The 241,308-nt window shown below is 34.4% G+C and overlaps 12 protein-coding genes, 1 long non-coding RNA gene and 1 other non-coding gene across 39 annotated transcripts; 6 read left to right on the top strand and 8 right to left on the bottom strand.

The window, feature by feature from the left end:
* Positions 1–10,938: 10,938 nt before the first annotated feature.
* On the bottom strand, positions 10,939–13,470 carry LOC131667682 (cytochrome P450 4C1-like). The gene is made up of 12 exons (XM_058941277.1): positions 13,314–13,470; positions 13,133–13,242; positions 12,958–13,048; positions 12,694–12,879; positions 12,423–12,519; positions 12,258–12,357; positions 12,013–12,121; positions 11,824–11,930; positions 11,688–11,756; positions 11,453–11,621; positions 11,204–11,383; positions 10,939–11,128 (listed from the first exon to the last, which is right to left on the bottom strand). Exons 1-12 carry the CDS (start codon positions 13,468–13,470, stop codon positions 10,959–10,961), a joined length of 1,545 nt encoding a protein of 514 aa, XP_058797260.1. The 3' UTR covers positions 10,939–10,958.
* A 9,910-nt stretch (positions 13,471–23,380) lies between these two features.
* LOC131667634 (uncharacterized) lies at positions 23,381–64,888 on the bottom strand. Its single transcript, XM_058941184.1, has 3 exons — positions 64,513–64,888; positions 34,007–34,277; positions 23,381–27,709 (listed from the first exon to the last, which is right to left on the bottom strand). The coding sequence occupies exons 1-3, from the start codon at positions 64,630–64,632 to the stop codon at positions 27,387–27,389; spliced, it is 714 nt and encodes a 237-aa protein (XP_058797167.1). The 5' UTR covers positions 64,633–64,888; the 3' UTR covers positions 23,381–27,386.
* Positions 64,889–72,945: 8,057 nt separating this feature from the next.
* Positions 72,946–75,393, top strand: LOC131667653 (facilitated trehalose transporter Tret1-like). Its single transcript, XM_058941222.1, has 2 exons — positions 72,946–73,360; positions 73,860–75,393. Exons 1-2 carry the CDS (start codon positions 73,258–73,260, stop codon positions 75,164–75,166), a joined length of 1,410 nt encoding a protein of 469 aa, XP_058797205.1. The 5' UTR covers positions 72,946–73,257; the 3' UTR covers positions 75,167–75,393.
* A 3,872-nt stretch (positions 75,394–79,265) lies between these two features.
* LOC131667693 (uncharacterized) lies at positions 79,266–80,235 on the top strand. 2 transcript variants are annotated; one of them, XM_058941289.1, is made up of 3 exons: positions 79,266–79,386; positions 79,673–79,880; positions 79,996–80,219. In XM_058941289.1, the coding sequence occupies exons 1-3, from the start codon at positions 79,314–79,316 to the stop codon at positions 80,015–80,017; spliced, it is 303 nt and encodes a 100-aa protein (XP_058797272.1). In that variant the 5' UTR covers positions 79,266–79,313; the 3' UTR covers positions 80,018–80,219. The 2 variants fall into 2 exon arrangements, with proteins under 2 accessions (XP_058797272.1, XP_058797273.1); XM_058941290.1 differs by having other exon boundaries at positions 79,274–79,386; positions 79,751–79,880; positions 79,996–80,235.
* Positions 80,236–83,088: 2,853 nt separating this feature from the next.
* LOC131667692 (uncharacterized) lies at positions 83,089–84,175 on the bottom strand. Its single transcript, XR_009302211.1, has 3 exons — positions 83,863–84,175; positions 83,571–83,696; positions 83,089–83,498 (listed from the first exon to the last, which is right to left on the bottom strand). It is a non-coding gene; the product is annotated as an uncharacterized LOC131667692 (long non-coding RNA).
* An 18,378-nt stretch (positions 84,176–102,553) lies between these two features.
* LOC131667686 (uncharacterized) lies at positions 102,554–163,570 on the top strand. Its single transcript, XM_058941282.1, has 3 exons — positions 102,554–102,978; positions 152,371–152,573; positions 158,681–163,570. The coding sequence occupies exons 1-3, from the start codon at positions 102,867–102,869 to the stop codon at positions 160,268–160,270; spliced, it is 1,905 nt and encodes a 634-aa protein (XP_058797265.1). The 5' UTR covers positions 102,554–102,866; the 3' UTR covers positions 160,271–163,570.
* On the top strand, positions 146,895–148,673 carry LOC131667687 (2-acylglycerol O-acyltransferase 2-A-like). The gene is made up of 5 exons (XM_058941283.1): positions 146,895–147,153; positions 147,222–147,496; positions 147,554–147,740; positions 147,807–148,006; positions 148,073–148,673. Exons 1-5 carry the CDS (start codon positions 146,924–146,926, stop codon positions 148,234–148,236), a joined length of 1,056 nt encoding a protein of 351 aa, XP_058797266.1. The 5' UTR covers positions 146,895–146,923; the 3' UTR covers positions 148,237–148,673.
* Positions 163,571–168,963: 5,393 nt separating the features above from the next.
* Positions 168,964–197,041, bottom strand: LOC131667694 (NAD kinase-like). 22 transcript variants are annotated; one of them, XM_058941291.1, is made up of 9 exons: positions 180,897–181,674; positions 178,178–178,378; positions 177,131–177,214; positions 173,168–173,297; positions 172,121–172,246; positions 171,761–171,932; positions 170,984–171,336; positions 170,764–170,846; positions 168,964–169,745 (listed from the first exon to the last, which is right to left on the bottom strand). In XM_058941291.1, exons 1-9 carry the CDS (start codon positions 181,088–181,090, stop codon positions 169,553–169,555), a joined length of 1,536 nt encoding a protein of 511 aa, XP_058797274.1. In that variant the 5' UTR covers positions 181,091–181,674; the 3' UTR covers positions 168,964–169,552. The 22 variants fall into 22 exon arrangements, with proteins under 22 accessions (XP_058797274.1, XP_058797275.1, XP_058797276.1 ...); XM_058941292.1 differs by lacking the exon at positions 170,764–170,846 and adding an exon at positions 170,632–170,714 and having other exon boundaries at positions 168,965–169,745; XM_058941293.1 differs by lacking the exons at positions 170,764–170,846; positions 180,897–181,674 and adding exons at positions 170,632–170,714; positions 178,528–178,578 and having other exon boundaries at positions 168,967–169,745.
* On the bottom strand, positions 196,170–196,241 carry Trnag-ucc (transfer RNA glycine (anticodon UCC)). Its single transcript has one exon. It is a non-coding gene; the product is annotated as a tRNA-Gly (tRNA).
* A 1,910-nt stretch (positions 197,042–198,951) lies between the features above and the next one.
* On the bottom strand, positions 198,952–207,990 carry LOC131667655 (uncharacterized). 3 transcript variants are annotated; one of them, XM_058941226.1, is made up of 6 exons: positions 206,700–207,990; positions 206,520–206,546; positions 201,752–201,873; positions 201,418–201,672; positions 200,645–200,884; positions 198,952–199,922 (listed from the first exon to the last, which is right to left on the bottom strand). In XM_058941226.1, exons 1-6 carry the CDS (start codon positions 207,755–207,757, stop codon positions 199,822–199,824), a joined length of 1,803 nt encoding a protein of 600 aa, XP_058797209.1. In that variant the 5' UTR covers positions 207,758–207,990; the 3' UTR covers positions 198,952–199,821. The 3 variants fall into 3 exon arrangements, with proteins under 3 accessions (XP_058797209.1, XP_058797211.1, XP_058797210.1); XM_058941228.1 differs by having other exon boundaries at positions 200,649–200,884; XM_058941227.1 differs by lacking the exon at positions 206,520–206,546.
* Positions 207,991–218,101: 10,111 nt separating this feature from the next.
* On the top strand, positions 218,102–228,509 carry LOC131667697 (solute carrier family 28 member 3-like). The gene is made up of 11 exons (XM_058941314.1): positions 218,102–218,200; positions 225,420–225,582; positions 225,646–225,805; positions 225,868–226,024; positions 226,215–226,409; positions 226,499–226,660; positions 226,733–226,826; positions 226,894–227,053; positions 227,187–227,355; positions 227,515–227,854; positions 228,342–228,509. The coding sequence occupies exons 1-11, from the start codon at positions 218,102–218,104 to the stop codon at positions 228,410–228,412; spliced, it is 1,770 nt and encodes a 589-aa protein (XP_058797297.1). The 3' UTR covers positions 228,413–228,509.
* Positions 228,510–229,784: 1,275 nt separating this feature from the next.
* LOC131667635 (solute carrier family 28 member 3-like) lies at positions 229,785–233,811 on the top strand. 2 transcript variants are annotated; one of them, XM_058941186.1, is made up of 13 exons: positions 229,785–230,128; positions 230,712–230,762; positions 230,952–230,996; positions 231,213–231,360; positions 231,460–231,628; positions 231,717–231,882; positions 232,013–232,207; positions 232,273–232,434; positions 232,507–232,600; positions 232,671–232,830; positions 232,903–233,071; positions 233,159–233,498; positions 233,574–233,811. In XM_058941186.1, the coding sequence occupies exons 1-13, from the start codon at positions 230,093–230,095 to the stop codon at positions 233,612–233,614; spliced, it is 1,776 nt and encodes a 591-aa protein (XP_058797169.1). In that variant the 5' UTR covers positions 229,785–230,092; the 3' UTR covers positions 233,615–233,811. The 2 variants fall into 2 exon arrangements, with proteins under 2 accessions (XP_058797169.1, XP_058797168.1); XM_058941185.1 differs by having other exon boundaries at positions 231,213–231,410; positions 231,468–231,628.
* A 183-nt stretch (positions 233,812–233,994) lies between these two features.
* On the bottom strand, positions 233,995–235,402 carry LOC131667636 (ceramide-1-phosphate transfer protein). Its single transcript, XM_058941188.1, has 4 exons — positions 235,242–235,402; positions 234,952–235,160; positions 234,698–234,873; positions 233,995–234,604 (listed from the first exon to the last, which is right to left on the bottom strand). Exons 1-4 carry the CDS (start codon positions 235,370–235,372, stop codon positions 234,482–234,484), a joined length of 639 nt encoding a protein of 212 aa, XP_058797171.1. The 5' UTR covers positions 235,373–235,402; the 3' UTR covers positions 233,995–234,481.
* Positions 235,403–235,806: 404 nt separating this feature from the next.
* On the bottom strand, positions 235,807–238,018 carry LOC131667677 (aminomethyltransferase, mitochondrial). Its single transcript, XM_058941271.1, has 5 exons — positions 237,884–238,018; positions 237,046–237,386; positions 236,569–236,888; positions 236,409–236,491; positions 235,807–236,335 (listed from the first exon to the last, which is right to left on the bottom strand). Exons 1-5 carry the CDS (start codon positions 237,996–237,998, stop codon positions 235,998–236,000), a joined length of 1,197 nt encoding a protein of 398 aa, XP_058797254.1. The 5' UTR covers positions 237,999–238,018; the 3' UTR covers positions 235,807–235,997.
* Between the last annotated feature and the right edge of the window lie 3,290 nt (positions 238,019–241,308).

The following is a 241,308-nucleotide window of genomic DNA, read 5'->3' as shown; positions in this document are numbered from 1 at the left end:
TATTAAAATACTTCCTTATCTCTGTATAAAAAGGTAATCTTACAAAAGTAATTCTACGTATGCACTTTCTGCAGCTGAATACATTAATGATTTTACAATCATGTAAAGTTTCATTAAAATAATATAAATACTTTAAATACTTTATCAGAAATTTTGTTACTTAATGGTCATACAGAATCATTACGTCGAGGTCGTTATTGATTTTGAATTAAAAATAAAGCACAGAGAAAGAGAGAGAGAGAGAGAAAAAATATACGGCGACAATTATCGGCGATCAAGAGGCAAAGAGGTTCTCCATTGTGAGCAATTTCCTGGACGACAACAATTACACGTTTTAACAACGCCTGAATCGTAATTGCAATGACGCAAATCCATACTCCATAAAATTTACTTCTATACTGCGGACGCATTTGAACGTTAAAAAACTAGAAAAGAACAGACCAGAACGCGCACGCAGTTTCGTTATGTTATACACGATCCAAATGAGAATGCGCGTGCTTTGACTTTCGTTTCTGACAGGCCTGCTAGTTGAAGTGAAAGCCAGCACAAAAGACGTCAACGATTCGGATAGTTTTTGCGTCAGTAGTCCGTGGGCGGTAAGTCGTGCGATACAAAGGACGTATGCTTCTCTGTTGGCTTGGCGGGAACGCGATCGAAAATACACGTATTAATGGCAAGCGGCATTTTAAAAATAAAGCCGCAACGTTGTCGTGCGCACGCACGACTTACGCGATCTTCTTTTCTTCTACTTCGTCGCTGAGATGGATCGCCGTCGACGTCGACGACTTGGATTAACGTCATTAGAGGTTTAAACGGACATCAACGAGGAAATCTCATTTCGAGGAAACTCGGATTATTTTTGCGACTGGTTTACGTTATTAAGCTGCAGAGCTTATAGAATGACTATGTTATTATTTTTGTCAAATTTCATATTATTATTAGGACATCGTTGCGATTACATATGTACATTAATTGTAAATTAATGAGTGGGATAAAATCGGTATTATTTGAGTAAATTGTACTGATTAGTATTGTCTACGATGCAGAGACAAAACGTCCGGATGTTTCATTGGAAAATTAAATTTATCAATAAAATATCAACTAAATCTATGTGATAGTTCGCAATAATTTATGGTAACTTCTGCTTTTAAAACAATCGATGCAATAAAACTTGCAATAAATGTTTGAGTTCGTAATTCTACTCTTAGAAATAATATAACCTTATATTTTTCAAGACAATGTGGAAAATATTTAAATTCAAAATGACAATAAAAATATTCCGGAAAAGGAAAAACTTTTTTTCAACAGAAATAAACTAAGATTATATAAATTTTCATAAAAAACGAGACGAGTTTGCAGCTGGCATTCAAAGCTCTGCTCAGTATGAAAAAGAGAGAAGCAGTAAAACATGCCATACGTGTACCGTGATTGTCCTCGTCGGAGAGGTAGACGAGTTCTTATTTATTAGTGCTGCTCACCGACAGTGCATGAGCATTCAATTAACTGACAAATGTATACCTACGCGCTTTCTCTCGCTCCGCGAATCTTTTTGAAATAGCAGTTTTTTACAAGTGCTTGCGGAGTTGTTTTTTTTCAGTCACTTTCAGCGATGGACACATTTTTTTAAGTTGCTTGCGCTCGGTCTTTCAAACAAGTCTAGCTCAGATTTTTCAGCTGCGGGGTGGTAGTTCTTTTTTTAAAATTATACTTCGTTGAGAGGAGTCTACCAGTTAAGGAACCGAGAGTAAAATTGTCATATATTTACAAACATATCATCTTTAATTATCACGTTAGCAAAAGTAGCATTAATATTATGAAATATTTTTCTTACTTATTCATTTTATTGATTCAAACTATGTAGCAGATAGTCACTTTGACGCAATTACTGAGCTCAGCGCTTAGAAAAAATTCAATCGCCAGATACCATCTACCCTCTTCCATGGCATTAACAGGAATTTTTCAAATGCGTTTGTATTCTACCTCGAACCTTCAGATTCTGTTTTTTTCTCGGCTAAGCAGTTGCCGAATGACGCACGCGGAGTTAAAATCTGCGACATAAGAGAGGGAAGAAAAAAATTACCGCCGTCGTTTTAATGAACCCGCAGCGGTGTTCCGCGCAAATCAATTTGACACGCGGAAAATTGCAACCACCATCCGACAGTTTGTCATAGTATAACGGATGAGCATCTCCTATGATTGATTGCAAAAGTACATTTTTCCTAAAAGGTTCCATTGCGAGAAATTCTCTTTAATCGGTTTTGGTCTTCCGCTTTAACTGCATTATCGTTGGGTCTTAATTAACTTGGCTGACTTAGCCGCCGCATGTCGTCATGTCAAGTGACTAGTGACGCACGTGCAGCAAATTATTTGACGTCCAAAGTAATTTTCAACAACGTTTTCGCGAGGTCAGTGCTGATATGAATAATTTATCTAATAACTACTTATTTTAGATAAGGATTTCGAGGTTTTTTCTCTGCGATAAGAATGGGTCGCATCAATTTTTGATTTGCAAATTTTAGTTTCGTCAGTTATAAAAATTCACATACTCCGTTTAATTATTGGAATAACTTTGTTTTTTATTTCAAATTATTACATGGTTGTTTTATAAAGCAATATATTATTATGAAAAATAACTATTTCCCTAATTGTGGTAAGAATTGAAATAAATTAATCAATCAGATTATAATACGATGAAATTATTAGTTTAATTTATAGATTTGAATTACAAACTTCATCACGATTAACATTAAACCAAGAGTTAATAAATTAGCATAAAATTGTTGATTTCAAAAAAATTCTAGAACATCTTGACTTTGTCTAAAATTTCAATTGAAATGCTAAAAATAAATTGAAGATATCTCGAACAAAAAACTGTTTGTATACAGTAATATATTTATATTTTGTATAGAAAAATATGTATAAAAAAACTAGTCTTTCTAGTGTAATTCTTTAATTGTTATTCTTTTCATCCAATTTGTATGATCTTAATAAGACACATACACAAAATTTAATATGTCATTATATTGTACACTTTCGCAAGCTAATTGTCAGTACTTATGCTGGCCTTACATTTTTCTTCCAATTAAACTTCTACGTACGAAAGCGCTGTCTGAATATTATATTTGTATAGCAAGTCTCCAGAGATCTCCATATCTAAATCCCATTAGAAAACTGTGTCAGTCGTCTTTAACAAGCAGCACAATTCCAATTCGTGCAAGGTTAGTCGTCACAGTGTGAGTTTGTTGCAGCATCCGCAGGCAAGAAAGCCAGCGTTATTATAAACTTTCATTTTGTCATTGAGCTCATATTGCGTCGTCGTCGTTGCACGGTGGACCTCGCTTTTTCTACACGCGTATACTTCTGTTGGTTTATAGTTATGTAGAGTTGTTACTTAACGTCGTCGACGACGACGACGCGATAATCGTGTCACCTGGCTCAAGGAATTTATATACGCGTCCAAACTAATTGCTCGAGCCTCGCGAGAGCTTTTCCGGGTTGCCGCGCACGGCACGATCTCATAAGTTTATTTTCAAAACTATGCTCTCAAAAATGTATCGCTTAAATTTTACCAGTTAGGATTGTTTCAATGATCCCTGATAATGAAATACTCACGGGTTACTTGCTTTTTCTTTACTTCTCCTTATCGATGTTTCCATACCTGTATTGTTTTCGCCAAGGCTAGCATAAATAAGCAGCTATGAGAAAATGTCATTTTTCTGTTTTCCTTGTCAAACGTGTATCTTACGATTGCTGCGAACTAAATCTCCATATTTTATTCTAGAACTTCCGATACCGTCGTGCAATTTTTCACTTTGCGCAACGCTGGCGTTCACTTTAAATTATTTAAAGTTTTAATTAAACGATCAGATATTCCTTTCATTTTATTGATAAGTATTATCGAATAGAGCTGAAATACTCCGTATCTGCACCTACCTCATCACTCAAATATTCAAGGGATCACTGTGTACGCATAGCGAGCAGCTGGTAATTATTATTTCACGAAAATTTATAAATCACCACTGCCGGCGCAAAATCTATATGTATCATCGTTTCGTCGAGACAATGTTAGGTCCTAAATTTTATTATTAGAGTCACATCGATCGCGATAGGTGGAGTGAGTACGTGCCAATTCTACCTAGAGATACATACATAAAAACGTGTTATATACGCTCGTCATAATTTCGCCAGCTCTAAGATTCATTCATAAAAGTTGCGCTGGCATGAAAAGATGAAAATGATATGCGGAAAAGCCAATTTCCGCGGAATACATGGCACCCAGAGTTGAAGCTCACGGTCCTGCTTGACGTCAGCACTGACGTCAATCCTCCGCAAGAGCCAAGCAGCCCTCGGCGTATTCAGCGCTGACGAGAACGCTCGGTAGAATAATAGTGGTATAGCGGCAGCTTTCCAAGTCGTAGAAAAAAGAAAGCTCATGCCTACACCTACTACCCACCGGAGATTCGCCTCGATTACTAACGGCTTAGAAAAACCTTCCCCGTGTTTACTTTCGCGCCCCTGCTCTTCTCCCTCTCTCACGCGCGTTCGTGCATGCTTCGTTTCTTTTTCTGCCCTTATTAACACTGTGGATGTAATTATCGCGAGGCATCTTAAGGATTGAAGCTTTTTTGATTCGAATGGCAAACGATGCTATACGTTTTTTTTTTCTTTTTTGCGATCCTAAGACGCTATCGCATTGGAATCAAATGATTTGTCTGGGCTTTCGTTAAATTCAAAATTACAGTTGGGAATAGTTTGATAAGCTTTTAGGAATAGGAAAACGTTTTGTCATTAATGACAAAGTGTATATCGTTGTGCTACCAAAACAATTAAAAGTAATACGTCTAGCAAGTCTTGACATACCTTCTATATCGATTTTGTCTAGCGTCACCATTTACGTAAACAATGTTTTTTAGAACGTTGATTTACGTTGTTCTACTATTTCGGAGGCTGCTACAATTCAATTCTAGACACAATTTCCAGAGCAACAATTAATTAACTAATCATTTTTCAATTAATAAACGGTTAATTGCGACGCTATATAACGTGCAATGTTAGAGACATTTTCATCCAGAATAAAAAGAAAATTTTGTCGGTAGGAAAAGACCAACGATATTAGGGGCTTATAGCTCAATCAAGTAACTAATTTGTACGATCAATCACTGATGAAGTTTTGTAAGATCAATGTCAAAACAGTTATTTTTAATTTTTTAGGCTTGAATTCATTGCCGTCTTAAGTAAAAATCTTGAATTTAAAATCTGATAAAATTGATGTCGACCCTGTTAGGAAGCTAGGAACATGATAAGAAATCTTACACTCCATATTTTACTTTATTTTCGCTTGTTTTGCCTGCTTGTTGGTGTTCCGTGCGCGCACGATATAGAATTTCCGACCCCTCCCCCAAGAGGGAAACACCGTGCGTTAACTTATGCAATCATTCACAGCCTTAAACGTATAGTTGTGTAGGAAATTGTATATATTTACTTAATCGTCTTAGGAACTCGTGGAAATTACTTTGTAAGTTGGTTAGAGTACTGATTTTGAATGTAATTATGGTGAAATAAGCTTCATTAGCTTTCGTACTCATTGAATATTCGAATCTCACAAAAGTGCTCCTATTTATATTTTTGGCATTGTTTATATCGATGGTAATTAATAAATAAATTACTTATCTTCTTTATGTTTAATACCACTGTTACAAAGTGAGATTTATAATACAAAAATAGCATCGTTACAATACCAAAAATACTTTTATTTATTTTAATAGAAAATGTCTGTGATAAATAAAATTGATAACAACTGCTCAAGAACTATTTCATCAATATTCATCAACTTTTTCCTTTCAAATATCATCGGCTTACTGCTCAAAGCCAGAAAATATTATATTGTATATATTATATATTTTGTCATTTTTTTAGAATTATGAAAGGAAATTTAAAGTGAACAATATATACCATGGGATTTATTTAACTATCCAAGCAAATTTTAGACTAACTCGGCAACAAATTAACAAAACGTTGCCAAGTATGTACAGAAAAAAATGAATCAAAACTTTACTTAAATGTGGCACCCAGCTGTCAGTTACGCATCATTTTACACAAGATAAAATCTTCGTAAGAAGTCGTCTCTGCTTTGTGAAAATTGTAGCCTCGACTCTGAGCAAGAGCCCCGTGAAGTCTGCACCGAATTCGTCTTCCCCTCACGTAGAGTTGTCGAAGCTCTTGAACAGAGTGTGTGGATCTACGAAAAAAATGTCTCTCCGTTTCTCCCTTCCTTCGAACAATATATCGGCGCTAAGGATCTCCATGACGTCAAAGAAGAAGAGCTTTTTTTCCTTTTTACAAGTGGGTCGCACACGCGCGCACGCGCAATAGTTTGAAGCTCGCTCCGCGCTTCTGTAGGACTCACTTATGTATGCCACTCGACAGCGAGCTTTCTTGCCTTCCTCTCGATAGCTGAGCTCGGTGCTTTAATTGGGCTCTTCACTGACGTTGCTACGAGCTTCCTTTTCATTGTCATCTCTTGGATTACTGGCTAATTGGTTTCCATTTTATTGAACACCAGATTATCGATCTCCTCGATACACGGATTGTGCGCCTAAGACACTGCTGCTTAGACTTTTTGATGAGCTTTTTAAAGCCGTGTTTTGATGTTTTTCCATTAAAAGCTTTGCTCGTGATGAAACATAATGCTTTTTTTCTCTTCTAGACAATCCACACGGGAAAAAGGGTGTCAGTTTATACCGAATGTTCTATTTATCTACCGTACATTTTGCACATTTTCCGAAATAAACTTTTTTACTGCAGCTTTCTAGTCGGTTTTTTGTGTAGACTAGCCATGAAACAAATTTATATATCTTCGCAGAAAAAGATGGAAAATTATTAACGGTAATTTTATTTTCTCTTGTATTTCTTACGAAAAAGTACTTTTGTTGATCTGATAACAGTGCTCACGTAGGATTATTGCGCTTTTTCTTTGAACGACATTGTTTTAACGTAAAACGCTTCGTCATTTTTCTAAAGGCTACGGTATAATTTCACTTATATCACTCGTGATAACTGTAAAATTGCACGTTTATTTTTAGTGAGTAAGTCAAATAAGCCATTATACGTATTTTATCGATGCTACATAATGAAACATACAACAAATTAAGTTTTTCGCATAACTATCGAAATATAAATTAATATTAATAAAAATAGATTTATTACATTGATACACATAAGTAGATTTATCTATATAAATATTTATATTTACTTGAGGAAAAGAATAGGTTGGATTGAATTTTCTACGATTATAAAATAAAGAAACTCCTAACATTCGTTTAATTTCTCGTAACGAGAAAAATAAATTTATCTAAAATCTCACTTACGTCAAAGAGAAAAATAATTTAATGCTATACACTAATTGTTTAGTTATGTTTATACATCACCTATCCTGAAGACTATATGTATATACACGCGCATAATCATCATAATGATAGCGTGAAAAAAATATATATACTTTTCTTTCGGCACACACACATATCAGTCACAACGCAGTTTGCAATGACTGCAACAAAAACGTTTTGTCTGCAAAATCCTCGTTGAATAAATATGCAGTAAATGCTGCCGCTGTACGTTCATATATTTTTACTTCCGTATATAAATAAAGAATATTGCAATAATGTAAAAACTGTTGTGAAAAAAGCATTTCGTTTGTTATTGACCGTATAACTTTTTTGCGCGACAACGTCGAGAAAGGTTCTCTCCATTCCCTAGCTCAATTCCGCAAGAGAATTAAGAGCGGAAAATCCCTCGCGATAAATCTTGGCCCGTGATCCAACTAAAAAGGGAAAAAATTCACTTAGTTGAGGGACGACGCCGAGCGAGTTTCCTTGTTTCATGACGACAGAATTCTGATAAGGTTATTGCATAGGGACATGCGTGAATTTGCAATTTGTAAAAAATTGCTTGCCACGCCTGAGAGGTACGATACGACGACACTTGATGTTTAAGTGATGAGCTGATCCGACACGTCGGTCGTAGAGAATCTTGAATTCGTTTTTTAATATTGAATGAGCAAGTCACAAGATCTTTAGTTTTCAGATGTTCGATGTAAAAGAAAATTTATAATTAAATACAAATATAATTTCATTAATTATATTATTAAATACGAAACACATAGTAATATAGAAAATTCGCGAAATCGCAATTTTATCAACGTAATTCTATTAGTCAATTTCCACACGAGCGTTGAATGAATTCGGTAAAATATTCATATCGATCGGATATTTAATTACTTTGCGTAATTCACGCCTTGCTGTCTTTTTTCCAGATACGATGTAGCAGAAAGTAATCAGCTTTAACGAGTTTTTGATGAAAGAGTTTAATATGTTAATTTTTAACATACTTTATGCATAATATTTTTACTACTAATCAAATTGAGTGAATTGTTCGATGAGTGCGAATCTCAACTAGAGTATACAACGTCACTGCGAATAATAGTTATACATATTTCAGTGGTAGTTTCAATTAAAATTAATTTATTCAGAATGAATATGATTATAATTTTATTTAATAACTAGTTAGGCTCAATTGTTTGATTGCGAGTCCTAACAGTCTCGAATAATAGGAAGGAAAGGATTATTTTATTGTCAAATCGAGAACGTGTCGCACTCTCTTCGATCAATGTAGAACTAATAATGCTGGTAAGTTACCGACCACCGCCTTGCTGCATAATTATGTGCAGTCTCGACCTTATCTGCACCTGATTATACATTTCGATAGAAACAATTACAATAATTTTTTATTCGAATGGAAGATGATGATTCAAATATGTTATTGGTTGTTTAATAATAATTGTTATGAAGTAAAGACTTATATTGATATTTTTAAAGACGATTTCATTTTGCCTTCGAGTAAAAGCTACACTATTAAAATCAATAAAAAAAAGGTATAGAAAATAAAAAAAAGGTGCAGCAGTATTTAACGATAATTTCAATTATTTTTTGTGAAATTCAGAACTTTATTCTAGTTCACAAGAACGACATTCATTAACCATGACCTAGTTTTTATCCCATTATAGTTCTTAAAAACAATCGTGAAGTGCAATCCCATTATTCTCACAATTGTCACGTAATTTATTTTTCCAAAGAAAAATTGATCGTCCAACACACCAATAAAGTAGCCCGAGGTTCGCCAATGAAATTAATTTATGATGCTCGTAAAGCGATTTCTATGTAAGATTCATCTTTCTAATTTTATGAGTTCAGACTAGTCAGCTACTCCATTATCGCATGCAACTCGTTCTCACGGGTTTCGATCAGCGTTTTACAATAGCTAATTACAAGTAGACGAGTCTTATTCGAAATTACTTTGTAAATAACAAAAATAATTTCCTGTAGATGTACAATAAATTGTACATATTCAACTTTATTTATTTGAATAACAATTAACAATTCGACATCAATATTTGAATTGAATACATCTTGTTTTTCATTTATCAGTTCCAAAATCGCTTACAATGATTTTTTGACATACATTTTTAATAGTTTATCTATTAAAATTGTCGTTTTCATAAATAGTAGCGTCTTTTTTTTCTCAATAAATCTTCTAAATAAGATGAGTCCGACATTTTTTTTCGCAGTATATCATAGAATATAATTTTTTATTTTTGTCAACAAAAAATTTCTCCATTATCATAATTATTTTGGTCTTATAATATACAATATAATATAATTCATGATTGTAAAATTTATCAAATGTTTTATCAAATATCAACATTTCATACCACTCTTTCATTTTTATTATACCGGAATGAAAGTGTAATATTCACCCGCTGCAGTTCAACTTAATAGTCCGTAAAAATGAACACCGATCCTCGCAAAATATTACAGAAAAAGCTTGAGTATGTCTCCGTCGCATCCTCAAAATAAACATCTCGAAGTCCAATTTCCCGTTGCTCGAGCAGTGGAAAAAACATATCTGGAAATCGATTTATGACGAAGATAAAGATTTTTCCTCGTGACGTATGAGATGGATCGCTTATTGTCACTTGCTCGAGAAACGTTTGTCTCGTAAAAGCAAAAGACGAATCTCTCTTTCTCTCGATGTCTTGCAGCAATAGAAGCTCGCGAGTTCCAAAGCTCTTCTTTGTGTGTACTTGTGATTTTCCTTTCATTCCTCTTTCCCTTTTTTCTATACACATCTTCCTCTTTGTCTCCACCGATCTCGCCTTGCATTTATACGATTCTTTTTGTGCGCCTTTACTCACCTAGTGAAAGCTCTCGTCGTTTCCGAAAGGCCTTTTACTGGGTTGCAAAAATAATAAAGCTTTTAGGGATATTAATTGTTAGATAAGGTAAGAAATCAGAGAGGAAAGTTCCTAGAGCCAGCTTTTATAGGTAATTAATTAATTTTCGTGAACTTATTTATAATTGGTTAATAATTCTGTCTGCACGTTTATCAGTACATTTCATAATGTTCGTGAATTATTTTCTAATCATGCTTTGTATAAATTATAGTTGATATCTCAATTCTCTTGGTATAGAAAATTGAAATCGAATGGGCGATAAATGGATGCTTCAGACCCACATCAATCACAAAGTTTTTAGAGAAGATACGACATAACGCCATGCAGCTTCTCTTGAAACTTCTGAAAAATGCAGAACTTATATTCTAGAATGGTGTCTGACTATTTATAAACTGTAATTACATTGAATAAATTTCATGATAAGTAAAAATAAATATTTTATAAAAAATGAATTTTTAAACTTAATTTTTTTTGGTATCGATAAACAAAGATATGAGATCTCAATAATACTGTTGATTTATTAATTCACAAAAAATAAAAATTTTAGAATATAAACAAGTTGATAAGAGTATTTCATTTATTCATATTAATTACATAGTGATTATTTTGGATGAGTTTTAAAATGAATCACAAGGAAAGTAGTTTCACAATAACTGAGAATTATAATAAATTAATAATTGTGATGAATCTTAACGAATTTGACGTACACTGGTTTCGATGGTCTAGCTATAATCCCGAGTATCAATTTAATATCTGAGCTTTTGGTTACTGGTTCTAATTTAAAATTATGTAAAATATGAGCCAGTGTGCTTTTGAGTTCCAACATGGCAAATTTCTGAGCTATAAGCATCATAATAAATGTTAAAAAAATATTTACATAATCTTGAAATGAAATTATTGACAAAAACAATATACCAATACAGTTTCGAGGTCCTGCGCTAAATGGAACGTAGGAGAATGGATGGCGACCTTGTGTATTTTCAGAAATGAAGCGATCAGGATCATATCTCATTGGTTCAGGCCAAAAATTCGGATCTCTGTGTGTATCAACTATGAAGCATCCTATCTCTGTTCCTTTAGGAATGTTATACCCTCCTGTAATTTATAAAGTAAATTGTTAGAATGATGATATTTTTCCTAAATTGGAACATGAATCCAATTTACTTATGCACGCGTCCTCTTCTAACAAGCGTGTAACAGTATGGACAGGTGGAAAAATTCGAAGAGACTCTTTGATGCATCTTTCCAAATAACATAATTCTTGTGTATCCGTGGTTTTTATATTACACTCATTCTTATTTATGATACTTTTAATTTCTGCTCGAACTTTGTCCTGTTATTAAAATAACGGTAATCAGAAAAATCCACATAAATAATAATAAAATCCTACTACTCTTACCTGAATTTCATTATGCTCTGCCAATAAAATTAATGTGAACATTAATGCCATACCAGTTGTTTCGTGTCCCTTAATTACAACGATTACATTTTCTCATTTAATGTGTAAAAAAACAAGTATTTCCATATAAACTCACTGCAAATGTAAAAGTATCCAATTCTTCTCGTATACCTTGTTCGTCAATTAAACCATCTTTATTTGCTTTTATTAACAAATCCAGCATTGCTAATTTTTTCCTTTTACCTAAATACAGAGACAATCTAGTACATAAATTTTTATTGAAGATAACAAAAATATGATGACATATTTGAGAAAAACAGTTTACCGTTATTCATCGACGAATAGTCTGAATCTATTTGGTCGTTGTTTTCTTCAAGATCTGCTAAATATTTGTTTTCAGTATTATCGTGGTATTTTGTTCGTTCTTTCAAGACCTGGAATCAATAGAAAAATAATTTTATTATAAATTAAACAACAAAACTAATTGAAACATTTATCTAAAAAATATAGCAATGGATTAGTATGCATTGTAAAAAGTAATATTTTAACATTAAGAAAATTGACAATTACCTTATTCGTGAATGTATGAAGGGTTTTTACGACCTTTTGTTGTGTTCGGCCAATTTTCATGCAATTTAATATCCAATCAGGAATAAATGGCCTAAAAGACCTGTAATAGTTTGATAAATTGATATTTTGAATGAAAATAAAATATATAAATCACAATGAAATTACCTATAAATAACAATATTTCCAGCTGCAGTAACTGCGTCTCTATACTCTTCAGCATTTGCTTCATTTATATTATCGAGCGCAACACCCATAACTGAATCTATTCGCAAATCATATTATTTTTTTATACACTTAATCGTACGATTAAACTTGCTTATATGAACTTTAAAGTAATATATAATTTCCTTTAAATATTGAATTGTTGAATGAAAAGATATTCAAAAGTGTTGAACGTGTTTTTAAAATTATTATGAAAAAAATGGCACTTACTTACCACAAACAATATTTAGAGTATGATTTGTACATAACTTCATAAGTTCTACCTCATTTGTTTGTTTTTCATTTTTTAAATATTCTACAAATGCTCTTCCACGTTCGTTTATTGTTACGGCATATTTTTTTAAAATATTGAAATGAAAAGCAGGTGTCAAGATTTTTCGCCGGTGATGCCACTTGTTTCCTTAATAATATAATGTTTATTATATATCATTATAAAAACACTATACATCGTAGCGTTACATCAACACATGGTATATACCTGTACTAGTCAACAGGCCGGTTTCCATCCAAGGTCGCATGAACTTGTATGCAAATCCTTTTTCCAGGTGTTTTGTGCCACTAAAAATAAACTAGCAAAAGATATATATAAACAAAAATATTAAATATAATAATTAGGAAATAAAAGTTTTCATTTATAAATCGTGTTCTTTTACCTCTAAGTCATCAGGATGACGTAAAGAAATAAATGGATTTGGACCTAACCAATACCTTGTCATGGGATAATATTGCTTATTTCCATTTCGGAGTACGTTCCACAACTCATCTAGCAACAATAAAATGTAAACAGTAACAAATTCGAAATAATTGTTTTTAATAAAAACTTTATGTTCTTACCTATTGCAACGTTCAGCATCTTCATATTACCAATAATTGGGTACGTTGACGGACCAGGTATTCGGTTTATTAAATCAAAATTTTTTTTATATTTGATATATTTATATATAACAAGGAGTGTCAGCGCGGTTAGAATGAGGATAATTGCGAATATCATAGTAGAAGTGTTCGAAATAAGAGTGCTTGGTTTAACGACTCAAAAAATACTGACGCCTCTTTCGCTGCAGCCAACGATGACGTATATATAATATGGCCGATTAAGACTGTGCTTCATTTAGCACATGAGTAATCGGTTTCTACAATAACATAGAAAACACGCATATACCGAAATCGATAAAATTTATTTTAGTCGTGTACCTCTTTCATAATCATTGTGAGATTAAACTCACATTTCTTTAGGATAATACTGTTATAAGTACTCAAAATACAAAATCCACCTAATTATACTCAGTATAATTTAAATGATTGTTCTTATTTTGAGCAAATGAAGTCATGAAAAGATCTCAGTTTAAGTAACTTTTGACTACTAGTTTGGATGACTAAATTTTTTGAGTAATATTAAATAATATTTGTCAGCATTTCGGACTACACGAATAAATCACAAATTCGCTACTTGAAATTATACAGTAAGTTAAATTAAAGATAGTTACAAAATTAAATACAAAAATTCAATATAGTTCATATGATTTGTAGTTTAATAAAATTTATTAAATAAAGTAAAATTCTGTAACAAAATATTTCAGATTCAAATTTACTTGAGCAATTTCGTTTATTTTTAGACTTACTTTCCAATTACTAATTTGAAAGATAAAATTCATATGTAGAATTATAATCACTCTGACCTCCCTAGTAATTATTTATATCATACAGTCAAAATTTGGTGATATATTATGTTATAACATATGAAAATTAACTACGAAAAGTCATTTTCTAGGTATAATTTATTAATAAAACTCGAAATACAACTACACATATTCGCAAAATAAGCTTATATAACTCAAATTCAGGCTCGAATGAACATTTCTTTTGTATCTTCTAATGGAAAGGCATACTTTCTACCAAAGGATCTCGACTAGAAACTTGACTACATACAAGATATAGATACGTTCTATATCTTTTACTTCAGTATCATCTTTGATGACACAATGGCTCCTGGGAAATATTGGAATTCCCATGGAATCGCAAGCGATAAACGTGGCTTCATACTCTACTACATAGAAACTTACGTTATGAGATTATTATTTGATTTGTTTCTACCTTGAGTAGGTCTGCTTTGTAAAAAAAGCATGGAAAGAAGCTATAGGAAACTAGTATATGATCTGTCTATAAAGTTTAATTTATACAATACTCATACAGCTCAGTTTGCATGCATGTTTTTTCAGAATTTTCATTCGTCATAGGAAATTAAATGAAAATCAAAACAGCTAATTAATAAATTCATCCGCGAATATTATAATTTGAATGAAACGTATTTTAAGTTGTCATATACTGCAACTAAAGAATATAATATGATCCTTTATGATTATTCTTACATTAAATATGTAAAGGATCATTTTCTATCATCTCACGAATGTTTCTGTGCCACAGGGTTAGTTGAGCGGCTGTGAACGGAAGTTTATAGCGACGTGCTCTTTCTTATCTCAGAGGTCGATAACCCTTTCTTCCTTCTGAAAGGCTATGTCACGCGATGATGGCTTCCAGTCCGCGAATTTTCAGGTTATCGGAATCTCCGTAAGGATATTAGGAGTATGCTGCTATGATTATAGTAATAATTCAATGGAGAATTATTCAGTTATGCAATTTCAAGTGTTAAAATGGTAAATTTAGTTCAAGGAGTTTAACGTCATAGGAAAAGGTTTAATGTAATTGAATTCCCTTTTTTACAGCAAAATCACAGTAAAATTGATAATGAAAGATGTTTTAATGCTAATGAAATGACATGCATTAAAAAAAATTTTACGTTCGCTGCAAGCTACGTAGAATAGTTACATCAATATATTACTCTGATAAAAAACAAGAATGGAATTGTAATCATACACTGTCTTTTTGTTTCAGAAAAAGTCCGATAAATCCTAAGTTTCGACTACACCTACGGTGCAGCACGCGATCGCCTCATTGACCGAATTTTTCAACGAGTCCCCATACGGGTATATGCATTTTATCGTTGCGCCACTCTATGCAGCAAACTATGGAGTTAGATTTCGCGATTGATATGAAATATATCGTGAATATTCATCCAACTGACAGCAAAAGTATTGTGAATAAGTTTTATCAACGAATGTATTCAGGATTCATAGGAACATTAAAATCACAAAATATAAGAATATGACATTAGAAAGTTCTTAAAAGACACTGAATATACTATTTAGTAAAGATAACAATTTTAATTATTTGAAAAGTATCAAAAATGAAAATATAAATCTAATTTTGGACAACACGGTTCATAACAATGACATATGTTCCTAAGAAGCATACCTAATCATATATGATCATATATTAATTAACTTATTTACTTATTTATAATTATTAAAAAATCTACTGCTACATTAAGTAACACTGGAAAGGTATATAAAAAGTTTATCTTCTACATAAATGCTATGTAAAAGTACGAATTTAGGTGTCCAACTTATGAAGCACCCTACCATGTATTCTTTGTCTTTAGATAGCTAGCTAAAATATAAGTTTTGTTTTATTTAATTTATTAACTAATCATTATACAAATTTTAATTTATTACCTAAATGATAAACAATTTTCTATCGATATAGGGTCTAGTTGAAATAAAAATTTTTGCATCTATTTCAGCAATGCGTCTGTTGAGGATGGCCGGCGCCTGAGCGCGCGGCGACTGCATGTGGCCCTTGCTCCTTTACTATGGCGCACGGGGACCTCTTGTGCCGGGGAATCCCCAACTGCGACGAAGAAAGCGGCGAAGCGAACACATGCGTAGCATAAGAATAGCGATCACAAGCAAGAGAAAATGTGTTCTGAGCTCGCACTTTCCGTGACTATTCGACACTTTCCCTCCAAGGTTTCGCTTGGCTGACGCGCATGGTTACTACCTAGTACAGCCATGGCCGTACGCTACAGCTCGAGTAACGCAAATGCCGTGCGTTTTTTCGAGGCCGTCTTACCACCAGCAGAGGTCCAGGAGAATACGATTCGGTGATAGCACAAGGACTAACTCAAGATCGTGTGGCGACCTACGAGCGAAGCGGCGGTTCGAAGGAAAAACCAGTCATTGCACAACACCATTGAAGCATCGTGAAGCATCAGTCAGTTTTCTTTTTAACTGAGCGTAAGGAAGCTGCAAGGTTGTACCGCTGAATCTATTTTCAAATGTAATTTATCGAGTTCATAAATTGTTTAATGACAAGGCGTAATATCATTGCGGAAATATACCTTGCTCATTGGACTGAAAATGAATATTTAAGAGAGCTATGCAAAAAGACGTGCTTATCTACAAAATAATAGCCAATGATAATTATAATGAGTTATAACAGCCACAAAGGCGGAAAGAACAGATTCCAAAACTTATTTTCACTTTGATCTCTGAATAATCCACAGGCACAAAAAGGACAACTAATGATAAGTTTCAGTATACGTATTCTATTTACTACGCTAATTTACATTAGGAGTGATCGACGCTGCCTGTCGGTTAAACTAATAACTACTTTATATAATGGTTTGAACCGTTACTATGCTCATTGAATTCCGCTAAAAAAAATAGTCGAATCCAGCCTCGCCGCACCTCTAGAACGCGCAATTAAAATTGTATGTATCGCACGTAAAAAACGAGTCCAAGTGCAGCTCATTCAACCATAGTGACATATATGCATGTTCCGCGAGTTAAAAGCTTCAGCTCTGCTAACTTTAAGGGGAAGTCATCGAGTCCCTCCCATAAGCCAACGGACGCTTCTCGTAATCAGAAATTGACCAGGTCATGGATCATTATAACGGAGGCACTAGAGCGTGAAAGCACATAGCCGCGCCCTGTAAGCTACTAAAGTGAGCGCTCTTCTGTTTTGATTATAGCATTGCGCCGTGCAACCTGATTTGCTCGCTTTTTATGTATTCAAATAAGAAGAGGTGTGTCTACTATATGTTATACTTATGTTTGAGTCAACCATATAAATCTCCTGAAATATTTTATAACTACACGTCATTATAATTTTACATAATTTCTGTAATACCATGTACCATAGTATAACTGTATTCTGCATAATACATTTCAAGCGAGCGAGTTTGCGAAATTTTAACATAAATAACCCACTCTCCATATTCTTAGTCCACTTTTGCTACGGAAAATTAATTGGAATAGGGATGGTTTAGTAATTAATTAATAGAAAGTTTTTGTTATACCGTAACGATTTCAATGATTGCTAATAAAATATGTAATAAAGTAAAAATACTACGTTTTTTAAAATTGTTTTTCCAAAAAAACTCTATAGCAAAATTCTTGTAATTGCCATTACAAATAATGTGCAGTATTACGTTTATCTCCTATACCCATGCCAAAAATCTGTGATGCATCTCACGTGAATATGGTAAATTCAGTTGAAAACTCCGCGATATTCCGTCTTTCACGTATCACCTCTTGGCGTCTATAAGCACATCTTCAGTCTTGGCAAACTAGTTACGATCGATGCGCGCGAGCATACGTTTCATGCGTTTGTGTATACCGTACTTATCGCATAGCAAAATTTTGGATTACTCGCTTCACCTCGAGAGCCATCTGACTACGAGATGATGTATGCTCAGGTGGCAGGAATTCAAGCTCCTACAGTTATATTACTATATACTTTGTGTATATATAGCTAAGACTTTCCAAGTTTTGATTTATTGCTCGTTGTTTGATTAAGGGATAGTTTAGTTTCCATTTTGATGCATCGATGTTATTCTCTAGGAGGCCGAGTTGCTTTTATGAAGTTTAATCTTACCCCATTAAATTAACCTACGTTCAGCTTGTCAGATACTTTATGACATCAACTACGTAAAGATTTATAATCTCTTTTGGGATTGTAAGCTTTTCCTGTTCTAATTTGATTTCAACACGTCATACTTACATTGTCACTGTTCATAGAAAGCTAGAGATCTTAATTGGTTGAAAAATAGGAATTAATAGGTGATTTTCGTGTGATTCGAAAATCGTCAAAAGTAAAATAAAGTTGATCATCGTTGGCCATTTTCAGTTCCAAAAATGTACTTCTTGGAAAAGAATTATACAGGCCAACAAACAAGTTTGCCAACATTTCTAACTTACATATGCAAATTTTATAATTTTTCATTGTCACAGTAGAATTTATAGCTATCCTTACAGCGATTGATCATGCAAATCAATGTTCCCTTATTTTATATGATTCAATATAATCTACAAAGATACATTCATTATTTAGTGAAAAAATTGTTAAATCGAAAAAGCCTCCTCGAGTTCTTGTCAAGGTTCACAGGAAAGTTTCTTTTTTTTTTAATACACTTCCAACTTCTTGAGAGTGTGACAAGGTATAAACGTCAAACGCAACGGGATCAAAACATAGTCGCGTTTTCCCTCGTGGAAATACAACTAGAAATATCACATTCTCATGGGAAATCGCGGCAAACGGGTCTACGTGAAATTTACTGTGCTTATTAAGTTATTGAAGAGTCTTACCAATTAATATTAATTGGTTTCGATATATCACGGGAAACATTATGCACGTGTGTAACTATAATCGCTACATCATTTTGTTTCACTGATGTTACGAAATAATTCCTTCGAATTGTTTATGATTTCAAATTATTTAAATATCTTTCGGAATTGATAGAGTTGGCTAGTCTATTTACTGTACAAGATAAATTGAAGAATCTCGATGAATGTACAAATTATACGTATGTCATTTGATTTTCGTTTAATGAAGCCCATACGATTCTTTTTTTTTAATAACAAATTTTCACCTAGAACTGAAATAGCAATTTGTTTAGCTAATTCTTACGTACGTATAAATAAGAATGATTGCCATTAAGGAATCTGAATGATAGCTAGAAATTATATTCAAGTAAAATAACTAAATTATATTTAACTCTTAGTATTAAAAATCATGTTTTTCTAAATTTCATAATTTTGTTGATTCTTCCGAAGAATTGGGATAGTATGTAGTGACATTTTTCATTAAATTCATAAAATAAACGTAAATTTTGAGACAAGAATAAATTATAACAAACATAGCCTTTACGTTGATAATTGAGGTGTCTAATTTTAATTTACATGAATTTTTTAAAATAAATAAATTAGTTAATTGCGAATATTTATATTAAGAAGAATGAAATCTTAATTAAGAATAGCTGGTTAGAAATAAGATTAGATGGATTGCTCTAATTAATTTGAAAAGTGAGAATTAATTAATTGAATTGAATTCATAATCTAAATTTTTAAAGGAAAAACTAGTATTTAAGTAAATTTAGTGAAATAATTTATATTAAGGATTTGTTTAAGTTTCATAATAATTTCATAATTAGAAGAGTTTTCCTATCAAAATTAAAACATACTATAAATTATTTTAAAAAAATAGTAAAATTCAATTTTCAATAAATAGATATATTTTTCATAACAACAACAAGCCTTTTTATCAATCTAAACAAATTGTCGAGTTTAATATTACATATTGTTTCGTTACCAATATACTTGGTTTCGTTATATGCTTAAGTTACAAAAAATATACGATTTGGTAAAAAATAACTGTAAAAATTTGAATTTACAAATAAACATATGAATACAAATTTTAGTAAAAGTTAATTTTCAATAATCTTCAGTTACTCCGGGAATAGTTTTATATATAAAAGTTGAGTTATTACAATAAAAGTGTTATTACATCAACGTATGCTTAATCTAGATAATATAAATAGATAGTAAAGTGTTATTATAATTGTATTAACCTAGTAGTAGCTTTGCTGGTATCAACATATTGTATAATTAACCCCGAAACATTATTTATTTTTCATTTTCTCTCATTGAAATCAATTTCCCATCGTAAAGCACTGAAATATACGAATCGGCCGTAAAAAATATGCGACCTGGAAATAATAAAAGTTAGCAAATTCTATAAATACGAACACACGGCATAGTTAGATATCGCTGGTAACCGATAGTCTACGCACTATCGACGAAGTTCGATGCACAAAGCTCTCTACATACTTCAGTATTTCGAGGTGCGGGCATACGCGAAATCCTCGTGATTGCATTTACGAGCTTTAGACCATGCGGTTTAATACGCAATCGAAACTCTATACAAACACCGCATACGAACGCGGAATATCTAGTGATCAATAGTACAGTTTTTTGCCTTCGCAAATGTTTGTCCAAAACTCCAATGGTCAAGCTTTGCAAGCGTCTGCATTTAATCGATTCTGCAGAAAAAATTTTCTGAGTGTTTTGGGTGAGTTCGTTTCGGTTTACACATGGAGACCGAAATTTTTTCACTTGTACTTTTTTGTTAGATTCGAATTGAATTCTCCAGTGATTACTTGAATTATTAAATACGATTAATCACATTTTTACGTATATATATCTATATAAAATTTAACGTATTTCAAAATCGTTATTGTCGAAAGCTCAATATTCATTTCAAAAATAAGCCTTTGAAGCAACCGCAAAGTATGCAAAATATAACCGTAGCTCGTTGAAACGATTGAAAAACAAAATAGCCAGCGGACATTATTTAAAAATTTTCAAAAAAGCTCGATCGATTTTTACGGGTTGCTCATTGTACTTCAAAACAACAAGTATTTACAGAAGAATTTACAGTTTTGTGTAGAAAATTTTCGTCGTCTGGATTGACTTCACTAATCTAGTTGCTAATTTTGCTTTACAGTTGTGTAATAAGAGTTCATTCCGTATTTATAATGTGTATGACGGAAAGGCACGCGTTGATGACCACAGTAAAGTTGTTTGAGCTTACGATTTCGCGCGCACAGTACGCTGACGTGTTTTGCATGAGCAACGTGTTTAATTACAAGAGTTTTGCAGTGTTTCGTAAGTATACCTTCGTAGAAGTGATACTGGAAGTTGATAAAAAATCTATTCGTATATTTACATCGCAATTACACAAATAAGATATACTACATTACAAAAATGTGATATGCATTTCTCAATTTACAAAATAATCAGTAAATGAACCAGCGGCAACAATACATCAATATTGACTGGACGATAAGCAACATTTAGTAGAAGCTATATAATAGAGATCTTTCATGGAATTCATCATTTATTGATTGAACAGAGCACATTTAAAAATATAAAGACTTCTTAAAAGTATATCATTTGGTTTATTATTTTGACAGCTATTGAAAAATGTCTCTATATCACTGAAGAGTTAGATCCTGGAATAGTTTTTTTGCGATTAATCTGATTAGACATCTAACGTCAATTCGACCAGACGAAGGTGAAACTATCAAATGTATGCATATAAGCCGTCTTGTTAAACTTTGGAAACTTCGTACATGTACATCTAGCGGGTTTCTAATGAAAATTTCGAGCTGAAAGAGAAATTCAAGAATTAGCGTGGTTCAGAATCTGCAATCTCTAATTTTCTAATATTAAGCCCACTATTTCCTGCACAATTATCCAGAATTTTTATTATTTTTCCTTCTTTGTGATGCTCCTATAACTCATTTACGCAAATTAATTGAACAATTTTTCTTGAATTTAGAATTAACAAATAAATTTTGTGCGTATACCATGTTCTAATTTACGTGAAGAGTAATGAAATAAAATGTGTAGAATAAATAAATGTTTTGTTTTATTTGTGCCTGTTAATCAATTAAAAAGCGACACTGGGATATTGTACGGACTGTTATCCCACTATATTCCATTTACTGAAATTAAAAGCCAACATATATGTCTCTTCCAACTCGTCCGACTAAATATTACGAGAGACGTGTGAATGTAATCTCTGCCGCAAATTTAATGTTGATGAACCTTTTGTAGGACAAGCTAAAAAAACATAGAATCTCGTGCGTTTCGTGTAATAATATGTACAGTAACTTGCAAGAACATACACGAAGGTAATCCGTTTTCTGGCGTTGGCACGCTCCGGGTCAACCGAATGTATGCCTTTGAACTTTTACTTTTGAATTCCACTGCTGCTGGAAGCAAACGCAAGGCTACACGTCCGCAGAGGCGTAAAGTTTCAATGCGTTTTTTTCTCTCTTTGTGTGGAAAAAACACTGTCTGAATAGCTTTGGCAACTGTGTTTTCCAACTTCTGCCATTTGATACTTTGGACTGGAGGTGTACGGAATAATAATAAAACTATTACAATGGAAAGGGTCAACCCAAAAGTAAAGAAAATAACTTCATATTCTTCTTAACACATCGAGGTTTCGTTAAATATGTTGTCAGCGTGTTCAGGATAACTAATACGTATCATGTCTAAAACTTTTTATTTGTTGATAGCTAGTAGAAATAACAGTTATTAGTTATCCTAAAGAAGCTGACAACATATTTAGTGAAACGTCAATGTGCCAAGAAAAATGTGAAGTTATTTTCTTTACCTTTGTTATTGTTCTATTCATGGAGAGTAGATGTGATAATAATTTAACTCGTATACGCTTTTTTACCGAGTCGACTGAATATAATGTAGAGTAACCAGCAACAATTTTGAAAGTTTTTGAAATATTTACAACCAAAACTTCGGTGTTTATTTTTAAAACCTTTTAACAATTCATTGAATCTGTCAGATTAAAAACTACCCTCAAAGTTTCAAATGATGAATAAGCGAGTATGCATGAAAAATTTATCGTTTTTCAACGCTTTACCATGAAGTGGGAATAATTCCAATCTTATTTCACGTGTGTATATTTAGCAGCTATAAAGCGATTGCATATTTTTGAATGATGAAATGCGAGGGGTAGGGGATAAAATTCCCGGAGATAGCAGTTTGCTTTAACTCTCGTTGATGGTTTTTACAACACAATGAAGAGATCGGTGAATATACAAACTGTTATTTCTGTAGTTGAATATTCACCTGGTAGCCGAAATAATGACTGCAACGTTGATTAACTGTACAAAGAGCATATTTATCGGGAAGTAAAAGTCGGTTAATTACAGAGACAGACGGAAAGCTTTATTATTAATTGAGTAATACTAGTCGAGTCACCAACCGTTGAAATATTAAATCATACAATGATTAAGTCTTTCCGAGAATCTGCTAATTATATTCTCCAGAAGTCTCTTTCAGCGTAATTCCAACATCTTTAACTCTGGATGACAAAGAGGAAAAACGGATCAACAATGAGTTCGTTCAGAATGAGAAGAAGATATAGATATATAATAAGAAAAAACTTATCTCTATCCCTTCATCTCGTTCTCCAAGCGCTCGCACATCCATGCATCTAGGGAATTTTTTTTTGAACGGAAGAGCCTAGGTGCTTTTTAAGGCAGCGCACAAGCTAATTGTCGAATTGACCTTAATTGTCAGCAGTCTCTCTCTCTCTCTCTCTCCTTCGTGTAGGAGCAGCTCTGGCAGATACACTCGCTTGCTGCGTTCTCTATTCCGCTGATTAACTTGGTTAACTGTCACTTCTATGGCGACTTTCCACCAAATCGATTCGGTGGTCTTTTTATTGCATGCACAGAATGTTCATAATTCCTTTTTTTATTAGACAAATATTGAGTTTTAAAATATTCTTAATCAAAGTTCGAATTCAATCAAAAATTTATAAAGATATTAAGTCCGTTAGCTTCCAATTTTTAAATACTGATTTATTTAAAGTTTTTGCGGTAAACTAAATTCGTAATTGTATCAATTCCAAACTCGATTTGCAAACGTAATCAAAAGTTTTCATAACTAGGTTATTACTTTGGGGGTATCATCTAAATAGGAATTCGCAAGGAGAGCAAAATAAAAATTAAAAAAAAAACGAAGAAAAGTATCAAACGTCGCAATCACTCATTTATTGTTCTGTAGTCTTGTTTTCTTATACACTTATTAAGCATACGATATATTTTATACCAAGGTACTAAGTTACTTTAACGTGTGAAGCATTTGTACAATAAATAAACACTCTAAAGCATTTGTAAAACTTAGCTTTATGCTGCGTTAATTTGACGTATTTGCACTAGATAGCTCGTTAAATACAATTATTTAATCGGTATATAAATAAGTCCATAATTCAGCTTTCGCGTGCATAATGCATTCACTCGACCAGCAAATGCTATGATCAACATAAATGGACGTGAAAAATTCTGACGTATAACATTATCCGATTAACGCTCAAGAGGATCGGCCAAAGTTGCTTCGACAAGTGTAAATTTATATTTATAGTGTTAAACATAGTGTGTTCTTTTACTGAAGAATTGACAATATTACATAAAAATTATATCCATATAGATATTTATAATTTATAAGTATAAAGGATTGAAATTCAATTCGTAAGAAACTTTATATATAAACGATGTGAATGGCGCATAAATGTTTTAAAAGTACAACAATATTCAATCGATAAACATAGCTTTTCCATATCAACAAATTCTATTTATTTAGGATAAAATTAGTTTATTGTCATGATCGAATAAAATTTGTGTGTAATTATTTTGCAATAAAATTCATCTGAAAAATGGTTGTTATTCAACAATATACGTTATGTTTCTCAATACAAACTGCAACGAGTACGAGGTATACGCGATACTTTTCCGTCGTAGCAATCATTACAAGTATTCGTCGTATAAGTGCAATCGTCGATTCAAATAACCTCTCTCATTCCCTAATTCCCATTCTTTCTCTTACAATTTATCTCATTTTCTCCCATATTCGACAATATATCATGTAATTATACCTAGATTGTTTCGCATGTCTGCGCATGATATCATTGATGAAATATCCGCTTGCAGCTCTGAAGCAAGATCGACGAGGCGAAGAGAAAAATTATAATATAGTAGCTACTGAATCCGGAAAACAGCTGACGAAACTATAGTGGTTCATCTATCAAAGACAAAAGCAAAGTATACAGATTTTTCTTTAACGTAACATAATTTCACTCTTTACCACGTCCACCATTCTTCGTAAGTTATAAAACGGCGGTCATTCAAGCTTATTGTTTTACGGGTGACTTGATTTTAACATTAAAATTCACTTTAGACTGTAAAGTGTTACGATTATAAATTAATTCTAATGACAGTATGTAGATTTCTCGCTAGTAATACTCTCACATGAACGAAAAATAGATGTACATATAATTCAAAAACTTAACGATGCAACTTAACATCATTATATACAAACGAGAAAATATTATAATTGATTTCTTATTTTTAGAATTACATGATAGAGTGGAGTATACGTAGCATAAATTTACTCAACAAATAAATTATTTTATATTTGTACGCCACTGAATAATCTTTTTAATCGCAATAACTAAATATTCATAACTATAATAGCTCTTAGTTTTAACGTAACTAATTGATTCAATCATATTTTTATCGGACTTTTATAAATTAGAACTATACAATTATACAAATAAGAACACTTAAATATTATAGCCAAAGTTCCAAACCAATGATGGAACCTTTCTTCACATTACATCACTTTTTAAATTCGTTCAAACAATTAACGATCGAAATTTATATATTCATTGAAGTGCACGTTTATATGAAAAATCTATCAAAAAAACTAATTTAAAAGTGTTTAATGCAAATGTGCAGCCATGGTTTATGTCAAGATCTATCAAAAAAATATCATCAAACACGAAAAATAGCACGCAACGGTTGTTCATTATACAAATGACTTTTTCTTAGGTGCACACAGAGGTAGTACAATCAATAGATATGAACCAAATGTCAAGTGCAGATGGCATGGTGATTTATCATGAGTCCTTGAGTTCAAAGTGTATTTCCAAGTGCTCGAAACCTCACCACTGCAACTGCTAAAATAATACGGAGAAACTTTCAAACGACGATTAATTTCGAATTGATACTATTTTAAGAAGAGTAAAAATAGTCAGAAATCATATGTTTAACGATGTTTTTTTACAAATTATGAAAAAAGTTTAACGAGAGATGGGACATTTTCTGAATTAATTCTTTCAAAAATTTAGCAACCGTAATGTAGTCGAACGCTCACACGTGGAGCAGAAAAACGCATTCGACAATAAAAAGAATAATGTCCATTGATCGGAAAAGCGGAACATCAGCAATAAAAGTTCCGAAGAAACATTCATCAAAAATACGGAGTTTCAGCAATTTCTTTTTTTTTTTTTTTTTAATGTGGAGCGTAAAAATTTTTCATCTTTCTCGTCTAACATATCAAAATTTGTGGAACTGTAAAACCGAGTCTTCGTAAATCGACTCTCTTTTTTCGCCTAGGAATTTCTCTCAATCTTTCCGAAGGTTCATTTTTCTAGTAAAGCGACATTACGTTTGCGGAATTGTAGAGGATTTCTAGTTTCACCTCCTTTTCTTTAGTCTTTCGTTTGAATGAAAATGCGTGCAAAGGCGTGGAATCGTGCTTCAAGAATAAAATGCTTTTACCGCGCGTGAAAAAAAACATTTCATCTTTTACATCTTTCAAATAAATTCTTCACACTCGACAATATCTTTCATTTATGAAAATTTGAAATAAAAGAATACACGTTCGTTGTTGATTAATAACAAAATGCAAAGAACAAGTGCTGAAAAAGTTGGTCTTACCGGTGTAAATCTTTCCAAATAATGGAATAAAAATCACTTCGAAAGTCAAACTAACTAATATAAATATATTCGAACAACGAGTTTACAATGATATCGACATTGGTGATCTCGATATTCCCTCTTTAAAAAGCGCAATAAGATAGCTTGCACCAATTCCAGTTGAATGATATCTCTGCTGAAATTCGACAGGAGCATTTATTGCAACGAGTAGCTTCGCCGGCTGGCGCATCGAATGGAAAAAAAAAATACAAAAAAGAAAGAGCGCACTTTCAGATTGAAATCGTGATTAACGCTTTTTTCATAACTTGGTTTTTTTCGACGGCAAAGTTCCACTCAAGCTTGAGTGATTAATCCTCCCATCCCGTGTGAAACTTGGCCAGTCTCGCATCACGTCTAACATTTATCGATTCGTAACTCTCTTAATTGAAGACCCTCCGACAGAGCAGTAACCACAAGATACTCGTGACCATTGCTACAATTGGCGATGAAAAGGCGATGGTAGCTGTGCCCTGTGCGCAACTTTCGCGAATGCTCAGAAGTGGAAGCTTGCGTCGCCGCAAGAGATCGCGAACTCCACGCACTTCGGTTACGTGCAGATGATGTGTTCGTGACACCAGTACCGTGAACTTTTGCGCTTCAACGTTACGAGGACAGAAGGTCAGCACCATATGCGTACCAACTGCTTTCATCACGTGCACTGTGCCCACGAACTGTGTGTATTGATGTCGGTCGGCTAATGTACCTGCAACAGACAAACACGAAAGCGTATTTTATTTTTCATGTTATAAGTTTTCTCTCTGACTAGTTCAACATTTGCTTAGAGACAAATAAAAGCATCAGTGCATCTTAGTCGGATTGAAGGATTGTATAGTTAGCATTTATACTTCAGTATTTTCAGTATTTTATGAAAAAGTTTTTCTACGTTCTACACAATAAAAAATGTATATCTTAAAAAATATTTTGCTCTAAAAATCACGCAGTATAGAATCAACAACGCCCTCCACCTCTTATCGCTATTTCTCAAAGTATATTAAGAGCATCAAATTACCAATACCCTAACCAATAATAGAAACTTTGATTAAACTCAGCGTTCAATTTAGTCAGTCGGCCAATGTATTGGCTTTCCTTTAATGCCGAGACTCCTCTTCGCAGAACTTTACTTTGCTTCAGCAACTTCTGACTTTATAGAGATTCTCGCGTGAAAAGCCGATGAGACTAAGATTCGTCGAGATTTTTTTACATCTCAGTCACAATACAAATTCTTTCGCGCTCGTTCAAAAAGCTTAAAGCCAAGCCGTTACGCAACCGCGCCTCATCCAGAATGCGCGACATGTACGGAGTTATATTCGATAGCAAAAGTATTATCGAGGCGACGTGAGAGCAGACCGAGTCGATGTTCGTGACTCGACAAATGAGCAGGCTTTTAATAATTCTGACAGATTGTTATTTTATGTATAGCCAACGGTATGCGGATTTTGCCAAATTATTTCTTTCTTTCTTTGTTCGTTCAGCTAATTAACGAGATTTATGCATGGGGGTATATTCGTAATAAATCGTCGTAATTAAAATATCTAAAATAAAAGCATTCGTGTTTTTTATGCATATGGTGAAAAAATACCCGTAATTAGAGGAGATTAAGAAATCCTGCGATTTCATTTTTTATGTTTTTGATGATTTGCACATATAATAAACGCAGAATGTATTTATAATTGTTATCATTGAAACACTTTGATAATTAATAACTATTAATTATCAAACTCAATAGCAATTCGATAGAAAATCAATTTTACAATCGACTTTTAAATATTTAATATTTTACGATTCTGATAAGCTGTGTCTAAAAATAAACATGCGTTAACTGTCATCTGTTTAAAAAGCTACATAAACAAATATACGAAACGTATAAAAAAGTTAAATTTTACAAACTGTTTTGAGAGCAAGTGATGACTCAATGTCTAAATCAACTGCAAATTTGCAATATGTAAGAACCTTGATGTACATTTCAGTCGCAGAGACTCACACTGATGCATTGTCAAAAGCGTGAGCGACGAGAATAATTCTCGTCGTCACACAATGGCATAACGAGGAGTAATATCACCCAACTGGTCAGTGCTGCTTTTATATAGATATAGTTGAACCTCGCCCTTGCACCATCGTATCGCAACGCACTTCCCAGTTTAATGGACGATTACCACGTAAAGGCTGATACGCTCGCTTGAGCAAGATCACACGCGCAACTACTCTATTGCTTTAGATAGGACATAGTCCAATAGACAGACTTAACGATTTTCGATTTGGTTATATAATTCCCTTTGCTTCGGGTTACAATTAATAATAGTAAGGGATTGAGATTAAGAAATAATATTTTTCTTATTTCAATACAAACTAAGAAGTCTTTCGAGATTTTTGATTACAAGAAAAAAAGCCAATTGAATAACTTTGGCTGTATTAGAATTATTAATTTAATCGTGTTTATATTTAGTGTAAAGTGTTTTTGCAGTGATTTGTTTCAATTGATATCGATTTCTTTGTATTGCTTGGTGAGCTTTAGTTTGATTGCTCATATAAAAATAGACAGATTTAATTGCAACGTTCGAGGCATTTGTACTGTACTATACTTTGCTGAAGTTATCATTTTCATTTAATTTTTCGTAGTGTACTAAATTTATTTGATACGGAGGAAATGGACGATTATTTGTTTACAAGAATGTGTTTTTAGCAAATATGAAATAGTCCCAGTCTAGATTATTAAAGCATATTAATCTTTTTACGCGGAACATTGAAAAGCCTGACTAACAATTAGTCGGTCTAGCAAACTACATGAAAAATAATAAAAGCGGATTATGCCGAATTTCTAATGGTTTATTCAAGTTTACAGACTACGTTGGGATGATTGTTATTGGGTCTAGTAATTATTTTACATAATCTATTAGTTATATTATAAAGTGATCAAGTGCAATAACAATCTTATTATAATAACGAAAAAGGATGATAATTACAGTGTTCTGAAATAGTGGAGCGCATAAATATTTATAATTGCCCACTCTTTGATGCAATTTCTGGCATCTAAGGGCTGAAAAGCCAATAATAATCCATTGCTTTATCAACTGGTGTTGTTTACTGTATATTTGTCGTCTTATTTATTCTTGAACGTTTTGACTTACATACTTTGTAATATTTTTTTTCTGATTTCTTCCTCTATGATTTTAATATAGAACTAATCTTTATTTCCCATCGAGCTTTTGGTGGAATATGTCTTTCAAGTGCATTCAAGCTGTCAGACAGAATTTATTAGCGTGACTTAAAAGTATAGAAGTTTCAATTATGGAATTTCTAAACGTGAGAATATTAACGTACTGGCGCAATTTTTATTCCAGAGGCCAAATGCGCTGCGTGTGCCTGTCTCGAGGGTACGATGTTGATATTAAAAATGTGGAAGTTGCGTGCGTATGTGCGCGCGAAACCCTAAAAAGGATATCGAGGGAAGCGTGAAAGAGGATGAAAATCGAGAAAAACCGAAGCATATTGGAAATGAAAAAGCGCAAAAGAGAACTGTAGAGCAGAAATAAAAAGAAAAGACTACATTGAAGAGGCTTCGCGTAGCACATAAAAAATGGTAAAAAAGATATAAAAATAGAGATAATTAACAACTGTATAAAAGTTTAACATAAATGAAAAATAAATGTTTTTAATACTATTCTTTTTTCCAAAGAATTTATTCCATTGATAATTTTGATTCTGATTTATTGATTCGGAAACTATTTCAAGTAGCACTTCCAGGTTCCAAAAATAACTGAAATATGACATCCGATAAATGGATGAATTTTTGTACCTGATTTTTCCATTTATATATTAAATTTACCACCAACATAGCCTCCGACATAGCATACCATCCACTTTCATAGATCATTTCATAATATTTTTGAAAATATTATTCAGAAATTTACTACACTTAAATGTATTTTATCGAATTCGAATTTCTGGTAGTAATAACGAAAATGTAATTTGTTTTTTAAACGACTAACTACAATGAACAAATTTTCGTTTAAAGCCTTCTCGTTTCACTCTTCTTCAATAATCCTGGACAAAAAATATCCATTGTTTTGGTAGCTCGGTACCAATTAAAAATATATCCTATCAGTCAAAAGTTTGAGAATGAAATAACGAAGATAAAATCAAAGCTGAAAACAGCCCAGAGCAACGAACTGCTAACAAAATCTCCAATCTTTTGTAATTTCAATTTGCACAGGTACTGTGAGAATAAATCCTGTTATAGGCATGACTTTTTCGAAGTTTTATTGATCACTGTTGCGAATTTTTGTGCACATAGAGGTAAGCCAACTTTCCAATTACAGTTTTTTCTGCAAATGATGAAAAAATGCCTTGTTACGTGGAAGTCACCTGTTTGTTGTAATGAACTCCGAATGATACATAGAAACCAAAGATATTTTCATTTTTTAGTCATTTATTAATTATTAATACTTGATGGATTATCCAAATGAGCACCATTCAAAAACATCAGTTTTAAAGAAAACTATAAATAGTTCTTAGATAAATAAAGTCATTGGAAATTTTTAATTTTACTTTATGTAAAAAATTTTTAACTTTTATATGTAATTGCAAGATTTACAAAGGTCTATTATATAAGAGCTTAAAAGATTTATGCCAAGCTTAAAAATATTCACATATCACGGTAATGTTTGCGTAAAAGAAGAATGTGCTTTCCTTGATGTACAAGAAATAAAAATTTTATTACAATTTGAAAAACTAGTTCACGGCTTTGGCGTAAAGCAAGAGCCCCAAAATCCATAAAATCTATTTACAGCTGTCGATAAACTGCGTAGACTATCGGTGTGTTTGGTGTCCCCTTCTTACAAATTGATTACAAAGTACGTAGTAAAGGTTCACGCGCTCCAGTCGATTACTCGCTCGAGGGACTTAGCCGTTTTTACAGATTGGTTCTTTGAGTTTGCTTTTACATTAAAGTTGAGACATCTCTCTCTCTCTCTCTCTCTCTCTCTCTCTCTCTCTCTCTCTCTCTCTCTCTCTCTCTCTCTCTTCCCTTGAAGTTGTAAAAAAAGTGAATACTTTGGTAATTGAGAATACGTCTTATAACACTGCAAAACTATTTAACAATCTTTTTATATGATACGGTTAAAAAGTTTCCTTTACGAGTAAAACGTTGTTTTATTGATTATCATAGTATTTTTGAGTATGTGTAGCTGAGTATTATTCTCGAATATCGACAAAGCTCTTTAAATAGTTAAATGTAGTTTGAAATTTTCTGACTTATACGGAACGATCCAATAAATAAACAACATTTAAAGCTAATAATCATTTACATAACTAAATTGAATACAATATCGAAAGGCTTCTCACGATTATGCTAATAAGAGTGGCTATGCATCTTGCTGAAACTTCACATTGAACACCGTTTGTTCATAATGCTTGTAGCAGTTTAAGGGTCCATTACACAGGTTTTGTCATAAAATATCAAGATTAGAAATTCGGATGAGAGTCTGGTAGATGTTTATAACTTTATCTGAAAAATATGACTTTTATGAACTTTCGCAATGCAATCTTTATTTTTTATGCATAACTAAAAAGTTGTAATTCGAGCTGCTAATTAAATTTTCAATTTTGATTATTTTATCTTAAAAGCAAATGCTCTGAAAGATTTCTTGTTATTTATATCTAAGTTGTCAGTTGAAATTGAATTCAATTTGATTACAAGCTTGTGTCTGATTGCCTGTAACTTTGAGCGGAAATCCGAAACAGCGTGACGTCTTATCTATAATTGGCTCGAAACTACCATCTATCTTTCTCTATCTCTCTCCAAAGTTCCGGCATAATTGCCTGTTTAGATTCGTTGTCAAGAACATAATCCCCAAAGCAAGCGATCAAAAAATATCGATTTGACATGTTTGTTGAAAGTTTCTTTTACAGAACCGATCATTAAATGCATTTACTCCCCGGCCGACTTTTCAAAAAGTTTACCAAATGATGGTTAATACGAGGAAAAACTCACATGACTATGGATAATCATAATCGTAGCAAAAGGAAGGTTGCCATTTTAACTTGGTACTGCACACAGGTTAAACTTGATAGTGAAGTAGTTTGGCTTAATATCTGGTTTTGTAAAATGTTTGGGCTATTAATTTTGTATTGCAAAATAACTTCGCCTAACTTTCAATCAGTGAAAATAATTAGTATTAAAGCAAAAGAAAAAATAGTAATTATAATTATAGATATCAAAAGTTCTATACGTAATTTTAAAATTGAGAAACGCTTACGTAAAATTAGACAGTTTGATCTTCTGATTTTCTTTACTTTAAAAACAAAAAAACGTCGATAATCCACGAAATTTTCCGTTGTCTATGCCGGTTTGTATTCAAAAACTGCATACCTTCCATTATTTCGTCCTCCTTACCTTCGACTTAGTTCCCTGTGCTCTTCTGGTTTTTATTTTTTGCTGTATGACGTGGTCCGCGATATTTCGGCCGGAATGGGAGAACTAATCTACTCAGACAACTCGATCGCAGGAAAAGAAAAACGCTGATAAAGCCGAAGAGACTTCACGTGGGTTATCGCTTTTTCCCTTGCGCGTTCATTCCCTTTTTTTTTTATTTTTTCTTTCAGATCGGAAATTGACGGTTACTTCTACGTTGCAGTTGGCTGTTAAAGCGATTAACGTACTTTCGGGATGGTTTATTAGTTGTGATTATATTGAGTGTGAATTTTTTTGTGAGATTTACTTTCAGTAAAATATCAGTAAAACAAATTTCGTCAAATTATCGAAATAAAGTTTGATTAAATGTAAAATAATTTAATTTCAATCCATACTAAAGGACAAAGAGTCACTGATAATTTCATCCCGAAACGGGTTATCGTTACCAAAGTACTATCGGTAAATGCCGACTACCGCATAATGATCCACCAATAAATCCCCTCACACATATTATGAAAATTGATCTTCGCACATAAGCATCGATTGAATAATAACTTGCCACATCTATGCAAGTACAAACTACTCACTCACCGTTCTGGATGACGTCGCAATTCCAGATGCCATTGCCGCGAGTCTTGCCAAGCCAAAAGACGTATTCGAGGTTACCCAATCGTTCTTCCCAGAGTAGACTTATACGAGGTGGGCCCTGTGTGTCGAGGAGCCGCAGATTAACCACTGGACAAACATCGACAACGTGAAATCTAGTCGCTAGTTGCCCGCCACTATTGGTATCGGCTGTCGGCGGCGTTCGCGTGTCAGCTTTGTGCTCGATCACCTCCACTACGTACCACTTGCCCATCGTCTGTAAAACAAACAGTGCGAGGATCGCTATGTAAATAAACATTAAACCCGAGTAGTCAATTATCTTTTGTCGTTATTTGCTTATTGTCGCATTTGCGTTTGCTGTCCCTGAAGAGGGGCTACAGGTCGTTAATTGCGCCTTCGCGTAGTTCCGGTTCAGTATGGAATGCCCTATAAGTGTATGTGGTTGGTGTAATGAGATAGTTTATTTTGTAGATTGAGTGCTACGTGACCGATGCTTCTTCAGCTGCTGAAATGCATTAATTTATGCGTGTGATTCGCAAGCGAATAATTCAGCTAATGGATTCTCTACAGTATGAGAGATCCGGATAGTTTATTCTTTTAGCATTTATTAATAATACATTACGTCAAAAACAGACAGAGGGATAATATTTTATTAAAATTAATGATCGAACGCATGCATGTCTCAGCTGATAGGGTTTCTCGGCATGTACATATATATACATCAGGGATGGAATGTAATATTTTGGGGTTGACTGATCGAAGGAGCTTAAGCCTGCTTCGGTGTGAAATTATGATGGGAGGGGATCAACCCAGAGCCTGCATAGCGAATACTCAATAACCTACCATATACAGCGCTGAAATGATGTAAATTTGGTGGAGTGAAATTAGAACGAATCTACTGTATTATATACAAATCTACGTCATAGTCAACAGCAAATTATCTATATTTAATATCTAGTAGCAATAAAAAACTCTAACTCTCCGAATGATACAAACTCAACAGTAACAGACACAGGAACATCGATACTTCGACTTGACGAATATAGACGCGAGCTCGGAGATATCAGCGAATCTTCTTTTCTGCAAGGTTACGTTCCAAGCAAGATCCATCGTATATAGGATATCCATTTATATATCCCGAGACCACGGACGCCCGTATCCTGTTCTCTCACTGCACAAAGGCGCGTCGTTAGAGACACCAGAGATATTCCAGAGAGGATACGGCCAACGGAATTTATGTGTGCGCGGCACACCTCTCCCCGTGTCCGCCACCAAGCACACATCACGCCTTTTGTTTTTAGAAGAGGAGGCGCGGCTATTGCGTCGCAGCACTTCTTTCACAAGGATTTAAGTTGCGAACGTGAGGCTATTTGCTACAATTGTTCGAAATCCAACAGCGGAAGTAAACTTTTCGCATTGACAGGTTTGTTTCGAACGATTAATAAGCAAAGTCGAGTAACAGAGATAAAATAAATCGAATAACACGTGCATCAAATAAAATGTTTTGCCTGTAGCACTTAATGCTTTCTTCTCTTATTTTCCAAGTCTCCCATGGTTATGCGTCAATTTTACGACCTTTGCACCGAAAGACGCTGAGCGTGTGCAGATGGCAATTTATAACAGGTCAAGTGTCACCTGCGGGAAAATCAGCTCTGACTGACAAGTTGCATGCGTCCAAATTTCCGTTCCAGACTCCTGAACCTCTATCCTCAGACTCCTCAACCTCCTTGAAAAGTACCAAATAAAATTTATTTGACGAAAGCTAGTTTAAGCGATATCATTCACGAGCGATATAAAATGCACTGACACAAGTCGAGAGCTGAGATCGCCTAGTGACGAAAAGAGATTCAGAGTTCTTCTTCCGTCACAAAAAAAGCTTTATGACAAAACGAGATATTCAATTCTTCAAGATTTCTCGGGAAAAATTGAAAACATCGATTAAATTCCGTGAAATAATTTTAGAAGGCCCAAAAGATCTTAGGAAAGAAGCGAACTTTATTTTTTCTTTTCAAGAAAGCGCTCCGTCAATCCTATCGTGTGCGTTTCATTTTCAATTAAATTGAAAGTAGATTTTCAGCAAACAGTACATAACTGATTCGTATCTACATAAATTATCATTATAATGAAAATTTCAAACTTTTAAAAACTCGTTTTCGTCATTTTTTATTTCCTCAATTTTCTCTGACTTTGTACATAGTTACTATCTTCCCTTTCTATCTGTCTGTCTGTCTCTCTCTCCCTCTCTCGTGCATCATAATAAATTAATACAAATAAGTTAACAAATAAGCGTAGTTCTGTTCATCTGTTGCCTTAAAGTAATCTTCCGAGTAATCCTATTACTTCTTTTATTTTCTTTGGCGATACACCCGAATTCAATCGGGCTTTTCACGTCTAAAGCTAACTCTTTCTCTCCCATGCTCGTTTTCTCTATATCTTTACCTTCTCTCCTCTTATTTTTTTATAGTACGGCGCGAATCTTTTATATAGGACGTTAATACGAAAAAGACGTGTGGTATCGACGTGTTTCATTTTTCTTTTCGTGGCTTTACGATGTTGAGCTTCCAACTTTGAGGCCCTTGGCTTAGTTGACGGTCTTGCGAATTGAATTTCATTTTTTCCTTCCAAAAAACTATCGCAATACAAAAATGATTCCTGTAATTGTTTGAAAATATCAAAAATCCACAAGAGTTGTATAAAAGATAAAATTGCTTCTTCGCGCTTTTATATATTGCGTAAAATATTGATGGAATTTAATTGGAAATTGCTAACTTCATGTATCAAATTTTAATGTAGCCGATCGATAGTAACGTTTAAAAACTGTTGAATAAATAGCTTACAAAAATATTAATTCTACATTGATACTAAATCGACGACTAACATTAATAGACAATTTAGGAATTTTCAACATACCCATCACAACAATCTCATTACTCTAAGGAATTTAATTAAACATGAGATAGGAAATTCGCCATCGCACAGAACTATAATCAATCCCAATTCGCTACTGTTCAGTCACTTGGCAATATACGTATACGTTGAATGTTGCTGTGCTGCACGTACGTATATTCGATGGGATATTAAAAATCAGAGCACACATTCGAACTTCAATTATTCGAGGTTATTGGACTGCCGGTCCGGCCAATAGGAAGATTGACAGAACAATTGCTGAGCGTGTCTTTCGCTTTCATAGATGTCATTCAAACCAGATAAAAAACGTATTGGATTTTTTCGGTGAAAAAATCAATAGAATCTAAATAATCCTTATTATATGCTACTGAAATGTAAGTTGAATTATTCTTTAAGTTACAACTGCCTGACATATGTAATGTAGAAAGCGTGAGTTTATAAGGTTGGTCAGTTAAAGGATAACATTCAAACTCACCATATAACATAATTATTATTTATAGTAATTTTGTAAGACTTATTAGAGTGAATTTACGGTAGATACAGTAATAAATATTAAGGTTGAAGACTGAAAGTATATTAGTCGAACATTGATAAAGTTATTTAAGCTAAAAATCAAAATCTTACTGTAAGTACTTTAGTGTACGTGTCGTTTTAAGCTTACAAGATATGAGTGTATGTATATAAAGTTGTGTATGGAATAAAAAATAATTTTGCGGATCACGCGGAATTACAAAAATAAAAATAAATAAAAAATGTTGTACACGCACATTAAACTCAGTAGATTCAATCTCTGCACTACACATATTAGATTTTCATGTAAATTTATTGCTGATACGTGACGAATTTACGAAATTCGACAACCATTTTTTGGGAAAAAACTAAAAAGTTAACATCACCCTGTAATAAATCGTCACTCAAAAAGTCTAAGTACACTCTAAGTGGGAATTGACATTATTTAAAGATTATTTTTCATTTTTTTAATGAAATATAATATACTTGCTATAATGAGTTCAATGGTAGTATATTATTCCATCGTAGCATCATCAAATCCTCATATCCGTCTAAAATATCTACGATTAGAGGTCGAGAGAAAAAGGTGCACTGGACGCGAGATAAGCCTTAGCTTCTTGTGCAGAATGGTAATCATGAGATTTGACTTCCATAGACTAGAACTCAATTAATGTAACAATTATATACGCGAAAACTATGCGTGTTTCGAAGCCACTTTCAAGAGATTGAAGTGTACACATTCGCGAACGCAAGAGAAATGAGATTATACCAGTGGGTGTAAAGTCGCAGCAAAGCCGGCAGGATCTCTCGTAATTTTAAATTTTCTACACCCGCGCGTACTGTTTGCAGTCGCCTGCGAAGCTGATGATTCGACTTGGAATGGTTTGTAATTAACCTAACATTTATTGATAAATGAGAATAGCGAAATGACGAAACTATGTTTGTCTGACAAAACGCAAACTATTACTACTGACCAGTCTAATTATTCAGTACGAATATTCATCAATCGTTAAATAATACCTATTTTTTCAAAAATCTCATAAATAGCAGTAATAAAATGAAAAACTGTCTGACTCTCAAGTGACAAAGTATAAATATAAGAATTCGGAGCATTTGCAATCACGAACAAAGAGAAGACAGAAATGTCAAGGGGCCATTGCGAATGCAATACAGTAGCATAGTTGGAAGCGTGTCGGATAATTGGTTCAGCGTCAAAGGGATACGTCTGGCACCACTGACTTTTCCATTAGTAGTTCTGACGATGTAACGGTTTGATAGTAGACCTGTCCGAATCTCTCACTTTGATATGCGTGATACGTATTCTCTTTATCGGAACGATTATGGTTGCGTTAATGACCAATATTGAGAAATTGTACGAGAAAATTCAGCTTTTCACTGTTGAAATTCATGTTCGCTGTTGTAAATTTATACCCGCTGTATGTACTTTACTATAGTCTTTTATCCCGTTATGCATTAATCTTGCTTTTGAAATTTGTTGGGGATGTATCGTCGTATTTTGGAAACCAAATATTTTCAAATCATTTCTATGAAAATTCTTTTTATATTACGTTATAATATCCTGGAATATTATATCATTTTATATCAATATAAGCAAACGTTAATGATTTTTTAAATTCAACAAGCCGGTTATAATTTACGGCTAACGACTAGGATAGGAGTATGAAGTGTGTCAGTATGGCAGAGGTGTAAAAGTCATATGAATAAATATAAAAGTCCAAGAAATACGACGTAAAGTAAATATTTCATTTAAAAAGATCTACGTATTATAAAAGAGAACGAAATTAACGTTTTATTGGAAAAGAGTGATGAATGATGGAAAAATAAAAATCTATTAGATAGTATTTTAATGAATTTTCCACGTGGTAACGGCAAGTGCACATCTTTTGACGTAAGCTCTACGATGTAAAAGCGCCACGTCGGACTTAAGGTGAGAGAGAGAGAGAGAGAGAGAGAGAGAGAGAGAGAGAGAGAGAGAGAGAGAGAGAGAGATAGAGAGAGACTGATATAAATCACAGCGCGTTCTCTTGGCAGCAATGGTTCCTATAATGAGAAGAAAAGAGGCGAGGGAATACCGGGAAAGGGAGATAACGAGAGAGACTGCATAGGTGCCACCGAATACTCAAGAAGTGCTCAAAGAATCGTTCGATAACGACATTAATAAGATCCAGTGACAAAAAAGGAATGGGCTTTCGAATATTATACGACTATTCTCTCTTTTCGCGGCTCAGATTTTTTTCATGAAAGGAAAATGAGCGTAGCGGCGCATTCTACGGTTCGAGTATTGCAAAGACTCGCTTTGGATTTATTTGATTTTTTTCTTCAATTTCTAGCGAGGAAGATTTTTGTATCGTTGAATGTTTGCAAACGTGGAAATCGAAATAATTTTCTTTGGAATTTATTTCTTTGAAAAATAAATATTTTTCTGTGCAAAGAATTATTAATAAAGTCTTTTTCTAGAAAAGTTCGAATAATGTGATTCGAATAGTTTCTTATCCTACCTGTTTTTCGATAATTGAATTTGAACGTATATTTAGTTACGTATCTCGAATAGAAAATCCAAATCGGTCTGCACTATTGAGAACTTCCATAAAATATAACACCATCATAACCATTTATATGAGAAAAATATTATCGATATTTTTTCTAGCTTCTTAATAAAATACTTCATCAGTATCTCTTTTATCTCAATAATGGTGTAATTTCGTAATATCTTTCTCTCAGATTATGCTGCACATTGAATTTATTATACGTGTGGAAAGTAACGCTTCTCTCGCCTCAAGTTATAGGAAAACCGAAGGTCTATCTTCATAGCATGGAACGAGAACTTACGTACATGCGGATGAGGAAGCTCGTGAATTCGAGTTTGTTGAGTTACTCGCATCGGTGCGGGTGTGTTCGAAAAAGATCGAGTAAGTGGTTTTCTAGAAGTTCAAGTGTATCAGCCCTCTTTCAGGTGGAAATATGCACGATTTCGTTATAACTTATTTATTATTTCTTTTACCTCTACGGCGTGCAGGCAATGATGCGCGGTTTTATTATACACATGAATAGTTGTGCACAGTAATGTAGCGTGTATACACGTTCATTCACGCCATAATACTGTGCACAATAATTTATGTGTATAATAAAACTGTGCACAATTTCCGCATGCCTAAGTTTAGATGCATAAAATTCGGACGCGCAGAAGTGGCGTGCGGACAATTGTGCATGGTTTTATTACGTACACGAACTGCGGTACACAGCAACATGGTGTAAATCAATTATTAGCTATGTTACTGTATACCATAGTTTGTGTGCCTAATAAAATCGTGCACAGTTGTCCTCACACCGCATACAGATAATGTAATTCTCATGCAAAAGGAATTATTTACTTAAAATATTACAAAAAATTTTCCATTTAAATATGCAGTTAGTGCTTATTATTTAATGACTCAATAAAATTTATCATCGATTTTTTAATAGTAAAATTTAATAACAATTTAATACAATTTAATAATAATAATTTTCACGGCCACTTGTCAAAAATAATAACATGAAATAAAAGAAATTATTTTCAAAAGTGTTGAACAACGTATCAATTAGATCAAACGCACCATTGAACTTTCGAGAAGAACTTAATTACAAGCATAAGAAATTAGCGACAGAGCTTATTTTATCTGTAAAAGAAAATTGTCCACAACTAATTCAATTAATTGCCTTAACTTGCGAGCTTTATTATCCTCTTTCTCGGCATGCAATCGATCGGAAATTGAACTATCCAAACCAATTCCGATACAATTTTCAGAGAGTAAATCGTTTATAAAGGTTTGCTATTTTCCTAATGAAAACTTTCTCGGGCAGAAACAGCAAAGTGCAACGCCCAATCGGCGTCTTATTAATTACAGCCCGTCGTAAAAATTTCACAGCGCTCGCAAGATATTTAATTGGCGCACGGCTATTGTTCTCGACGACGATGCCGCAGTCAAGTTTAATTATCGTTGGCACTACCTTGTTATCGTAAATAGCATCTAGTTTTTTTTATGGCTTTCCAGTGCGAAAATATTGCGGCAGCTTTGTTTTTTTGTCGCTGTGAACTTTTACCAGGATGAACGCTTTCGCCTATACGCTCGTTCGAACGTTGCAATATTTCAAAATATTGATTTTTTTTTATTGGACAAAGAGTCACAAAGTGAAGTGTTGTGTTATCGAAGCGAAATCCTTTTTATAAGAGAGTAAGAAGACGTTGAGTACAACCGCAGTGTGTACAAAATACCGAATACGAAAAGATATTTAGTCGAATTTCGCAAACTTTCATTTGGTTTTAATTTAATTCTTTACAAACCATTATAGTTGTTTTCAATGTAATATATATGCGATATGCAAGTGAATCAGGATTTTCAATAAATTTTACAAAATTTCCATCAAATAACAAAATTGATGTATACGGACAAGTACAAAGTATATCATAGTTTTTATATACGTCAATGTGAGATATACTAGATAGAATATAAATACCAACTTGAAATTTTCAACGAAATAGACGAAAGCTAGAAATCGTATTCGATGGATAACGTTCAAGGTGCCTAAAAATAGAATAGCCAGACAAAGGCTTGCTTTATTACATTCGACTATATAGGTATAGCAGGTTGACTAAAGCGGCAACCCTCCCTTAGATCTTTACGTACGAAAAACGCAGACTGCTGGTAAAGTTTACTTTTGGCTATCTATTTCGTTTTCGCCTAAAGTGTGGATACAAAGGGTTAATTGAAAGGCAATTAAAAAGAAAAGCTTTAGGAATATTTTACTGAAATATTCAAGAAAACGCTGAAAATTTCAAAGCTATTCTACCGACACTGTATAGCCAATGAGAAACAGTATAGAGATAGGTAGGAACTTTCAGGAGTCATTACAGACATCCGCCACGCCCATGCAAAAGCTCGATTGAAGCCGTTCATCGGTAAGAGTACTGGCTAAAGTTTCACCCAACGAAAACGTGAACTTCTCTCCGAAATGGTTCGGTGTATTCGATGACTTGCGCGAGTTGTAGATACAAACCTTCAAGCGTCGAAAGTCAGCGATTCATGAAACACCGCTCTAGCGTAACTGATGTGATTAGTCAGATCGCTATTACTTGCTTGTTCCGTTCTTGTTTGAAATGGAAACGCGTCTTGCTAAATGTTTTCGACGGTAAATGATTTTGTTCCGTTAAAAGATTGAAGATCTATCTAAGTAAAAATGTTTCCTGGTTGGGTTTTTGATTATCGTTGTAAGAATTTTTTATTTTATAGCTTCATGTTATTATATCTTTGATTTATTACGATTGCTATGTTCAAAGAATCAAAGTATATTATATATGTTATATTTATCGTTATATTATATCAGTACCTTGTTATTTTATATTTATATCGTGTCAGTACAATTTGTCATTTGAGGATTAAACGTTACACACCGTCGGTAACACTACAAAACATAGACGATTCAACTTCAAACATATAATCTCGACAGCTTTGCATACACCCGCACAGCTTAAATTCCGGTGTGTTGCAAAAGCATGAACCAGAAAACAGCGGAGACTTAAAAGTTTCTCATGCATGCATGTCGAACGGAAGTTTCGTGCGTGAGCGTAGCAGTAACAGTTGGCTAATTCGGTGTTATCCATCTGTATGCACATCCGAAATGCGGGATGAAGGCCGAGAAAGAGGAAGATAGATACATTAGTTTAGTCACTTGGTTTACCTGCTTCTATTCTTTGGGTTTGTTGCTTTTACGGTTCAGTTTTATCGTCAACGGTATTCATAACATAACTCATTCAGTGCCAAATAATTAAAATAATGAAATTTCGCTTTTAGCCAATGAGAAATATGCAATTGTAGGTATTAAATCATAGATATAGTGTAAATGTTACATTATAGATAGGTAAATCAATGAAAGAATTCGAAACATTATGAAGATGAATAGTAAGTATATCAGTTCGACCCTTATCATCTCAATCATCTAGTATACCTCAGACATAACAGCTAACAAAACAATCTAATTCATAATCAGTTAAGTACAATATAATTAACGATAAAATTAGACTTGTCAATTCATTTTCGATTATCAGGACAGTTTGAATTTCCTTTTTTTTGATCCGATTCCAAAGGTACTTATAGGAATTACAGAAATAGCAGAATCTCCCATACGTAACATTCGATTTTCGGCGCTATAATCAAACCACATTCAATTTATTTGGAAAATTTAAGGTTAATACCAAACGGCGGGAATTCATGTGGTCAAAGCGGATTGGGCTTTCGAATATCTGTAGTGTAATGGGAAGTTTGATAATTTTATACTGGTTGTAGCCTTCTTTAAAATTTTATATAATGCAATAATATTTTCCTGTTGTTTATGTAATGAAGTTTAAAGCACGTTGCACTAATAAATCAATCATTTGAAAAACTAAAAAAGCAACAAAAAGTTTGTAATTTAATTATATGGCAATAAGAATACTGTCACTTTTAAGAGAATGAACCTCAAATAGTAATGCATCTTTTCGTTTCAGAAATTTCGGTATAGTTACACCTCATCAAAAACTGTCCTATGCCACATTTTTTATGCTAAAATCAATTAAATTCATAACTACTCCACTCACTGTTCGATCGCGAGTCTTTATCTCATACTATTATACTAAAAAAATAATTAAAACTGTCATTCAAAATGTGGTTGAACAAGATCAAAGAAGAAGCACTCAGAGCCACCCTTTCAAGAAAACAATCTGCTGACTCTTTGTCTCGGTAAAATTAGAAAAAAAAAGAACTACGAAGATTGTCGGTGAAGTACAAACTACTGCACTTTAAGGATACAGCTAGAAAAGAGAATGGACACGTGTAAACTTGGTTAGACAAAAGTTTTAAACCGTGGTACTTGAGCTTCTTATACAATGCCGGAAGGGTAATAGCTTTTGCCTTCGGTCATTGGTATAACTCTTGAACTTTAAGATTCGTAGGAAGTATTTTACTAAGAGTTCTAGAATGTATTTATTTAAATCATCAGAAAAAAGTGTTCGCTTTACGATTCTTTCAATATACGTGTAAAATGTTGGTTATTTCAGGAAGTTCGACGATATCGTAAACTAATTAAGATTACGTTTACAAAGTTTAAGATAATCCGCTAAAACACCCAATCCATATAGAGCCTCTAAACCCCACAAATATTGAATTTCGACTTATCGTAAACCAAAGTTTTACGAAGTAATTTTCTAACCGAGCTTGAGGTAAAGTAGAAAGTCCTTATCACCAAGCTCTCGTTTTCTAAATTGAAACAAAAAACAAACTTTCTTCTTGAACCATTTTCACACATCTGATAACATTTTTATACTGGAGTACAACAGGCCATTAAAGAAATAAAAAAGGAAAAAAAGATCAAATAAACAAACAAACGTTAAAGAAATTTTAACGTATGCATACGTTGGCCTTCTTGAAAGATCTTTCATGATAGATACTACTCTTCTTTGAAGTAAAGCTGCAATCAAGAGCCCACATTAAATGCGAGCAAGCGAGCTAATTATGCTGGCGAAATTATGAATCACCTAGACCTTTCTCCCTCACTGAAAGAGCTTTCGTGATGCAAAGCTTTTAGTTCGCAATGTGCTAGTGGTGGTGAAGTACGGTTAACGACGATGATGCTCTTTTCTGTCATAGACATTCCGTCGTTTTCTCGGCCAACTTCTTTTGAATAGAATAGTTGGATTTATGATTTTCGAACTTCTCTTTATGTTTGATAAAATTTTAGCGAAAACCTATGTGTTTTAATAAATGATGCTAAATATCATTACTTGAATTTTGTCAAGAGCTTTCATAAGAAAAAATTTTCTTCGTGTATATAAATTATAAGTATTTCTCGGATTAAAAGATGATCTCTAAAATCTTTTGTCTTTAAGAAACAATAGTTTTAAATTTGATTAAATGACAGCTTAAATTTTTTACTGTTAGCTAAAATGAAGCCATTATAAATGTCAATACTACGTACAATGTGAATCAGATATCGTTAATGTTTTTTAATACCTCACAAAATAACAGTGATGTTTATGAATTATTAATCAAGTATTGAACTAAATATCTCAAAATGATTACTTAAAAATCTCCGTAGTAGTTTATATGCTATTCTCCACTTACCAGCAGCTCATAACTCGCGGGTAATACACACTTACATTTATTGCTAATAACAAAAGCTATAAAGACGAATAATTTGAACGTCGTAATGAAACCAGGCTGTGAAATACCCATTAAATTTTGTTAACAGTCACTATTTGTGTCACAACACTTTACCTTAATACCACAAAACAAATAATAATTTGTCGTATCATAAAAACTTTTCAAAGGAATCTGTCAATCGTCAATGGATAAAATATAATTTGTGAAAACTCCAATCAATAACAGCATTATGCGTACCTGCATATTGGGTATTGGCTTTCAAGCGGTAACTCTTGGCAAATGCAATAAAGCAAAGCACTCAGAGGCCCTGCGTAGTATGTACAATTCCACACGCGCTTATAATCGATCGTTGGACGTGACGAAAAAAAAATAATAAGCAAACAGTTCATGTAGAAGGTATATCATTGAAATCCGAATATTCCCAATACACAAAGAATGCGAAAGCCAATCGTAGCGCACAATTAGCGACTATATGCTTGCTAAATAATACATGCATTGTGGTGGTAATAACGTGACGTGGAATTTACGATCACTGCAGGATTAATAGCATTGCTAACTCCAAGCGCATGCGATTATTCGCGTAATTTACTCGCTCGCGCGCGAGGGGCGAGAATCTCCACCTCGCGCATCAAGAGAGATTTTTCTTTTCGGTTTTGTTGGTGGTGAAGGCGAGCGGATGGATGCTTTCCTTTTTACGACTGCTGCTCTGCGGCAAATGCCATTAACCGTGCCGGATGTTGTTAATTTCGATGTGAGGGTGAAATGGTTTTTCTTGCTTCAGAGCGGGGATTTAATTGAGATGCATTTGTCAAGATGGTTCGTGGTATTTCAATTGTACGGTAAATGCATTGGCGTAATGTCAAAAGCGATCTTAATACATGGAGATTAAATTTAATAGGTACACATTAATAATATTCGAGATGATAATTCCTAATTTTAGGTTAGTTGAGATAACCATGAGAAGTTGTAATGCAAGCAATAAGCTTTACCACGCGAAAAGCCCATACAACAGATAACTACTCATGTGAAATGCGATAGTGACCACATGTAGGTAGAGTGTATGATGACTAGGCCACTCGGTCGACGCGCAGCTTCGTCTGTCTGTCTCTCGAGTGACAAACCCATATAGTCGCCAGATTCGGAAGTATATTCGAACATTCAATTTCATCTGCTGTCCGTTTAGTGTGCAGCTACATCGCTCACAAATCATTATAATCGGAATTATAAAGATAAGTTTTCGTGTGGAAGGTATACGTTATCGTCATGTCAGATACGTCATGAGACGTGCGTAAATTTCATGCTGTTCATTGTGTATTATTGAATGCTGTTATCATACTATTGCCATTTAGTAGGACTACGTGAATTATCTGATATAAATTGAAGTTTTCCGACATTTACCGTTCAAAGTATAAATATATTGAAGAAGTCGATATGAGTCAGCTTATCGATCTGAGGGCAAAGTGTTTCTTATGGTAAAAATTAAATAGCAAGTTTCTTTGCGATGTTCAACTACGATCTGCCGACCTATGATAGTTTAATGCCATACCGAAAAGACTAGTTAGAATAAGAGTGAGTTTGAGAAAAGAATGAGAATTCAGCATCCAAGAGATCGAAATAATCTTTATCAGTTACTCCATTCGATTCAGTATGTATTGAATCTATAAATTCTGTGTGCCTCCTAGTTGACAATTATAGCACTTTGTTGTTTCTTGAATTTTATCTTCAAATTTTCTCCATGGAATTGAGTAATTAGATATAACATTTTCTACTAGTTGCTGCCCTGCACTGATTGCTCAATAATCATTAGAAAAGCATGCAAAAAGTCATTACATTCCATCTGATGTGGATTCAGTGTTAACTGACAGCCGATTAATTTTCTTATCTGTCTGTTTAATTACAAAAAAGCAGTTTACAATATTGGCTGTTTGGACCTTTACCTAACATTTAGCTTTAAAACCATTGTAATTTAACGTTGCGCTGGACTTGCATCTGTTGCTCTCGAGCTTCACCTAAATTATACAACCCGGGCTTATGGCCTAGCAGCTGCTAATCCAATTTGTCGCTTAAACCCTCAAAGTTCATTTTTAAGAACTGTCAATTAATATTGGTGACGGAATTAATTAAAATGTTTGTGATTTAACATTTAATTACTTATTTTACTACTTACTTAAATAACGTAATTCCATCATATCTTTCTATATCGGAGAAAGTATATTTGGTCATACGGTAAGTCAGAAAAATCAATATTATAAGGCGATCCACCTACAACTACTTGTTAATCGAATGATCAAACTAGAAAATTCAATTTACTAAAAAGAATGAGTGTTGAAACACTTAAACGCCTCGAAAACCATTGAATTATGAATTCTCGAGTGCGGTATCCAGGAGAATTTTTCCATTAAGGGCCTTCTCGCGCAGCATTTGATAACAAAAGAAAGAAAAGGTAATCATTTCATTTTTACTCCACAACTCAACGACAACGTCAATTACTAATGAATAGTAATCGAACGGAAATTCTTGTCTCTGGTATATATCGATGCTAATTCCCATGTACTCGAAACTCATGAATTATTCATTTCCTTGCGCGCGCGCACGTGGCGACAGCCATCAGGAAAATAAAGCACGGGGAACACACTCGCCCAAATCAATTTCGGCGTGAAACAAGCTCTGGGCGAGATATAGTAAGAGAACTCATCAATGGACATTTCAATTGCAAATTCTTGGACACACTTCAACTCTCGGGCTGACGGAGTGGCTTTTGATTGAAAGTTAACGAGTTTAGCAAATCTATTTTTTTTTTCGTACAGCGAAGCTTTCGTGTGATTTCATACTTAACAAATTGCTAATTGTTATATTTACGGTTGACTTTAGAAAGCAACCTCATATTTTTTCCTAAAATTAAAAACTTGAATAACTTTGAATATGTAGCGAATATAAAAGTCAGCAAGTTTGAAAAAGCAACATTCACTATAAATTGCATCTTATTAAAAGCCACCTCAGAACAAATCAACGAAATCGATAAAAAAACCGATTCCAAGCGTTAAAGCGTGAAACACAGTAACAGTCTGTATAGAATCTCGAGACGTAAAGTTTCGCGAAAGCTCATTCCCAGAAAGTGAGAGAGCGAGAGAGAATGAGAGACGCTGATGTAGTAGATCAAACAAATTGAGTTTCATAAAGCCAATTCCTATCGATATGCACACGGTAAAGCCGCACGGCGTGAGTTTACGTAGCAAACGCGCAATTGGTGGCGTTCATTTGCTTTCTCTTGATGAAGGCAAAATCAGGCTGGGATTTACAATTTCTGAGGATTGGTTTAACCTCCATTTTCTTATTTGACTTAAAGTGGAGTGATTTATTTAATGAGAATTTCTTTTACGTAGATACTGTTGTAATCTTTTAAAAGTGCAAATTTTAATGAAAATTTTACTTACATTTTAAACGAATATTAACAACGCTATGAGTTTTTCCTCACCTGCAAATAAAAAGATTTTTTAGTTAGAAATGGAATAATGTATTTGGAGGGAATAAGTTAATAAATAATATAATGTCATAATCATTACAATGATAACACGTTTTGATAATTTTGGGTATAAATTGTTTGAAAAGATAGCGACTTTAAATAACATCGAATGGGCTAGCTGGCCATTGAGGTGGAACATGACGTTATTATAGTCACGCGATTATATACATGGCTGATTCAAATATCAGATTACTTTCAAATAATTTTTATGTAAGTAAGCTCATTATTCAAACGAGATTTTCCGCTTTACAAAATTGTCGAGCGACGAAAACGTATTTATTAATAATTTAGTCTTTTTTGTTCAACGATAATAGATGTATATCGATTATTGATAATTCGTGAGAGGGAAACATTGAAAAGTACTCGTTGAAAACGAGACAACAGTCCGTTCTTGCAGTAAGTAGTTATATCGGGATCATATCAGGCGTGCTTGAAACTTTTCTTCGCAAAATGCTTTTATGCTCTTTCATAAATCGCTCAATCAATTGTTCGACGCTCGATGTAAGCTTTTCCCCGGTCGTTCGCTTCAAAGTTTCATACGACAATAAAAATTTTCATTCCATTTAACTGCATAGCAACGCAGCTTAAAAACAAACATTCGATTACTTGGTAGAGCAACCTCGATATCCTCTGACTTTCTTGGAGAAAACAAACGTACGCGCGTGCAACCTTGGCCAGAGCGCCAGCGTAAGTACCCGTAGCTATAGCAACGAGAGAGGGAAAACGCTCGACATATACATAGCGGCCTCGACTACACAACCTTCTACCCCCGTGGCAGTAATACGCTATACGCCTCGACCCACTTTCATCATCGGATGTTCGACGCCATACATCGCAAGAGAGAGAGGGAGAGAGAGAGAGAGAGAGAGAGAGACAGACAGACAGAGAGGGAGGTCTGACGGACAACAGCGGCAGTATTTAGCAGCGACAGGACTACGACAGTCTCACTAGGCCTGTAAGCTTTGTACGCCTGGCTTGATACCTAGGACATGCACCATGACCTGTTCAGAGGATTAGAGAGCTTTTTTTAGTGGAAAGCAACATCGATATTGCTAAAAAAAGATGCGTTGAGTTTTGAATTATTTTTGCATTGTGTTTTCGATTTTTCGCCGAGAATTAACGTAATGCTACGATAATTTTCATATATTTGAGATTCAAGCTGGAATTGTTGAGCAATCCACGGAATCAAAAATTCGTAACTATAGTTCGATGTATGCACAACCACCAAGCGAGCATCGATCGATTTTCGTTGGCATTTTTACATAATCTGAGATCGTTTCGTAGTAAAGCGCATTTGAAATTCAATGATTTGCACCTTGTATCGTCACACGATTGATGATGACGAAAACATGCATTTGTGCGATTTTTTTCATTTTTTACAGCTTATAAACGCCAGCGACGTTATTTCATTTTCCCGTAATGACGGAAACCTTGGAAATTAGACTTGAGAAGCGAAGCAAATGAGAAAGTACGTCATCGAGGGAATTGGGGTCGCCAGTACGCGCGTTATCCATGCGAATTGCCTTACAATATTTCTACGAGGTAAACTGGAAAGGGTTGGCGTAACTGCGAATTTTCGAAAATGTTTGTGTTCTTGATTCCTATTATTTCTGATCAAAATACCTTTCACGTGGTTGCAATCAAATTGCATTCAATGCAATAAATAGATGAATTCTGTTAGTTTCATTATATATGCCCAAGAAGTTACACGAATCTGTGTAAAAATAGCTTTATTTGCTCATGGCTTTTAATAATGATTTGTGACATGAAAAGTAAATCATCGTACTCGAGTGATAATTGCAAAAGTGTGATAAACATATTTTTAATGTAAAATTGTATTGGAAGGAGTTCCCATACTACGGCAAAATTGCTTGCGACGTGTATAGTACCTTTTCTTTAATAACATTCAAGTGATCAAAAACAATGCGGACAAAAATCGCACTCGAGCATCAACAGCGAGGCAAATAGTAAGAGTCATCGAAAGTTCAGGCAGGAGCACGGAATCTCTAAGGATTCTATTTCCTTTCTGCCTCTCTTCTTAGAATTCCACGAAAACTCCGGCTCATCTTGCGAGCTGCTTCTGGGATTTTTGAAGTTTACGCGACGCTTAGCTTCCGTCTGATAATGGATCGAAAGAGAAAACTACTTAAAACTTAAACTCTCTCTCTCTCTCTCTTTCTTTGCAAGTGCGAGTGCAGTGCAAACGAGCCGTTCTCTCTCCTCTCGAGTGGATCGCCGCTGTATTTCGCTTGACTTACGCCCAACTGGGAAAGTTACCGGCCTTACAAAAATTATGAAGTCAATTTTGTCTATAATGGAACTCTTGGTGGCCCAGCTAATTTACGTTTGCTTCGATGCGAAAATCAATTAGAATCTCTGCGATAGAATTAAAATAACGACAAATACACTTGTGCGGATTCGACTGTTTATTAACAATAATCGCTTGAGTTTTGAATCATAATATAATAAAATTTGACATTAGAAAATTTCAAATCTAGTCTGTATGGATATTATCGATCTTTTCTTTTTAGTACTGATTTAAAAAGCCAGCATAAACAGACTAATTTCACGGCAAATTAGAAACTCTTAATTTAGCTGTATTCAGAGCTCGTAAAATTTATTGAGACATTAATTTAACCTTTTCCCTTAACTCTGTTTAAAATTCATGAGGCTTGGCAATGATAACGTTTCGTAACACGGCGTGAAGATAAGATTAGTCTGCTGATGACTATTGAATAAATAAATTATCAAAATTAAAGTCTAAAATTAAAAATAAGCAATCCTCGCACACGCCCTTCTTATACACGAGTGACAAACTCGACAGACGTGCTTCCGTACAAATCACTTTTCAAACTTTGTTATGAATAACAAGCTTTAACTTGGAAATTAAGTCCTTCGCGCATATAAGCACACTATAGCGACGTGAAACATCCATCGTCTAGTCGTGTTATTTTTATATCGCGGAATATAATTCCAATGTCGACAAAGCAACTGATTTTAATTTACAAAGGGGATAAAGTGGCCCACTTTACAAGGAGGAAAAACGGCTTTATGTCAGTAATGCACGCAGGGAAGAATTCACATTAAATCAACCGACGGCATCCTGTCTCGGCGCGCGCCCCAGCGAAATACCTTGAGCGATAACACGCGAGAATTTCGCTGCACCGCGCGCTACTCTCGATTAACACACCTGACATATTTTCGTTGCTTTCGAGGAAAAAATCAATCGCGCGATAAGCTAAAACTCGTTGTGCACCGTTTCTTTTGTTTTTTGAAAATACAATAGTTGTGTAAAGTGAAGTACGTTGTAACACGTAAAAAAAACTCGTCATATAACACGTAAAAAAAACTCGTATGATTACAGACTTAGACATTCTTTTTCAAATTTTTATTACTTTTACTTCGTTCATCGAAATCCTGTCACTCTGTATATTTTCTTTTGATTTGATGACATACGAGTTTATGTTATAGCGTCGCGCTATAATAACTGTTTAATAATGCCGTACAAAAACAGCTATTTTTGCTGTGCTAGGTTGAAATTCAATAGCTTCATACCAAGACGATGATTTCAGCATCGAAAACGCGTCAGTCTTGATAGCGATTTTCTCTTGACGTAGGTTTGAAATCGATACAAGAACGATGACGCAACATTTTTTGTCTTAGATAGCCTTTTTTCAAACAACGCGTGGCTTTCGCTTGTTCGCTACGGCTTAAGATTTTACCTGGGAAGAAATCAGAAGAGAAAAATTTCACGAGAAATGCCATCGAGAATATTCCCTTTGCTATGTGACGCGGTATAAAAGAGAAGTAAGATGTAAACAATTACAAACGTAATTACATAACAGCGATCGTTAAGTGAAACTTACTTTTTTCAACAAGTGTGCCGGAGTGAAATTTAATTAGCCCGTCATTAATTTCTTTTATGACAACACAGACTAGATGGTGGTGCAACCCACGCGGAAGACAAGCGGAAGAAAAGTTAGAGCTTAATGCGAAAGAGCTTGCACATACAACTGTGCAAGGGAAGAAGGAACAAACTTTTTGAGGAAAGACAGAAGTTCACGATTACTTAACGCTGCTGTCTGCTTTTCGCCCTTCCATGGCCCTTTTATGAATAAATACAAAGTAAAAAGAAAAAAGCTCCGTGTACTTTTGAAAGTTTTGCTTTTGTGGCTGTATGTATATGTATAGATGGGGATTCATTTGTGACAATGGTTGAAAAGTTTTGATTATAGGCTACTTCGACGTTAATTTCCGTTAGAAGGTAAACTCAAGATGTTCCTTACTTTTTGATTTGTCAATTTCGGCATAGTTTGTTACAAACAGAATTGTGCATAATCATGATATGAATCTGGAATATTCTATCCACATAATTAGTAAGTTTTATTATCTATGGATAGAAAGCAAATTATAGTATTGTAGATAAAAAACTTCTCAAATGAAGAATTTACAATTTTTTTTTTCGAGAAACAAAGTATATGACTTCAATCGACATTCCGCGTGCCGAAGCAGAACAACTTATGTATTTACACATACCGTAACTTTTCGAAACTCTAAGTGATGGCGAGAATTTCTTATGTAGGCATAAACGTAAATGCAAACTTTTGAACATTTCCTCGAACATTACACTAAACTATTTAACATTTCAAATAAAATATTTTGTACTATACCTGCATCAAAGTTAATTATTCCTTTTTGTAATGAAATTAAAAAGCAACGAATAGATTTTTTATTTTATTAATATCAATCTTCGTAATAAATAAATGTCCATGTGAGGAGATGTTTCGCATTAGGATTTAATCCAGACTTTACTGTATTTGTAAATTTCCATCCGTGTGAATCAGCTATAAGCTGCAGACTAATTAACTTATAAAACTTCCAACTTTGGCGCTCAACTGGTTAACATTACTGTTTTATTTATTTATTTTGAATACATAGATTTCACAATCCATTCTTGAATTTCTCGAGTAAATGTCCAAAAATTTTATTTTCCTAAACTATTTTACAGGTATAATCTACAAGCAGCATCAAATTATACTGTCAAATTTGCAAATAATAAATTAGAATCGTAAAGCTTTTCATAAGAGACTTAACCAACGGGTTGGTTACACATCACTTGTCATAAACCATCCCAATCAATAATTTTGAATGCAGCACAACTTGCCTTAAACATTCGCCTAAACTACAAAATGAACATTCTCATTTTGAAAGTTTAAATGACGTTATGTTCGCTACTGCTGGTGCTGAAACGACTTCTGTTTAATTCCATGCACTCGTTGCCTTTGCATTTTGGGCTAAACCCAACGGTCAAGTTGTGGTAGTGGCAAGCTGATTGTAAAACCGCGAAAATTCGCGCCCCTGGCTTTAGTTGTTAAAGCCCTCAAGCGTTTGTATCCGCGGAGTAACTTGTCGCGATCACAAACACTCTGTGAAAATTTGTTTTACTAACTATTTAGCTGCATTTTTGCAAAGATAATACAATACTGAGCACAATAATTTGTCTTTTTGTTTGATACGTGCAAAGTGTAAACATTGAACAGCTCAAGCCAGAAATGCCTTTTATTTTTGTGCAACGTTAAATAAGCAATTATTTTACACAACTCGGCTTTTACATACACAGCGTTATGCAATGTCAGAGCGAAAATACATTTCAAATGCAGGTAAAACAGAAATAATAACAATAGATCGCTTGATGAAGAACACAAGTAACAAGTCATAATAACGAAGTACCTAGCATCAATAAAACAGAAATGAGCGGTGGCAAATCAGATAAGGCAAATCTCACCGTGTCTAACAATACTTCATTTCAATATTTCTGTGGTAAATCAGCCTCGCAGGTAGAAAAAGGAGCAAGAAGAGAGGGCAACGTCACGAGTTTCGTGTTTACGGAAATCTTCCTACTCGTGTATACGAACTCGAACTCATGCAAATTTATCTGTAGACTGCTAATTTTACGTGCATAAGTTCAACTACGTGCAGGAGCTTTAATGCGCACAATACTTAGAATATTAATACCTGGTAGCAGATGTATGTACAACGGGAAGGTTTATTGCAAATTTCCCTTGAAATTTACTTTTATCAAAGACATTTTATTCTTTTTTGAAGTTTCATGAAATTTTGATAACTCAACTCTTCAAACTTGATGGTGTCATATTTTTACGTTACTAACTTACTTTTTATTTACTGCATTTTTATTATGATTTTATTGTTCATGTCGGATTATATTACGTTTTCGTACTATTTATAACTATCTTTTAATTTGAAACTTAATGATGAAAATATTCTTGTACAACCTATCATCTTACTTCAGATTTGAAACCTTGAATTATATTTTTTAAATTATTTTCTACTTTTTCAAATAGTCTGAAATTTTCATCGTGAACACTTTTGCTTCATTATAACAGACGCAATTTTCTTTTGATATGGTAATTTCACCACGCACTCATCAAAATTCTCTAATAAAGTCAATTACAACAACGTCTCAACGCAATACTTTCTGATCCGTAAAGCCCACATACAGCAAAAGTGTATATAAGAGCGTAGGATGCGGTAAGAGAGCGTCATTTCCTGCCACGGAAGAAAATGCTCGTGAATCACCAAGCGGGAAATGTTGAAACATAAATCTCAGAAAATGGCACCAAAAATTTCTTCCTGTATGAACAAAAGGTTTTCACCGCTCTCCTTCCTTTCCTTTTCTACTCATGCATTGATGAGCTTGCTTCCTTTCTTGGATATCTAGTGGGGTTTAGCGTAGCTTGTAGTTTGTTCTCGATTAATAGTTGTTATTAGTTTCGCAAAATTTGCGCTTTTGCATTGACAGTAATTATTAATGACAGTTAAAGTAGAACTACATTATCAATGATTATTAATAATGCTATAGTGATTGTAACTGATTCCAACGAATTGCGATTATTTATAAATAGAACTGATGAAGAGGACGATCCTCATTACTAGTCGATTTGTGCAATTTCCTCTATGGAATAATATATGGTGTATTCATAGTTAGATGAAGTTGCCAAGAATTAAATATTCTTCAAAATATTAAAATTTAAGAAATTTAAGAAATTAATTTATCAAACAGAATAAAATCTTTAACTTGCTACGATTTACAGTTTAAAAAGTCAACGAAAAACTTATGCAGAAAGAATGATTTGCATTCATAGAGATGGTTTGATATTCTATTTCAGGACTCAATTTCTACTTCTATTTCTCTAACATAAAATCATCACTATAACTTGGTTTGGTATTATCACTGAGAGTTTATCAATAGTTTGAAAGCTAACACAATATTTCGTTGATTTTCATTCCATATGGTAAAAATGCTACAATATATATTTTTAGCGTGAATTTCTTTTATAACAATTTTTAATTTTTATCGTAGGGATATTTCTATATGATGCACTTATGCGTAATATTTTGTACTTATGCATAAAGTATCTCTACAGATTACAAAGTTAGCAGATGAATGGCTAAATATATAAAGTTGAATATCGCGAGTAGCCTTGTAAGAGTTAATTTGACAAAACAATCTGCGATAGAAGTTAAATTAAATTGGTCTTTTTACTTTTTCATTAAGCACTCAATACACATTCATGTATCATTCCATTTTCCTATTAATATGAATTCTACTCAATAACAAGATTTAAAATAAGACATGTACTGTTTAGTTATATAATAAATAGTAAATATAAAATATATTTACTAAACGAAAAAATGATTGAAAGAGATTATTGATGAACAAAGCTAATAGATATTGCACACCTGTGACACATGGAGAACAAATCAATCTATAGGTTTTTTAGAAGCTCCGATATTTTTTTCATATGCTTGATTACCAACGATAGATAAATAATGATATGCAATTGATTGAATTTTTTACGAGTTCACTGTTCAGAAAATATAATTTTAATAGCTATCATCTTAAATTCATCATTTAGTTTTATCAGTATTGATTGATACCAAATACTTCGTACAATTAATTGAATAGCTTTATCCGTCACTTATATAGATTTAATTGTATAAGAGATGTTTAATTTTATATTTCGTAATGTCATCAGAAAACAGTGCGATATGATTTCAAGGAATAAATTTGAAATTCAATAACTAAGTTTATCAAAATTAATATAAAAACTAAATTAAAAATTTTATTGTGAATAAAGCGAACAGTAACTTAATGAACTGAGCGGTGGTATATATTTTTCGTTGTGCAATAAGCTTTTGTGTACATAGTTTCCTTTTTATTCGAAAAATGTTCATAGTCTCTACATATAAAAGCATTTCATGGGATAATGATAAATTACGTGACTTCATTATATAACTATGGAAATCAATATTTTACTCATAAACAAAGGGAAAATGGTTGTATAAATCAAGCTCGTTAATTCGAAATCGACGTTTTCATTAAAGAACTTTTAATACATTTCATGCTTATTGAATAAATGCTAATTCTATATATTCTTTGATTTTTATATTTTCATTTTTAAATGTAAAGAGAAAGTGAAAAAATCTGATTTCACTATGTTCAAACCTAATTTAAAAAAATATTGTATATTAAATTAAATAAAAACAGTTCTAACAATCAAAATCTCTTGATACCTCAAGTTTATACTATCGTCAAGTAAATTGTCTGCTTCTCAAAATCAAAATGACGAAAGGACAATACGGTGACCGCAGAGCTTTTCGTATATAAAAGGTGGTTTTCACTCTGACCGCGAAGATGACTGGCGTCGTTGCACACGAAAAGTTGAAGGTACGTTTCGCGAGGCGCAAAGTGCTGCGAGAGAGTGTATAAGCCAGTGTCTCCGAAAAAGCATTACAAAGCTTCTAGTCACGAACACAATGCTTTTTGCGTCTAACGGAGCTTTAAAGCTATATCAGTTTTTGCTATATGAGACTATCTTGCGTTGTATCATTATCATTATTAATTGAGTAAATTTATAGCTTTTGTTTGGATTTCTAATTAAATTGCTAAATATTATATTCTGTTCTTTTACATTTGAAAAGTTGATTGCATATTGAAATTACTTATTAAATATATTGCTTTTTCCATAAGTACCAAAAAACCTTTATAAAAACAAATAATACTCATCCTAATAAGTTTCCAACATTTTCAATTAATTTTTTTTATAAAATACATAACTAAAAAGAATTATTTTTAGGACAATATCGTTAACAGTTTTTTTTAACATCACATATATAAATTTTTTTAAACGACAAAGAATTTCGTAGCCTCAGAACACATTGTGAGTGTCCATTTCATTTTTGACCCTTTTGCATGCGACTTTCGCTCGCAATATGCTGAAAATTAGGAAGTAAGCGAGAAAATGCAACGAGTGGATAGAGTGAGAGAGAGAGAGAAAGAGAGAAGGGGGGGGGGGGATTCAGAGGACAAAGTATGAAATGAGCAAGGGAAAAATTCACTATAAGTAGCTAAAAGCGCAATATGACCTCTGAAAATTTGATAAATAGTTACGTATGCATTTGATTTGTAAGAAAATGAGGCGTTGAATGGCTTAGCATTCATCAATTCTGCATTTTTTCTTTCCATTTTAATTGAAAACCAGGCTTCTTTTACAATATAATATTAATATTTCTTTTCATTTCTTTATATCGAAAATTATATATCACTATGTTGGCTTTCTTATTAAAAGAAACAACTATTTCATATAAATAATTTCATCACTATAATAAGAATATATGTAAGTTCTTCCTTTTTTTTATATTCAAAAATTGATAATTGTATAGTTCATTCAATTGTACAGGGTAGGACGTATCTAACATGCAGTTCTATATCTGCAACAAAAGAAATATAAGTTACTGGCAATAAGTGCGAGTGGCGTATTTAATTAAGCGAGCAAAAGAGAAGAAATTAGAAAATTAGAGTAACGAGCGTAGACTGGAGAAACTACTGGGCAGCGGGAAAAATGCGACGAAGAGAGAAACAAAGAAAAAAGGTCGAAACAGTGGAAAACACGGTAGCAAGACAAAATACGACAAGTGAAAAAATGCTCAAATACAAGAGCAGAGCGCACAAAAAATAAATGAAATAAAATACAAGTAAACCGGGGTATTCGGCCTCCCTTTCATTTTGCACTTTGTGTATAGTTCGGGTGACGACGTTCACAAACATCCTGGCGTAAGCTTGCGGAAGCAAGTCCAGACTTGCACGTACAGGGGGATTTCGTATTCTCGGCTAGAAAAAATAGCATGCCTGTGGAAAGGCGAATGTTAAGGGAGTCCTAACCCCGCTTCGTTTCCTCTTGCGCCAAGTAACAAAGCCTGAATAACTCTGTTTCTCCTCTATGGGCCAGTGCATCCGCCACGTTAGAACGCTAAGAGCTTTTTTTCACTTGTTGTCGCTGAGCTTTTGATTATTGTCATTACCAGGTTCACGTGCAAACTTACATAGATTTTCGGATTCTAGTTTCGAAAAATGAACTTATGGTGTTCTTTTTTTATGCTTTCTCATTAATATGGAATAAAGAAATGGAATTTCAGTAAACTAGCGGTAAATTAAATCGTAATTACCATGTGAAATGAAAGTTTTAATTAAAAGAATGAATATTACTTACTTAGAATATTATCGTTAAAATTTGCTTTAAAGATAATTATCAAGCCATAGATGTATTGATTTATAGGAAAAAACTATATATATATATATATATATATATATATATCTTTACATATACATATATATATTTTCTGTTTTCTTTTATGGAATTTTTATTTTGATCTTTCAAGATCATCTTTTCAACGCAATTGTTTTATAGACTAAAGGTTTTAAAAAAGCATCCAATACTTTATAGAGAGCTTTTGATATCTAAAGCCCTTGGAAGCTGTCTATTAAGATGTATCTTTTGACTAATATAAAAAGTGATCTATTTTTTACTTTTACAACTATTAGCATTATTTTTCATTATATATATTTCAAAATTGTCTACTTTAAAAACATAGTTAAAAATATCAAGATATCAGTTTTAAAAAAGTTTTTTGAATTATTTTGAGAAAGAAATGAATATATTGAATTAATTACGTAATCAACTGAACAATCTATATTTACTTATTAGAATTAATAATCTTTGTCATATTATAGATAGTAAAACGTGATTGCAGTCTAATATTACATAATATGTTATGAATGTATAGTATACTTCAATATTGCATCCGCTTATTTTTTACCTTCATTTTGTATTTTATATCCACTCTGCCTGGATATGTCATATAAGATTTTTGTTGCCCATAAAAATAAGTTAAAGGGTATAAGTATATATGCAAACTATAATATTTACTTTTAAAAAATATATAGAGAGGTACATTTGTCAATTTCCTACAGTGAATTTATTTTTTTTTGTACGTGCTACCCGAGAAAATATATCCAAGTTAAAGCGTTTCCTTCACATATAACATTGTTATAGATATAAAAGGCAAAATCCTTGCCTTGACATGCTCGTTTAAATCTTGAAACGAATACCAGAAAGACCATTTATCGTACTGCAACAGATTAGCTATCATTCTCAAATTATATTGTATTATTGTAATTTTTCTTGATTTTCAAACAGACAAGACATTATAATAGAACATCTAATTTTCTCGAGAAAATATAGGTAAATATCATGCTCTTTAAATAACAAATCTTCATGTGACTGGGAATATCAGCCAAGTCACGACTGTCGCGACGTTACGGCCAGAGTGCGGACAAGACAAGTTTTAACGATCACGTCAAATAGAGAAATAAGCGGTACGTAAGTGCTTCCGTCGTTGAAGCCTTACGCACTCATGAACAATGATTTTTTAATTGATTTTATGAGTCTTTTTGTTCTCGTCGGTTGGTTGGTTTTTTCAACCGTTTCATACTTGAACATTAATAATGGACGTAATAAAATGTTTGTTTAGCATATAATCTAGTCAACGTTAAAAATATTTTTCAACGAAAGAATAAATAACTATCATAACTCTACCATAAAAATACTCGCATTCATGCGGCAGTTCCCGACGTGGAAAGCATCCTGCACATAGATAATATTATTGGTCAACAGAGGGTACGCGAAGCAAAAGAAATAACCGAGGGAAAAATAAATTCTCATGTAGGTGAAAAATAGCAATATACAATTTTTATACATTGTTTCAGTTCGTATATTTCACTTAAAAATGAAAATCTATAATTATTCTGTTTTATATCGAGTGACCCGTGTAGCAAAAATAATAAAGCCTTACCAGAACGTGAGCGAAAGTTTTGGTTCTAGCTTGGCTTTGATAACTGGTGCGAGAAAAAGATACATTGTTAAAAGTTATATTTTCATAGGATTTTTGGTCAACAAGAAACGTTTCATAACTGTGATGACTTGCGAGTATAACTCGAACTTCCGTTGTAGGTGTTAGAATCAATTTGCATGACACTTTTCAATCATCGGCATAGAACTCATTGTTATCCTAATAAGCCATTTGAGCACACTCGTAACATTCGCTTGTCGTAACAACAGTCTGGTTGTAGGTACATTCGAGGGAATTCATAGTCGTCATTCATTCGTTGCCACGACACTGTGCGCGTCCTTATCCGGCCGCTATTCCGGATACGGTAATAAAAGACATAGGCACGTGCACGATCACACTATTGCCGCGAGAAATGGAACTAAAGGAATGTCGATGTCTCCCGCGAAAGAAATAAGTGGATTATACCTGCCTCAATATGTTTGGGTGTGGGAATTCTAGAAACGTGTCCTAATTGAAAGTATAAGCTATGTTGCGAGTTCTCAGAAATATCAATGTGGCTTCTTTCACCTTGCATTGCTTCTGTTCAGCTTGTTTTCTAAAATTGCTTTTTCTAATGGAAGAGTTTATTTATGACATAATGTTGATAAACGCCATTCTGTTTGTAATACATTTTCATAATCAAAGCGTCATTAGTATTTCATTATTGAAATTAGGTCACTTGAAATTTAATTTAATTAATATGATAAAAAAAGTGCTGAGGATTATACTAATGCCTTATCTACATAGATTTTAAACGAGTCTAACTTTAACTTTCAACATCAAATAACTCATTTTTTACTATTTTTCATCAAAACTAATACGTTTGGTTTACATCGCTCAATGAAATTTAATCCAATTTTGGAAGTTAAAGACTCTTTCATGATCATGCATAGACAACGCTTGAGATATTAATAATTTTTGTATAATACAAGATTAATCTAAAAAACACCGACTTTGAAAGTTTTTTAATTTAGATTGAATAAATAATCGAATGTGTAAACATAAAAAGTATTCCTTCTTCTTTTTATCTTGAAAAACAAATTATTACATAAATCAAAGATTCATCTAAGCTTCTATAACATATTAAAATACACACGTGCGCGTGCACACACAAAATAGCGAAATATATTACTCAGGATTTATGTCTAAAATGTACAATAACGTAGTAAAAAACATGACTCATTTTCTACAATTGCATTGATTTAATTTGACTTCATTCAATAAAAATTGGTTCTTCTAAAATAAAATATTAGGAATATGCACTTGATATTAAGTTTTCACTTGTTTTTATTTTTTTAACTATAAATACATGATTCTTCGTTGTTCTCGCCGAGAAAAATAGTGGTACACAATTTTATTATATTTATTATCGTTAACTATATATTCCATGTTAGTAAGCTATAGGTATTTTATTAAAGAATATAGTTAACGATAATAAATTATATCATAAGATTATTGTACATACCGGAAGAGTATTATTCAATTAACTATTTTTATAAATTATCAAAAATAATCAATTACATTGTATTTTTTATTTCTGTTCGCACAATTTCACTGTTATATAAGAATAGTATATTTTCCCATAATTTTAAATCATAGCAATTATTTATATTTTTTGTACTACTAATACTGTAGTTAACTATTGACTACAGTTGGTTCGAAAATAACAATATAGTAACAAAACATGTTATTAAGAATAAATACTATGGATATTTTATTACTGCAAATATAAACTCTTTGAATTGATACAGTTTTAATCAGCAATATTTCCTATTGCAGTTTCATGAATCGAAACATAGATTTTTCATAATAATATGAAACCCATACAAGAAAACTAACTTTAAAAGTTTCTTTTAAAAAAAATGTTTCTGCAAAAAACATCTACATTTTGATTGAAATCATTCTAACAAATATATAAGAAGTTTAATCCACAATCTAAACATTCATGTAACTGTGTTTAAAATGCATAAACAACGACACATGATAGAAATGCGATGGTAATAGTAAAAAATAACAACATTCTTCCGGAGTTGCACAAATTCAACGCGCTAGCCTCTGTGTATAAAAACCAAGTCGATGTGTATATGTAATATGCAAGCTTGCGCGCGCCGTGTACAAGCGTCCGGCAACCCGCAGGCAATTGATGTCACCCGAATGAACTCGGCCTTGAGTCATCAATTTGATAATTCAAAAAAGACTGTGCTACGCCGTTCATAAGCGGCAGCGGGAGAATCTTGGTCGAGTGCTATGTTAGCCTTTTCGTGACATTTCATCGTCGCGGAAAAGTTGGCTTTAGGAGACTGTGTGGAATGCGATCTTTGCTCTGATTGTGCTTGATTTGCTGACATCAATGGATGTCTTACTGTTTTCTTTGTGTGTGATATATTTGTGAAAATATAACAACGAAATAATAAATTTATGACGTTAAATAAAATTTGCTAGAACCTTATAATATATTATTGAAGATATTATTAAATTTAATTCACAATATTCCTTTTGTCATCCTTCTCAGTAATTTAAATAATGTTGGCAGATGATATCTACAGTGATATGTCGTAAATATCTCTATAAAAAGCGTCAACTTAATATCTCATTGAAGTTTGATTGACGCAAATATGATAGCACTGAAATAGTTGACGTTGTCAGGTAACATTTGTGTACAGCCGATATTTTGTTCCAAATATGTATACAATAAAGGCCAAGATTAATATTCTATTGAAATTTGCGAGATCAAAAATCAATAACGGCTATCCTAAATATTTCTCAAAACTAAAGGTTCGAAGTACATTTTCGATCATCCATCGTTTCATTATCCTTCTTATATAATAACTATTATTTCACAATAAGTTCATTTATAAAAATGACTCTGACTATCCTCTTTTCCAACAATCTTGCGAATTTTCAATTCAACTACAATTAAGGCCCATCCTTAATCCAGCAGAATGTAATTTTAACAAGCACTTGGAAACTTTTCAAATTTTTTTTCGAGCACTCACTCACACAGCTCACCATAAAATAAAACAAAAGTCGTGCAAGAGATTGGGCGGCAAACAGCCGCAAGCTTCGTTCACTCTATTTTATAGAAAAAGCTCATTGTCGGATGAACCTACCTTAGTAAGATCGAATTCATGCTGAGTCATGAGTTCGCTACACTGGTTGAGCATCTCATTTTCGGTGACAGCTTTAGTCCCGACAGCCAACAGTACGCACAAAACGATGCAGCACTTCATATTGACTTTTGAATTCGATAATATATTGCACCGAACACCAGTTGCTTCCTTGTTTATTTTACAAAGATGCACTCCGAAAAACACCACTCTCGATCGCACTCACTTTCTCTTTCCTCGTCCACCAGATAGGACAAATGCACACGGACGTACGCGCGGGCGAATGTGTGTATATGTAACGTATATGGGCTGCGGACGCCACCGTGCCAGCGAGCACTCTGAGCCTTCGGAACGCACAGAGCTGCACTCGACGAACCCTCCTACTCATTCTCTCTCTCTCTCTCTCTCTGTCTCTCTCTCCCTTCCAGCAAGCGCGCGCAGCTTCATTCACTCTAGCCCGCCAAAGCTCCGCGTGTGCTTCGTTCATCGGCAATTACGCTCGATTTTCTTGTCTTTTCTCTTCTCCTGGGGGATATGAAAGTCATCGTTTGACTGATGAGCTGACGTCGGCAGATTCATACAGATCAGATAGCTAATGTATTATTTTAACTGATAAATCCCAAATGAAATAACCGTCTATGTTAGCTCGTAGGCATTATTACGTTACGAATAACATTTTCGACTCTTATCTCGTTCTATCTTTTATTTTCAGTTGGTGATTTAGTTGTCGAAGATGCGTATCTATCGATTCTGACCACCATGTCACTTCTATAATTTATATGCTCCCACATAAATCATTCTGTAACACGGGAGAGACATAACCGTATAATGAATACAAATACCATTCTAAAACCGTATTTTCGGAATAGTTGTTCGGGCTCTTATTGTTACTTCTTATTCTTACGCACTGAATCTAATTTTTTTATAGACATACAATATTTTTGCATCTTCTTTAGAAGTACGATAAGAATGCCAATCAGACTAGCTCAATGTAAAAGCTGTTACGTTGAGTAAGAGAATTATCGACTCAATAAAAGCTAGATTTTTTTAACAAAGGAAAGCAAATATATTTTATAAAAAGGAAAGTATGATTTTGTTCATGATCGGTGTATTCAATAGAACGTTTATGAGTTATTCTTGAGTTCTATTTAAATATTCTTGAATGAACTCAAATGTGCTATTTATCTAGTAATATTCTCGTATTTTAATCGTATTAGAGCTGAGTAATTATTTTAATAATCATCCAGATTTTTTATTCTCTAAGACAAATACTAAAGAATATTATGTATGCAACCATCTTTCAAAAAATTTTACTCATCATGTGTGTCAAATTCTTAAAATTCAATACAATATACATCACAAAATTTCTCATGTAATTCATGACAGAATTATTCATTTATAAATTATTTACAATTAAAAATTAAGTATTACCATAATTGATTATATACACAGTATCATTTGTCGTCTATGTAAATATTAGATGAGTTTCATTTCAATAAATCTATAACAAGCATTTCAATAAAGGATTAAGTTCCAAATTAGGTTACAAACTTCTCCGCCCTCAAGATGGCTTACCATAATTTACTGGATTCGCTATTACAATGAGATGATATGGATTTCATCGCTACGTAGAATTTATATACACAATGGATTTGACTGTTACTATTGCAGTAATCAATATCCCTTTTTAAATTACTGATCTAAATCCATGCATTAGTTGTTAGGATCTGGGTTGATTTCAAAAACTAATTTCTAGTACATTATGTAGTTAAAAAAAAATTACTTTTTATGATTAATGATAAAAATCTACATTTCTTTCAAAAACTAAATAACATTCTACTCAACTGTACTTAATTTGATTATATAAAAACATATTAATAACTTATGGTCAGCAGACAGCTTATTTTAGCAAATTTTCATTTCATTTCTACAATTTATACTCGAATGTATACATAAACCAGGTAACTTATATTTTGCAAATATGATCACGTATCATAATACAAACCGTGCGAAGAATGCTCAAGCTCAATGTAAATTAACATTTCCTCAGCTTATTGGAAGAAAGCGATTGATCAATGACAAGTTTTTAAAACTAACTTTTATACAACGAGCAAATTCATAATAATAAGAGCATTAATACACAACAATACAAAATCAATAGAACGACATCTCCATTAAATAATGCACGTGATTCGCTTTAACCCCAGTGTTTCAGCACTGCACAAATTGTATTCGATGACTAGGGCCATAGTCCAGCGTGCGCATATCAATCCCAAATTGCTTAGTTGGTGGCAAGGATGGTCAGGCCTTTGTTCACGGAGCCGCAGTACGTACGGACACCTCAGCCGCGCGAAGACGTCTACTCGGCCAAAGTAAACGCGAGAAGCTTATCAGCGTGGTGCAGTAGCCGATTGGATGGTCTGGCACACGTTACACTCGCTCGAGTGAACTGTTTGCTTGAAAATCCCAACGAGATAACACCCGCCGATATATTTTGATGCCCATGTTTGATCATCGATGTTTACTTCGTTTTAATTTTTTGTTTGTTTTTTTTTTTGTTTCGTGTACTATCTACACGGTTTCGATTATTTCAATTAAAAGGCGTGATTAGACTAAAAAATATTGATGTTGGAATTATGGTATGCCGAATTATTATTTTGATTACAATTTTTCATTAGAATAAAAATGTACGTTGAGCCTACAATTCGTTTCAATTACTTGGGCTTTAATTATTCACATACATCCAGCCCATCTATCAGTTATACCATATAATCCCCTTGTGTATGGAAAGTATCGTATCGGTAAATAGAATTAATTCGGAAACTCTCAGTGAGTTTTCCTCGTTCGGATAATCAATATCCATTAGTAGTTATCTATTTTGAACGTATAACATTTCGACAAGAAATTTATGCCATTTTTATGGACATTATAACATTATATGATAAATTAATTGAATTTTGCACTAGAAATATCTAAGAAACTATAAATCCAGGTAGTTACGTGACCTTTAGCTGTTGTAAGCAAGAGTAGGGAAATTTATAACTTTGAAGCGGATGTTGAGTGAATAACGATCTTAGTCATGACGTCCAAGTCATACACTAAATCTTTGTGTTACATAGACAAAACTTCCTTTTTATAAGCTCTCTTTCATAACGTTATCAATTATGAATTGATCCATAAAAATATATCAATGCCGATTCTCATTAACGTGTACGTATTATAAACAAACAACATTGAGCTATTACGAAAATAGCATACGTACTTCTTTAGCGCACAATACAGAGAAAGTGCTTGCAACTATAATAAAATTCCAGTTCTTTTTATCCGCGTAATAGTGCGAATGTACACGCGAACCTTTAACTCGCGCTTGCAAGAAGCATTCAAAAGTCTTACAGTGTATACACACGCAAGCGATCGCGCAGCGATGTGTACTTCTTCGACGTTTTCGATCCATTTTCCGAATAATAGTGCGGATGGCGCAGCATGGGTGCACGAGCGCGATAATTACATCTGTGCACGCGCTCCAATTCTATTACCCGCTTGATGCTATAGCTTCCCAACGATTATCATCGCTATGCTATGCACGAGTAATCGCTAATATATTTTTTCTTCGTTTTCGCGCGTTATATATGGAGCGATTGACTTGTTCAATAATATGTTACAACTGAATACTATTGAAGCAAGAAATTATTCTATGAAGTTTTCTTATTGTCGATAATCGTGATGGATGGATGGATGGATGGATGGGTGGATGGATGGATAGATGGATGGATGGATGGATGGATGGATGGATGGATGTATATGTTGATGACGGGCAGTCTAAATGTAGTTATAATATAAAAATACGGCCTACGCACAGCACCAAATTAATCTTGGCAAAATTCTTTTTCAATTTCAAGCCAACTGCTCGTCTTTTGGTAGAGAGGGAAAATTATACTTTAACTCTTAATTAAAACTACTATATTACGGCTCACTCAGTCTAAAGAACTAACAAGTTTCCATCATGAATATGCAGATATATTAATTAATTGAAAATGCAGAGAGAGAAAAAAGATAAGGCATAAAGTCTTTGAGCTTACTCGGGCTGAAAATGTTCAAGCTCTCAAAGCTAATAGGGATAAAACAGAGGGAAAAAGCAACAGGAATACTGCACATAAACAGAACGGAATATTATTGCAAGTATATGCACCAAAGACAATACCGAGTAATTTTCAAAGGCTTATACGTGTGTATAACATCTGTCTGAATCTACAACAAAGCGAGCGCATTACGCGGCTCTTGTGTGTGCGTTCTACTGTAAAACGCATCCGCACTCTTGTAAAGTATTCCAAGGCTTTTTTTCTGGCCTCTTTTACCCTCGCACCGTCGCGTTTTCCTCTTTCCCTTTTTCTTGTCTACCAAGGTGTATTTGTTGTGCTCGCTGCATGATTTTAGTAAGTGTAAGAAAATATCTGCTCAGTCATCTTTTAATTTTGTGATTTAAAAACTGCTTGGTTCTTCCAACAAAGAGTTCTATTATGACGACTAATATTCTTTGAGTCGTTGAACAAACAATTGTATTTGTTGACAAAGATTGAGCAAAAGAATATAATGTAAGCTACAATCGTATGTCCTAAATCACTTTAATTACACAGCTTTAATTTGATTCTCTAGGATTATGGAGTTAATATTAAGTAAATAAAAGTGTCAATTATATTTTAATTATAAGTTTTATTAAAATGTACTAGCAAAGGGACGTCTGCATCGGAAGACCATTTATTCTAGACTAACTATTGAAAAGGAAGTGTTTCCATGATTAGATTGTACGATCCTCTCCCAGTATCGACACTGTGAGAACGACAGTTAACTCGCATAATGCTGCTAAGCTGCTCTTATTACATTTATAATTTTCTCGCTTTTTCTCTAAATTGATTGATTTTCGTTCCTGCAATTAACTCACATACATGCATTTCAACAGTTTCAATAACCATTCAGAGGCTATCTGACGCTACAGCAAATATTATCTACAGAAGCCTACGGGCTATCGAACTGTAATATAGTATCGTTCATAACTTTAGTTTTAATTACTTATACTTTCAATTTCATGCGCATTGAACTTTCACACGCTCTCAAAAGTTCCTACTCCAATTTATTTTTGCCTTTTCACGCCGAAACTCGTAGGTGCTCTTTTTGCAGCAACGTGGAAAGCAAACGTGACTCGCATCGAATGAACAGTGAGAAACGCATGTTCACCCACGCGGACCCTCATGTTTTTCCGTCTCTTTTTCTTTTTTCTCCACACTGTCGTCGAACGACGAGGGTGCTAATGAAAAAACGATGCGGAAACTCGGATCAAAGATCTGCTCTTTTTCTTTACGAATATATATAGATATTCTGAACTGCAGTTCTACAAATTATGAGCTCTTTTTTTCATTTATCGTTACAGTATTAAAATTTAAAACCGGTATATTCACATTGCATTACATCAATGTTTTGTTATTGATATATTTGATTAGAAATATTTGATATAGATATTTGTCTTGAAAAAAATTAATAAAACATTCATACATTTTTTAAATTGTCTTTTAATAAAATTGTGCTTGATCAAAACTATATATAACATTAGATTAAACGGAAACGCTTTTGAAATTTCAATCACACGTTAATATTTGTACAAAAATGCTATCGAAATTCTCTTATTGATTTTCAACTAGCGTTTTGGTTACATCACATTCATCCCTTTTGAGCACCAGTGAAAAGTTCCTAGTATTAGACATCAATATCAAAACGTTTTACGATTATATCATGTGTCTCTAGGAATTTGAGAAAAAGCGCGTGGCTCTTGTAAAAATGATACATAAAATGAGTGCAACGAGCCCTTTTTCAATCTGAAAAAAAAAAAAAATTGTAACGTACACCACGCACTCGATACTTCAGTTGAACTCGAAACGTTTTTATTTTGACTCTCGACGCGGTTTTTTCTTGCAATAACTTCGACCACCAATACATCATATACGAGCGCGTATCGTCATTCCCCATCCACACTGTACCGTTTATTTGTTTTTTATTTTTCTTTCCTTTATTCGTCTCTCTCTCTCCCTCCTCTCTCTCTCTTTCTCGCTCACTTTTTGATGCATAAAAATGACGCTCTGCCCAACGTTTGCAGAACCACCTAACGGCCTCTATTTATGATGTACATTTTGGCAAATGGAACGAAACTCTTGAGCTGTGTTTCCATTGCGCGTTTCGTTTTTATTCGTGTATTCTACAGTGCAACGTTGAATTATCGAGTTACGCCAACACAATAATGTTGTAAGCTAACGTTTGTCTTTCGGAAACAGAAAGAGAAAGAAAAAGATAGTTTTCTTTTGTACTATTTTATCCAAAATAAAAGCTTAGTAGATAAAAGAGAAAAAACATTAACGTGTAAAGCTTTTGTGACAAAATAACTTTGTATGATGTCTGATGATCAAAAGTAATATTATGAAACTCTGATGTTTTATTTTGCATTAGATTGTTTAAAAATTATTTTTGCTTCAAATCAAAAAGAACATTTTAATAAATTTTGTAAGTAATTTGTTTGACAAATAACTGAAAACTCATTGCTTATCATGGAATTCAATCTTATTGTAAGAAAATACTTTTTTCAAATCTCACTTGTTGTATAATATTTAATTGCATGACGTGTTGTTTACATCGGAAAGTCCATAGGTAAGCATAATAATTTAATTTACTACGCTTGATCTATTGAGTTTAATCTAACATGTCGATCTTTTTCCGTTAATCAAACACTAAGGAATTCCAATCTAAGCAAAAATTTCAATTTTCACAGTGTTTCCTAAATCTATGCAAATATTTTATATATCTAACTAATTGTTAGTCTCAAAAAATATTTTAAATTAATACTGCCAACATATTTATTCATTGAATAATCTGTTATATTATTTTTAACAATCAAACACTTTACATTACTTTTTTCAAAAATAATCAGTACTGTGTATATACGAGTAGGTGATTAAATTACGTCAGAAAGAAGTAGTTACATTTACCTTATAGTTACAAGATCACTGCAATTATCGCGCGACGCGGTATTCTCAAAATTTAAACGTACTTTTTTATAAATTGAAAACCAATTATGGTCTGAATAGTAAATAAAAAATAACCTAATTTTATTTTTTATTCGAAAAAAATTGCATACTCAATACGCATGTTTGTAAAATATTTCAAAGCATTTTTACAATATATAGAATTTTATTGGATAAAAATTCGAAACGCATAGATTGTATATTTTGCTATAACTAAATATAAATATTTTAAATATATGAAAATTCAAAAAGTTTTAGATAGTCAATTACGACCAATTCTTTTTCTCTCTTTTTTTTACGAATTCATGATCTTTTATTTGAATGATTTTGATGAAGTTGTAATTTTTCATTAAAGGTTTCAGGAATTATATGTACAACAGAAGAGCATAAATTATTTGCTCATTTAAATGATTGACATATTTTGATTGATTTGACTATAAGAAATATATTGGTATGAAATTGCATTGATTGCTTGTGAAAAGAATATTACCTTCATTCATTAATGCTTTATTATTTTAATCTTTATTCATCAAAATTAACCAATGGACTTATTTGTAAAATGTTAGCTAAATTTGAACAATTTTGTTGGTTAATCAATATTGTTAATAGCTAAATATAATCCAATTACGAAATTTGAACCTTTTTGTTCGAATCGTAAAAGCAGTTTGAAGATTATAATAACGATAATAAAAAAGATTTCTTCGTATTTCTAATCATCTGGAAGCTACGGATAAAATTAGACATAGTAATCAAACACTTGAAGTCTCTATAATATATTTATTTGTGAACTAAAAATTATAGTCATTTATTGTCAGCTTGTCATAATTATATTAATTACTGCATTTTAGGCTGTTTACTGTCGAATCGTCTGTGTAAAAATTGAAAATTAGATGAAAAACTGACCTTTGCAAACGCTTGCTTCATCACATTTCAACAAAATTTGCAACGTCTTCGTTACATCACTTGATCGTATCTTCTGACAACTGTTCTAATCAATTTGCCACGTATTGTATTATGATAGAACAACCTACACCAAGTTAATTGTTAAAATTAAGAAAAAAAGAGTGTTTATTTATCACACGCTTATTTATCATATTATGTGACTCGATTATAGCAGAGCGCGCAGATTACCGACGGTTATTCGACACACAATCGCGTACTTAAATTCAATTACAGATGTGATTTCCTCTTCTCGATGAGAGATTGTAATTGAACATTATTCTTCCACAACGAAGCTACAAACTAAATTAAGACATTATTAATCGTGGAAGTAATAATGCGCACGCGCACGAACCTGGAACAAGCCGGCCTGACTAAAGGAAGTGGCGAGGAGTCCGCTAGGATAGTTGAGCACGTTCAATGAGCGCAGAAATGTCTCGCCTCCCCACGCAAGTCATTCTGTAACCAAGAAATCGCCTGTGGACACTACCGCATCAAAGTCGATTATTCGACACTTCATTTCCAGTGGATATATTATTTGCAAAACTTAATCATTGAGACATGAGCTCAAGGTTATTGATTTTGAATACACCACCACTTTTGTGTAATTGTTATGTAATGAGTGTTCCCAGTTCCGGTTTCTTTTGAGATGTGTCATTTAGAAACAGAAAGATAATTATCAAAATTATCAAGATCACGTAATATTGTAGCCAAAAAATAAAAGTATAAATAAATATTTTTAAAAATGACTTTTTCGTGCCCAACGTCAACGTACATAACGTACTTCATGCAAATATTCAAATCTCGGAAAATCAGTTTTATTCCTCAGTGGATTGCCAGTATAGGAGGTATTTATACTTTATCTTTGATAGAATAAAAAAGCATCATTAAACCATTGAATTTTAAGCTTTTTATTGTTATCGTAAGTTTAAACTTTCTCTTACTCATGATCATTATCATTTAATTTACAACAAGATAATAAGCTAAAGATTATGTTTTTGAAAAAAAGGAGATAAAAACTTTTCTTTAAAATTAATTTATTCTATCTTCATTTCAAATAACTAAACAGACCTTTGCGCTACTCTTTACAAAAATTGCGTAATCCTATTTTCGTATTATTTGTACAATTTATAGATTTTCTTAAGACAATTTATATTTGCAATTATATTACGATTAATTTAATTGGACACTGTGATTGACGTTGGAGTTAATTCCTCCACAAGATTGCAGTCAGATACAAGTTCAATTTATTTAATAATTTTGAAGAATAATATTTTATAATACAGATATATTCTTAATGTGTAATAGTAAGAGATTAATCTACAATAAGATTCTATCAATTTTCAGTGATGCTACTCTTTATGCAACTTGGCTTCATAACAGGATGTGTCTCACCGATGCTGGCAAAGTTAACCGGTCCGAATTCACCAATCGCTTTAAATCAAGAAGAAGCATCATGGATGGCATCCCTAGTTAACATTGGTCGATTTTGTGGTGCAATCGTTGGATCATTAGTGACTGTTCATTTCGGAACAAAAAATGCTATATTGGCCACTTCGATCCCAATAGCTTTGGGTTGGCTCGGGATAGCAATAGCGGAGAGTGTTGAAATTTTATACATTGCTCGACTGTTAAGTGGAGTAGGGGCTGGAATGGCCTTCAGTTGTTTTCCTTCTTATCTTGGAGAAATTGCTATGCCCGAGGTTAGAGGTGCACTTGTATCTTTAGCTACATGCGGTGGTCCTACTGGTCTATTATTAGGGAGTATAATTAGTAACTATTTAAGTATAGGTGTCTCTGCGTGCGTTTATCTTACATTTTGTATATGGCTAATGGCATTGTTTCTTTACTTACCTGAATCCCCTCATCATCTGATCAAAATTGGAAATCGGAAAAAAGCTGAAATGTCGATAAACTGGTACAGATCTGGTAAAGGCACACAGGAAGAATTAGAATCTCTAGAGAAATTTATGGCGTCTGAGAAAACTATAACATTTATTAACAGACTACGAGAATTTAAAAATTCCGATGTGAGAAAAATAACTTATCATGTGATGATACTCTTTACATTTATGCAAATCTGCGGCTTAAACAGCATAGTATTTTATCTGGAAATTATAATGCGAAGAGCAAAGAACAGTAGAGCCGCTGAGATCGTTATATTTATCAATATTTGTGCGACAATTGGTGCCTTGTTTTCGATGCTTCTGATCGATAGGTGTGGCCGAAGGTTTCTTCTACTTACTTCTAGTATTGGCGTTACTATCTCTATGTTCAGTATGATGAGTTATTTTTTCATTATTGACGTGGATCTCGATGTAACGAATTTACAATGGTTACCGATTGCTTCGATGATATCTTTTATGTTTTTCTTTTTTATTGGTTTGAATTCAGTTCCTAGTACTGTATCTAGTGAAATTATTCCCTCGAATGTTAAGTGTATCGTTAGTTGCCTGGGCAGTCTAACTGCAGGTATTATTGCATTTTTATCAAGTAAATCTTATCAACCGTTAGTCAATTTTGTGGGTGAAGCATACATGTTTCTAATTTATGGGTTATTCGCATTGTCGGTAATACCTTATGTTCTGTTTGCGATGCCAGAAACAAAAGGTAAAAGCTTGCGAGAGATACAAGATGAACTGACAAAGAAATGAGACAAAAACTTAAAAAATACCACAGCATCAAATCAAAGTGCATTGTTATCAACTTATTACCTCATTAAAACATGTCGTCGATAATATATTTGTACATAAAGTTATTATAAAGCGTCCATAGTGAACATACTGTAAAACTCACTATTGATTATTCATAAACAATATTTAAATAGATCATTGACTGGAGCTTGTGATACTATTTTTGCATTGATATCAAGTCTAATCAAACTCTACTCACATTAAATTTTTATATATTATTAATCTATGAAAATGATATAAGATATTTTTGTGAATTTATTTTTTAAGATTAAAAACTGTGTAAATATTTTCTCTGCTTTAAAATAATTTATTAATTAAATTATCATTCCCTTCTTGAGTTAAGAAATATAGAATTACAAACAAGTATTATTTATTTTAGCATATTACAAAAAATAATAAATTTATTCGGTTTCATAAATTGTTTGCTGAGTGTAAGAGAAAGACATATTATCAAAACGAATATTAAAATTAAAGATTAATTGCATTTCAAGAAAAGATAATAGCAGTGTAATATTTCAATTTCGGGTGAAACATGATTGACAAAACAGTAAATTTGAATTATACAAATGACTAATATACACGGTTCGATGTCAAACATGATCTTAAATAGACTAGAATTTATTATTTACTTATCATAACTATTTTAATGAAAGATTAGTTTTTATTACAATATTTATTACTGTGATGATTCACTTTCTACTCAAAAATTATTCGTCTACATTTTTAAGTAGAAGATAAATCACGTTTCTACGTAATTAAGAAGCAGATCTATTTTGGACTTATAATCTATTTCTGATAAAAAGACTAAAGCTTGCACTATAATTTCTTTATAAATAAACTAAAAATTATAAGAGATAGAAAAAATGTGATCAATCATTCACATTATGCAATTTATATCTCATCCTAGGAAAAATTCCGGAGCAAAGAATGAAGAAAAACATTAATAAATCGGCAACCAGTCTGAGTTTGATTGTTGGTGCATCTCAGCAGTTGATTCGACAATTGACCATTGCGTAAAGTAGGGTCATTAGGTATCTCCTTGCCGACGACGGCAAAGACGTTGCTGAGTCAAGGTTGTGTATTACTAGTGTGTTTCCTGTCGCGTCGAATTATGACAAATGAAATAATCAACCGATTAATGGGACCATTGAAGAGACCCACCAGAGTGCATTCAAATGCAATGAGCGCCTGCTACGGTTTAGTGATCATCTAAGTGCTTAATTCATCGGATGGAATTTCAAGCATGGGAAGTCAACGTCGGAAAAGCAATACTAATATTTTATAATGGGAAAGTCAGACGATATTGAAAGTATATTTGCAACGACGTTTATTTAGAATTTTATTGCAACAATTTACGTCGTCGTATCGTTTTCATTTTATATTTTTAAAATAAAAAAAAAATTAATGAAATAATGCTTTATATATTTTGTTCAAAATAAAACCTATATGTTATAGAAAAGCGATCTATTTATTGCAACATGGAATAATGTACCGAAATCTTCATATGAAGAGATTTATTGTGAGTGATCATAATGAGTTTTGACAATTAACTTGTATTAGCAATCAAACCCGTTATTACATTTTGATTGTGAAAAAACGACTTATTTCAATAAAAACCATGAGCTAAAAAATCTTGATTTTACACAACTAGGAAATCATTAGTTAACAATTATATTACAATCGAATGAATGCAATGCATATTTAATATGGAAAAAAAGTTGTAACTTCATCGGTTATATTGAGAATCTTTAATTTTATTTTAGTGAGTTGTATCGGAAAATAAATAGTTTTTAATCAGAAGTATATTTGTCAAAACGTAAATATCATTATTAATTAATAATAATGAGAATAATTAATCCAGACACTAATTAAGTTTAGTATTATATTTTGAATGAAAATTCTTTTACATTCTGAATTAACACGATATTGTATACCGAAAATTGGCCCCTTTACCAATGGAATTTTTCAATTCAATGTATGCCATATTAACGTGATATACATATACGTATTAATGCTATACACACACATACACACACACACACACATAATGATGAAAGTTGAATTAGCGTACATGTCGAACATATAATTATCAGTAGTATCAATAGTATCAACATTATCATATTAAGCGCAAATGTTCTACGAAAGTTTATAAAATAAGTTCATATCGAATAAATAATAAATCTGTTTTTTTTAATCAATTATAAAAAAGTACATTATTACAGCGCGAAGAGAATGGAAAGCTTTCAGTTCTTCGGATTGCGTGCAGTGAGCGCGTGACGCGAACTGACGTAACGTGCTGTCCGGGTCTGAATCAGCAATTGAGATCAATTGGCCGTTGCGCTCTTGGTCCAAGTATGCAGGTCTTTGTCATCCAACAGTTTCCCCTTTAAGACTTCTTGCGAATGATACAATCTTAAAAAATAAAATTATTGAGAATTCCTTTGACTTAGCGTGAGACAAAGTGCTTTATCGAAATAATAATTTCGCATTCAATTTTCTGTCTAGAATTTGTATCTAGTAGACCGTTCTTTGTTTTCTTATCGATGAAGTAGATAAATGATATTTTATTAAAAAAATAATAATAATCCTAATAATCATATAAATAATCAAATAATGTAGGTTTTTATTTCTCTTTCCTCTCTCTCTTTCTCTCTCATTCGGTTGCGTAATTTTATACTCATTCGATAACTTAAAAAATCGTCATTATAGCGATAATTGTGTAAATGTTACATGAGTTTGAGCATTATATGCAATAGCACAGGTGTTAAAGCTTTTAACACTAAACGTATACTAAGAAATTAGTTTAATTGTAGATATGCTTTGGAAGTTAAATTCTGATCGTATCTTCTCTGTTCGCTGATTCATACAATCGAGATTTAATTGAACTACGACCTACGATAACTAGCATTCAGAGCAGTTTATTTTTTTTTATTGATCTTACAACTTCATGTTAATTAAAAATATTTTTGATTTGATAACACAAGCCGATGCTTCTCAGATACAGAGATCCGACCAGGTATTTCCAAAGGGATTTGGTGCACTGAATCCATATCCGAGCTCAGAATTACTCCATCGACCGCAGTTTTCGATATATCCTAACCTAAAAGCGTCAAAAACGTTTTTTTTCTGTTCTCTAACCCCTATATTTTGTAAAAAAAAAATTTTCACAAATTTGACGACATCATAAAAATGCTACTCTTGTCCATCAAAATGCACTCCTCATTTTTTTCTATATCATTTATATGATAATTTGAAATTTTTGCAAATCTCGTTTAATCTGTTAACCGAGCGGGACGTATAAATACGTCCAAAGTAAACAATATCGGGTACGGGTAAGACATATGAATACGTCCTCGATATTTATATTGCGCCCCGGAACGGACGGGACGTATATTTTACTACTACTATGGTAATACGTCATTCATACACGCTTAGTGGAAAAGGACGCGCCCGTTATATGTTGCGTAATTAGAAAGAGATTTCCCCGGTTAACAGGTTAAGCAGAGGAAAATTTCGCCGAGATATAATCTTCGCTGAAAAAATAAAATAATATCCCGAGTACCTTTTCTAAAGTACCGGTACCGACAACTACATTCTAAGTTCCTTAACCCACTAACCCTGTACCCTACTAGGTTTATCACTATCATCTTTCAACAAAACTCTTTTCTGCTAAAACAACATTTGCAAAAATGCAAATTTATCATACTTCAATGTGATATATCTCTGTTGGAAAATATTATGTTAGGATATTTCGAAAACTGAGGGTGATGGAGCAATTTTGAGCTCGGATTCGAATTCAGCGCACCGAATTCCTTCGGAAATACCTTATCTGGTCTCTGGGTCCGGAATTGTTTCAAATTCTATCGGCCTGTGTAATCACTACATTTGTTTTTGTTGTTTGACGAATGAAATAAAAAATGAAACAATGCTTGCATCATTGATACGCTTTGATCCTTCCTTGTGTCCAAACGGAAATGCGATTCGTTATTCTCCTAAATTCAATCGAATAGGTTACCTATAAAAGAAACAGCTAGCCGCGTATTTTTCAGTATCTTGTCGCCAAAAAGACAAACATTAATCGTTACAAAAATAAGAATAGTTTATAATAATGTTCAACTGTGCAATTGTGCTTTTTTTTGCACTGATGGCATTTACCGAGGCTGTTCCAGCAGACCAAATTGGTATTCTTTCAACTTACTACTATATTCCAGATATATAATTTAGTTTAACGTATAACTGTTAATATATTACAACTCAATAACATACAATCGTTATCTGTATTTACGTTTTAGCACAAATGTGTTGTAAGATTTATGATAAACAAGAAAATAATTCTACAATTTAACACGATTGATCTATTAAAAAAACGTTCTTAGAAATTCTTTTGAATTTGATTTTGTCATTTATGTAAAAACGCTTAAAATTAAAAATTGCCTGAATGATTAATTAATACAAAATAATGAGTAGAAGCTCGCGTACCAAGAGCAGCTCATCATGGCGGCTGCAACGGCCCACATGCAGGTGTACCGGGTTTCGGTGTTCCAGGCGGTTTCGGCAGCGCTGGAGCAGGTGCCTTAGTTGAGGCGGAGGCTAATGCTGCAGCCGGAGCTTTTGGAGGGGGTCCATTTGGTGGTGCTAGTAGCGGAGCTGGAGCCCAAGCTAGTGCTAATGCCGGGTAAGTTGATGTTGTTCGTGTGATTGTTATCGGTATTTGCGACAGTTATCTTAATGATTTGAAGTGTTACTGTTTAAGATATTGCGATTAGCTATCTCACCTATCAATTTTTCAGATCTCAAACATTTGGGAAATGACACTTTTGAAGGATAAAATGGTATCATTACGATTTAGAAACGCTTAGCTGTGACTATAACAAGTGACATTATGTAGCTGTATAAAACGATTGCATTTGTTTGCAATGAAGTTTCATTATTCCAGAATTGTTATAATTATTAAAATAAATGTCATGATTTATGTTTTCTTGATAATATATAGTGAGATGATTTCTATTAGTTTTTTTCTCCTTTTTTTTACAAGCAAGTAATATTCTAGAAAAGTCTTGAAAAATGTTTTTTCTAAAGATTTTCATCTCGAAATAATTCAGGGAACTGCTCGTAGTGCAATTAAAGCACTTTTGTTGCTAGCGAAATTTCTTTTATTCTTGCAGTATGACGAAATTTTTGCGACCTGTAGCTTTCCCGGTAGTAAAAGTTCTGTTAATTAAATTACACAGTATTTTTTTATTAAAAATATTTTTCTTACAAATTAGGTAGAAGGCATGATATACCTTCCAATGATTAAATAACGTCTCTAACATAGCAAATAGTTTTTTTAATTATTTTAATTCATTGTTATATAGATCATTTAATATGCCAATGAGCAGTTTATATTCGATCATCTCGGATTTAGTAAAAACTTGTTTAATTGACAAGTTAAGTACATCGCTATATCTTCAGTATAGGTTTTGACTACGCACCAAATGCACTTGTAGGTAAACTTTTCCTCCGAGTTTCAAGTCCATAGCTAGTTTGAGTTTTATGTACTACTTTTTCAACACTTTTCTCGTTTGCCCCTAGAGCAACATTTTTTTTATTTTAAATTTCATTGGAGAGACCTTTTTTTGACTAAAACTTTGGAAGTCTGTAATTAAACATAAAATCTTAAAAGACATATGTGCAGCTAAAGATAGTTCTATTGAGACTTAATTTTTACAAAATAGAAATGTCTAGCGTACCTACGCAGTAGCGTGACCTACACAGAGAAGTTTTTAAATAATGTGTTTCCCTTCTTTATGACTTTTCTTTTAAAGTGATGCTTAAATGTCCTTCACGAAACATATACTATTCAACACTCCCTCGTTTTTCTCGCCCTCTAAGTTAAAGAAACAAATATATACATATGTCGTCACTTTAATATTTTTTTATAAAAGAAAACGGATGCGTTTTTTAATTTTTTTAGAATGATCGATACTGATTATATCGAATAGAAATAAAACAATGATATTTGTTGTATCAATTTATGTAATTTATGTAACTAGTTGAGCGAATTAACAAATAGCATTATGATAAATTTAGAGGAAACAGCAGAATTAATCGACATTATTTCTTGGGAAAGAAAGCAACTTTTTGATTAAAAAAACCCGTGTTTCAAACTTGTACTGCGTAAAAAATAATTAAAAACTTTTATCAATACAATATTTTCTGAAACAGAATCAAACATTCATTTGAAAGTTATTTAGACATTTTACAAACACAATTTATGCAAAGACAGCTATCAAAAGAACAATACTCAGCCGCAATATCTCTTACTCACCATCTGAATTTGTCAAGATTTAATATTCATAAATTTCTCGGAGAAACCAAGCCAAGAAATTATCATCCCCTCCCGCACTCAGGTTGGTGTATAGGCTGGTATAGTGTCGGTCTACCTTGAAGCCGACCTTAATCCTATAGCTTGAACAATAAAGCATGCACATACATTTGCATGCGCTTTCCTCTCTCGAGAGACGCTGCAGCAGCACGGATGCCGTAGAGCGCCCCAGTGCACACTTGCGGTGTAATGTGGCTTGAGAGAAAAGTTGTGGAGTGATTTTGAGCTACGACGAGGGGATGAATTTCGTGGCTACACTCTAGTTTGTTCATGAGAGTTTGATAGGCCCGTAGAATATAATCTTTAATCTTGGCTTTTTCAATTTTTAAGACATTATTCTTATTATATAATATTTTTTTTATATTGCATAATTTAGTTTTAGATAGAATTAGTTGAACATTGCCAGCTATTATCACGTAATTTTTTTCTCGAATGAGTTCAATAAATACGTGAATTTAATTCAATTTGAATTTTTATTTTGTAAAAATATTCGTGCTATTCATACAGTTTTTCTTATAAGTTTCGAGAGAAATCCTAATGCAATAAAAGGAGAGGCCGAATGCTTATACTGCCCGTATATACAGAGGTAAAACTGCAAACTGGACATTTCTGTGCTCCTCCCTTTTTTTCTTCATCTAATGGAGCTTTAAGTCTTTAGTGGGTATTTTCGTGTCTTTGATACCTGGCTAAGGCTATTAGACTCGACTACTAATTAGATGTGATAAAATCGAAATGTATGGCGTTACTAATTGCTTAAATTGTTATTTAAGGTTGTCGTTCGCTCATTAAACAGGGCGATCATAGATAATAAATGCCGGACTGAAATCAACTACAGGCAGATAAAACTAATTCACACTTATAGATGTAAAATTTTAAATATTTACGCTGTTGATTTAATTCTCATTATTTAATATCTTTGTCTCTTTGTAGAGTTTAAATTGTAAAAATTGCATTCTATTATGTATTTCTGATTTTCATGTTCTTTTACAAAGATAATTAAACACACATGAGTTTAATTGAACTCCACGTTAAAACATCGAAGTTCCGTCGAATTACGCGTCAGAACGATTTCCACGAGCAAGCTCACGTCATTCCAACGCGCGACGCGACATTGAAAACAATTAACCCGAAAGTATTTCGACAGCAGAGGTGGCAGCAAGGCAAAGTGCAGCAGAACAATAATCTGGCGTCGTGCAGGGCGCATGCGATGATCCCGGGGGCTGTTTACGCGCTTCTGCAATCTGCATGAAATTAACGGAATGACGTAATTAGAGCACCGGCGTCTCAGCATTTCCGTGGGATATATAAACTGCTAAATGCGCGCGCAAGGAGCGAGAGATTTTGCTTTGTAGCGTACGCTTGCGATGTGTATTGTCGGATGGGTCTTATTGTCAGAATTCGCAGGCTGCGTCGACAAATCTATGGAAGATAGAAAGGCAGCAATTTGGAAAATACTCATGTGGTTTGTGCAAAGGTTTGACAATATGTTAATAAATGTAGAGAAGTTTTGCTCTGACTATTTATTCAATATTCTCATGTATACGTGTGAAATCTACATTAAATTGCGTCATAAAATATCTATTAGTTATTTTACCCAAACCAATTTTTCTATTAAAAAATTATTCAATCACGATAAGATGTGAAGTAAACAACAATATGAACTGAATCGCCAGAAGTTTGCAGTGTAGCATCGGTAGCCGCATGGGTGCCCTGCTGATCGCTGTTGTACTATTTATTTCGCAACCATACGGCTTCTTTTCCTCAGCCTCAATACGATCGAGTACGATTCATCTACGACTGCACTGAATTCTCTATCGTTCCCTTCCGGACTGTATTGGTCACTATTACAGATAGCATCCTCTGTTAAAATATGTCTGCCTGGCTGGTCACCTTGATTGGTTCAGCTACTCTCGCTTTCGTTTACATCTGAAATGAAAAAAAATATTCACGATTATTTTACGTCACAAATAAGCAAAATTATCTTAAGTATTTACGAACTTATAATATTTCAGCTTCTATCACTTGCTTCTTGCTCAATTGGCAAATTTTCAAGTTGCTCCTCGATCTGGATCACGGTAAGTTGATGATAACGTTGCAGCATGGTTACGATATTATCATGGCAATCTGTGGAAGGTAATTGATATTGAACTTATCGGTCTATAAAATGTCAGTCATTTTCATTTTAATCATCAGCCGGTTACTTCTATTTTAATTAACTTCAAATGGAAATTTGAAAATATTCTTTAAATTTACGACCTTTCAACGAAATAGAAAAATTTTTATTACTTACTGCCCATAAGAAGGACTTCAGCACACCGATGATCATCATCGTCCATATGCTCAGATCCCTTGCAGGATTGTCTGCACTTCCAACGCGCTTTACATATTAATTTGTCTACATAAAATTTTTTTTCAAACTTCAAATGTTTCTTCGCCCGAATCACGTAGATTTTTTCCGGATCACAATGAAACTTGATCGCAGCATACTTGAGCATTTTTGCACTTCTACGGTATTTACTGAACAAGCGTACAGGACGACTATTAGAGAAGTAATGCCGGCTTGAGTTTTCCGGTGCGCACTACTGCCCAAATTTTCCCTCTCTTCGACCACTCGCTTGCCCGGCACAAGGCCCACAGGACCAGGGCGGAGCTTATCCAAGCCCTTCATCAATGGCATTTCGTCTATTTTCCACTACCCAGTTGTCTTATTAATAATTAGCCTATGTACGAGTAGCGAAAATTGAGGATATTTAGTTAAAAGAACTGATCAGTTGAGATGGAAAAGGGATGTTAATCCATGCCAATTAATCTTCGTAAATCATATTTAGTTATCCCACTAAGTTAATATTTTTGAGAGGAAAGGATAAGTAATAAAAGAGGCTTACAGGTAGAAATACTGAATAATAGAAATACTGAATAGTATTTAGATCTGAAATTTTAGAAATATAAGTAAACGACGAGTAAAAGATCTAAAACTTTCGAGATTACCAAATGTATTTAAATTAGAGAATTCATTATAAGACTAATTTTTTTTATAAAATAATTAAATTGTGTTAATTTAATTGATACGCAAATAAAATAATTATTTTCTATATTGTGAACTAAATATTGTTTATAAATATTGAAACTTAAACTAGCTTTATTTATTATTTATTTCTAATTAATCTACATGCAGTGACAAATATTTCAAATGAAAAGAATTACACAATTCATGGCACTGAATGTTGTGCTCTATTTTTTCGTATATGATTATGTTCAATCACTGAAAGATAAAATTTTAATGGATTATTGGAAAATTATATGTTATATATTTACCAATAAATAATGATTGACTGATTTTTTAGTGATTCGTATATAAAATTCATATCAACTTCAAACTAAAAAATTATTAATTATTACATAGAAGTAGAAAGAGCCATTGGATTTGTATTCTTTTTCACCTTCTATGAAAAGTACCCGTTCAAGCCATTGTGAAAAATATTTAAAACGATCGAAACGTTTGTTCGTTTATTTCAGTTTCTTTCACACTTTTATCGATTGATATAAAGTTAGATTTAATTATTATCAGACGTATTAAGTAATAACGAAAGAATGTAGGAAAAAGTTCTAAAATAGAATCAATAAATTAAAATTCAAAAATTTTATAGCAGCAATCTATTTTATCGACGGTAAAATGTGCGAGCAGTGCTGACACAGTTTTCTCTCCGGAGAAAATTGGAAGATTGGTAGTAATATACCTTGGTCGGTAACTAGCAAATTTTTACCGGCATACTCGCGGATATAATTTGTAGTAAATTAAGTTACAGATAGAGTTGAATGACATTTTAAAAACTAGTATCATTTTATTAAAATTAACCCAATGATAAGTTTGTGTCTTTAATTGTAATATATTTTATTACGTGCAATAGAATATACATATTGATGAATTTAATTAAAATCATTCTCAAAATTGCTCAATTATTTTTAGTTTATGTTTTGGAGAAATAATTTTCAAGAAAATTAAACATTTTAAACGATGTGATCTTTGTGAGTAATTGTTTATGTTTACATAGACAAAGTTACTGTAAATTAAAAAAATGGTAAGATTGATTGCCGTAGCACAATCCTATCCTAATACAGAACTAAACGGTTATAAAATTTATTGCGCGATCTATACGGAGAAATTTCCGCGTGTGTGTCTACGTATTGCGCTGTGCGATCGATGAAGTCGATGCGTCTCTGGTTTTTTCCTGTCTTTTCCAGCGCAATACGTTGTATACAGAGTGAAAGCCGACGAGTCTCTCATAATCTACGAAAGCTTTTAACAACGCGAATCCTACGCGATTATGTCTGCAGTATGTCTGTGGACAATGCAACCGAGAAAAATTTCGAGCAAACAGACGTGAAAAAAGTTTACTTTCTCCGTCTAGCCAAGATCCAGGTGCTTTATTCGGTTCTTTTTGATTTTCAATAGGCAAGGGCTTTGTCCTTTGAGGTTTAAATTTAGAGATTACTTTTGTTACAGACTTGTGTCTCTTTCTCTTTCCCTGTCTTTCGCTTTTGAATGCAGCATATTACAGCCAAAACTCTAAAGCAAATTTATATAAAGTATTTATAAGCACTATGGAAAGTTTTACCGATAATTCATGAAATTAAAAATATATGGTTTGATAGTTTTATAAGAATGCGTATAACACTTGAAATTTCTAATACCACTAAAAATTTTGATAAGTAGTTAAAAACACCAATATTTGTAGTAAATTGAGCCCAAAAAAAAACCAGACGTATTCCAATTTATCGAAGTCAACTGCACATCGCAAGTCAAACAAAAGTTAAATATCCGCGTCGTAAGTCAAAAGCATTCGTGCAATGAATAGTGAGCGTTAACGTACTCGTTTATCGTAAAAAGTCAAACAAATCGCGGACTGCTGCAGTGTGGTGTGCAGTGTGTACTCTACTCTCCTTATTGAAAAGTCCTTGAAAACGTACCGATGCGCAGAACTCAGCTCGTAGGAAAATAAAAGCCCCACGATATTACAGTCTAAATTTGGCCCCTACCGTATATAACGATTTGCAGCCGTCCGCGAAACGCCTGCACCTGTTTTTGGGGCCGAGCGCGCAATGCCCGCAGCAAGCTTAAGTGCACGGACCGTAAAACGCGACGACAGAGTTAAGAGTAAAATGCGCCTTGAGATTTTATTGCGGACGTGACGTGTCATGCTGATGCGATTTTTCACTGAAGAGTCTTACCTGTGATGTATTTGTTACTTTGACAAGCTGTTGGTATTTTAAAAGAATGAGTTATGAGAGGATTATGGGCGTTTTTCCGTTTCGTCCTTGTCTTTTGAATTTTTTGATTGTTGCATTCATTATTACCAAGCATAAGATGCTTTTTTATTAAGTTAAATTTTTAGTACTAATACATATATTTGTAGTTTTTTGAAATTCGTGTTTGAATTAAATTTAAAATTGACGAGCATCATGCAGTATTCTTACAACAGAATAAAATACTATAGCTCTTTTTTAATCAGAATTTTTGAAAATCAGCGGATTGCTAAAGTTTGGTTTGGAATTATTAAAATTTTAAAATTTACCATTATATTAATAGACCAATTTATAAACGTTAAACATAGATTGAAAACATCGTAAAAGAATTGAATGTAGAAATGAAGTATACAAACAATAAAAATGAATAGTTATACCACAGAAGCATTATTTATGAAAACATAAATAATGTCGTTGACACGGTTTAGATAATTTATGCAAAGTGTAGAAAGAAAAATTTTTTCACACAATGAAAATCCGGCTAATGGAGACATTATGTATCAAAAGAAAAAAAGAAAGAGGGAAAAGTCTGGATTCCGGGAAAGACACACAAGTATGATACAAGAATAAAAGCTCTTTGCAACTTGTGCAAGAAAGAGTCATATAGCGTGTTGGCGGCAATATAACGTCAGAACAGGTCCTTCACCTTCGCCAGCGGCATCAAAACAAACCTCCACTCACCAGATGTTGCAATTAAAAGGCACACTGCCGTGACTAGCGCAGAATTACATAGGTTCCACTTTATTTTCGCGCGAGTGCAAGTATAGCAGGTGATAAGGTACTAAAACGTGTGCAATGGAACTTGTGTCCATACGCACGCGTTTAAGTTTCGAAATTATTAATAAACCATACTGGACGGCTTCATAATTGATCCACAAAGTTATCCTGGCGTGGCAGCTGCTATATATATATATATATATATATATATATATATATATATATAACTGCTCTGTGTGTGTGTGTGTGTATGCAACATGCGTTTCCTTTAACAGTGAAAGTAAAAGTAAATATATATATACACACGATTCGAATAGAGCCAGTCAGTCTAGCGAGTCTAGGTTTACGCTACGCTTGGCCAATGCATTGCTAGTATTTCACCTGCATTTTTTTCTAAATGCGTCATGTTAATTGAAGTCTAATGACAAAAAAACAGATAACATGGTTAATCACACATATCATTGACCGTGCTATCTGCAGTCAACTGTTTCATATAATAAAATTACTTTCCTAGGAAAAACAAAAATTCAAATTCGTGTGTCCCAATGAAATTACAAATGCAATCCTGTAAGTAAAATTAAAATGTGTAGAAATGATTTTTAACAAAATAGTTTTCAATATTTTGTATTATTCGTATGAAAATCGAAATCTTCACTACGATTTCGACATAGAATTATAAATGTCTGTTTCGCTTTCCAAAACTCCAGTTTATCCGTGCTCTTTTCAAATGAATGGTTAAACTTTTCGTGAAATACTTTAACGTGCTAGCGCCCAATGCAGTGCCAAGTTTATCGGGCAGTACACGGATAGTCAGCTATGCTATTATGCGCTTCGATAATGATCAGTTCTCGCTCGCTCTCGCTCTCTCTCTCTCTCTCATTCTCTTACTGTCGTTTCTTCGATCGTTCAGTGGCAACCGCGAGTTCAGCGACACTTTAATTGCGGTCTTGCTTTTGCGCCAAGTAGAGAGTGAGTCGGTGACTAATGCGAGCCTCGCGAAAAAAAGGAGCGCGAAAAATCCAACGGATTCATTTATTATAGAGCACGAAGGTAAAAGGGATATTACCGAGTCATATTTTTTTCCTATTGTTTGCTGGAAGTATTACTTGCACACATGATTGCGGTAAATAGTGATAATTCAAATGTTATCAGTACTTCGAAACAATAAAAATTCATCCCCTATCCAAATTCTTACATGCATCACTCAAATTTCATGAGGGTTTCTAAATGATTGTCAGCGAATGAAGGTCGAAATTTTTGAAGAGGCAGTTAGAAATTTTACAAGCGTACTGCAAGTATACAGGTATTTGAAGTCGTAAAATTAAAGAAAGTCGGCGCCTGCACTGGTCTATTACTTTTATGACTAAGCCGGTGGCAGTTACAAGTTTCGCGTAGTAAAATGTACACCTGAATTCGATGAAATGAGCGAGCACATTCTTTTAAGATTTCAGAATAGCAGTTTAAAAAAATATAATTTTTCTAAATTGAACGTGTTCGTTAAACATAAATTATAATTCAAATCTGATTTCAAACGTTTTTTTTATGAATTACCTTCAAAATGTATATTATCAAAAGTTATCAGGAAAGGAAATCAAGTCGATATAAATAATGGAAATAAGAAATAGCACATCTGAAGTTATAGATTAAATAAATGACAGTAATACTATCTCTTTGCTAAGGTGACAAATGAGTAAAACTGTATTATACATTAATCTATACCAAAATATATAGTAATTCCGTATGGTTTCGGTCTGTTGCACTAGCGCACACAGCGATTAAATATAAAGATAAATTAGCATATATAAATACCTATAGCAGCGTATAAAGTATATTTTTGAACTTAGTGTGTGAGCGCACATATAACACAGTGGTTGATTTATATGCGACGTAAAGCGATTCGCAGAAAAAATCTGCATAAATTCTGACGAATTTTCATTCCTTTTCCGGTATACACGACTGCATACTCACAATAATAATTAATCCCCCGTTTTTCGTGATACGACGATTTATCAATGTGTATGCGTTTTATTTATTTCGATTTTCACGCTTTTAAACTGCAGCACACCGGAACCGGTCATTTAGCAGCGAGACTCATAAAACCGAGCCTAATTGAAAATCAATTTGCCCAAGAGAAATTCAGCTGGACAACTTTCGCGTGTGTTTATCTTTAATCGTATATACTATTATTTATTATTTTCAATTCTTTTCAATGATAACTTGTGTTGCAAATATTTAAGTTACGTTTTTTTTATTTATTCTAAACGACCATTATACATATTATAGAATAGTGTACAAGTTTGTCAGGTACAGATATCTATTTTTTAGGATATCATAAAGTACTAAGTCATTTCGCTTCTCATACCTCAGATTTTTGAAAAATCTTGCATGAACTGATCGAGCGTGACGTTCCTAACTTAAAAAATTAATTCGTCCGTTAATTTGACACCTCGAAAATTTGAAAACTAAACATGACCATCCTGGGAAAATACGAAAAATCATAGATTACACGGTGCCTCAGAAAAAAAAAAGTTCGCAAGTGTTGATATAGTAGCTTACAATATTTTTTTTCTGGTGGATCATGTATTTATTTTGGATAAGGCTTTCTTTCTTCTTTGCCCTCTTACTCTCTCTCTCTTTCTCTCCTCTTCCTCTCCCTCTTTAACTTTGCGAACGCTTAATCTGTCTTCTTTCTTGCGCATTTTTCGTTTTTCTCTCAACGACGAGTTTTTATTTTGAACTCTTGGGATTTTATTCGCTGGCATGTACTTTCTTTGTGCAAAATGAGGTCACGTATTTTTAAAGATACTTTATTTAGAATTTCAATTTCTCTTTATATTTTAAAATAATTATATTTGAATTCAAGTTGTTTAAAACTTGAAATTTCACGAGATTTATTAAGACTTATTGTGAGATATTATTCAATATAAATGGAAATCACTTGAAGTAAATTTATCATATTATATGACCTTGGATACATAAATTGAAAACTTTCCAAATACATTTATGATGATAATAATTATATTTTTATCTTATTCAATATTACATTTGTATAAATTATATCTTACTTTACTACGTTATTAAGATATTATTTTGTACTGTGTTATATTTACATATTTTATTACTTTTCTTAAGTTACGAGATATTCAATGTTAATCCTTTCCGTAACCGCTTGACACTACTTATATCTTTCAACATGTTAGCCAAAATTCGGAGTTTAAGACCTGAATCTTCACGAGCAAATCTTCTTCATGCATGACATTCTTTATTAATTTCTCTTGTATCGTTTATACCATTTATAAAATTTTATCCTTCGCTTTTGTCATTGGAAGCAATGTACACAGCAATACAGCTAATGAAAATATGGTATAAATTGAAAACATGTGATCTTCACCTATAGCGTTAATTTTAGACTCGTATGTTTTAGGAGATAAAAATACAGCCATTGCTGTTGTAAGACTGCTTAGACAACTGACAATAGATTTAACCTTTGATGAAATAATTTTATTTATTAAAGCATTGGAAACTAGGAATAAATCAATAAAAAAAAATAACATAGAAGACACTAATCTTGTTATTGACAAATATTGTCAATTATCAGTATTGAAATTCATATTGACGAGCAATAAATGACTCATTAGATCGAACATGAAATCGCCACACCAGCACTAGATAATGCAAAAAGAAATCTTCTACCGTCATTGTCGATAAGAAACTTTAAAATGAAAGCATTTCAAAGTGCTCGAACTTTTTTGGAGTTTATGTAATTTGAAAAATGGTAAATCAAAGTCGCATACTGACATGAGGATAAATACCACGTAAAGAAATTGTTTGAGTAAAAATTTTCATACTTCCTTCTTCCGCAGATCGCGTGTACCTACTTTAATGAAAAATGTAGAGCTGTTTAATATATAAGAGTAATAATATTGATATCGTGAAATTAGAGTAGCCAAAGCTGCACAAATTTTAATGTAAATGACAATATCCGCTGGACTAATGATAAAGCATTTAGCTTTTCCTAAAATAGATTACAAATACAATAGAAAGCTGTATAGAATGAGAATTTGCATGAATTAAAAAGTTTTAATAACGTGATAGGTTGCTTTTCTATTATACTTGGATTTTGAATCATTTGTAATCTATCCGGGATTTTCAAATTCTATAAAATTTGCTGCAGCCTCAAATACTTGTTTATTTTTGTCAGATCTGTACCAGCTATCAGTTTCTCAATTGCTAACTTTTATTAAATCATATGAAGATTCAAGCATATATATACTAGGAGGGCTCTGCCCCCAGCTCGCTCCGCTCGCCATCCTCCTATTTTAATTAAAATACAAATAAACACAATACAAATACAAATTGAGGTGGTTATAAGACTAAGATTATAGTTACAGTAAACTGACATGAAGAGACGTGAGGAGGCCTAAGAAGGCCTAAGATATACTTGTTAATATTTGAGTAGATGGGAAACCAAAAACTATATATATTTATATATATATTTATATTTTGGTTAAATTTATTATTATTTATTTATTATTATTATTATTTATTTTATTTATATTTTGGTTAAATATATATATTTATATTTATATTATATTTATATATATGTTATATTTTGGTTTGCGATCTCTTCAAAATATTAAATGAAACAAGTGTATGCTGTATCTACTTCTAGTTAAATGAGTATTCTTCCTATGTATTACGTATATAACAACTACATTATTCGCTAAAAAAAGGCAAAATCAATGTTATGACATTGTTACTGACCTAGCACATATTGGTTGTTTAGGTCCACAATTAACTGTCACTATTAAAACAAATACTGCTAAAATATCGACCTAGGTTCGCTAAGGATGCCATCAACGAAGCTTCATTTGTATTGATTAATATTGGAGGTTTTTCATAATTATATTCGTATTAATATTAGGAAAATGAATCTAGCGATAAAAATAATTAGTACAATTAGTAAGGTCATTGAAAATATGAACGTGAATTAATTATGATAACTGCTAATAAGATAAATAATAATTTTTAATAGATTGTTTAGTTTGGTTGAATACACAGAATCGCAAATAATACGTCGATAAATACAATGAGATCTTACAGATAACCAAAAAAGTATCTGATTAAACACTAAAATATAAATGATATCCATTGTGGAATCTTCATCGTAAGAAGTTTTATATGAAAGAACAATTTCTTACCAATCAATTTCTTTCCTTCAATTCTTCATAAATCGGTAGAATAAAAATTTTATATTTCTTCCGTCCACAGATGTCGTGTATCAAAAGGCAGAATGTAAACCTGAATAAATATAGGTGTAATGAAGCATAGATAAAATTGGCACTTAATTTCAAAAGAGCATATGTTCGCATTGCGCTTTTGAAGTTCTGTTGTCGACTATAAATTAAAATACAAAAATAAATGACCTATTATTACGAACCGAGTAATTCAGATGTCGGAATCGTAGATATTGTCCGACATTGATTGGAGTATCTATTATTTGAAAATGGGAACGTACATGTCGTATACTACCGTCGTATACAAATGGGACCTTCGGGAATCGTTTGAATAAAAATTTTTAAAATAACAAATAGATCGCATACTCAATTAATGAAATGTTAATTGGTTTAATTAATGATATTATTTTTTCGCTATTTTCTTTTCCAATTTACTACGGTCTAAATAGTTAAAATATTCTAATGTTATCTCTAATTTAAAATTTGCCTAATTCAAAGTCTTCTTGTCCGAATAATACAATCATTTAGTACACTTATCCTTACAAAATTGGATATATACATATCAATTTAATCTTTTTTTTTTATTTATTAGAAATTTAATCTTTTTATCTTATCTTTTCTGGGTATTTATCAGTAAGATTAAATAAAATATTATTAAAAAATGATAACAGCTTCCACTACATCTGTTTAATTTTAGTAACTAAATAATTTTTCATTTATATAAAGCTGGAAAATTAATGCAGTCTCTATTATTCCAACTTCTGGAATATGCAGATCGTAATAATAGCTCAATTGTTTTTGTCTTGTACTTTATAACCGACAACAGAACTTCGAAAGAGCAATGTGCACACATTCTCTTTTGAAATTAAGTGCCAATGTTATCTATGCTTCATTACATTTATATTTGATTCAGGTTTACCTTCTTCTTTAATTTTGATACACACCATCTGTAGAAGGAAAAAACATGACATTTTAATTCAACCGATTTCTGAAGGGCCCGTTTATTCTCACGGCAGTATACGACTCGAATGTTCCATTTTTTAAGTTACAAATACTCTAATCAATGTCAGGTTCATTACAAAATGTTGTATATTGAAAGATAATAAATTTCTTAGCGTTAAATTTCAAAAAAATCAGTAGTTATTTACTGAGTATTTTCGTAGTCACGTAATAGTTATGGGAAAATCACTGATTTGACTGAAATTGATCTTACAGGACGTGCAAAAGGATGACAATCTCTACGATTTCAACATATGAAATACTCAGTTCGTAATAATAGATCATTTATTTTTGTATTTTAATTTATAGTCGACAACAGAACTTCAAAAGCGCAATGCGAACATATGCTCTTTTGAAATTAAGTGTCAATTTTAATTATGCATCATTACGCCTATATTTATTCAGGTTTACATTCTGCCTTAATTTTGATACACGCCATCTGTGGGAGGAAGAAATATAAAATTTTTATTCTACTTCTTTTTGAAGATCCCATTTGTTCTCACGATAGTATATGACACGGACGTTCCATTTTTCAAATCATCGATACTCCAATCAATGTCGAGTTTGTTAAAAAAATTTGCAAATTGAAAGATAATGAATTACTTAATGTTAAAGTGGAACAAAAATCGGTAGCTATTTACTGAGAATTTTTGCAGTCTCATGATAATTATCAAAATTTCGTTGAATTAGAAAAAATCGATCGAACAGAACATGAAAAAGGATGACAATCTCTACGATTTCAACATATGAAATACTCAGTTCGTAATAATAGATCATTTATTTTTGTATTTTAATTTATAGTCGACAACAGAACTTCAAAAGCGCAATGCGAACATATGCTCTTTTGAAATTAAGTGTCAATTTTAATTATACATCATTACGCCTATATTTATTCAGGTGTACATTCTGCCTTAATTTTGATACACGACATCTGTGGGAGGAAGAAATATAAAATTTTTATTCTACCGATTTATGAAGATCCCATTTGTTCTCACGATAGTATATGACACGGACGTTCCATTTTTCAAATCATCGATACTCCAATCAATGTCGGGTTTGTTAAAAAAATTTGCAAATGGAAAGATAATGAATTCCTTAATGTTAAAGTGGAACAAAAATCGGTAGCTATTTACTGAGAATTTTTGCAGTCACATGATAATTATCAAAATTTCGTTGAATTAGAAAAAATCGATCGGACAGAACATGAAAAAGAATGGCATTCTTTAAGACTCGGTCATCTAAAATATTCAGTTCATAATAATAGATCAATTATTTTTGTTTTTTAATTTATAGTCGACAACAGAACTTCAAAAGCGCAATGCGCACATGTGCTCTTTTGAAATTAAGTGCCAATGTTCTCGGTGCTTTATTATACTTATATTTCATTTAGGTTTACATTCTTCCTTAATTTTCATACACGCCATCTGTGGAAAGAAGAAATATAAATCAAAAACAAGATACCGATTGATTTCTTTCAAAACATCCATAGTTTTGATAATAATCAAGTGAGTACAAGAACTCTCAGTACTAACTTACCGATTTTTATTCAAATTCAATACTAAGGAATTTGTGAACTTTTAATTTTTCTACTTTTTTCATTATACCTCATATTTGTGGGACTTTCTATGATTTGAAAAATTGAACACCCGTATCGTCTACTGCCGTGAGTATAAATGGAACTTACGGAAAATATTTGTATACATTTTCCTTTCATAGATGGCCTGTATTTAAATTAAATAAGAATGTAGGCCTTATTGAAATATACATATAATAAAGTATAGATATCTTTGGTACTCATTTTCAAAAGCGTAGATGTACACATGTGCGTTTTTGAAAGTCCGTTGTCCACTATAAATTAAAAACAAAAATAATTGACCTATTATTATTAAATTTTACATATTCTAGTGTGAATTGTGAAGACTTTGATTCATTTGTAATTCTACATCAATGTAGAATAAGTTACGATTTCTTTCAAAGCAACCTGAATTTTCATCCAAATCAAATTTTGACTGTAAGAATTCTCAATCAACAGTTATTATTGTTTTCAAACTCAACACTAAGGATTTAATGAATTTCCAAGTAATATTTTAAATTGCCCAACATTTTTTGGAGTTTATGTGGTTGAAAATGTGATAATTCATGGTCGTATTATGCTGTGAGAAGAAATACTACATAAGGGAATGTATTGAATAAAATCTTTTATATTCTCTCCTTTCACAGATAGCGTGTAGCTAAAGTAAGGAAAAATATAAAGCTAGGTAATATGTAAAAGTAATAAAGCATTGACATCGTTGGCACATAATTTCGAAAGTGCACATGAACGCATATGTGCTTTTAAAGTTTTCTTGCCGATTATAAATTAAAAAAGAAAAATAATTATCTATTGTTACCGAGGTTTGTGTATTTCAGAAGTGATCATATTGAAGCCTATATTTCTTTTTCAGTTATATTTCATTATAATGTATGTTATGATTGAAGTATTTGTTTTCATGACAGTATACATCTCATGCGTTGCGCTTTTCCAATCACAGAAACTCTAATTAATTATAGCAAAGGAAAAAAACTACTACTTTGAAATTAATAAATTTCTTAGTGTCAAATTTGAGATAAAATCAGTTATTGTCGACTACGAATTCATCCACTTATATTTTTCATAACATCTCCATTTATTTGGAAAGAAATCGATTGGTAATTTAATTTATGTTGACAATAAATTAAAAAGTCTTCTTGTTTTACACTTCTGAAAGACGTAGATCATAATAAAAATAGTTTATTGATTTTTGTTTTGTTATACAATTGACAACAGAACTTGAAAAGCACATATGTGCACACTACACTTGTGAGATTAAGTGCCAATGATGTCAATGCTCTATTAATCTTATATTTTAAATAGTTTTCAATTCTTTGTTATTTTATGTGTACAGCATTCGTGGAAGGAAGGAATATGAAATTTTTTATTCTAACTACTTGCAATTGTTGTTTGATGTTCAAATCGAATGTCGTTTGATTTTACAGTAGTGTATAACTCGGACATTACGTTGTTCCGAATATATAAAATTCCAATTTTTACAATTTTATTAATTTTCATGTAACAATTCAGAGAAACTATCATAATTTTAGTAAATTGAAAAATTTTAAGTGAAATTTCAGTACTTTGATGTAACCGAGCACCGTAAGTGTAAAATGAATGTAAATAAACAGTTTCACACTCGTTAAAGCTGGCAAATCTATATCCACATATCGTATGTATATTCTACGTATAGCATTGTATACAGTTTATGAATTTTCTCTTTTTCTTTCTTAACGTTTGGTCATCCGATGTATCCAGTGGTACTAACCGATGTCACAGCGTTTCAACTTCCTTTGTTTTTGAGCGTCACTTAGTGTAATACGAAAAGAAACGATAAACCCATGCTTACGCATGCAAATTTAAATACATCAGCGCACGTTGAGATGACGAATGCAAAGTATAATGTAGAACAAACTAATTTTTTATGCTGATGCAACTTTTGATGTTTTCAATATTTTCGTACGGCTGCACTTTTTTGCTTTTATTTAAAAAAGCAACGTCGGTTTTTTAAATAATAATAAGATAATAATCACAATAATTACTAGCGAGATTTGTTATTTATATATTTCGTTTTTAAGTGAAATAAAATAATTATGTAAAGAGTTTTTATTGCATTCAAATCATTTAAAAACATGTTTAATTGATTATGTGAAATTATGCTTTTTATTGAAATTCGTAAAAAAATGAAAATGGCTACTGTTAAAAACTTTTTTACCGTTTATATTTCAAGTTTGATCTACGGAATGAAGATATCATTCAATCAACATGACAGTTACATACCATATCTAGTTTTTTCAGGCGTATAGACCACATAAGGTATGTGTAGGTGATCGTGGTAGTAATTTAAACGTTTTTACCAAGGGTGTGGCGTACCACTGGGGTTCGATGAGTTACGAATCAAATAGGGAAAGGAGTGGGCTTGTCATAAATATTAGATTTCAGTTGATACTCGTCTCACATAGTGAGGGCGCTTTTTGAGAATATACCTACATTTCGTTTATTTCTTTTATTAATCAACTGCATCGTAAATTTTTGCAGAGGTACGCGCAGGTAGTTATACGTAAGTAGGTATAAGAGAAAACAAAATCGTTAATCAACAAGTAAGTACGATGAAGAAATACCAATGCTATACCTAAATTTATGCCAGTTTTAGTAGTTTCTACCCTGTTTCTAACTGGAAATTCCAGACCTTGTATATTGCATATTCCTTTATATCAAAATAAAAAAAGTTACATGGGTAAATGGTACTTAATTATTTTTCCTCCTATCATAATTTATAACGTTCACATTCTTCCCGAAAAAAACCTATTTTTTACACAGTTACATTTTTTTACCGTATGACCTCTATTTTTTCATCTTAAGAAAATATTGCTCCAAATGAAATTTATCCATTTACATTGACAATAGTCGCAGAAGTTGCATCTGTTATTAATACAATTCCGGGAAACTTTATCACCTGATACTATCAAGTAAACTTTTCTTACTGAAAGCAGAACAGATGAGTACGGCTAACGTTAAATTGCTAACTGGACTTATTCTGCTTGATTCGCTTTGCCTGACTCACGCTGTATGTACAATATGAATTGCTGGTTCAGTTTTAATTTTATTAGATGGCGGTGACTCTCTAACTGAGATACCTGTACGTAAATGTGATTTTTATTATTACATATATGTAGATGATAAAGGCCCTTTTCTCGAAAAACATTCAGACTATTTAAACATAGTCATTTGATCACGTCTACAGAAAGAATGAATACAGAATCTATAGCTGAAGGTGCTACCCGAAACCACCAGAACCACAGTGCTAATATTTGTACATACACTGTTTGAAAAAAAGCCTTTGATACCCTAGCCTTCTGCATGGGAGACCGACGTTCCATCTACTAAGCCACTGCAGCTCTAGTGTGAATTGTTGTAGATTGACTTATGCTCGTTCAATCGATGATAAGGTGAGAATGGATAAAATAAGACAGCGATCTAATAGGGAAAAAGAGAGAGAGAGAGAGTCATCAACATTCAAATTTTGGCGCCATTGTTTGCACAAACCAATCACAATGCTGGATGATCGACTACACATAAATTATTTTAAATAAAAAAAAATAGGATTCACGCAACTTGTGATCACTGAAGTGATTTGTCTTAAATATTATAACAGAGTATGTTTACTTGCATAAATACTTAGCAATTTGTATAATTATGAAACGCAGGTGTTCAGCGTTTAGCCGCATATGAGCAAATGCAAGAATGTTGACATACAAAACTGCCATCTATTTTTTTTCGCTTTAAATTAAACAGTGATTTTTTAAGTTTGAAATGAAAATAAATAATTGCATTTACTATTTATCAACGATAAAAGTTAATTACATCGAATTCATATCATTCTTTCATTCTTACTTCATACGTTATCCATCTAAATGATATATTTTTTGTTCTCTATTTAAAAAAAAATAAAAATTTGATCATCCATACACTAAAATAAAAACCATTTGAACTTTCGCGCTTTTTGAACGCTCGACCGATTACGACGCTGAATGTCGTCGACGAAATTCTATCCATCATTGTTTCAAGGAAGGATCAAACTAAACCTTGAAGTCTTTATAAAAATTATTTTCGATTTCTAATACATGTATCAGAACAATACAAGGCACGTCGCTAAGCCTTTTTACATTGTATATTCTCACTTTATTAAGAGAATATGCAATTTTAAGGAATTTTAATTTTCAAAGAAATGTAAAAATTGTAAAAATATACAGCAAACAATTTATTGATATTATTTCTTCCAACGTTATTGATTGTCTTTACAAAATTATCTCGCTTATATTTTTTAAAATTATTTAAATACTCTGCTATGAATAATTAATCGACGTGTCTGTTGGCGTTATATTTAAAATGTTATCTAGCATTTTAATGATGAGTATTTAATGAATTTAACTAAAATTATTGACAATATTTGATGCGTCAATGTAATTGTTTGAAAATAAAAATCTAAAAACTTGCTCGTAAAATTTATTTTGCAAATGTAAATACGAGCTCAACTGTTTTACAATGTAATATATCAGTTGGGATTAGTTACAACGCATTTTTTCCTTCTCATCATTCGAATAATATTCCCGTCAATAAAATGACATTTTTTTAATAAGAATGGACCGAAATGTTCTCAGGTATCACCTGCAGGGCAATTGTCGCGCGCGGCAATGTCTGCAATATCCCCTTGAAGAAATGCGCCGCAAATGACCCGGTGAACCACAGAAAAAGCGGAAGAACTCGACACCGCCCCGTGTGTCGTATTCTTTTTTCTTTCTCGCATCTCTTGGGGCGTGCGCTCACATTGTGTTAGTTTAGTGGCCGTAAACTGGCGAGCAAGGCACACAACAGTCTTTAATGCTCCCATGTAGCTTTTGCTGTGACGCACAGACTTGTGGAGAAAAGTTCAATATTGCGGGCGTCGACGGTGTGTACAGAGGCACCCTAGACTGTTAATTTATTGTTGGGATTTTCGCGTGTGCCAAGCCTTATGGCTGTAGTTTTCGCGACGATATCACGATGCTTTCTTTTTCATCGTGATCCCGTATATACAGCTTTTGCACAGATGGTTGCGTTATAACGACTTGGGACTTTCCGAGATTTGTTGCTCATTGTATGGAATGTGTAGTCAATAGGAAAAATATTGTTTATGCTACTCTACTTACCATATATAATACTCTATATATTACTTTTTGATTCAAAAAAATATTTTTGCTAAATATAAATACTTTCTTGTATTTCGTTTCGGTTTATATATTTAATTAATAATATAATATTTCTTAAATATTCTAGATCTATTCCTAAAATTACACACACAAAAATTCTTAAATTTATTACTTTTCTTTTAAAATTATCTTATATCTAAAGTCTACTTTTTCTACTGCGTCCAAGTAAGTCCGTGCGGAGGCGATCGATAACAATGTTATTTAAAATTGTCCAATGTTAATCGAAGGAACTTTTATGAACATAAAAAAATATTTCAATCACACGTATATTTTTTATTCGAAAGTTTATTTCATTACAAAGCTTTGTAATAATAAACGAATGAGGAAAGAAAATCGATTCGTTCCTCTCCATCGTTCCATCTCTCAAACCGCACTCTGAAAGAGTTCATACTTATTCTAGCTCTGCATAAAAAAAGACAACAAATCAATAGCGTGTCTTTCAAATGGATGAGTAAAACTAATATCTAAATATTTTTATCAATCTTGATTATACATTTAGCCAAGTCCCCCGTGAATACGGATAGCCTCATATTCTGGTTTAAAAAAATAATACACATACATATACACTCATATTTCGCAGCAACAGCAGCATTTCTTATACAGCCTTCTAGCAGAAAAGGGTTATTTCTGCTATTTTCGAAGGGTATGTAGATTACGAGCTCGACATATGCGGTCGTGCGGTTGCGGAGACGCTCGTGCGCCGCCAAGCTGACAAAGAACGTGAGATGGAGCGAAACGAAAATACAGAAGAAATAACGGCAAGAGCACTTACTTGTACTCGTCGGACAAAATTTTGATAAAATTAATTGCAATTCACGCGCGAGAAGAGGGAGGGTCATGGGGTGTTGAGCTGCAGCAGCATTCGTGGTAAAAAGTTTGCGTTAATTGTGGGGATCGCCTAATGAATGTATTAGTTTCTAGGACTTTGAATATACGTAATGTCTCATTATTTTAAGTTGAATATGCCATGTCTCTTTCGTGTGATTCACAATTACTGTGATAACGCTTCATTACGCTCATCAAAATTTTTCTACTATGAGTTGCCTAACACTTATCTTACATTTTCCGTAGAAAATATTATTTATTTTCTTAAATATGAAAATTTTATTCAATTTATTATATTCTCAATTCGACATTTTTCTTAAATTCATTCATTAAAGGGATGAATTATGATGTTTTTGGGCATCTATAATTGATTATAATATAGGTAACATTTTTAATTTTTTCAGCATTTTCTAGTATTATAAACTTTTATTATTCGTACACATAATTATAACATATGGATGGTCATTGTCATCATTATTTCTTAATAACAATAAACATTATTCAATAAAAGTGCATTTTACACGAAAATATTTGTTATGCTTATAAAAAATCGTATAACCTCAAATATTGTAAATTAGCAATAGATTGCCTAATGGATTGTTTTTTAATCAAATTGTCAACATAATCAATCATGTATCATTATAGGAAAAGCCATTATATAAATTAATAGAAACATTATATTTAATAAATATAATAATATAAACAGAAAAGAAATCTTCACTGATGTCTTTTCGCTCGATCTTATTAGAAATACTCACTGTCCTTTGATAAAAATGAAGAACAACCTATTGCTCAACCAAGTATAATCAACAAAACAAAAATAAATAAAGTCACTCATTTTCACCCAATTACTCATTCACGTCAACAATTCAATCAAAGGCCAATCGATCACGTAGTCCTGTCAGCTATTCTCGTGTCATCATCATCCCACGCGGAATAAAAAAAACGACGTCGCCTAGTGTCTCACCTAATTAAAGCCTCTCGCGCGCGAAAATAGAATCCCATAAAAACGCGGCCGCGTATATATGTCTACACATGATGGTCGTCGTCAAGGGTTGCTTACGCCGCTCGCGCGATTGTGGTGGGGATAGAGCGCGCGAGTGAGAGACAGCGGTTGCGGCTCGCAGCTCTGCAGAGACGAGAAACAAGTCAGTCGCTCGGCGAATGCGCGCCTGTTCGTGTGAGAAGATAACGTTTTCATTCTCGGTTTTTTTCGATACCTTAACGTGTTTTATAAATCGACATAAAGTTGTTAATGTCGAGTGCGTCGTGTGTTGACGATATGTGACGAGTTGATATAGTGCTATAGTATAGGATTTGAAAAAAAATGGTACAATGAGTAAAGTGAGGCCGGAAGTTGTGTGACTGAAAAAAAGAGACGACGATAGCCAAGATGATGATGGCGCCGCAAGTCGTGGGTGTCCTTTTGAAGAAACCTGGCCAGCAGCCACAGACCAGCCACCCCAGGATTCCACCGATTGACCCCCAGGAGACTAAAATCAGAGGTAAGTGTTACTGTTATTTCCGTTTTCCACTACAATGTTATATAGACTAGTTGCGTACTTTTAACTTGACCACCCGGCGTTTTTATTTCCGCCTTCATCATATACATCACTCAGCTGTTTTCTGTTGGCTTTTTTTATCGAAAGATGAAGTTTGCTTGTTAAGCAAGATTTTTCATGATTGATTCATGCGTTTCAAAGCAATAGTTTTTGAAATACGCATTTCGACTCTTGAAATATTTTTCTACAGTAAAGTTGTGATGTTTACGTTCCATCTGATTCCAATGATTATCAGAAATTTATTGTTTCCAAATAGAAGAAATTTCGGAGCTGACTATGTCACTAAATATTTCTAGAATTTTTATGGTAAATTTAACTTACGTAACATACTTATCATTAGGTTCTCGATTAGGCTCAAATTGAAATTCAGTAAGTGCACATATATTAAAATTGACAAACAAATACATTAAGTGAGTAAAAAATTGTATGCATAAATATAAATTTTTGTTAAAAAATGTAATATTTGAAACTGATAGTATATGTTGTCTTCGTACTGGCCTATACACTCAAAGTGCCGATTACGCGGAAAGCCATTCAACGCGTTCTAAAATTCCACTCACTCGAGTCGTATAAACGATCGAACGAGTTGAAAGAGAGAAAAAAGTAAGTTTCATAATAAAAGAAAACGAAGAGAAGAAAGAGTGACAGGAGCCTCATAAAACGTCTATCGATAAGAAACGCAGTGCGCGCCATGACACCGAATCACAATATCGTTCATAACGAGACGATGTGTATGTATACACATTGCGACAGCGAGCAACGAAGGAAATTGTGTCGCTGCAGAGATAAAAGGCCCATTCAGATGTATGCTATGAAGCAGCAACAGCTGTAGAAGCATTTTAAATGTAAATACTAATTATATAATTTTAGTACAGGTAAAACGGGAAACGCGAAAAGGAAAATGACAAATATGTGTTGAACTTTCCGAGAAAAACTCGATAACGACAACAAACTCGAGTAAGCGAACGTTACGTTACACGGGGAAGACTGGACTTTCTTGCGAGCGCATGGGCACGCGAAAAAGCCCGCAAGTTTCGAATCTTTCACTTTTATGTAAAGGAAGGAAAAAATAACAACGTTGTTGTTAATGCGGTTTTTGGCCTATCCAAAGGTTTTAAGACCTTACGTCTAGCTTTCCAATTACTTTTACTTTCGAAACGATTAGCATTTTAAGCAGGTGATAAGTATCCACGCGCGACACGCGACAAGGAGAATTTCCGAATCGACAGTAAATTAACCGACGATTATGCAACGCCACATTAAATCCAGATTCAAATTTAACGTGTACTTTTACAATATAAGAAGGTTGAAGATTCTCATTGTTGTCCGAATGACGAGAATTCGCACGGATGAGCCACGTACGCGTGAGAACGTCATATTCAATCTTTGTACCATCGACCTTTTTCAACCTTCGCGAGGGCGTTTTCAATGATAGTCTGTTTCGTAAGAAGAGATCCTTTTGTACGATGATATATCTTATGTACGAGTGTTTGTTCATTCAGTAGGTTTCTCGCTTTAACCGTCATGTTCAAAAGCAACGATCATACACTGTACGAAAATAGTCACTCGTGAGAAAAAAAAATTAATTCAAATACTCGTAAAAGAAAACAGTGGATTAATCAGAGCAACAGCAGTGCAGCACTTTAAGGTGACTGGATGGTACATTTTCGACTTGCGCGCAGAGAAGTGAAGCATGGATGCCCACCTCGAACGAGAAGAGAAAGAAGAAAATAATGCCTAAATATAAAGATATTAAAATTACCAAAGTTCACGCGTGAAATGATGAAAAAAAACGGAGAGAGAGGTACAACTTCGCTCCGAAAATATACTCGCAAAACTGCACCGATAAATCAGCATTTCCTCTCCGCGGGATTTTGCGCCTTATGGGTGCGTCATTTCGGAGAAGCACTATTTTTATTCATGTTATTGGTGCATGTTAAATTTGTACTTTTTGACGTCTTTTGTTTCATTCGCGAATAATGTTTGATGATAAAACTACTAATTATAACTAAAATGAGAGTTTATTGTTTTCAGTTTTATGTTAAGTTAAATTTAATAAACGTTCTGAATTGCTGAGTAGGTATTTAAAGCGATTTGCAAAAATACTTTTCTATACCGTGTATTTTACGAAATTGTCGAGAAAAATAATAAATCATTTTCTCATGAAAACAATCATTTTCCTTTGAATTAATATCGAATTACGAAGTATCACGCAAGTGAAAATCTTGCAACTAATACTGGAAAATTTTAATGACGATTCAATGATGTGCAGTCCGATAGTTCTCGCACACGAAGGTACACTCTCTGTATAGATTGAAATTCACTGCAGTAGCCACTCACAGTCTATTTAAGACCACTTTAAAGCATGAAAATGCTCTCCCGTCGAAGAGAAAATCGTTTGCGCGCGTGCATCATCACACAGAGCACAAGTCAACGCGTTTAGAAAAATTAGCATTTCTTTCGAATCTCGTTTCAAAATCCCTGTTGACAGTATATGGAAGGGAGAAAATCGACGCTGCAGCTGCTTCTGTACAGGATTTTCTCTCTCTCTCTCTCTCTCTCTCTCTCTCTCTCTCTCTCTCTCTCTCTCTCTCTCTCTCTCTCTCTCTCTCTCTCTCTCTCTCTCTCTCTCTGCAGGCGACGATTCCGTGAAAAGTGAAAAGGTGCAACAAGGCATTCGTAAATCCGTTTCGGCAGAGGAGTGAATAAACACTGTGTTCAGCTATTTAGAGACTAAGTTTTTTTTATTTATGTTCTTTGCACTGACATTTTATTTATTATAAACGAGTATGTATGTACTTTAAGTGGAATCATAAATTATCAATTCAATTTCATAATGTTATTAATTTTTGCTGAATTTTAAGGTGTTGAAGTGAGAAAAGTTTAGTGGACTTTTTAAAACACAGCTGAGCGAATTGAATTATCTGAGAACAGAATATATGTAAACTCATAAATATGGTAATTTAAGCAACTCGTAGAGGAGGGGCACGCGTGGCAGAAATATTGATAAAACGTTCCTCATCGATATAATCTTTTTTCCTCTTCACTACAAAACAATTTTTAAATTTGTTGCATACTCAAACTGATTTATCTTATTTTAAGAGCAATGATTTTGGTAATTTTTTTTAAATTTAGACATTTTAAACTTAGAATAAAACTCCACGACAATACTATTATACAATCTCATGAAGAATGGAATAACTTTTCTCTCGCGTTTAATGCCATGTTAGTATAATGTCAGTGATGCGTTGAAGAAAGTAAAGTAAATTAGTAACAACTATGGAATAAGTAGTAACTTTGAAAAGAATTTGAAATATTATTAATAGACAACGGCTATTAAAATTTGCTGCATATTTATTGTAAGAAGAAATCTCTCTCAATTAAAACATTTTGACTGCAGTGTTATATTATGTTAATTGAATATTATTAACTAGCTCGACTTTTTAAGTGATTTTACAGTTAAAAGCGTTAAAAAATAATTTGTAATAATTACGAAAGTTATCTAATCGTCTTACAAAATTAATAGTCGATTTATCTCGTCATTACTATGTTTATTGAAATTTTCATTTAAATTGAAATAATTTTATTGCATCAGTATCATAAATCTAATCTCGAATCAAAACTTTTGTAATTTATAATAACATAATGTCTCGTAACATCCAAAATTAAATGAGAAAACTACACTTGAAACCACACCGACAATAAAAGTCGCTTGTACACAAGTCAAAAAAAAAAAGGAAATAGTGGTAAAACGGTACAATCCAAACATGTTTTCAAGCATCACGTACCTGTGTATATGCAAGGTCTGTTCGTTCTCGTTAGCAATGCAAGCCCGCGACAGTACAGCTAGATTTAAGCCCAGCGTCGTTGTCCGTCGTCCCCATAGGTAGGCATTTGCGTACGTACTACCTTGTCATTTTCGCGCGTAGGAGGAAGGAGGGAGAGAAAAAAGCGACGAAGACGAGGGGGTCACGTAACAGCCATTGACAATTCGAGCTCCGTAATCCGGTATCTGGGCTAGCCGCACTCGCTAACGGTATAGATATCCTACGTTTTACTGCGTGGGATGGAGAGGTCCGTCCTATGGTATGCGTGTGAATTTTACTAAGAACTTTTTTGGTTTCACGGCATGCTTTACCACTTAGCTACTTTCGGATATCCGCAGGGTATTCGTTTTGGTTATACTGTTAAGTCTCAAATGAAAATGTATTTTTTTTTGTTAAATTGTATTTCTAACTGTGAAAGTTAATAATTTAATATAAATTATTTTTATGTTAAATGGAGGTACTCAATTGCCAATGGTAACTTTACAAAGAAATTATTTTTATTAAGAACAAAGATTTCTTAATTTGATCCAATTTTCCAGGAAATGCAATGGACACGTATCTCAATTTCAGAACAAAAATTTTTTATTCGAATAATTTAAGAGACGCATTTTAAGAAAGGTTAAAAACAATGCAATAAAATTTAAGAGTTATTTTGTATTCTTGTGTTTTTGTCATGGAGATGTAGTTGGGGAATTCGCATCGAAAGACGATATTTGCTTTGAATATTAAAAAAAGCAATTTCCTCTTTGTGTTAGAAACGCGATAATCATTGTGTCCAGAGCGAATAATGATCCATCCATAAGGATAAACCGTCAGTTTTGCTTTCATCAAAAGTAAGATCACGATGTTAGTTATGTATCACGATCGTTTCGAAATTTGACTTTGACCCGTATTTTCTCTCTCTCTCTCTCTCTCTCCGTGTGCTTTCCGATTCATTGATTTCAAAGTCTCGAGAGAAAATTTAACGACGATAATTCATTTCTATATTTCATTCTGTTTTTTATTATAGCTCCTTCTTTTTATTATAAAATGAGTTATGATCGAAACTTACATCAGATACATTTTGATTATACTATTACGGGACTTTGATACGAGGACGTGTGTTTTGACGACTGATTGAGTCTAAGGTAAATATCGAGGCCGGCCGATCAGTCATTTATGACCAATTTATTGATGAGAGGAAAACTAATGAAATACCGATAAAATACTTTAGTAATCATTCATTACTTCCATGCAGAGATAAATCGTTTTCTTTTGCCAATTCGTATTCTAAAACATCCAATAGCACATTTATCACTCGATTTTCAATGAGAATCACTCGATAGTAGTGATATCACAATGTAAACAAAACTATATCAGATATAGAAAGGCACTTGAGTGAGATGGCGCCAAACACGTATTAGTTATTTATGTACCTTAGCTCGACCATAGCACTTTAAAAATTTTATAATCTCGGCGAAGACGCATTTGTGTTACGTGCAGGTGGCACGCAATTGGTAAATAGCTCGTTTACGACGTAACTACATACAAATTTACTACACCTTCTTTTATTGATTTTGCAGTACATTGACAGTTCGAGCCATTGTACTATCCTTTTCTCTAACATGTGATCCACGGCTGCAATACCGCTGTGTTCGACTGTATTATAGCTGAGCAGCCATTCCCCTCCCCTGCTCTATAGACCTCTAGGTACAACTGAGCAGCTCCTAGCGCGTATACCATCTATTTACCGATTGAGTGCCCTTTGCACGTATTATTTCGAATGCGTCTGCCTGGGCTATAAAGAACTCTATACAGCCGGACATGCAGCGAAGGGAATTTCTATACAGCCGAGGATTCCGAGGAGCGGTTCGCTCGTATATCACCTATTTATCAATTGAGTGCCCTCTGTACGCATTAACTTGAACACGTTCGCCTATGCTATAAACGCAAATAAGGATCGGTTCGTCGTCACATATAATTCATAAATTACAGGGGACGATCGAAAATAACGAGACAGAAGTCACGATTAGTTATCCTTTCCGACATACGAAATGACTTGTGGTTTAATATCGAAAGCAAACTTGTGCTTGTCGTTCATCGACGTTGATAGTTTAATAACAGAGAAACTCAAAGAAAAGTCGAATTTATTGTGATCGACTGACGTGAGACCGTGTGCAAGGAAATGGAGGGTTAAGCTTGTAACTGATTCGGAGTGTATGCCCATGAATAATTTATTCATTTGAAAGTTGAAAGGATCGATCGCTCTTTTAATTCTAGTTTATTTTTGTGAAAGTTACGTGTGTATCAATAAAATATCCCATTGAGAGACGGAATTTCTATTTGCTGAAATTCATATAATTCGTTTTTTCTGAATATGCAAGATTGGACAATACGCAAGACTGCAAAACTACCTACAAGCACAGAGCTACACGTACGTGTACAAGCCTGCGGAAGCTCTTTGGCTCTCACGAATCGAAAATCCAGCTTGGTAACCCTTCTGCAAAATAAGAAGGAGAATATACAACAGGTAGACTGAACTACGACAGCATGAGAGGGAGAGAAAGAAAGAGATAGACTGAGAAACGCATATATATATATATAGAGTGTACCTGAAACTGACTTCTCGAGACTGCCTGTCGCCCTGCGCGCGTCACACTTGCGCTCACATAAATCTCTTTTCTCGGGTTCCTTTTTACTCTTTCGGTGTAGGTATATATATAGTGTCATCCCTTTCGTTGGGTTCTTTGTGCCTTCCGCGTGTGCGCCTTTTCGCTGTGTACAAATATAATTATTACTGTCTTTCTTTCTTTCTTTTTCACACACCGCAATTGACGTTATGTATTTATACTTGTGCATTACCGTCTTCTTTTTGCATACATAAGTAACTTTTGGCACTTTTTTCTTAAGGGGTAGGAAAAAACTGTTTTTTTCTGTGGTCCCTGCTGGATATCATTGGTTTTTAATGAAGTACATTTGTATGCAATATTACGATGACTTTTTCTTCGTGCATTGCTAAGGATTAGAAAACAAAATATATTTTTTTAATGTAAATTAGAAACAAAAATGTTTCGGGTAAATATGTTGCGGTAAATTCGCGAATCCACTTTTTATGGATGCCGGTTATTTTAGAAAAAAATGTGAGTTAACTTATAAAATCTGCATTTGCGATTGACTTCTGGGTACAACTATTTCGAGAGCATTAAATGGTTTTTTAAGTTTTCTGAGTTGAAACAAAAGAACGAAGGATTAGTGACATTTTTTCAGTTTTAGAAGTAACGTTATTCTCTTCTTTGAAGAAATTGTATATTCAAATCTTTTCAATGTTATTTTGGAATCATGAAGTGTTGGAATTTTTGAAACGGCATCTACTAATTCAATTTAGCATGGAACAGAAATAGCTTTAGTCTCAGATAGAACCACATTTAATTGTGCTTAATCATATTTTTCTATTGATCATTTGCGAGTATCTTAGCTAAAATAGTTATACAAAAATTTGCAAGACGTTCTTAAATGTTCCGTCAAAATAGTATAAAAGATTATGGCAATGACTACGTATTGCCAAAAAACATACAGGCGAAAACCCAATCAAGAAGATAAAAGATTAAACATAGCGTGATGCCAATGAAGCTTTGGCATCTCACGTTTAGAGGGCATAAAACGACATTTCGCAAGTAGATGTCGAGGGCAAAGCCGTAAAAGCTATCTCGCCATTTGATTAAATTCCATTGAGATAGGCGCCGGATTCGTTGTCAGATGTGGCGACCACGCATTTTCTAATAGAGGGGAAATAGTTATGTACATATGTACGAATGCCAACGAAGGGAGAAAAGTAGGTTACCAACGAGAAAAATTCCTTTACTAAATGTATTGGCGTCTCAGTCTCGAGAAGCTTCGATTTTGTTGACCGAAAGTTTTTACGAGTTTTTTGTTTGCGATTTCTTCCTTTTGAAGAGTTTGGTGTTTGTTAAGGATAAAACTTTTGATGGATTGCTAATGCACTTTTCTCGTATTCGAAAGTAAAAATTTTTTAATTGCTGTAAATAATAGTAGCCGTAAAATGCATCAAGTTTTACTATGTGAACCTGCAGCATTAGAGATTTTTTAAACACGACTCCAAACTCGACGTCAGCAATCTCAACAGTTTAAACTTCTACAAAATTTCTAAAACTCAAGCACAAGATTCTTAACATCGTTGCACATTTTATATATAGGCTGCTCACAATTAAAAGGTACAGAAAAGTTTTATTCCTTCATGTGTAACTGCAAGTGAAACAAGTTTAGTAATGCGAGCAATGTAAATAATTGCATCTATATAATTCACGGTAGAAATATAGTATATGCGACAATTTGTATTTTAAAAATGGTATTTAATGAAGTTAAACTTTCGATTTCATAAATTTCTGAATTCATCTTACCTTTTAAGATTCATAAACATATACAGAAAGAATTTCGTCGATTATTCAAATGATATTAAATTTTATAAATTTTCAAGCTCTTAATTAAGATACATTGTCTTATAAGCCTTTTATGGCATTGATCCACGAAACAATAGGTACAGCATATGCAAATGACGTCGGAATATCTGAACAATTATGAAAATGTAATGTACGGAGATGGAATTAAATGAATCACCGTGTGTGGGATTACGGTCACTACGAATAAAAGCCAAGAGATGCCAGAAGCGCAAGTGCATGTAATCATCTAAATAATTGTTGTTAACTGACTCATCAAATCATTCAGCAACGTATTCGATCCTTTCTAATATGACTCATAAAAAAAAATAAACAACGTTCACTTTCAATGTTATAGGGATTTATTTATCGATTGAAATGCAATTGTAACACAATTTCCGATTTCAATCAGATTAAACTAATTGCTAAATGTACGACTCATTATAAAATTAGTTTTATATCATTAATCAGCGAGTAATGACAATCTGTTAATGCACATTACTTTCATTTCCTTATAAAAACTCCTATGGAACAGTAGTAATGACTTTCACCCTTTCAAGACACGTTTTTTCAAGTTTTCCCCGTTTCTAAGGCGATACGTCACGCACAGCGAAAAATTTTGGTGTTTTTTTTAACGTTCCCATATAAGGGCTATAAGCCTTTCTATATCTCTCCGTATGACGGTTTTCTTCGTTCCTTTCGTTCTCCCTATTATAATCCGAGAACGCGTTGGCTCTCGTGTCGCCACTTCTCTTACTTCCTTCGTATACGCACGGAGAGAATGAAGGTGCTTCGAAAAGCACGAGGTTGAAGAAGGGTTGCATTTCGTTTTTGTAGAATGTGAGGAAGGATGTTTACTTTTTGGAGAAAAGGGTTGGGTTTGATTGATTGATGTTCCTACTGACGCTGTGTTTATTTTAGGAGATTCGATTTTCAATTTTCGTCAAGGTATTTACATTTTTAGTTTAATAGTTTTTATTTTCATCAAATTTTTTAGTCAATATTCGATTTATCAAAAAAAATTCTTAAAACCAGACAAGTAATCGAAAATTATACTTCAACTTCTTGTTCAATTACTGTTGTTACACTAAATGTTACAACCCTTTTTTCAAACCACTATCGAAAAAAGAAACAAAAGAAAATACTCGAAATGCCACTAGTTTTCATTGTCACTCATTGACGTTGACAATAATCTTGGTGAAACCCGCGGGGCACCATTGCAGACGTTCTTTCCAAAGCACTCGGCTTTTTTTGCAACTTCCTCGGTGCAAAGATGTAATACGTGGGGTCTCTGCATCTCTTGTGTATACTAAGGACCTCATGGGGTGCTCGAGTGGCCACCATGCGAGCAAAAAAAGAGTGACTTTGAAAAGTAGAAAAAAGAACGTTACGTTATTTTTTTTTGTTATCAGAAAAATAAGATTTATTTTTTTGTTTCTCTAATTAGTGAAATCGATATATTATACTGCTTAAATGTTTCTCTTTTGATTTGGTAAAATTGATTTTCAATTTCTAGAAATGTATTAATTGCCGTGTGCAATGGGCTTTTATGTCATGAATTAATCATCGAGAAACGAGATTTAAGCATAAATTAATTTATATCTGTTTGTAAAAGCAAAAAGGAATGGAAACGAAGAGAAAAATATTCTTCAATAGTCTGGAAATTGAAATGTCTCGAGAGAAACGCATGGCACGAATATCACTTCGGCTGCAATCAACCCTCCTCGCGCAAAAATTCACTGACCTCGCAATCCAACAAGAGCAAGCACTTGCAGACTGTTTTTCCCACGCAGCACGTGGACTTTCGCTTTTTTTTTCAATCAATGTGTGACTATTGGTCATTAAAACGCTCCTGGTAATTAATAGTTTTTTTTTTAATGAGTGAAATCGCTGCGGCTCAGTAGGAGGCGACAAGAGAGAGGAAACGCAATTGTTCTCAACGTATGTGATCGAGATCTAGAGATCATTGATATATATATGTCTATACAGCTTTGTCTTGCTGCATGGCCAGTGATTATTACGCCGACAACTAGATACTTTGTTTCTCGCGTAACGGGTCGTCGATCTTTCTCTCTCTCTCTCTCACTCTCTCTCTTGCCTTTTTTTCATTCAAAGAGATGCGTAGGCTATTATTCGTGTGATATCTGCTCTTTTATCCACACATGTGTTTTTGTTTAAAAGTTGCAATATCTCTTTTTTTAATCGAAATAAAGTGAAAATCATCGACGACATTATTTACATTTCTCATGACTTATACGATTGACGAGTGATTACACATTCAATTGTTGTGGGTATTTCAGACGAAATCATACATGGCACTCGCAAACAATTATCGTATCAATTGAACGTTCAGTTGTCGTCATTGCTTTCATGCATTAATACAGGCACCGAGGACTACTTTCCACGAGGAATAAAATTCAACTAGAAACAACGATATTCAATTAACCTACATAATAATCGAGGCACGATAATCGATATCGATTTTAATCAAGCATTCAAATCTAGATCATGCACACATTGCATAAGAACAATTCTCTTCATTTTCACTTAAGCACTTTCATCTATAAATTAACTTTCATCTATTAAACTAATAAATTTGCGGTGTATCTATGTCAATACCGTTCTCACGGGTTTCTTCGAAATACGCGCAATGAAATTGATAGCTAGAGAGAATCCCATTGGCCGATTTCTCTGTTTAAATCTATATGATATGCCGCAGTTAAAGAACCAATCAATATTTGCCGTATAGAGAGAGCAAATCGGTCAATGTGTGCGTGCGTCTTCCAAGGCCGGGATGATATTTGCATACGCCAGTAACTACTATACTCTCCGGCAAAGCGTAAGAGATGGGATTACAATTATCGCTTCGTCATTTAGACACTGATAATGTCGATTCCGCTGGTGTTTTCTTCATACTATCATCGATATAAATTTTTTCAGGATTACGAAGAGTGATATTTCCTGCACGATTTATTATCGAGGTCTGCGTCGCTTGTCTGCATTTTATTTCTATTCTTATTCGTTATACGTTCACTACAACAAAGCTGTTGAATTCGTTGTATTTCTGAAAAATCCTTCATAAAATACGAATAATTTTCTTAAATTAAGAATAGTCCTTTCATAAATTAAGAAAAAGGTTCTCAACTGAAGTTTGAATGTTCGTCAATGTATGCTATTTCATGTAAACGAATGATTGTCTTATAAAGGATGAGTTTTAGTGTAATCTATTCACTTTATATTGGCCGTCAATAAATCATCATTTTTCATACAATACCTGAGATAAATGATTAGTAAAGAGATAGAACTTAAATCATACGGTTATATGAAACAAGTGCTATATAAAATTAAATCATGTAATAAATTACAAAGTAGGCCAGAGAGAAACTCGAACTTCATATTTGTCATGTAACGCTATTTAACCTTACTCATAATTATCCGTTCTTGTGTTACAGGTGAGTTTTCGAGAAAAACATTCTACCGGTCACCTAAAATTACGTAAGTTATTCTCAAATTGAAAGTCAAAACTTAATAATCTAAAGTTCTCATCGACGCTCACAATGCGAAGATAGCAGGTAGATTAATTGGCACGCAATATAAAACTGCGGCGCCAAATCGGCTGCGAGTGCGAGAAGCAACGATTCTACAGTGAAAGGTAGCGTTATAAGAGTCGTCTCTGACCGAGATTCAATCCACTTTTGCATGCACGTGCTGCTTGGTTGGATGTGTCAATTCTCGCTTGTGCACACAAATAAGCAGACATACACTCACGTGCATACACTCCTTTATTGCGTGTGTGCACGTCATTTTGAGCGACATATACACTCGCTGTACGCTCGTTCACCGAGCTTCGTGTGGTTTAAACATTGTCTCGCCCTGATTTTTGGATGCGATCAAGTTTGAAATCCAACCTGATGAGGTACAAAATTTAATCTTGCAAAATAATTTAGCTGTATAAAAATGATGACTATGACGCCTTTCATTTCAATAGATTATATTTTTGGCGAGAAATTTGGATAATTGAGTCGCTGTTTTGTTATTGACAATGAATTTGAAAATACTATAAAACAAACGTTAACATCATAAACAGTTGAAAACTTAACCATTCGGACGCTTGTAATTTCTATGCAACACTAAAAAGTAAGATAAATTATTATAAAACCTATTTTCACAAGTTAAACAACAGTTCACGTAACACTTTATATTTCCCGTGCACGTTGAAAAAGATTTATCATCAACGATTAAGAAAGAGTGTGAACGATAAATTAGCAAGCGGTTAAAGCAAATAAATAAATCCTGCAGGCTGAGTGTAAAAATGATTTAGTAACGAATATTTGCACACTCGGAAACTTTCTCGTTTCTCAGTGCGCAAGGAAAGAACGTTAAAGCGCAACTTGTCGAAAATCCATATTTCCAGGGACTTGTGCCAGCCAGTGCGCGCTGAGTTGCGAAATAAACGCGCGCGAGAAATTTCGCCTCCGATACTTATGGCGAGGCTTCGAGTTTGCGATGAAAGATTGCATGAGCGCGCGCGTGTGTGTGTGCTTTAACATGCGCGCTTCTTTCGAAACTATCGATCTATCCATTCTCCTTCTATGAGCTTCAGGCTATCGATAGCCTAGTAGACACGAGAGAGACTCGAGAGCTCCACTCTCTCTCGCTTTATGTATGTGATTGTCGTACACCGACAATGATGATGAAGCGTCTGGGTGGTAACTTTTCATATTTTCTGGATATTTGTGAGATATTTTTACTGTGAAAGGCTTCGTTATTGAAAATACACGTGTGCTACACGAGTACGCCGCTCTTCGTATACTATTTTTTTTCTCTCGTTTATGCGTAGCGAACTTCAGATTTTAGTTTTTGTTTCATTTTTTATGATACTATATTTTTTTATTTTTACAGATAATAAATTTAGCGAAAGTAGATGGTGATATTGATACTTCGTATTTATAGCTTGATAGTAATGATTTGATCTATAAAAATAGTTGACGACTACGAAAACCGGGAAATATAAATTGAACTAGATTTGTTAAATTAAATACTTTCAAATAAATTTAAAAAGTTTGGAGAATGTACTTAGTTTATACAACATTACCATGCAACTTTGGCTGTTAATTAAAAGATACTAAAAATTATCACTAAACATCAGACATAAAATTCGTAACAGATTCCTCACAACAAGCCAGTCATCACATAACACATCACGCAGTCGACATATCTTTCCCCAAGCAAATAGTTTCCAGTCTAAAAAAGCAGTAGCAGCAACAGGAGAGTTTCATGCTCTAGATATCACGTCTTTTGCACACCTCTGTTTTTTTTTCATCTCAAATCCATTAAGAATGATATTTTTCCTAAATGAGTCACGAGCCAACGATGCCACGAACTCCTTGACTTTTTTTCCCGCTCGGTTTTAATGACAATTATGTGTATGTCGTCACGATAGCGCAATTGATAATTTATGCATATAAACTTCTCCCTCTGACACACGTGCTACGATATTTCCCCATGGAGGTGTTTGCGTGCGATTGCTAGGAAAAGCGCCGTTATTATAAATTGCAAAGGCGCGTGAGTATACTGATAAGTCCTCTCTGCGATGTGTGAGCAGCAACATAAATATTTACAGTAGGCGATAGCAGGTGGAACTCTCGCTCGTCGCATTAACAGGTAATTATTTGCAATGAAATGGTTGCGCTGCTGCTTATGCTGATAATAATCGTCGCGTCACGAGGACACACACGTACACACACGCCTGGCTTTTATTAACCTAGATTAGTCAAGTCGCTTTTTTTAATGTGCGCGCACAATGAATATATAAACGTATAATCGATTTCAATGCTCGTTTCATCACTTCGCGTGATTGTCGTCTTCATTGCAATCATTTTTTATAAGCTCGTTAAATGTATTAATCATCGCGAGGAATTTCATTCAATTACACGTAAGGAAATTGTCTCAATGAAGAAACTTATGGTTGTGGGCATTTCTCTGCCCATGGTATACACCCTCGTTTGTCGCTGCGTCCCCATCTAATTGACGTGCAACAGGAGCAGTAACGGCTGCTGTAGAAATCCCCTTCCCATGGAACAAGGATACAGTGTTCCTTTGCGTGGAATCCTAATCGATTTTTTTTTTCATTTTTTCCGCTGCACGAGCATATGGCAGTGTCAGCCATTGTTTACGATCAAGGTTCGCGTGGCAGATTGTGTTTTTTTTAGAGTTGCAGGAGGCTGAAAGTAGCCACACGATGATGACATATGTGTGAATGCGCATTCAAAAGCTTATGAGCGATGTCGTTGTGACGTTTCGTTAAACAATGATTCCAACTACCTCGCTATAATATTTTTTCCTGCATGAAGATGTTATTTTCGCGTTTTGGTAAAAGCCAGACTTTACGAGAGTACATTCAATTAGTATTTGTCAGATAGATAAAAAGCGATTTGCATAATTTTAAATACGCACGTAATAATGACAAGATGATGAAATGTAAATTCTCACGCAATTATTATTAGCGTAATACAACTTTGTTTGAGAATCACTCACAAATTATTTGCCTTCAACTTGCATTAACTTCGGCAGAATCTATATTTTCAACTGAATTCATTAATACCTTGAAAAATTCCACTTGAAAAAATTCATTTTAATTCCTTCGACTTAGCATAGACATCTATCTCTCTCTCTCTCTCTCTCTCGCGCGCAGCATTGCCATTCTTATCGCACCTAACACCGTTCCCCTCTAAAGTCCCATAAAAGCTTTTCACTGCCTAACGATTCGCGATATTATCGATTGCTTCATAATAGCATCTCAAAATTATGGGAGTCTATGTGAAAATGGACGTGACCAGCTGATATGGTCTGCTAGAAAAAATAGTGATTTCACGTTCCCACATGAGGTACGCTGATTAACTCGTTATTTATTAAAAAAACGAATAATCATTATCGTCGATTAAAATGTCTTACAGATTGTGCATTATACCAAAAATTACAACATTAACGTCCATACGTTACGTCAATGCAACGCTGAAATTGTAATGTTTTTCTCTTCCTTGCGTATCAAAATATTGAAAGGTTTATATACAGATACGTACATACCCGTGGATTTCCTTTCGATCGAATCGGAGATACATCACGCAATCACTTTATGGGTGTATGTTGCGCAGTTCTCGATGTACTATGTTTTCAACATTTTTTCCAAGCGATTTCTTTAATAAGAGATAGTTTATAATTGATAAATGCAGAAAGTAAAAATATCGTATTACGCAAACCAATGAACGAACGTCGTAAGAGACTTGAAAATTTAATTGATTTGCCTTTTCTCGGGTTTCCTGCTACAGCCCCAAACAACACTGATATCTCGTTCTAATATTCACACACAGCGGAAAAGCTAAATGACGGTTATGAATAATCGTGGAAAATGAGGTTTTTACGTAATACATAGCCGCAGGTGTTAGGAAAAAAAAAAAGAAAAAGAAATAATATGCTTCGTGTATCACTGCCGTGCGCGTATTATTATTGAAACCTTTCTCGCGTATATAACTTTAACAATGACTCATAAAATATTGACTTTTATCAGTGTTTTGCCTCTCTCGTACGCGTCGATTAATGGAAAATTTTTTTTAATTTTGCAAGAAAAGCTTGATAAATGACTTCTTTTTTGCGATTGCCGTAATCTATGAAATGTTCACTTTAATACAAAAATATAGACTGAATTCTTTTTCAGTTGATTGGATTTCAACTAATTAATTTTCGCCGAGAACAATAATCAAGCGTGAAACTATCTATTCTATGAGGAACAATCGAGAAAAGAAGAAAAACCAAGCGTACTTTCGAAAATAATTTCATAATACATCAGTGTTGCACGTTAATTGCACATAATATATACACACATAAACAATGAGGTAGCTGCGGCGACGATTCGAACAATGCATTGTCAATAAATGCTCGATCTCTCATATTTATCTCCGTAGACGTGACGCGCGATGTCTTCCAAAGCCTCCTCCCCCTTTGTTACGTTTTGAAATAGATACACTGACGACTCTCTCGTGCAAAGTCTATTTATACCGACGATGAATTTTTTCTATTATTATGATCTTCGACGATGACAACTGAATCTTTTTGCGCGTATAATTGCACAATTGACGAAGGATGATTGCAGCCGAATAAAAATATATTTATCGTTGAAGAGAAAAAAGTACCTTCTCTCGTATAATCATTGAATAAGTGTTAATTATGACCGTGTAATAAACTTTCTCCATTTTTTTAATTTAATCGGTTCCATCACTTTATGATACACTATATCTTTGATTTTCCTTACGTAACTTCTTGCTGCTCCGAAAACTGATGAATTGATTTCCTCGTGTACCAAATGATGGATTACGTAAAAGTCATAACATCGGGTTATCTCTATTGTAACCGTAATAAACACATCAGAATAGGCATGTTTCCTGTGGTTTACACTTACGTAAAGTCAGCTTCCGAAAGTAAAAAAAGAGAGATCTATTGGGAGAGAAATACAACAAGCGACGACAGGTCTTATCAATGAAAACTAGTTTTGTAGAGTGAAAGCCTTTCCAGTTTAGAAGAAAACGCGTGAAGTAAAAAAAAAGAAGGAAACCTTAACTAAATACAGAATACAGAGGAAAAAAAGAAGTCGTTCGGGCGTCTTGAACCGGATGCGCGCAAGGCAAGTCCCGTTTAGAAAATCTCGTCGTGAAATCGTCGCGCGAATTTTCTTGGTGTATGTGTGTGTATGTGCGCGCGAGAGGAAATCGTTTTCGAGCGATTAACCTCATTCGGAGATAAGAGCTTTCTAAGTGGGCTGCACCGGATGAGTCGTGTGAAAATTGATTGGCGGTGGCGGCGGCGGCAGTGTGTGTGTTTTTTTGCGACGATTATTGCTGACGGGAAATCGAATGTTTATGACCTATTCTCAAGACGAGAGCTGATCTACTTAATGAATGTTGACTTGTAACATTCGCCTATAACGTCAATATTCATTTATATAGTTATCTGTTTTTGCCGAGGCGCTCGTGAAAGTGTTTTGAGCATTATTTTGCGAGTGAATCGCTTTAGAAATTCGATAGTAATAACTCACACTTTTCGCGTGGTAGCAGTAGACTGACAGGCGACAAAAGTAAAATACTGCTAGCTAATGCTCCTGTTTCGTTTCTTTTTTTGCGCTCGTATATCCCAAACGCAGCGTAGTTCCTGATTAGGCTTTTTCTTCCGGCTCAATCGGCTTGCCGCGTTGATGTTTTTCTATTGCGGCCTCTAAAGTGTGCAATTTTTAAATGCGCGACAAAAAAAAGCGGATGATTGAAAATACGAGAAAGTATTAGATTTTGTCTCGTTCGTTTAGTTGATTGCGAGGTTGTCTTTACAGCGACAATAAACTTTAAGGAAAAAATAGCGAGCTGCATTTTAAGCTGGGAAAAGTGTATTCTAATGTTTTCTTTTAATATTCAATTTCAAAGTCGAAATAGAAACTAATAAATAAAGTAATTTCTCTTGCGCGCACTTTCATAAATATACAGTTCACTCATCGGCACTAATAGATGAATGTGCCAGAGCCTAAATCTATGAGATGAAATTTCGCTTAAATTACACAAGATTCACTTATTATTTTATGTATAACGTGATAAAAATTAACGTTGCCATCAGAATTACGAAAAAATATTTTAATTACGTATTTTTATAACTCTAGTTCATTCATTGACACGAGATGGATAAACCTGGGTACTGAATAAAAATGCATTTCTAAAAAACTTAAGATTTCACTAAGTTTTATTTCTATAATAATGAATAGAAAGTAATTTATAATTATTTGACGACGTTGTATCGGTGCTATGTCAATTAAAAAAAAAATTAAATCGAAAGTATAATATTCACGAATAAATGTACATAATTAAGTCCCATTCAAGAAATAAATACATTTCTACTTATACAATCAAAGTTGAAATCACATCTTCATATAACTTACTACTACAATAACCTCGACACTGGAATGCATCTTAACAATGAAAAATATCAGTCTCTCGCGCATCGACACTGAGCGAAACAAGTGCACAACCCGTTGTCCTCGACTGCCTCGTACATATACAATCCGCATACGTAAGCATTGCGCGCACAGAGAGAAAATATCCATCATTTTTGCCGTGCGAAGGTGTGGAGAGGCAGCAAGCAAGCACAATTGAAAGGGGAGACACTTATACGTGACGCAAAAACCAATCAACTTTTATTTTTGTGTCTGTTCTCTATTTTTCCTGCCGCATAAAATGTCGATCATTTTATCCTCCCGTTCTTTTACAACATCTTTCAACGAGATATCTCGATAGGCTCTTGTTTGCGGCTCATCAGTCAAGTTGCACTTTTTGACATAACATTATTAATTGGTGCGTAACCTCATAGCAGAGTAAAATGTTAACTGTTATTATTAAATGCAGCTAAGAAAAACGAAAACGCGCCTCTGTGTGCGGCACATGGCAATTCACGATCTTCATTGCGATTTCACGTTCTCCTCTGTGGCCAACATACTAATTACACCTAATCGGAACTCCGAGATATATAGGTCATACGTATTCTTCGGGAACTAATTAATAAATCATGAACAATTAAAGCGTTGCAGGGAGAAAGTGCCTCGCCTTTGTATATAAAAATAGTGTACACGAGAGAGAGAGAGAGAGAGAGAGAGAGAGAAAGAGAGAGAGAGAGAGAGAGAGAAAGGGCGTTGCACTACGCGTACGCTGACCCAGTGACGACGGACACGAGAGAAGGATAAGCAAACAGCACACATGCGACCTCAAAAACTCTCCCTCTTTTTTTCTCCTCTCGCTCTAATTCAATTTACTGACTCATTCTCTCGCGAATAAATAAGCCCATTGCATCATTTTGCAGAACAACGCTACGCGTTGTTGCTGATCGTTTTCGATATCTGGAAGCAAGGCAAAAACAATCCGCGGTCATATGCATGATTGCGTCGGAGTAGAATTGGACATTATATGTTGCCCACTCGTTCTCTCAATTATTATCCCTCGATCGTAACTGTCTTGTAGGTCGGTTAATGAATTCGAGGCCTTGAGTTTGAATTGCAGTTATTGTTGCATATATGGCTTAATCTGAAATCGTGCATTGTTGCTACGCGAAAGCGTGTCGACGCGAGTGGAGTTCAGCGACACTCCACTGTGGGCAAACTGCAAAATTCATATAAATGCGCATTAACTAGAAACGTTAACAAGTAGCATTGTTCCTTTAAAAGGAATTCTCGCGCCGCGAGAGTAATTCAAGGCTACGCAGCTTCCGCGCAGCGCACGCTCTTTAGCTTGTAGCGCACAATAAAAAGAGACGACGATAAAGCGCAGCCTGTATACACACACACTCTTTATTTCGAGAGAAGGAGCGCGCGGAGATCTCCTCAAGGATGCAAGCAGTTTTCTCTCACTCCTCCGCGCTCTGCATTGCAGCCTTCGCTCAACATTTTTTCTTCTCCTCTGAGATTCAACTGCAGTTGAGTAAACGGCGTGGAAAGCGAACCTCTTCGATCCTCGACGCCTCTCGTGGACGCTTTGTGCGCTTTGTCGTTTCTACAATCGTTCTAATTCTATTGAGCCGCTTCTCTCTTGCGCAACATCGGTGCAGTCAATGACATTGTTGAGGTGGATGGTTTTTTTGCGTGAAATATGTGAAAGGGCGGAGAGAATAAAAATCCCCCGTTCGCACGCGTAACCCGCGCAGTTTGATCGATACTCCTTCGTCTCTCTTTCCAAGGCCGTTTTTCGCATTTCAATACTAGCGTTCATTGCTCACGTATGGTTTCTGATGGTACTGGAAGCCCTTCTGGCTTTTCATCGTTACCTTGCGTGTCCTTTCTGGAAACTAATTAGAAAAATGGTGCACGCGTGTGTCCGGTTTTCGCGAGCTCGAACCCTTACGTCTGTAATTGAATTTCTCTGACTACAGTGAGAAAATAGATTTTTCAATTAGGAAATCACGCGAATTGTTTTGAAATTAGTCGATTGGCACTGTACGTTCTCGTTGATGATTGTTTTAGCAGAGATACGTTGCATTATCGAACAACACTTGAGAAACAGGCGATTTTCTCATTCGGCTCGATCGAGTGTAAAAAGGCAGACAATGCTGAAACGCAAGAAACCATCACTTGACTCAACTTTGGATGAAAGTGTTCGTTTGACAGAGGGTCAGGAGTATAGAAATTGCATCTCTCGCGTTGTGCACACCCCAGTCGTTGACAGCGCAATGCGTCGGAACGCACATAATCATAGCGAGCAAAAGTGTAAGTGGCCCGTTTCTCTTTCGAGGGCTCCTGACTTTTCATAGTCCGTTCCTGCGACAATAATTCACGTTCGCCTTAATGGCCATGTGCTCGTACCGTGTAACCCCGTCAGGAGGTATTCCCTTCTTTCAGAGAGGGAGAGAGAGAGAGAGAGAGACAGACAGACAGACAGAGAGACAGAGAGACAGAGAGAGAAAGAGCGAGAAAGAACGAGGTCGATGCAAGAACCGGATCTTAATATGAGAGTCCGCCTCGTCTTCTTCGCCGCCTTTTTTCATCTTTCGTCTTTTGATGATATCAGCGAGTCTTATCTCGAGTTTTCAGTTTCTACCGCCGCCGCCGCCGGGGCTATATACTACTTTTTTCCGCCTTTTACTGGCAAAGACTCCAAGCTCTTTTTCATTCAAAAATTAGTTTCTCTGTCAGGAGAGAAATTGTTCATTAACTTTGTATTGAACTTATTATACCTAGGACATGTAATCATAAATCTGTAAATTACGTTTGCCTGTGCTACCGCAAGCAACGAAAGTCTGCTGAGAAAGCTAATTAATAAACATAATGATAACAAATGACCGTTAATTATGGGTTTCAAACAGACTACGATTAATCAATTGTAGTACGTTTCATTTGCTACAGCAGTGCTATAGATATTCCACGCAGATATCGCAAGCCGACGATTTCGATTTTTACTTTGGGTTTTTTTTAATTAGCGAAAACAATACAATTTATAGGTATATATCGAATAGAGAGCAGGCTATACGTCAAAAAGTCGCGTGTGCAGTAGAAATTGCACCATACAAACCGTCGGCAGGCCATAAACATCTCCGCACGCGGAAAAAAACATCTTAATTAATTCGATGTGTGTGAGTAGCAGATCGGCAAGATACGCAAAACTGATCGGTCGAAATTTAAATTAAAATACCTTGAAATCGAAAGTTTTTTTTCATCGAAATAAGCTTTTCCAAGCAGCAGAAAAAAAAAGAACGGCGAGCAATGGTATAATAACATACTCGGGTTATACTTTATGAGTGTGTGTAAGTGTATTGTTGCCACACGCGCGCGCGTGAATTGTAGTCTTCGCACAATCGACTACGGCTGCCAAACTCTTTCGAGCGTGTCTTGCAGCCGATTAGCAAATTGTGATCTGCAGCGCGCGATTTCAAAAGGGATTTTGATGTTATTACACACGTGAGATTTTCATTTGCAAAAAACCTTTCATAAATCTTTCAATGTTTTTGACTGGAATGTAATCTGTCCGTCATTGATGAATAGCTTTACTTTTGTTAGAATACATACGCTCTTATTTAGTGCCAACCTGATCATAGCGTTAAAAAAATGCACTTTTTTTCCTGAATGTAAAGAAATACGAGCAGCTAATTGAAAAAAAGTAATCATACATAAATAAAAAAAGTCCCGTGCAATAAAAAAACAAAGAATTGGAGAACGACCGTTTCTCGATATCCCCCAAATAATGCAAAAGCGATGTCTTGTGTGTGATGGCGGGTGTGTGGCGTGGGCACGTTTCAGGAAATACTGAGTTTTCACGGCAGCCAATGCGTCGTCGTTCTACTTATCGGCCCTCGAGGTAGCGGAATACCTGCACGTACTGTGTTTGACCTAGATATAAAGAAAAAAAAAAGGTTTTTTCGAAAGGTATGAGAATAGCGATGATATTGCACTGCGTAATATACAATTTTCATGATGTCGATATTTGGTTCCTAGGCATATAAATCAGTGACTAAAAAGGAGAACAGACTGTGATAAATTATATTACCTTTTTAATGTTTTTTTAACTGTATTATTGACACCAACAACAAATTTATGTGAATTTTCGTTTCGAATCATTTCGAGAAAAATGCTTCTTATTAAATGAACATTTTTACAATCTCACATAATTGGCATTTCTGCGGTTTTTCGTGTCGTCACATATATAACACTTAGCGCCTCCATGTAAGCAGAATCGTGATTCATTAACTGAAACTTTCAATTTATTTACGTCCAATCAAGCGCACTAACAAAAAAGGTAAACATTTCTGGTTAATCTATGACACAGATTTTATTTGAAATCGTACAAACTTACATAACCATCTACATGCAGACGACATCGACAAAAAAATTCTATCGAATCAAACGCGTAATCCTCCTAGGAAGAATGCAATTTTTCCAATAAAAATAAAATTGCACGCAAAAGAACAGACATAGAACGCAATTAAAATCTAGATAGCACGAAATAATAATAATAATAATAACATTGCGGTGATAAGCATTCGGCGTATAAAAAAAGAAAGCCGCATTAGCTTATTGCTCTTACGGTTTCGAGGTACACAATGCGCGCATATATAAACCACATGTGTATATCTGCATATGCACAATGCCGACTGATAGGCATTATCACGCTAAACACACGTACACCGCAATAACTGTGCACTGATCTATAGCGGGTTCAATGCACCGATTTCCGTGGAGGTACCAGCTTTTTACTTATTATTCTGATACCTGGGAAAGAGCTAATTGTTCGTGTTTATGGATAATATATATAACGAACATTTTTTTTCATCTTTCAATGGTTGTTATTGTGTAGACGTGAATGCGGATTTTTATTTTTCATGGGTAAACGAATAAACGAGGTAATGATTTACCATTATATTTGAAAAATATATTGAAGCTTTTACTCGAATTTTCTCTGAAAAATATAGTATTCAACTGTGAAAAAAATAATTATTCCACAATCCAGCACTGGAAAAGTCCGATAAAACGTCGGTCTCATTTGCGCGTTGCAATGTAAAATTGCAGTGCGGTAAAAAAAAGGAAAAATGCCAGTACTGAATTCGATCCAAAAAGATAACAACCCAACCCTGCTGCGCTTGCTACTCTCATCAAGCATTCACAGACTAAGAGAAAAAGTTTTTCATGCTCGCTCTCTCTCTCTCTCTCTCTCTCTCTCTCTCTCTCTCTCTCTCTCTCATCGACTGCTGCTTGCATATAAGCTACCGTTGCTTACGCCTGGAAATGCTTGTTGGCGCGCAAAATGCAATCCTGCGTGTGTGCACTTTTTCCGTGCAGAGCCCATAGATCTGGTTTTCAACTCGGATCAGCAGCGAGCGATCTGGTTTTGGAAAAGAAGCATCTTTTTTACAGACTTTGCTTGCTTGCTCTCGTGGCTTATTTCGGAACTGGTATAAGCGTGTGCAGAGAAAGAGAGAGAGAGAGAGAGAGAGAGAGAGAGCGAGAGAGAGAGAGAGAGAGAGAGAGAGAAGGACGTAATGAGAGGGTAAAAAGGAGTGTGGAGAGAAAAATGCATGCAGGGAAAACGCGCTCAATGAATTTTGATGCATGCGACAACGAGAAGGACTTGCTTATACAAATGAACAATGATGCTTATACGATGCGCTTTGTGCTCTTCAAATGTATTTACGTACGGTAGGGTGCTTGAGGATGTATGTACGTTCTTCTTGTACAGCCGTGCTTCACTGTTTTACATCTTGGCTGTTAAGAATCAGAGATTTTTCATATTTCTTCTCGAATGCAGTTTCATTTCATTTTTCCTGTAATGCTTATTGCTTGTATACGTGTAAAATGATACTTTTTTTCATTAAGTTATACTATTTTCATCTTGCCAATAGAAAGACGCCAATTAATTATATATGAATTCGATAGAAAATTTGTGTAGCAATAAATCAGTCAGCTACAGTCGAAAGATATTTGTGATGCTTGAAATAGAATTATTTCTGAATAGTGACCGTGAACATGACGCTCTGTTGCAGAAGTTGTTTTTTGTTTATTATTCTATTACATTCTAAATAATAATCAAAAAAATTCTCGATCAGTTTTAGTATTTAACATCTGGTATGGCTATCATTTATGATATGAAGTTAAATATTTTCATTTCTTTATATTTCAAGCTATAATATAGGCTTTACAAAGTTGCTCGTCAAATTCTCGCTACCTCTAAGCACTTTTACAAATCAGCATTTTGATGACCTAAATCTGCATAATCAATTGCAAAAAAATATTTCAATCCAACCATAAAATCGTTAGTCAACGCCAAAAATTAATGACAGTTTCAAGTATCCATGGCTCACCACGAAACAAAATTTCTAAGCGGCCTTTGATTTCTCCCTGGATGCAAAAAGAAAAACAACGTTAGGACCCCTTGCCGGGCTTTTCGCGCTCGCCTAATTTCTAATTGCATTACTTTTCCTGCAGCTCACACCTGGTACCCCGTCCCCACCCTAATTATACGTATATCTTACATACTTTTCAGGGGGAGAGAAAGAAAGAGAGACCCGCCTCCAGGTCTCTCTCTCTCTCTCTCTCTCTCTCTCTCTCTCTCTCTCTCTCTCTCTCTCTCTCTCTCTCTCTCTCTCTCTCTCTCTGACCTGAAGAAAATATCATGGGGTGTCGTGCGGAAAATAATACGGGGATTCGCGCTCTTGCCGCTAGAGATATCTCACATGTTCAAGTGAATATTTCATTTTTACGAGCTCGACGGTTAAAATATGAGTATGCTTTTGGTGGTACGTATATAACTATGAAATATAACTGCGCTCTGTCTGTCATAAAATCATTATTATGTATTAGAATTTTAATGACTACCGTAAATGAAAAAAGTGACCCTCAATGAAATGAACGTACCGTGAATCTACCTTGGCTTTATATATTTATCTGATTATAAACTGATTGATCGATGCTCTGATTTCAGTATGAAATCTTTTCTGTCTTTCTTAATTTTGCGTAGGCACACAGTTGACACCTCTTAGGCCTCTTTTTATAAGGTCAATTAGAACCTGTTGAAGCACAGTCAAGTTTTTCAAGTCGAATATCTTTGAGGCCCTTTTGATGGTATAAACTGTCTGTCTTTGTCATTTTGTAGCCTAACGGGCTCATAAAATACGGAATATAATATGAACGGGCCTGATATACATCTCGGTCTGGAAGCTTAGATCTTAAAAGGAGATTAGACGTCGTCGCGGTATAGCTACTTCTTTTTCATTCTTGTCCAGTGTAATTACTCGACAAGGCCAAGTGTGTGTGGTTCTTTGAACTTTTGCACACGTATTTCGATAGATTGAAATCGCGATACTTACTGACGATCTATAAAAAAGGTTAAGTTAAATGCGGTTTAGAAAAAAATAAGAATATAAAACGTTTGGCGGTATATATACGGACAATGAAATTCTTCGATGTTTTTTTGTTGGTAAGCTGAATGAAGTGGATGTGTAATAATTTGTATTTAGCGTATCCTTATGGTTTAACATTTTTAGTATCTGTTTTTATTTTTCATAAATTACAAAAATTTTTACTTTTATTTTTGATTTAGCTGAAGGTTTCATAAGTTACATGACTTTTAATGAGTTACAATTATTGACAATAGAGGGATGTAATAGTTCAAAATGTGTATCTGAAGAGTTTAAATAAAGCTATTATTATTTCCACTCATTTTTTCAGTAACTGAAATATATTTTCTCAAAGATGGAAAAGTAAACCGATAAAAAGAAATCAATGATACATCATGATTCTTAGATAAAGCGCGTTTCGCCACTAATGTGTGATCTCTTCAGATTCAAAACAAAAAGTAAGAACAATAAGGCATTGTCAATACTTATCAAAGAATCATTTGTCTAGTTAAAGCAAAAGTCCATTGATTGCTAGACTAAATTGTGCAGTTATTCGAATTACACATTCATAGGTTTTACCCTTCTATCTTTGGAAAAATATATTTTAGTTATAATTTAAAGATAATAAACGGAGTATTTCACTTTTGATAATAAATTTTTCTTGTACTCTCCATGTTAAGTAATAATCATCAAACAATAAAGGTGATAGAGTTAACTCAAAAATAAACACCTCACATAATCTTACTAATGATGACATACGTTTCACTGGTTATTTACGGCCTTTTCAGATCTTATTAAGTAATATAAAAATTATAAAATAGTTAAAAATACCATTGTTTAAAATATATGCATATCTTTCCAACAATCTTAAAAATTAATTTTTTAAAGTAAACATGAATTTTTTTGTTAAAGTTATAAGTGCCTTGAAAAGTGAGTTAAATAAAATCATATTTCCATAATGATTAGTGAAACTAATATTATACCATCAGAATAATACGTTGATTTTCTGTATATTTCTTCTCATTTTATCAATAATTTTATTTTGGAAATTTTAATTCATAATCTTGTTTCTTATAAGTGTTGAGTAGCTTTAATCACGAATGTTAATGATAGTTCACATTGTTATTTGTTTTCTTCAATGTAATACTAGTGAGCGTAACGAAATGTCTTATGTATGTAAGTAGAATAATTTATATTTGTCTGACTCGAGAAAATAATTCACTTAATATCATATCAGCCAAAAAATTAATTTTTAAGATTGTTGGTAAGATCTGTTTATATTTTAAACAACCATACTTTTATTATTTTGCAATTTTTATATTACTTAATAAGACCTGAAGAAGCCGTAAATAACCAGTATAATGTACGTCATCGTTAGTAAGATTATGTGGTATTTATTTCTAAATTAATTCTATCACCTTTGTTGTTTAATATTTATCACTTTTGGTAATGATATATTTACATATGCACCACACACACACACACACACACACACCACATGAAACTCATATAAGACTGTGTGTGTGTGTTTGATAATTTGTCTTATCACTTAAACGAGTATTAATCGTACTGTGGGATGGATAGATCTTGTAGCGTCAGAAAAAGTTTTTGATTGTTATTTATTTTTTTCATTATAAAATAAGCATGATAAAACTTAGTATTTGCAACATCACATAAAAATGCAATTTGAGAACTCCAATGCGTGCAAATGTCATGAAAATCTATGATATGAAAATTTATAATAGATAACTCATAAAATGTTTCACATAAATATACCTTGTATAAGCTGAGCTCGAACGAATGACAATGGGTTGTACTTATATGAGGCAGATGAGATATGATGTCTCCTTCGACGTAAGGGATTGAAGTAATAGTGCCCCTCCCAAATCTCTACCTAAAATATCACAAGGAGACACACACTCACGCACACACACACACAAAAGCATCTACAATGTTCCATGAAAAATTGAAGAGCGCGCGAATGTTATCTCGATCTGACACACGTGAAGCTGAAAAAAAAGGATTGAGTTCTTCGGCGGTTAAAACGAGGTAGTGTATTTAAGGGTTGTGTGCTCATGGATGAAAAGAAAAACGAGGTTATCTTAGTTGATCGTTGAATGTGGCATTCATGCATGACTATTTACAGGGTCGACAAGATACGCATCTATTCTTTTACAAAGTCGAGATGAAAATGAAGTCGTATGCGCTCTGCGGGCAGACTAGCCTTGGAGATTGTTGACTGCGGCGACAGCAGCTGCAACTCTGCGTCCACGACGGGTGGGGTTTCAAGTAAATATAGGTCTCGTTGCGTGCTGCTGTTGAGCTGCTTTGGGGGATTCCTATAAAAATAGGGGTATGCTTTTAAATAAATAATGATCTCTACGGTTAGTTTGAGATTATTTTTACCAAACAGGTACCGAAAATTGAAACTGTGATTGGTTGATAATTTTCTCGAGTTATTGTTATTTTATTGGACACAAGAAAATTAAAGTTATAAAATACACATTTTAATAAATATTCGACAACGACCAGCTGACAGAAGCAGTTATATTATAAAATCCTATGCAGTTATAAAATAAATGAAACAAAACCGTGATTGTTTATTTATGAGTGTATAATTCTTTAAATATATGTTAATGCGAAGTTTCTGAAGCAAAATATTATTTTTCAAAAATTTCACATTCTAATACCATATGGACATTCACTTTGAATTCATATATGAGAACATTTAACTTGGAGATGAGAACTTTACGACTAACATTACAATGATACAATCCAGTAAAGGCATTGGCAGATTATTGAATTGCGAATATGTTACGTAATGTATATTGTAGACGTAATATTTCTATCTTTTATGTTGAAAAGTTGCTTTAGTATTTCAATCGTTTATACTTTGAAAATCGACGTAAAATCATATTACAATAACAATTGTAAAAGTAATTCACAGAATATTTTTCTTCTAATTGCACACCAAATAGATAAAAAAACATGAGGATCGAAAACAGATGGTGGTAGCAAGTGCAATTATTCGATAAGCCTTAGCGCACGCGAATTCCATACCCGAATAAAAAAAGAAAGAAAAAGAAACACGAATCCTCGAGAATTTGCATGATCGTGCGTACGCGGTTCGATAAAGGATTAGTTTGAACGAAACGAGATTACCGCTTATCTCTTTCTGCAACTCTCCTCGGATATTATCGTTGCGGAATCGGAACTAACCGGTCGGTCTTTCTTTCGCGCGCAATTTAATTTCCATTTAGCGAAAAAATGTTTATTTTGGTATTTTTTGTTCTTGCGCGTGTCTCATCTCTCTGTGTGTTTCTTTTTCTCGCGTCTTTGTTGCGCCTTGCCTAAACGCCTGAAGCTGGTTTTTAAAACTGGACTTGATCTTGACGCTCGTGCATGTCTGTGAGATTATTGTCGCTGCGACACAGAAACGAGGAGCTAAGCTAAGGTATTTGGAAATTAGGGGAGAGGATAGAGGGATTGAAGTTAAATTAGCTATGTAACATTTGTTGAACTTGAAACCACTAATTTTTCGAGAACTGCTTTTGAGCAATCAATCGTTTGTCTTTAATTGCCGCAATCACTTTTAAAAGTCAAACGATATCAGAATTCTATTAAAAACATAAGAGAAAGTGATGTTGAATATTTATAGATTTTTCATACATATTCACATCCTTTGGAAATATTATGAAAGCATTGTTTAAGAGTTTCTTCGGTAAAAGTAAAAGTAACCGAATAAATATATTTTCCCATTCATTTAATATTATGTATATCTAATGTCAAACGTTGAGAAATTGTATCAGTCAGCTGTTTATAGCCGACATTACATTTGAATAGTGGTTACAAATGGTAAAGTAGAAAAACAAACGTTAAACACCTTTGGCATCTGTCGTTGACAAAAAGGAATATTTTTACGAGCCATAAAACTAACATCGAATAATACCGAGCGCACAGAATGTTTATCCTCGAGCAATAAAACACCAACAGGTTTCTATAATAGCTGGCACATAGAGCCAATAGTCATTTTCACACCATAATTGACCATCTCGAGTTTTTTCGTAGCCTCGAAAAAATTCAAATACAAGATCAACAAAAGCAAAGGTGAGCTAATTCATACGCTGAGGCATCACCTGCATGAAACATCTCTTAAATCGGCTGAACGAAAAAAACCCTTTTCTCACGCGACACCTCTCGGACACCATATCGGAGGGGGCCAGTTATTTCGCCTTGAGGGACCTTTGACAGTCTCGAGTGTATATACACGTAAGACGCATTTCTCACTCTCTTTCTCTGTGGTTGTCCTCGAGTGTTTACGTCTCTGACGATGTGCGTAAAAAGGGTTTATATGCACAGTTTTTTTTTCTTCTTCGCTGTCCAAAGTTTGCTTGAGTGTGAAATCGTGTCTTGCTGTGTTTCGGCAACAACACGATTTGTCTCTCGCGCTTCGTTGATCGCCCGTGAAAACATTCGGTAATGCATCTGTATACCTGCACGACTTTTTGGCAGATACGCGTGACAGTAACATCGAAATGCGTACATCGCTGCGAGTTTCATAAATTTACGCAGCTCATTTTTCATTCTGTTTAAAATGTGTGACAAAAGTCGTTTTCAATTTTAACGAAAATAGGCTCTGTCTCGCCAAAGCAATTGACACCATTATCAGCAGTATTAACTTTCAACGTTTTTCCTCGCTTCTCTCGCGATTAGAGCAATTATGTGAAAAGAACATAACTCTCACTTTTCTTCGCATCGTTCTATCTCTTTCATACGTACACGCATACATTCGGGTATACAGAGAAAGAGAAGATTTAGTGCATCCGGTCCTCATCATCTCGCTCTTGCGATGACGGAAACTGGAAATTCAAGGCTGCACCGCAGCAGCGCGCATGCCGTTAATCATGTCTCAATGGATTTTTTTCATGGACGCGCTGATTAAAGGACTTGAGGCATTGTCTTATCTCAATTTCTCACATTGACAACGTAATACGCGCAAGCGATGATCGTTCATGGAAAATCGTACAAGAAAGCCGGTTTTTTTCCCCAGCTCCATTCAGGATACTTTGTCAGTTGAGATTTCTTGAATGACTTCTTTTTAAGGCGTAAAATCATTCGTGCGGTAGGGGGACGCGTTAGTGATCACTTCCAATTTCTTGTACAAGCGAAAGAAAAAGCCGATGCAAAAGTACTACTTATATTCGGTCTATTAACAAATAACGGGCAGACGTTGAAACTTAATGCACAGTTTTTTAACTAATTTCGAATGCCGAAAATTTAGAAGTAACTTCATCTGACACATTTATCGGGCATTCGGAGAGAAACTGAGTTCAAGTTGCAGTTCACAAGTACGAAAATAACTCGATCACACACATGTAACACTACAAAGGTATCATCGAACAAAACCGGAATCCTCGTAAGTTAAATAATAAAGCATTTTAAGAAGTGGATAATGAGATCATTCGCTATCAGTTATCCACAGCCTCCTCGATTAACATCACAGTAAAGTAATACTTACCCCTAGTTGAACCACTTTTTCTGCCCCCTCCCCCAGCTCTCTCTCTCTCTCTCTCCCTCTCTCTCTTTCTCTCTCTCTCTCTTTCTCTCTCTCTCTCTTCGCGAGAGGATTTATAGCATAGATGGACAGTGGTCCGCCGCGGGAGATCGGGGATGTTTTGGATTAACGGAAAGCTTACCCTTTATATTTCGTGTCTGTGAGTTGCAGCAGCACCATGGGTAAAACAAGTGTTTTCACGCTTTTTCGAGCACTGTGAGAAGATTCTCTTATACACGCGCGTTAATTTATTCTGCTTACTTTGTTCTCTTTTCGCTTTTAGGTGTCGCTGTCGCTTTGGCTAATTCTTCCTATTCACATGCTCGAATGAAACCTTATGCTTTCCTGTGACAAACGATATTTTTATTTATATCGACGTAACTGCACTTAGACATTGTTATTTTCCATGGTGATTAATAAAGTGAAACTTCACAGCGTGTTTCTTATCAAAAGGCGCCGGCATGCTTATCGAAAGTACGGGAAAAAAGTAGCAGTACAAAGGCACTGAAAGTCATGAAGCCGCACGGGCGTAGTAGAGCTTCTTTATCATGTTAAGTAACAACAATACCACTGAGCTAGTGAAAACCAGGAAAAGGCAACAGCTTTCGCTCGCTGTAACGGAAGGAAGAAAACGAAAGAAATGTGGGCGCTACTTTAACAAAAATATATAACTATAGAGAGAAGAGAGAGAGAGAGAGAGAGAGAGAGAGAGAGAGAGAGAGAGAGAGACAGGAATGATTGACACGAGTGCGATGCGCTTGTCGGACACGCATTTAGTCACGGAGCATTGAAGGCTCGATGAACCGCTGCTGCTGCTCGATTTTTATTTGTCGCTTCCTCTATGTCTCGTCTGTAGCTGTAACGTTTCAGTTTCCTATCTGCGCTGTCTTCCGGGTTGTCCATTATTTTTATTTTCTGCAGATCTTGTGGAAGCTTTTTTTAAATGCCTTTTCTCGTTTTTCTGTTGCAGGTCGGTATACAATAACGGCAGAATTGACATGAGAGGTATAACCATGGCATTGGTGAAGTATAGGTCAGCAAATTAGCTATTCACGTAAAGGAAACGAGATTAATGCATCTCAGCCACTTGTATAACTTAATGAAATTGACCTATTCATTAGTTCGACCAGTGGGTCAAGGGAAACAAATACATAAATTTTGGTAGAGAGCTGCTGAAAACAAAAGAATATCACTCGGATGCTTAGCAGTTAGGAGGCCCGACGCGAAAGATTTCTCATTTTCGTTGTTTGTGATGTGCACTAAACTGGTGTACTGTATGAAAAACCACCCGAGTCTCTTTTGTTCTCTTTTTATGTTGTGACGAAGCGACCAAACAGTTCAATTAAAATGCAAATATACTCAACTGACCAAACTGACAAACACTAAAATATCTGCGTTTAATAAAAACGAAACAAAAAAAATTATCTCGAATTACCCCTTTCACTAGCGAATAATTCTAATGCAAATTGCCCACTGGTTTGGACAATTTGCCTCACGTAGAAAACGTGACCTCGTGTAACTTGCTCTTTCCGCCTTTCGTGATCTCTAGTAGGGTTTAGTTGAAAACTGCACTTATACGTGATTTTTTATTTTCGGATCGACGATAGGCAAATTCTAGTTCTTCATGTAATCCACTGGAAAAGTAAGGTGAAGATTCTATTTCGAAAGTTTGTCATCGATTTGAAGAAAAATAACTGGCATTGTTGCGCGATGAAACTCCGATGAAAATCGTATTCATTTTTTTGGAATCAAATAAATTTGACAAAAACTGTGCGAGAATCGCATCAAGGACTTGCATTGAATTTCTCTTTTCTCAGGAGGTGAAAAAATTATTATAAAGAAATCGTCGGAACTATCATTGCAGTATTGTTTTAAATTTCATAAAGCTTATTTTCGCTGATCGTAGTCATACATAATTTTGTTCTTGATTCTACTTTTTATTCATAATTAAAGTTGTCATGTCAGAAAAGTAAACATAAAAATGTCAGAATTATAGAGTATAACAAAACATTGATATCGTAAATCAACCGTAATATTCAAGTTGAAAGGTTAATTAAGACAAAGAGTCAATGAATATTATATCAGAAAAGTCATGCGAATCTATATTTGCGATAAATAAAAAGTGTTTTTAAATCTCAATCTCCAAGTGGAAAATTACATTCTTCGATTTTTGATACGTATGAAATATGAAACTATGACAATATGTACTTGAATTATTACTGTATATAATGAAAGCACAGCACTTTGGAATTTTATTTAAAAGTCATTATCTCTGTCTCCAAAAATCGAAGAAACTGAACGATGTAAATCCAAAAAAGAAGCACAACCTTCGTGGCAAGTAACATCGAAAATATTTCTCGCGATCCGCTGTGCGACTCAAGAAGGCTCGAATCAGCTGCTTGGTTTCGTCAATGAGACTTGATGACAGTTGAATGGCCGAGAGGAGTAGGGGAACTCTCTCTCGGCCCTGTCCATTTAACAATTGAGAAGCGCGCCTTTTTTTTCTTCCTCTCTTGTGACGATAAGCACTTTCCGTCATTATAACGTCGCGGATGCGATATACACTATACTCGAGCTTCCGCGCGTGTGTGCACCAACAGAATCTCGCGACCATGAACGCGAAATGCGATTATCGCAGCGAAAGTTCGCGTATATCTTGTGAATGATGATTGATGCATATACTGGGTGTTATGATTTGGAATCAAGTACTGGCCTACTGTAATTATTTGAAAGTTGATATCTGCACCAGGATAATAATAATAATTAGCGATGAAAAAGGAAAGCTTATGTATCTAATAATTCATTGATTTTCTCCCTTGGCCCTGTGTCAGTTTTCCATGAAAATTCAACACGTGACTCACGCACACACACACTGATGTTCTATCTTGGCCCTACATCTTCCGTTTGTGACGAAGCGCTCGCATACTTGCCAATGACAAGACTGACAAGTTTCTTTGTATTGGACAAGCATGATAAAAATCAATTGACAAGTTGTGTTTTAAAATATCAGTTCAAGACGAAAGTTATTAGTAGATTTACTCTATATTTGACAGGATATGAAAGATAGGGTTATAGTCTTAAAACCGAACAAAAAAACGAGTTTCCTAATCATTCAGTTCTATCAATACCCATGGAGATCAATTGGATATTCCTACAGTAAACAATTTGTAGATCCTCTGATGTATGTGCTAACTGACCGAAAATCAACTACTCAAATAACTTGATTTCTAATGCTCATCCTTCATCTGTCTGCTGCCGAAATAACTTAACCGTACTGGCAGCTGCTTGGCAGCGTTTTGATCGATGAACGTACAATTTCAATTTTTCACCTCGCGCGAGTGGTATACATATACTTCGTTGGTTGCCATGCTACATGTCATTAATCTTGCGGGAAAAACGGGCCCGCGGATATACGTATGCATGCACGCAGCTGGCCAAATAGACGTGTGTGCGAACTGTAGAGAATTTTGGCGGATGTATATCCTGCTTCGCGACATCAATCGTAAGTTTTGGAGTTCAGAGTTTGCTCACTTTTAACGAATGACGAGAAGTGTTATAATTTTTCCATTATTTGCTTTGCGATCAATAATTAAGTGTTAAATTATGTTTACATTTATTTTCCAAATATCAATATTATTCGACAGCTTATAATTGATATGATTTTATAAATTATAACATGAATAACAGTTTAATGACAGTAATGGCATGCCATGATTAAATAGAGAAATTTTTTATAAAAATAAGATTATTATGCTACAAATCTCCTCCGACATTGGATAAATCACAATAAATTCTTACATAAATCCTTCAAACAAACGTTCGTACCATAAAAATTCCTTACAGTTTGAACACGTAATATACGTGTTACATTGACTTCAAGTGCTATTCAAGAAAAGGTCAATGAAAAACTTGGTGAAAAAAAAGTAATTTCATACGCTTTTGTTTCTTAACTTGAATGGCCTTGAAAGGCAACAAGCAGCAACACCGATATATATTCGGGCAACGGCTAATCGCTGTCGTCTTGTAAAAGCAACCGACCACTCGAATAATAAGTCGCGCGAGGAAGAAATGCTGCGGTGAATCAATCGGCGCAGCAATCTTGAGTATAAGTGTATAACGAGCGAGAGCTGTGAATTGGTGGCATTAATTCGACAAACGACAAAATGCGCACACACGAAGAACTTCTGTTCAATTTTTTTTACGAGCCGACATTCTATTTGAAATTTCTTTTCATTGATGTCCTTCATTTTATTTCTAAAAACATGATTTTATGGTTCGCGACTGGCTTGCGTGCTAAAATAATTAACGGCTTGTGTTGCTTTGAAAGTGCACGGATTTTCGGTCTACTTTTCTTTATCATCTTCTTTCTTAATTGGTGTGTGCGTAGAGTGTGCTAGATCCGCGATTGCGACGTCATGGTGAGTGAGATATGTTTTCATTAAAAAGCAAACGCATAAAAAAATACATTAAACTTTCAATCAAAAAATAAATTAACATCTTATATACGTTAGTCTTATCCCGTCTCGTTAAAACAGGCAAAAATCCTGTGAAGGAAGTACTCTAAATCAATAGCGTTGAAATTGAGAATATTGGTCGTCAATATATTTCTGCAGAACAAAGTAGATTAGGATTTTATACCTGGATACCAACGTACTACAGCTCATTTAGTCAAGATCAATCCATCAAGCGCAAATACTATCCGCTTTATTCTTTTATTCATGTCAAGGATTTTAAATTCGATCGTGTATTTTTAAATGTACGTGTATGATGTCAATCTTAACGATTTTAGTAATTTTGATGTGTATACACGTTTTGATATTGGTCAATACGTAACATGTTTGGGAAAGTTTTTTTGTATTTAAATCCTGAGTATTAGTATCTTCATTATTAATGAACATTGTATAGTATACTTATGCACTTCAATACCTCAACTTATTTTAGATCGATGTTCGCGGAGTTAGTTGAAATCAAATGTTATAATAGTTTTCTTCGGCACGAGTAACTTTTTTCTACTTTCCATTTATACACTAGTATATTTAATAATACCGAATCATTCCAACAACACAACCTTGAGCCATCATCAGCTGTACATCATTATAGCAATCAATCGCACGCACCTTTAACCAGACAGCATCTGTCCAAAAAGAAGAAAAAAGTAATTTGTGGAATAGACAGTATTTGATGTAACGTTTCATTAGTACCCGTAGATAATTAACGGTCATAGAAGGCTTACGCAGGTGATGGAACTATCGACATTTGTTTCTTGGCGGTTTCTGCCTCATTTTTCATAAAAAGCCTCTTTATACGCTGCACTTTCTTCTCTCTATCTTGCAGATGCTTGTGCTTTTCTCTTTCGAACTAACGTTTGCTTCGGGACTCTTTTGAATTATGGGGGATGTGTGCTACTACATGCAGTCTATTTATAAAAGCAGTGCTTGAAATTTGGTTGCGCGTGAAAGTCGTTCTTGCACTGCGTTATAAGTTTGTTAATACAACAAACAAAATTCGTTAGATGAAATGCAGTTTGAATTAAATAAAAAAATAAATATAAAAAAAAATATTTGTACTCGCTCAAACTTCGAATATAACTAAGAGAAAGTTGGTACACTTGCATAGTTCTAACGTACAATTTGAGTATGTATTCTCCATTGAAATAATCTACTAACATATCGTTCTGTATAACACTCGACAGATAAATGCGACACTGTTATGTCAAATTTAAAGCGACATTTACGAGCTAGTTTTTCAAGTACCCGTAAAATTCCCACCTGAGAAAAGCTTGAGTTAGTCTCTAGCTTTCTCTCCTCATATATACGTAAAAATCTCCCTTTCCAAGATGAATCTGGCGTTTATTGTCATAGCTCTCTCCGTTTTGCTCTACGGTTTACTCAACAAGCTGCAATACGTCCCCTAAAAACGCAAATCCAATGGTAATAAATGCCGTGTGATTTGTATGACGAGAGAATTTTCCAATGTGGTATTTTGCTTTTCTCACGACGACAACGCCTTGCATTTATGGGAGCCTCGTCCTGTCTACGTGTACGGGATATTTCTCAGTTGCGTTGTTGTTATGTTGTACTAGGTTCGAGTCTATGTCGTTTGAATTGACGATGCGACTTGAATTTCAATCTTAAAAAATCCTTCTTCTATTTCTGGCGATGCTGGCAACATTCGACGCGACTTTATTGGTACGTTCGTGTTAAGGATTGATGTGCGAGGATTGCCGATCACTTTGCTGAGTTAAGCTTTGGAATTTTGTGATGTATGTAGTATGAGGGACTCTGAGCTATTTTAACCGCTCTCCTCGTAACGCCGATGATTTTTATTGAAGATATTTGTCAGACTTGGTAAACTTTGATTTTGATGATTTAATTTTTTTATCTGCGTTTTCGCATAATTTCATAAGATTGAAAGGTATTTTATAAGATATTTTATCACTTGAAATTTATTTTGAAATTTAAAACATTTAAAATGTAATAAACCACTGTCTTAATATAGAATAATAGACATTTTTTGAAGATATTGAAGATTTTGAAAAATCATCGAGCATTAACGTTTACTTTAAAGTGTCAGTCATCTGTTTGCTGTTGTAAATGCATTTCTATTTTTACTTTTGTAGATAAGACATAATATTTACATCTTAAATTCAAATATAATATAAATGCAATTGAAAATTGAAAGATAATCTTTGTCTACTTAATCTTCCTTACACAAAAAAAAAAGTTTTTTTACACCATCCTGTCTGTATATCCACAAAACTAGAAAAACTGCAACTCAAATCTGTTTTGTACAGCGAGCATTTGCTTATGAAAAAAGAATGTCTCAACGTAGACAATAGGTGAGACACGCACGGCAACACAGAAAAAAGAGAGAAGATGCACTTTTACGGGATTTCATGTCAGACGATTGCAACGATCATGAATGAAATGCAGTCTGCACGAGATTCTTTTTGCGCGGATTACAGCTCATTGTTAGACTTTTTTGCTCCAGTTGGCAACGAGAGGATGACAAATTAATGTGTATATGTGAATTGTGCTTAATTGACTTCACAAATTGTATATTTTTCTAATTGGTAACAGGTGAATTCTGTTATTTTAAAATCCCACGTAAAAATGTTTTATAAAACTTTTATAAAAAAAATGATATAATCTTATAAAGTTTTATAAAATTTCATATATTTATAAAAAATTTTCCAATTTGATTAAACTGAAAGCAATAGATTTTTAGAAAAGTACATGAACTTCACTATTGTAATTTTTTTAGAATGGGTGAGATTTTTTGCAGACTGCATCGACGATAAGATTTCTTAATTATCACTCATAGAAGTTTTCACTTGCACTAAATTTCTGAAGAAGACTGCTATATTTAAAATGCATTAGATTAAAAAACAGTATTTTTGTACATGTTATAAAAGCTATAAACAAAAAATGTTTTACGAAAGCTTATACAAAAATGAAATAATTGTAATAAAAGTGATTTTTTTGAGATGACTTTTAAGACACCATTTAAACATTTTTTTGTTCCTCTTGAAAACCACATTGAGTCTTGACTTTTATTTCTCTAAATTGACATGTTTACGATTGCAAGCAAAAGGAAAGGCCTTTCTCCGAGTTATAAAAGTGTCTTCTCTCTCAGAGTATAGAAAGCAAAAAATAACGTTAATCATAAAATAATCAATAGCCAATGTACACACACGATTTACTGAAAAAAGGTCGTCCTATTACGGACTATATCATACATTGCTTTATTATTTAGTTAAATTGACAAGTTTACGTTTGAATATGTTCCTTCTTGAATGCGGAATCTTCAATGCACAAAGTGATTCCTGTTTCCGGACGATTTATTTTGAATTAAATAGAAAAAAGAAATCGACAGCCAATCGATGAGCGATCTGTTTTGATCTAGTCGCGTGACCAGACAGAAAAGTTTACAAGGAGGGTCAAGGTCTTTTCATTTCTATCTTTATTTTCACGCTGATCCACACACGTACAGTGGGTTCCTTGACTTTTGAAGCAAAGATATTTTTAGAGAAAATTTCTCTTTGACAGCTTTTACGTTTGTGACCAACTCCAGTAGAATGTTTTTTTACACAGGTTATTATTTCGTCCGGGGAGGAAACTTTTATTAAGTTTTATTTTCATTCTACAAAAATATTAACAATAAGTTTCAAAATTACTTCTGCAAGGTAATATTTAGCTAACGGTGGTTTTACCCAACTGTCAGTAACTTATTGACAGACAAAGTTGAATTGCGCTAGTAATTTACGAAGCTAGCGTGATGAACGAGAATAAATCTTTAAAAACATTATTCTTTCCTATTTTGTAAACGAAAAAATGGCTGGAAATTTTCGTAATCTACTATGCAAAAGATGTTTGTTAGAAACCAGTCAAAATGATGAATCTGAGCACGCATACAACAAACAGAAATAAAGTTGCACGATCGAAGAAAAAAGAACTCGTTAACAAGAGTGTAGCCAGTACAAACTATTTGCGAGCAAAGGAAAAAAAGGAGTTAAATTGTTCTACGAACAAAAAGGCAAGAAAAACAGACAGAAGCACAGCGGCGCGGCGTAGTAAATACACACGGTAAGACTCTTGGTGTAACGGTGCGCGCGAACGAAGTGAAACTTGGAACGGGCGGGCGCGGTATGCGCGATCACCAGCGCCTGTTGGTCTATCAGAGCAATTTTAACGAGCTCGCGTTTGCTGTCGTTGCTGTGCACCTGTGACGATTGTGTCAGAGATCAAAAGAGACAGTTGTTGTGTTCGCTTCGCTTTTCAATGACTTGCATCATCCTGACGTCACTTGGTAAAATCGAGTGGCCACTTTGATCGCAATTTCACTTTTATCTATCGAATTCATACAGTTATAACTATGTATAACGTACTTGAACTTTTGTGCATTCTTTGCACCTGTTCGCTTGGATTTTCCAGTGGAATTGCCGTACTGGCAAAAATTCGGATAATCGACGCGTCGGGAAGGCTTCCGCATGCCACTGACCCATTGTCCATAGTAACCAATTTTCACTAAAATGTAGGCATGTCCGAAGAAAATGTAGACCGACGGACGCGAAGAGTAATGATAGTTTCATGAATATACAGCTTAGCTAAAAGGAGCATCAGGACAACAACACGTGCGCGCGAAAGAAAATAAAAAGTCTCGCGAGAAACACAGTTACTCGCGCAACAGCAAATGACCAGTCGTTCGACATATATAGCGCACGCAAAGGAATCGCATTTAAGTAGATCAATTCCTCGCAAGAACCCGGCAATCACCTTTACATACACTTGTACTACATACTAGCAGCCTCATCCTAGGTACACCTCTATTCACATATCCAACATTAACGTCCGCTAATAAACCTCCTTCTTGACAGGAGCAATTACGATTCGCAAAATGAGTACACAACGAAAGAAGACAACTGTTGCAGCACACATACCGTCCGTTATTCAATTATCGCCACCGACGACGACGAAGACGACAACACTCGATACCGTTTTTCCCCTGCAAAGTGCAAGCTTTAATTGAGTGCCGCGCGCGCTTTAAGCGTCTGTATATGTGTACACTTTGTTGATCACCGCGCTGCTGCTTGTACCTGCTGGTGCTGCTTGTTCGGACATTCCGATGCTTTTTTGCTTTCTCGCTAAGTATCTACTTTGATGTACTTATTAATTTAACTTGATGGCTCGAGATGTGTGCAATGAAAATTTTCCTTGGTAAATAATGAGGGCATTTCTTGTTGCTCTTTTCAACTGAGAATGTAGCATTAGTGAAATCAAAGACAGACATTATTATTTTCATAGTTGTATCCTTCTGTCATTTTTCATTATAAAATAAATATTTTATTTGTAACATTCTTAAAACAAATTTCAATGAGACAATTTTTCTAAACACAAGAAAAAGTTCTTGATTCAAAAACTTTTGATTGAAATCACTTGTTAAAAATCAAAAGTAAAAAAACTAATTAAGTATGTGTGAATTTTTTTTTATTGCGTCACACCAAGCTTTAGTTATGCATAAGCACAAAGGGTGCTATGCTTGACTTCAATCAATTAAATAAACTCCTGTTCAATAACCCAACAACCCTTTGATTATTCTTTACGTTCTCCCTGCTCTAATAATGAATTAATCTGCATGAGATCTTGATACCATTTGAAAGTTAAATAGAGCCTGAAAAACTAGATGACTCAGATGCTATCCCAAAAAGACAACATCATCATTACTAACCGTCAAGTCCCTTTGCCGCGATTAATCGGCGTACGTAAATGTAAACGATTCGCTTATGATAATCTCCCTAACCTTCAGAGAGAAATTAATTTTCGACGGGAGGGGTTCAATGCATCCATGAATTTGCATGGGATTCCATGCTATACTTAAGAGCGTCATGATTATTTTCTTATGGTGGATTAAACGTTGCGAAAAAGAATATAATTTTTCCATCATTATCAGTTTTTTAAATTAACGATTCTTTCTTCTCGCTATTGCAAAGCTCAATTACATTATTTTGTCTGTACAATTATTAGTTATTAGTGATTTTTAATTGTCGTTTATTGGAGCGATAGCAGTAAAAAAATAATTAGGATAATTTTTAAATTGATTATTTTTATTTTCATTTGAAGGCCCACACGCACACGCTACAAATAAAATAAATTACGTGGAAAGCCGTCAAGAAAAACAGTCGTGCAATTTTTTCTTATTGTTACCCTTGGAAAGACAATGTACTGAAGGCGACTTTACCTTGAAAGATTTTTCCATGCCCCAGTAAAATATAATTGACTCTATTTACTTCCATCTAGATACTCCAATGTTGTATTCGAAATGTTACGTTTACGAAACCGTGATTCTCTGGACAAATCTACGTCGAAAAAATGTCCCTGGGTAAGTACAACTAAACACAAGAAGCTGCTGCTGCTGCTGCTGCTGCCGCTAGCGTGTTACGTAACTTTCACGTATGTCTATGCCATTCGTCCCGGGGTTTCCGACGTGCGTTGCGAATTCGTCAGCGAGGATAAATAATTCATAGACCGGAAAAAAAAAATAAATAAAAAGAGAGAGATGTCCCTTAAGTTTCGCTGACGAGTCAGTGTCAAACGAATGAAAAATGTCGCGATAAGACCGGATTTTTTGACTCCATGGGAATATATCTTAGACCGTGATTATTGTATGGGTCTTTTTTGGAAGGGGTTTAATGCGCGTTGCACAATGTGTCATATGTCTGTGATGGATTATAATTAAAATTCATACGTAACAGTACGTTTCACAATAACAAAGAATTAAGAACAGAAATAATCGCGAGATTACAAAAAAACGTTTTACCATCCAAAAGTATTTTTAATCGACTTGGATGGAACGATTTCTATTTACAAATCGCTCGTCCTTTGATGCTCTCTGCTCTAATTAACAATGCGTGTCCATCGCCCATTAATTAGTGAGCAATTACACGCCCGATTAAACAATGGACGAGTAATCGTGCGAAACTTTCGAAGCTCTCTTCCTCTTTAAACCATCTTACTTTTTTATTGGTACTCGATAAATCGACGCAGTGGATTATTCACTGTGAAAAAGAGGAGGAAGACGACTCACGCCCTCTTCCGGGTTGGTGTATGTACTAGACGTGTCTTTTCTCTCTCCCACGGAAATCCAATCCCTCGAGTGGCTGGTCGTCGTCTCGAACGCACTTACCATTCTATCTGCTATAATCTACGACAACGTGACTCTCGAGAACTTGGAATTTTTTCGGTGTGTATGTGTAAACGCGTACACGCAGCGTTTTCTCGAGAGACACTCGTGGCATCTACAAATAATGCTTGTGTTTTTGTTTTTTAATTGGGGTGTTGATGTTTCGCAGAATTCACGCGCAAGTCTAACTGCACTCTCCTACTGCGGAAAGATCAAAGAACGAGTGCTTGTTATAATCAAGTCATCAATGATCCATCTCTAAGCTTACAAACTAGGATATCCTTCCCCAATTACGCTCGAGGCTTTATCAGATGTATAAACGCGATATTTAATTAGCATGAGTTTAGTAGCTATCGAAGATTTGACTGGTCGATTAGTGAATACGAAAAAACAGCTGTCGAGCGAACACGAGTGTTTAGAAGGCAGTTGGTACGGCTGACCTACCACTTATCGCCGCCATGGATCTGCGGCCCCACAGAAAAAAAAAACCGTTTTTTCAAATGTGGCTTCTAGCACGCGTTGGGACTCTTTGGTCATAGAATACGTATATTTTCGGTCCACAAACGGTTTTCGAATTTCAAGGTGAATTAGCTAAACGAAAGCAAATATTTTATTAAAAGATAAACATCTATTCATTTCTTTTTTATTAATAAGAATTAATTGATGCATTTTACAAACATCAAATTTACGTAGATTTGTATTTTGCTGATTTTGTTTATTAACATGTGTACATTGAAGTATTCCCAACTGAAAAACCAGATAAGTTATATATATATATATTTTTGACGTGGGTATTTTTTCAAAATGCTTGTCAATTTTTAGTTTGTGTTTAGCGTGAGAATTAAATACTGCGAATTACATATGTTTTCGGGAATAATTATGTAATTAAGATATGATAAAATGCAAAGTATCAACTAGTTTTGCTAGTTAGTTTAATTAGTTTCACTTTGTTAGTCGTAGGCAATGTGTTGCTAAGTGCTGTCGTCGAAAAGGCAATGACAAAGTGTAACGAAAACTTGACATCTTCTACTTCAGAATTTGATAAAAAGTTGCAGTCGATATGCTTTGTCGCAACCCTTTACACGTTTATTTGCGTATTCGTTTGCAGTTGCGTCTTTTCTGTGTCGGTATTATTTCTCGGCTCGAGATGGGTGAAAGCGTTTTTTGTGATTTATCTTATATATTTCTATTACGACAGTGATGCGCATTGGCGAGGTGGTCGAAGGTAAACCCTTGATAATCAACCGTACGGTATTTCTTTTATTATATGCATCGATTTGGTTTTATGTAAAGTGGAAAATGGACCGAAAAGTTGAGAAATCTAAAAATTTGGAAGCATTGCGCGAATTATTTTCCTGTGAAACTGATAAAAACAACTGATCTCGATCCATCGAGTAACTACATACTTTGTGGATTTCCGCATGGGCTATTTGCATTTGGATTTGCTTCCGCATTTGGGGCAAATTGTACTAATTGCGACGACATGTTTCCTGGCTTGGAATTCAGGATACTCTCGCTGAGATTATTCTTCTACGTGCCTTTTTTCCGAGAGCTGGCACTTATTTTCGGTGAGATTTATTTTATAGTTTGGCTTCATTCACAGTATAATATTGTTTCGTAAATAGGTGGTTGTAGCTGTAGTAAAGAGAGCATGCAATACCTGTTATCGACAAAACCACAAACACAAAAACAAAGTCGCGCGCTCATTCTCCTAGTTGGCGGTTCCGATGATGCATTCAGGACTCGACGTGGTGTTTATCGGATAGTTTTAAAAAATCGAAAAGGATTCATTAGAACAGCATTGAAAAACGGGTCAGTTAAAGAATATATGAAGCTTCATCTTGATTTTTATCATCATCAAATCTAATTATTTTTCAGAACACCACTTGTGCCTGTATTTTCATTTGGCGAGGTTGATTATTATGACATCTTCCATCCAAAGGAAGGAACTCTCTTGCATAAGATTAAAAATTTTTCCATTAAAAAGTTTGGCCTGTTTCCGAGTATTGTAATCAGAGGAAATATTCTTAAGAATTTTTTTTCTTTCAAGCCTATAAGAACACCAATCCACGTAGTCGGTGAGTTCTGCTAGTCGTCGACTTATGGAATACCGAGACGTAATTGGCAATTACTTTTTTATATAGTGGGATCTCCAATAAAAGTTCCGAAAATAGAAAATCCAATAGAGGAGGAAGTAGATGAATACCATAAAATTTTCATTGAGAAACTTATCGAACTGTTCGACTCCTATAAAAGCACTTACATGCAGATATATAACTGTGGAAATATAACATTGAATTTAGTGTAAACTATCTCTTATTTGCAGAAAATTTTCAATAAATTCCTCAAATTTCTTACTCCGCTCCAATCTAAAAAGAATAGGCGCCGTTAGATTCATCGCAAAGTCGCCAGTAAAAAAAAGGAGAAATAGTTGGTTGCAGCAGCTATGCAATCTGCACACACATACACTACAAGTTGACCGTCATTAGTGGCGCACGCGTTCGCGTCACGCCGTCATTGTCGTAGTAAAGACAGCTCGACATTGACGTGCTAATGCCACGGCATTTTCTTTACCCGCTTAGAGTCGTTTGTTTGTTTTCTGTTATGCTTGGCGGCGGCGGCTCTAACGTTTTCGCGAAAAAGCTTCCGCGATATACGCACGTATACAAGTCGTGGGTGGTGGATCAATTTTCCTTCTTATGCCATTCATGACTACAGTGTATTAAGTATAGCTTTCGCCTTAATGAGTTTGGTAGATTTACGAATGAATGTTTACATGTAATACTTATTTGCGTTGCATATCGTATAAAATCATATCTAATGTTTATTTTATGGACCTTTCTACAATAATCTAATATTCATAAAATTTATGCTAAATGATATGGAAAAATTTTTACTTCGCCGTAATGAAAAATAACCTAATGGCGTATTCGATAACATTGCAATAATAATTAAATCTAATTGTCTAGCAACTCGAGTCGCTCAGATTTCTTTCTCCAAATAAAAAAATGCGCGATGCTCCTTCACTTCAACTAACCAAGCTACCTTCGGTGAAAAAGGGTTCCCCTCGCTATACTTCTCACTTCCTTCTCTGTGCCTGCGGTACTTCTCTCCCCGGAAGCCCGAGAATGCGGGACTTTTTGACGGTTACGTTATTACAATGAAAGTAAGTCGGTGTACTCCCCCACGAAAAATATTTACCTCGCTTGGTGTGCAGAAATGTTACGTCTGCCGCGAAAATGTGCGTTGAGAAGAGTCATTGGACTTTCACTCTCTTGGCTTTGCGGTTCTATGAGAAGGGGCTTCTTGTTTGGCGGTTCTGTCGCTGCAGTCTTTTTACTGATTGTCAACGATTTAAGTTTCTACTTTTAAGGTAAATCGTTTTCTGCTCACGAGTGGAAATACAGTCATTCATTTTTTTTGTGCCGTGACGTTAGATAATACTGAAAAAAATTTTCATTAGTCACTGAAGAGTACGAAAATGATAGCGGTTTTTATCGGAATTCGTCGATAGTAAAAAAGAAACAAACGAAACAATGTGTATCAATCTATGGCAGACAACAGCTACGTCAGCAACGGCGCCAACTTCCTGCAAATAAAACGACCAAAGATAACAAAATTTTCGAAGTTGCTACCCACAGACGCACACACGCACACACGTATAAACGTTCAAGCATTCTCACGCATATGCCTCCACGATGATAACGACCACTACTACTATTGTCGTCGTATACGTTGTATGTGATGTTTAGCTTGTAAATCAAGTGGCTCCTCGCTCAACCTGGACTAACTTGTATTTTTTGCAAAAATGCATTTGTCTGATGGATTTTTGTTTGTTTTTTTTTTCTTTTTGGAAAGTGTATGATAATATAATCTTACCGTCGTAGGTGCATAGTTGTTTATTTTGAGAACTTTATACTCTTGGAATGATGTAAGTTTTATTTTTTTATCATTTCACTCGATTAAGATCTATCCCTTTAATTTGTGTCTATCGTTTCTCTTAATTGAATTTAATAATCAATTTTGCAAATCTCAATCGATTCGACTTGGTGCATTTCACTGAAAATTAGTAATCACAGTTTTTCAATGCATATAATGATTGAAAATAAATGACCACTGTGGAGGTGACAACAAGAAAATAACCACATCCACTTTTTATATAAACTTTGAACCGCATTGTTTTATCGCTCACATTGATTAGCGCGCGTGCGAAATCGAATTCAAGAACGTTCGTCGCGGTCACAATGCCGTATAGATGTGATAATAGCCTCGGTCGACAATCGTTAGAATGTCGCTTATATAGCGGTTGTTATCTTTAACGGCTCTTTGTTTTTATCATTGTCAAATTGACAAAGCACCCCTTATTATCACATTAATTAGTTGAAAGGGGGAACTCGTAATTTTCTCAATGTATGACGCGAAGACGAAAATCAGTAAACTGTATCCCGAGAAATCGTCAAATAAAAATCAATTGGCCGACTCATTGTTTGTAAAGATGGGAGTAGTTTTCAATGAAGACGAGGCTTGATTTTATGTATCATTAACAGATATCCGAGAAAGCTTTGTTTCTCGTCCATGGGAACCGACGAAAAGCAAAATGTCTGCTGGGACTAGCAGTAGTAGTCATCGATAACGGGCAAAGGCGTCTGGCGCCCGTTACAAATTACAGATTCCAAGAGAGAACGAGCGAGAGAGCGGCATAAAACGAAACTAGGTGAAAGAGAGAATCGCGCTCTTCTTTATTTTTGAAAAAACCTTGTCCGAAGGAGGTAGCTGCTCGCTGGCTGCACCCATCCAGTGCAGTTAGCTTAATGACACCATGCGAAGTAGCTCTCGCGCTCGCTCGCTCGCTCGCGCAGCGACCATTGTCTTCTTATTCGCGAAGAAGGCGGAGAAGGGGAAAAACGCGCAATTACGTAATTATGTAATTAGGCCTTGTCGTAGATTTGTTTTGCCTCGTGTCGCTATGCGATTGCATTTTGTGCTTTACGCTGGTTCTGTCCTTTTTCAAAGCCGGGCCCTTATTGTCGTTGTTGCTGCCATGCAAACATTCGCCTTCGGGTTGTGAAATTAGCGGGGATCGCCCAATGCGACTGCTTTCTCTTTGATAACGATTCTTGTATTGGATTGTTTCGCGATCGACGAGTGTTTTTCAATGGGGAGAGAATGCCGTCTACGGAAAACGTTGTACTTTGGGTAGGACGCGAGTTGATTACGAGTTGATACATTTCAAGTTTGCATTATAAAAGACTCGTAAACCACTTGTATAAAAAAAATTTACTAAATTCAAAATTCAGTTCGAACGTTGACAAAATATAAAGATACTAATATTTGCTACTAATTAAAAAAACATGTTTCTCCACAATATAGAAAATTTTCACGTGTTTATTTTTTAAATTAAGAACATTGAAGATTAAAGAGTGAAAATCAATACTGCAGTTGCCAAGAAAATTGAAAATGCACGCAAACAATTCATAAAATTCCTCTATTTATTGAGACATGTAGATCATTTTTTTAATCGCTCACACTCAACGAACAAAGTTTAAGCATTAATGCTCGTCGCCATGACAGCAGTTTCGTGCGTCATCCCGAGCGAAGCAGTGGCGAGTGGCTTATCATCATCCCCCGCAGTTATTCTCGTGACGGCGTTTCTTCTACTAAAATAGAATTGCGCACGCGGCGGGTGCTCTCCTTCGTGTCAACCTACGTGCTTCTTGAGGATGCTATCTCTTTTTTCTCAATAACAAATGCGCAGGTTCCCGCTGTTATATGACGGAGCGCGAGGTTAACTATGCAAACATGATGATCTAATGACTTTTTAGTGACAATCGAGGGTGTATTACATTGATAAATACACAAACAGATAGAAAGCGAAAGAGAAAGAGAGAGACGGACAGATAGGCGTGTACAAGACTAGCGTGATACGTAGCTTACGCTCGAACGAAACTTTCTTTTTTTTATTGCGGGCGGAGAGGTTGTTAGACAAGGCAGGTATATCGCGTGGAACTAATGACAAGATTCCTATTATTCGCCTATTTCGTGTCAACGTACTCGGCATTGTATTGGGAAATAGCTGTGGAGGACCGAGCGAGAATGTTCGATGTTTTATCGAATGCCTGACTGTGTGAATTATATTGACCTACTGTTATACTCGCATTTACGATATGCTAAAAAACGCATAAATGTTTGTTAAATATTCAATTGTGTTTATTTATATCAAGAATGATTCTAAAAACACGAATATTTGCATACGAATCTACATACATTTTTTCTTATAATTTGAAAACGTTTTCTGGACTATTGAGCAGAATTTATAAACTCGTTTCGTAATATATTTATAGGATGATCACTACCTAATTTATCGTGTTATCAAACAACATCGTAACATATCGGTACTTGTACAATCGAATCAACTAACGTAACTTTTTTCGAATCGCAACAGGTGAACTGTACGTGGAGGACCTGGCAGAACGTCGTTTCGTCTCGATACGAATGGGCTGGTTGTGGGTAGAAGGAACCCCGATGCGCTTGGCATTGCGTGCACTGAATCTGCGCCAAGCAACACCAGGCATTTGTCAACCACACGCCCTTGCACTTGGCTTCACCCTCAGTAACTCACAAGGAGACAGCCTTGCCACCTTCTGGGTAAGTCAACTTCCTGATACGCGCAAAAGTCTATTACGCTTTCTTCGCACTCGCGGGAACATTGGTGGCGATTACTGGCTTGATTTAATTCCAGATTGTTTCCTCTCTTTTACCATGACTATATAAATCACCGAGAACAATAAAGTCTTAGGCTATTTTTCCTTATATAGACGTAGCTCCCGCGAAAATTTCTTTTGACGCGTATATGAACGTGCGAATTAGGATCTTTTATTGGGCAGTTTATTCGATCAATAGCAGGTATACACGTGTATTTTATTAGAAAGAACTTGAAAAATAATTTATTTCTCGTCAATAAGATTAGCTGGTAATATTCGACAGGAATCATACGCAATTCAGTGTTTATTTCAGTACGTGAAGATTATTATTATCCATCGTTTCTATACTACGAATTTCAGTATGTAGAGATGAAATCAGAAACATTTTTTGCAGAGCGATATTAAAGCGTGCACGCAGCTCTTAAAGTACAATTAGTGCCGAATAGTCATCATCATCATCATCAGGAAGAAAAGATTGTCAAAAAAAGTAACATTAACGGACAGAGTACACACTAACTCGTGCTGGGCTTTCGAAAATAATGAAATTTTGCGCGCAAGTTACGTCATTACCCTCGGTCGAGACGGTATTATCGTCAATCATATATATGTGCTTTCACAAAACTAACATTTTTCCTTGCGCAATAATGAAAAAATTTTCGTCGCACCGCGACGATCAATATTCGAAAAAAAGAACTTTTCTAAGTCTTCCGGCAGATAGCAAGTAGACCTGCATTTGCGATTACGTATTGGAGAGATGTGATGCGATATTCCGCTGGCGATGCTCCAGGCCAGACGTACATTCCCTAGACTAGCGAATCCGGCATGCTGATGAGCATGGCATACCAAAGGCAGTTGCAGAGACAACAAAACAATACTGATGGGATTGAAAAATGTTTGTTTTGTCTTTAATCTTTGCGACACGTATCTGATGGTTTACCGTATAGCTATGGAAGATTTAATAAAGTGGACCTTCGGAAGGGATCTGATGTAACTGAGAATAAGTGGTTATTAATTGATGGGTTTTAACGCTGGAGAAGGGGAGTCGTCATCTTTTTTAAACGCTACAGGCAACGTATTAGAGTTAAGTAATTTCGTGGTATCCATATTTGAGTTTTTATTTCATATAAGAAACGATTAGAGTTTAATGAGTTAGGAACTTATGAATCGGTTTATTTTGTGTTAGTATAATTCAGAAAATTAGACTGTTTTTTATATAAAGTCAATATGTTACAAAAATAATGCAATGGGACAGAACAATCCCTCAAAATTTTTTTAGCAATTAGTTATAACAACAACATAATATTTAAAAATATCCATAAATGATGTTTCTGAAAAAAGAAAGGTCATATCACCTATTGAGAAAAATGTCGGCAAGGATACAAAAACGAAAAAGAAAACGAAAGGGCCTTATTCGTGCTCGTATAAAAGTTAATTGCATGCAAATGGCGCGGGCCTTATCTTAGCTTCGTGATTTTTCCCTCCTTCAACACTTTCACTGCCTATAGCCTCTCTCTCTCTCTCTCTTTATTTTAATTAAAATAGCGCGCTCTGCTCGCGCTTGTCATTAAGGCGTTTGACTACTCCCGCGTGTCTACAGAAGCACTTTGCGTTTGTTGATGCTGTAAACGAGGCGAGTTCTTTCACCTTCGCGTCATTTCTTTTTTTTTTTCGTTACTTCCGTTACAAACGCGTTGTGCATATTTTGTTCTTTATTTTCGTCGAGGAACACGGAAATGCGCTAACTTGACGTGTAGTATTTAAGTTCAATGCTTGTTAGATCCTCTGTAAAATCGGTTTTTTCCCGACTATAATTACCGAACAATTGAAGAGTTTTTTTGAATGCGAGAATTGAATTGGTAAAGCGCATTGGTTAAAAAATTTTTCTTTAAAATTTGTAAGATTTTCGTACTTTACTTTGGTACTAACATAATTCAAAAAAACGCTAAAAAATTATTCGTGTCGAGGTTATAATACAGTTATAAGCTAAAGAAATAATGATGAAGTTTCATTCTAATAACCCTGCGTTATTTATTTTACTCGTCCTCTAGTTTAAATTTCATATAAAACGGACATACTCGCAATGATAAAATTAAACGACGATTCAGAGCAGAGCATTACAAAAATAATATAACTCGCAGTCGCATAAAAATCAGGTTTAGCGATTTAGCATTCTCCTGATCACGCACAATCAATCTACATAAATCACTGAACCGAGCTTGCAAACAATTAAACACCTCTCGGTTGCGAGATTAAACAAAGCAAACAAACGACGTGAAGAATGAAGTGTAGAAGCAAATTTGAAATTCACAAGCTCGCCCCTTTAAAATACACTATACCGTGACCGATGCAGTCTCTCTCGCTTACACACCGTGAAAATCGAGGATGTAGATAAGTGCGTCTCTGTTATCTCGACGAAAATTATGGCAGGCTTAAGTGCCTGCACGTTTCGGATGTAAATATTCTTACTCATATAGACAGAGACTCTAAAAAGAAAGAAAAGAAATCGGTTTTTGTTTTGGTGCTAATTCGCGTAACGGCATTTCCCATCGCTGCAGAGAGGAAATGAGGTTCGGCTTTTAGAGAATCTCCATTGTCTGTGCTTCATTAGGCTACTACCTCGTTAACCTGGTGACTCAACGCAGCTCCATTGATTCGGTTTGTGTGTTGTTTCGTATTCGTTCATTGACGGCGCGAAAGAAGAATGCGGGGGGGGGGGGACGAGAAGGACGTGGATTTTCACTTTCTTTGATAGTGCGCAACCGACTGACAATGACTCGTTTGGGTAAGACACGACACTACGTATGTATAGACAATGCTGTAAGCCTGTTACGTGCTGGTGTCTTCATTGGACGAGCTTCTGATATTAAAAATATAGAAAGGAGTTGTTTTTTCATTCCACGATAATAGCACAAAAAATGGAGAAACTTATATTTAATAACTGATATGATATATCTTTTATCCTCATACGGTTGTAAAATCTCACAGCTCGTTAAAAAAATTGATTTTTACGACTGCTTATTTTCATCGTCATTAGTCGGATCAACTGATAAAAAAATTCTATCAATATAAATGTCATTTACGGAAATATAACTCCTCTGCCTTTTTTTTCGAGATTAAGAGAAGAAAAAGCGTTTATGTTTTTTTACATCATATCACGAGGACTTTTGTAACCATACGGTTGATATATCTCGCACGAACGGTTTAAAGTACAAATTTCCTTTTCGTTCTTGCGCGTGCAACGATAAATCTCTCGGTATTACCCTCGTATAATAGATTTCTCCATGAATAAACAAGTTTTCCCACTGGTTTCTTCGATATATATACATAAGGTGACATCATTAATACATTTTACATACACATATAACGCAGTAACGATACCACCTTATGGCAATCGCAGTTTCTTGGGTTTATAATTAAATCACCTATCTGATCCAAGTGCCATCAATTGGTATCTCGACCAAGTTAAAAAAGGAAAAAATCACGTTATCCTAACCTAACGATAAAAAAATGATGCAGTGAAAACCAGTCTATCTGTCCCTAATTAGAATGCGATCGAGTATTGATAGTCGTCGTTGTCGTCGTCGTCGTCGCCACCGCGAGTTTTGCAAAAGGGAAAATAACGTCTCGGCGGCTATCGGCTCTAATCATCGTGGCTAGGCCGCAATATGAATCTGAAAAGCAAGCCTAACGAAGCGGGGAATCAGGCCAAACGGGATATCGCGAGGCGTGGGCAGCCGGACGCGTATCCCGGCGAACAATCGATCTGCATAATTAGGCCGTCTGTTCTGCACTCGCTCTCGCTCGACAAGCTGATAAATCCTTTGCTCTCGTTTCCTATGCTATTCCGTTAGGCGACGTCGATGATTTTTTTTATTGCTCCGACAGCTTCATATCTGACGACGATGATTATGAGATCTAGTTCATTAATTTTCCTGACATCATGGGCATTTAACAGGATATCTTGCGATACTTTAATTTCAGATAGCTTGACATAAATATCGCGCTTCTCGCAGCTTTTGTAATACAAAAATTATTATTAGCCAATCATTGCATACACGCACCATTAATTACCCTAAAAATCCTTATGAAATCATAATTTATTTAGTTTTTCCAAGCGCCGTCGAGCCGATGGTGTAATTAGTCATTAATTTGCATGCACACTTTGTTCTAGAATTTTATAATGCCCATGCTGTGCGAAAGAAGGCAATTATACACACACACACATACAATTGTTCACTTTTTCATAAAATAAAGTGTTTTGCAACAGCTTACCAAAAAATGAAAGTTTTAGTTCACCAAAAATAGTTCCCATATATAATATCTACGGATAAATAATCCAGTTACATAAATCTTTTCAAGAATATGTTTGGAATAAATATTAGGCCGCCGCGCGAGAGAGTATGCACATTTTTCCAAGCTCTCCGATTGCAATCCAGCAACCATAAAGACCAAAGCGCTTTGTCACGTCGACCACAAACTGCGAGTTTCACTTCCGCTGAAAAGGACATACAGATGATTTTCGCGGTACGGAGTGACTTTCAAATCTAATGCAACGTGTTGCTCGTGCTCACGGTCAACTTACTTGTTGCAGATCCAAGTTAATTATCAAACGTGCATTTTAAGGAAAATATCCTGTACCGTCTGTTTATTATTGTGTGTAAGCGAATAATAACAACGAAAATAATTAATTACCTCTGTTTCTAATTATTTTCAACCCTTCGATCATATTTTTTTCACACGATTATAGTCTCGCACGTAATGAAATACGATTTACGTTTGCCAGATCTTTTGCTCTGGTAATTGATGCAATTACGACGCTATTTTAAGTACATACATCTTTTGATTACAATTCAATAAATATTAGGAGAAATTAATTGGCAACTACTAGATTTTCAAAGAAAAAATTTCCGGAAGAACTTTAGTTATGGACTCTGCACTTTCTCTAAGACGTTAGATAACCTTTAATTAAAGTTGGCGCTTGCGCGAAAACACGTTGCTGTCGTCGAAACTAGTTTCATTTTGTTTAACCTATCAAATTCCATACGCTTAAAGTACTTTTTCATTAGCCTGTTTCCGTAGTAGGCCGTGGCGGTGCTGACTACGAAAAGTTTGCTAAGCTAAACAAGCTTATATGCTTGCGTTGCATGTTTGGATAAAGTAAATGCAAAAACTAGAGTGCACGGGATATTGCGCTTGTTTTCGTGTTAAATCATTATTTCACTTGATTATTATTTCTATCTATTAATTTTTCTTTTTCGCTGTGAATAAAAAAGTATCAATGAGAAATAGATGTTCAATTAAAAATTCTATATAAGTTCAAGTAAAAGAAAATCCTTACTAATTATTTCAAAACAAATTATTAAAATCAAATTCAACAATGTCTTGAAGTCATCACGATCAAATTAACATGTTAAGAAAGAAATCTTGTTATAAGAAAGAACTTTTGTAAATATTAGATCTTTTGGATTAATAAAACATACATTCAGAAGCTATTTTGAGGTAAAAATAGTCTTAATGACAAAAGAGGTACCCCATAAGTGAGGGGCATGAGAAAGTTTTTCTGACGAAAAACAGAATCTACAGCACGTGCCAAAAGCGAGTGTTATTTGAAAAAACTTATTCATGTCGCTTACACAAATTGAATTCTCTTCTGCCATTTTTAGGCGCCAACGTCGTCGTTTTGAATCGGTGTAAACAATAAAGGAATCGAAACCTTGTTTAAGGTTTTGTTTACAGATGCGTTAACCTCTTTAATCATGAATTGATTATTTGTCACTGTTAGTTAACAAAATGAATTTTGAAGAAAGATTTCTCTTTTAAAATCTTTTATCAAAGCCAATAAATCTATCATTATTGATACGTTTAACAAGTTTTTGATTCCTTTATTGACTAAATCGTTCGAAGAAAACGACATTAAGAGTTGCAAAAATAATTCATTATGAGTATGAAAAGATCACAACGTAATTGTGATTCTAAAAATTAAATGCTGATTATTAATTAATATGAGAACAAAAATTCCAATTAAATAGAAAATTATTATGTATGTTCTAGGCCGACACAGAGCCAATCTGGTGGTCATGGGTACGCGCTATAGCTGCAGAAATCGTACGTCAAACACCCTTTCGAGCACAGCGCTGTCTTAACTTCTTGGAGATTTTGACGACATGTCCTCGTGGACCTGTTCCATTACCCGACAGTCCAACTGATCAAAGGCGTCGTTCACGTAGTGAGTTACGTTGTTGGCCACACTTAAACATCGAGAAGATCGGTAATGTCCACGTATTGGAAGATTCGCGACGACGCGCAAGAAGCGAATTGCGTGGCTGGTCTAGCAGTAACTCAAGCGACGAGGATTTGGGAGTTGGCAAAGACCAGGGTATAATGCAAACGCGAGCTTGGGGTTGTAGTGAGAGTAGTGAAGGTAGCGATGATAGTTTACCCTGGGGTGCTGGTCCATGCAGGTCAAGTGTTGATTCGGTAGACTCAGCTATTTCTATGACAGAACCACCCACCACCAGAGAACAGAGGATGCAGAGGTACAAAGAAGCTAGAAGAAGGGAGAACGAGGCTAGAAGAAGACAAGTTTTAGAGGAGGATGCAAGGAGAAGAAAAGCTTGCAGAGCTGCCGAGGAAAACAACAATGATATTCTACATAGAAGTTCCAAAATCAGAACCAGACTCTTCGCGAAAGAGGATGATGATCTGTCACTAAACAGCTCTCTTAAAAAGGAATATACTGTGACCAAACTCGGTACTTTGTCATCTAGAATTGAGGATTCTCTGACGTCTAAAGAGAAACTTCCTCCAGTTAGAACTTTGAACGACATCACCACCACCGTAAGGTTTGAGGAAACAAGAGTCTACGCACCAGACGACAATAGGAATAATAACAGTAATTCCAGGAATAATCAAATAAATAGTATGCTCACAAACAATACAGTCAAACCTGGTATCCTCAGAACCGATACTATTGAAAGAAAGAGTAGGGCACGAGAACGTCGTTGTGTACGAGAGAGAGGTTCTTTGATGTCTTTACCAGTCATCATCTCCAATGGTAACAACAATATAGAAACACTCAAAGAACGAAAAGAGCGTCTAACGATTACTCGAATACCAATCAAATTCCCGGAAATCATTGTTGATTGCGTAGATGGTGTTAAGTCTCCCAGGACACCTTTAGCTACCAACATATCCCTCTCCCTTTACCGCGAACCTCCGTGCGAGGAAGATGTTGCCAGACTTTTAGAACGCTGTCAGAGGGTAGATCGTTACGTTCCGGTTCGCGAGAAATTAACTCTGTTTGAATCTTTATCTCGTATGGGTGGTCGTTTAGCCAGGAGTACCGAAGATCTTGGGCGCTCGAGTTCTAATCCTAGCCCTAAAGGCAAACAAAGGGCTAGGTCGTTGCACGATTTGAACAGAGGATTAAAGGCAGTGCCTGTACGTGAAATGTGCAGGTTTTTCGAGAATGGTAGTCCCGATAACGAGACTCCCGTGAAAAAAGATCCAACGAGAACGAGATTTAACGACTTCACACTTACGAATACTGGACGAAGTCCATCGACGTGGAAAGATCCACCGAAAAATCCCAATGCTCCCTGTATCAGGATGTCTGCTAGAAGGAAGCATTACGCCAAATAATATGTTGTTTTTTCTTTCGTCGGGTTTTGTTATATATCGTTCGAAGTATAAACCGTGCGCAGCGCGAATTCATAATTAATTTTGACTATTTATAATTTCTTTTTTCTACGTGTACGTGCGTGTATGCGTGTGTATGTGTGTTAGTACGAGCGTTCTTTATGTGTGTGTATTGTTCTTCTGCTGTACTTTTTGTGCGTTGATGATTATTTTACGATCAATTTACATGATAACCAGCTCGGTGTAATTAACCATGGGATCATGGGAAAATTTCATTGGCTTCTTTTGCTGCCAGTATTGTGGCGCTGTTGCTGGTGCTGTTCTGATACGAAAGTAATTCTATTCTTTCTATAATAAATAATTTTGCGCGCTACCGTTGTGCATAAGTCGCAAGTGTGAGAAGCTACACAATTGTTTCCTCAGTATTCATCGCCTTCCGATGCTTCTTGACTTTTATTTTTCTTCAACTTTGGAAGCAACAATAGCTCGATCATTATCTATGTTTTTCTTGTTTTCTTTCTCTCTAAGCTGATTATTAATCGTCGCGTATATTTTATAGTGAGCAAAAGAATATTCTCAGAATTGTAATAAATGAATAATTGTTGTATATATTTACTTTATGTTGTAAGTGTATCATTGTATGCTTATAATTTTCAAGTTTTGGTAAAAATCGTTGATGAAATTAGAAAAAATGGAATTTGAATGCAATATGTATTGTGGAAAATCACCTAAGGCGGCACTAGTGATATCGATCGAAAAAGAATATTTGAATTAGTCTGAAACATACTGTGATGGTTTTTCATGTTTATAAATTATTGATGACGCTTACCTTTAACAATACTAATGAAAAATATGCTTTTGAAGATCGTTTCTGGCTGCTGCGGCTTATTAAAACAATCGACGCATTCTTTAAATTGACTTTTTTCATAATAAATTGTTTATTTATTAAATTTTCCGTTTTTTTTTACTTTCGATCTATGACGCGTGTTCTATTTATCGAAAAAAAAGAAAGCTCGGTACGTGTCTTCGATAAATATAACAGTATATGCGTATCTTTTTGCGTCATTGATCAACAAACGGAGGGAGAAGCAATTAATCGAAACTCGATTGAACGAACAAACGAGCGAGCGTGAGCACTTCTAGAACCAAGAGAAGACGAAAGGAGAAGAAAAAAATGTTAAGCCGGTACTTTATGCTGCACAGCGCGGCTAAGAGAAAGTCGATTTGTTGTTTGCTCGTGCGTCGACAAAAGCAGTCGAGCGTCCCCGGATTTTGATAAGAAATTAACGATGCCCGATACACACAAGAACTTGCTTTGAAAACACGCAGGCGTGAAAAGTCAATCGACAAAGAAACCTTCCAAATGAACATCGACCGAGAGAGACAATCGATGCTTCATCGCTCGACATGCAAGTATGACGTCTGATGAGTTCGTTAACACGGCAACCGTTGTTGGAATGTTTTAATTTTGATTTTCCAGTTGACCTTGAATAATAAAAGGGGCCAGACCCCTCGATGATGATGCTCAATTTTTCCGCTAAGCGTACGGAAGATTATATGGTCCCACTCGAATATTCGTGGATAAAATCTTTCTAATGCTCTTAAAGAAATTATACCTTGATAACGTAATGAAAAAAGATTTCATTTTGTAAATTAAATCCTCTTTTAAGTATCGAACGGTTCTTACAATGTCGTATGAAATAAATTTTGTTTTCTAATTACTGAGTAGGTAATAGCTATTGTTTTTTGAATTAGTGTTTTTTGTAAAATGAACAGCACATATTACTCATTATTTGGAAAACACCATTTGAGATTACACAATAGAAACGAAATTAATTTTTGCGCCTCATAGCGATTATCCTAAAAGACTTTCCTGTCTTTGTGACCTAGTAAGAATGTTTCCTTGGCAAGACTTGCAGCGTATAAGCTTTCATTATGAATCAAGGTTAAAACAAAATCGGCTTAAGTAACAGTAAAGGTAAAAGAAAAGTTTGAGCATCGAGAACGAGATAAGATCTTTTAGCCTTACACACAATTCCACTTTATACAGAGTGCGTGTATAACAGTTGAGTCGCATCAATCGTGGGTCGACTTTTCCTGCCGAACTCTCAAGGGAAAATGGAGATCAATGGGATTCGGAAGCGACCTTGCAATTCGCAGTTACTCGACCCGGAAAAATCTCACTTCCTGTATGCTCGTGTGCGCGCATCGTTCATTTCCCGTCTGTAGTTTGCCGCGCAATCGGGTCAGTTGGCATCCGGTACGTAACAGATACATGTAACAACGCGGAGCGATCGAAAAAAAAAGGGAAAGAAAATGATCGCATACACTTTTTGTTTTGAACAACGAGCTGGTTTTTATGGGAAATCCTTCGTGCGAGAGGTGTCAAAAACGGAAACGATTGAAATATCAGCAGCTTCTCACGATCGTAGCCAGCGTTAACGACTTGAGAAATGAGTGAAAGCGCAACAACACAGCGCGCCGGCAAATATAATTGTATGACAATGTGTGTACACTGAGTGAGACAGTGCGTTTTAGTCTTTTCACGTTTACATGTATCATAACCGCTCATCTTGTAAGATATATACTCGTTTTATTTAAGTCGCACTCATTATCCATGCACCAGGCCTCTGAAACGAGCGCTTAGGCTCACGAGTTCTCTGTTTCTTCCCGTCTTTTCGTCGTCGTCGGCATCTAAGAGAATGTGCAAAGTAGCCTCCATAGAATTTATAATCGAACTTAGATTTTATAAGAACTGTATATAAACATATTATTCGTATAACTCAGTAAAATACGGAACTCAATGATTTCATTGCACACTGTCATTGAAAGAAACAATTTGAATGGTGCAATTACATCAAAAAAATAAGATCACCACAGTATGCGCAAACACGTGTTTTAACCAACGTCGCGTTTGTTAAAACAAAAAAAAAGTAAATAAATAAATAAAAATAATAAATAAAGTCGACGGTCGCATCGACCGTTCGCCAAAGAGGTTCTCTAGTCCCTCGTGCATGTCGTGATGTCTGTGTGACACACGAGGAATCTACGAAAAATAAGGAGGTGCGGACGAGCCAAGAGAATTTGCGTCTCTTCGTCTCTTCGCTTTCCCTCTCGTTTTTTGCGTGCGTACTTTTAAATGCATAACTCACATTACACACTCATACATACATTACGTTTATTAAGAAAGGTAAGTGATAAATCAGTGACGAGCGCTAATTGCGCACGCGCCGCTAAGTTTCTATTTGTATTTACGTTTGTTATACTGTAATGATATAGAAAAAAAGGACGAATAATAGCCGTTATATAAAGGATTAAACCATTGTCTTCTTCTCTATTGCCTGTCCGCATCACCCTTTACTTCCTTGTCATTCTTTCTTGAATTTTTCCTTGCGCGACAAAGCAGATATTTGTTTACTTAACAGCAATCAGAATGATTGGGTAAGTGCAATGTATCGCTTTTTTTTCAAGAAAAACTTTCATTGAAATTCTATTTTTTCTATTTTTTATTCAGTTTATTAAGCATTGTATGCTTTCTATGAAACTTTTGGCGAGTGAAAATTCTGATTACGTGAGCTAACTATGCCAATGGGTCATAGATTTGATGTAATGCTATTAAGTGAAAATTAAGTGAATTTCTTTCATAAATTATGCAATTCATAAAAATATGTCTATAATATTACGTATTACAAGAATAAAATTACAAATAGTATTTTAATTGATACTGAGTCTAGGAAAATATTAGAAAAAGCAACAGTAAAATTATAATCATAATAAATTCGACAATGAGAAACATTTGACTCATCGGCGGACGGATTTGGGTAAGTATCTTTCAACAACCATGAGTTCAACGCTGTATGTATCTTTTTTAAATTTCAGAATAGCCATAAATGTAAATAATCTTATGAAAATTCTCAAGTTCACTTCCGCAATAGCAATTGTCTTTCGCTCGTTAAACGATGCTTGAAAACTTTCGAATGCGGAAGCTGCAATGTTCGTGATAACCGTCGTCTATAGCTAGATAGGAGATCCTTGGACTTCATTTTCCTTGAAAACCTTAATTTTCCATATTTTTATAAAACGTACTATCACTTTTGGCTTACTAGATCGTATCCATCCGAGAAATACACTGTTGAGATGAAGCTCTTCCACAATGTGTCCGCGCCGTGTAATATATTTTACGCAATTCTCATCGAACAATTAAGACGGTTAAGCTTATCAAGTTAAAGTGAAGCTTGTCTACGTTTTTTAATTACCAATCTAATGCTATATAACGAGCGATCTCTTCCCGATTTCACGCCAAGAACTACTATATAGTATACAATGCACCGAGAATTTCGCTTCCTGATGTATATTTTTCGAAAGTCTTGCGTGTTATTTCCCGCGCGGTTTTTCTCTAATTGACTTGATTGCAAACATTGCTGAAGAGCTTGCTTATCAATTTGATTTGGTATGTTCATTTGGCGCTTTGGACTTCGTGCATTTAGATATAATGCCAATTGCTTTTTTCCTTCGTATAATGGAATGTAGTTTCACTTTTATCCGATTTTCCGGTGATAACCTTTTTCTTTTTCGGATTTGCAAATTGATTTGAATGTTTAAAAGCGATCGCTGGATTTTCGTCATTGTTGGACAATGCGGTGGAGTTTCAACGTTAAATTTTGATGTGCCTTCTCTGCTGTTCCTACTACTTTCTCTTGTTCGATTAACGAATACTCTAATTGCAGATTATGTAGATATAGAAGTTTGAATTTCTTTTGAAAATAATAAAAGGAGTTCATTAACGTATCATTTACACGTAAGTCAGGATTTACCGTACGCTTTGCAATAAATTTTAATAATTAAACACTAATTTGGATTTCTTACTATTTACCATAAAACAGTTTTTAAAATCAGAAGAAAAATTATTTTAAAAATTTCAACTAATGAAGTGCAAATATGAACTGAAGATGAATGGGACTTATATCACTTAAGATGACCCTTGTAATTAAGGTAGTTCAGCTATTGTTCTTGAGTCAAAGTAGCATCTTCAATGAAAATCGTTTATTAGTGCATTTACTCGTATTGTGCAAACTTATAATTCATTGATACCCGAAAGTCGCCACTAATTCTACTTTATTTGTTTTATTATATGATTTGTCTGTGAGCTGATTTGATTTATAAAAATTAATCGAAATTTTCGACGTTTAACATAAATGACTCTTTTGGTACCGCAACAACATAATATTTTCTACGCGGTAAAATGTTTTAATTAGTATTATTAGGTTTAGTTTTTCGTCCGAAGTATTAAAAAAGCAAAATAGTCTTGAATTTGCTGCATAATTAATATAAGAACTGTTTCTGTAGTGTATTTCGTTTAAAATGTAAATCATATGCACACTTCGGTGTCGGGACAATCATTAAATCATCAAAGAGAAATGTGAAATTGGGGAATCCGTTGGGCGGTGACTACGCAATAAATCCGAATATCTTCTGATCCTATAGATTGTCAGATGTACGCTCGCGAGTAGGTAAATTATATAAAAAAGAGAAAAATAATCGGTTCGAAGGAAGAGAAGCGTCATCACCTCATTACATTTTCAAGTTGATATATGGCTATACCTACAGACGTCATATTTATTTAGTGATTTCTTCCAAGAAAATCGTTGATGATGATCATTATGGTGTGTGTGCGGGGAAAATGTGTATTGTCGGTTAATTAAATTGAACGAGTGAAATGGAAAACGCATAGATAAGCGGCAGACACGTGCGCGGTAAGATTATAGAAAGAGAAACTCGAAACTAACGCGCGCCTAATAGGATTTCCAAAGGCTGTATTCATTCTCTACTCCGATACACCGTTGCGCTTCTATTGTTGTTATATATACACTACTCTGATTTATTTTGCGCGCTTGCTTAAGATGCGAGAATGAATTAAGTGTCCGGGAGAGTTTCTAACTTAGTGTTATGTATGAGGTGTTGTGCATTAGAATTGTATCTCTAGCCCGGCGATTTTTATCGGCCATTCATAGGTACGTGTATATAGTCCAGTCTCTGCACACTTTAATTCTTTCTATTTTACATACTCGGAAGAAGAATTTGATCTTTTATTTTCAAATAATTTCATTTTATTTATATCTTATCACAATCCTAAACTGGTAATTTTTAGTATAAAGACATTTTTGTATTGCGAAAAATTTTTTCAACGTGCAAGAAAACTATACATGACTAAACATTGAAAAGCCTTATTTAAAAAAAAACTTATTTTTAAAAAGATACAAAAGTAAAAAGTTTGCTTGTTAAAAAAATGTAATTGTCTTGTACCGCCTCCTTCGTCACCCGGCCTTTCGAAACCAAATGATGGATAACAGCTACTGTGTAATCGTCGAAGTTGATTTCATTGACATATTTTTATTTTAGTAACATTTTTTCTTGTTTTAAGAAGCTTGTTAGTCTAAATTATGTAAAATAAAATATAAAGTTTCTTCATCTTAAAACCTATATTAAGCTCCAAAGATTTTTTTCTGAAAAACAGAGTAATTATTGCTGATCCTAAGAATTTCTTTTTAAAATCTACAATGTAGCGTGAGAAAAGTTTCTTAAATTTAAGCAAACAAATTTTTTTTCAATTATTAAACTACAATTGATGAAAAATTTGATAAAATTATAGCTGATTATCTGAAGTAAAATTCCATATCGAAAAGGGGAGTTTTCAAATTTCGTGCAGTTCAGACAAAAGCGTACAATATTCAATTCCAAGCGCTTTCAGTCTATACGTATTTCATGAAATTCAAATGATGACTTTATTGAAAATAGATTCATGGAAACTCTTGTTTGAAAAACACGTGTCACAGGCTAATCTGAATAAATGTTCCATAAACGAAAACTAGACGCCGTACGAAATTAGAAACGAAACTGTCAATCGCAAAAGGAAAGAGTCGGCGAGAGAAACACACGCGCGTGTACGTACGTATATTCGAGATCGGTTTTTGCGCTTGAAATAAATCGAGTGAACTGGCCTTGATATTACACGTTGGCTATGTGTATAGATCGATCTTCCGATCGAGAAAGTCGCCGCTGTGATGGTGTGTGTCTCGTGAAATCGATTGCGTTCACCTGGTACGCGTGAACGAGTTGCTCTCTGCAGATCTCTGTTTACAATGTGTGTGTGTGTGTGTGTGTGTGTACTGCAAACCAACGTTGATCCTGGAGCAACAGCCTCGTAATCTGCAACTCAACGCAAAACAGCCTTTCCGATTACTACATTATTATACGTTTTCAGCGCCTTCCTTTTTTTCGACGTTCTGCTTTATCTCAACTGCTATACGCTTGATTGATGGTAATTGGAGAGATTCTACAAAGGATGCTTGTGCGCGTTGCTTTTCGAGGGTAGAATCAAGGATACACTTCTTGGCATTTTACACTGTAGTTATTATAATAAAGGTATGCGTGTGTTCGATTTTATATCATATCATCATATATCAACGTTTTTGCGTATATCATAAAGTTTCTCGAGATATCGTTTAAACCAAGGATTCAGAAATTTTTTATTGAACGCAAATTTTCTTGATTTATCATTAAATATTCTCAATTTTAACATGATGGATCAGCCACTAATGGAAGAGAGATAATTCAACGAAACTTTGTATGCTGTTTTCTCATAACGAGTAATGGGCTTCAAACACATAGGAGGATAATTGTCTGGAACAGCTCATCGGACTTATATAAAGAAATATATCAATTCAATAAAGATTATGGTATATTGCGAATCTTTCTTTACAAGCAAGACATGTATTACGTAAGTGTAATAAATGACTAAAATAACCCACGATGTGAATACTTATAATGACTGTGCCCTTACTTTGTTTTTAATTGAGGAATATTGTTCAATATTTCGTAAACAGCAACCATTATTTTTACTTCGATGCAAGAAAATCTTAATATTTATAAAGTATTCAAAATTTTTTCAATTTTTAGAAAAAACATAGATTTCATAATTTATACTTAGATAATAAAATTCTGCAACAATTTACTTTGTCTAGTTTATTTATTTATTTAAAAAGGAAGTTTTTGATGATATCTGCAAAACGAAACTTCACCTTTCTGTAATTGCTCTTCTGTAGTTTTAATAAGTCTAAAATTATTTTTAAAATAATTTCCATTCATGACGGCCATAAAACTTGAAGTAAAAGTTTGTGCTAATGAATAGTAATATCAATTGACTACTTTCATCAATTAATGATCTAAATTATGTGATGAACGTGAAATGTTAACTGAACGCACATATTTATCAACTTTACCGACGTTAATGTTCACATTATCAATAGATCTGACATCAATGTGCAACATAGATATTCTTTGTCGATTTTTTATATTTATTATATCATTGTGATATTGTTAACGGAGATGACTTTTAAAGTTTAAAAATATATGTGGAAAATGAAATTATTATTTGTATAAATCATAACGCATATTACTAATTTATATTAATTTTCAAGTAATATGTCACAACAGTAATAAAAAAATCGTAGTTATATTTGCCTAGAATCTCAGTAAGGTATAAAATTTTTTATTTGGTATATTGAAAACTAGAACTGAAATTATTCATAACATGTATTAAACTTTTAAATCAATTATTAATTAAAGACTAAGAACATTCTACATATTAATATTAAAAAGAAAATGTATATTTGCATAATCATTTTGCATAATGTATAAAATTAAGAGTAAGATACAGCAAAAATATATAAAAATTATTTTATTAAAAAGGATATAGTAAATACCATATAACATTTACAACGTAATAGATCTAAAAATGAATTCCATATTCTTACAAATAAATCTTTTATCGATGTCTAATGCATGAAAAGTAAAATCTATGAAAAACTCTCATTTTGTTTGCTTTCCAAGCTACGTAAGTATACACTGCTAAAAACCTACATGATTCTTATTATTACTTTTTTTTTGTTCTTTTGATTGATGAGGAACACAAGGTCCGTGTTATAAAATATTGTTACTTAATGTGGGTCGCTATTTGAAATTCCATGTAATAATTGCATGTAGGTTTTTTCGTTTACATCGTTTTTATATCGCTACAAAAAATTTTTCACCCTCATTCGCAATTTCCGTACATATTCGCACATATTACGTTTTACGACACACAAACTGCACACTTGCACTTGAGCTACAAAAAAAAGAAAAGAAGTATAACTATATATCGTCTCTCTTTCTCTTTTATATTTCTCATCGCTACCACTTGCGGGCGTGATTTAATGTTCCAGACTACTCGACGAGTAAAAGCCTGGTCTAGCTGTCCCTCTCAAGGCTATCCAGGGTGTCGTTACTCGACGAATGCGTAAGATCACTCAGCTCGTCTAGGTGCTTTTGACGTTTACGCACATTCCAGTGTAAGCACTCTGCCAATGAGTCGAACCAGTCAGTTATCTGGTCTGCTGCGCAAATTGACGGTACTGGGTATACCGATGTCGTCACGCTTAGGCTGAAATTTATTTATTTGTTAATTAAGTTTACTTGAATTATTTTATATTTAAAGCAGTAACCCAATAAGTTGTTGAGTAAGCTGATATTAAAAACCCCATTGTTGCAAATGTGAAATTAACTGAATAGTAATTGATGGTAACTCAACATAATAACAAATACCGATAAATTGTTCTATTTAACAGTTGCCTTCATGTTTGACATTGTTTTAGAACAGTTAGTCTTTCATATTTGCAACTATCAAGTCTGATTATCTGTAATTTACTACGTCAAGACATTTTACACAACTGACCAATTAACTAGAAATTACAACTCAACTTATTTCTTTCGATAATACTCTGGTTCAAGGCTAAATTTTTAATTGTCTGAAATTATCTTTACGCAACAATGTGCATTTTATTCATTGATTTCTAAAGAGATATTTCAATTAACAGTATGATAAGATACCCCTTTCATGCATTACGTTCATGAAGAATTCAGAGAAAAAGTGACATTAAAATCTAAGAGATACCATCACCGGAACAGCAATCCAAGCCCACAGCCCAAGTCTCTTTCGAGCAAAATTGAAATAATTGATGAGCTCTGTTTTAAATTATGGCAGTATGTATACAAAGATTGTTCTTTGAAATAGAAAATTTTAGTCCACATAAGAAATGTATATTCAATGAGGTATTATTCAATGTAGTGTACGTATTAATCAAAAGTAACGACCAAGAAAATGAATGTTTAAAGAATCATTGAACACCATTTATACCAGAATGTACACACAGATAATAAACATTAATGAAAAAAATGTTCTGGAAGAATTGAAAGTATAACAGAAAATAGCCACCGAGAGGAATTGAATGCTTTTTTGTTCTCTTGAAAGTTCAAAAAACGGGACAGACCTATCCCCAACGCGTAGCTCTTGCTGATTACGCCCGTCGAAGGAGACGTAGGCTGTGCTGCGTGCCTTGTTATTCACCACTATCTGTAATAAATGGAAAGCCACAAGATTAATAACTTTCTGAGTGGCTCACCTGTCACCGTGAAGGAGTTCCTGCCGATTTCGGCCGTCGAACGATACCCATGAGGTATTCCTACTGTCTAGTGATACTGAAATCTATTGGATAGAGTTGCATTTTAATTGATTGAAATTTTGCTATGAGTATAATTGAGGAGTCTAGGTAGCAATTATACGAAATAAATCAATGTATTTTTAAGTGATTATGTTCCCGATCTCTCTAAAAAATTAATTACCTTGAGTTCAACACCAGCTGGCACGACAATAGGCCTAAACGACAGCGAGTGTGGACAGATTGGTGTGATCATGATCGCAGGTACCGATGGATGTATCATACTGGCACCAGCAGCAACGGCATAAGCCGTTGATCCTGTAGGGGTACTGACGATGAGACCGTCACCTTGAACACTCGTCACATGTTTGCCGTCGATGAACAGGTCAATGTTGGATAAATATGGCGATGGACCACGATCAACAACAACTTCGTTGAGGACCAGAAGGTTTGTAGGTGGCTTGGCCGGTTGACCTTCTTCGCCCTTTCGCATGATTATACAACGAAGTCGACTTCTCAATGTGAGTGCTGCGTGACCTGCAAAAATTGTTTTATTTCAATAGTAATTAGTGTAGTTTAATATTAGTTATTTATATGGAAATGGGTAATATTTTAAGACATATTGCGGAATTATCAAATGTGTTTTACTAAATTATGAAAAAAGCAAGATCGATTAACAATTGCAAATAATTATTACTATAACATGATGACAATCTGCTAATTAACTGAATTATTAAACTTGCAACCTTTTGGGCAACAAATAAATTATACTTCTTATTTTTACTGAAATATGAATATCTAATCACCTTTTAATCAACATAACTTTGCAATTATGCTATTATCATCTTTTGAATATATTAAACCCAAGAAATTGAAGACATAAATAAACCGTTGCTGATGTCCAACATAATTATCGCAGTCATTCAATTAATTTTTCAGTTTGTTACGAATGACAATGTACCTTCTAAAACATTTGTAACTTGACTTTGAAAGTTATCAAACTCGAACGGTGTCAAGAATCCAAGAGAGCCTAAATGAAATGCCATAACTGGCGGAACTGACTGCTGGAACAGAAGACTAGCGTACAGCAATGTGCCGTCTCCTCCTAAACATACGATAAAGTCTATTTTGTCCTGAAATGCAAATAAATCGTTAATCAGAATAACAAAATCTTCACATCAGTGCACGTATCACCTTAAAACATTTATGCTATGACGAAAGTAATGAAAATCGTACGTCATTAAACGACTTTAAACTCAGACGTCATCGATTCGCATTATACAATAGGATGCATTACAAAGTCATAAAATATAATGCTTACCTGCAGATCGTCGGTGCCGTCTCTGAATGTCTGTAGTCTATCTCTTACGTTCTGGAACCTAGAATCTCTACCGAGTGCTGGATCATCCAGTACCGTCGCTTCTACGAAAACGACCATCCTCTTTTCCTGTAATACAGCGATACAAATAAGACAAATGTTTTTTTCGTGTCGCGATTGCGAAGCGTGATTTAATTACGAAGTAATCAGCATCTCAACTAATTGGCTTCCTCAGTGACGAGAATATTTTTCGCCTCCGCGATGCCGAATCCGCAATTTTATCCATCGACGTGCCTCTCTGGAGAGCGCGAACGTCAATTATCACCATTGAGGTCAGACAACGCGGACATTATCAACAATTTATTATTTACATTGCCCTGCCCCCAGCGGCTGCGTGCAGATTTTCAATATTCAATTATCAGAGAAGGAGTCACGCTGACTAATAACGAGCGTCAGTGATATCACGCGTGTACTGTACTAATTTTACTATTATATTGATTGATAATTGTATATTTAATATTTATCGTTGAATATGTCGAATGTTATCTTTAATTTACTTTTTCTGCAGCATGTGAATTATGTTTTTTTTTAAATAAAAAGATATATAATCCTATAGATTATTTTATGATCCACATCAATTAAAAATGACTTCAAGGTTTAAGGAGACTACTTTTTGAAAATTCCATATATAATATCATCAAACAGTGGAATGCACAATCAACAAATCAACGGGTGCTTATCTATTCAGAAATGAATGATTTACATGTTCGGTGATTTAATTTTACGCTTGTCGAATTGATTGAACAATGAATTTCGTTCAATGACCTAATATAAATGAACGGGAAAGACGTCTAAGTCACAAAAGCCAAGCTGCTGCGATAAAGAATCCGCGTGTCAGTTTTATCTTGAGTCAATATTGACAACGTACGAAGCTACTGAAAAGAGAACCATTAACTTGGGGAATACTTTTCACGAGATCGCCAATCCACGAAGATCACGAAATGAAATGAAGGAGAGTGAAAGAGAATTTCAAACAAGAAATGTACTCACCTCGATCAGCCATGTGACAAGCTGTACGAACGGTGGCAACACAGACGAATCACGGACCTTCTTGATCACAAGGACGGTGAGCGGTGGTTTGTACCAAGTCAACCTCTGTGAGGCTGGATCTTGAATGGTCCTAGAAAAACCAAATTTTAACTTCGAAATCTTGTTGAAGATAAATGTTTTATTGATAGATATCATTTTAAACTCGTGGAAAACGTACGTGTATTGCTTTTATTGGGTGTATTTCAATGTTGATTGACGTACAAAAGGAAAGTCTATTACATTTTCATGTAAATGAATTTATTCAAATTTAAATGGATTTTACTAAATTATATTATTAGACATAGCTTACTTCGTCATACTGTTTGAACGACAAATCGCTAACTATTTTTTATTTGAATTATATAAATTGTGTACATACATCGTTTTGAGAAACTTAACATGTTATAACATTATTCAAATGTTATTCATATTACAACAATCCCATAAACAATGATGAATTTTCAATTAAAAAAATGAATAAAAAGCACTTTAATTAAGGCAATTGATCAGCCATACAGTAAACAACTGCGTGAATTATTGAAAAGATTAATGTAGCCTTGGATACAAGAAAATCATTTTTTTCACAATTCTGAAAGTCTAAGACCGAACCACAGTGACCTCGAAAACTGTTGTATTCTGAAATCTAATTTTTCCGCGTTCACCAAAGTAAACACCTTTCACAATAAACATGAAACTTGCATCAATCGACGAGAAAATAGGAGGTGAACAAACTCCTGAGAATATTGCTGATATAGTCGCATTATGCAAAGAAGTTCGTCAAATTCAGTATTCTCGTTAGTTCATGCTACATGTCACACGAGTTCCAACGTGATTCTGGCACCGATCAATGCTTTAACGAGTACTTTAATGTTTGCCGCTTGATTACGTTGATTATCGCGATATGCGCTCTCTCTTTTTCCCTGATCATTTCAGATTTTTAAGTGCGTCTTTCTTTCGACAGTCTGATGAAAATTTATTGGAAACACGCAGTGCATTGGAGCTTGATGTTAGATTGGTTTATTTAGTTTCTTTTTTTAACAGATTACAAATGTTGAATTAAATCCAACATGCTGATTTTAAATTTTCCAATGAACCACAATGTGTTCGGAAAATAACCTACCACAACTTTTACAATTATACAATTATGTGTCTTGCCTTTTGATCACGAAAAGTAAAAATTACATATTTTACATATTTTATATTGTTAGAGTAAATGACAACGTTTTTCTGTTGATTCAAAAAAATATCGAAATTGAATATATTTAATTCATAATTGATCATAATTATCACTCAAAAATATAGATTATGCTTTTATTTTATAATGAATCTTCAGATACGCAAGAAAACAAACAAAATTTATGGATAGCACATGAAAACTGTTTAAGATTTCTTATATCACTTTTTTTCTCACGTCCCCTTGATACGACGCCTTCAAACAAAAAGTAAGTAACATTTCAAAGTTCACTTCACAAAGTCTATAAAAAAAGAGAAGGCACCTTCAGCGAGCACGCACACAAGGCACAACCATCGGCCCGAAAAATGAAAAAAGAAATCATCATTGCCAAAGTGCGATAATTAGACGTACAGTGCGTAACGTGGTTTTGGCGGCTCGTTGTTGTTTCTATTACGCTTGGCTACCATCCTTACAGTACCGACCATGACGACTAATTTTTTTCTCCGACTTTAAAAACAGGACTTTTTTGCAAGTGCGCGATACGATGATCGATAATTAGGTCGTACGATCGATCCTCCGTTCCTCGTGTCGACGTCGCGCCTACTGAACGCTCAGCTTGGCGGCGCGTTTTTTAACTCGCGCAAACAACAATCGTCGGCTAAGCGCTGCTTGCACACGCGTAGTACGCGCACGCGCATGCGCCCCGCCAAGTGGCTTCGAGCCGCAGCAAGAAGCTTATCAGCTGGGTGCCTTCGATGTACACTCTTACACTTGTGTATAATGTCTGTGGCTCGCGTACTCTTATAGAAGACCAATGGCTCTCGACAAAGGCTTTTGTGCTCGCTTTTGGCTATCGCTGAGATTTGGGTGGTAGCTCGAACCATTTCAAATTAGACTTAGCACATAACGGAGACGACAGCGAAATGTTCGATTGATGCACTTTTTGCAGTTCCGATAATTCCGTCGATAAGTCATCGATATGAATAATCTCAGTTCGTCTTTTCAAATAAAGAACGCTGAAATCGATTTCCGAGTTGATTGTACACTCGTAAATGATAATTATTGTGATGATTCATGCAGTGCCTGCATGTCTCCTATTTTTGCATCCCAATGTCTCGCAGTATCAGATTAAATCAACTGCGCTTTACAGTGATCGGCTTTATGAACATTTCTTTTATTTATTTCAATGTGCATCAACTCATACAGAAAAGAAATGCAATGATACAATTCACATTTTATTTTGGAAATAAGACGATACTAAAATGTAAGCTACATTTACCGTGTACTGAAATAACAGATAGTAATGTTCATCGCATGTTACTTGACATGCATACATAAGTTAATCTACAAATTGAGTAGTGGAGGTATATATGATTTATAAATATTCATGTTCGACAATGTAAATCAATACTTCCAAAGTTTGTTCTTTTATTGGTTAAATTATTATACACAATTACGTTATTTTTTTTACCAACAATTTTAATCGAATGACTTTTCAAAAATAACAATGAGTATGAAAATAAATCGGATATTGTTTGATGATTTTACATTATCCACTTTATAACTCGCTACGTTAATAATACTTATGAAAAAAATTAATTATAACCTACTGATTGCAAACTTATATAAATGAAAGGTTATTGCTCATTTTTTAGGTGTATTTTTTGTTATTGTTGTTCGTTTGCAATAGTCCAATCACAACGATGCACATGCATGAGACGAGCGTACATGGGACACGCGAGTGACACTGCACTGTGTTTGTTTGCTAATTTGAAAAGGTCTGAAGTCTCATTTGAATCGAAAATAAGAAGACGATTTTTCTTATCTAACAATCAACGGCTTACGGAATAATAGATGTTAAGTCACTATTGTTTTGAATTATTCAATATGTAAAACCTTCAAGAAAGTTCTATCGTTGAACTGACGAATTTAAAACTGTAAAGCTATTGTCTATTTCCATAATATTTTCACATGTACTTCATTAAATCCTTCATTTCCTCTGACAATCTCGATGATTGTCAGAGTAAATGAAAGATGAGACAATTACGTTTTTTGACACATGATTCTTGCACAATTGACTTCAATTGCTAAAAGAAAAAACAATCGCTCGAGCTATACGTTATAAATCATGTCATGGTTTTTTGCTATACTACAAAGTAATCATACGTGTATATGTTGATACAACAAATAATTTGTTTGTTTCATTCGATAAATGAACAATTATTTTCCAAGATTTTATCGATTACCTTAGAAATTTCCATGATTCGAATAGAATGGCATCATGATCGTTAACAGAAACTTCAAACGAAGTATTAATTAAAAACAATTAATTACCTAGAATTGCCAACAATATTGACTTGTAACGCGTTAATTAAAGTAGAGAATCACATTAATTATCGATAAGATAAGTAATGACTATTTCTAACTTTTTTCGGACTTCTTATGTAGTTATATATAGGGGTTATATTTGCGTGTAATCACTCATTAAGACGAAAGATCAGTGGCTTAGCAATTGCAAATGGTGAGTTTCTGTCGATTAATATTTAATTTTCCATTGCGACGCCGTTCCTCGACTATTTGTTTAATATTATTGCGCAAGTGCGGAAAGACACGTGTATACGCGATTATTTACGCATGTCGCTGGTATTTCAATTATTACTCTTGTAAACTTTTATCACCAAACACATCGGAAGTGTAAATTTTGAAATATTGTTTATGGGTTTATTGATTATTGTTGTTTATATACTCACATAACCATCGCTGAGTTTTTCATAATACGACCACATGGTCCAAACTGTTGAATGGGACTGGGCGCGTTAAGGCTCCTTGTCCTCCTGTAATAAAAATATCAGGTTTCTATTATTTATGCTCGTAAAACAACTAAATATTGTTGGCCGTAAATTTTTAATGTTTTCGAAAAAATAAAAACCTATAATTTTTATTGCGAAATAATTGCAACATAAGCGTCAGAGTACTTAATGTAAGACAATGAAAATATTAGTTTAATCATACTCGATAATTAAAAATCGAACAGTCTTTAATAAATCATGCTTTAAACATATAAAACCTGACGCATCACAAGCTTATCAAAAACGTTTACTAAAAGCATTTATCAAAAACCAATATCAGTTAGAATTTATTACAAATTTATAAAACATTATTTTGTTTGCTTATAAATTTGATTATATGAAAAATAATCTAATTTGATTTTAAAAAATGCAAGTTTTGCAGATATATTTAGATTATCAGTAAGTTTGTAACGCGCACCAAATGCTTAGCGCAAATTATTAAGTAATACATTGTGATACAAGAATCTCTTTCGCGAACATGTGTCGTACTGTATTTTTCGACACGACGTATAGAAAGTGCCATTTTTAACGTACGCTTTTTGCCGAGCGGGAAAGACATAATTTGCGCACAGTGTCGAAAAAGCTTTTTTTTAGGATTGAATACTAGAAATCTGTTTACGATAAGATAAGTTTTGAATCTTTTTTTTCATATAAAAATAATTATAACCATCTTAGTCTCCCCCAAAATCGAGCGAACGAGCTGTTTGCAAAGGCACAATTTATGGACACAGATCCTTTAAAATATTATCACGTAACATGATATTCATACAATAATTTCATCTAAACAGCAAGTCATAAATTTTGTCCGTTCCCTGCTTGAGAACAAAATGCGTAATTTAGCACGGGTCTGACGTTTACGAACTCTCACATACGGAGCACATTCTCCGGTGACGACGACGACGACGACGACGACGACGACGACGACGACGACGACAACTGAGTCATTACCTGAGCACGCGGGCCTGTCGTAGTGTTAGCTGTTCAAAATCGAAGCCACTCGCAGCGTCGCCGTTCAGTGGTATTTCGCGCAAAGGCGACACCTGATCACCTACGCCACAACACCATTCGCCGTCATCTTCCTCGCGAGACATTTTCTTGTTCTTCGTTTGAAACCGATTTACTTCCGTGAGATTTTTTTGTTTTTGTATTCTATAAGTTTGAAAATTCAATGAATGTGCTTGCTAATGTGGATTTATATTTTATGCTGTTTCACATTTACTTGTATCACGAGTGATTAAAAACATGAAAATTTATTGCGGTATTTTTTTGTTATATAATTTCTTAGTAATAATTCTAACCTACGAACTGGTTGGTAACATATAATTGCACAAATCATATCTTCATTGAAACTGTAATTAAATCAATTTAAATATCTAAAGAGAATTTTCTGAAAATTGTTTATTGTCTCATTTATAAGAAAAAATCTTTTCAGAAGTTTTTTTTAATAAAAGAGTCTGAAAAAAAGCAATTCTATAGATTCCTTAACTTTTTATGACTAGTTCAAGAATCTAGAAAGGATAACTTTGAGAAATTAAGTAGTAATGGAACGAACAGTAAACGATTATCAGTTTCCAATTAAAGAGTCAACACATTAAAAGTTTAAAAGGCAATTATTAATATATACTTCAACTAACACATTTTTTCCGATTGCGACGAAATCATTATGAATAATATTCGAAACCTTCCTTTAATGCAATATTTCCAGCTGATGTTGTAATAACGTAACGAAGAAATCTAAGAATGGAAAATAAACAAACATCTCCCAAATTGAAGTGCAGCATGGAAAAGTACAGATTGCGTCATCAGAAGTCATTCCCTTTTGCACATAAAAACAATGGCTTGAATGAGAATATACGAAAAAAAAATGTTAGACACTCACGAACGTGAAGTTTGAAGATATGCAAAGTCGCACTTTATACGAAGGAGCTTTCACATTTATCGAGCGCTAGACGCCTATAAGCTACAAAGTCCAAACAAAGCTCCGTGTTTTTCTGAAAGCTCCTGAATTTTACAAACGGTTGCGATCAATTGAGACGGTACATACTGCAGTATTCCAATCTAATTGCACCTTGATATGTACACGCACATACGCGAGTCACAACCATGATTACGTGTGCTGGTGGAATTTGCATTACGTAAGTTTCGTCCAGCGGTTGAAATCAGAACGTGTTCTGATTCTTTGGATTAATTGAGCTGTTATAATACACAACTGCAAATTAGATAGTTTGCATGATTGATGAGAGTAATTGAGTATTTTAAGCATATCTAGGCGTCGGAAACTATTTATATTGAGTGTTTTGGCGCTTTGTACCAAAGATATAAATGCAGTCAGACTTTGCAAAGTTAAGAAGTTCTCAGTATTGTCAGCTGAAATCTTTTAATAGAACGCTGCATAATTTTTTATATTGCATTGTATGCGCAATTAAATTATTGTTATGCATGTAATTTTAAATACCTCTGTCTTGGTATAATATGAAACTTGGTCTGGAAAGTAACATGATATTTTATTTGCCAAAAACTTTCATCATGCATTTAATTGAGAGACGTTTCAAAACTCTTATAGTGAAAGGTGTTTAATAAAAATTTCAAGAAAGAATCACAGCAAATGTGAGACAAGTTCAATTTGGTAAATAACAGTCACAACTGGTTTTTCGACTCAAGGTTTCAATTGCGAATGTACAAGGAATTTCCAGAATTCCATTAATATCAAATTTTGTTGACTGATTAACTGGCGCAGTAAAGGTATTTCTTTTACTGCCAAGTCTTTTCATTAAATGTCTATATAATTTTTATACAATATCAAAAATTTCACATAAAAATTTAAATTCAATCTACGAAATGAAATATATCAGTTCGATAGACATATAAACTCCGAAAATATTGAAAATGTAATTTCATTATATCATAATACACTGGTTAAATGATGTTGAGAATGGTTCTGTAGATTTTGATTAGGCCCACATAACAAACTCAATCAAACGAGTGATTAGGTTGCATCGAAAAATAGTAATTCTTAAACATTTGCAGCGGAGCAATGACTTTTAAATCACATTAATCTTAATGTTGCTTTAACATGTACAATTTGAAATGTGATGCATTATACTTAAAAAAATGAAAAATGTAAGATTCTGTTGTCTATTATTTATGTTTAACGTGAAATAAAATAATGAATTAAATTAATATGTTAAATAAAAATAGTTTCATGAAAAAATTAAAAAATTAAAGAAACAAAATTTCTTTTAATATTTTTTGGATTGTTTTATAGTAAATATTAATTTTTTGTATTTCTTATTCATCTAAATATCATGCGATTACAACGATATAAACAATCTAAATCCAAAATGTGTTTGAATATTTAGATTTCTTCTCACGTATAACAATGATTTATTAAGGAAAAACCAGTTGAAAATATCTTGCCATTGTCCCACCAATATTTTTAGAGAAAATTACCAAAGAAAAATAAACCAACGTAACGCTTTGTTAATATCAACCACAATCATATCCCGAAATTTTTCCATTAATCCTTCGAAACTCATAACCAAAGCATAAAAAACAAAACAAAACAAATGAAGAACTTTCCAAATACCAACCAAACGAACAAAGGAATTAAAATTCAAGAAGTAACTGTACATGTCAGGTGAAAACACGAAAAATCTAATTACGTAACATAAACGCAAATGGCTCATTTATATCCCAGGAGACGTGGTCGCGCGCGAACGTGACGCTGCACTTCTTGGTCCGCGATGCACATGTGCGCAGTTGATAATTAAGCCTTGATGTGTGAAGGTGCGCCATCGTGGAAAAGAGGATAAACCGCGTCGTATCGAAAATGTTTTGGTTATTCAGTCTCGAGATTTCCATACATTGCCGTTTCTGTAATATCGCGTGCGATTAGAAGGAAGAAGAAGAAAACATCTGTATGGAGATAAGATACGCGAGCGAAGCTCATCAGCACAAGAGAGCACGTGCAAATCAGCTGATCCCATTAATAATCCACATTTAATGAGCACTTCGTTATTACCCTCACCAACGCGGATTCCCTCTGTACGCAGGGAGAGAAAAAGAAAACTTCTTTGACAGAGCTTATATTTCCACACGCGCACAATACGGACCCAAAAAGCGGACTGAGACTAAAGGAGCGAACATCAATTACAGCAATTCTCATCAGATGGTCGATCGGTAATGCAGTTCCCGATCTTTTGAGCGTAAGATTGAGTGATGAAACGACAAGCTCGGAATTTCTAGAACGTGGTGAAAGGGTTTACACGAAATCCTGCGTGTGAAGAATGCAGCTCAATGATCATATAGCTATCTTAACGAAGGTTGAGATAATACTTTTTAGTTTTTCAGATCTTTATTTTTGAATCGATTTCACTTTTCATTTAAATTCGTAGTAATAGTAGCACAAATGTTTATCTTGAGTTCCTGATAATGCAATCTTTGTAAAAATTCAATAGTTGGAAAAAATAATAAATTAAATTCAAGAGCAAATTCAATAAAAATATGTCTGTATTTCACAATTTTTTTCGATCTAATGTATCTTAAAAAATCAATGCTTTACAGTTAGTGACTTCGCTGATGAAATTAACTGTAATTCATCAGTATACAATAGCGCACAAAAACATTTCAAAGTTACAGAATAAGGCATGCAAATATCGAACCATTGTTTCTCGCTTTATTAACGGAATTTTCTCGTAGATAAACATTCAAAGTAGACAGTTGAGGAACTTTCTCTTGAATGTGGAGAAATCTTGCAGTAAACTTGCCAGTGGTAACTACCGTCATGAATGTTTAAATGTTTATTACTTTGCTGGAGGTTGAGAATAACGACATTCTTTGTACTCGGCTCGAATGACTTCACGAATACAATCGGCATCGCCGCAATTGCAATTTAATATCATCGAAAAAGCCTCGATTCAGCTCATGCACACGTCATCGACACTTTTTCTCATTCATGGAAAAAGCATTCATGCATGTTTCTATTACAATCGTTTCTGTCAATATCCAAACGGCACAGAAAGTATACATGTTAAAAACGTTACAAAGGTTGATTACAAGTTGGATTCAAAGCAGCGAACCACTGTACGATATAAAAACAAGAAGACTTTCCAGGAGATTGGTTTTTTCCGCGTAAATACAAAAAAAAGTATCAAGGTTCTTAAGCGTGTGGCAATTGCGATAATGACGGTGCACAAAGGAGAGAGAAGCGCATAATAAATACTGCCATGAGTATAGGAGCAAGATGCAATCAGGATAATCGCCAAGCCATTCACGTAATCGTTATCAAGCAGCGACAGAGAACTAAAAAAAAAACGAGGAAAGGAAAATGAAATCGGCTGTCATGGCTGTGGTATGCAGAGGTGCGTGCGAACGGCGAAAGGGAAACGCGTTCCATGCTGTAAAAATTAACGAGATTCCACCACGCGCGCATACGCGCATAGTTGGATATATATCGTATCGTATGCGTACGTACACATAACGTGCTCCTTTGCCGCTTTGTGCGCTTTGGAAATCCGATATTTTTGCGACACTGATATGTGTGTTGCATGCGTATAAGTTATAATAACTGAGTTTTCAAAACGCAATATTTATACACGCTCGGACTTTTCCGTTAAAGATTTTTATCTTAATGTTTGAAAATAATAATAAATACACCGCGATTGATCCAATAATGTAATTTCATTGACTTGTATATATGCTATGATGATAGCTGTAGTGACAAAACATAAGCTTGATGACATGGAATAGTTTAGATAAACTAGTGGATGTCAATACGCCGAATAGGTAAGTCAGTCATTGACAAATAAAGCGCCAAAACAAATCGAAGTGCAACTGAGAGCAACGCTATTATTTGCAATCTAACAGAACGTAAATTGTAATTTCGATTATTAGTTATTTTATTGCTTGAATATTTCTTACGGGGTTTATTATTTTAAACACGTTTTCCAACATTAGATTATCAAACGTTTGATTTTAGCTTGGCCTACGATTGGCAATCGCATAAGACATTTGAAAAATTTGAGTTGTTTAACGTGATACGAAAAGCATGTTAAATCTCCCTTAGATATAGTAGTAATAAATTGCAACTGTAAAAGTTATTGATCATGAGCGACACACCCAGATGCGCGCAATTTGAACAGGCCTTGTGTCGATTACCGAGTGCCCATGATGCTTACATACGCAATCGATCATCTGTGACGACCGGTTGACGTTGCCACCGCCCTGTCGTCATGCTCAAACAGGTCTAGGCTGCTCACGCGGCCATTGTTTCGAAAGCTGCTTTTCCTTTTGGCTTTTTCGGGTCACCAAAGAGACGCGATTACCTACATGATTTTGAACTTCTTTTGTTTTTATGTGGCGCACTTTCAGTGAGTATGAAAAAGTCGCGTGTTAGAGAATAAAGAAAGTGATGCTGTGTTTTGTGTAGTTTTTGCGTATATATGAGAACTCAACTGAACTTTTTATTTATTTTGTAGTTTGTAAAGACTTGTGAATATTGAGAAACGTACAGTTTTCTTTAATAAAAATTTTAAGTATGATTTCCTTTGACTTGAGTTACAGTAATCCTACAGCTACGATTTTGTGTATATTAATCTGTTGTTTTGTCAATTAAACGATATCAAAGATATGCTTAGTCAGACAATTGATGAAAAGTTAATTTTTACGGTCTATGACACTATGAATCTTAACCCGAAAGAGGATCATGAACTTATTGAATATTTTATTTTGTTATATTATTAAATTAAAGAATTAGAAAAAAAAGACACTTCAAAACAGTGGCATGAGTCTATTTTCAGACTCAATTAATTATTTTTGTCTAATTGATTATTTATATAAAGTGCTTGAACTAGTACTTCAAAAGTCAATTTAATCGTATATTTTTGTTATAAACAAACGCTGCAAATGAAATCCAAAAAAGAAATAGAAATTGCATCCTCAGATAAATAACAACATTTCGATAAATGAAAGCGTTAAGTTTTTGTAAATTAAAAACTGATACTTTCAATAAAGCCACTTACTTGTTTAATTCTCTTATATTGTACATAAACCAACAATCGCATTGCCTTGCATAATATCAAGCTCGTGTACTACTTTTCAGTCTCCATGATAAATGTATATAGTCGGAAACAAGTCAATATTTTTAAAGGGTTGTTTCAACAATGAGAACATGGTGAAACGTAATTATCCTTCAAATACATTCAACAATCAAACTTAATAACCTTCTTAGTCGATAAAGCAAAGTTAGGCAACAGGTAGAGGAAACACTTGCCATCTAAAAATACACGACTTGTATGCGAGTTCGTCCATCGCCTATGTAACATACAAGTACATAGGTCTCCGCGAGTGATTCGCGCACGAGCAACGTTTTCGAGGTTAAAACCAACTTTTTTTCATTCCACCGACTGTTCAATTTTCACATTGAATCTTCTTTCACACGCAGAAACGAACATACCTTTCGAGTTCACTTTGACTGTCGGTATCCATAAGTGTAGGTGGATGTGTAGTGGTGTTAGTCAGGCCTGCAACGTCAAATGCCACGTTATAAACGCCAGCAACATGGTCGACGACCCGCATAGTTTGCCAGCCACCCAAAGCGCGCATGTCTCGGAGAAGATCAATTCGACGCCTGCCTTTGAGGCAGATTCAATTCCCTAATTCCCGCGCTCGCGATGAATTAATTATTCTTTCTCTCTCTCTCTCTCTCTCTTGTCTCAGTTGGCCTACTTTCTTATATGACCATTGTAGTCCTAAGTGCAAGGGTGCAAGGCGAGTATCGATCTTTAATGTATGTATGACGTACTTGTAACAGGTTAACTGTAGTTTTTGTGGAGTGTAGGAGTGCCAACTGTAATTACAATGAAAGGAATGTTTAGGGGAACAATCAATTCATAGATCAGAGTTACTGAAATATGTAATTATTTTTTGTAGAAAACTTTTTATTATTTTCAAAGCCGAAACAATAAACTTGTAACTAAATAATGAATCACGTTTTCATATAACTGTTAGAAAATTATCGACTGCTCTCCATTGCCTTTAGATTGAAAAAGTCAAGTGAAACACTCGGCAAATAAACGAGTGTGAGAAAATAATTTCATAAATTTACAACATTTTACGTCAATTATAACAACCTTGTGTTTTGCGATTAATAAATTAATTTCACTTTGCAGCAGAAAATTTAATGAATCGACTACCGTAAAACACAAAATGATTATCAGAAAATAATTCGATAATACATCTTGTGCAATTTTTACGACTAACATTCTAAAAGAAGGAAAAACTAAGTTCAAAATTTGTTAGCAACTATAATGCTATTAGTAAATATTATTCACATTAGATTATAATCGAGCCAGTTGATAAAAATGCGTCAGTATGCGTTAATTTACCTCTTAACTGAAAGTGAAATACATATTTCTTATGCGATCGATCATACTCAAACACCCGGCATCCATTTAGCGTGCAACGTTTTCCGAATGAGTCACTGCATCAATAAATCAGCAGTAATTTAATTATCTACAATTGTATAAGCATTCTATAGCGACATCACACCAGAGAGCATTGAGCTAAAAATTGTATCAGGTGCCAGACGTACCAAAAGAAGAGGAGCAGAAGATTGTCAAAACACAATGACACTTTATCGCAAGCTGATAGAGATAATAATGCGATAATTGTTAATTTTTTTTCTTGTTGAACTAAAATTCACTGAAGACGATGACAATATTTTTATAACTTTTCCTTGAGCAATAGTCCACGTTTGTGGATGAAACTTATCTGCGTAGTCTGATACATTTAATATTATTCAAACAATATGTTAAAAAATAATAATAACAGAAATTGATAAGCATATCTACTAAGAAACCAATATAGTTGTTAGAAAAAAATTTTCGGAATCTGAGTCTCCTGAATGAGAACCAGGTATCCTATCCATTAGACCTTATCAGAGAAGTGAGAACATAAGTTAAAAAATCAATCATGCCTCTACAATTCTCCTCTAATTTGTTTCCAAATTAAAACGACTAATAAAATTTTTTTTTCTTAAAAATTAATAAAGATATCAATGAGGTTTCCAATAAAATAAAATTATGTTAATTAATGTTGAAGCACTGAAAAAAATAATTTCGATATCATTCTTATTTTATGATTTGAGAAACAAGAGATAGAAATTGAGCGTGCTTGAAATCTCTTTCCACGCACGTCGTATCAAAACACAAAGTGTGCGAAAAAGTGATTTCACCCTCGCGTGGTCTTTTCATCCTTGCTGCGCTCGTCCGCGAATATCTCCCCGAGGCTAATATTACATTATCTAACTAGTACGGTACAGTAGATTCTTGTCTCGTGTAAAGGTTTATGCCCGAGCGAAGTGAGGGTGCAGAGGTACGCGAGACGAGAATCTCTTTCCCAAACATGGTATAGATACGGTATTTTTTTAAAACAACGTGAAGAAAGCAGAAATTGGAACACACGTTTTTCGATGAGCGTGTGATAAAGTCGTATTTTTCGCCCGGCGTATCGAAATAAGTACATTTCTTAACGGATAAATATGGGACTCACCTCCGGTTCATGTCGTAAACGCTTCGTTTCTGCGGGTGCGATTGAAGGTTAGAATACGGATAAGAGATATAAAGTACGCTTGCTGTTGTGGGCGTGCGAAAATTGAGTCCTCGCGCACGCAGTAGCGAAAATATTATAAAAATTTGTTTGCATCCCCGTCGTCTGATAATTCTTATAACTCTTGATCTTTTTTATAGTACTAATCAATCCTGATTCTAAATGTCAATGCACACATTAAAAAAGCGATGAATTGAATCATGTATTTCTTTCTACGAAGTACATGATTCAACACTTAAAAAAAAGCTGTTTATGATAAAGAATTTGCAATAAATTATGCCCAGGTTATAAATACTAAATTTATCAGATAGAAAGTAAAAGAATGTCCCTTCAACTATAAAAAAACTTATCTAACGTAAACTTGGTGTCCTTGAGACGTATCTAACAGAGCAACTAAAAGCTTTCTAAAAAAAAACTCACGGCCAGGTACCGGATCGCTTCCTCCTACGAAATTCCGGCTCCTTATCTTCGAGGAACAGCTGCTCCTGGAGTCTTTGCTCTAGGCAATGGCTCACACTACAGCGTCGCGCGCGTTCTTTCATTATTACTTCCATCTACCGTGGCATCCTTCGTTTGACTTTATTTTTTTTTCTCTCTCTCTCCCCTTAGCGAATTCCTCGACGGCTTCAGTCTCGTTAGTTTGAATCTGTGAGAATTCTTGCTTTTTACACCGTTTCGGTCATGTACGCTACTTTAATTTTTTTCACGGAAAGTCAAAAAATTATCGATTAAGCACCAACTGGACTTTTATTCACACAAATGCTAATTCAATCAATTGAGTCTTTCAAAATTGTCGTTGCTTATCTTGTGTCACTATATTATGTACTTTCATAAAAAAATATGAACTGTGCTCATCAAGCGACTGTGAAATACCATCTTCTGCAGTTGATGCAAGTAGACTAAAAATATCTATTCACATAGTTAATCAATCAAAATTTAGAACTTTCCATAGAAAAAGCAGTGTCGATTATTGATTGCTCACGTTCAGGCGGCAAATCCTTCGAAAAGAAAAATCCCGACTCATCAATCACACGGCTAGTCAGTAGCACGTAACAAATCAATTGTCACCAAAAGTATCCCCCTTATCACGAAATGCTAAAAGGTCGACCACGTGTTTTGGGTTCTCATATATGGCACTTCCAATGTAAAAATAAACGTGTAGAACCGATCGACGCGGCGGTCGTAAGTTGACTGAGGGCCGCCACGAATGTGGACCTCGACTTTACCGACGCTAGCAAGCCCCTCTCTCTCTCACTCTTTCTCTCCAAAAGAGCGCTGCAGCGAGAAAATTGCGTAAAACCTATACTCTGACACGATTCGTCCCTATATCACGCGCGTGTCCGACAGCAGCTTTTCTTTTTTTACTTTTTTCCCTCAAAGTATGCAGTTTGAGCAGTTTGAAAGCTCTCTGCGCATTGCGTAGTTTTTCTGCGATAGTTTACTGGTTCAAGGTGAACGTCTGGTTATGACGGATAATCGCTTGTTAGATTATTTTTCTTTTCGTTTAGTTCACATTTTCCTTTTAGTGTGTACGTGGAATTTGCGCGCATTAATAGAAGCGTAGTAGAAGAATATTTTATTATTTACTTGTAATTTTGATTTATATTTTTTATCTTACTGGTTCATCATTTTTGACAGATTAATGCGTGAAGAAACTAATAAGTATATGAAAAAGAAGATTTTATCGTTACCAAACTACAGTTATAATGTTTTCACGAGATAAAATACATCTGAAAATATGTTATATTACCTTTGAATGCATTTGTGAATCTTCAACAATATTCATTATTCAAATAACTTTATCAATATTTGATGAAATGTAAGTAACGAAAAGTAAACGTCGCGCCTGTGACGTATAACTTTATTATTGTTGCAATCTAGCAAACGACTCTCGAGGGTAGTTCAAGTGACGAACTGCTCGACTTTTACTCTCCGGTAACTGCTTATCTAACGCGCACTAGCAATCATTTTATCTTTATCTTATCAACTTATTTATGGAAGTGACGACGAAGTACAAATGTATTGTGAGATGACATCTGATCCAATATGTTGTGATTCCTATTTACATTTCGTGGTATTATTCAAATAATTTTAATTCGATTACTGAGCCGAAGTGTACATTGCAAGTTCTGTTTTCTCTACACGTTGAGGCATCAATAATATTAAGTAATTAGTATTGCTGCGTGATTAAAAAGTAGAATTAAAAAAAGCTTTGTTTCTAACTTGGAACTTTTATAATCACACTAAAAAATTTAGTAGGATCTAATAGCCAACAATAGTGCATCAAAATTTCTAAGAACTAAGAACAATATCCTTTTTTAAATGCGTTTAGTTTAATAATCTTTTTACAAAAAAGCATACCTCATAAACATTACAGTATAACTACATAATTGATGAGTTAGAAGATCATGTGTAACGCAATAGCACGAGGAAAACCCAAGAAAGCCTCGTTTCTTTCAAGAGACATTCCAACAATATACGTAGCCGATGGTGAACCGGAAGTCCGTGAAAAATTTCCAAGTAGTGAAAGTAACGACCCGAAATGTGTTAGGCTGACAATGTAAAAATGCTTAATTGAAAGTTGTTCATAATTTAGGTTAACCGTTGCAATTGTTAATTTGAAATTAATAATAATTACGAGTGATTATGAATTACAAGAAAAAACTTGAAGCAATGATTTTTTAAAAGTACAACGTGAGTACTAGTCAATCACAGCAATGACTTGTGCCGGATCATATTTTCTGCTCTACTTAATATTCCTATTCTCCTTTATATCTTTACTATAGCAATCAAAGTAATATAAATTCGATAGACAGAAATAAAAATTGTACTTGATCGAATTATACGTATTTTTTATACATCTCATAATAGCATAAAATAGAAATGTTGTTGTGCAATTCTAATCTCGATAAAATATTATAGTGCGGATGCAGAACTCGTGATTATATATACTTGTACGTTATATGTACACGTGATCTAAAACAACTACGTGAGTCTTGCGTATATAGGCAAAAATGAAATGGTTAATTCTGCAAGATTAATGTGAAATATTTTCGTATTAACGATTAGTAATTGGTTGGTAACTCCACTTCTATTATGTAAATTTTTTTATAGGAAAATGATTAATTGTAAGAATTTTTCTTATTATTGCAAAAAAATAACTATTAAAAATTGAATTTTCCAGTAATAACAAACCAATATCAAATGGAAACTAAGGTTGATACCAAAGTCTAAATGGTAACGAAATTTAACCATATCGTGCTTAAAATCAGATATGTATAAAGCACTATCCCCAAGATATTCTCAAGAGTTATGTAACATTTGTTAATTTTAAAATATACTCATGCACCATTATCATTGATAAATATCTTATCGCTAACTTGAAGACTGAGCGTTCACGTCAAACGTTAAAAGATGTTCAGGCATTGATTGACTTGGAAAACTAGCGCGTCATTTAATTTTATCTCGTTTCCTGAACCTAATCCTCTTCATTCACTCGTCAGCATTTATCAAGACAAATGAAAAAAAATTTTAGGCATGAAGTATTATTATACAATAATCAATCGTCGTTTGCATGAAATACAGACAACATTGGGTTGATGATCATTGCGTATTGCTCTGCTCTAGTGACCTAAAAAAGGAGATCGACATCTAAAGAAAGTCGGCTGTTACGCACGAAACGGTGGTGTAATTCTCAATTTTTTCTTCTTTTTCGATCACCTGATCCCTCGCTTCGATTCCTTGACCGCGACTCATGTGCTTTCTTAGCCAGTCGTTTTCAATGCATAATTAATGCTGTTACGTGTTCGAACGGAATTCGTTGACATTTACCATTACAAACGAATCGTTAGTACAAGCTTTTAATAGAAAATCAACTAGTAGCGTGCGCATATTGTATCTTCTAAGTGTTTACAAGTGGGTATCAAGAGATATGTTGCAGTAATACAGTTAAATTACAGGTGTTATTGTTATGAATTTATCACTTTAATTATTCATTTTTGACAATACATTTTCTAATTTGATAATTTCTAATCTACACAATATGAGTAGCAAATGAGAATAATATCATTGATAACATTCTTGAACATTTATCAACGATATAGATTGTAATTATTACAATTAAGTATGAAGGATTCATTCGATTGAAAAACTTACTAAGAGAAACTAAAAATCATATTTATTATATTACAAAATGAAAAAAAGAAAAAAAAACAACTTCAATGTCAATGATGTCAAAAATCAAGTATCAGCGTAGTCAACAATAAAAAACCAAGAATTCTTAAAGATGCATGTTTGTTCTCGATTACATATTTCTATAAATATTACCTATTTATAGAACATGTTTTTAAATACTGATTATATTGAAAAATGCATCTTCTTGATAATGTTATTATGCTTCAATGCAGTGCTGAATGTAATCAGTAGGAGATAAAAATTAGTGAATGATTAATCATTACATTCTTTTGGGCAAAAATAAATCAACTATGGGATGTATTCGCCGTAAAACTAATTAAATAATTATTTACAATCGATATTGATAACATCAATTTGTTGACTAAATCAACATATTTTCTATCATTTCAATCTCAATTTCCACGCGAAGACATATCAATCACTGTGCACATACGATATCAAAAGCAGTAACTAATGATGTCGTTCCACGAGAAACTGCTTTGTTAAGCGCGATATACCAGTGGTAGTCAATAAATGAAACAACATATCACAGCCAATAAAAGCAAACAATTCGCTAGAAGTCATTTTATGGAAACTACATAGTTGTCATGGACATACATAGTTGTCTCATTTTTTTATCTCGAATATATACACATACTAAACTGCTGTGTCGTTATCTAATGCAATACGTATATATACTATATATACATGTGTGTATGTGTGGATACCTGATAATGCAAGCGGCGAGTGTGTTGCGAGTGCGCAGCGCCGTTTTAGTGATGAGGAGGGCAGCTGCCTGCGAGCAGAACATCACACTGGACTGAGTAGCACGTTTCTTTGCGCGCACGAGAGACGTCTCATCGTCGTCACACAGTGTGTGTGTGAGAGAGAGAGAAAGAGAGAGAGAGAGAGAAACTGAGATAACGAGAAAGCGATAACTCAACAACGCGCTTTACACATTTATCTATATAAGCAGTAAATGCAATTCTTAAAAATTATCTTATTCACTTTTCCAGTTTCAGATTTTCACCGCCTCCGAGGGGACCTTTCATTTATGGATACCGGTTTATATGAGTTTCCGGGTTTTACAGTCCAGATGTTGACGGATATCGAGCTTTTGAAGTTAGCTAAAGTCTCTTTGTTTTAACTTTATATTTTGCAACTTGTGAAACGCGAGGATTTATAGTTAATCAATAAATAAATAAATAAAAGAAAATACCGAAATAATGTGAATTTGGTCAAGTGATAAAGCTTTGTGATTGTCAATAAAAAAACTTTCTTGTTAGAAGGCTTGCCAAGTAATCGGTTGATAAGTGACAATGAAAGAGTTTATAAATTAAAAGTTTGGTATAAATCTCGAGTTATTTACTCTCAGCTTATTTCTAGTTCAGCTAAAAATAGAGATCATTTATTTTATTAAACATTATGCTTTACGGTAAAAGTTTAACAGTATTGTTTTAATTGAATTGTACCAATTGCGATTGACTTTGATTTTCATTAAAACTCGACCTACTTTTCTTTTTCTTTTTTTTTTTTTTTTGAAAAATGCAGATGGCGATTATAACCTACATTATAAATGGCTATTGCTGAAAATAAATATTTTATCGTTGATTAATTGAAGAAGGACCTCAATTGTTATTATTATTGCTTCGTTCGATGAGATCAATTTTTTTTTATTTGCACGCTCACCGAGCAAAGTGGAATATTTCGAGCAAATAACATTGACACATATCGAAATGTTTTACATTTCACAACCACAGCCTTTCTTTATCATTTAACAATTGATGAGTACATTATATCGAATCATATTTTACCTAAAATAAATTTTTTTGAAAATACTACAAACCTTGCTTATTATTGTCACAAGGCACAAAACACTTCTTGAGCATCGCGCGTCTTCTTTCACACTCGCGGTCAAATTCAATTAGCCACGTGCTCTCGCAAACATAAATACCGAAATCCACGTTTCACCTGACGGCTATGTACTTTCTCGCGTTTGAATTCGCTCGAGATAAACGCTATCTCTCATCACACTTACGCAACATTGCCGTAACGTGAAAGTTCATAAAAGTGGATCCACACATACACGTGCGCGCGCGCGTCATATTTTTGGTTAGAATGTCTGCTATGTCGGATGAAAACGAGAGTCGCGTAATTATTTCACAGCCCAGTTTAAAATTCACGATACTTTTACTTTCATTGAAAAACTAAATTAATTATATCGATGAGCATAGTAATTTTATAAATTGAACGAAAAGTTTGGCGAGATTTAATGAGAGTTGGACAATCCTCGTATAAGCACTGCGTTTATCATTCGAACGATGAAGTTCGGTGCGACAGTAGTCGACAGATCGATTCGGCATGTGAGTGAAAGTCTCGAGGGAGTGTCGCGAAATTTATCGCTGTGATAGTCCTGACCTCGTGGCCCAATTTAAGATAGAACGTTATAGTTCGCGTCAACGTGGTTTAAGAATTGTTGTATTATCCACTTTGGGGTAAGAAAGCTTATGAAATTGGACATTGCGCGCGAAACGATTCGTCGGAATAGACGATTTCAATGTCATTTCAACTGATAACGATCCACGACGCTTGGATGATCAGGCAATGGCATGTATGTGGAATAGGTGAATTTTAGCCTAATGGCCTTCAATTAGAAATTTTTTCAAGAACTTGATTACCACACATTGTTTAATAGTGGCTGATGGAAAGAATTTGTAATTGGATTTGGGTATAATAAGGTCAACGATAGAAACTTCCACGAAAACTTTTGTTTAAGAATTATATTATTGTGTTTATTATACCGGTTAAGTTAATGATGAAAGTTCAGTTTATTCCTCATTAAAGTTTTAATGTGACATTCGTATAAAACCTCGAGTGTTAAAAATGAAACAATTTGTCTGTTCGGGTTCTCTTTCCGTTATTCTAAAATTCTTCTCGTAGTATAATAAAATATGAATTTGTATGTGAATTCTACATGCAAAGAGATCCGAATGCACTTGAATTGAATCCTACAGCAATGCGATTCTCGAAATTAAAAAGAATACTTATCCAAAGTATAAGCTCGGCAGAGTGATTGTCCTAATAAATTACAAACTCACCAGTCGGATAAATCTTCAAGAGAGTAAAAGCCACTGCTAGCCGACGACGACAAAGACATGATCGCTGGCGCGAGCTCAACTCGTAACTGCCGGCAAATTGATCGAGCTGCAGTGCGTTGTCGCGCACGTGAAATGTCGATGTGCATTGCTGACTAGACTCTGCTATGTCGTGTGCATTTATTAGCAAGTACAGTAACTATGTTTGGCCGGCTGACGTGCGATTATTGAAATGAGGTCGACGAACTCTTCTGCCGCAGATGCAGTCTGTCTGTGTGTTTACACTGAGAATTTCTAATTATACAAAGTGGGTGCCCGCGTCGTTCTTTCTTCATGGGACATTAAGAGCAAAGCACGACAATGACTGCACAACCTTTGATTCTAACTCACCACACGAGCGAATAACTCTAAAAATAATGGACCGGCAAGCGACTAGGTTGCACATCGAGAAAACCTATGCAGCGTGCTAAATGTGCATTACTCAATTCGGATTGACAAGAGATCCCTTTGTACACGCCTTGCTCATGCACACACGCACGCGCGTTGTGAAAGCGACTTCGTTTGAGACTCTAATTGAGTCCGCCGATGATTAATCTACCTTGTTGCTTTTATTTGGGTCACGACATACGTCGCAAAGTGAAAGTGAAGCGTTTTATATCTCTCCACAAACACCTGTTGTCTTCACTTTTTGTAGCATTAAATATTTAATTTTACTTTGTCTACGAACGTTTTGATAAGATAAAAACCTTCACGACACATGCATGCAGCTTCATGCGCTAATTAAATGCACTTTCATTAATTTTTACACTAGAAAACCATGCTCAAACTCATAGACTAGCCCATTGCAAACTACTTTACTGCTATTTCAATCAATACCAACACAACTAATTTTTTAAAACAATTCTTGTAAATATTCGATTTTCTGTTCTTTTGCATCATCAAACAAATCTTTAAGTTTTGTAATTAAGATAAATTAGTCATAATGATTATATCCATCGCTGTGTATGACAAATAATAATTATACAGAGTTGTGCAAACACAAATAAGATGAAACAAATAACAAATATGACATACGAGGTCATTAAATTATTTGTTTTTAAAAACAACGTTAATTTGAAAAGAAACAGTAATCATCATTATCAATTGGGTAACACAATACATTGGTGCTCGCGAAAAATGATTGTGCTAATACATGCTGAGTGGCGCTAGCGTACAGGCACATTATCAACAAACTGTTTTACCTTCGCGGCTCCACTTGCTCAACTGTCAACTCGAACTTTGCATTTGTGCTGCTTCAAAGAGAAAAATAAACTGAGTTATAAAATTATCTTTCATTGTTCTTTTAATATTTATAAAAATGAATAGGAATTGCTCTTTGTAAGCTAAAGTGTGCAAAATTGTTTTCTCATTTTAATTGAAATATATCTATATTTACAATATAAGTTGTGAATATTTCTCAATGAATTTTGAACGTCCAAACAAAGGAAAAATAATTTAGATTCAATAATAATTTTTTATGATTTTCAATTTTTAAGTTAGTTTTATTTTTTTATAATATGTACATGTATTACATCAATTTGTAAAAATTTACACATTCAATAATAACTTTGACAGGCATTTTAAATGTTCATTATTATCATTTGCCTTCGACAAATGATTGACACTTTTGCTTGGGTTCTTACTATAGCATTCTTATAATATCCCTTCCATATTCAAAATATTTTTCGGCTTTACCAAAGTTGGTCGATTAAAACATTAATACTTGCGAGGAATTTATGAGAATATTTCTTGAAACCAATTTCTACTAAAGTTAAAAAATACTATACAAATCTTTACGTAATTTTTGTAGGTTATCTAAAATTTATTATGATCGCGAATGTCTATCCCAAAAAATATTATTGTTAAATTTATAATAACCGATACCATTCATCTTCAAAGTTCATAAAAATTGACAAAGATTATGTGTTTTACTACAAAAAATATTAAAATATTATTGAAATTAGTCTTAAGAAAATTATTATGTAAATTTAAATATATCTTAAAATTTATTCAACTTAAAAAAAATGTGCGATGGCCGGGAATCGAACCCGGATCAACTGCTTGGAAGGCAACTATGCTGACCATTACACCACCATCGCACTTCGTGTTATTAAATGCACATACCCGTTTTTACCGCACTCTAGCGCCAAGACGTTGAACTTTACTGTTATACTTAAAATTCTTCGACGAAACCAAATTATAATTATTTTTAACTTAGGACATTAATAATAATAATTCCAATAGCATTTAATGTTCTGTATATTGTTTGATTTTCAGTCAATATTTCTAATATGCCTAAGTGTTATGCAATACAACGCACGGTCATTCGTGAAAATTAAGCTTACGAAAAAAGATTTGCATTTATGAGCAATCATATCACGTGTCTTTTAATATGTCCAAACTACAACATTTCTTGTGTTCGAAACAAAAAAAAAGTTACCATTCTTCATATAGACACCAAGTCTATGTTGTGATGTCATTTCCAAACATCGTCAACATAAAAAGAACAAGAGTGGAATTGTTAAAATATGAGATTATGATAATACGCGACAAAAAACATGCTGGTCGAAGTTTTTTGTCGTCGCTGGGGGGAAAGAGACATGCACGCAGTAGAGACATACATCAGAACGTCACCCGCCCTCCCCTGAAAATCACAACCCTCGCTATATTTGTACCAGTCTCACCTGAGCGTCTGCTGCTTGTCGTGCATACGGCTAATGATGCTTTTGGTAGGTGTGACCTCGCCGTTCTGTTCATGTTCAACCATTGCCCTAGCAAGTTGCAAATCTCTTTCACTCATCTCGTTCATCCTGTTAACAAAACTTGTGCCGAACAAACAAGCTTAAAAACACAAGTAAGCAAGCCGCCTCCTCGTCGCGAACTGTTTTGCTCCGGATTGTTAAAGGTGCACTATATTATTGGCGCGAGGCTCGCGCACGCGCGACGCGCGATTTTTAAATGCCGCTTGTTAGATGGCTCCCTCTGACGTGCGAGGCTTGTCAAGAGTCGAGTCTCGAGATCAAGAGCCGAGAGGTAAATAGTCTTGTGATACTCGGAAGCATTGGCAGGTTGCCAGACAAGGCATTGAAATTTTCTTAGAGCATTTGAAAGAACGCTGTTTGAGTTTAAATAAAAGAACGCATTCGGTGATTGTTCTTGCACTTATTTATTCTCTTGAGCAATACGCTGAAAAATATTTTCTAATACGAAACTCAATTAAATAAAACTTAATGTAAATGCTAATTAGTAACAGTGAAGAATACATACTATAATCTTTTATTATAACATCTCATTTTTTAAATTATGTTTTATCTATGTGATGTGAATATAATATATAACAATTGCAAATAGTTATCTTAAGAGACAAAGCGATTATTAATAGGTCCTGTGAAATTAAAAATTACATATTTATGGTTTCATCGTTGGGACTCACTTTAATCATTATGATTCTTATAAATCGCGCGCGAATCAATTGCGTCAATTGAAACATTAGCTACACTCTTTCAAAAGTAATTTACATGAATTACCTACGATTGCAGCAACCCAATATATAACAGATAAAACCAATTGCTTTCTCAATCTTTAGTTGAAGATATCTATCTAATTAAAACTTGTTGGTACGTGTAAGAAAATGCGCAATAATTGCGATTGTTAGCTACGCTTATACTTCAATAAAAAAAAAAAAAAAAAACAATCGACCGAAACAATTTCAGCAAGATACGCTTCGAGCAATTTTACCGAATCGAAATTCCTAAATAAGTTACGAAATTTTATCCTCAGCTTCATTGATCTTCGACAACTGTGTACTTTCATTTTAATTTACTTTATTATTTCGAACATTTATAAACAGAACCCATGTGCAAGCATTGATACGCTAGCAGATAGGTGTTTAAAAATCTCCAGGTATCCACCCAAAACTAAATTATTCAAATCTTTTGTCAATTGCCTTTTGACCGGCATCGGTGGGAAGGTTAAAGGATATTCTTCTTTCGCTGCGTGCGATTTACATAAGACTAGTTGAACTATAGAAACAGCTTCTATTCTTAGTGAGTTGTCGCGTACTTCCAAGATTTGACACGCTGTACAAGTTTTATAACAAAGAAATGCTTCTTCGAAGCTCAAAATTTGAAGTGCTTTACATGTTTTGAAGTTCCAACCATGCTTCAGCCAATTGAGACATTCTTCTTTCTAGTATATCGATGATAAAATATTATTATTATTCTTCTATAGTGGATTCTCGAAATGCCGCTGTTACTGGATTATACGACTTTTAAATATGCTAATTAAAAGTGATAAATATTTAAAATTTACAAATAGTATCTTAATTATAGATTGTGTCTTTCAAAATTATTACAATAAGTTAAATACGTTGAAAATATTTTCACGGCAAATTAAAAAAAATGATCAGCCAACATTTTTCAATGATTTGATATTGTTTGAATGAATTTAATTTACGTTTGTAAATTGGAATTTAGAAAGTGACTTTACCAACATTGAATCCACGTAGCGACTTGATTTGTGTCTCGCAAGATAGCGCTAAAAGGTATAAAACTGGGGTCTTTTTGAGATGCACAAGTCCGGTTGCGCAGTAGCAACTGCACATTGCGCAGTTGCAGTATAGAGCCTCTGCGCATCCGGATATATTTATATTGATAGCACCCGTGGTAGGTATTCACTATACTTACCATTTAAATATCGATAATATCATAAATATGTCTAAACCTTACTGTCTATTGAAAATATCAGCTTATAAATAAAATTTTAAGGGGTATAAGGTTGATTAAGTCAGGCAACAAAAAATCTCCATCAATATATTTATTTCCTTATTCAAATAGAAAAAAGATTCAAAATATACATTATTTACAAGTACACATAAAAACATAGTGTTTCTGCATTGATCTCGCTTATCTATAAAATACTAACAACTTCATGAGCTGCTTAGAAAAGTACAACAAAGAAAAAAGCTAAAATAAACCTTACAAGTTCATTCTCTTTTGTTTGCAAAAAAAATATCATAAATATATATAAAGTCTCGCACGCAGGGCTTATTATCTACATTTGGCTATATCAGTCGTTGGAGCTTGAAACCTACACGTTAAAAGTAAGTGCAACGTAGTTTTGTAACGTGAAGGAGGAAGCAGTATAAAGTTAAATTGTGTGTTCGGAGTTAATTAAACAACGAAACTATTTACAATACATCAATCAATACACACTCAGACACTTTAAAAATGACTCGATTCCGTCAACAGCATTATTGCACTCTTGACTTTCGCGAGTCCGCATATTTTATCTTATCAATTATTAAGATATGTCGTAATCTACGATTCGTTAGAATAATTAAAAAAACAGTCTGCGTCGTTGTCCTCGCCATTTGATGAGCCGCTCGATTGTACGTGGTTCATCAGTGCTAGCGACTTACAGCATGTCGTAACATCAAAACCTGCGCGTAGGATTCACGCTCTTATCAAAGTCATATACCGCTCGGTTTTATCGTTTTCCTCGGATATCAAAAAACAAATTCACCGCAGCGATTTTAAGTATCTGGACCTGATCAATTAAACTGATTGGATAATGCATATATATTTAGTACAAATACTAATTTTTCTTTTGTTGTTTTTCTTCACTCAACACTCAAAAGTCTTTCAATTTTCGTGCTGATTGTGGTATCGTTTTTGTCGGTCAATGCCTCTGTCGACATTGTACGTACATCTCCATTTTTCCATTTACGAAGCGAACATAACGAATGCAGGCTCTAACGAAAAGTGCAGGGACGAATTGGTCTGTAAGCAAACGAAGCAAATGTCATTATTTGATTTGTATTGACTTAATGTTATTTTAACAAACAACGACGTCGACGTACTGTTTAAATTACGCATACATTCTTTGTGCGTAGACCAACGTTTCATTTAGATACTAGTATGTAAGAACGCTAGACAAGGCCACACAAAAAAAAGAGACATACAGAGAGAACCACAAAAGCATGCTGAAATCTGTGTGAGCTTGACGTGTAAAAAACCGATGACTTGGCTAGAGCCAACGTCGAGTTTCGCACGAACTGCCCAAGCACACACGTACAGAACATTCGCAAAGCATGGCATTATATCGTGTTACGTGCCTATGCCTTCTCATTTTATTTTGCACATCTCATCTGGGTCATCGTGTGAAATTCTTTCTTTCAGTTTTCAATTGATTTCAAAAAATTATCTGAGAGATGAATTGAAAATAAAATATTGATTTGAATATTCGATCAGCTGTAAATTATTCTTGATTAAACTCGTCACATTTTATATTAACTGTTTTAAATTAATCTACGATATCGTCAAAAATGATAAATTACGTTATTATCAGAAGCGATAAATAGATAAAATTTTTAATGGAAAATATATTTTTCAATTACGAGATTGATCCAGTTAGATTATAAAAAAACATATAGAAAAACACAAGTTAAAAAAAAAGCGACAAAAGCTATAGTGCAGTTAGTATTGTTAGAGCACACACTCACATGCCTTCTCATCTGGATTCTGTCTAGGACCCGTCTGACAGTTTGGCTCCTGGATGTATAATGAGGGTTTGAGAGCTCTACCGTCTTGATCCTCGACTTGCACTACCAAACCATGGTTGCTGTTATTATGCTGCTGAGCATTTGGTCGCCAAAAGCGCAAGGCTTGTCGCACGTCAAGGGCTAAGTGGCTACCTTGTGCTGTCAGTGGTGTTACGATCGAATCCATCAAGCGTTTTTTCACTAAAAATAAGAATTGATAATTGTAAATACTTAGCATACATTGAGAGTTTTATGAAATGAAAAAAAGTTGTTTTAATGATTGAAGAATGTTGTAATTCATTTCTATAAGAAATTCAGCCTTCAGAGCTTTTAAGGTGACCGGACGATTGACGAATGAGAAATGATAATGAAGGCAACATAATAAATACCAATAAGAGAGAAGCAAATAAAATTTTATCGGTATAAACTAATCTTTCAAAAGTGTCTGCATATTATTCAGGATAAGACGATAATAAAGTTGCATACTAATTGATGAGAAAAAGGAACACCTTAATAACTTTCCTGTTTACTGCAGCAAGACGTGGCCACGTCAAATCGCGTAGGCGCGCGGTATTTAAACTAGTTAACATATCCAGAATCCCTTATGCAAATGCCTTCTCGCGCGTAAATTCCGAGATTCCCTCTCGGGGCTTTAAATATTCAAAAGAGGAGGTCTTTCAGCCGCATGTGTACGCGTGCGCTCATTAAAGAAAGGGGGTTAATTCGATAATCACCTCGGTGCTTCTTCAGGGACTTGGTGTAGAAGTAAACCGATACTCTAATTTTCTTCTCGTCCTCCTCGTCTTCTTCGTAAATGCTACTGCTTGTTGACGTCGATGAGCTTGAGGCGAGACTTTCTTGGGGCAGTTTGTACAGACGTAACTTTGCCGCGAGCACGTGCTCGCCCGAGGTCAGGTTCAGTTGGAAGTGCATGTTCATGAGGTATGAGTCCGACCACGCTTCCGCGTCTGTGTTCCGTGGCGTTTGACCTAGTAAAAAAATAATGAGCGTTGACTGTGACACAAGTCGTTTAATTATGTTTAAGACCTTTCAAGTTTCAATACTCACAGGAAGGCGAGAACATGGTCAGTTTTTCACGTTGCACCTGATTGTTGGGTGAACTAAGGTTAAATCTTCCTGTCATGGCCAAGACGCGCATCTTTATGTCTTCGATAGCTTTTTGTCCTTGACTGCAATAAAAAAAATAATACTTTTGAGTGACAAAAAAACGCAAAGATTCGGCATTAAAAATACAATTAAATATGACGCTGCATCACTCCAGTTCAAGCTGTTAATAAATTGTAATCGTGATCACACTTCAAAAAATTGATCTCTACTTTGTTAATTTACGAGAGGACATAAACCTAATAATTTCATTAAAAGCCTTTAAAAGTCAAAATAAATCATCGTTAAAATGGCCGAGAGTCACGCGGCATGGATTCGATCGGATGAGTATCATCTCGAGAAGAGAGAGAAGACGAACGAGCATACAGACAGAGCGAATGAGCGCCTCATAACAGAGTTATGCAAGCAGCTGCAAGAGGAGAAGAGATGCACGAGGGGAAAAAGGAAAAAGGCCGGGGGAGATACCTGTTGCGCCTGTCGGCGGCGGCGGCGACGGCGGCGGCGGCGGCACTTTGCATTAATCATCCGAGAGCAGTGCGGCTAGACGCCGACTAGACCACTGCTGCTACTGCTGCTGCTGCTGCTGCTGCTGCTGTTGCTGCTGCTGCCGCTGCTGCTGCTGCTGCTACTGCCTGCCTGCTGCTGACGCGAGAAGAAGAGTGAGAGAGTCGCGCAACACACGCTAATCCTCTTTTCGCTCTCTTTTTCTCTTCTCTCTCCGATTTCCCTCAACCGGAATCTCATCTGTCGACCGTTGACCGGTATAACGTTCTATCTCCCGACATGCGAAGAAATCGGCCTTGCAGACACATACACACCGATTTACGTCTTCCTTTTTTGCAACTTTGCACTTTATTTCTCGCACTACATCGTGTTTTCCACGTGCGTGTCACCACGCCAGTTTTTTTCATTGTTTAGAAGTGTTGATAGGGGCTTTGCACCTTGTTGCTTTTTCTCTAGTTTTCACGACAGACTTATTTTATTTCTCTTACGTTTTAGTTATACTTTGGCGTATCGGTTTTTTTACTATTTGGTTAGAGCAAATTCTTATCTAAATGACAGCTAAATGAAAATTATTATCGCGCAACCACCATCGAAACTAATTAAAAAAACCATTGGCATAAAATCCGACAAAACATTGTCGCACTCGTAATTGCAAAAGTTGATTCTACCTATTACTCAATCGATTATCAAGTATGCAAAGTAAAATTCATCAATTTGAAGAATAACAAAAGAACCACTAAAACTCGGACAGTTTATTCAACAACAACAGACGAATGAAACGAAGTCGCGGGGATGGAGAGACGCGCAATCAAAGGGGAAAGAATTTATACTGTCCGGCCTGCTTTTTCTCTCTCGACTGCAACAGACGCGACAGGAAGAAGAAGAGGTAAATGGCACAAAGAGAGACAAAAGACGCGAAAGTTTAATTGTACCGGTTTTCGACAATTTCCTCTCGCGACGTGTTTAAAAATAAACAACGCATTCCCGTTTCGCACTCTCTTAATAATATTCGCTTATGTCGTCTCGTCGCCTCTCTCCGTCGACAATTAAAGCTTAAAAATAAATCTACGTATCTCCTCGCTTGCCTAATCTAAAAAACAAAGAAGAGACAAGTAAAAAGGTCAATATGCAGGTGAGAAGACACGCGTATTAAGAAGTCGCCACGGTTATTTTTTTTTCAATGATGATTGCTTGGCGCTTTTTGTTTGGTCGTCTCTCGCGCGAGTAGTAGTCGAATATGCGTACGCGCTGGCATTTTTACGACGGCGGCACGCACGTTTATCTGGCGGCCAAGTCACGCGTTTTACGATGCATGCCTGCTACCTTCGTCTGGCCGCCGTCTGGGAAACCAGAGACTAACGAGCGAGGCGCTCGTAAAAAAAAGAGAAGAAAAAAAATGTACACCGACCAACAACCCAAGCACCACGTACCCCCTCCCTCTTTGCACGCCGTGGAAACACACTATCATTTATGACACTGCTGCAACTTCCAAAGTTGCATATCACGATCTTATGGATATCTTACCTATAGAAAAATTCAATCATATGCTAAATGCATATGCATGAAATATTCCATTAATAACCTTTCGCAAATATTGATAGTAAATGTAAATATACAAAAAAAATAGCAAGGTCACTTTCATTTCGTTGCTTGGCTGAAAATAATTGTAATAACAATGAGCATCTGTAATTTTAACTCGTGTAAAACTGCAATCTCGCAATAGAACATTCGAAAAGAAAATTTTTATTTTAAAATTACGGAATCATTTTTTTCCTAACAGGTGTAATCATCGAAATAAAATGAAAACTTACTGGAAACGCAGTGTCAGCTTTTAAAGGACAACTTCAACAAGCGTAAAATAATATCACTAAACGATAAAAAGTAAACTTGCCAGCTTTCACTTTAAGAGTTTTGAGTTATTTGATGACAAAATCCTTGATTCTTAGAGCTAAAGATAGATGTCAGTTTACAACGATTCAACTGTCATCATTCATAAAACAATTCGACACGCATCATTCAAAAGTAATATGCTTTTAGACGTATTGTCAGATTGTTAGAATAATATGATATTATGATATATTTTGAAAAACCACTAATTAAAAAATAATAATATTCTTTTAGTCTGATATGAAACCTAGTGTAGCCTCTGACTTTCCCCAGGTTTTTTAACGCCATTCTATTACATGAAAAAATTGACAGTATTTATCGATCACTATATTTTTCATATTTCTACCCTGTCATTTATAATGGAGTAAATAAAGAGATTAGCCCATTATATGTTAGAATTATATGTTTACTTTGAGATGCAGTAGCCGTAACAAGCTGCGATAGCAATCAATATTGCATAATTATTTCAAATATTTCGAAAATTCTAAATTGATATTTTGAAAAGGAATCTGTCGGGGAAACTTGTTGCATCTGAACAATTACTATTATTGGCGTAATTTGGAGCATTAATTGAATAAAAAGAATAGTTTTACTGGTAACGCAATTTAGTGGCTGTTTGCTTGCAAAATGCAGCGTTAAAGAGGTTCGTTGAAAGCGACGCGCGATATTGCGCATACCGGAGATTCGGAAATACCTCAATCGTTGGCGCGTCTCGTCTACGTGAGATGCGACTTTGCAAGGTCAGCATGCTGAAATTCAAGAGCGCGCATTGCGTAAGCTCCGACAGACACCAAACATCATCGCATCCTTTTACCTGGTTTTCTTCTATTGTTTGTACAAACTTTCGCTGATGTAACGACAAATCATCATTTCAAAAAGGAAGCGTGTGTGTTTCAGCGACTGCGAATGTCCGAATTATAAGCACGAATGGAAAAGATTTCTATGAATGAAGTCGCCCCTCTCCTTTTTTGAATGAGCCGCACAAACAGGAACAAAGTCTTTAAGGATTCAAGCAACTTTTGACTGAATGCCTCCGGCTATTCACGTCTAGACTACCCAAATAAAAAAGAAACAGTCACCTGCGGCTAGCGAATAGTGGATATAGATTAGCAAAAAAAGGAAAAAAGGACCGACGAGCCGCCTGCGTGCTGAAAAAAAACGTCCCGTAGCGGTATTTCTATTACGTACTATAAGAGTCTTTTTTCTCTCCTTCTCTCTTCTCAGTCTGATTTTTAGCTCGAATCCAAGCAATCAAATTGGTTATTGTTAAATTATGTCATTTATATTGTTTCCTGGTGAACAATTCCCGATGATACATTTTTTTAAACAGCCACAAAGATTTAAATTATCATTGTGACCTCGTGCATAATCTATTGTAACCAGTCATTGGCGCTTGTGTTAATTGAAAGCTTTTACTTTTGTGTTATACTATATGAACATCGTTATATAAAAGACGGAATCGTTTCCATTTAAAAGTAAAATTTCGTAAATGTTACATATAGCAATAAATATATTATTCAGATTTTCGTAAACGTTTCATTTTGAAAATCACTTGTTGAAGTATTTATAAAACTGATTGATAAATTATACAAAATCTGAATAATCCTATACAATATATTTTCATACATTCACGAAAATTAATGCACATAAACGAGAAATATCGTTGCTTTGAACATATTTTTGATGATGCCGTTTCAGCTATCAATCGACGCAACTATTTCGACATGTTGAATCTACTTAATTTTCAAACAAGAAATCCAAGCCAATGTAAAATATTTCATTATATATCTCTCTTTTAAGTGATAATTGTGAAAATTATTGATTAAATTAAAAATAATTGAATTTCACTATAATAGCTTTCTATTTTGCTCGAGTTAAAAGAGGGATGCAATAAATAAAATATCTATTCTGGAAAACGTCGTTTCCTCTCAAAACTCATTCTCAATTTCAGCTCCCAAACTAATTTTAGCAGTCGATTTAGTTAGTAGTATACGCGCTTGCAATAACACATGAAAGCGCGAAAAGAAATAGGCACGTTGTCATGTACATTTTCTGTGCTCGACGAAAGCTGCGAGATATTTTTGTATGCTAATGCGAGATTTGTGAATTCTATGTTTAAGTGATTTATCTACTTGGTAGTGAAGCGCATAAAAATAGTTTTTTATTGAATAGCGTGAAAGTGTAAACAATAGCGAATGTTATTTTGAGTTTAATTACAAACACGATTTTAGATGCCGTTAATAAACGTTAATGAAATTCAGGCGTTGCGAGGGTATTTGAACAAAACAAAACTGAAACTTTTTATTTCCGTTGCACTTACCTATGCAAAATCGAGGTCAAATTTTCGCTAAAATGGCGAAAATAATTTGCATTTAATAATTATCAGGTGCTTTATGAGATAAATAATGTCTACGCGCAGAAAGGAATAACAAAATGTATAGATGCCAGACGAAATTAAGTGCTGACGAAATAATAACCGAAAAAAGGAAGGTAAACTTACTCTCTTCGCTGAGCGAGTGCAAGTCGCTGATACGACGTGAGATTCATATTCTCGGTAAAGTTGCCAGCAGCTGCAGCATCTCCAGCCTCAGCATCATTCTGATACTCGAGCGTATCATTGAGCGCATCGGCGGATGAAATTTGTTCTGGATCCTCGTAATTAAGCATCGCCTCGATAGCTTCGGGTACGACGCGATATACATCATCTCCAATCCATTCCAAGCCTTCGTATTCTCCGATGGGTCTAGTAGTACTACTACTATCATTGATCGATCTTAAAAAATTCTCTTGATTAGCAAACTCGTGTTTATCCTCCTGTTCTCCATTGGGTACGAGATTTTCATAATCGGCAATGGCTTGCTTATTAAAGTCCTCGAGATTGACACTACCACTGGAAGTGGCTTCTAAAGTAGCAGCAACATTGAGAGCAGCACCAGGGCTAAGGTCCCCGTCAACTTGAAAGGACTGCCTAGCAGCCGAGTTGACGCCGCGATCGGGTACGAAGATCGTTTTGGTGCGATGGTTCTTGAAAATAGTCTTGGCTGTTTGATCGGAGGCCGGATCGAAGTCCGCATCGTCGTAGCGTATTTTGAAAACCACGTGGGGTTCCATTGCGCGATCGAAAGTCTGCCTCGCGCTGTCCTCGGTCGTCGGCTTGTTGTCTTCCTCCGTTTGCGCGTTCTCGTAATCGTAGACCGCTTGTTTGTTGTAGGTGTCGAGGCTTGCGTCACGTTGAAAGGAACGATGATGCACTTGGTATTTGGAACCACCCAACGCTTTCTCGGCTTTCAATTTACTTAGCTCGTGTTCGCGGATTGCCATCACCTCCTCGAGCGTGTAATTCAGAGCTTTCAGCAAAAGCACGTCGGAGGGATGCAGCTCCCCGAGGATTATTTGCAGTATGGCCTTGTTCATCATTTTGTCGAGCTTCTTGTAGCCGTAAGGCAGGTGCTCCTTCTCCTGCAAGCTCTTTGCGTCTCCGTGATGGCGCAGGTGATGGGCCAACGCGCACTCACAGATCACCGCGACGGTGACCAACAGCTTGTAAATCATCGTCATCGTTGGCTCCCGCCTTGCTAAGCAGTCGAAGACCAGAGAGAAATGTTCACAACCGATTGGCCAGAACCGATCGAGCCTTGGAAACAAATCACACCGTGTTCGAGCGAACTGCAGAGCTTGGAGTCGTTACCGAGGAGGAAAGCCGCGAGCGACAAATCAATCAAGTATGTATGACAGGCAAAGCTATATAGTCGGACATGACACTGGGTCTCTATACCACGATGTACCGCGCGAAAAAGTCATCGCTCGTCTCTGGGCCCTCGTCGGCTCGCGTGCTCTTTTAACAAGTTCGGCGAGCAAAAACCGGAGTGATGTGTGCGCGCGCGCTGCGCCCCACCTTTCTACGCTCTCGTGCGCTCGCTCGCTCGGGGTAAACACAGCAGACAGCTCGCAGACGGAGGCGCGCAGCTTCTGTGCTCTCCCTACTCGCCGCCGCAGCCGCTGGCTGTGCTGGTGTGCTCTCAACACACGCGTGCGGCGGCGGCTGCTGGAACGTCCGAACGATTCTGTATAGGTGGGGCGAGAAAAATTTCCTCCAGACGCCCCGTATAAAGCTATCGTAAAAACCTTTATCCCCCTTGCTTCGCACCTCTGCTGCTCTTTCTCTCTCTCTCTCTTTCTCTACTCTGCCCCGCACCCCGCGAACGACTTTAATTTTGATTTTTCACGGCCTACTTTTGCTCGAGTGGTTGATGCCTTGCCTTGCGTTCTTTGCTCTGCTGCCTAGTAAAGCTTTATTGCGAGCTTTCCTCCAAGGCTGTCATTGTTCGCGCGCGATTGAATTGTAAAGCTTCTGACGCATCTGCAGGAAAGGCTACTTCTCTCTGAACATGGTGCACTTGGCTGCTTTTATAGGCACTATTCTGAAAAGCAGTGAGCCGCTTGAAAACCTAGACTTTCATTGTGCCAAACGACAAGGCTTGCAGTTTCGTTCTTTTAGCGTGCATTGCAGTGTGCGGTAGCTTTAGCGAACGCTCAATTCTCGCGATCGATCGATATCGACAAAAACAAGATTAAACTCTGCCAACACAAAAAATCACCCGAGAAAATGAGTTTCAGAGTGGCGATGAAATAAAATAGAAACGTCAAAGTCATCCATTGGTGGAAAGTCTTAAATTTTCCCCGTCGACACCGGTGTACAGCAGCGTGTGCGCGCGACCGCGCGTGCAAAAAAAGGCTATCCGTCTGGCCTCAAACCTGGTGTCCGAATAATCGCGCCTCGACGAGACGTTGCAAAAAGATGGAACGCCGTCGCTTCGCTCGACAGAGAGAGAGAGAGAGAGAGAGAGAAAGAGAGAGAGAGAGAACGAAAGAGGCGAGACGAGAGCGAATGAGATATATAGGAAAGAAGGGGCTGCTGCTTGCTGTCGCGAGCGAGCGAGCGCTTTATAGGGTGTCCCGCGCCGTCTAGACGATTCGTAAGATATGATCTTTTGAATCGTAATGTATCGTTTTAATAAAACCGAGTGCAGGCCTCGACAGAAAGAGAGAGAGAGAGAGAGAGAGAGAGAGAGAGAGAGAGAGAGAGAGCTAAGCTTTTGCCTTTTATTCGGCGAGGTGTGTACGACCAGTGATCGACGCGCAGACACACATGTCATTATATGCCAATGCGTCTTTTTGTTTTTCCTACAGCTTTTGGACAACCCCTACTCTCTCCGATTTCGATTACCGCCAGTCTTTCCAATGTACCAGATAAAAACTTTTGAGTTAAAGGTGCTCGCTAATGATCCTACTTTCTTCTTTTGCCTTTTTCTCTCACTGACGAAATATTTCCAGGTAAAGTCTACTACCGTTCGTTCTTTGAAAATTTAATTTATTATTTTGTGATATCGAATCTTATCTTACTTTTCGATTGACTTCGCCGCCAAAAAAATGATTTTCTGTAAATTTTTTACAGTTCGTAAAATTTATTTTTTTTTAATGAGTCATTTAAGATTAACGTTTCATGAGTCATTTTTGCATATGCCGTTCGGACGTCTATTAAAATTTTAGGAATGAGCATCGAAACTAACGGTTCTTCAAAAATGCGATGGAGAATAGTGCTAATCATTAAAAAAGCGCAAACGAAATTTCCGTTAGATTTGAAAGTGAAAGTGTGTAATATTTCTTATAGGAGACATATTTCGGATTGAAATATGCTGCGAGAACAGTAAAGCATAACATTGCCAGGCTTGCAATTTAATTTATCTAGATAAATTGAAAACAATGTGATCTATGTCAAATAACTTCTTTAAATAAGCTACATACCAAGGCTAATTAAAATAAGTCCAATTCGCAATATTATCGATTATCTGATGTAAGCAATGTTAAGCAGCAACATGGTAACAAATAATTAAATTATTCCATGAACTTGACAAAAAACCAACACACTGCAATGAATAGTTAATTCATTTCTATAATAACGAATTATCTGATAAATGCCATAGACGTATAACACGGGATCACATAACTGACAAATGACTAAGGAAGGGAAAGCAAAGCCGCTCAGAAATTGGGGGCTGCACTGTCTGGGCCATAAATTTTAGCAGTCGCAGGTCTGAGCACGTGCACACGCTTGAACTGGGTTAAAGAATCTTGGAAACCATCGATGGCTATCTATTAATACGTGAGTAAACTTGATTGTAAGCCAGTGGTCCAATGTCGATGACCATCTCTCCTTTAAATTTTGGTTTGACTCATCGCGCATCTGCGAATCATTATAGAGCTAAGGATTGGCACGTTTGCGCGAATGCGGTTTTATTATTTGACGTAATGATTTTTCAGAAATTATATAAATGTACCGTTAGCACCGGTAGAAAAACGATCTCTTGGCCGATTTTAAGAATGTGTATTGATTGCGTAGCTTGAGGATTTTAGATATGTTTTTTGTTCCAGTAGTCGATCTTGCATTGCAATCATTTTTATTGTTATCAAATATGTATTTATATAATGAATTATAATGTAAACTTTACTTATTTTAATTTTCGTTTATGTTAATGTCATGGAAAATTACAGTATTAATTTATTTAATACTGTAATTGGTTTAAACTGGTCTAACTGGTTCGAAAAAAAGTTAATATAACTAAATAAAGCCGACTAACGCTGATTTGTAGCTTTCGTCAATTGGATCCAGTGCATACCAATTTTTACCGGATTAAGTTAGGTCTTGAATTAGATGATTTATTTTATTAACTATCTGAATTAGTCTGGTTTTATTCAATTTGAAAATTCCTTTTTAATTATTGCAATTACTGTAAATCCGAAAGTTTTTTTATGTAACATTATGTATTAATGATGTTTGAATAACGTATAAAGATGGAAAATCCCGTATGAAGTAGGTCAAGGGTGGCATGATATAAGAGGAGCATGCACTCGTAATAAATAGTGGAAATTTCTGTGTCTGACTAAATCTTGATCTTTAAAAGATGAAACGAAAATTCGTATTTTTCTTTTGCTCACTCCTCTGGTGAGAAGTAATAAGATTCCAGCCAAAACAATGTTTATCGCATTGCAAACATTTTCATCGAACTATCTATGTCCTAAATCTGCTGCGAACGCGAAAAGATAAAAATTCCACGCTTACACTACTTCGACACAGCTACGTCAAGGCTTATCACTTTGGTTTTGTTTTCAATCAAGCAGTGTGCCAAACCAACAACCAAAACAAACAGAAAGAAAGATAATTATCAAAGTCACAAGCGAAAAAAATGATTAAGCAATTTACATGGCTATTTTAGATATTCTCTCGATTGGCAAAAATAAACCATCGGATTATGCCAAGGTCCAACTCATAAATAATTCCCCGGCGGATCGCGGCTTGAGCATGCAACATCGCACGTGTGCTCCGCAAGCACTTCGGAGCAAGCAAAATGTATGTCGACGACGAGGAGGCGAGTATGCGGAAGGATTTCGCTGAAAAATTCAAATGGCCCCGCGGCGAAAAATTCTCCACGTTTATATGTATCATCTCTTCAAAAGGTTTCCCAGCGACCGCGTAGGAATCCAGAATTCATTTGGCTGGAATTTGTAGCGGAAAAAGTGCCGCTTTTATTTCCGCGTCGTAACAGCCGCCCTTTCCAGGCTCCTCGTGCGTTAGCCTGCCTACTGCTTCTCCCCTTATCTTATCTCGCATTGTCCGGGTAGCGCGGACCTTTCAAGCTCGCTTCCAGTTCTATTAGCCATTACCTTACAATTCGCTTCGTTCGTTTCAAGCAAAATTCTTTTTAGTTGAATACTTTGCTTTATGCGGAAAACCATTTTATGATGCTTTGATTTCAACGCTGCTCTTGACTCACTAAATCTTTTACGTGGATACATTCTTTTCTTTCTCTGCAGTACAAAGTTTTCAATGGTAAACTAGTAAGGAAAACTATTTTATAATGTACGAGGCACTCGTCCTTTACTATCACCTTGCAAACGTTTATGTAAACCGCTTATGTAGATCGATTATGGCCTATATAAATGACCTTCAAAGATTTTATTTAGAGGCATGTGCACATAACTGCCGACGTATGAAGAAATAAGTGTTCTTGCAATATCTTTTTATCAATTTTTAATTTCAGATTTAGAAAGAAAATAAGTGGTATACTTCGAGTAAAAATTGAATTGTAAGGTTGAAGAATATCGCACCATATTTATACTTTTACGTAGCACGCATCTTCATAAGCAATTGAAAACTGGATATCCTTTAAATTGATGATCAATCACAAGGAATTTCTTGGTAATGAGTAACACTGAATTTAGCAGAGACAATTTTTCTGTTCATATCATTGATCCTTTTTCCAATTATATATATTTTTTGGAATGATTTTTAAAAATTTTTCTTAATTCTATGGAATATCGTCTGCCCAAACCTTTGGAATTTTTTTTGCTAATAACAATATCGGCAAGTAAGTTTGAAAAAAAATTGGCAATGGACTCAAATTTAGCTACTACTGCTGTTCTAAAAAAGCAAATTATCTACAAGTAGGTAAAAAAGAAAATTGTTTTTTTTCTGCGTACACTCGAGCCTGCTTGAATATTCTAACGCTCCAAAATCGATTTCTTAAAGAAATTGACTTTAAGGCCTCCTTTAAACAATCTGCATACCCTCAACAAAACGATTATTCAAATTTGCCATGGATCCCGAGCGGAACGGAGCGGGTGGGGGAGGGGGAGGGGATCCCTTTAGAAAAACTCGCGAGCCAATTAGGATTTTCCGCTGTTCTCTTTTGCAAAAGCCCAAGGAGGGCAAAAAGCAACGCGACTTAGAATTTAGCGGAGAGCACCTGGCATCGTTTCGCGCTCGGGCAATCGGCAAAAAAAGCAATTGCAGAGGGCCGCTCTCGGGCCAAAGGAGTATTCAAATTTATTTAACGAGTCTTTCTCTCGAAGGGGTCTCGCTTTCTGCTGGTTACTGCTTAATGACGAACTGCATAAGAAAGCAGCAACAAGTGACGTCGCGGCCGCAATTTGCCGCTCGTAAAACACATGCGCGCGCGCGCGCGCGCAATTTGACCTAAAAGTCCACGCAACGCAGTCAGAGCGACTACGCTCCCGGGCAATGCGTTATATGGGAGCTGACGTCATGTCTGCGGCTATCGGCCGAGAGAGACAATCTGACGTCTAGACGTACCGAAATAAATAATGCCGCTACTCGGCGAATCAAATTGTTGTTTGGTGCGCACTCTGCCTCTCTCCTGTCCTCTCTGATTGCACTATACCGTGATGCACGATGATGGTCATAGACGCGTGCGCCTCGTTAGCTCTCGTTTAGCAATGTCGAGAGGCCTCACTGTACACGACCATTTTGATTGCTGGCATTTTTTCTCTAAAGGAAGTCTGATTCAATGGAAATTTTTCTCAGTAGGACCCACTACTTTTCTACTGCGGCGTATTTTTTTCAGACGACTAAAAGCTTTCGGTGCTCATCTAATTACCAATTGTACTTTCGTCAATAAATTTTATAATAATCGGACAAAACAGATAAGTATCTGCATAACAAATGATATCGATAAGTCCTAAAATCAGAGAAATATCAACGTAGAAACTCCATTCCGATTGTCAACTTGACACTTATGAACGATATTGTAGCCAAGAAATACAAGTATTCCTACAAGTATTTTTGAGATTTTTGATTCGGCTATGCGTTCCCGCTATTTTTTTAAATCTTATTAGATCCCACCATGACCAACTTTCTCATGGCGTTTCACGTAAATAGTAATACAATATTTTTACTTTTGATCTCACCCTTTTTCCGATATAGATCCGCAAGCCGCAGTAGTAGTAATCTTTTCATTGTAGCATTCGATTTCGGGGATCAATTTCAGAATCCGATCGACGCTTCCCCAGCAGTCAAATATCTCGACTGTTCTATGCATCTCCAGTTACAATTTAGTCGATTTGTTCGAGGCACGGACAGTGATATTCGCGAGAAATTTGAGACTTTTTTCTTTGCTACTGTATTGTCTTTGAGGAGGGTCCATATAATGATTAATTACAATCAAATTATTTAACCGAATCGCGTAGCATTCAATTCAAATAGACTAATAAATACCTAGTGGCTTATTCCTTTATGATTAGTAAAATAACGTAATATTCTAATATTTTATTGAAATGTTGCAAGATTCCAAACTAACATCGATCCTCGCGAAACTCACATGTTTTCTTTTAACAATCCAATCAGATCCGTGTCATAGAGCGAATCTTCTCGGAAGTCTTAAAAATATACAATTTGGAATGCAGCAAACAATAGTTAATTTCGAAGGTTATCCAACCTACCATCCTTAAAGGTTCGACGCTCCTATCTACGCGTCGGAGCGTCAATAATTATCGAAGCATCGGATCTTGCCATGGGAGATTTGTACGGACACGTACGTCGATGGTTGAACCCACCCACGCTGATTATGCGGCAAATCCAAACGTCGATCGGAATTGTAAAGAGCGCAAGAGAGTACATAGAAAATAAATTATTGAAAATTCCGAGACGCTTGTGATGCAATTTGCATTGTAACACGCCCCCAAGGGTCGTCGTTTTTCTTTTTTGTTTTTCTCAGACTAGACGCGAATGTGTAATTTATGGTCGCGCTATGTGTTGCGCAATCGTGTCGACGGCACTCCCACGCGCTGAGAGATCGCTAGACGAGATGCATGATGTTTCTCGACGCGTTTATTTTGACATCGTACCATTGCTCCCCTCAGACGGATCGCGAACTGTACTTCGCACTTGGTGAGCGCCTGCTTCTATTGTATATCATTCGTAGTTTTCCTGTCGTATTTAGTATTATATCTTCAGCAAAGTGAGATATGTCGTAAACACATTAAACAATAAATAAAAGTTTCAACTAAAAAATTCACTTGTATATTGTAATATTATATTAAATTATCATATTATGAAACAAAATAAGCGGAATCATTTATTATCACAAGTGTACATCAAATAATCTTTCTTTCACATAAATGATGTTCTCGTTCAATGCATCTATTTATTGAGTTATTTTGAGTGAATACTTAAAACAAGTACGTAAAATTTGTTCTTTAAAATTTGCAAATAGCAATTAATGGTTATTGCTATTTACAAATTTCAAAAATAAAAATGAAATAATAATTAAAAAATGATGATTAACCTAAGTATGGAAAGTTATTTATTTTGACGTTTTCGCGTGTTTAAAAGAATGTCTTTTTGTGAAAGGTAATTGACTAGATAAAAGGTTTGGTGAAGCTATTGCGTTTTGAGCTATTTTAAGGTTCTCTAAAAACTTAAAATGGCTTTATTCCTTATGTTAAGTAATTAATTTTATTAAATACCACCTCTTTTATTAAATTGTAGGAAAAATTTGAAAAATGATATTAATAAAGCGAATTGACAGTGATAAAATAAAAAAACAAACTTGACTGAGTTATAATTTTCTCACTGAATTGCCCGAGAAATAAACCGCGAAGAGTCCGAAAGAACAATACGTACCTATTCGTCATTCTACCGAAGAAGTCGTCTTTTTTCATAGTCACGAAAACCTACATTCTTCGCCATTGAAACTCTCGAAACGCAAACAAAGCGTTGATACAATGGCTGAAGAGTTAAAAATCAAGAAAACAACAAGAAACCGAGATTTTGCGGTAGCAGATCATCCGGTGCATCTGTCTCATATCGCATCAACAAAGCCAATTCCACAAAAACACATCGCGGCGAAGAAAAGAGAGTGAGTGAGTCGCAGTTTCCTTCTCTTTCATTCACGCGCGCGAATCGTCGACAACGACCAGAGATTATACGTGTATATCCAAAGCAGAAAATTCCAGTGGGCAAAGGTCGAAGGTTGGTGCAATTATGATCCACGCGGTAAATGAAAAACAAGAGCGAGTTACATACCTGAGCGACGTCGGATTTCATGGAACTATACGCTCGCAGACGCCGTCCAGACGCCCAGACGATCGAGGCTCATTCCTGGGAAAGGAGTCGCGCGCCGCAAATCATTCACGCGGGGCGCGCGCCCGTGCGCGACATGAGGATGCCTATTGCGTGTTTCGTTGAATTCACCTGCGGTCTTTTGCTAAATTTCTTGATGTCTTAATAGCTACGGAACATACCTTTTTTTACCCTGCGTGCTTTATTCATAATTACTAATGCGATATACGCTCTCTTCCAACTTTGCATTGATAATTTCAGTACATATATATCATCAACCGCGCGAGTCCTTCACGTTTTATCAATTCACCGACTTCAATTTAACAGATTAATTAACGCTTACATCATTACATCATTTCAGTAAGTATCGTACAAACTCGGTATAATCAATAGCTGATGACTGCAACTTTCGATTGCTAGGATGATACTCCATCTATCATCTGCAAAAGAGAACCACTTATTCACATTATATTAATTATTCATTCAAATTGAACTAAAACTCTGAAATATTTGGTAACCCTATAAAAAAATATTTAACAATTAAAACAAGTCCCTTTTATAATCATAATTATTGTTACAATTTTTCATAGCTTTGCTGGAACAAATTTTTCTGTTCAATATCAACTGTAAGACGGACAATTGAATTATTACATCAAATTCCCAATAAAATGTGAATGTGCATAAATTAGAGAATATTATTTTGAAGATAATTCAAAAAGCGTGTCAAATTCTGATTTATGACTCTTTACAAACATAATCGAGAAAAAAAAGTGATCGTGCTACCGTTCTAATGATTTTTCTTGCACTTGAAAAAAAACCAGTATGCTCCCGGCTGGACGCTGTTGTTGATCGTAAAAAACGAGGCTCGCGTGACGGTCTACCTCAAATGACGTGGTCGCCTCGTATCTCAGACAGCATCTCGCCGATGGAGCTCGAGGCTACTGTGCTGCATCTTACGCAAATGGTGCGTCTGTCAAAATACGAAAAAAAAAGAAAGAAAGGAGAAGCGTGTGCAGAGATGGCCCAAGGGCTAATTAATCGCTGGCTGATCGAGAGAAAGAGAGTGAGGAGAGAGGGGGCGAGGGACTTAGCAGCTCTGCTGCAGGCGCGTACGCACATAAAAACACAAAGTAAGAGCAAAATAAATCTCGAGAGAAGGAAAGAAAGAGCGAAGGCGCGTTGCATATAAAAGAGGGCGGGCCTCTCTCCGTTGGCTACTGGCCGTGGAAAAGAATTAAAAAATAAGAGACACCTTTCCGGGTATCGCGTGCGATGGACATTTCTGCTGGCGTGCGCGCGCGTAATTCCGGATGAGAAAGGAGGAGGAGCTGAGACGTAAAAAGAGAGCGAGATAACGGCTGGAGAAAATGGAGATGAAGTGAACGCTATACTCTGATGCTGATGATGCTGAGCTGCTACTACTGCCGTTGCTACTGATGATGATGATACGCCGCAGACAGGCTCGTGCTGAGATTGTGCGTGTTGCCCAGTGTGCTTTGCCTACCAGAAGAATTTTTGGCTTCTCGTGTGCGTCTCACTGCACAAGTTAAAAAGTGCATTGCTGATACTGACCAACTCGTTAAGGCGAATGAGTTTTCCTTGAGCCTTCAATCACTCCCAGTTACCACGTACGTTATCATTTTCATTATTACGTAAGCGTCATTTCTAAAATTATTTTCATACTATTTTGATAGGCGAGGTTAAATTTATTAGGTGTCACAATGACATGATGGTTTTTAATTAATATCGAAATTAGTATCGACTTAAAAGTAAAAGCTAACCAATTCATTTTTTATTGACATAGTCAATGATGATTGATCTTAATCAGCTGCAACAGAGCAAACTCGTTTGAAATCGTTGTTTGAAAAGACGTATATGAATTTGATTTGAAAATTAACAAGCCATTGATGAAAAAGTATGCTAAAGGCATAAAAAGATACCAGGCTCGTCGTGTGGCTCGCCGTGGCGCAGATAAGCCGTTAAAAATGGACACGAAGAGGAAGAGCGCGGCAGATGACGAAAAAGCGCAAAGATATAAGAACAATACAAGAATAGTTGCTGGCTTGCTGTATATCTGCGAAGATGTTAGTGATGGGCGAGAAGAGATAGAGAAACGAGATAAATGAAGCTTTGAGGGCTTTCTTAATTTTTCACTGCAGCTGCCTTGCCGTGCCGCCTCCACCACTAGCCGTCAAGGTTTAACGTTTCCGTCGTGCACGCCAACTTCCGCGAGTCGAGTTGCCCCCTGAGAAAGTGGGGAGAAATTCGGTCGAGCGCCTGGCGAGAGTCCAGTAAAGTGACGCTGACCTAGCCCAGACGCGCGATTCTATTCTATATATTGCGCTCATCGATGCCTTTTTCCGGGTTACCAGCGACAAGGCTGGTACCTATATGTTACATGCATACATGGAGTAATAAATGTTTCTCCAGTGTTGTATAGTATGAAAGTTAATAAATGACAGTAATGACACAGGAACTCTGATTCATTAAAACATTTTTGTATTGGAAATGAATTGATACTTATTTATTTTTTACGTTCCAGAAACTAAATTACTTTAAAAAGTCGTTATGTATTTGAGTAATGTTAAAAATAATTTCTAGCATTTTTTAAAATATAATTTTGTAATTAAGTAAGGAGAACAAGTAAGTATCCATCATTAAACACTACGAACCTTTGTTTATTCACAAAATTGTAATTTTCGTTGTTTTAAGCTCTGAAACTTTAATATCAAATCACAAAGTTTTTGTTTATATAACACCTCATAAAATAACAAAAAGAAGATGCTGTCCACTATTTTAGAGCACAGAACGAATAAACAAATTTTCATGAAAGCTCATTTTATTTTTTATAATCTACATTTGAACTTGTGTTAAATATTTAGTCAACAAACTCATTTTTTTAAAGTTTTAAAAAAATAATCATTAAAAATAAATAAAATCGGTTAAAAGCATTTTCTCAAATAACAAAATTGTTATATTACAATAGAATGCTTTCAATAATAAAAAAATAATAAAAGTGTAGGTACCACGTAATTATATGGCGGGATAAATACGTTTTTTCAGCTATTTTTCATCTTTGAAATTATTTAAAGTTATTTATGTTTTAAGATAAGTTATGTGGGAGCATTAAAGAATTATATCAAGCTACTTCAAGATGACAATCGTATAAATCGATTAAGTTTGATCAAATTGAATCGAATATACTGTCTGACATAATTGGAATCTTGTTCTTGTGTTTGAAAGCTGGAAATTAAGAAGCAAGAAGAGTTCTGCCGCGTGTAATTACCATTAAAATAAATGATGATCTTTTTAGTTTGTTGTTAAATTTGATCATAATTCACAAGATTACGCGAATATTTCCAGACAGTCAGTGTTTTTTTACCTTACCTCAAAGTTAATTATAACAGTTCATTGTAAAATTGAAGAAATTATAAGAAATGTGTTAATAGGTAAGGGCACCGAGACTAATGTACATTAAAAATATTTAATTTACATCGACATGCTACATACAAATAACTCGAAAGATATTTTTATCTAGAGCTATATTTTCATTTAAAATAATTAATTCACACGATAATTTTTAATACAAAGATGTGTATATATGAAAAGCTTATTTCTATTCTCGTTCGTCTTATATACCATTTTTGTATTTGAAATCATTGTTTACATTTGATAAACTCTGTAAGGAATCAAGTCGTTATTTTTGTCTGCCTCTGAATGTGCATCAAAACGACGTAGCCCTACCGAATGAGGGAGCAGCAGCCGGAGCAATCAGAGTCTTAATTAAACAATCGGTCGATAAACGTAGCTCTTGGAGGCATCGTCGTCGCCCTCTTTTTAGCCGATAAATATTATTCGATACATCGTGCTTGTCGACGTTTTAGGTCGCCGATCGTAAACCAGAATTACGAGGTAGCGAGGATTTTAAACGGGGTTATAAAGCTTCTTCTCTCTCGGTGTGTCTCTCTTTCTCCCCCTTGTGGCCCGCAAAACCGCGTCGCGACGAACTGACGCATATATGTATGCTCTTTCTCCGTTCCTTTGGACGAAAAAGAGACAGCTGCCGCGTTTATAAATATATCGAACCGCAAAATCTCGCCTCTGCCAGACTAAATACGTCATGCGCGCACGCCTCTCTCTCTCTCTCTCTCTCCCTCTCTCTCTCTCTCTCTCTCTCTCTCTCTCTACTAAAGGTGTATCGCATGCTGCTGTTGCTGCACGGCTCACGGTGATGGAAAGAAGGAGAAGTGAGTTAAGTTCTTCTCGCACAGGCTTTAGATCCCCCCGTGGAGCACCTCGATCTCGCGAACGACCACCACACCAGCTTTTTTTCCCTTTTCGCGGTTAGCCGGCGGCTTTCGATCAGTCTGAAGCGTTAAAAAGTTGTCATAGCTCCGGTTATTTGAGATTCTTATGTATACCCACTACTGTTTGTCTTGGAAAACATATTTTAATTAATTAATTGGTTAAATGATAATTCTTCTGAATTTTCAGAAAATATTTTACATGTTTTTGATTGAATGAAACAGCTATTCTTGACATAGTAGATATTACATAAAAATGAAAAACCAAAACACTTATATAAAATATAAATTAATCGTTGAAAATTAATTTTTTGACCCATAGATTCATTTCTTTCAAATACGATGCGATGTTTCGAGTCACCACCTGTGATAAACAATTTCAACTAATTTGAGATAAAATCAAAGTCACATTGAAAAACAAAATCGCATACTCTTTTCGCAATAACGTCCGGCCTCTAATATATTTTTCTTTCTAATTTCGCCGAAATGACGTCTAGACATAAACAAAAATGTCAGATTTCGCATCCAATTCTTTCCCGTATAATTTCCTTCTTCGCGTTCGACTTTTCTCACGTTTATCGAAGCCCACCGCTATGTCGCAGCATGGTTTCGCGCGCTGTCTCGACTCACGTGGTTTTATATACGATGACTCTCAACGCGCACGCGATTCTTGTGTAATTGAAGCTTAAATTGCCTTATATATTCTTCTTCTTCGAGGTGTTTTTAGAATGCCTTTTAAAATGTTCGTTTTAGGGTATATGTCTTCTTGAAAGTGCGACATGAAGTTGGGAATGCTGAGTAAAATTAAAATTACTTTGTAACTCGCTTACGATAACATTTTACGCCTAAAAGGTTGTCGAATAATATTTTATCTAATTACGTATTTTATGTTATGTATTCGACCGAGTGATTAGTTAAAAGAAAGATGTTCATCCTTAACGCAATTGTTTCTAAACATTGATATTGGTTACATATTCGAATCAATTTGATTTAGTATATAATTGTATGATTTTATAAAATTTAATTCCTTTCGAATAAACAAATTCTTCTAACTTTGTGAGATGTTATAGAAATGGTATTCTATGTGATGCTATCAAGTATTTCTATAAATACATTAGTACCTAATGGTTTGATCACTTATTTATTATATTTTATTATTTAAAATTAAAGTTAATTATCACAAAATATAAAAGTATGTTGTAGCTAGTGATTTGAAAGGATGTGTAAAACTAGTTACACAATGTAATAAAGAATTTACATTTATTTTGATAAAACTAGTAATTATTATTTTAATGTTACCGTCGTTTATAAAATCATTGTGTGTGTGTGTGTGTTCGAAGAACGAACATGAATAGATGATTTAAGGAAATGCATACGCCGCGTCGCAAATATTCATATCTGTCTCTAGGATTATATATGGCCATGCGATATCGTGAATAATAATTATCAGAAAATCTAGTGACCAAAAGCAAAAAAGTATATGAGAAGCCAAGAACTTAGGTTAGGTATAGCTTTGTATACCTATAGGTCTTTCCATCCACGTGTTGGATTTTCGTGCTCTATTAAATTTCTTATGACATAGAAATGTAATTGTTTTATGTTTTATAGTTATAGTTACATTTTTCAATTGTTCCTTTTAGATATAACGTAATAATCAAAATTTCCGTTAGTTACATGAAAAAATCTTAATGTAGTAAATGTCATTAAAATTTCCTTTTTTAAAATTATTTTATGATAGTGTAATTATTTTTCAAAAATAAAAATAATAGTTTAAGAATCATTTTATTAACTAATTGACGACGAAATAAGTCTATAGATGGTAAGGTGATACTGATATTTTATTACAAATAATATGCAAATACGTAATTTAATTTGAATATCCGTATTCCTAATTCCTTATTAAAAATAAAGCCCGAAAAGAGTATACGTATATTTGTGAACACGTGAAACAGCAAAATAAAATAGAAGGTCACATTCAGTTTGTTTCCTAATATACCTTATACTTCTTCGTTGTTGAAGTTCGCTTTCCTGGTAAATATCGACATTATGCGCAGTTTAGTAAGGACAATGCGATTCTCCGAGAACCACGTGCCGCATTTACGTTTTTACCTACCTAGAATACATTTTCGCATCAGTATATTTTTATCAGCGATCATCAAAATTAGTACCTTCCTCGAATCGAATTTTTTTATGTTAAAATCGGTACGCGTGAAAGTGAATCGTGTTGATCTACGTGTTCAGCATCTTGCTTTCTTACATTCTCCCGCAATCTCTCATTCTGTCGTTGCCCTCAAGCTGGGGCTGCGTGAATTTTCGCATCTGCACGTGGTTAGTCTTATGTTTTATCGACTGGACCAAGGACTCTTGGAACGTCTAGACGTCGATGGGTCCTGATGTTAAAAGGGGGAGGGGCTCGATGTACGGAAGTGTCTGGCAGATGAGACGCCAGTTTTAACTTTCCTAAGAGCAATATAAGTTGAAAGACTATCGCTATATTTTAGTTTGTACGTGTTTTTTTCTCTCGGATAAAATTTTTAGTATAAAAATTCTATTCGGAATTTAGCAGAAATATTTTACTTATATCATTTATTGAAAGAACAAACAACACAGTATTTAAAATATATTTTCATAAAATAAAGCTCTGTCAATTTTTAGGAATACCAAATATTATTTAAAATTTATCAAGACATTATTTTAAAAAAAATTAAAAGGGTTAGGAAACTATTTCAGGAGATGACAAGATTTTTTATCTTTTATTCTGTTACTGCTGGAAACATTTTTGAACAAATGTAGTGTTTATACGTGAAACATTAATAGCTTTTGAATAAAAAACACGAATGACTCTTAATATTATTAAAAAAGATCTAAATATAATAAAAATTAAAATTATGTTCTGATAGCGAGCTGTAATAAAAACCTTTTAGCTTCCGACAGGTTACTTTTCTGCGCAATTGAAGTTGTAGATTTTCAAAAGAGATAAACGGCAAACACTAGCTTCAAGAGTTTAAGAACTCAATGAAACTAGCTTACGTCAGCACAAAAGCATTTATCTTAAAGGCAATCTGTGAACTATTTCCCTTACAGATTTGTGTGGGTAGACAAATAATTATGCGCGTTTCGTCACATTATACTCTGGGCATGTCAGGATCGGACTGATTTCCAAGAAAACAATAAATATTGAAAGTGAACGTAATAAACAATGCTAATTTTTTCGGCGCTTACGAATACCGAGCGATAGATTTCCAAATTGTATCGAACGGTGGACTTATCAATCTTGATCATTCAAATTAACCTATATAAGTGTAAATATTTTTTGGTGGTAAATAATTATTAATTAAATAAAAGTTAAAAACTGTTAAAAACATCTGATTCTATGTATTACAGTATTTATATCATTGCAGATAAAATATCTGATAACGATATCTTTTATACCAATAAGTCAAAGGATCTGATCAGTGCTTAAGTCAAAGTCTTGCAAGATAGATTCGATTATTGTACTCTATAAAGAAATTCATTTTATGAAATTAATCTATAGGTGCGGTTTTAATCAAATTATTACAGATAATTTCTTCAGTAAAATATTTATAGTAGTGGTGTTTTTGATAATAATATTAAAAGTTAATAAAACATTAAATAGTTAGAATTGTATTTCATCATAAATGCAATATTGAAAGTGAGTTCTTTTTAAAAATTGAAAATCACGAATAAATATATAAAACTGTTCATCACTGATAAAAATCAATGTTTGAAGCGTACAACAATTTATTAACACTTTACATTAAAATAACTAAGTATTGAATAAATCGTTTCAAAATTATTCTTATAATGAATTATAATGAATTATGTTTCAATGAGTTAAAGTATACAATAGTTATAACAACACTGACTAATAAAGGTACTACAGAAAATTATCTGTTACGTTATCAAAAATGTTTTTCTAATTCGTAAAATGTAAAATAAAAAAAAATGTTATATCGAAAATAAATAAATATTATAATAATGTGATATTTTATGAAATTATAATGAAATTTTTTCTTTTTAATGAAGTAATTACAATTATTTATAGTATGAGTAAAAATTTCTTGTACAATGTTTCAAGATAGTTATAAGTTTCTTATAAAACTTTTAAGAAAATAAGTTAGTTATTTGTTTTAAGTTAGTTATTTGTTTGTAATACATTGTTTTAAAGTACTCTCTGATCATAACTAGGCTCAGTGATAAAACGCCAATAGGTTCAAAGATAAAATATATTTTTTCGTGAGCAAATAATGGATATTCTATTAATTTTATCAATCACGAAGTAGTTTTACTGATTTATTATTGTTATAGTTAGAAAACATGTAAAATTTTAACATTCATTGGAATATAAATTACAAGAATAACTGAAGACCGGTATAATATTACTTACAGCGAAGTAATGAATAATTCAGATTCCAATACATAATATTATACAATTATATAATACTAGAAATTGCACTCCTGACATTTGCTTTAGTATGTCGATTTTAACAAAAATAATATAGAAATAGACTTATCCAGCTATATTCGAGATAAGATGAGTTAATTTCACAAAAATATTATCGTGATAATCTATGAAAACTGTAAGGAGGTCAACAATCTGATCATAAAAAGATCGGATGGAGCTCCGAAAAACATTCATAAATTTCTTCTCGACTTTTCCAAGACGACAGCGAGAATTTATGGTCCCGGAGACCCTATACTTTTGAATAATAGTTTTTATCATTCGACAAATAATATTAAAACATGGAAATTATAAATATAATGTATACGTAAATATGGATTTCAGTGTAATTAAAAAAGTATAAAGCATAAACATTCAATTTTTATTAAAAATGCTTTTAAAAATCTAAATTACGAAAGTCAGGCGCAAATTTTTGTACATTAATTTAATATTTGCAGTGTATACATTTCCTGATATTCTTTATATTTGACGATATAATTTGTATATGAAATATATTTATGAATACAAATTTTTCAGAAAACAGATCTGAATGATAATTTAACAGAGATAAATGAAGAAAATATGGTACAGCGTTTTACTAAACAACATCACATTGCAATTTATCTATTCTGTTTGGCTGTTTTGCATCTTTTAGCTTGGATATTTTTCATATCTGCCACAATCTTTTGGTTAACCGATAGTGAGTAATATTGTATTGTTATATTTAGAGGTTACGAATTGAAGTAATTTTTGCAAATTTTAGAAGGTAATGACGAAATCGAATGGTGCAATGGATATGGAATATTAGTTTTAATTTATTTTTTTACTTATGGTAGTATATTGTATCGATCGGTACTTAAAAGTCTATTTTTGAAACCATTGTATCGATTATTACATTGTCATCGGTCATGGAGAAAATACTCGTGAGATAAAATTTTCTTTTTTCATTTTAATAAGGCATTTTAATTTGATGGTATATTTTTAGTTTTACAGGAGAAATTGCCCTCTGTTCTGCAATTGTATTTGCAATTGTTATATTTTTAATTATCGACACTAGTGATTCGAGAAGCAGATTAGTAGGTTGCTGTGGAGTTTTTCTGATGTTGGCTATTGGTTGTATATTTTCGAATCATCCTACTGAAGTGAGTATTAGTAAAATCAATTAAAAATAGGCTTATCAATTTTTAATCAATTTTTAAAAGCCATTTTCTTTATTTTTTGAACATATATTGTTATATAATTTTGGGTAATGAGAACATAACCGATAATTATATATATATAATTATAAAAGAGTGTCCTTACATTTTAATAAATGTTCATTTGACTTTGCAGATTAATTGGAGGACAATTACTTGGGGTCTTATAATTCAATTTATTTTTGGTCTTCTCTCTATTAGATGGCCTTTCGGTAGATCTGTTTTCCAATGTCTTTCTTTAAAAATTGCCACATTTCTCGATTTTGCAAAAGATGGCGCTATATTCATGTTCTCAGACGATCTGGTTAGAAGAGATAACTTTGCTTTTACCGTTAGTCGATTATTGCCAAACTGATCATAAGTAAAACATCACCGGGTAATACATTTGATAATGAAGTACTTTTTGATAATACTTTACAGGTTTTGCCGGTTTTATTTTTTTTTAGTTTTGTCGTAAAAATTTTATACTATTTAGGTATTATGCAGCGTATTATTAAAACTGTTGGGTGGATTTTACATGCAGTCATGGGTACAACAGTTTGTGAATCTATACATGCTGCAACGACTTTATTTTTAGGAATGGTATATTTAAAATATTATAAAATAGCCATTTTCACCGGATCAGAAGATTAATATTAATAATTATATTTTCAGCCGGAATCATTCCTTGTCATCGAGCCATATTTAAACAAGCTTACAGGTTCGGAGATGCACGCAATCATGTGTTCTTGTTTTGCCACTACATCTGGTAATAATTTTTTATAGTCTTTTTGAAAGCATAACACTCGCAATTGTACACAATTGTATCTTCATAGGAACGGTAATGGCTGCATATATATCCTTTGGTGCTCAGCCAGTACATTTAATAACTGCCACCGTTATGTCAGCTCCAGCGGGACTATGTTTTGCCAAATTGTTATATCCAGAAAGAGAAGAAAGCTCTACTCATTTCAAGAATATAGTTTTGAAAAAATCGTAAGTAATCCAAATTTTTATTCGAAAAACAAACGCACACGCGCGCGCGCACGCACATATAGAGGTATACGAAAGCGATTTACTATTGAAATATGTTAATATATTGCAACAAATAATAACCATACAATTTTAGAGAAGAAAAAAGTCTTCTAGATGCTGCCACGAAAGGAGCATTATCTGCAATTCCGTTAGTGTTAGGTATTGTTGCTAACATTGTAGTATTTGTCTCCGCTGTAGCATTTTTAAATTCTGTTCTCGCTTGGTTGGGTACACTTGTCGGATATCCTGAATTAACTTTCGAGGTAAATTACAATAAAATGTAACGTAACTCAGTTACGCTGTGACTTATTATTGAAAATGAAAATCTGTCAATCCTTACCAATTTTTTCAAGATTTTAATTTGAAAAACGTAATCTATTATCCAATAAAATGTAAAAATCTGTTCATTATATTCTTTTCAGTTAATATTGGCAAAAACATTTATTCCATTGAGTTACGTCATGGGTGTACCGTGGGAAGAATGCGAAGCTGTTGGAACTCTAATTGGACTAAAAACCATTGTAAATGAATTTGTTGCTTATCAAAAACTTGGCCAATTTAAAAGTGAAGGTAGATTGAGGACCAAAGCCGAAGCAATTGCGACCTATGCAATATGTGGATTTGCAAACCCATCTTCGCTCGGAATCATGATTAGCAGTTTGTCTACTATGGCGCCAAACAAAAGAAAAGATATCTTGGGTTCTGTATTCCGAGCTTTTATTGGCGGATGTGCAGTTTGTTTCCTCACTGCTAGTATAGCCGGTAAGGTCGAAATAAGTAATTCTAAGAAATAATACCCTTTTATCATTTTTTTATTTTAAAAAGTGTTATTGTAGTTGATATTCTGAATAGATATTAATGTATAAGAATGATATTAAATTGATCTTTATACACTCCAATTAATCTGTGCGTTGTTAAATCGAATTTAGATTCATCAGTCGAAGATATATTCCAGTTAAGATACATTCAAGAAAATGTGTTACTGAACTGTTCAATTAGTAGCAACGCTTATCTTGAATTAAAACAATTTACTTATGCTCTTGTTTCACAAGTATAATGTTTATTAAATTTTAGTTGGTACTGTTATTCCTATAAGTACTTTTTACCGTTCACTTAAGTTTGAGTATTATTGGATTGAAATATAATAGAAATCCTTAGCCTATGTATAAATATACATTTATAATGGTTTTGTAATCATGACTTATGTATAAAATTTGAAATTTATTTATCGTTCATTACTTTGTTCTAGGAATATTAACTGATGAAGAGACTTTTGAATCCCATGGTCCATTATTTCAATACGTCAGTTTAAAACATTAAAGATGACATTAAGAAAAAATGCATCGTTTACATATAAATCTAAAGTTTATCTTTTTCTGATCATCTTGACTTGTAACTGATTTATCATATTGTAAAATAAAATCATTTTTGTAATTGAGTGAATACATTAATATATTTATCACTATCTTGAACTTCATGGGCTCTTTGACATTCGTAAAAATATATATTACAAATTTGTTCGATGGTTCCGTTGATCAATACATTGCTAAATACATTGATTGAGAGGATTGATATATACATCTTTGAAAAATGAAGTATAGTTATGAATTTATAGCATGGTTCATATCTTTGTCAACCGCAAGGTCAACTTCAAAAATATTTCTCAAACAGTTACAGCGTTAATTAAAAAATTCTTATTGCTACCAATGTATAATTTTAGTAGTATCATACAAGGCTAATAGAATCACACATTTAGACTTCTTGATCCATTCCGTGTTGTGCGTTTCAATTTTTCAAACACATGCGTAAATGCTTTCAATTTTAATGGTGATCCATTAAAGATAGTTTTAGTCGGCAAATAAAGGCGAAATGGATAAAAATGTATCAAAATAGAATTTCGAAATCAGTTGTTAAAAAATATTTGAATAAAACTAACTGGCGATAATTAGTTCACAAAAAACAGTTGAACTTTCATAAAGATTTTTTATGTAGAGAATGGATGAAAAGGATATTGTGCGTAGTTTCATAAAAACACAAGTACTTTAGAAGTATATCGTAGAATTATGTACACAATTCTAAAAATACGCCTGCATAATACATTATATTGAAAAAATTAAAATTGATTAAATTGTGAACAAATTTGAAATTCGTAAAATTACTTTCTTTTCTTTTTTAGACTTCATAAAATTTTACGTTAGTTATATTTTGAAGAGTTTCATCTAAGTTATTTTAATCCTACAGCGAAGTGTAATTTAAAAGTTATTATTGATGATCTCGATTGATTGACTCAACAAGTCAAAACTCTGTCCTATTTAATCAATCAGGATATATTATTTTGAAAAATATTTCAACATGATTTGAAATCAAAGTATTTCTGCATCTAATATAAGAAATGGTTTTATTATAACGTATTATAATTGTTTTTAATAAATACAATAGAAATTTTTGTATTGATGAAAAATCTGATTACTATACAAACTTAAATAAGACATTGGTTACGAACTAAATGACAACAAATAATTTGAAACTCAATGCTAAATAGAAAAATCATAAAAAATTACTGTTACTTTAAGTTGCAACGGCGTCATTTTATTTACGCGACAGTAATAATAAAAAAGTGCGCTTTAGGAGAGTGACACAGATAATTTACTCGCACAAGCCTCCTGAGTCAGTTGTGCTTGGTTATCTCAGATATCTGCACGGAGTTACGATGCTCTTTGTTTTCTTACTGCCGGCATATTCCGTTTATCATTCCAACTCAAGTAACGTCGTGGAAGGTGTTGATGGCATTATAAGAAGATCGATTTTAATAACGTGTTGTGAACCACATTGTTGATAGACTATAATTCAGTATTTTTTTGGATTAGCCTTGCAAGAACTTCAACTTTGTACATGTTAACTATTGCTTGTTTAAATTGTATGGGAAAAATTGATGTCATTAAACGAAGAACAAAATTTTGAATTTCAACAGTTTTATGTGTAATTTGTTTGTCGAGAGTCATGACTGAAGGTATAACTAATCAGGCATTTAACGAGGTTGGTTTTCTCATTAAGTTATTAGGTTCTTTTCCTTATATTGGCTTTGCGAAAGTATACGACTTATCTTCGTTAATGATTTTTTGCATAAGCAAAGATCAGTAAAAGTTATAAGAAAATTTATATTAATATATGTATACTTTGTTTTGATATTTACAGAATTGATAATCTTGCAATATTTTTTTGATTACTGTACACAGTAACATAGCGTAAAAATTGATTTACGCTGATATTCGCACCATGTTATTGCGGATAAAAAAATTATGTGTACGATAAAAACTTATTGTTCACACATAAAAGATTTTAGTAACATCAAAGTAAAGCTTATGTTTTCGAAATGTTTTTTACGCCTAATAATCAGTGTTTTTATATTTAACGTATCTCATGAAATATTACATGGTATATTTTTTATTAAAAATAGTAATTTATCGCTAGCATAAATTTTATTGAAAAGTAATTATATGATGATACATCAATTTTAAAAAGTAACGTATATAGCTGACATTTGAATCATTCAAATTCTTCGTATTTTTTAATAGCGTGTTTATTTCGTGTTTATGTTAGTTACTATTTTATTTTATAGGTGGGAAGGAAACTTAGTCGACATAGCCTTAACATTTCGATTAAGCTCGAGGTAAAATAGTCATATTTATATATATTAATTATTTTGTACATAAAAGTACATTTTTATTAATTTATTTATGGTGAAATTTTTTAAATAATTGGGACAAATAATTCATTAATGTAACATTTTTACTTGAATATCGGTATAATTTTCATACATTTATTTGGTTACTCAATTTCATCAAATAATATATTTTAGGATGATGAATCTGTAGAATCTGAAGATCGTCCATCGAAAGAACCGGTATGTCCGAAAAATATTTACTATATCTCATTAAGGTAAACTCAATGAAATTTTTTTATCTATTATCTATTAAATTATTTTGATTGGAAACAAACAAATAAAAACCATTTATGTCTTCATCATTAAACTGACGATAAAGTTGTTTGACATATAGATATGTTTTATCGCAAACGGAAAACTTGAAGTTTAATAAAACAATATTTCCATTCATTTCAGAATAACGAAAGTGATAAGAGATCTGTAAATTATTTGCGAGCTTTTATTGATGAAAATGGAACATTTTTCAGATATGTTCGAATAGCAATCTTGAATCTCATAATCATTACTTATTTTGTATTTGCTAGCATTTACTGGATTAATCACAGTAAGTATTTAGTCTTTTTGATTGAATATTTTGATAATAAGCAGAAGATGGTTTATTATCTAAAAAGGATATTCTGTTATAATACTATTATTTATTCAGAAACTGAGGATTTCGGATGGTGTGATGGCTATGGAATGCTAATTTTGATAGTAGGATTTTCATATTTTGGTATTCTCTATCAAAAGGTTTTTAAGAAATGTTTGAGCAAGCTGATAATAACATGTTTTTTACCTTGTGAGAGTCACTTTGCAAGTTGTAAACAGAGAGGGTAAGACGTAGTTTTTGAAAAGATAAAATAGATAAGATTATAAAATATAACGAGATCATTAGCTACTAAATTGAAAATTACTCTTCAGATGTTTTGTCCGTAGTATAAAGACAGTATTCTGCTTGACTGTATTGGTCGGCATTGCGATTTTCTTGATCCTTGATACCGTGCAATCGAGGAACCGATTGATAAGTTTTACTGGTGTCGCTGCTATCTTAGCATTTGGATGGGTATTTTCGAAACATCCCACCAGAGTAAGCTAATTATTCGTTTCAAAGTTCAAATTACTATTGTTATTGTCGCTGTAAAATAATCTACTTTGAAATATTCACGTCAATTATTTGTTCGTACATTAGTTTTAATTCACCATTCTTCTTTTCACAGATCAATTGGAGACCAGTAATATGGGGTTTAATTCTTCAATTTTCATTTGGACTCTTTACTATCAGATGGGCTGTTGGTCGAAGTATTTTTCAATGTCTTTCAAATAAAGTGGCAACTTTTCTAAATTTTGCACAAGCAGGTGCTAAGTTCGTATTCTCTAATGAACTCGTGGATAACGGAGTATTTGCTTTTTCTGTAAGTTTCTTCATTCAAAGTAGTAATAACGCTATTACATAGACTTAACGATCTTATTATCTCAGGCACTTCCCGTTATATTCTTCTTTAGTTTTATGATACAAGTATTATACTATTGGGGAGTGATGCAATCGGTAATACGAAATATTGGATGGATTTTACACTCGATAATGGGTACTACTGTTTGCGAGTCGATCAATTCAGCAGCTAACACATTCCTTGGAATGGTATAAACGTTTGCTATTATGTTTATCTAAGAAGATTCATATGCATCATAAATGAAAAATTAAATCTTTTAGACTGAATCTCCATTATTGATCAAGCCTTATCTCAACAAATTAACTAACTCGGAAATTCATGCAATAATGTGTTCAGGGTTTGCTACAGTTTCTGGTAATTTAACAAAAATATTTTGTGCTATTCAATTTGCAAACAAAAAATTAAAATATATTGTATATGTTAGGTACGGTATTGGCAGCATATATCAAATTTGGAGCTAATCCTACACATCTAATAACAGCGACAGTAATGTCAGCTCCTGCAGCTTTATGTTTCTCTAAACTTTTTTACCCGGAGACTGAAAAAAGCGTCACAACTTTCGAAAATATCGTTTTGGAAAAATCGTTAGTACCATTTCTTTCATAAAATTTGTAAAATATATTTAGCAAAGATAGCAATACTGTTTCCATTTTTAGACAAGACACAAGCGTAATTGATGCAGCGACCAAGGGTGCACTTGCAGGAATCCCACTTATTTTAGGAATAATTGCTAACATCATTGCTTTTGTTTCCGCTGTGGCTTTCATAAATGCCATACTTTCCTGGCTCGGTGAACTGATTGGATATGATTTCATAACATTCGAGGTCAGTACATACTTATTCTTAGTATTCAAGTTTTTCTCTATAAACATGTAAATGTAAAATTTGAATATCTTTGAATATGTAAAACAGTGGTTGCTCTCGAAAGCATTCATGCCACTGAGCTGGTTGATCGGTGTGCCATGGACAGAATGTGAAGACGTAGGTCAACTTATTGGTTTGAAAACCGTAGTAAATGAATTTGTCGCTTACCAAAAACTTGGCCAATTCAAAGAAGAACAGAGATTGTCGGCAAGAAGTGAAGCAATAGCAACTTATGCTATTTGTGGATTTTCAAATCCTGGGTCAATTGGCATTATGATCGGCGGTCTTAGTACTATGGCGCCAGAGAAAAGAGAGCAAATTACTAACATTGCTATGAGGTCTTTCATCGCTGGAAGTATGGTTACCTTTTTGACAGCAAGTATCGCAGGTTAGTTTTTTGCTTATTAGTTGATTGTTTCAAAATAATGTTTAATTGATAAATAATTTAATCATTATTTTTCAGGAATATTGATGGACGATAGCTACTTCGAAACTGTATCTTAAATTAGACTATATTGCTTTTCAAGTTGAACAATTTTATATTATCTTCCATCACGCTTAAATTGCTCGTGAAAAACAAAACATTTTGAGTTTATCTACCAATTATATTATTATAAATAATGTAAGTACTATAATAATAATTTCAAAATATATGATCAATCGGTTGATAAAACAAAAATCGTAAAAAATGAAATACATCAAACACTGATGTCATATTCGTAATTTGTAAAAAAAAGACTGAGTCACTTTACAACTTATATTTCAAAAATTGTTTCTTTACTCAGTGAAAAAATTAGTATAGTTTTGTTTCATTTGTCATATTCATTTTTCAATTTTGTATAGGTAGGGTTAATTTTTGTATATAATAATAAAAAGTGTGATCTCGAATTATATCGCGAATAATCAATTATTTTATACAATAAATAATGTTAAAAAATTTAAACTTACAGCAGTATACATTTTTACAACCCTTATGTAATATTGGTACAACAAATGCATCACGCTTAAATGCCAACAATAATCACATATACGAACAAAAAATATATATCGTGATTTCTATATGTTCGCGCAATACAATATTTATAAACTGTATCATATATGAAAAAATTTATATTCGATATTTTCACACACTAAAATTCACAGAATAAGAAAATTGCACATCTTATCAATACATTAATTAATACAAATATTTTCACTTGAACAATCATACCAGACAATAAGTGTACAAAGAATATTTTAAATATATGTTAAGAACAAAACTATGCATGGAATGATCCTAAATTGTTTTTAGGTACATGAAAAGTCGTAATACTTTAAAACATATATATCTCTTTTCAGGCTCCATTATTAAACTAAAATGGGATATCTAACTTACGACAACGAATGTAATTCGTGTATCTCATAAACTGTGTGTGTCCTAGAGATGACGTCGGAAGTCACGTCTAACATTTTGGGCAATATATCGATGTTTCTTTGAACGTTTTCTCCACACACCTGAAATGATAAGATCGAACGTCGTTTATTATTCACTACTTATTTAATAAAGGCATTTACGTTGCTGTTAAAATTTAATAGAGAGGAAATTACCTTTTTGAATAATGTTCCCCGATTAGGCATTGTGTACATAGCAACAACAGCTGTTTTTCGTATAAGCCACGGATGATGTTTGGCTAACGTTTTATTATACGCTTCTTGGCAAACCGTCGACGTGCTATCGCTGTCTGACAACTCGCCTAATTGACGTAAAAATTCCGATATGAAGTCTGTAACGAAATCAATTTTATTGTTGTACACTTTTTTTGCAGAACACGACAATCAATATAAAGATTATTAACACTCACCTAATCCTCTATGCAGTCGTAAAAGAGTTCTAGCACCATTAATAAAATCACTTTTCTGCAATAGTTTATTTTCTTTCTCGTGCTCGATCATTCGTTTGACAGACACGTAATTATCCTGATCTTTCTCGATTAACGACTGTAGATGTTCGATTTTTTGTTTGAGATCCGAAGAAACAAAACTAAACACGCTCCCCATCAGCTGGAAAAATCTAACAAAGAAATAACAATAAAAGTGACCGTGTTGATATTAAAAATAAAACAATGAAGAAAAGGTTATGTTAGACACTTACTTATAAAGTTCGTTATAAGCTTCAAGGTAATATTTCATATCAATATCATCTTCTTGAAGAAGTGCACGATCGAAATGATCATGAACCGTTCGCAAATCGAAGTAAACTAATTCTTGCATAGCTTCCGCCATTGTTTCGTTTGGAAGCTAAACAAATGTCTACTGCTATAATTTCAAGGAGTGACTGGAAATATATGTGCTGATATATGTTCTATCGGTAAACTCAGTACACGCCATCTAGTTGTAAATGTAAAAACTATCTGATAGACGTACCCAATAGTGATAAAGAAAGTCTCTTTTGCTCTTGTGTGCGTGTGCGCGCGCGCGCGCGTGTGTGTGTGTGTGTGTGTGTGTGGGTGTAAATTGCTTTTTTTTATCAGCTGTAACTATTTGTGTATATTTTAATATCAAAATAAAGTTTTACATTCTAAACAATTTTACATTAAAATGTTAAGAACATGAAGAAATTCGACTATTCCATAAATGTTATTATTATTTTATAATTTACTATGTAAAATTGGCACAATTATTTAATTCAATAAAAACTATTCTGTTAGATATAAAATTTTAATTATAACAATTATATTTAACTCTTATGTACAGACAAATATCGTTCTGCTCCACGACATAGCAATAGATACTTGAGATTCTTTTGGCAGAAGATATGAAAAAGTATTTCATTCAAATATAATTTAGTATATAATTTGAAAAATATTTCTTGAACTACACTCGCATAAATGCAACCGAATTCGCATTTTTACTTTACAGTATAATAATTTGATTTTATGAAAGGCATTTTCGTAACAACAGCCTTATAAGTCTTGTTTCGAATCTCAACCAAAACGTTGGTACCAGTTTTGGCTAACTCGGTTGGAACATATCCCATAGCGATTGGTTTACCAAGACTAGGACTTGGCGCTCCGGAGGTAACTTTACCAACTCGTTCACCTTCCGCTGTTAGAATTGCAGCGTTTTCACGAGCTGGTGGTCCTTGACCAAGTGTCAAACCTACGCGCTTCCTCTTCACGCCGTTTTTTATTTGGTTCAGAATAACCTCGGCACCTGGGAAGTTGGCTTCAGCTCTTCGCCGTTTTGCTAACACAACATTTTATTCAGATACATGTATTATTTTCACTATTAAACTCTAAAAACGACTTTTTTTACTTACCAACTAACCATAATAACGTTGCTTCAACTGGCGTTGTTTCCTCATTGATGTCATGGCCATACAAACATAATCCAGCTTCCAACCTACAAAAATTGCAATATCATATTTTCATATATTTATAAAACTACAAACTTTACAAATTTATCAATAAGATCATTACCGTAAGCTGTCTCTCGCTCCAAGCCCAGCGAGCTTGACATCGGGTTTACTGAGTATTAATTCAGCGATATTTTTAGCATCTTTACCTGGTATTGAAATCTCAAAACCGTCCTCACCAGTGTATCCACATCGGGATATCCTCACTAGTTTCTGGTCCAAAACAGTCTCAACACTCGTCATAAATTTTAACTTTGTTAGATCTATGTTAATCAATGATTGAAGTGCGGTCGCTGCACTTGGTCCTTGCAGCGCAATCAAACCTTGCTCTAAAGGATCTAAGAACTGGATATTTACTTCTTTGCCTTGAGCTTTCATCTCATTCTGGTATAACATGATAACTTTAATTAACATAGCATATCAGATAATAAATTTTAGTACTTACGAACGAAAAGAAAAAAAGGGACCGATCAAGTTAATTTTCGCAATCAAACAATAACAATTAAAAAGTATTGGATTGAGTGATACTCCAATCTCTCACCTGTCGATCGAGCATAAGCTTTATATCCTCATTCCTTCTTCCGGCATTGGACACAACGAAAAACTTATCAGTACGATCTTTCGTGATAATGAGATCATCGAGAATACCACCATTCTGATTTGTAAACACAGTCAAACTAGCGCATCCTTGGCCAAGAGTTTGCAGATCAACAGTGGTGAGCGATTCTAGAAATTCAGTTGCATCGCGGCCGGTAACATGCGTTTGTAACATGTGGCCGACATCGAAGAGCGAAGCGTGGGTGCGTGTGTGTTGGTGAGATGCCGCGATAGCGTCACGGTATTGCACTGGTAAAAGCCATCCGGCAAAATCGACGATTTTTCCTGCATTTTATTTAGAAAAATTATTTGTCAATGTTCATTTTATTATTGATAATTTATTGATTTTCTATCAAACATATTCCATTTACTCTGATTGACAAGTATTACATGCAAAACTTCTTAAGCGCACAATCTATTGGAAATTTAATCTTTAACAAATGCACGAATTAAAGTTATTAGTAATGAGTAATAATAATAATAAATTAAAGTGTACTACGTACACCACTATTTTGTCATTCAGTTTTTTTACTGATCTACTACCAGTTATCACATGTTTTCAGTTCAATTTGAGCTGGACGCTTGTGATATATTCCAGTTTCTAGCTGCTACAGATACAAAACACAGTTTCATAATTATATTAGATTTTATTATTTAGAAATAATTTCGAATCATATTTTTACTTGAAAAATTGTTCTCAAATAATAAATAATAATATAATGGTGAGAATATTTTTTTGCTATTATAAAATACAGATAAAACAATAAAAAGCTTATAATTACCATGATGATTAACATGCATATCATATAAACATGTCTTTCTAGGTTCAGTAGCAGCCTTGGTTGCGAAGTACCGTGTAAAAGTCGCTTCAGCTCCTCGTGTAAGTCGCCTCAGCATGATACCGCTCGGTGATCCCATCTTCTTGACTCTATCCAGCCGACTAATTGTAAACTTTCCGCGCGGCGTGTTCACAGTCGGCGCATCGACGTTGCGACACCTCTTGTCGGTAATCTACGATTTGACGATGAGCTACTATTTAAGCTTGTTTTATCGCGTGATATTTTCATAGATTTATTATATGAAATCATTGATTTCTGTATAACGATATTATATATTTTCATGAAAGAATTTATGAAATAATCTCATGGGGGATATGAAAATTATAATCATTTGTTGAAATGAATACTATGCGTAAAGTGATTTTTCTTTTTATTTAAAAATGTATATTGCAATCATAATTGTAATTGTTAATTCATCTGAGCAACGTTCGGAGTATGAATGAACAGTGCGTTCAATTCTTTTCCAACGAATTCAATTCCATCCTAGCTCTGAATGCTAATTGATCAATTGAAGTAATTAGATCTAACAAAGAAATTCTCGTATCTATAAAAATTGCTAATTGAATGTTATTCTGTACAATAAATCTCTATGATATAAGTTTCAACATAACTGGATAAATTTAAGTCTTGAGAAATACCAATGAGATAGGTCACCGAGCGATATGGCAAAAAACCAAAGTATAACTCTGCGTTGATAGATTGACTCGTCAATTAAGCCAACTACGAGGGGGGTTGCGATTGCATTTACACAAATAAATGATAATTAAGGTTAAGCACGAGAGTTGATGTTCATTATCAATGAATTTTTATTGTATAACGTAATGTATTTTATTGTATGTTTAATTTGAACACATTGAAAAAGTGTAAATAAAATGGAATTATTTATTCAATAATAATCGACAAGATGATTTGAATTTGAAAAAAAAGAAACATACCCAATTCTCATGCGCGTGTGCGAAAAGTACATTTCGATACTAGTGCAAGAAAGTGATTTAATACTCGTGCGGAGGTTTGCGTCCGAACGAAGAGATTGAAGGCACGCTTGCTTTTCCCAGCGTGCGTCAATTGAATCCTCGCACACGGAGTGTCGAGAAATATACATAAAGTACTGCTAATAAAGTCGTAAAAAAGTCGCAGGTAGGACAAAAATATTAAAAATTAATCGAATGCATTTCCGAATAGGGCAGTGAGAGCTCTTGCATCGTAAGGTCCTGCTCGTAGAAGGTATCCCCCGTGCACGCACGCGTCAGTACTTGGACGTCTCGGAAACGGGAGCTCTCGCTCCACCACAGTCACAAACCGTAGGTGGCACAAGTGGAGCCTCCGAATGGCAGATATCACCCTATGCAGCCGCGGGCACGGAGTTGGTAGGGTACCTGGAAGACATCGTGAGCAAAAGCGAGCAAAAGTTGGCACCAACTACTTGAGTGGCCGCAATGGCTCAAGATACGATTGAACGCGGCGGAGACTCGCTCGAGACAAAAGTTTGGTGGACGCCTTGCGAAAAGCGAACGAATTGCCCTCTCTTCGTTTGGTCCCTTCGCAGGTGTCCAATCGGAAAGTTGGACAGCATCGCGACGCTAAGTTCGCACAGGCCGCAGCTACGTGACGGGAGGAGAGAGAGAGAGAAACGAAGCGTGTCGAACTCGACAGCGAGTAGCATAATAGCACATATTTTTAGTGCTATCCTCCACCTTGAAATTATGCGTAGACATTTTCATCAAGATTGACACCAGAGACCCTTTTCGTCAACAAAAGAAGTAACGAATGAAGGGTACAACTGAGAAACGCATGTGGCGTGGACAATAATAAATCAAAATAAAATGTAGTGATGCTTTTATTCATTGTTTGTCTTTTGTATAACCACAATTATGAGTATCGGAGAGATTTAAGCGATAAAATAATAACAGTATAGGTTTCTATTAATAATAAACTAATAGTATAGTAATAATAATAACTAAAAATAATAATAACATAATTACATAGCATCTCGAACACAGAAATAACGCGTCGCCACTTTAATGAACTCATGTATGCAACTGCAGCATGTACTTGTTGAATTGAAAAACATAAAGTATTTTCACATGCGTAAAATAAGGACAAAGAAAACCATAATAAAAAATGCTCATAGTTGGTTATATATAACATGCGACGAGAGGAAAAAAGGGATAGATAACGAGATATGATGAATAAATAGACACGTTGCTAAAACAACGTTAGAATTAATTTTTTTGTTAGTTTTCGCTTCTGCATTTTTTATTTTTTCCCTTAAGTTCTCGTGTTTACACAATTAATGCAAAATGTCCCTACGGTCCGACGAATATGTGCTTTAGTCGTTCTTTGCTCGATGCTTTCCCTTTTACACAATTTTTTTACTTTTTTAAGAGGTTTTTTTCATTTCAACATACATTCACACTGGTAGATTAAAGAATTGCCATCAGGGATGAAGGATGGGGAACGAGGATAAGAAGAAAATTTTTAGGGAGCTTGATGGAACGTGGGCGGGATAAAAAATGCGGTCAATTGGAATGGAAGTGTGTTTATCTTTTTTTCTTCTTGTTAACTGTCCATCCGCTTTGTCCGGTAGGGACAATTATACAAAATAAAAGAAAGTGTCACGAGATTCGTTGTCGTAGGCGCGCGACACGAGATCCAGCTACGACCATCGGCCGGCAGTTGCTTCATCTTGCAAGGATCTCGATGGTTGTTAACGCATACTCATACTTCCAACAAAACTGTTGTTTGCAGTAGCTTTCAACCTTCCGAATCTCGCGACGAGAGTTGCGAAAAATCTTAAAAAAGCCGAGGTTTTGACGACTCTCGTTGCGATCACCATATATCAATAGAAAAGTTTCTCAGCATTCGCGAACAAAGTTGTTGGATAATATATATTATTATTTATATATGGCCGACGGTCGCTTCGTATTGCGCGCTGACGCTTTAAGCGAATCGCTCGTTACCGAGGAGTGTAAGAACAATGTGAAAAATACGGATCGCGTGTCATCTTCGTATATAACAATGAAGAACGAAAGGTTTCACAATTAAATCGTGTTCATCGGCGTCGCATTATTTGTTACGTGAGTAACGCCTTTTTTTTCTTTTTACTTCGTAGTCTATAATCTGTGTGTTTCATTTTTTATTTTCGTGTTTTTATTTATACAAAAAAAAGTAAAATAACTTGCGGGGATCCTTCGGGCATCGAAGAATTACACCGAGAGAGTTATAATTACGCTGCGTCCCTTTTTTCTGCTTTTCAACTGCGTTCGCTTTGAGACGCCGCTTTACCGAGGAGCCGATTGCGATTACGCGATTATCCTTTTGTTTCGCAAGTTACACCGAGAATATAGTAGTTTTCTTTTTCCGCGCTA

This window comes from Phymastichus coffea, unplaced genomic scaffold, assembly GCF_024137745.1.
Source record: "Phymastichus coffea isolate CEN01 unplaced genomic scaffold, Cenicafe_Pcof_1.1 PCOF00069, whole genome shotgun sequence".
NCBI lineage: Eukaryota > Metazoa > Arthropoda > Insecta > Hymenoptera > Eulophidae > Phymastichus > Phymastichus coffea.
The sequence above is the reverse complement of the archived record's forward strand: the minus strand, read 5'-3'. Positions and strand labels throughout refer to the sequence as shown.

Excerpts from the sequence above, each read along its gene's own strand:
- LOC131667682 (XM_058941277.1), bottom strand. The coding sequence starts at position 13,470 with ATGATATTCGCAATTATCCTCATTCTAACCGCGCTGACACTCCTTGTT. Across the intron at positions 11,384-11,452 it reads AGAAGAGGACGCGTGCATAA|GAGGGTATAACATTCCTAAA; the intron begins GTAAATTGGATT and ends TATAAATTACAG. Across the intron at positions 11,129-11,203 it reads AGGACCTCGAAACTGTATTG|CTCAGAAATTTGCCATGTTG; the intron begins GTATATTGTTTT and ends TGATGCTTATAG.
- LOC131667634 (XM_058941184.1), bottom strand. The coding sequence starts at position 64,632 with ATGAAGTGCTGCATCGTTTTGTGCGTACTGTTGGCTGTCGGGACTAAA. Across the intron at positions 34,278-64,512 it reads ATGAATTCGATCTTACTAAG|ACGATGGGCAAGTGGTACGT; the intron begins GTAGGTTCATCC and ends TTTGTTTTACAG. Across the intron at positions 27,710-34,006 it reads TTGCGACGTCATCCAGAACG|GTACATTAGCCGACCGACAT; the intron begins GTGAGTGAGTAG and ends TGTCTGTTGCAG.
- LOC131667653 (XM_058941222.1), top strand. The coding sequence starts at position 73,258 with ATGACTTTTTCGTGCCCAACGTCAACGTACATAACGTACTTCATGCAA. Across the intron at positions 73,361-73,859 it reads GTGGATTGCCAGTATAGGAG|TGATGCTACTCTTTATGCAA; the intron begins GTATTTATACTT and ends ATCAATTTTCAG.
- LOC131667693 (XM_058941289.1), top strand. The coding sequence starts at position 79,314 with ATGTTCAACTGTGCAATTGTGCTTTTTTTTGCACTGATGGCATTTACC. Across the intron at positions 79,387-79,672 it reads TGTTCCAGCAGACCAAATTG|AAGCTCGCGTACCAAGAGCA; the intron begins GTATTCTTTCAA and ends AATAATGAGTAG. Across the intron at positions 79,881-79,995 it reads CAAGCTAGTGCTAATGCCGG|ATCTCAAACATTTGGGAAAT; the intron begins GTAAGTTGATGT and ends TCAATTTTTCAG.
- LOC131667686 (XM_058941282.1), top strand. The coding sequence starts at position 102,867 with ATGATGATGGCGCCGCAAGTCGTGGGTGTCCTTTTGAAGAAACCTGGC. Across the intron at positions 102,979-152,370 it reads CCAGGAGACTAAAATCAGAG|GTGAACTGTACGTGGAGGAC; the intron begins GTAAGTGTTACT and ends GAATCGCAACAG. Across the intron at positions 152,574-158,680 it reads ACAGCCTTGCCACCTTCTGG|GCCGACACAGAGCCAATCTG; the intron begins GTAAGTCAACTT and ends TGTATGTTCTAG.
- LOC131667687 (XM_058941283.1), top strand. The coding sequence starts at position 146,924 with ATGACAAAGTGTAACGAAAACTTGACATCTTCTACTTCAGAATTTGAT. Across the intron at positions 147,154-147,221 it reads CATTGGCGAGGTGGTCGAAG|TGGAAAATGGACCGAAAAGT; the intron begins GTAAACCCTTGA and ends TTTTATGTAAAG. Across the intron at positions 148,007-148,072 it reads AACACCAATCCACGTAGTCG|TGGGATCTCCAATAAAAGTT; the intron begins GTGAGTTCTGCT and ends TTTTTTATATAG.
- LOC131667694 (XM_058941291.1), bottom strand. The coding sequence starts at position 181,090 with ATGGAAATCTCGAGACTGAATAACCAAAACATTTTCGATACGACGCGG. Across the intron at positions 171,933-172,120 it reads ACGGCACCGACGATCTGCAG|GACAAAATAGACTTTATCGT; the intron begins GTAAGCATTATA and ends TTTGCATTTCAG. Across the intron at positions 170,847-170,983 it reads CAGCTGGTGTTGAACTCAAG|ATTTCAGTATCACTAGACAG; the intron begins GTAATTAATTTT and ends TCTATCCAATAG.
- LOC131667655 (XM_058941226.1), bottom strand. The coding sequence starts at position 207,757 with ATGACGATGATTTACAAGCTGTTGGTCACCGTCGCGGTGATCTGTGAG. Across the intron at positions 206,547-206,699 it reads GCACTCGCTCAGCGAAGAGA|CGAAAATTTGACCTCGATTT; the intron begins GTAAGTTTACCT and ends TCGCCATTTTAG. Across the intron at positions 199,923-200,644 it reads GAATCCAGATGAGAAGGCAT|ACCAATTCGTCCCTGCACTT; the intron begins GTGAGTGTGTGC and ends GTTTGCTTACAG.
- LOC131667697 (XM_058941314.1), top strand. The coding sequence starts at position 218,102 with ATGGACACGAAGAGGAAGAGCGCGGCAGATGACGAAAAAGCGCAAAGA. Across the intron at positions 225,583-225,645 it reads AATCTTTTGGTTAACCGATA|AAGGTAATGACGAAATCGAA; the intron begins GTGAGTAATATT and ends TGCAAATTTTAG. Across the intron at positions 226,661-226,732 it reads CGACTTTATTTTTAGGAATG|CCGGAATCATTCCTTGTCAT; the intron begins GTATATTTAAAA and ends TTATATTTTCAG.
- LOC131667635 (XM_058941185.1), top strand. The coding sequence starts at position 230,093 with ATGACTGAAGGTATAACTAATCAGGCATTTAACGAG. Across the intron at positions 231,883-232,012 it reads TTTCGAAACATCCCACCAGA|ATCAATTGGAGACCAGTAAT; the intron begins GTAAGCTAATTA and ends TTCTTTTCACAG. Across the intron at positions 232,601-232,670 it reads AGGGTTTGCTACAGTTTCTG|GTACGGTATTGGCAGCATAT; the intron begins GTAATTTAACAA and ends TGTATATGTTAG.
- LOC131667636 (XM_058941188.1), bottom strand. The coding sequence starts at position 235,372 with ATGGCGGAAGCTATGCAAGAATTAGTTTACTTCGATTTGCGAACGGTT. Across the intron at positions 235,161-235,241 it reads GCTTATAACGAACTTTATAA|ATTTTTCCAGCTGATGGGGA; the intron begins GTAAGTGTCTAA and ends TTTCTTTGTTAG. Across the intron at positions 234,605-234,697 it reads GGGGAACATTATTCAAAAAG|GTGTGTGGAGAAAACGTTCA; the intron begins GTAATTTCCTCT and ends TTATCATTTCAG.
- LOC131667677 (XM_058941271.1), bottom strand. The coding sequence starts at position 237,998 with ATGCTGAGGCGACTTACACGAGGAGCTGAAGCGACTTTTACACGGTAC. Across the intron at positions 237,387-237,883 it reads TATGCATGTTAATCATCATG|GAAAAATCGTCGATTTTGCC; the intron begins GTAATTATAAGC and ends AATAAAATGCAG. Across the intron at positions 236,889-237,045 it reads AGCTTATGCTCGATCGACAG|AATGAGATGAAAGCTCAAGG; the intron begins GTGAGAGATTGG and ends ATGTTATACCAG.